The 266,077-nt window shown below is 36.7% G+C and overlaps 54 protein-coding genes, 1 long non-coding RNA gene and 3 pseudogenes across 99 annotated transcripts in view; 29 read left to right on the top strand and 29 right to left on the bottom strand.

Annotated features, from left to right (window-relative positions):
- The window catches only part of LOC111484915, a 4,507-nt gene extending 126 nt beyond the window's left edge, over positions 1-4,381 (bottom strand). The window contains exons 1-4 of the mRNA XM_023131560.1: positions 4,054-4,381; positions 3,721-3,954; positions 2,193-3,440; positions 1-542 (exon numbers count right to left, since the gene is read on the bottom strand). The exon at positions 1-542 is cut by the window's left edge and continues 126 nt beyond it. Coding sequence (XP_022987328.1) covers positions 1-542; positions 2,193-3,440; positions 3,721-3,954; positions 4,054-4,322 — 2,293 coding nt within the window. The 5' untranslated portion in view covers positions 4,323-4,381. The remainder of the gene's footprint in view (positions 543-2,192; positions 3,441-3,720; positions 3,955-4,053) is intronic.
- A 467-nt stretch (positions 4,382-4,848) lies between these two features.
- LOC111484928 (glutaredoxin-C4-like) lies at positions 4,849-7,386 on the bottom strand. Its single transcript, XM_023131580.1, has 4 exons — positions 7,134-7,386; positions 6,900-6,973; positions 5,267-5,365; positions 4,849-5,181 (listed from the first exon to the last, which is right to left on the bottom strand). The coding sequence occupies exons 1-4, from the start codon at positions 7,277-7,279 to the stop codon at positions 5,123-5,125; spliced, it is 378 nt and encodes a 125-aa protein (XP_022987348.1). The 5' UTR covers positions 7,280-7,386; the 3' UTR covers positions 4,849-5,122.
- Positions 7,387-8,127: 741 nt separating this feature from the next.
- LOC111484927 (glutaredoxin-C4-like) lies at positions 8,128-10,351 on the bottom strand. Its single transcript, XM_023131579.1, has 4 exons — positions 10,043-10,351; positions 9,748-9,821; positions 8,520-8,618; positions 8,128-8,437 (listed from the first exon to the last, which is right to left on the bottom strand). Exons 1-4 carry the CDS (start codon positions 10,207-10,209, stop codon positions 8,361-8,363), a joined length of 417 nt encoding a protein of 138 aa, XP_022987347.1. The 5' UTR covers positions 10,210-10,351; the 3' UTR covers positions 8,128-8,360.
- A 2,053-nt stretch (positions 10,352-12,404) lies between these two features.
- On the bottom strand, positions 12,405-13,238 carry LOC111484930 (transmembrane protein 230-like). Its single transcript, XM_023131583.1, has 2 exons — positions 12,854-13,238; positions 12,405-12,768 (listed from the first exon to the last, which is right to left on the bottom strand). Exons 1-2 carry the CDS (start codon positions 13,041-13,043, stop codon positions 12,647-12,649), a joined length of 312 nt encoding a protein of 103 aa, XP_022987351.1. The 5' UTR covers positions 13,044-13,238; the 3' UTR covers positions 12,405-12,646.
- A 177-nt stretch (positions 13,239-13,415) lies between these two features.
- LOC111484922 lies at positions 13,416-18,055 on the top strand. Of its 2 annotated transcripts, XM_023131572.1 has the most exons (8): positions 13,416-13,596; positions 14,165-14,269; positions 14,372-14,439; positions 15,078-15,150; positions 15,525-15,643; positions 15,732-15,839; positions 16,245-16,344; positions 17,611-18,055. In XM_023131572.1, exons 2-8 carry the CDS (start codon positions 14,186-14,188, stop codon positions 17,785-17,787), a joined length of 729 nt encoding a protein of 242 aa, XP_022987340.1. In that variant the 5' UTR covers positions 13,416-13,596; positions 14,165-14,185; the 3' UTR covers positions 17,788-18,055. The 2 variants fall into 2 exon arrangements, with proteins under 2 accessions (XP_022987340.1, XP_022987341.1); XM_023131573.1 differs by lacking the exon at positions 13,416-13,596 and having other exon boundaries at positions 14,173-14,269; positions 15,065-15,150.
- Positions 18,056-23,086: 5,031 nt separating this feature from the next.
- Positions 23,087-24,485, bottom strand: LOC111484920 (probable WRKY transcription factor 17). Its single transcript, XM_023131567.1, has 3 exons — positions 23,903-24,485; positions 23,701-23,826; positions 23,087-23,570 (listed from the first exon to the last, which is right to left on the bottom strand). The coding sequence occupies exons 1-3, from the start codon at positions 24,418-24,420 to the stop codon at positions 23,405-23,407; spliced, it is 810 nt and encodes a 269-aa protein (XP_022987335.1). The 5' UTR covers positions 24,421-24,485; the 3' UTR covers positions 23,087-23,404.
- A 1,522-nt stretch (positions 24,486-26,007) lies between these two features.
- LOC111484919 (nucleotide-sugar uncharacterized transporter 1-like) lies at positions 26,008-30,786 on the bottom strand. Its single transcript, XM_023131566.1, has 7 exons — positions 30,350-30,786; positions 29,445-29,596; positions 29,129-29,337; positions 28,955-29,048; positions 28,349-28,515; positions 28,069-28,239; positions 26,008-26,628 (listed from the first exon to the last, which is right to left on the bottom strand). Exons 1-7 carry the CDS (start codon positions 30,387-30,389, stop codon positions 26,355-26,357), a joined length of 1,107 nt encoding a protein of 368 aa, XP_022987334.1. The 5' UTR covers positions 30,390-30,786; the 3' UTR covers positions 26,008-26,354.
- A 508-nt stretch (positions 30,787-31,294) lies between these two features.
- LOC111484924 lies at positions 31,295-32,180 on the top strand (annotated as a pseudogene).
- Positions 32,181-34,283: 2,103 nt separating this feature from the next.
- LOC111484916 (choline monooxygenase, chloroplastic) lies at positions 34,284-38,134 on the top strand. 3 transcript variants are annotated; one of them, XM_023131562.1, is made up of 10 exons: positions 34,286-34,657; positions 35,782-35,827; positions 36,024-36,159; positions 36,246-36,320; positions 36,397-36,609; positions 36,990-37,085; positions 37,196-37,317; positions 37,420-37,513; positions 37,685-37,735; positions 37,814-38,134. In XM_023131562.1, exons 1-10 carry the CDS (start codon positions 34,375-34,377, stop codon positions 37,949-37,951), a joined length of 1,254 nt encoding a protein of 417 aa, XP_022987330.1. In that variant the 5' UTR covers positions 34,286-34,374; the 3' UTR covers positions 37,952-38,134. The 3 variants fall into 3 exon arrangements, with proteins under 3 accessions (XP_022987329.1, XP_022987330.1, XP_022987331.1); XM_023131563.1 differs by having other exon boundaries at positions 34,596-34,657; positions 35,721-35,827; XM_023131561.1 differs by having other exon boundaries at positions 34,284-34,657; positions 37,196-37,513.
- A 373-nt stretch (positions 38,135-38,507) lies between these two features.
- Positions 38,508-41,739, top strand: LOC111484917 (nucleolar and coiled-body phosphoprotein 1-like). Of its 2 annotated transcripts, none has more exons than XM_023131564.1 (7): positions 38,508-38,871; positions 39,348-39,412; positions 39,791-39,822; positions 39,949-40,658; positions 41,021-41,110; positions 41,206-41,267; positions 41,408-41,739. In XM_023131564.1, the coding sequence occupies exons 1-7, from the start codon at positions 38,629-38,631 to the stop codon at positions 41,511-41,513; spliced, it is 1,308 nt and encodes a 435-aa protein (XP_022987332.1). In that variant the 5' UTR covers positions 38,508-38,628; the 3' UTR covers positions 41,514-41,739. The 2 variants fall into 2 exon arrangements, with proteins under 2 accessions (XP_022987332.1, XP_022987333.1); XM_023131565.1 differs by having other exon boundaries at positions 38,509-38,871; positions 39,952-40,658.
- An 834-nt stretch (positions 41,740-42,573) lies between these two features.
- Positions 42,574-44,712, top strand: LOC111484921 (60S ribosomal protein L7-2). Of its 2 annotated transcripts, XM_023131568.1 has the most exons (6): positions 42,574-42,679; positions 42,896-43,183; positions 43,271-43,328; positions 43,967-44,046; positions 44,140-44,242; positions 44,316-44,712. In XM_023131568.1, exons 2-6 carry the CDS (start codon positions 42,900-42,902, stop codon positions 44,529-44,531), a joined length of 741 nt encoding a protein of 246 aa, XP_022987336.1. In that variant the 5' UTR covers positions 42,574-42,679; positions 42,896-42,899; the 3' UTR covers positions 44,532-44,712. The 2 variants fall into 2 exon arrangements, with proteins under 2 accessions (XP_022987336.1, XP_022987339.1); XM_023131571.1 differs by lacking the exon at positions 42,574-42,679 and having other exon boundaries at positions 42,878-43,183.
- Positions 44,713-46,303: 1,591 nt separating this feature from the next.
- LOC111484931 lies at positions 46,304-47,050 on the bottom strand. The gene has a single exon (XM_023131584.1). It carries the CDS (start codon positions 46,871-46,873, stop codon positions 46,667-46,669), a length of 207 nt encoding a protein of 68 aa, XP_022987352.1. The 5' UTR covers positions 46,874-47,050; the 3' UTR covers positions 46,304-46,666.
- Positions 47,051-48,552: 1,502 nt separating this feature from the next.
- On the bottom strand, positions 48,553-52,322 carry LOC111484914 (protein SMAX1-LIKE 4-like). Its single transcript, XM_023131559.1, has 3 exons — positions 50,816-52,322; positions 50,523-50,733; positions 48,553-50,257 (listed from the first exon to the last, which is right to left on the bottom strand). Exons 1-3 carry the CDS (start codon positions 52,093-52,095, stop codon positions 48,719-48,721), a joined length of 3,030 nt encoding a protein of 1,009 aa, XP_022987327.1. The 5' UTR covers positions 52,096-52,322; the 3' UTR covers positions 48,553-48,718.
- On the top strand, positions 50,626-53,035 carry LOC111484932. Its single transcript, XR_002718595.1, has 3 exons — positions 50,626-50,744; positions 50,830-50,919; positions 52,597-53,035. It is a non-coding gene; the product is annotated as an uncharacterized LOC111484932 (long non-coding RNA).
- Positions 53,036-55,287: 2,252 nt separating this feature from the next.
- LOC111484925 (putative ribosome biogenesis protein slx9-like) lies at positions 55,288-57,415 on the top strand. 2 transcript variants are annotated; one of them, XM_023131578.1, is made up of 6 exons: positions 55,288-55,417; positions 55,561-55,657; positions 55,758-55,816; positions 56,343-56,392; positions 56,820-56,962; positions 57,049-57,415. In XM_023131578.1, exons 2-6 carry the CDS (start codon positions 55,638-55,640, stop codon positions 57,248-57,250), a joined length of 474 nt encoding a protein of 157 aa, XP_022987346.1. In that variant the 5' UTR covers positions 55,288-55,417; positions 55,561-55,637; the 3' UTR covers positions 57,251-57,415. The 2 variants fall into 2 exon arrangements, with proteins under 2 accessions (XP_022987346.1, XP_022987345.1); XM_023131577.1 differs by lacking the exon at positions 55,288-55,417 and having other exon boundaries at positions 55,548-55,657.
- A 1,881-nt stretch (positions 57,416-59,296) lies between these two features.
- Positions 59,297-62,720, top strand: LOC111484933 (transcription factor bHLH35-like). The gene is made up of 5 exons (XM_023131585.1): positions 59,297-59,523; positions 59,641-59,806; positions 59,910-60,143; positions 60,233-60,403; positions 62,389-62,720. Exons 1-5 carry the CDS (start codon positions 59,450-59,452, stop codon positions 62,476-62,478), a joined length of 735 nt encoding a protein of 244 aa, XP_022987353.1. The 5' UTR covers positions 59,297-59,449; the 3' UTR covers positions 62,479-62,720.
- Positions 62,252-65,932, bottom strand: LOC111485038 (annotated as a pseudogene).
- A 26-nt stretch (positions 65,933-65,958) lies between these two features.
- Positions 65,959-69,730, top strand: LOC111484934 (tRNA-specific adenosine deaminase 2-like). 4 transcript variants are annotated; one of them, XR_002718598.1, is made up of 9 exons: positions 65,959-66,033; positions 66,080-66,145; positions 66,810-66,847; positions 67,082-67,148; positions 67,441-67,600; positions 67,749-67,845; positions 68,696-68,793; positions 68,927-69,170; positions 69,277-69,730. XR_002718598.1 is itself a non-coding variant. In XM_023131586.1 (8 exons), the coding sequence occupies exons 2-8, from the start codon at positions 66,080-66,082 to the stop codon at positions 68,971-68,973; spliced, it is 576 nt and encodes a 191-aa protein (XP_022987354.1). In that variant the 5' UTR covers positions 65,959-66,033; the 3' UTR covers positions 68,974-69,730. The 4 variants fall into 4 exon arrangements, 1 of the variants encoding a protein (XP_022987354.1); XR_002718597.1 differs by having other exon boundaries at positions 68,693-68,793; positions 68,927-69,106; XR_002718596.1 differs by having other exon boundaries at positions 68,693-68,793.
- Positions 69,731-69,927: 197 nt separating this feature from the next.
- LOC111484837 lies at positions 69,928-76,113 on the top strand. Of its 5 annotated transcripts, none has more exons than XM_023131451.1 (8): positions 69,928-70,220; positions 70,661-71,685; positions 73,466-73,526; positions 73,633-73,748; positions 73,960-74,050; positions 74,847-74,894; positions 74,988-75,081; positions 76,041-76,113. In XM_023131451.1, the coding sequence occupies exons 1-7, from the start codon at positions 70,209-70,211 to the stop codon at positions 75,075-75,077; spliced, it is 1,443 nt and encodes a 480-aa protein (XP_022987219.1). In that variant the 5' UTR covers positions 69,928-70,208; the 3' UTR covers positions 75,078-75,081; positions 76,041-76,113. The 5 variants fall into 5 exon arrangements, with proteins under 5 accessions (XP_022987219.1, XP_022987218.1, XP_022987216.1 ...); XM_023131450.1 differs by lacking the exon at positions 76,041-76,113 and adding an exon at positions 75,509-75,585; XM_023131448.1 differs by lacking the exon at positions 76,041-76,113 and adding an exon at positions 75,469-75,544.
- Positions 76,114-76,282: 169 nt separating this feature from the next.
- LOC111484841 lies at positions 76,283-78,928 on the bottom strand. The gene is made up of 2 exons (XM_023131457.1): positions 78,494-78,928; positions 76,283-76,673 (listed from the first exon to the last, which is right to left on the bottom strand). Exon 1 carries the CDS (start codon positions 78,785-78,787, stop codon positions 78,515-78,517), a length of 273 nt encoding a protein of 90 aa, XP_022987225.1. The 5' UTR covers positions 78,788-78,928; the 3' UTR covers positions 76,283-76,673; positions 78,494-78,514.
- Positions 78,929-79,818: 890 nt separating this feature from the next.
- Positions 79,819-82,714, top strand: LOC111484840. 2 transcript variants are annotated; one of them, XM_023131455.1, is made up of 3 exons: positions 79,819-80,419; positions 81,902-82,068; positions 82,186-82,714. In XM_023131455.1, exons 1-2 carry the CDS (start codon positions 80,002-80,004, stop codon positions 82,027-82,029), a joined length of 546 nt encoding a protein of 181 aa, XP_022987223.1. In that variant the 5' UTR covers positions 79,819-80,001; the 3' UTR covers positions 82,030-82,068; positions 82,186-82,714. The 2 variants fall into 2 exon arrangements, with proteins under 2 accessions (XP_022987223.1, XP_022987224.1); XM_023131456.1 differs by having other exon boundaries at positions 81,902-82,072.
- An 898-nt stretch (positions 82,715-83,612) lies between these two features.
- Positions 83,613-87,629, top strand: LOC111484839. The gene is made up of 5 exons (XM_023131453.1): positions 83,613-83,784; positions 85,149-85,357; positions 86,374-86,619; positions 86,836-86,996; positions 87,113-87,629. Exons 1-5 carry the CDS (start codon positions 83,698-83,700, stop codon positions 87,307-87,309), a joined length of 900 nt encoding a protein of 299 aa, XP_022987221.1. The 5' UTR covers positions 83,613-83,697; the 3' UTR covers positions 87,310-87,629.
- A 3,148-nt stretch (positions 87,630-90,777) lies between these two features.
- LOC111484964 (oxysterol-binding protein-related protein 4C-like) lies at positions 90,778-96,646 on the top strand. Its single transcript, XM_023131641.1, has 7 exons — positions 90,778-91,038; positions 94,091-94,258; positions 94,420-94,665; positions 94,752-94,848; positions 95,426-95,717; positions 95,972-96,074; positions 96,269-96,646. Exons 1-7 carry the CDS (start codon positions 91,036-91,038, stop codon positions 96,521-96,523), a joined length of 1,164 nt encoding a protein of 387 aa, XP_022987409.1. The 5' UTR covers positions 90,778-91,035; the 3' UTR covers positions 96,524-96,646.
- Positions 96,640-98,839, bottom strand: LOC111484961 (probable aspartic protease At2g35615). Of its 4 annotated transcripts, none has more exons than XM_023131635.1 (4): positions 98,758-98,839; positions 98,568-98,662; positions 97,652-98,200; positions 96,640-97,412 (listed from the first exon to the last, which is right to left on the bottom strand). In XM_023131635.1, exons 3-4 carry the CDS (start codon positions 98,184-98,186, stop codon positions 96,661-96,663), a joined length of 1,287 nt encoding a protein of 428 aa, XP_022987403.1. In that variant the 5' UTR covers positions 98,187-98,200; positions 98,568-98,662; positions 98,758-98,839; the 3' UTR covers positions 96,640-96,660. The 4 variants fall into 4 exon arrangements, with proteins under 4 accessions (XP_022987403.1, XP_022987402.1, XP_022987404.1 ...); XM_023131634.1 differs by having other exon boundaries at positions 98,568-98,635; positions 98,758-98,804; XM_023131636.1 differs by having other exon boundaries at positions 98,584-98,635; positions 98,758-98,794.
- Positions 98,830-104,166, bottom strand: LOC111484963. Of its 3 annotated transcripts, XM_023131639.1 has the most exons (12): positions 103,523-104,107; positions 102,472-102,975; positions 102,050-102,148; positions 101,733-101,833; positions 101,571-101,642; positions 101,271-101,361; positions 100,765-100,845; positions 99,901-99,960; positions 99,697-99,819; positions 99,454-99,492; positions 99,252-99,380; positions 98,830-99,145 (listed from the first exon to the last, which is right to left on the bottom strand). In XM_023131639.1, exons 2-11 carry the CDS (start codon positions 102,868-102,870, stop codon positions 99,252-99,254), a joined length of 1,194 nt encoding a protein of 397 aa, XP_022987407.1. In that variant the 5' UTR covers positions 102,871-102,975; positions 103,523-104,107; the 3' UTR covers positions 98,830-99,145. The 3 variants fall into 3 exon arrangements, with proteins under 3 accessions (XP_022987407.1, XP_022987405.1, XP_022987408.1); XM_023131637.1 differs by having other exon boundaries at positions 98,843-99,380; positions 103,519-104,107; XM_023131640.1 differs by lacking the exons at positions 98,830-99,145; positions 99,252-99,380; positions 99,454-99,492 and adding an exon at positions 99,500-99,597 and having other exon boundaries at positions 103,523-104,166.
- A 4,674-nt stretch (positions 104,167-108,840) lies between these two features.
- On the bottom strand, positions 108,841-114,804 carry LOC111484805 (cadmium/zinc-transporting ATPase HMA3-like). Of its 3 annotated transcripts, XM_023131412.1 has the most exons (11): positions 114,710-114,804; positions 114,287-114,534; positions 113,602-113,865; positions 113,249-113,346; positions 112,752-113,007; positions 112,533-112,670; positions 112,129-112,459; positions 111,831-112,033; positions 111,514-111,716; positions 110,326-111,109; positions 108,841-110,289 (listed from the first exon to the last, which is right to left on the bottom strand). In XM_023131412.1, the coding sequence occupies exons 2-11, from the start codon at positions 114,501-114,503 to the stop codon at positions 109,109-109,111; spliced, it is 3,675 nt and encodes a 1,224-aa protein (XP_022987180.1). In that variant the 5' UTR covers positions 114,504-114,534; positions 114,710-114,804; the 3' UTR covers positions 108,841-109,108. The 3 variants fall into 3 exon arrangements, with proteins under 3 accessions (XP_022987180.1, XP_022987177.1, XP_022987178.1); XM_023131409.1 differs by having other exon boundaries at positions 108,841-111,109; XM_023131410.1 differs by having other exon boundaries at positions 108,841-111,109; positions 114,287-114,800.
- Positions 114,805-120,312: 5,508 nt separating this feature from the next.
- LOC111485592 (mitochondrial outer membrane import complex protein METAXIN-like) lies at positions 120,313-123,302 on the bottom strand. The gene is made up of 6 exons (XM_023132537.1): positions 123,041-123,302; positions 122,535-122,869; positions 122,329-122,405; positions 122,190-122,250; positions 121,409-121,583; positions 120,313-120,762 (listed from the first exon to the last, which is right to left on the bottom strand). Exons 1-6 carry the CDS (start codon positions 123,204-123,206, stop codon positions 120,578-120,580), a joined length of 999 nt encoding a protein of 332 aa, XP_022988305.1. The 5' UTR covers positions 123,207-123,302; the 3' UTR covers positions 120,313-120,577.
- A 1,225-nt stretch (positions 123,303-124,527) lies between these two features.
- LOC111485696 (villin-4-like) lies at positions 124,528-133,610 on the top strand. 8 transcript variants are annotated; one of them, XM_023132687.1, is made up of 25 exons: positions 124,528-124,670; positions 125,264-125,358; positions 126,778-126,864; positions 127,128-127,227; positions 128,079-128,147; positions 128,225-128,461; positions 128,539-128,716; positions 128,847-128,979; positions 129,124-129,286; positions 129,370-129,517; positions 129,717-129,817; positions 130,274-130,429; positions 130,639-130,707; positions 130,802-130,870; positions 130,942-131,079; positions 131,170-131,298; positions 131,383-131,530; positions 131,646-131,656; positions 131,789-131,929; positions 132,031-132,156; positions 132,244-132,309; positions 132,440-132,770; positions 132,862-133,064; positions 133,137-133,303; positions 133,399-133,610. In XM_023132687.1, the coding sequence occupies exons 3-24, from the start codon at positions 126,809-126,811 to the stop codon at positions 133,248-133,250; spliced, it is 2,886 nt and encodes a 961-aa protein (XP_022988455.1). In that variant the 5' UTR covers positions 124,528-124,670; positions 125,264-125,358; positions 126,778-126,808; the 3' UTR covers positions 133,251-133,303; positions 133,399-133,610. The 8 variants fall into 8 exon arrangements, with proteins under 8 accessions (XP_022988455.1, XP_022988454.1, XP_022988457.1 ...); XM_023132686.1 differs by having other exon boundaries at positions 124,528-124,854; XM_023132689.1 differs by lacking the exon at positions 125,264-125,358 and having other exon boundaries at positions 124,528-124,854.
- Positions 133,611-134,505: 895 nt separating this feature from the next.
- Positions 134,506-136,253, bottom strand: LOC111485591. Of its 2 annotated transcripts, none has more exons than XM_023132536.1 (3): positions 135,926-136,253; positions 135,189-135,427; positions 134,506-135,117 (listed from the first exon to the last, which is right to left on the bottom strand). In XM_023132536.1, exons 1-3 carry the CDS (start codon positions 135,960-135,962, stop codon positions 134,623-134,625), a joined length of 771 nt encoding a protein of 256 aa, XP_022988304.1. In that variant the 5' UTR covers positions 135,963-136,253; the 3' UTR covers positions 134,506-134,622. The 2 variants fall into 2 exon arrangements, with proteins under 2 accessions (XP_022988304.1, XP_022988303.1); XM_023132535.1 differs by having other exon boundaries at positions 134,506-135,123; positions 135,926-136,245.
- A 7,749-nt stretch (positions 136,254-144,002) lies between these two features.
- Positions 144,003-146,162, top strand: LOC111485680. 2 transcript variants are annotated; one of them, XM_023132661.1, is made up of 4 exons: positions 144,003-144,469; positions 144,669-144,766; positions 145,610-145,666; positions 145,754-146,162. In XM_023132661.1, the coding sequence occupies exons 1-4, from the start codon at positions 144,223-144,225 to the stop codon at positions 145,784-145,786; spliced, it is 435 nt and encodes a 144-aa protein (XP_022988429.1). In that variant the 5' UTR covers positions 144,003-144,222; the 3' UTR covers positions 145,787-146,162. The 2 variants fall into 2 exon arrangements, with proteins under 2 accessions (XP_022988429.1, XP_022988430.1); XM_023132662.1 differs by having other exon boundaries at positions 144,028-144,469; positions 145,743-146,162.
- Positions 146,163-146,866: 704 nt separating this feature from the next.
- On the top strand, positions 146,867-155,108 carry LOC111484993 (WD repeat-containing protein 75). Its single transcript, XM_023131680.1, has 16 exons — positions 146,867-147,240; positions 147,318-147,503; positions 148,080-148,259; positions 148,676-149,081; positions 149,569-149,687; positions 149,774-149,851; positions 150,513-150,653; positions 151,322-151,366; positions 151,471-151,637; positions 151,788-151,866; positions 151,958-152,040; positions 152,276-152,405; positions 152,932-153,064; positions 153,456-153,619; positions 153,730-153,922; positions 154,398-155,108. The coding sequence occupies exons 1-16, from the start codon at positions 147,121-147,123 to the stop codon at positions 154,601-154,603; spliced, it is 2,430 nt and encodes an 809-aa protein (XP_022987448.1). The 5' UTR covers positions 146,867-147,120; the 3' UTR covers positions 154,604-155,108.
- A 1,321-nt stretch (positions 155,109-156,429) lies between these two features.
- On the bottom strand, positions 156,430-159,600 carry LOC111484878 (probable receptor-like serine/threonine-protein kinase At5g57670). The gene is made up of 7 exons (XM_023131513.1): positions 159,149-159,600; positions 158,781-159,035; positions 158,526-158,683; positions 158,345-158,424; positions 158,125-158,260; positions 157,613-157,762; positions 156,430-156,807 (listed from the first exon to the last, which is right to left on the bottom strand). The coding sequence occupies exons 1-7, from the start codon at positions 159,579-159,581 to the stop codon at positions 156,664-156,666; spliced, it is 1,356 nt and encodes a 451-aa protein (XP_022987281.1). The 5' UTR covers positions 159,582-159,600; the 3' UTR covers positions 156,430-156,663.
- Positions 159,601-161,105: 1,505 nt separating this feature from the next.
- On the top strand, positions 161,106-162,189 carry LOC111484879 (annotated as a pseudogene).
- A 127-nt stretch (positions 162,190-162,316) lies between these two features.
- On the bottom strand, positions 162,317-167,478 carry LOC111484877 (VIN3-like protein 2). 2 transcript variants are annotated; one of them, XM_023131512.1, is made up of 5 exons: positions 167,248-167,478; positions 167,088-167,170; positions 165,342-166,014; positions 164,045-164,364; positions 162,317-163,744 (listed from the first exon to the last, which is right to left on the bottom strand). In XM_023131512.1, exons 2-5 carry the CDS (start codon positions 167,110-167,112, stop codon positions 162,552-162,554), a joined length of 2,211 nt encoding a protein of 736 aa, XP_022987280.1. In that variant the 5' UTR covers positions 167,113-167,170; positions 167,248-167,478; the 3' UTR covers positions 162,317-162,551. The 2 variants fall into 2 exon arrangements, with proteins under 2 accessions (XP_022987280.1, XP_022987279.1); XM_023131511.1 differs by having other exon boundaries at positions 167,088-167,155.
- A 2,585-nt stretch (positions 167,479-170,063) lies between these two features.
- On the bottom strand, positions 170,064-173,666 carry LOC111485578 (replication protein A 32 kDa subunit B). The gene is made up of 11 exons (XM_023132512.1): positions 173,652-173,666; positions 173,422-173,541; positions 172,896-173,006; positions 172,726-172,823; positions 172,581-172,622; positions 171,309-171,386; positions 170,957-171,035; positions 170,749-170,841; positions 170,596-170,675; positions 170,398-170,463; positions 170,064-170,302 (listed from the first exon to the last, which is right to left on the bottom strand). Exons 2-11 carry the CDS (start codon positions 173,521-173,523, stop codon positions 170,218-170,220), a joined length of 834 nt encoding a protein of 277 aa, XP_022988280.1. The 5' UTR covers positions 173,524-173,541; positions 173,652-173,666; the 3' UTR covers positions 170,064-170,217.
- A 923-nt stretch (positions 173,667-174,589) lies between these two features.
- On the bottom strand, positions 174,590-175,147 carry LOC111485037. The gene has a single exon (XM_023131726.1). The coding sequence runs from the start codon at positions 175,145-175,147 to the stop codon at positions 174,590-174,592; it is 558 nt and encodes a 185-aa protein (XP_022987494.1).
- Positions 175,148-179,425: 4,278 nt separating this feature from the next.
- On the top strand, positions 179,426-184,865 carry LOC111484987 (NADPH--cytochrome P450 reductase-like). The gene is made up of 18 exons (XM_023131672.1): positions 179,426-180,016; positions 180,120-180,179; positions 180,318-180,394; positions 180,510-180,567; positions 180,644-180,727; positions 180,847-180,883; positions 181,026-181,095; positions 181,177-181,371; positions 181,486-181,578; positions 181,804-182,029; positions 182,136-182,219; positions 182,304-182,455; positions 182,970-183,066; positions 183,423-183,572; positions 183,670-183,747; positions 183,856-183,978; positions 184,072-184,185; positions 184,347-184,865. Exons 1-18 carry the CDS (start codon positions 179,669-179,671, stop codon positions 184,425-184,427), a joined length of 2,127 nt encoding a protein of 708 aa, XP_022987440.1. The 5' UTR covers positions 179,426-179,668; the 3' UTR covers positions 184,428-184,865.
- Positions 184,866-187,785: 2,920 nt separating this feature from the next.
- LOC111485063 lies at positions 187,786-189,654 on the top strand. Of its 3 annotated transcripts, none has more exons than XR_002718617.1 (2): positions 187,786-188,914; positions 189,366-189,654. XR_002718617.1 is itself a non-coding variant. In XM_023131754.1 (2 exons), the coding sequence occupies exon 1, from the start codon at positions 187,891-187,893 to the stop codon at positions 188,719-188,721; it is 831 nt and encodes a 276-aa protein (XP_022987522.1). In that variant the 5' UTR covers positions 187,787-187,890; the 3' UTR covers position 188,722; positions 188,809-189,249. The 3 variants fall into 3 exon arrangements, 1 of the variants encoding a protein (XP_022987522.1); XR_002718616.1 differs by having other exon boundaries at positions 189,357-189,654; XM_023131754.1 differs by lacking the exon at positions 189,366-189,654 and having other exon boundaries at positions 187,787-188,722; positions 188,809-189,249.
- On the bottom strand, positions 189,319-192,379 carry LOC111485062. The gene is made up of 2 exons (XM_023131753.1): positions 190,232-192,379; positions 189,319-189,495 (listed from the first exon to the last, which is right to left on the bottom strand). The coding sequence occupies exon 1, from the start codon at positions 192,183-192,185 to the stop codon at positions 190,245-190,247; it is 1,941 nt and encodes a 646-aa protein (XP_022987521.1). The 5' UTR covers positions 192,186-192,379; the 3' UTR covers positions 189,319-189,495; positions 190,232-190,244.
- Positions 192,380-193,589: 1,210 nt separating this feature from the next.
- LOC111484946 (AAA-ATPase At5g57480-like) lies at positions 193,590-195,416 on the bottom strand. The gene has a single exon (XM_023131601.1). It carries the CDS (start codon positions 195,289-195,291, stop codon positions 193,729-193,731), a length of 1,563 nt encoding a protein of 520 aa, XP_022987369.1. The 5' UTR covers positions 195,292-195,416; the 3' UTR covers positions 193,590-193,728.
- A 1,975-nt stretch (positions 195,417-197,391) lies between these two features.
- LOC111484947 (mitochondrial outer membrane protein porin 4) lies at positions 197,392-202,433 on the bottom strand. 3 transcript variants are annotated; one of them, XM_023131602.1, is made up of 7 exons: positions 202,281-202,433; positions 200,907-200,987; positions 200,422-200,489; positions 199,352-199,462; positions 199,074-199,160; positions 198,359-198,567; positions 197,392-198,183 (listed from the first exon to the last, which is right to left on the bottom strand). In XM_023131602.1, the coding sequence occupies exons 2-7, from the start codon at positions 200,953-200,955 to the stop codon at positions 197,877-197,879; spliced, it is 831 nt and encodes a 276-aa protein (XP_022987370.1). In that variant the 5' UTR covers positions 200,956-200,987; positions 202,281-202,433; the 3' UTR covers positions 197,392-197,876. The 3 variants fall into 3 exon arrangements, with proteins under 3 accessions (XP_022987370.1, XP_022987373.1, XP_022987372.1); XM_023131605.1 differs by lacking the exon at positions 202,281-202,433 and adding an exon at positions 202,097-202,250; XM_023131604.1 differs by lacking the exon at positions 202,281-202,433 and adding an exon at positions 201,436-202,069.
- Positions 202,434-203,088: 655 nt separating this feature from the next.
- On the bottom strand, positions 203,089-203,896 carry LOC111484948. Its single transcript, XM_023131606.1, has one exon. It carries the CDS (start codon positions 203,809-203,811, stop codon positions 203,431-203,433), a length of 381 nt encoding a protein of 126 aa, XP_022987374.1. The 5' UTR covers positions 203,812-203,896; the 3' UTR covers positions 203,089-203,430.
- A 1,378-nt stretch (positions 203,897-205,274) lies between these two features.
- On the top strand, positions 205,275-212,724 carry LOC111484944 (4-coumarate--CoA ligase 1-like). 3 transcript variants are annotated; one of them, XM_023131600.1, is made up of 5 exons: positions 205,275-206,298; positions 206,387-206,585; positions 206,943-207,156; positions 207,232-207,334; positions 212,284-212,724. In XM_023131600.1, exons 1-5 carry the CDS (start codon positions 205,297-205,299, stop codon positions 212,377-212,379), a joined length of 1,614 nt encoding a protein of 537 aa, XP_022987368.1. In that variant the 5' UTR covers positions 205,275-205,296; the 3' UTR covers positions 212,380-212,724. The 3 variants fall into 3 exon arrangements, with proteins under 3 accessions (XP_022987368.1, XP_022987366.1, XP_022987367.1); XM_023131598.1 differs by lacking the exon at positions 212,284-212,724 and adding an exon at positions 209,090-209,248; XM_023131599.1 differs by lacking the exon at positions 212,284-212,724 and adding an exon at positions 208,289-208,528.
- Positions 212,725-214,311: 1,587 nt separating this feature from the next.
- LOC111485036 (zinc finger protein 7-like) lies at positions 214,312-214,737 on the top strand. The gene has a single exon (XM_023131724.1). It carries the CDS (start codon positions 214,312-214,314, stop codon positions 214,735-214,737), a length of 426 nt encoding a protein of 141 aa, XP_022987492.1.
- A 2,387-nt stretch (positions 214,738-217,124) lies between these two features.
- Positions 217,125-218,116, top strand: LOC111485338 (nicotianamine synthase-like). The gene has a single exon (XM_023132169.1). It carries the CDS (start codon positions 217,167-217,169, stop codon positions 218,022-218,024), a length of 858 nt encoding a protein of 285 aa, XP_022987937.1. The 5' UTR covers positions 217,125-217,166; the 3' UTR covers positions 218,025-218,116.
- Positions 218,117-218,551: 435 nt separating this feature from the next.
- Positions 218,552-219,778, bottom strand: LOC111485684 (probable xyloglucan endotransglucosylase/hydrolase protein 23). Its single transcript, XM_023132665.1, has 3 exons — positions 219,460-219,778; positions 219,180-219,373; positions 218,552-219,081 (listed from the first exon to the last, which is right to left on the bottom strand). The coding sequence occupies exons 1-3, from the start codon at positions 219,727-219,729 to the stop codon at positions 218,679-218,681; spliced, it is 867 nt and encodes a 288-aa protein (XP_022988433.1). The 5' UTR covers positions 219,730-219,778; the 3' UTR covers positions 218,552-218,678.
- A 1,600-nt stretch (positions 219,779-221,378) lies between these two features.
- On the bottom strand, positions 221,379-222,843 carry LOC111485035 (probable xyloglucan endotransglucosylase/hydrolase protein 23). The gene is made up of 3 exons (XM_023131723.1): positions 222,589-222,843; positions 222,303-222,496; positions 221,379-221,931 (listed from the first exon to the last, which is right to left on the bottom strand). Exons 1-3 carry the CDS (start codon positions 222,841-222,843, stop codon positions 221,541-221,543), a joined length of 840 nt encoding a protein of 279 aa, XP_022987491.1. The 3' UTR covers positions 221,379-221,540.
- A 2,839-nt stretch (positions 222,844-225,682) lies between these two features.
- Positions 225,683-227,011, top strand: LOC111485079 (xyloglucan endotransglucosylase/hydrolase protein 22-like). The gene is made up of 3 exons (XM_023131778.1): positions 225,683-226,041; positions 226,143-226,336; positions 226,432-227,011. The coding sequence occupies exons 1-3, from the start codon at positions 225,772-225,774 to the stop codon at positions 226,832-226,834; spliced, it is 867 nt and encodes a 288-aa protein (XP_022987546.1). The 5' UTR covers positions 225,683-225,771; the 3' UTR covers positions 226,835-227,011.
- A 2,340-nt stretch (positions 227,012-229,351) lies between these two features.
- On the top strand, positions 229,352-230,700 carry LOC111485078 (probable xyloglucan endotransglucosylase/hydrolase protein 23). The gene is made up of 3 exons (XM_023131777.1): positions 229,352-229,799; positions 229,894-230,087; positions 230,171-230,700. The coding sequence occupies exons 1-3, from the start codon at positions 229,497-229,499 to the stop codon at positions 230,577-230,579; spliced, it is 906 nt and encodes a 301-aa protein (XP_022987545.1). The 5' UTR covers positions 229,352-229,496; the 3' UTR covers positions 230,580-230,700.
- Positions 230,701-232,096: 1,396 nt separating this feature from the next.
- On the bottom strand, positions 232,097-238,315 carry LOC111484888 (calmodulin-binding protein 60 B-like). 4 transcript variants are annotated; one of them, XM_023131530.1, is made up of 9 exons: positions 238,083-238,315; positions 237,792-237,934; positions 237,336-237,411; positions 236,755-236,813; positions 235,382-235,875; positions 235,102-235,262; positions 234,824-235,027; positions 233,895-234,129; positions 232,097-233,119 (listed from the first exon to the last, which is right to left on the bottom strand). In XM_023131530.1, the coding sequence occupies exons 2-9, from the start codon at positions 237,893-237,895 to the stop codon at positions 232,548-232,550; spliced, it is 1,905 nt and encodes a 634-aa protein (XP_022987298.1). In that variant the 5' UTR covers positions 237,896-237,934; positions 238,083-238,315; the 3' UTR covers positions 232,097-232,547. The 4 variants fall into 4 exon arrangements, with proteins under 4 accessions (XP_022987298.1, XP_022987299.1, XP_022987296.1 ...); XM_023131531.1 differs by having other exon boundaries at positions 237,792-237,931; XM_023131528.1 differs by having other exon boundaries at positions 238,074-238,314.
- Positions 238,316-241,970: 3,655 nt separating this feature from the next.
- Positions 241,971-243,315, top strand: LOC111485061 (transcription factor MYB36-like). Its single transcript, XM_023131751.1, has 3 exons — positions 241,971-242,158; positions 242,236-242,365; positions 242,451-243,315. Exons 1-3 carry the CDS (start codon positions 242,023-242,025, stop codon positions 243,151-243,153), a joined length of 969 nt encoding a protein of 322 aa, XP_022987519.1. The 5' UTR covers positions 241,971-242,022; the 3' UTR covers positions 243,154-243,315.
- Positions 243,316-243,592: 277 nt separating this feature from the next.
- On the bottom strand, positions 243,593-245,862 carry LOC111485731 (flavonoid 3-O-glucosyltransferase-like). Its single transcript, XM_023132744.1, has 2 exons — positions 245,106-245,862; positions 243,593-244,852 (listed from the first exon to the last, which is right to left on the bottom strand). Exons 1-2 carry the CDS (start codon positions 245,602-245,604, stop codon positions 243,993-243,995), a joined length of 1,359 nt encoding a protein of 452 aa, XP_022988512.1. The 5' UTR covers positions 245,605-245,862; the 3' UTR covers positions 243,593-243,992.
- Positions 245,863-246,873: 1,011 nt separating this feature from the next.
- Positions 246,874-247,598, top strand: LOC111485737 (pathogenesis-related protein PR-1-like). The gene has a single exon (XM_023132754.1). It carries the CDS (start codon positions 246,969-246,971, stop codon positions 247,476-247,478), a length of 510 nt encoding a protein of 169 aa, XP_022988522.1. The 5' UTR covers positions 246,874-246,968; the 3' UTR covers positions 247,479-247,598.
- Positions 247,599-248,292: 694 nt separating this feature from the next.
- LOC111485732 (putative lipase YOR059C) lies at positions 248,293-252,999 on the top strand. 5 transcript variants are annotated; one of them, XM_023132746.1, is made up of 10 exons: positions 248,295-249,037; positions 249,194-249,261; positions 250,130-250,200; positions 250,349-250,615; positions 250,960-251,126; positions 251,225-251,280; positions 251,477-251,529; positions 251,622-251,739; positions 252,010-252,064; positions 252,113-252,408. In XM_023132746.1, exons 1-9 carry the CDS (start codon positions 248,709-248,711, stop codon positions 252,027-252,029), a joined length of 1,149 nt encoding a protein of 382 aa, XP_022988514.1. In that variant the 5' UTR covers positions 248,295-248,708; the 3' UTR covers positions 252,030-252,064; positions 252,113-252,408. The 5 variants fall into 5 exon arrangements, with proteins under 5 accessions (XP_022988516.1, XP_022988514.1, XP_022988515.1 ...); XM_023132745.1 differs by lacking the exons at positions 252,010-252,064; positions 252,113-252,408 and adding exons at positions 252,429-252,526; positions 252,687-252,999 and having other exon boundaries at positions 248,302-249,037; XM_023132748.1 differs by having other exon boundaries at positions 248,293-249,037; positions 251,477-251,534; positions 252,010-252,410.
- A 371-nt stretch (positions 253,000-253,370) lies between these two features.
- On the top strand, positions 253,371-254,002 carry LOC111485034 (probable 1-deoxy-D-xylulose-5-phosphate synthase 2, chloroplastic). The gene is made up of 2 exons (XM_023131722.1): positions 253,371-253,622; positions 253,793-254,002. The coding sequence occupies exons 1-2, from the start codon at positions 253,371-253,373 to the stop codon at positions 254,000-254,002; spliced, it is 462 nt and encodes a 153-aa protein (XP_022987490.1).
- A 1,637-nt stretch (positions 254,003-255,639) lies between these two features.
- Positions 255,640-257,236, top strand: LOC111485735 (zinc finger protein CONSTANS-LIKE 5-like). Its single transcript, XM_023132751.1, has 2 exons — positions 255,640-256,530; positions 256,624-257,236. Exons 1-2 carry the CDS (start codon positions 255,787-255,789, stop codon positions 257,002-257,004), a joined length of 1,125 nt encoding a protein of 374 aa, XP_022988519.1. The 5' UTR covers positions 255,640-255,786; the 3' UTR covers positions 257,005-257,236.
- Positions 257,237-258,512: 1,276 nt separating this feature from the next.
- Positions 258,513-260,865, bottom strand: LOC111485734 (PTI1-like tyrosine-protein kinase At3g15890). The gene is made up of 4 exons (XM_023132750.1): positions 260,639-260,865; positions 260,415-260,556; positions 260,062-260,324; positions 258,513-259,348 (listed from the first exon to the last, which is right to left on the bottom strand). Exons 1-4 carry the CDS (start codon positions 260,683-260,685, stop codon positions 258,649-258,651), a joined length of 1,152 nt encoding a protein of 383 aa, XP_022988518.1. The 5' UTR covers positions 260,686-260,865; the 3' UTR covers positions 258,513-258,648.
- A 1,825-nt stretch (positions 260,866-262,690) lies between these two features.
- LOC111485736 (protein GLUTAMINE DUMPER 1-like) lies at positions 262,691-263,518 on the bottom strand. The gene has a single exon (XM_023132752.1). It carries the CDS (start codon positions 263,443-263,445, stop codon positions 262,906-262,908), a length of 540 nt encoding a protein of 179 aa, XP_022988520.1. The 5' UTR covers positions 263,446-263,518; the 3' UTR covers positions 262,691-262,905.
- Positions 263,519-266,077: the final 2,559 nt, after the last annotated feature.

Here is a 266,077-nt window from a genome sequence, read left to right as displayed (position 1 = left end):
TTCTGAACCTCTCGAGCAACTTTTTGTAGCACTCCACAGCATTCTCAAATCGAACTTCCCTACAAAATCTGGACTTCACCTCCACAAATGTAGTTTCTACCTTTTCTCTATGAGTAGCACAAGTAGATAACAGATCTCTGATACCAATTGAAGGCATAATCCACTGATCTTCTTTGACACTTTCTTTTCCATCTACATTGAGAAGCCTAAGCCATCTCATCCGATGAAAGGGGTCTTCGTCTTTCTCAACTGAAATTTTAATACCAGCAAGCACTTCCAAGAAGTTTGACTCTCTACTAATTTTATCTATCAATCTACTGAAAATAGTCTTCTGGTTCAGGTCAGGTCTATTATTGTTATCTGAGGGCAGAAAACTTGCTTCTACCAAGCAAGCCTTTCGAAAGTTATGATCAGATACACTAATTAACCAAATTGCCAAGTGCAGCAGTTCTACTGACATAGTTCCAAACAAAGTATCATATTGCTTTGGGTTATCATTCCAATTCCAACAATAGACAGCAGTATGAACAAATCCTTCCCACCTGAAATAGGACAAAAGGAGAACAAAGTAAATAAAACATAAAACCGCGACAGTTTCTGAAAAATGTCATAGAACCAATTAAAAGTTTTGGCATAAAACCGTGTAGATACATTAATAACTAGGTAAAATGCACTTGCATGTGAACTTAACCACAATAAATAACCAGGAACTAGCAATGCAATAATGACAAATTTTAGGCTTTTACTAGGACAGTGAACTACGATGAATTTTCACAAGAACACAAAATCATAACTTAATGATCATCATATGAAGGATCTCGCTATAAGACAATTCTATAAGCATAATAGCTGTCTGATTAAATCCCATGGGATCCACAAATTCAAAGTCCAATTTTAGAAAATGGAGAATCCAACATGAATTATGGGCATCAAACACCTGCTTTTCCAGACGCATTGGGCCCAAAAAGTTGCTCGTGTCCCATGGAAACATGTCAAGGTTCCATACTTTATTAAAAGCACGTTAGTAACAGCACATGATTTGTTCCTGAGTTATCAGATGGTACAATATATTGGTCTACCAAAAAAGACACTCCAAAAGGTATTTAAACATTTTATTTATCCTGTTTGCCTCAATTAAAATTCGAGACACAGATAAGTAACATTTTATTTTGAAACAAACTCTCAGCATTAGTGATGCAATTACACAACAGTAAGGATGTCTCAGCCACTACTCGCTCAGCTGATTTCAAAGAGGGCAAAGCTGCTAATTCCTTACAAGAAAGTAAACGCCACCTCTTGAGTCGAATGAAAACCACAGTTCGTACATTGACAATCAGCCAATTAAATATAAGGACAACAAGCACTATAACTGGAAATTTTTGTTCATACAAGTGCTTCAAGTATCAGGATGGGAAGTAAATGTAACTGAATATGCTTATTAAGCATAAAAAAAACATGGCAATATCGCTGAGGAGAACACTGCTGTAAATATATTACAGGAACAGCCGCACTTACATAATAGAACAGAACAAATGAAAAAGCTGATAGAATTATGGGCGTTTGGCGTAATCAACAGAATTATCAAGCATACATCACTGTGTCTAAAACATATTTTCTTTCTTACTCATTTCAGTGTCATGCCTTCAATCCTATTAGAATGAAAAATGATTGATTTCTAATGGTTATAATGATCTTAAAAAAAATTCTTCAAAACTTCTGGCTGGTAACACTCTAGACTTTTACATCATATATGTAAGCCCTAGATAGAAATATCATAGCTTTTAATGTTCACCAAATCCGTGATTGCAGATGTCCTTAAAACCATAATAGCTTTACAAAAAATAAATAAATAAATAAACAAGAGAAAAAGTACTTGATGGGATACCAATTTCAAGAGATTTTGAACTTAATGACCATGACAAAAATATTTAGGGAACACCTCAAAAACTATTTTGAATTGAAAGACCCCTCAAGTGAATCTAGCTACTTAGTTAAATAATCCCTTCGGTTACTCGTAGATCTTTACACATTTAGGAAAATTTCTTCCCATTTGTCATTATAGCATCTCAAAAACTATTCTCCATCAACTTCTTCAGATTATAGTTAAACTACATGAAGTGAAATGCAATAGACCAAAAGAAAGATTTCAATCAAGTCAACTAAAATTCAAACAAAAGTTCCCATTTACTTACTCAAAAGGTGGTTCGACCTCAATACCAAAGGTAAGGTGTAGGGAAGACCCATCAGGACCATTATTTTCAGTACGAGCCTCATGAAGAAATCCTCTAGGAATATATAATACATCACCCTCCCTTAGTAAAAACTGCCTTCCAACCGCCAATGGACTCTCAACCTCAGAACAACGTGGGAATTCATTAGCATCATACAAGCGAGGTAAACACATCTTTGTCGGACTAAAAACTGTCCACTGCTTGCTTCCAGCAAGCTGGCATACAAACACACAATGATCATCATAATGACGAGCCAAACCCTGAGAACCTGGAGGAGTCAAGTACATATTAGCACCTACAGATGGCTGACCAAACAGAGACGCTAAAGTATTTGCAATAGCAGCAATCTTCTCATACCGAAATTCCATGCCACGCAGAGCAATTGTATAACCCTCTTTAAAAGCTTCTTCACACTTTCGTGCATCATTTAACTTTAAGAAATGAGGACCCTTGAAGCAACATGGCTCAAAATTTTTCTGAAAGAAATGTATCTCTCTTTTCAAACACTCATCAGTTCTCAAGACACGTATATCTTGCTGATAAATTAAAGGAAATCCCAATTCATTTCGTGCCTCCTCTAAGAAATTATGTATGTCTAGTTCATCTGAGGCAATAGGATTACAAGAAACTAATCTTCCAAGCATTGATGAAATAAAGGAGAGATTTGTTTTAATTGAGGTTATAGATCCCACAAATGATCCAATAATATCAGCTTCTTCATTTATGGTTGTTGAGGATTTCTGCATGAGACATGGCGATGATTCCCAGTGGTTAAGCATGAATTCTTCAAAGTTCGACCCACTTAAACCCAATAACGCTTTAACCTCCTTCACCGGAAAAATTCTGCTAACTTGATCGGTACTGATGGAAAGCCTAAAAATACACACGGCCAAATCATTGGTGCTAATATTGCTAATTTCGAATTGCTCCTGCCAGCTGCACTCAGTTTTGTTAATTTGCATCATTTTACTACATACTTCTATCCATTGTTTTTTCAAAAATGTCAAGAATGTCTTCAAGTAGTAGCGTGGTATCTTTTCCAAATGTTTGAAATAGCAAGTGTTCAATAGAACTATAGCTGCACTCAGAATTGATATTGAAAGCTCATCTCCTTCAAATCCTGCCTTCAGGATTGCAGAATTTTCGATATATACAGTGCCTATGAACACTGACATTGCTGAAGAGGCTGAAACCTGCAAAAATGCAGATCTAGTAGATATTAAGTTCAGTTATCCAAGAAAATGCTCGAAACTTACATAACTGTGATTCGCGCCACAAACTATCACACCAGCAACTCGTAATATGTGTCACATAAGTCATGGCTGAAATGAATTGTAGAGAAACACAAAGTACATTTGAGTGTACCCTTCTTTCTCAAGTGCTTGTTTAAAATGCAAAGATGCAGGGGTACAAAATCAACATGAAGAACAGAGTTAAGTTCACAGCCAAGCCCATTGCACCATATGAAACAATAGCAATATATACTTACATAAGACGCTCGATAGCAGAGAACTCAACCAAGCTTTCCCGCCCAAAGGACGTGGTGGACAAATCCATAACAGCATTACAAGCAGCCAACGCAACCCTTCTCTTCGAACACGCCAAGGTCGAGATCAAAGCCCTCACAACCCCATCAGCCGAAGCAATCACTTCATTCATACGGAGCGAAAGAAGCGAAGCAGCGCCCACAATCTCAGCAGCACGAGAAGCAATTCCTTGGCGCCTACACCAGGAAGAGAAAAAAAAAATAACAAACAAATTAAGAAACAAACAGAATATGTCAATCCAATGGCAGGTAAAAGAACCGAAAGAGATGGATTACTCAGAAAGAATAAGAAGAGGAAGAAGAGAGAGGATTGAAGATGGAAGAGTTTGCAGAGGGTGTGGAGAATGTGGAAGAAGAGCGAAATGGAGCTCCGCCAAGCATTTGGGAATCAAGGAGGCAGCATAGGGATTGCGAGGGGTAGAGACGGCGGCAAGAAGAAGAGAGAAAGTAGTATTGACATCGAAATCGGAATTGGATCGTCTCTTTCGTTTGGTTTTGGAAGTAGACGTGCGGCTATGGCTACAAAGCTTCTGCTGCTGCTCCATTGATGCACCCAGTGATTGAATGAACTGCCAATTCCCTCGCCACAGCCTGTGTCGTCTTTATATACAAACACCTCCTCGCGCGCATGTTTGTTTTTGGATGCCCATTATTATTATTATTTTTAATTCAAGGAGTTAAATTGAATTCAAACCCTAGATGTTACAATTTTTAAAAATTTTTTGAGATGATCCTCTACCTCGACCTCGAGCGGAATGAAACATTCTTTATAAAAACGTGGAAACCTTTCATTTCATTGTAAAATCGAGCTGACATGATTAAAGCAGACAATATCCACTAGTAGTGAGCTTGGATCGTTACTAGTTCAATTCGCATTAGTTTAGAGTTCACAATTTTCTATATAAATAGTTACCGTATTCTTACCTAAATTTTTAAAACATCAAAATTTCTAAACCAATTTACTAAACTAAGTGTAACTAAGCAATTCAATATATTAATTAAACTTTAGAACATGAAAAATTATTCAAGAAAATTGTCATAGTATGGATAAGTTAGAAGTATGAGAGAGAATTTCAAAAGTATCTAGAATTTGTATCCCATGTTTATTATCAAGGCATGCAAAATTTTGAATCTACATCCAACTGTTATTGAGAATCAGTCTCGTTAAATAAATTTTCATGTAGAAAAATGCATCGGATTCCCTATTTTCGAGACAAAATAGTACCTTGTAGTCATCAATTTATCCTCCACATTAAGGGATACAAATAAGCAGATGATTCAAGCAAAAGAAACTCTGTAGGTGCAAAGATATTTGCTTAGAATTGAAGGTTTGATCGACTTCATCTTATTCCTTGATGCCCAGGAGTTTACCCAACTCTCCGCTCTCATAAGCTTCGACAGTATCTGAAAATGAAGGCATCAGTCAGTTAAAAGCACTTTGGAGAAGAGTATATTACAAAGAATAAGTTGGCAATGAAGAGTCGATTACCATCTGATCCACCTATGTGTTTTCCATCTATGAACACTTGAGGTACAGTGCGTCTTCCAACAAGTGCACTAAGAGCATCTTGAATGGCACTGCCATCATCTGGGGGATAAAGATCCAAATGCTATGAATTAAGTAGTTACTTCTAGGTTATCAGTAATTGAACAGCAAGGAGATAGCAGTAGGATATATGAACAGAAATGGAAACAAGAGAAGAGTTAGATATATGTTTAATGGTATAACAGTTTTGCCAGTCTATTTAGGGAATTCATCCAAAGCTTAAATTCTCTCACCCATAATGAAATGAAAGAAATAAAAAAGCTAAACTCAATAATGGTAGGAAAGAAGACATTTCACGATGATATGGTATTTTTTGTCCACTTCGAGCATAAGCTCTCATGGCTTTGCTTTTGGTTTTTCCCAAGAGGTTTCATATTGATGGAGATAACGTCATTTATTTATAAATCCATGATCTTCCCCTTAATTAATTAGTCAATGTGGGACAATTTTCAACAATCCTCCCTTCGAACAAAGTACTCTATAGAGCTTCTCTTGAGGCCTCTTTCTCTAGAGCTCTCTAACAACCTCTCTTTAATCGAGGCTCGACTCATTCTCTGAAGCTCTTGAACAAAATATACTCTTTATTCGGCACTTGAGGGTTCGATTGACATTGCTAGGTTAAGGGCATTATCCACTTTGAGCATATCTCTCGTGACTTTACTTTTGGTTTTTATCAAAATGCCTCATACCAACGGAGATAGTATCCTTTACTTACAAACCCATAATTTTTCCTTTTAGTTAGCCAATATAGAACCAGACAAACAACTTGCATACAAACTGAGAAAGATGAAAGAAGATTGTGAAGCACACACAATCACAAGCATTTTTTGAACTTTCTTCTCGCAAACAAAAAATTCCAAACAACAATAATCAGACATACTTCTGCATACCCTTTCTCCCTAGTTTTTCTCCTTTTCCTCTACCATCTCCCACTCTTAGGCCCCCTCTCCTAAACTCTCAAAAGAACACATTAAGCAGAAGGAACAACCCTTTCAAGAAGACACTTAGAGGCTGAAAATTGTAGCCGAAGAGGTAGAATTTCCCCAAACAAAACCTTCAATTTCGAATTGGCAAAGCATTATGTCATAGAACCAGATACATAAATTTTGCAGTCGCAGATAATCATCGTTTAGAGAGGTTGGAGGCAATGCTAAGCACAGATTCTCTTTCTAAGTGTTACACTAAGGTTTGAATACCGACGATGAATCAGGAAAGAACAAAATGGAAGCAGAAGATAAGCATATGAAGAAAATAAATGACTAAAGACAGAGGTAAGCCATCTAGTTAACACTTGAGCTTCAAAAATATCAACAGTGATATCACAATTCAACGTTTTCATAGCGGGAGTGAACAAGCCAGAACAAGATTTTCATATAAAATTACTGGAATCTAAATAAACTAGCAGGATCCAGAACCAAAGACATGAAATAGATGAAGAATCTCAAAGGCAGGAACCAAACATACTCAATTTCAATTAGATTTAACCCAAATTCAGCAGTATTTACAAAAGGTAGTTGTTAATGTTACTTATTCATAAACAGGGAGAGAGCTAGAAGAAGGGAAATTAAGCAAGTACCCCGTTGATCCAGCTCAACAACATGAGGAACTTTGTTCAAATCCTTGAAAACAGCTTTTGCCGTTTCACAATACCTGCATCGCACAATCAAAAACAATATTAAAGTAGTTGACGACATGACCGCCGCGGGTTAACAGAGAACAACGAAAGTCGAATAGCAGAAATGAGATTAATAATAGATCGATGCTGGAAGCGAGAAAAAATGAAAGAAGAGAAGAAGGAGAACGACAATACGGGCAATAGGATTTGGAGAAAATGACGGACTGGTGGGAGGCGATGGTTTTCTTGACGAAGAGCGACTCCGGGGAAGATGAAGCCATTGCATAAACCCTGGCTGCTGATACCATCGTCGTCATCCTCATACTCAACGTCGCTGCCATGGATACAAATTCCGGACTGCAACTCTGCAATCAACTTTTGTCGATAAGGATGCAAATGTCGGCGATTAAGTTTGTACTTCAGTCAAATTAACTGTTGGCCTTCCTTTTTTAAATTTATTTATGTTCCTTGAATTATGCTGAATTGGAATGTTTGGATAATAATAATACTGAAAAATAAATAAAACTAAAAAAAAAAAAAAAAAAAAAAAAAAAAAAAAAAAAAAAAAAAAAAAAAAAACAAATCAAAACCAGATGCATTCAATTTTGCATCCATAAATCAATTAAATTAAAAATATATATATATATTGAAGATGAAAAACTTATTAGACAAAAAAAAAAACAATTTTTAAAGTTGAAAGAACAAATATCAATATTACACAAATTTAATTTTATTACTATTTTCAGGTTCAGATTTAAAAAAAAAAAAAAATTAAAATGTGGGTTCTAATTAAATTGATATTAAACTTTTTTTTTTAGAAAATATAATAAAAAAATGGTTATGTAGTAATGGTAAAATGTTGGTAGTTTACTTTCTACCCATATAGCTCAACCTGATAGCCATATATCATCACAAGAGTGTGAGAAAGTTCAAATCAACATGACTTTGAGATCTCACATCGGTTGTCGGTTAGAAAGGAGGAGAACGAACATATTCACCCCTCATCCAACCTCACTCTGAGATCTCACATCGGTTGGAGAGGAGAACAAAACATTTTTTATAACCTCTCTCTAGCGCTTTAAACCGAAGGCAACAATATCTACTAGTGGTACACTTGGACCGTGACAATGACATCAAATATAAAATTTTAAAACTCTATCTAGAAAATGAAGAGACCAACAAGATCCAGTTAAACAAGCATAACTAGACGCGCAAAAATGGTTCGATCTATTGAAGTTCGAAAATCTCCTTACAAGAAAAGAATCGTTATCACTGGTGTGAGACAGAGAGACAGAGAGACAGAGAGAGAGAGTCACAGAGAAAACTTATCCTCCACCATTAAGAGTTACAATTGAACAACTGATCCAAGCAAAATATACCCTGTTGGTGCAAATATCTCTGCTTACAGTAGAAGGGTTTGATTCAAAGATCCGCTTTATGCTCTTCATTAATGCCCAGGAGCTTACTCAACTTCCCACTCTCATATGCTTCAATGGTATCTGGAATCAGGGTTTCAATAAGTTAGAAGTACTTGGAGAAATATGTTACCACACAAAAATTTGCCATAGAAGTGCCCATTACCATCTGATCCACCTATGTGTTTTCCATTTACGAACACTTGAGGTACAGTGCGCCTTCCTATGAGTGCCATAAAAGCATCTTGAATGTCACTGCCATCCTCTGTGAGATACAGATCCAAATTCTAGGAGTATTATTAACCTTTAGATAAGGGAATACAACCAGATATAAATAGATATGGAAACAAAAGCCAGATATATGTTTACTGATAACCCTTTTGCTAGTTCGTTTAGAGAATTCATCCAAAGCTTGAATTCTCCCCACCCATGTCGAAAAGGGAAACAAAAGAGAAAAAACATAACAAAGAACCTGCAAATCAACTAAAAAGATAAAAATAAGAGGATTTTGTACAACATAATACATAATTAGTCGACCCATAATCTAAGCGTTTTGTCAGTAAATGGACATTTCAGGCAACAGCTAATAGGACTCACTCTTGCACACAGTTTCTCCCTTTCATTGCTGTTTTCTACCTTCCTCTACCATCCCCCCACTCTTTGCCCTCCCTCTCTTAACTCCCAAAAGAACACAAACTAGAAGGAATTACCTTCCATTCTTGTTTGGGGGGTAGATCTGAGTGTGTGATCTGATTAGATATAAGTAATTTGAACATTTTTAGTTCAACCACGTCTATGGGGTGGGGGATTCGAACCTCTAACTACTTAGTCAAGAGTATATGCCTAAACCAGTGGCCATATGTTCAGCCAGAGTGAGGATTTTAGATGAAGAGAATAGACGATCCCAAACGACCATGTTAGTTTCGAAGCGGAATGCATTTTACAGAGAATCATGTCACAATACCTAATACATAAATATTCCAGTCGCAGGCAGTCACCATTTCGAGAGGCTGGAGGCAATACTAAGCACAAATTCTCTTACTACTCCGTCACCATTAAGTTGAAAAGATCGTTCATTTAAATAATGATAAAAAAAATCATCAAAAAAGATATAAGAGAAGATTTTCATATGAAATTGTCCGAAATCTAGATACCAACATGCCCATATCAAGTGTAATATCCCAACCAATACTTTCATAATGCGGAGAGCATAAGCCAGAACAAGATTTTCATATGAAATTGTCCGAAATCTAGATATACTGGCAGTGCCAGAACAGAAGGCGTGCAATAAAAGGAGCACAAAACAAACATACTGAGTTTCAATCAGATTTAAGCCATGGTGATATTGCTACTTTTGATAAAAAGAACGAGAAAAAGGCAGATTATGCAAGTACCTCTTTGATCCAGCTCAACAACATAAGGAACTTTGTTCAATTCCTTGAAAACAGCTTTTGCCCTTCTACAGTACCTGTATGCACAAAAACAACAATTAAGAGAAGAGGAAACTAGCCCCTTCCTCGATCTGCTTCCAAATGTAGGGCAACGAAACTTAAAGTAATAGAAAACATGGCCACTGCGGGTCAAGAACGGAACAACAAAAGTCGATTTGGAGAAATGAGACGAATAGATCCACAATGGAGTCTGAATAAATCGATTAAGAAGAGAAAAGAGGAATGAGAAGAAAATTACGGGCAGTAGGACTTGGAGAAGATGACGATCTGATGCGAGGCGATGGTGTTCTTGATGAAGCGTGTTTCCGTGGAAGCTGAGGCCCCGTATAAAGACGCTACAGCTACGGCGCAGACCATAGCTGCTGATACCGTCAGCATCTTCCTCATACTCATCGTCACTGCCATTGATCCAAATTCCAGGCTGCAATTAACCTTCTTCCGGTGAGGTTTCTGCGTTTGGCGATTAATTGCTCGTAAGCGTAATTTTAGAGAAGACAATTACTGAAATTCAGCATCTCTTGTATATTCACACTTCTTGTAAGATATTACGCTTTTTAGGTTGCAAATAAATAAATAAATAAATAATCTATATTTCTGTAATAATAATAATAATAATATAATATAATATAATAACAGCAACAAGTCACGGGTGGTTGTTCGACTTAATTCATTCTAGTTAATTATAAATTTCGAAATTTAATATTTATAATTTCAAAAAAATTTAAAATGACTTTATATTATTAATTTAAGGTTAAAGATAAAAATTAATTAGCATTCACTCTGTAAGGAAAAAAATATCCCAAGTTTTTTCTGGAATGGAAATTACTCTTTTTTATATCTCTAAATTCAATTTTTAAAAACATATTTCAAACTATACCAAATTTAGACCTTTGAAATTACATAAACAAAAATGGAATAATATAACATCCCACATCAATTGGGTGTAGAAACCTCTCCCTAGTATACGCACTTTAAATCTGTGAGGTTGACGGTGATACATAACGAGCTAAAACAGCCAACAAGGACGCTAGCTTCCAAAGAGTGGATGCTAGCTTCCAAAGAGTAGATTATAAAATTTTACATCGGTTTAAGAAAGAAATGAAATATTTCTTATATGTGTGTGGAAACCTAATCGTGAGACTGGCAACTGACAGTGGTACGTAACAGGTAAAAGCAGATAATATCTGTTTGACTATTACAAAATAGATCTCAAATATGAAGACAAATGATATTGTAATATGAAATCAACACGTGTTAGCCAAATATAGTAGGATCAACTGATTCTCCCATGAAAATAGTCTAGATGAACTCAAGCTGACACCATTGTCAATGATCAGAAGAAAAGAAAAAAACCCAATAACTTACTGCTTGTAAAAACAAAAGAAGAGGAATTTGAATTTATACTATTGCACTTCAAGTTCATAAACATGAGGAAATGCACAGTGGATTGTGTAATGGGCTACAGGCATAGTGAAGCCAATGTCTCGGCCCCTGGATTCATGGCCACAGGAGGATCTGGTTGTTTCCAATTAGAATGAAAATAGAATTCTTTCCTAACAATAAATGCATAGCTACGTCTGGATTTCAATGAGCACCCTTTTCCTTCCCAAATTCCTCTGCATCAAATTTATACCAAGTTGAATGGTGAAAATGGGTCGGGATGGCAAATCCCAACTGGTTTCTTAAATCGTTTCAGAATACTAGTAACAGCCCAAATCCACCGGATATTGTCCTCTTTGAACTCTACTTTAAATGCTTCCTCTCTAGATTTTAAAACGTGTCTGACAGGGATAAGGAGAGGTTTTCACACCCTTATAAGTGATGTTTCGTTCCCTTCTCTAACCGAGGTGGGATCTCACAATACTAGACTCCAACATTTTGTTCGATGCCTCTAAACATTAGAGGTGAAAACGGGTTAGGTCGGGTTGGGTTTCTAATTGTTTTAGAAAGACCAACCCACCACCATGAAACACTTGACTCTAACTTTCTCCCGATGCCTCTAAACATGTGGAAAAAACATATTATTGAAGCAATGACGAGAATTCAATAAGAGTACTAAGAAACATGTAGGAAACGCTCACTATCATCAAGAAGGAAATGTTCATACTACGGCCTAGTGATTTGAACAGCAAGTCCAAGAAATGTTCAAAGTTTTCATCTATGAAATGAGTAAAAGGGCAGAGCTCACAATGTATGTAACCATATATGATCTACAACATCCTCTTCCTCCAAATAAATAATATTCACTATTGATGGTGTGAGAACCGTCTCCATCAAATGGGAACTATAAGGCTAAGAATGAAGTGAGAAATCAGCATATTACTCTACAAAGTGTACTAAACAACCAAGAAAATAAACACAAAAAATACTAACCTCGTTCATCAACTGCAAGGGGCCAAGCAAAGAGCTGCAACAAACTGCCGAACAAATATATAAGAAGCATGAAGAACAAATCAAGTGCCTTTAGAAAGTGGAAAACCTCTTTAAAATGTCCTAGAGCTAGCTAATTCCTGAAGAGACTTGAAGAATTTGGAAAGCTAATTTAATTCTGTGTGTTCTTCACATGATAAACTCGCAATGTGTTCAAATCAACAAACAAATGCAAAAATTAGCGAAATTTCAGATTATATAGATAAATGCCTCGATTTTGATCTGAAATTAACAATTTATATACATATAGGCCTTAAGAAACAGAAGAACTATCAACGACAACGACAGTAAACGGATACAGAGTAATGAGTAGTCAAAGGGAAACGGGAAGGTGGAATCAACGTAGACAATGAAGAAATCTGGAGAAGAAAATCTGTACAAATGTAGAGAAATGGTTAGGAACTTGGGGCATTTAGACAGGGGGAATGTTGGAAAAGGAGAAGCCCTTGTAGCCCTTGTAAGCATAGTAGGCAATCCGCGTGTAGTAGAACCCTGGAATGAACAAGAGAGCTCCCAACAACGAGAAGAACACCCCTGAAAGTTTTCGAGAATGAACCATAAATTTGCATTCGAACTAGGGCAAAACCAACAACAAGGAAGGCAAAAAAAAAAAAAGTACCGTGAGCACGATCACCACCGACTCGATTGCTAGCCATGAAGGCACCAACGACGATTCCAATCATGCCGAAAACGAGAAGAGAAACAGCAAGAGCGATCTCCTTGATAGGAGGTCGATTGTTGACGGGGAACGGAGAATCCATAACAATGTCCTCGTCTGCTATCGAAAACGCATGGTCCACGTACGCCATCTTTATCTGTAATACCGGAGATCAAGAGCTGAAAAAAGAATAAGGTGTTGAAGCTTCGATATGCAGAGAAAGAGTATCGGATTTGGGGAAGACGGCGGAGGAGGAGACGACGGTGGACTTTTGATTTTAGAAGCGAAGAGAAAGCTCTCCGGCTGTTTTTGACTACGAGCAAGGTGGAGTGAGGAGAAAGGCGAAAACTTCCACGTCAGCGTAAGGAAAATAAAAAACTTAATCTTAATTAATGAATAATTAAACGCAAACAATTAAGTATTAAATTAAAGCTTAGTAAATATTTGATAATAAAATTACGTTTTACGTTTCACGTAGATTTAATAATAAAATTAATAAATAAATATAAAATAAAATAAAATAAGTAAGAAAAAGCCCCTTCTCATTTTCTTGTTCTCTGGCTCCCAGCGACCGGCAGCCGTACCCGCGCCTCCGATATATTTCTTCCGGCAGCCCCTTGGCGGGAAATTTTATTTCTTCTTGTCGCATCTCCTTTTCTGCTGCCGCCTCACGCCGACACGCCGATTTCTGTGTGTTTAGAGAGGTTAGTTTTAAATTCTACCTGTTATCGTGATCTTAATTTGTTCTGTTTGAAATATCAAATCCTGTCGCTGCTGCTTTTGTTTCTCGACATTGGATCGGACAGCATTAAATAATATTGGAAATGGATCTCAGTTTACTGGTTAATTGCTTTAGATTTGAAGCCTAAGTAGCAGGCGATTGGGAGCGTGTAAAATAAATTTCTTGAATGTGAATTAGTTTTTATCGCGAAGTTCTTTTGTTATTGGGCTAAGATAAGATTTGATGATGGATTGTAACAAAGAAAAAGAAAAGATCTCAGTTTTGTTCTGTTCTTCTGAGGTCGTAATTGTTATTACTTCACTTCCATGGAAACGAAATTGTAAGTTTTACATTTTTTTGTAGATTTCATTGATGTAGACTTCCGAATCCTGTGCTTCATTATACTGATGATTCATAGAGGCATATTCTAATGGCAATTCCTTACCTTGTTTTGATACTAATAACTGGATCGTGCGGATGCGTGCGTGTTTTATTTACTCGACATTATTGTTGAATAGCTTGCAATGCTCACGTTTCTCTTGATTCTGTAGGATTCTTTTCCTCTTTTCTCAATGGGTTTAAGTAAAACTGAAATCAACTTGAAGCGGCTGCTGGCAACTGCCCTTCATCAGAAGGATCAGGCTAAACTTATACACGTACGTCCAGATTATTGAGTGAAAGTTTCAAATGGTTTGATTTTCTGTCGTGTAAAAGTGATTTGAAGATCATTATTCATTTTGGCCCAACTATTCTTGCAGTATGTGACTACTCTAAGAGAACAGTTGGAGCAACTTGCAGAAGAGAAAACACCCGATGGTATATCAAGGTTGGTATGATTCATCCCTCACTTTCCCATTGTTTCCCGGGTCAATCCACCAAAGATATAATAGTCCAAGCCCACTGCTAGCAGACATTGTCCTCTTTGGGTTTCCCCTTTCGAGCTTTCCCTCAAAGTTTTTAAAAAGCATCTCTACGGAGAGGTTTCCACACCCATATAAAGAATGTTCTGTTTTTCTCCCTAACTGATGTGGGATCTCACAACCCACCCCCTTCGAGGCCTAGCGTCCTTGCTGGAAAACCGCCATGTGTCCACCCCCCTTCGGGGCTCAGCCTCCTTGCAGGCACATTGCTCGGTGTCTGGCTCTGATACCATTTGTAACGGTCCAAGCCCACCGCTAGCAGATATTGTCTTCTTTAAGCTTCCCCTCAAGGTTTTTAAAAACGCATCTGCTAGGGAGAGGTTTCCACCCTTATAAAAAATGTTTCGTTTTTCTCCCCAACCGATGTGGGATCTCACATTATAACTTGGACTATTTTTTATTACTTCTATACTCTCAATTTGCACGAGGTTAGATTAAACCTCATTGAACATAAACTGTGATAGGAGCTTGTTTTGGTAAATATCTTTTCTGAGATTTTCTAATCTGGTCCCCCGTACTATGTGCTGTTAGTTTCTTTGTGCAGAGTTTCCAAGGCTTTGCTTGGTGATTATGCAGAGAAGATAGAGGCCATTGCTTCAAAATTAGCTGTTCCTTTGGTACACTTACATGGGTTTGGTTGTTTTAAATCTGTTCTCTGTTAAGTTTCAAGATTGTGGAACTTCCCGGCATCAAAATCCCCTATCTGAATCAGTTTTTGTGTTAGCTTGTTTTTTTTTTTTTTTTGTTGAAGTTTTTTTTTTCTTCCCTCTCTCCTTGGAATTTAAAGCATCTTTCCCGTCAAAAAGATTGAAATTCTCTTGTGGTGTTTCTGTACCAATATTACTCATCTGGATCCATGTTTTGCTTGAATTTTTTGTGTATATACCAAGGATAATATTAAATGGTTACGTCATCTTTGATGGTTTGTGTTCTTTTGCTTGCATGTGGTGCAGTCTTGTCTCTTTTACTTAATGTTTTGGTCAACTTGCAGCCTGATGAGGAAGAGTCTTCTGAGCCCTCTACAAGTACTTCTGTTAAAGAATTTTCTTCTGTGGCAGAAGGAGAAATAAACGCCCCCCATTCACCTCCGGGGCTAAGGAGGAGATTTCTGTGCGTGGCTCACATTAGGATTTATGTGACACTGAATCGTTATTGAAGTTTCTTTTTATCAAACCAATGTTATTATATTACTGTGTAGGCCTTCTTCCTCTGTTGTGGAGGATAGATCTCATGGGACCATCAAAGAAGACTCGTCAGCACCTGTCAAGTTGGATGCTGCAGCAATATCCCACATCGAGAAACACAGGTACTGGTAGTTTCAAGTATTTTTAATAAAGCTTGCACTTTTTCCCCGTATAGCTTACTATGTTACATGATGAATCTTATGTAAGGTTAGTTATTAAATAAAGAGTATAGATTACAATAGATTACAATACAAGTTCAGATAAGAAACCAATCAAGGGAAAAAACCCTATACGTAATGGCTATACCAAGATAAAAATTTCATTAGGGAGATCTGTGAGTTCTGATGAAACATCTACGACTTTCAATAATACTTAAATGAACTGGAAAATCGAGGCTCGATAATGTGGCTACTAGAACTGACTATAGGAAAAAAAAAACATTGGCTTTAGTTGCATGTTGTTTGTTGACATTACTTTCCTTATGCTTACAGTCTATCATGAAAACCATTATTTATTCACTTTGGTAGGAAGCTTCAAGAGGACTTGACCGATGAAATGGTTGGGCTAGCGAGGCAATTGAAAGAGAGCAGTCTGATAATGAGCAAATCTTTGGAAAGCACTGAAAAGGTATATGTTCTCTACTAATTGTTCGCTGTCGACGTAGTAGAAAGTGGAGATTTTATGCATCTGATTTCTTTAAAATACACACGAACACTAGAAAAATCGAAATAAAAGTTTTTGCTTCTTCTCCATATTCAAAGCGTACTACGATGAATTCTCTCTCTTCAGTGAGTTAGCTGCTTTATATAAATTTCATGGAATTGAAGGTTTTCTGTTTCTGGGACATGCATTCAGAGGGTTGTTTTCCTTAAAGTTGAAATTTGTATTAAATCTAACTCTGGAATTAACTCTGCAAAGTGAATTAGAACTCAATAAAGGGCTAAATACTGCCATAATCGCCTACTTCAACTTTTGGGAATCTGACCTTTTCGTCAGAAGATTAGAAGTTGTGGAATACAATGGAAGTTCTCTTGTACTCTCTTATTTGCGCCAGTACTGCCAATGTCAGGGGACTTTAAGATCTCGAACCGTAACAGCACAAATCCACTGCTAACATATATTGTTCTTTTTGGGCTTTTACTTTCGGACTTTCCCTCAAGGTTTTTAAAACGTGTCTGCTAGGGAGAGGTTTCCACACCCTTATAAGAAATGTTTCGTTCTCCTCTCTAACCGATGTGGGATCTCACAATCCATTCCCTTTGGGGCTCAGCGTCCTCATTGGCACGCTGCTCGGTGTCTGGCTTTGATACCATTTGTAACAGCCCTAGCCCACTCTTAGTAGATATTGTCCTCTTTCTGGGCTTTCCTTTTCGAGCTTGCTTCAAGGTTTTTAAAATGCATCTGCTAGGGAGAGGTTTCCACACCTTTATAAATAATGTTTCGTTCTCCTCTCCAATTGATGTGGGATCTCACACGAACTGAAGTTTTGGATCTTCTAATACCTTCATTCTTATCATATTGGATGATATTTCAAGTAAATATGCGGTTTGGATATCGCCATGGATTACTCACTTGAGTCCATTGCATGATTCAATCACAAGCATAGCCAGCTTTGTGGACCTTGATACTTTAGCGCTGCAGTCCCCTTTTCTTTTTCCCAGCAAGTTGTACTCTCTGTCTTTAGTTGATTTGCTTTCGATGAATAATTTAATTTTTATCTGAAAATAAGTTTTTTACTTGGGAGCATCTTTTCAAAATGCCAAAGATTACCTCTGCAGTCAGTGATGGTAACAGTGGCACCGATTCACTCTGTATATAACTTTGTGTCTACTCCAAATTGTAAACATTTTTCTTCCTGATGTTATAGTAAACTTGATCATTGTCTTCAAACAGATACTGGATTCCACAGAGAAGGCCGTTGAGGATAGCTTGGCAACCACCGGTCGGGTCAACAAACGTGCCGTTCAGATTTACTCGGAGAGCTCAAAAACATCATGCTTCACTTGGTTGGCAATCTTCGTAATGACCTGTGTGTTCGTGATGGTTGTTCTTCTCATTCGAGTTACTTGAAATACTAGGAACTAATTTGCATTCCCAGGAAAGAGATTCGAGCATTGTTGAATATTGTATACACATTTTCGAGGAAAAAGTAAGCCAGAAGAATAGATGGTGAGAATTCTTGTTTTAAAGCCTTTTTCTTTTAAAATGCTATCACCAAATTAGCATTGGTTTGCTTTTGAGCAAATGGTTTCAAAATTTGCAGTTGGCATATTTATTATGAAGTTGCAATTCTTCCATTGCGATTTGAGAAATTATTAGAAATACCCTCTGGTTTATATGTACAGATTTGTCAATTTTACAGACAAATTCCAAAAGCTGTCTTTATGTCTATTATATCGTTTACATGAGATTCCACGTCGGTTAGGTAAGGGTGAAAACTCTTTATAGGAGTGTAGAAACTTCTCCCTAACTGACAGACTTTTAAAATTGTGGGGTTGACGGCGATACTTAATGGGCTAAAGCGAAAAATATTTGCTAGTAGTGGGATTGGGTTGTTATAGTGGTATCAGAGTCGGGCATTGAGTGATATGTTAGCGAGGATGCTGACTCCCAAGGAGATGGACTGTGAGATCTCACATACTTCATTCCTTATTATTTTCAATTGAACTATATTCATGTTGACAATATCTGAACTTGCAATTTGGGAGTGGACATACTAAATTTTTAAGTCGGATTCTTTTTTTTATTTTTTACGATCTTACCATTTCTCGTCACATTTCAATCTCTGTTCACAAGGGTAATTCCGTCTTTTCATGTTTAGTTTTTCATTGATTTGGCCATATGTAGGGTTTATAAGTATAGGTTTTAAGTTGTAAAATAATAAGTGAAATGAATATTACCTAAATTTGTTGTCTTGCCTTTACACCTCACTATTCTTTTGATTAATACCAAAAAGACAAATCTTTATTATAGCATTACAGATCATCTATTGCTTTCAAATGTTTGTCAATTTGACAGAGAAGAACAGTACTTAACCTCACATGCTCATCATACACACCTTCCACCTTCTTCAACATACCTTTTCTTCTCTCTCTTCCTCTCTCTCTCTCCTCCGTTGATGTCAATGAAAAATTGGATCTACCCTCTTCATAAAAACATCAAATTTTACCAAATCGAATCCTAATTTAAATTTATGGTAAAGTAATTTTACTATTATCAACATGAATATAGTTCAATTGAAAATGGAAAATTTTGAAATGGATAATATCAAATAATTGAAAAAAAAAAATTGTTTCTTGAATTTTGGAGTTATACACACAGGCATGTTAATCAATAAAAAAAAGATTTGAACAAATTAGAGAGGAAAAAAAGAAAGCAAAATGAAACAATAATTAGTAAGAGAAAGATCATGTAGTAATGGGTTTGATCTTCTTGGAAGGAATTTGAAGCTCAATATACACAGAACTGAGATCTTGAGGAGCTTCAAAGAACGGCGGCGGCAGAAAGTTCAATTTTCTTCGAGGAGGACGAGGTTTCTTGGGCGCCGGCGGACACACCATGGTCGGCTTCAGGCGGGTGGCGGCGGCTGTCGGCGTCTGGCAGTTTTCTTGTTCTTGAATATTGTGGTCTGCTTTTTCTTTGGGGAGTTGAAGCGATAGTGATCTTAATGGTGTAAGTGGCCGGAATTCCTCCAAAACCTCCATACCCATTATGCAGCAGCTCCGGCGGTGGCCTGTGATCCAAGTTTTAATGGCTAAAGCGGCGGAGAGAGAGAGAGAGAGAGAGAGAGAAGGGCGTGGTGTTGGGCAATTGAAATGGTGATGATGAGAGAGAGTTATATGAGAGAGAGAGAGAGAGTGTGTGTGTGTGAAGAGAGGAAAAAGAGAACGTGGGTGGGGACGATTATTCGGTGGGGGTGAGAGGGGAGTGTTTTTTTTTGGTTGAACAAATGAGGTGGGGCTTGANATGAAGGTTTGACCCTTTGTTTCGGTTCGAGCGAGGGTAATAATGTCTTAATCGTTTGAGGTATACAACTGATTTAAGGTATAAATGCACGAGACGATATTATCTAACATAATGTAACTTTAACGATCACAATTCATCCAACGGTGCTAGAAGATGCACCAATCGCAAATTGATAATTGAGCGAGAATGTACTCCATAATTTACTATAACAGTTCAAACCTACTACTAGCATATATTGTCCTAGTTAAGTTTACCTTCAAAGTTTTAAAAACGTGTATAGAGGTAGGGGGGTCTAGCGTCCTTACTGGCACATTGTCTCGTGTTCACACCCCTTCAGAGCTTAGCCCCTTCGCTGGTCATCGCCCAGTGTTTGGTTCTGATACCATTTGTAACAGATCAAGCCCACCGCTAACACATATTGTTCTCTTTGGACTTTCCCTCAAGTTTTTTAAAACGTGTATACTAGGGAGAGGTAAGGGGGTCCAGCGTCCTTGTTGGCACACTACCTCGTGTCCACCCTCCTTCAGGGCATAGCCTCCTCGTTGGCACATCGCCCAATGTCTGCTTCTAATACCATTTGTTACAGCTCAAGTCCACCATTGGTATATTATTCTCTTTGGACTTTCCCTTTCGAGCTTCCCCTCAAAGTTTTTCAAACGCATCTACCTGGGAAAAGTTTTCATACCCTTACAAAGAATGTTCGTTCTCCTCCTCAACCGATATGGGATCTCACAGTTATAGATGAGCATACATAGTTGGGTTATTCGATGAATGTAGGTCAAATCAAGTAAAAGAAAGATTAAAGAACACGAGAAAAAATTCTCCGTAGAGAACCCGATCTTTGTAAATTCCTCACATGGAGAATTTCGCGAGAATAGAGACGGGAACGAGGAAGGCTTCTCTATTCTTGTTCCACCCGATGGACATACCCAATCAACTAAAGAACATTGTAGTTTAAGTAAGTTTCTCTCTTAACACGGACTTAGACATCGTCTCAGAGAAAAAATTAGGTCAAGTTTTTGAGTTGATCGGTGATGGGTCGGGAGAGAGAAAGGGTGACAATGGAAGGGAAAAAGCCAAAGAGCAGCCTTTAAACTGACTGACAAACAGTAAATGAAGCTTGTTCATCTGCTTGTCTGCATTATACTTCTTTTTTCTTCCATTTTCTCTCTAAAAAGTTAAGATTTTTGTCCACTTCAAAAGCTGGGGATTCCCTTTTGAACTCTATAGGATGTTTGTTCTGTGACCCATAAACCCTAACAGATTAAAACTTTGATTAACTTAATCACTGCTTAATCTTGTTCACTAATCACAATCACCACAACTTAATTGGGGCCCAATGATTGGAAGAACAGCTCATGATGTTCTTGTCTACAATGTCTTAAACAACCAACTTCATTCATGTGTACTTAATTTGTTTCTTAATTACAAAAGGGATTGCTTAAGATGATCATCCACTTCATACTTAATCTAATCATTAACCTAACAGTTTCAAGACAAAAGCTGCTTACATAACATGCTCCATGTGAGCCTTCTTCTTTTGTTCTAACCCTATTTGAAACTCTAAAATGATATTTGTTCGGTTTTGTTTGCTATGTTTTCTTAACAAAGAAGAAACACGAACAATAGTTCGACGCTGTTTTCGATCGAATAGCTATCAAATGATGTCTGAATCTGTGAGATCTCACGTTTTGGAGAGGAAAACGAAGCATTCCTTATAAGTGTGTGGAAACCTCTCCCTAGAAGACGTGAGGCTAATTGTAATATGTAATCAACTATCTGCTAACAGTGGGCTTGGACTGTTACAGAATAGTATCAGAGTAAAAAGTAAAAGCATTGTATCAGCGAGTACGCTAGCTAAAGTAGACAATATTTGCTAGCGGTGGGCTTAAGCTATTAAAGAATGGTATCAGAGCCAAACATAGGACGGCGTGCTAACGAGGATGTTGGGCCCTAAAGGGGAGTGGATTGTGAGATACTACAAGGTTAGACAGAAGAACGAAACATTTCATATAAGGTTGTGGAAAATTCTCCCTAGAAAACGTGTTTTAAACCCATGAGGGGGACGGTGATGCGTAGAAGGCTAAAATGGACAATATCCGCTAACAGTGAGTTTTGATTATTACAGAATCATTAGTAGGATGGATGTTTTTTCTTTGTTATAGCACCAAATCTATGTTCGAAGATCTTTGTCGGAAACATATTAAGACTAGAAAGTTTAGAACAATCAAATTAAAACATCGAACATTTGAAAGGTAGAACTTAATGTGTCGCCAAATTTAATTAGTAAGCTATGATAAAAAAAAAAATGTTGTCTTTCAAGTCTTTTTCAAATATGAGAATCCTATGTTATTCAAAGACAAAGAAATTAAATTAAATTATATGAGAGAAAAAAAAAAAAACACATCCAAGTGGGAGAGGTGAAGGAGACCCTTAAAGCATCCTATGAAACTTGTCTATTTCTAAATTAAAATAATAATAATAATAATAATAATAATAANTAATAATAAATCTTTTATAAGGTTTTTTTTTAAAAAAAAAAAAAAAAGACATTATGAGTAATTATTGTGGGTGTTTTTTTTATTTAAATTTCAAATTTTGGCGGGTAATGTTTTATTAATCATTTGTTGTTTAAAGACTTTTTATTTAATTAATGGAATTAAGAAAAATTAATGGAACTAATCAAATGTCATTAACTTTTGTCGGCTCATTTGGAATGGATATTATTGTCCTTTTCCTTAAACTAAGCCTTTTTTTTTTATTTTATTTTGTATTTTATTTCATTTGTTCTTTTCAAACGAAAAAAAAAATCATAATAATAGCCCAAATTATTAAGGGCCACTTTTTAAAGCCCTAACTGGAATTTTTGGGCCAGTCTAAACCTTAAATGGGCCCAATAAACTCTTAAAGCCCAACAATGCCATGGTTAACAGGCTTTTATGATTTTATTATTATTTATTTATTTAATTCAAATTTTAAAAGACGGGATATCGAACTATCAACCTTCGTTCAGAATCGGTATCTTCTTTACTAAACTATACTCAGATTGACTCATCGAGCTTGTTAGCTATAATATATATATATATATATATATATATATATATATATATATATATATATATATTTATTTATTTATTTATTTTACCCTTCCATTAACTTATCTATTTTTTAAATATATTTATCTATCCATTTTTTAAATTTATTTATTTATTAATAACTAAAATTTCATGAAAAAATTCATAAGTCGCGATATTTTTTCATAAATATTCTTAATATTAATAATAATTAACGGTCGAGTTATTCAAATCATATGATGGAAAAATATGATAATTGAACGGTGAAAAAGAAAAATAATAACTTTTTTTCCAACCATGTATAACTTTTTTATTATTAAATAAAAAAATAAAGTAAAAGTCCAATCTTGTGGGACCCATATTATGGTCAAACTACTTTCAAATAAAAAAATGATATCAAAATTACATCAATACCCTTCCACCACCTCGTTTCTTTCCGGGTTCCATCTCGAGAGATTCGAACGTGATTGTATTTTGGTTTGACTTCAACAAACCCGATCGCTTTGTGTACTCCGAAGCTAGTTTTGACTTTGCAAAAGGATTTGACTTTTGATAATACTCGGAGAAACCTCTAGAGTCACAGGTATCTTTAAGAAACACCGTCACAGCCGAATATGTAGCGTTGATTCCCCGCCACGTTTCTCTTTTCAAGATTTCTGGGAAACGACACCCACGTTAAGATGCGTTACCGGAGGCTGCGGGTGACGGTGATCCCCGTCGTATGTTACGAGGAGCATGGTCGGATCGTCACGAACTCTTTCCACCTTTTTCCTCGCCGGACAACCTTTCACGGTGCTGCATCTATAATACCCTCTGCCAAATCAAACATTAACATAATTAATTATTATTTTCTTAAAATTATAAATGTAGTGTGTATTAATTTTAATAAATTTTAGAAAGATATTAATATAATAAAATAAAATATTAAAATTTCAATAATTACCTAGGATAGGGGGAGCCTTTAATGGGCTTTTGGCCGTACTTTCTCCAAGAGTATTCATCGGGAGGTATGTCGGCGATCTTAGAACTAATCGCCGGGACTCGTATCGTTTTTTTCACTCCATATTTCCTGGAAAAATCAATCGAATAAGAAAAATTGAATTCATACGACGAGGAACTGAAAATCAAGAATCCCTAATCGGTACCTTCGCTTCGCACAGTGACAGGGGTTGGAAGGAATCTTGCAGCCAAATCGAGATCTGTCATCGAACTTCCTCTTCAGCGACAGCGGCGGTTTACCGGAGGAGACTGCCGGCGTCGCAAAGAGTGAAACGCTGCCGTCGCCGGTGATAGTGGATACAAAAGACGAGGTCGTGGTGGAGTCAGTCGGAGCCCTAGAATCGGGGAATTTGACGACAGGGGTGAAATTAGGGTTAGGGCAATCGATTATGGAGGTTGGATTGGGGGAATTGGGGAGGGGGTTTGGGGAATCGGAGGGTCCGCGACGGAATCTAGCGTGGCCGGTTCTGTCCAAGAGGGAAATGAGGCGCTTGAATTTGGAGACGGTGAAATCGGCGATTTCAGAGCAATTAGGGGTTTGAGAGGGTTGTTTGGATAAGAGGCGGATTAGATTCTCCATGCTCTGTAAACCGGCGGAGGAGGCTTCTAGAATCGCCGTATGATCCTCCATCTTCGCCAGAACCACTGCCAGATCCACCGCCATGGATTAGAAGATGATCGGAATCTCAGAGAGAAGCTCAGAGCGAGAGAGAGAGGTTAGGATGGAAGAAGGAGAGGGCGGAGGGTATTATAAAGAGGAAGAAAAGGAGGAGAAAGTCAATGGAATTTTAGTCAACTCAAAGAGGTATAATTATTATTATTATCATTATTGCCTTATCAGGAACAAACAAAAAGTCAAATTTTAAATTGTAAAATTTTAGATAATTAAATGAAATATTTCAACTCATAAGTGTAAATTAGTTTTATAGCGAGTTCAATTTTTTTTTAATAAATAATTATAAAAAGATTTATTAAAAATAGTTTTCCAGCTTCGATTAATGTATTTTCAATATTTTTTATAATTAAAAAAATTTGTGATTTAATTATAGTTTTACCAGTATAAAATTGAAAACCATAAAATAAAAAAAATATAGAGAAATCTAGCTTAATCCCGTAATTTTTTTTAAAAAAATAATAATAAAATTAATGGGTAGAAATTTGGAAAAATGTATTTGGAAAGTAGAGGCTTGGTGGTGGTGGTAGTAATAGTGGGTGGATCCCAACAAAGCACAAAAAAACAATAAACTTTTCCACAAAAAAACATTGGACATTAAACAAATTGCCTTCCTAAAGTCAACTCCCACTTTTTCTTTTTCTTTTTTCTTTATATATATATAATTTATTTGGAAAATCTCCCTTTACTTGAGAGTCAAAAATAAATTTCAGGCAAATAAAAAGAGATAATTCAAAAAATATATATAATATAGTAAATAAAACTATAAATTATGAATTAACCCATATATATTTCTCTCAATTATTTATAAAATATATAGTAAATTTTAAAATTTTCAATTAAATTTAATAATTAAATACCATGCTGATATTTCTGGTGGGGGGGGGGGGGNGGGGGGGGGGGGGGGGGGGGGATTAGGTGAAATTGTTGACCTACTCCTATTTGGTTGACAAGTGAATGAATTAAAACCATAGGTTAAAATTTAAAATAAAGTTTTAAAAGCACATGGAAGATGAGCAATGAAAGCGTTGACACACACACACACACACACACAAAACCTAGATCAGATATTTATTCTTTTTCTAGATTTTATTTTTCAAACAGCAAATTAATAAATAAAATTTGCTGTCCACACCTTTGGGTCTGAATTAGGTTTCACATATTAAAATCTTAGTTGACAATATTGTCATCTAATTAGGTTTCCTATTCTGTATTTTAATACACAAAAGTCAACTTCCTCTTAATGTGAGATATGAAGATTAAAAATGTGGAAAAAAAATAAGAGAGATCCCGTTTGGAATGTGAGATATGAAGAGAGAATCTTATTTTTGTGTGTGGCCAAACTCGTTATTATGTCACTTACAGCTAACAAATCTTGGTCACTGCATTAGTTTAAGGATCTTGTATCTTAGGAAGCGAAAGGGTCGGGCAAGAAGTGGCCAAACATAAATAGCTAACAGCAGCAATAGACCATCCTATAGACGAGGAAGGGCGTAGTAAGCAATGAAAAATCTGATCATTTCTTAGAACAGATTATAAATCATACTTATAACAACCCAAGTTCATTGCTAGCAGATATTGTCCGTTTTGGCCTGTTACATATCGTTATCAGCCTCACGGTTATTAAAAACGATCTGCTAAGGAGAAATTTCCACAGCCTTATGAGAAAAATGTTTTGTCCAGGATCTCATACCATCCTTCTCATTTTACCTCATTTAACTTAGCTTTTCTCATTTTACCTCATTTAACTTAGCTTTTCTAACCAAGGAAGGAAGGGGGAAAAAAAAAAAAATGAAGTAGTGTACTCATATATTAACATGGATATCTCCCTAATCTATTAACTGCAAAGAAATGAAAGGGTTAGCACAGAAAACGAATGAATGAAACGCCGGCGAAGTATGAACAGATATCCTTAACTTCTTAGCTCAAACAGGCTCCTCCCCTAACTTCTCGTCATTGGTGCTTCCATTTTCCTTGCTAAGCTTAGATTTAGGACAAGAGGCTTGTTGTTTAGATGTTTTGGTCTGTTGCTGTTGTCTCAAGTTAAGGTAGGTATAAGCAGACATACCCATTATAGCTGTGAATGCGCCATATAAACTAGTTTTGCCAGGATCAGCATTAAACAGGTAGTAATTCCCGAGAAGAATCACGCATGTTTTGAACTGACCGAGTACAACATGGCTGACGGCAGAGGTAGCCCTGTTGAATTCAGAAAAACTAGACATTAATAGAAGCAGGTCATATATGTATACCTCAAAGTACTGAAATTTGGGTGTGTTCAGCTATCCGTATATCCAATGCATCAGATTTTATCTGAACGTTTAAGTAGTTGGCCTCCAGATACAAGATGAAGAACAAAGAGCTAGAATCACATGAAGAATTGTAGCATTAATTAACCATTAGAGAAACATCGTTCCTTGCAGTAAATTCAACATAAGCTAAGTTTGGTATTTTGGCTCATAGTTGGGATGGAACTTCGGTCATCATAACTTACTACATCGAAAAACCCTTGAAAAATTATAGCTGAGAAGTAGCTACGTAGATTCTGGGAGGATCTCCAGAGGTTGTAACAGCTCAATCTCACCGCTAGCAAATATCTTCCTCTTTGGACTTTCTTTTCTGGCCTTCCCATCAAGGTTTTAAAACGCGTTGGCTATAGAGAGACTTTCAAACCCTTATAAAGAATATTTTGTTCCCCTCTCCAATCGATGTGGGATCTCATAATCCACCCCCGTTGGGTGCCCAACGTCCTCGCTGGTACACCGTTGGGTGACGGGCTCTGATACAGTTTGTAACAACTCAAGCCTATTGCTAACAAAAGGGGGGCCAACGTCCTCGCTGGTACACCGCTGGGTACTGGCTCTGATACAGTTTATAACAGCTCAAGCCCATTGCTAGCAGAATTATCCTTTTTGAGCTTCCCCTCAAAGTTTTAAAATGTGTCTGCTAGGAAAAAGTTTTCACCCTCTTATAAAGAATGCTTCGTTCCCCTCCAACCAATGTGGGATCTCACAAAGGGGTTCGTTTTCTTTGCGCATTTTGGCTGTTTATGCCATCTATATTTCATTTCATCAATGATAATTTATTTCTCGCTGAAAACAGCGTGGAGAATGGCCTAAAATAACACAGAACTGAGCTAACTTTTTACCTAAACATGACAGATGACGCACTAATTTAAGATACCGTGGAAGCTGTTAGTTTTATGCATGAAACAGTCACGAACCTTCTTATCATATGATAAATCCTAAATGATGTATGAAACGAAACAAGATTTTACTAGCCTTATGGTAGAGATGGGATGTGTTTGTTAAGAAACTTGGGGTAAGAGAAAGTGAAAGAAACGACTTCCTTTCAGTCGCCAAAGTAACAGAGTGATACACAAGTAAAAAACTAAAAACCATCAGATAGCGTTGAATTTCCATATCCAATGATTGACAAGCTTCTGATCATATTTGAAGTTCAATTGAATCCAGAAGGATAGGCTTCTTGAATTACACCTTGCCAGTTAGGTTGTTATTACACAACAAATTTGATTGAACATTTTGCCCCTTATCACAGACAGTGCATCTAATAGCATATATAAGACCGAACATGTTGCTTAACGAAAAGCTGAGAATATCAGCATGAGATTTCACATACCCGAGCGCTAAGGCACCAGACCACTGAAGCAAGAATCCTAGAATTGCTGACAGCAGAATAGCCAGTGTATTATAGTAGCTCCAATTGAAAGATAAAAATCCAGGCGGGTCTAAGAAAGGTATTAAAGAAATGAAACCGCATAATGTAATCGGTGTCGTCTTCCACATTAACCTATGACAAAATTTCAAGTTCAGATTCAATTCCTTGTTGGCATATAACATGAAAAAAGAAAAAAAAGTATCAGAAAAACGATAAAATGCAGGATGAGTATTTGACATACGCCATGGCTGTCCAATTCTCCTGCTGTTGCAGACTGGACCAAAGAATCTTATTAACTGCACTAGGAATAATCCATGCCAATGCGATACAAGCACCAAAGAGATCAAACTGCAGATCAGTTACCGTAGCCACAGCAATACCAATAGATACCACTACAAGGGCTAGGACCTTTGCCACAGAAAGAAGACAATACCAATAGATACCATTAGCCAATATGTTTAATGGTATCTCAATACATATTAAACTACCAGAATGACTACGCCATACAAATATTAGTATTTGAACGAGTGGACATTGAACCATCAGGATGTAAGTGTAACTCAACCAGAAGTTTAGTATCAATACAGTTTTGAGATGGCATTGAACGTTTTTCTTCTTTTGCTCAGAGAACAAAAAAGACAAGGACGCCATGCTCCAAGACCATAGATTCGAAAAGTTAGATACTAATCTTTGTTAAATTCCAATAAAAGGGATTTTCCACTTCAAATGTATGGCGGACCCAAATTTTACATTACTAGTTTATGGTACTGTAATAAGCAGGTCATAATAGCTTTAGAGGGAGTATATAAAACTTTTAGTACATATATGTGAAAGGAGTTTGGTTTACCTTGGAGTAAGAAACTTTCTTTCCATATAATATAAACTCTGCCAGTACAATTGATGGAGTTACAGCAATCTTTGCCATCTGATAAAACCCCACACTGGAGAATTGATTTTAGCATTCAGAACATCAGGAAACAATACATCAGGGAAAAGAGGATTGTCGATACTCAATTCTCACCTATTATACTTCAAGCTCACATTAGCAAGCCCTGTAGATAGGGACATAACTAAACCAAGTGTAAGTAGAGTCGATGGACGGGTAGTCTTGGATAGAGGAGATGCAGGAAGAACAGAGAAAAAGTTGAAAATAGCCATCAATATCCAGCTAATGAAATAGTGAATGAAACTGAGAAATATAGGAAACGTAAAGCCGACAGTCTTAAGCACCTGAGACACAGACGACGAAAACAGTCAGCGGTGTTACCAGCTGGAAGATGACAATCCAAGGAAGTTAAGGTAAAACATTGACATTAGATAGGCATTGGAATACCAACCAATTTATTCATGAAAATAATACTAACTGCAACAAAGAAATTGAACGTAAGAGCAACAGAAGGGCTGCAAGAACGTTGCTGCTGACGCTTGGCACCTTCCGGCGTGCGAAATTTGCTAAATAACGATCCTCGCAAATCCTCGAGAGATCTTCCTGATATTACAAATTTGATCAATAATGTAAGTTGGAAAGTAAAACAAGACGAAGATTTCATGATTGAAGAACCTTCATCAGGTATATGTCTGATTTCATCTTATACTACACAAATAATTGGCTTCTAAAATCAACTATTACTTCTCAAAACCAATTCCATCAAATACCACAACAATGTAAGATGTTTCACTCAGAGAGTATAAAAGTTTGATAGCCTTTGTGTTGGCACATGCAACTAGTTGAACACGATAATGGTGGAGATAAACAGATAATGAGAAGGATTTCACAGTGGCAACCAGTTTTAATACTTCCACTTAGTTACATATCACAAAACAGAGCAGTAGACCCTAACTTAGCGGCTTCTAAGTACTCAAAAACAAAATGGCTTAGAAAAATCGAGATCTGATTGACTACAAACGCATTAGCACAATGCCTATCAGAAAACCAAAGGTCGTACCGAAGCCCCTGGCCACTCTGATCAAAGGCACGACGCCCTTCATGACGAGAGAAAAAGAAACCGAGAGCGCCTATTTGAGAAATGGTTAATACTTTTATTTAGGTAAAACCTCTCAACTCGGGCTTTCTACATTAATTTCTCTATCTACAAGCAGTTAGATAACAATGGAGTCCAATGCGGAGCCGAAATTGAAAAGCCACAATCCGAAAAAGATGGGGAAATCCGAAAAACTACCAGAATTCAAACGAAATATTAGAGATAAATACGGAAAAAAAAATGGACAAGAAAGGAAGTACCCCTATTCGCTATCCTTGCGCTTGAGAATCTTGCGAACATCCTTACTGAATAAGAGTTTGAACATCACGAAAACAGCCAGTACCCGCTGCTAGTCAATGAGGCATGAAGTGGGAAGATGGGATTTGGCTAAGCTTTAAGAAGAGGGGTGATCGGGAAAGAGATGAAGAGCAGTGGCTTTGAAATGGAGCTGGAAATGACCCAAAAGCAGAAAATGGGGAAAGGGAGTAAGCCAGTGAAGTGAACGAATGAGTGAAAGCGAGAGAGAAAGAGGAAGAGATGGAGATGAAGAAGGAGAGACGCGTGGGGAAAGAGAAGGTCGTTAATGGCGGAAAATGGAAGCAGTTGTCTAAGCGAGAGGGAGGCGGAGAAATTCACGCGCCTCCCCTTTCACAATCGGCGGACAGTTCTTCAGAGCCTCACTCCCTTCCAAGTTGGATTTTCCCTCCAAAAATATATATATATATAGTTCTCCGATAGAATTTCACCTCTTATTGCTTTACAATCCAGTACTAACATAATCACGGATCTTTGTACATCTTTTGAATTTGGCTAACAACCATCGTAATAAGTCAAAGCGAACAATATCTAGTAGTGGTGGACTTCCGCTATTATATGTTCCGTCCATGACTTCCTCTTTGTCAATGATGTTGACATGAGTTGCTCGTGTGTTGACTTCTTATGCTTGTTGACATAGGTCATCAACGATAAAATCACCAGCCATGGGTGGATTATGTTCGTCTTTCAAATTATCACATTCTTTAATATCTATTTGATTCTTAATTTTAATTTCGAAAAATATAGATTTTGTAATTTGAAAAATAAAAATTGGAAAATACAACTTTTTACAGTGTAAATACGGTATCCAAAATAATTTTAGAAAATAATTATTTTATGAAATAGGACTTTTTAAGATATGCCATTAAAATTTAAATTTCAACAGAATTCCCCGAAATCGCGATTAAAGAAGCCCCAACCCAATTCCCCACCCAAAATCGCAACAAATCAAAAACAACTCCAAATTCCATAGCGAGGATCTTTGAATCCACTCCGGCCGAGAAAATGCCTCCCAGATCCGAATCCTACACCCAGATCTCTTCCGCCGCCGCTTCGGCAGATTCTCCGATCTCCTCCATCGACCCCATCTTCCATATCCTCCGCATTCTCCCGTTTTCCTTCCTCCGTCCGCCGCGCCTCCGCCTCAAGCTCCCGACCTTGACACTCCCCTCTCCGATGACCGTCTACGCCCTCGTCCTCCTCACGTACTTCATGGTCGTCTCCGGCTTCGTCTACGATGTCATCGTCGAGCCTCCCGGCATCGGATCTATTCAGGACCCGGCAACCGGATCCATCCGACCTGTGGTTTTTCTTCCCGGTCGCGTCAATGGTCAGTACATCATTGAGGGACTCTCGTCTGGTTTCATGTTCATACTGGGTGGAATGGGAATTGTGCTCATGGACCTTGCTCTTGATCGGAATCGCGCTAAGAGCGTCAAGGTTTGGTATGCGTCTGCTGGGATTTCTTCTGTTGTTATTGCCTATGTTATGAGTATGCTTTTCGTTCGTATTAAGATCCCTGCATACCTTCGTTGATATACAGTAGAGAAATTTAGGATCTACTTCGAATTACTCGAAATTCCCTTTTGTCTCGTGGAACGGAGGAACTTTTTTGCAGCCTTTGATCTTATTCAATGCTAAGCCAAGATGAAATCTTGTTCTTTAGGCTCTCTCCAGCTTCCCCAGCTTGTTTTAACTTATGATTTCACTGGAATTATACTTATCTGTGTGCTTTTCTATTTGATAATGTATTATTCCGAAGAACTTTTTGCAGGATATGAAGAACCAAACTGGGTCTAATAATGGCTTAAAAGCTTTGTTTTTCTTACTTGGTTGATGCATTGTTCATGTTGTTTCTACTTGGATCATACTAGCTTGATCTTGTTGATCAGGTAGTTGACTACTAGCATGATCTCTATCCAATTCTTTCCAGCAATATACATAAATCTCTAGTGACTGATATGCTGTATAAGTGATATCTCAACCATATAATGAACTCTTCATTGATTTGAAGTAATAGGTTATGTTATTAGAACATGTTGACCATGAGAGAAGATTATGTTGGCAATGTAAGTTACATATGCTCCATGATCAAAGCCCCTTTCACAGGGCCCTTTTTGAAACCGGATTTGGCAAGGTGATCCTTTCATCTCCTTGGACCTCTTTCTGTACCACTCTTACAGCCAAATGTTTTAGTGAAGAGTATTTTGACTTGCATTATTTGTGGGAATGCTAGCATTTTGATTACCCTAGCCTAGAGTGGTATGTGTTAGACGAACACGACTCTCCACAATGGTATGATATTGTCCACTTTGAGCGTAAGCTCTCATGGCTTTGCTTTGGGCTTCCCCAAAAGGCCTCAGACCAATGGAGAGTGTATTCTTAGATTATAAACCCACGACCATTCCCTAAATTAACCGATGTGGGACTTTCATCATCCAACACCTCCCCTCGAACAAAGCACGCCTCCCCTTAATCGAGGCTCGACTTCTTTGGAGTCTTAGTCATTTTTGACTGCCTTCGTACCTTCGAGGAGGCTTGACTCCTTTTGGAGTCCTTTGTTCGACATTTAAGGATTTGCCAATCTATTGACACGGCTAAGTTTAGGGCATGGCTCTGATACCATGTTAGACGAACACGACTCTCCACAATGGTATGATATTGTCCACTTTGAGCATAAGCTCTCATGGCTTTGCTTTGGGCTTCCCAAAAGGCCTCATGCCAATGAAGAGTGTATTCTTAGATTATAAACCCATGACCATTCCCTAAATTAACCGATGTGGGACTTTCATCATCCAACACCTCCCCTCGAACAAAGCACGCCTCCCCTTAATCGAGGCTTGACTCCTTTGGAGTCTTAGTCATTTTTGACTGCCTTCGTACCTTCAAGGAGGCTTGACTCCTTTGGAGTCTTAGTCATTTTTGACTGCCTTCGTACCTTCAAGGAGGCTTGACTCCTTTTTGGAGTCCTTTGTTCGACATTTGAGGATTTGCCAATCTATTGGCACGGCTAAGTTTAGGGCATGGCTCTGATACCATGTTAGACGAACACGACTCTCCACAATGGTATGATATTGTCCACTTTGAGCGTAAGCTCTCATGGCTTTGCTTTGGGCTTCCCCAAAAGGCCTCAGACCAATGGAGAGTGTATTCTTAGATTATAAACCCACGACCATTCCCTAAATTAACCGATGTGGGACTTTCATCATCCAACAGTATGTAACCGTTCAAATCCATTCTTAGCCGATATTGTTCTATTTGAACCTTTCCTTTTAGGCTTTCCTTAACGTTTTATAACGCATCTGTTAGAAGGGTCCAAACCTATCGCTTGTAGATATTGTTTCTTTGAACTTTCTCTTTCGGGGTTCTCCTCAGTTTTAAAATCCCTTTGTTAGGGAGAGGTCCTAACAGACGTGGGATTGACCGAAAATATAATAACTAAAAAAACACCTCCGCATTTTAAAACTCTGGGGTAACCCCGAAAGAGAAAGTTCAAAGAAACAATATAATAACTATAAAAAAAGTTATTTATTTATTTATATAAAAATTTGATAGCATTCTATGCTTTAATTTATTTTATTCGGAATAAATTCATTTAATTAATTAATTGCTCTTAGTTTACAAATTTATTATAATAAATCAATAATAATTTTTTAAAAATATAATGAATTTTTTTATTAAATAAATGAATTACTTAAATACTAATAATTATTTTAATTATTTAAAATTAAATAAGGCAATAAAATCTACGCAAAATATGTAACACAAAGTATGTATTCTATTGAGACTTTTTTTTTTTTTTTTTTTTTTTTTTTTTTTTTTTTTTTTTTTTTTTTTTTTTTTTTTTTTTTTTTTTTTTTTTTTTTTTGTTTCGTCATTCTTTTCAACGGCATCGTAAATAAAATCTACGAAATACCAACCGATAACTGTAGAATACAACTAGCCGGAGGGAAGCTTGGGGGCTGCTGCAATGGCGGCGTTAACGAAGCATATCCATACTCACTTCTTCCAACCTCTTTTCGCTTCCTTCAATTTTCAGTCGCGCAGTCATCGTTCTCCCACACGAATCTCGCCGACTTTATCCTTTCGTAACTCTGATTCTCACTTTATTGAAGCTCTGAAACTCGTTGATGAATTCGACCCCGAAATTCCCTTGGAGAAGGCCGTCACTCCACCCAGCTCCTGGTACACCGATCCTTCATTTTTCGCTCTCGAGCTCGATCGTGTCTTCCACAGAGGATGGCAGGCCGTAGGTTCGCTTCCATCTCTAAATTGTTGATGCTCTTCTTCTTTTGCGATTCTATTTAACTGTAGCTTCATAGCGAGGAGATTAATTGCTTGATTTCAGTGCGATCTGTGATTATAATGGAGATTTTTTAACTATTTAGACATTCGAGCTCCTTAATTCTAAATCTCTCCCAGCCAAGTCATTTCGTTGATGTTAAGCTTTCAGAAACCATCTTTTAGTATTTCCTTCTCGTGATCTCAAGCTAGAAAGAGAGGAGCTGCCTTCAGAGCTTGACAAATGGAAGAACTAAATTAGGAGAAGAAGAAAAGAGAGGATCTCCATGGTTTGATGACTCCTTTCATGGGCGGTTAGGGGTGATTTTCGAGCTGACATATTTGCGACTGGTAAGAGTAACTCAACCAGAGTCTAAGTGTGACCAAGTAATAATCTAAGCCCACTACTAGTAGATATTGTCTACTTTGATCCGTTGCGTATCGTTGTTAGCCTCACGATTCTAAAACGTATCTGTTAGGGAGAGGTTTCCACACCCTTATAACGAATGTTTCATTCCCCTCTTCAACCAATGTGGGATCTCACAATCCACCCTCCTGGAGACCTTCCTTATAAAGGTGTGGAAATCTCTCCCTAACAGACGCGTTTTAAAACCGTGAAACTGACGATAATACGTAACGAGCTAAAGCAGACAATATCTGTTAGTGGTGTGCTTAGGCTATTACAAATGGTATTAGAGCCAGACACCAGATAGTGTGCCAACAAAGACGTTGGCCTCCAAGGGGATGGATTGTGAGATCCCACTTCTGTTGGAGAGGAGAACCTTACATCAGTTGGAGAGAAGAACAAAGCCTTCCTTATAAGGGTGTGAAAACCTCTCTCTAACAGATGCATTTTAAGACCGTGAAGGCCAAAGCGGACAATATGTACTAGTATATGCATTAACTGAGTTCTTGCTGCTTGACGGAGTAATTCTTTATGGGGCTTCTCCTGCACTCAAAGCAGGCTAATCCCATTGAAACTATGTACTCTTTGTTTTACACCTAATGCAATATGCTCCCTTTTTTCCTCTTTAGATTACAACTCTGACAATACTAATGCATGGATCATCAACTTCTTGTGCCCTTGGCTTCTCAGGATACGTTGAACAGTTAAAAGATCCCCATGACTTTTTCACAGGCAGGTGTGATTAATTGTCTGTTACCATTTATTACCAATAGTATAAAATCTAAAGAACAGTAATTTAACCAAATATGGAGTTGAATCAGTTGAAATTTCCAGTGCTTTGAGTATAACATATGGGATGCTAGAGATATGTGTTCTTCCCCACCATAGCTGGTCTGTAAAATTTGTTTGCGCTGTCTCCTTGTCCATGGCAGGTTGGGAAATGTAGAATACGTTGTCTGCAAAGATAATAACAAGAAGGTTCGTGCATTTCACAATGTCTGCCGCCATCATGCCTCACTTCTTGCATCTGGATGTGGGAAGAAGTCCTGCTTTGTGTGCCCATATCATGTGAGTTCACTTGCATATCTTCCTGGGATGTGAGATTCTATATATATATATATATATTGAACAGGGTTATTCCATAATTTATGCAGGGATGGACATATGGGTTGGATGGAGGGCTGCTTAAGGCGACTAGAATAAATGGAATACAGAACTTTGATGTAAATGTATGTAATTATAACCATTTTGATATGATATTTCTGAATGGCTTAATAGTTGGTTGATTTATTTAATGGAGATTAGGATTTTGGGCTCGTACCGTTACCCGTAGCGACATGGGGGCCGTTCGTTCTTCTCAATATGGATGAAAAATTATCATCTGAGCTGGTTGTTGATGAAGATAAAGTGGCATATGAATGGCTGGGAAGCTGTGCAGATTTGCTGAGTTTAAATGGAGTTGATGCTTCTTTAAGTTTTGTCTGTCGACGTGAATACACCATTGAATGTAATTGGAAGGTATAGTCCTTGCATCCGTCTACAAAAATGGTCATATATGATTGCGATCTATAATAGCTCAAGCCCACCACTAGCAGATATGGTTCTCTTTAGGCTTCTCCATTTAGGGAGGAGAACGAAACATTCTTTATAAAGGTGTGGAAACCTCTCCCTAACAAACGCATTTTAAAAACTAAGCCCAAATATCATAGTATCTGCTAGCGGTGGGCTTGGGCCATTACACCTTGGGGAAGAGAACGAAGTATTTTTTATAAGAGTGTGGAAACCTCTCCCCAACAAACGCATTTTAAATACTTTGAGGGGAAGCCTAAAGAGGATAATATTTGCTAGCGGTGGGCTTTGACCATTATACAATTCTTATGGGGTTTGGCTTTTTGTAGGTTTTTTGTGACAACTACTTAGACGGAGGGTATCACGTCCCGTATGCACACAAAGGGCTTGCATCAAATCTCAAGCTCGAGTCGTATTCTACAGAAGTACGTTGACTGTTCGTTTTAAATTTATTACCAAACTATTATGGCATTATGCTTTCATACAATTTGCTGTTTTAGTGTCTGTTTACTTCAGTATATAACTCGTGATGTAGATATTTGAAGCTGTTAGTATTCAAAGTTGTAAGGGTGGGGGAGAATCAAAAGGCGATGATTATGGTCGACTTGGACCAGAAGCACTATATGCTTTTGTATACCCAAACTTCATGATAAATAGGTACTTCTTGGATACATCAACATATCTGGCTCTTTGGCTATTTATGTTTCGAGACGTTTTTTTGCTGATGTTCGTCTCGTCGTTTTCCGGGTTATATAACAGATATGGACCTTGGATGGACACTAATCTAGTACTCCCACTCGGACCTCAAAAATGTCTAGTGGTTTTCGATTATTTTCTCGAAACCCCTTTTAAGGTACTTTCGAGTCTTTTAAACTAATGAATATGCTACAAGTTCTCACTCGTGTTCTTGATTTATTAAAAAGACTGCTCGGTTAACACGAAAACTCAGCAAAAACTGAGCTTGTGTTATCGAAGTTTTTCAGTTCATTCGAGTTTATACGTTTTCTCTTGATTTCATGTTCAGAATGACGAATCATTTATACAACAAAGTTTAGAAGACAGTGAAAGTGTGCAGGTATTACAAACAAATCCACCCCTTTCCTTTAATTCAGTTGTTCTTTCTCTCTTACACATTGGTCCAAATAATTTTCAGATTGAAGACATTATTCTGTGTGAAGGTGTTCAAAAGGGTCTCGAGTCGCCTGCTTACAAGTTCGGTCGATATGCTCCTTCGGTCGAGAATGCAATGCACCATTTCCATCGTCTTCTTCATCTTAACCTCACAAAATAATTGTCCTATAATTATTAATTTGTACTCATAAGTTATTGTATCTTTTCTCAACGTTTTCATTTTAACTCCTTACCATATGATTACCCGACATCGGGATGTTCTGACGGTAGTGTGAATAGAAAGTTATTCGATTTCAATTGTCTGACTCGGAACACACGTTGACTTATAATTGTTATAACTTCATTTAAATTTGTGGCTAATTTAGACAATTATACAATTAATACAGTTAATTATATGTCCAACTAAGTTTTTAAAATTTTAAAGGCATTTTAATATAAAATTAAAAGTTTTCAAAATCAAAATGAAAATTACTTTATTCAATTTTATTGATTTATTTTTAAAAAATAAAAAAATTAATTTTTGTTATTCAAATATATTCAATACCAATATGAGTTTAATTAAGTGGTAATTTGTTTATTTATTTGTAAAAAAAAATCATATTGATCCTTTCAAATGTTTAAGAACTCAAAAAAAAAAAAAAAAATGATATTTATTAGTAATTTATTTGACGATAATAATTTCATTTTATCATAAAAAGAAAATAATTTTAAAAAGAAAAAAAAAAAGAAGAGAGAGAAAATCAGGAGAGGGAAAGTGGGAAAACCCCGGGAAGAGACCAGCTCATAAACCCTAGCGCGAAAGAAGAAGCAGTCTTCTTCTTCAACGCGAGAAGGCGCATGTCCCGAACCCTAACCAATTCTGTTAGTCCATCTCTTCTCGCCTTCAAACCTCGTCAAGTTCTTCTCTCCCACCACGCTATGAAGCAAAGAAACGACGCCCAAACTCCCAAGTCTGCCGATGAAGCCGCATCCTTACACCCGGAGCAGAGGACTCTTCTTCTTCACGCTGTAGCTTTCTTTTTGGAGCACAATGGCTTCTCCAAAACCCTCAAAAAGTTTCGTTCCGAAGCGCAGATTGAGGTCCGTACTTCTTCCATGTCTCTAGAAAAACAGTTATTCGCACTGTAGACCTTTATCCACTGGTTAATTTTGTATTATTCACTGGTTGCCCATTATGCTACGCAATTCATGTCGCTTGCTAGATGAATCACGTAATCGAATCCCATAGCACGGAGTTGGTGGCTAAATCCTATTCATGAGCTTCTCATTAGAAATGTTTGCGTTTTCTTCGAACAGTCTGGTTTAATCCTACTTTCATAATTTTATAGAACAAGTTTACTACTAGTTCTTTATAATAGTCTGAAGTACTGCAAAAAAATTCACTCCGAGACCTTCTATTTGCTGTTAGATGGGGATATGTGGTGTTATTTTACTGTAATTTAACTTGGTTCTAGTGTGGATTCTTATTCTCTCACAACTTCTTTCATCTCAAATGTTAATTTTGGCCGCTAGTATCTTTATTGAAAAAATTACCATTTCTGTTGGTATTCGTGCAGAAGGATTCTTCAAAGGAGTTATTGCTTAGTCTCGAAGAAATGTGCCACAAGCATTTTAAGAAATTGTAGGTTCATATATTCTCTCTATTACTGTCTGTTACTGAATGAACGTGTAACTTAATCAGAAATGTGCCTCAATCTTAGCATTTTAAGTATAAACATGTTAATGAACGTGTAACTTATTTTCAACGCAATTGCTGGTTCTGCTAAGCATTTAAATTAGTTCCCATTTGTTTCATAATAGATGTTCATAAATCATTTATCCATGTTCCAAGTGATAGCATTAGTGACCATGGTAATTTTCCAGATTTTGACATTTCATCGTCATGCTAATAGTCTCAAGCTGCATCTTGTTCCTTTTCTTTTCTATTGAGTTCTTTTGCCTCAATCTTAGTAGATCTTGAAATGAATTCATTTATCTAACTTAAAATTCTAATGTGCAGTAGTCAAGCCGTCACACCCCAAAATAAACCAGGTATCCTCATATTGTCTACGTTTATAAATTTATTAATTTGCTATATTTTTTTTTTATATAAAATTAATACAACATGAAATTATCGATTTTAAATGCACACATCTCCTCGTGTTGGTTTTGATCTAGTAGATGAAGAAATTGTGACGGAGGTTACCGATGATAGGGTTCCTGAAGAACAAGAGGAGCCTGCAAAGAAGTCCAAGGATAAAAAGAAAATAAAAAAGAATACAGTTGCAGATAAAGAGAAATCAGAACCTGCACATGTGGAGAGTTTGAAAAACTCCAATGGCACAGAACCTTCCGAAGGCACTACTGTCCATGAGGAGGCGGGAAAGAAATCTAAGGATAAAAAGAAAAAGAAGAACAAAGAGAAGATAAAGACTGTTGCTACAATCCCCGATGATGTAACTGTTGCAAGAGATTCTCAAGCTGTAGACTCTAATGGATTGAATGGTAATGTTGCCACTCTTGACGAAAAGGTCGTCAAATCCAAAAGTAAGAAGAAAAAGGATGGTCGACATTTAAGTGACACAAATTCAAACCAGCTAAATGATGGTACCAAGATGTTACACGAAGAGGAACACAACGACAATTCTAAGAAAAGGAAAAGATTGGCTTCTGAAGATAACGACAGTCATGACAGTCATGCAGTCGATGATAAAGAAACCGAAGATGTTAAACGTAGAAAATTAGAAGGCTCAAAAGGATGCAATGATGGTGTGCTGTCTACAAAGGTTGATGTAAATGAGCTTTCTCAGGAGACAGATGTTGAAAAAACCGCAGAGAAAACTTCTTCAAAGAAACCTTGGAAGAAATCTTCAAATGGCTCAACTGAGGTATGTTAATATTGTCATCACATATCTACGCAAATATTTTGATGTTTGCAGAAGACCCTCCAAAGATATGAAAAACATCATTAACTTGTCAACTCCACGAGCAATCCAGCTCTTCTACTCCTAAATTTCTTCTCCCTTTGAGAGGTGCCTTTTTTATATACAAAAAATTATGTTTATAGCATTTTGTGATTCTAGTTAGAAGCAAGTGAATTCTACAAATTATGATTGTAGCCAAAGACCAGTGATCATAAGGGTAGTGGGATCAATGTTTGAAATTTTAATCCTTATCTTTAGCTCAGAGGTTCATTTAAATTTGATACAAATTCAACTTTAGCTGATATAATATGATGATATAATTGCAGCCAAAGACCATTAATGCGTTCCAAAGGGTAAAAGTAGATGCTGTGACATTTGCTGATGAGAAACTCGCAGATAATTCATACTGGGCGAAGGTGTGATTTCCTGCTTATTATGATGTTAACCTTTTTGCTGCTGTCTTTTCAGTGGGTTCTTTTGTTTCTTACTTGTAATCTATGATACTGCGCAGGGTGGAGCCGAGACTGGGTATGGTGCAAAAGCTCAAGAGGTTCTTGGCCAGGTTAAAGGAAGGTATTTTTCATGAGTTTTTTCTCTTTTCATTTCTACTTAAACTTCTAGCTCAGAGGTTATACCGAGTCTTGTGAAGGGAATTTCAATGTATTTTCTGGTTTATGAAACAGTTTCGTAATTCAAATTTACTAATTTCGTAGGGGTTTTCGACATGAAAAGACGAAGAAGAAGCGTGGGTCATACCGAGGCGGGGTGATAGATCTGCAATCTCACTCAGTAAAGTTCAATTATTCTGATGAGGATTGACCATATTTTAATGGGATTCACGATTCTGGTCTTTAACTGCTTTTGATCATTCATGAATGAAGTTTCCATCTCTGAAAAAATTTTGGTCGTATGTTCCTCCATAGAGTAGAAACTCTAAAGAATTGATGTCCAATATTTAGCATCATATTTGTTTTTGAAGGAGTCCATGAATGGGCTATGCCTCATCGATTTTGAACTTATTATTAATCCATTTTGTAGTTCTCCACATGATTTCTTTTTTAATTTTTTTACAAAACTAATACATATTTGTATATACGTAGAATACAAAACTAATACATATTTGTATATACGTAGAATACAAAACTATAGATCGAATGGTACTTAAATTATATTAGATATCATTTATGATTCTTGTTGAGTTAATATGTGAGGTTCTACGTTGGTGGGTGAAGAGGAATAAAATATTCTTAAGGTCTGCAATTCTTTCCTCAGTATATGTGTTTTAAAGAACCTTAAGAGAAAGTTCTAGAGAGAAAACCTAAAAAGGACAATATTTGTTAATGATAAAATTAGACCGTACAAATAATATTAGAATCAAATATTGAGTAATGTACTCGTGGACAATATTATTTGAATGTTGTTTTTTTTATACCTTGTCAAAAGCAATATATTTAATTAAATCAAAATAATGGAATATATTTTCTGCCTTGTCAAATGACTAATTTCATATATTTTAATTCTTATATACGAATAATTAGATAATTTTTTTGACATCAAATGTTATTCTATTTCTATTAAAAGAAATAAAATTTATCTTTTTAAATTAAGTTTTTCTTCTTTTTTGTTTTTTTTTTCTTTTATGTTTTTTTTTTTCATTAAAAGTTATTTTAAAAATAAGGTAATTAAAAAAACATAAAAAACATATTGGAGAATCAAAAGAAGTGAGAAATATCCTAATTTTAAGTATTTATCGGAATATTTATTAGATATTTGAAAATTTTAAAAGAGAACTTAAAATGAAGGATTTATAATTTAACTTACTCCAACGGCTGAGATTAATTGTAAATAGATTAGAAGATTTTGGGCCGTCGATGACGAAGGCCTGGAAACTAAGGATCCTTTTAAAACCCTAGAGCCACTCTGATTGATCAACCCTTTTCGCGCAAAGACCTCCGCAGCCGCAACTTCCACCATCTGAGCAAGAAGTATGTTTCTCTATTTTTCTTCATTTTCATCTCTTATTATTGTTTCTATTTCATGACTTCTAAGAATCTGTAGTAATCGTGTGTAGTGTTGACGAGAAGCGCAATGTTTTTCTTATTTTGAAGAATGTCAATGAAGTTTTTATCTTCTATTTTCTGCCTTTTGTTTTGTGATTGATTTAAGTTTTTGGATTTTGATCTTACTTTGGTTTCGTTTAGAGAAATGAGTGCGGAAGGAGTCAAGGCTAACCCGGTGGTTCCGGAGTCCGTGTTGAAGAAGCGGAAAAGGAACGAAGAATGGGCTCTGGCTGAGAAAAAAGATCTAGTGGCTGCGAAGAAGAAGAATGCTGAGAACAGGAAACTGATCTTTAACAGGGCTAAGCTCTATGCCAAGGAGTATGATGAGCAGCAAAAGGAGTTGGTTCGTTTGAAGCGCGAGGCTAGACTCAAGGGCGGATTTTATGTCGACCCTGAGGCCAAACTTCTGTTTATTATCAGGATCCGAGGGTGAGTCTTTTTTTAGTGAGAAATCATTATTTTGGACTGCTTGAATCGTTTATATCGGCGTTTTTATTGTGCTTTTTTGATTTTCAGTATCAATGCTATTGACCCAAAGACTAAGAAGATTCTGCAGCTTCTGCGTTTGAGACAGGTAACACATTACTTCATTGACTGCATATTACAGACAATGAATTTAGACAATTTCTTCAAGTGAATTTTTGTTCGTTTAGTCTAGTTTCAATTTTATCTCACAAATAAACAATTATTTGATGCATGATAGTTTTGCCATTGTTAGTTTCTATTTGTTGCTGCACTCTTCTTATACAACATATGGTAGTTAATTCACTGATTTCTCGTAGAGTGAGTCTAGCCTTGTTCCTGATCACTTTCCCTGACAGTGGTCTTGGAAAGTCTCTGAGTTCGAAAATAATAGGGTTCTGGGTCTCAACTGTTTCCCTGACAGAACCCATTGTCTGTAATTTCATTTCTCTTAGAAATATATGCTTCGGTCATTTAAGGAGTTCTTTTTGGTAGTTTACTTGAATGATTTAGTTTCTGTATGTTTAATGGTGAAGAAGGCTGTGACACTAAATTACTTTTTTGGGTTTTGACTATTATATTCTTCTGTGCTGTATATTTATAGACAGCTACGCATGTATCTTGTTCATATTAACATTTTGACGTAGAAACACTCCTGAAATTATAAACCCCTTGGTTGATTTTGTTGGAAATCTGTTCATTGCAAATATATCTCCATGTTTTACCCCTCACACGATTACCAACCTGCAGATTTTCAATGGTGTCTTCTTGAAAGTGAACAAGGCAACATTGAATATGTTACACAGAGTGGAGCCATATGTTACATATGGGTATGTTTCTTATGTATGTCTCCTTTCTTTTTCTTTTGGGTTTTCTAGGGATCAAAGTTAACTCGTCTTGTTTTACTGAACTGATACTTTAAGGTACCCCAACTTGAAGAGTGTTAAAGAACTCATTTACAAGAGAGGCTTTGGAAAACTCAACAAACGAAGAACTGCTTTGACTGACAACTCCATCATTGAGCAGGTGTGTAGCTTGAATGAAACAAGTATTGTATTTTGTTATATAAATACAACTCTGATGGGTTTGTTTGTTCCAGGCTCTTGGGAAGTTCGGAATTATTTGCACAGAAGACCTCATCCATGAGATCTTGACAGTGGGACCCCATTTTAAGGAAGCCAACAATTTCCTGTGGCCCTTCAAGCTGAAAGCTCCTCTGGGTGGTCTTAAGAAGAAGAGGAATCACTATGTGGAAGGAGGTGACGCTGGGAACCGCGAGAACTACATCAACGAGCTAATCAGAAGGATGAATTAGGTTTTTTACATTTTGTGTTGTTTCTCCAAAGTTTATGGATTTATAGGTTTTTTATCATTTGAAGTATCGGTTTTGGAATCAGAATGTTTTGCTACTATTGTTTCATCATTAGTGTACTTTTTATCCATGAATTATTATTGTTGAGAACGGTTTAAATTTTGATTTTATTCCAGAAATTTTGTGTTCCCCTTTTATTTTATTTATATGTCAGGACTTTCATGTTCTTGATTGCCATTTTCTGGGCCAGTGTAGTGATAATTTCTCTTATTATTGTTATTATATTTAGTAATTTAAATCTCTTGAAATAAGTAAATTACTGATATTATAATTTTCATAGTGGTTTGTTTAGAAATAGATTTAAATCTATATTTTTTCAAATGGTGAAAGAGTCGAATTTTAACACTAAAAATGCAATGATTGTTAAAATGTTTGTATTTTATATGTTTTAATTTGAAATATACGAATAAATTAAGCTTTTCTGTTCAAGCTTATCGAAATATTATCATGTCGCCACGTGTCCAGCTGTGGTTTCTCCTGCTGGACACGTGTTCCTGAATTTGTCATTAAAATGGCGGAGGCTAGAGGAGGGGAGGCGGTGGCAGCGGCGGAGAGAGATGGAGGCGAATCACCAAAAGCAGTCTCCACTGCAACAACAAGAACAACAATCGAAAACGGAATCCAAATCCAGCGACGGCGGCAGGGGTAACGAGACAATGGATCCGACGACGAAGCTCTTGATTCGTGAAGCAATCGTTGCCGGCGAGAAGGGCGGTGGATCGGAGGCTGACGAGGCTGCGGACGTCCTCGCCTTCAACAGATCAGTGAACAAAATTGACTGTTCTCTGGAATGAATGAATGAGGTCTGTGTTTCAATGTAATCCTCCTCTGTTTCAGTTCTTTAGAATAAAGAAGAACAAGAGCTCCATCACGAACTCAAGAGCTCCATCACGAACTCAAGAACTCCATCACGAACTCAAGAACTCCATTACTTCGCTTGGTTTATATATATTTCTATATATCTATATATATGTGTGTGTGTGTATGTATGTATGTATATAATGAACAAATAAAACGTGGATTTCGTGTTTTGATCCAAGTAAAAGTTGATGTGTCCAAATCCATTATCTCTTTCGTTATGTTTGACCAAAACACTCGTGGGGAAAAGGAAATTACTCCTCAAATGTCATACATATAATTTGGCCCTATTTTGACAACTTCTACCACTCCCATTCTAATCTATACAGTTTTAAATGTTCAAATCTCGTCTCCAAGCTTTTCATAAATTTGGACGAAGTAATATTTATTTAATTTTGTAAAATAGTAATAATAATAATTTCTATATTAGAATTCACATGAAAATGTTTTAAGTAATTGTAATTCGATTTTAAGACTTCAAGAAAATACTATAATAAAATTTGAACTTAATTAATACTTAAGAATATTAAATTGGAAAGTAGAGAAATTATTCTGGAAACACGTATTTTATTTTTAATATTATTATTATTTTGTCGAAAATGAGATTAAAGACATCATTCATTCCCTACCAACTATTCGGTTGGTAAGGAAAAGAGAACTTGAATTTTGGAATGGTGATCAGATCCGCATTGTGAAGTTTAATTTAATTACTCAAATCTAGTTCTATTTAATAGTATCCATCAATGTTCATTTATTGGAGATCGTCATAAATTTACTTCAATTTTATTTTATTGATACATAAGGTACAAAAAAACCAGCATATTCTAAATATTCCAGCATCCATCAGAACATTAAACTGAAATCAACCACATAAAATGGCATGCAGTTGCAAATTAAGACATCAAATCACAGAACAAGAAGATGCAGAAAGATTTCAATTAATATAAACCGACTAAAAGGGGGAAAATCCTCTAGGAGAGGCCGGAGAGAAGTCTTTCTCTATCTACAGTTTTCGAAGCTGTACAAAAAGAAAAACAACAACAAGATTAGATGCATCTAATCGAGTCAGATCCAAATCCTGATCCTCATCCGTTTCTCCAAAAATTCAATCAAACACTTCACGGAAGAACGGGAACACGAACTACGAGTAGCGGTTCAAATTAGATCCATCGATAGTTCGATGAGAACCGAGACCTAATTTCTTTTTCTTTCTTAAATTACTACCAGTGGCACAATTCGAGACGGCGAGAACAGAGAGTACAAAGATACTTCCTCTTGATCTTGAGGCAGAGAGGAAGAAAACAAAGCTTCCATCGCCTTTCGACATCAATGGCGTTCACTTTGCCTCGACAGAAAGGACACGTTCCTGGCGCTTGTTGTCTACCGAGCTCTTTCTCTTTCTCGTCCCATACGCATGCGAGCCACATTCTTCTGCGGTCTCTCAGTTCTCCTTCTACGGCGGCAAGAGAGGAGTTTGTTCGGCGGAGCGCGCAACCTCAGCCGGAAAGCGAGATGAAGAAGAGGGGAATCGAAAAGCGAAAGAGAGAGAGGAAAAAGAAAAAGCAAAAACGGTGAGAAAGGGGAAGGCGCTTTTTAGTTGTAATGAACTTAGAACCTGAGATATGTGGAACCCGGTATTTATAGAGAGGGATTTCGGCTTCGTGAGTGAAATAATATTATTTTTTAAAATATAAATATTTGTCACTTTTCTTTTTCATGAATATACTAGATTATTCTTTCTTATTTTTCATCTTCATTTTTAACCTTTTTAAATCTTTATTTTAATAATTACTTAAACATATTATTTTAAATAAATAAAAAACGTGTAATCGTTTCTCAATGATTATTGCGTTCCACCATTTATCAGATGTTTTATGATTATTTAATGAAATTCAATAATAATTTAAACATATTATTAATAATGCATTTAAACTCATTAATATATTCAGGAAAAATAAAAAACTATCACGTCTCAGCATTTTTATATATTTTAATTTTATATAATGATTATTATATTTTATCCTAAACACTATATTCTCTAATGTCAATATATTTTTTATAAAGTTTATAATTAATTTTTTCATTACTTATATCGGAATGTAAAACAAATTAGAATTATAAAATAAAAATCTAAAAAAAGAAAAAAAAAAACAAATTGAAACAGTTTTGTTACGTGACGTGGCGTCACTTTCAGACGGAGATTTCCACGTAGACGTCAGGAAATCCACGTCACGCGTTGCCATAATAAAACGAGAATCGTAACCTTCTGGGATTTTATATCCCTTTGCACCAACTCGGCAATTGGAAAATAAATTTAACTTTTGAAAATATTACCCTTTTAATTTTAAATTTTATTTATCATTATTAAAAATAATTAAAAATTATTATTTTTTATTTTTATTGTATATGCAAAAGGAAAGGGAAGCCACTTGTCAGTTGTGATCAGAGCGCATTGGCCACATAGGAAAAAGCGACAATTTATTATAATTGAAGGAATTATTTAATTAATTTGGACTTTACCGACGTCTTTTTCTTTTTAAAATGGGAAAATATATATATATTTTTATTTTAAAATTATAAATTCAGTCATTTTTAAATATTTATAAAATTTAAATATTCATTTAATAAAATTTTAAAATGATATTTAAGTTTGTACCATATTTGATTTTTAGGGTAAAATAAAAAGGTAGTTTTATAATAAGAAAAAATAATTAGGTATTTATAAGGGAAATTAATTTAGGGTTTGGTCCCAAATAAAATAAAGAAATTGGCCATAACTGCATGTGCAAATTCAGATTCTTTCTTGTAGTCGTCAAACATTGCGGTTCCACCTTTTTTTATTATTTATTTTTTATTTATAAATGTTTTAATTTATGGGAGATTTTGAATTGGGAACTAAATTAAATAGATAATTCCGGGTATTAATTTCCACGTCGGAATGTAAATGTCTGATCCATCAAGTCAATAATGATGACTCATCATACTCCAATGTTTTCCAACTCATCCAAATGATTATTATCTCCTAGTAAATAAATAAATAAAATAAAAAGTAACGAATTTTATATTAAATTAAAAAGTTACAAAAATAAAATTTTTTGATTATGTTAGTGGAATTTAATATGACTAAATCTCCAAATATTAGAAAAAAAGAAAATGGAAACTGAAAAAAAAGTTACAGGAAGGATATTTTGGACTTTTCCCCTTCTGGTTTCAATGGATCATGCGCAGAGGAAGAAGACGAAGAAGAAGAAGAAGAGGCTGTAGTGGCTGATTCAGTCCATGAAAGAAAGCTTTATGAATTTGGGTAAGCATGTGCCCATAAACCCATTTTCAATGGCGCTGTCTTCCTTTCCGCTCAAACACAGCTTCACATTGGTTCCTTCTTGCGCGCCAAATCCAACGCCTCGCAAGCTCGTTTCGAAAATCTCTGTCAGCCATTTGTTGGACTCGTTTTTGGTGAAAGAATCTGACCTTGATGAAACTGCTTCCAGTGCTCTCTCTTCCACGCTGAAATTCGCCTGTTTCTGTGACCTGATGACTCCCTCAAATGATCGGACGATCTTCGACTTGAGTGATTCTCTCTGTTCTTTTCTTGATGATGGAGTTTGGTTGAAAACGAAACGGTTTTGAATCGAGTGGAGAAATTGCTTCTCGATTTGGAGGTTCTTTGCTGCGGATTCTGGATCGCCAGGGAGAGGTATGCCTTCCTCTGTTTCTTCTTGTGGTTCTTCGTCTTCCTCGGCTTTGAGGTTTAGGTCGAGGTTGGTAGAGCTTGATTGCCTCGATAGGTTACCGCTCCCGTTGATTTTCACTGCTGCCTCGATGGTGTTAGGGATTGCATCTTCTTCCTCTTCTTTGATTCTTCTTTGCTTCTTTGTGTTGTTTGGGGATTCCCATTCAGATTTTCGCTTCTGGTCTACACTGAGCGCTCCAAAACCAGAATTGCTCGCGATATTCAGTGTCATATAAATTATGGAATCTGTATCCTTATCTTGTTCTCCACCTCTGGTCAAAATGAATATGAATTTCCGAGCATTTCCATCTTTTTCATCTATTCCTCCGAATTTTCCATCATGGAATCCATCTGCTAGGAACTTCATGAATTGAGGATCTCCCCGATCAATCTCTTCAACTAAGACTACCAGTTTTTCTTGTGATTTCATGGCGTTTTCGAGGATTTGAGAAGATGAAGTTGCCTCACTGTCACCTCTCGCATTTATCTTGCAGAGTTGTTCAACAGTCCCAAAGAAAGATTCCGCAATGGCTCGAGCTAACCTTCTTTTGCCAATCTGATCATCCCCTTCAATCAATATCCAAAAGAATTCTTCATTTGTTGATTTGAAACTAATCAATGCTTCAGCTATGGAAGGAATGGTCTCTGATTGCCAAGGCACATTCTCTTGCAATGATTTGCTCAGATGATCTCTCTGTGTCATGGCTTCTTCACTCTTCTTCGTAATTGCCAATTTTATTGGATCTTTGAAGAACAGGGAATCACCTAGAGAGAGAGAGATGTTTACTTCCTTGTTATCTTCTTCCATGTTCTTGAGAGAATCCAAGCTTGGTGATGCACCCTGATATCTGTGATTTCCATTGTCGAAATTGAACTCGGTGATGCAGGATTGTTGCTGCCTAAACCGAAGCATCTGATTTGAACTTTGCGTCATTTTCACTGCTGGTTCGGTGAAGCTGATTGTATCTGAATCTTGGAACATGCTGTTCCTAGTCGAAAATGGATGTGGCCAAGTATTCTGGTACTTGCTTCCACTGGAACTTTCATTGCTGTGCATAGTTGAATTCTCCTGATGATTCTGAGGACACCAAAAAAGTAAACCATGTTGAGATGTTAACAACGTAGGATTCAACATGAGCTTAGCTAGAATGTAAGCCATGTGTTTAGTACATTCGTAATGTTAAAGAAATGTTGAATATGTCAATGATCTAACCAAAACTGAATCAACCGAACATTCTTTAAAGCGAAGTGATCGAACCAACTAAGTTCCATTGGTTTTCTATGCACTAAATTTCAGGTATTAGTCAAGTTCTTCATGAAAGAGGTGGATTCTATATTAGTACCTTAAGATGAGATAGTTGGGTGCTGAAGGGCTGCAGCCAGGAAAGCAACTCTTTCTGCTGGCTTGACTCTAATTTCTGAGCTTCCTTATAATGATTGGAAGAACAGTCACAGCAAGTGTGCTTGTCTTGGCCCTCTTGAGCAATACTGAATGGCTTTGTTTCCCAAACTTGCGATGGGTTCTGAGAGAAAGGCGGTGTCGAGCCATGAACACTGCAGAACAGGTAACATCATTGGCTTATGAGGCTATCTATCTCTATGCTTCAAGTAGGGAATGGATTTATGAAATACAAACCTGAAACTGTGCAGGCTTAAGCCAAGTTCTCCATCTGAGGGAACAGGAACTGCTTGAAGATCCCATCGAGTCTCAAGAGTTGGCCATCTCATTTGACATCTCATGTAAGTCTGATAACTTGCTGTTCCCATTAGCCATAACTTTGTGCATGAAATGCTGTGGAATGATATTAGCCTCGTGATTTCTTCGATTACGTGATCGATTTGGCTGTAACCTGAAGCTTCTTTAACATCTGTTTCAACCATCCATTTCAAGTCTCCTGTATATATTATGGCTCCCCACCCTCTTGATACAAGGGAGTCAATGTTCCTTCTCAGCTCTGCCACCTTTATTTCAACGTCTTCTCTTTTCATGGAGCTCAAGGAATCTGGAGATAGCAAAAACTCAATAAATTTGGTCGATTTTAGTTCGTTTGGAACCTCTCCTCTTGCTACTCTCCCCATAAGCTCTGAAATCACATCTTCAATTATTGTTATGGAATCACCTATTATGAGTGTGTTCTTTCTCTTCCTCCCAAGCATTGCCTCGAACACCCACTTGATATCTAGCTTTAAAGAAGAGGAAGATTCAGCAATTAGGTTAGTGCTGGAAACTCTCTTTTGTGGGGAAAAAGGAAGTGGGTTTTGCTCAGAAGAGCGAGTCAAGAACTGGGTCTGCCAAAAATCCCCTGGATTAAAATGATGGTCAGTACACGAAGGCGAAGAAGGAGAAGAGAAGATGCCGCCCGAGCTACCATAACAGTGAAAAACAGAGGAAACAGAGGAATCCTCTAAGTTACTCTTGACAAGAGTACTGGAAAACCCAGCTTCTCTCATAACCCTACTGACACTTGGGTCATCTAAAATGGAAATTATAAGCTGCTCCAATTCCACCTTAATGGCTAATACTGACTGATGCTGTTGTTGTTGCTGCTGCTGCTGCTCTAGGCAGCCCCTTCTCTGGTTTGCCTGAGCTCTTTTGAGTGCTGCAATGAGTGCATTGGAGAGTGAAGGTTGGCCATGGAAAAGAGGACCAGGTGTAGTAGGGAGTCTATTGAGAGCCACATTGAAACAAAGCTCAAGAGCTCTGCAATGGAGAGGATGTGATGTTTGAAGTGGCTGAGACTTGAAACATGCTTGCCTCAAGAGACTACTACTCCTTGAGCTGAATAAAGTAACAGCCACATGTAGAGGAGTGAGCTGAGCATGGCCTCTCCTCCTTGCCAAGCTCAGAGATTGCTTAAGCACGGAAGCAGCCTCCGGTGTGAAGGTCTGATTCGCTGCACAACCTCCCGATCGCATCACTTACCCGAAAAATCCCACCCCCACCAAGTTACCCTCCTCGAAGAACACCCGACCACCTTGAACAAAGAAAAAAAACAAGAACAAAAACAAGAAAAAGAGTTCCTTTCTTCCTTTGATCTTCCTTTAGTTCAGTGAAGTCCTCAATTTGTAGTTGTTGCAGAAGCCTTTCTTAAAGCTGGCCTTCTTCCTCCTGAAAATGGAAGCATCTAATACCTTGAGCTGATGTTGAGTTAGGCTTTAGAAAGATGGGAATGGACCAAGTCCCATTCTTTTTATACTAACTTCTTCTATTTTGGCTTCTTCCCTTTTAGGCTGTCTTTCCATTTCTATCCCCTCTTCTTCTCCTGTTAGTTTTCCCACTTTTCCAAGTAACTTTTATTTTTAACTACAATCCACAATCAGCCACCTCCTTGAAAAATGACTTAATGATGAACTAATCCTAATTATCTTTTGTTACAAAAGGAAAGAAAAGTAATAATATTTGCATTATTATGTCAGAGGAATCAAAATGTGATGATTGTATGAGATTAACGATCAAGGAGCTTATGATATGCTGCAAGTTCTTTTGGTTCCAAATGAATTGAGTATCATTTGATCAGAAGGGGTCCATGAAAATGGTATCATATTCATAAGAGGAAGCTTTATTGGGACAGAGAAAGAGAGAGAGAGTTTGAAAGAAGAATGGAGAACAGCAGGAATTCAAAAGAGGAACTGCTAAAGGCTTAAAGGTGGGAAGGAAGGGATATTTCTGCAATTTTTTAGAGTAAGAAAAGGAAGATTTTTCTTCCTTTCTTTCACTTTTTCACTTTGATTCAATGTTTAATTATATCAATGTGTTCTTTATATGTAATAAAAGATGCAGAATGTTGGAATGTTGTCGAGAAAGAACGGATAAAGGGTTTTGACGAAACCCTTCTCGAGGATCATTTATATCGCAAAATCTTTTAGAATATTGGACGGAAAACCAGTAGTGATCAGAAGGCTTGCTACTTGGATTAAACTTGAAAGAACGACATTCAAACGTATCTCGTCCAACGTTCTAACAATTCTTCCTATTTCTAAGATAGTTTTGAAACATTTATGAACGATCGAGAACCGGAAGAATCTCAAATAAAAGAACGCCAAACCAATTTCCATTAAGACAAGATTCTAACATTATATGAACACTTTGTTTTTTTGAAAATGATATGCAAAACCCAGAAGGCCACTTTTGGGTCAAAAGTGATAGGTAGCAGAATGGCTTCCAAAACTTGGGTCTCCAAGAAGCTTCACTTTAATCTGTCACCATATTCAAGCTTTCACTTTCATAGTCAAACTCATAAATCTCCTCCCCCAGTGATCCCAATGCAAGTTCTAGCTTTGCTGTTAATATTGCAAACTTTATTGATACACTTTGGACCCTCCCATCCAACTCTATGACACGGCTCAATATCGATAATATTGACCATTGTAGATTTCGCAATTCGATACTTTCCTTGACCTTTTTCTGTGAGATCCACATCAATTAGAGAAGGGAACAAAACATTTCTCACAAGAATGTAAAAACCTCTTCCCAACAGAAGTCCATAAGGAAAAGCCCAAAGATAACAATATATGTTAGCGGTAGTTTACAGTTGGTATTAGAGGCAAACACAGAGTGGTGTGCCAGCAAAGACATTGGACCCTCGACGGGGTTAGATTGTGAGATCCTCCATTGGTAGTTGGAAAAGAGAATGAAACATTTCTCACAAAGACGTAAAAACCTCTATCTAAGAGCGTTCTAATATCGTATTTGATTATCTAGATTTTTACAAATCATTGAAACATCATATTTGGGGTTTGAAGAGGGGAAAAAGATACAAAAGTTTGGTTGAGAAATCATTGGATCATTATAGTGAAAATTTAGAGAAACTTGTAATTATGAATTTCCCTTTTAAATTTGATGATCCAATGAGGAATAATCATGGAGTCCAACATTGTTTCAATCTCAGTTCTTTCTGAAAATCTTAATGATTTGGTCTGCTTTAACACAACAGATTGTCAACATAAAAGGAAAACAAAATTAAATCTGCTTGTTTATATGCAATTTTTATATTTCACATCCCAATGTCTTCCTTTTTTATCGATTACTCACAATAAGTAATGAGCCAAAATGTATGATATCTACTAGCAGTAGGATTGAGCTATTACAAATGATATTAAAGCTAAATAATGAACGGGGTGTCAACAAAGACGTTGGGCTCTTAAGAGAGGTAGATTATTGTGAGATCTTGCACTGGTTGGAGAGAAGAACAAACCATTTCTTATTAGGGTGTAGAAGACATCTACGTAACCGGCGATATCTGCATGATAAACCCACAAACATAAATTGACGAGATACAAAAAATTTAATTATATTAATCCTTCCACACAAGATAAAATTAAAGATGACCACGAACATTACGGGTTCAATCTCGAAATTATTAGAAAGAAACTACAATAATGTAAATCTGTTGACTAACACAATCTTTTGACAAAGAAGTGAATTCTTGTGAGAATATGATGAGAAGGAAGAATATTTATTTCATAAAAATTAAGCTTTATTAAAGTAATGGCACAAATTTTTAAAAAAATACAATTTATTTATTTATTATTATTAAGCTTTCATCAGTTTTCAAGTTCTTTTATACTTTTTGCATGGGATTTTAAGGGCTTAGCTTACCACCTAGAGAGGACGATCGTTTTCATCATTATGTTCTGTCCTTTATTCCTCTTTTGAGACCACTTTTGTGTTTGTTTTTAGCTTTTACGTCCTCTTTTAGCTTTTCGATTGTAGAATTTAGAACGTACGAATGAATGATATGTAAATTAGGTAAGTTCGATGAACGGTTGGAACCCGCATCAGCTAATCAAGTGAAAGATTATGAGTCTATAAGTAAACATTGTCTCTATTAGTACAAGACATTTTAAATAAAGTTAAGAGTTTATGGTCAAAGTGTACAATATCATACTATTGTTCTTCGTTGTTCCCATCAGTTTTGACATTGTTTGGTAGAACTTTTTGAGTTCACTGAAGAACATGTCACAGCCCTCCTAAAACTGACTGGAAAAATATGGAAAAATATTTTAATGATAGATTTCAGAACATTGGGCTGAGCCCAAACATAAATTGCTTATATTAAAAAAAAAAAAAAAAAAAAACTTAATTTTCTTCGAATTTTAAATAAAAATCGCACGGAAAAAGATAAAAACTGGAAAAACCGCGCAAACCCTACTTCATCTCTAGTGGCCGCCGATTTCCCGCCCGTGGTTGCCTGCTTGTGGTCGCCGATTTCCTCCGAGAGTAAACGCTCGTAACCAGGTAGGCCATATGTTTGCCATCGACTGAGTAGAAATCGAATTCTTGGTTATTGTTTATCTGATTGTTCATCTTCTCTTTTTTTTTTTTTTTTTTTTTTTTTTTTTTTTTTTTTTTTTTTTTTTTTTTTGTNTTTCGATTTGAAGCGTCGGTAGGCTGGAGGTCTCTATAATATAATTCCTTCTTTAGATTCAAGTCATCAGAAAGCTTGCAAGTTGTAATAATGGGCAAACCAACCTCTCGGTAAGACTGCGTACTTTCAGTTATCCTTTCTTAGGCTAGGCGCAGCTTCTTATTCCTTTTTTTTGCCAATCCTAATTTTTCTTGTCTGTTGTTGCTCAAGGTCGGATTCGAAATCTAAAGCCGAACGCAAATTTGAAAAGAAGATACAATTCTATGAGAGTGAGTTTGGAACTCTGCATGAACTTGATTGTGTTCGCTGTAAATTGCTTCGCCTTCTTTGTTACACAAAACTTCTGATATTATTGACATTTTTTGTTTTGATGTAATCTAAAGAAAACATTGTTTGAATACAGAAATATAGATAAACAAATAAAAAGCCTCAAACGTAGAGGTGTAGAATACGTTGGCTAACACTCCAAATACATTAATGGAATTCTGCTAATTCTATGAAAATTGCTGAAGATATCTGATGTAATTTCAAAATTTTCTTCCTAATATAGAATATGAAAAGAACATAATCTAATTTTACTTCTGTTGACACACTGAACATTTTGAGACTACATTTACAGAGTAAATATCAATCTGTTTCCTTTAAATTTTTGTATGTCCGAGTAAATCAAGTTATGTTTCAATAAAATTTTATTGTTTAGGATCTTCAATTCACGCTTGGGATGTTTATGCCTTTTTTGAGTGCTGTTTGTGATGTCATAGAAAATTAAACGTTTATAAACCTGACTACATGCAGGAGTTGGTGAAACTATTGCTACCTTAAATGCTCAAAAGACTATTACTAAGGTAAGTTTTGTAATCAATTACTTTGCTCTTACAATTTTGCCTTGCCGTCAAATTTCTGCTTAGTTGGTGGATGTTCAATTTTTCTTGAAATCTCGACCCCATGTTTACAGCCCATAGCAATAAGCATGAGAAATACTTGGTACCGCAGTGAACGTGTTCAAAATAGTTGGGTTCGCCTAATAATAACCTATGTGAAAACGAGTCCAAATTTTCTTATAACCAACCATTGCAAGGGTTAAGTGATCTTGAAACGACATGAACACATGGTTATGAGGGTATAGTAGGGTACTATTGAAAAACCTTTGAATTTTCACAAGGAGCTTAAATGTTGCATCCCATCCCCAAGGAAGAAAGAAAGAAAAAGAACCTATCAGTATCCATTCTTTCATTCTTTTAGTATTCTGCTGAAATTGAGTACGTTTTACAGAAGAAACTTCGAAGACGTAAAAGGGATTTGAAGGCTTTCGATCTTACTGCTCTATCAGAATTTCTTCCTGGATTGAAGACTCCCAAACAAAAAACTTCTGACACCGAGTTAAAAGTAAATTGCAAGTCTAGGCTAAAGTTTGTGTAAGTTGCTTGTTACAACTATTTGACATGTTCTATACTCTGTCGTTGTTTGTTGGTCTTGTAATGATGTGGGTTCATTTTATCAGATTGAAGGAAACAAAGCAAATGGGTACAGTTCTTAATCACCCTGCATTCCAGGCAGACCCCTTGGGAGCTATTCATCTACATTTAGAGAGCACACAACCAGTTGAGGAAACGAAGAAAAAGAAGACGAACAGAAATGGGAGCAAGAAAAGGAAAGAGAAAAAGTCCAAAGCCACTGCAAAACCTTCATCTATGGAGATGTGACTTATCTCTCATTGGATTTCTTTTGCCATATTAAGCCTATAGCTTTTTTTTCAGCCCGAGAAGTTTGTTCGGACGTAACTCTTCTACTAAGAGGTAAGAAGTTCAAATTGTCAGCTCGATCTTGCTTTCTTAATTTTGATTATAAGAACCCCTAGAATTCATGGGTGGGTGAGAGTGGTTCTTTCAATTTTTCCTTAAAAATATGTTCCGCCTGCCCAGTTGGGAAGGATGAGAAAGTGGAAGTTGATAACTATGAATGAATGAACTCATATCAAGCAAAAATGAGTTCAATACCATTTGGAGTATTCATTTATCAAGTGCAAAATCTTGGATAGGTATTTTCCTTGGAGTGGAAGATGTTTCAAGGGACAAGATCTCTCTTTGGTTATGAGATCTTGCCTCATTAGTTCTGAGCTTCGAGATCAACGGTTATCAAATCTTTCTTGTTCTCTATTAAATCAACTTTGTTCACACATAATATTCCCTTTTGTTTTGGGTGTGATTATGCTTCCATTTGTATTGATCTGTAGCCGTCTACGATTATCGTTTGCAAATATTGTTCGTTTTGTCACGTTACATATCACTGTTCAATTTCACGATTTTAGAACGCATATGTTAGGGAGAAGTTTCTATTATTCTTAGGAGTGTATAGCTTAAGGCCATATAATTTACACTTACCATTAATGACATCGTGATGGTGGTTTAATTAATAAGAAATCATGCTTCCACGTTTTAATCAACCTGCCTTTCATCCTCTAGAATGTGAATCAGGTCAATGAATGTGACAGAAATTGACAACTGGTTTGAATCCTTGAATTATTAATAAAATATAAAATATGAAAATAAGTTTTTAAAAGCTAGTTTTTTAAAAATTTCAAAAAAAAAGTTCTCTTAACACGTAGACATAAAAGCCAAAAAAAAAAAAAAAAAAAAAAAAAAAAAAAAAAAAAAAAAAAAAAAAAAAAAAAAAAAACAATATAGTTAATTAATTGTTAATTTATCAATAATTGAAGGGAAATAAATACAATATATATAACCCGTGCTTATTAATAAAAATAAATGAAATTAAAAAACAACGGATATATGGTTTTTTAAAAAATAGTATATTTGCGCTAAAGTAACAAAAAGGTCTTTGAAAATGAATTATATATATATATCGGCCATTTCTCACCCGCTAGGACAAAATTTTGACATATTTAACACGTGTCATATGTCTAAGTATCTAGAGATCTAATTTATGATGTTCTTTAATACAAATTTTTTCTTTTATCGATTAATTTTGTGTATAAAATATCCATAAATTTTAAGAAATATTAGATACGAAATTAAAAATTAAATTAATAAAAAATAAAAAGGTTAGAAATTAATTGAAAGGAATTTGCGGGGATTTTTCAAATGTAAATTGATTGTTTGATTGATTGGTTTTTTTGAATTCCCATTGTTGAATGGAAATGTGTGGAACCCATTCTTCTTTCTCTTCTTCAAACTATTGGATGGACCCAAATTAAAATTTCAGCTCAACGTTCAAAATTGATTTTTTTTTCTTTAAATAATAATAATAATAATAATAATAATAATTGGATGGTGATGTGATCCATATCAATTATTATATTAAACATTGAACTTTGTTTCCAATTACATTTTTCTATTGTAAAAAAGTCTTATTTTAACATTAAATTTTAAAATTAATTTAAATCCATCGTGGCTTAATTTTTTTCAATAACAATTAATTAATCACTTTTGTAAAAAATTAAATTTTTTTTCTAGAATTCTTATCTAATTTTCAATGAAAAATAAAGAAATTTCGCATTGAAAGTGAGAAACGAGATTGTAATATATATATATATATATATTATAAATAGGTGGCAGGTGAGTCGAGTAAAACCGAGTAAAGAAATTAAAGAATTATTTGCGCGGCCTTGTGGACGGTCAAGATCTTTCCAAGAAACATCAAGACTACTTAGGTCACACACGCGTGCGGTGATTGGAATTTATGTGCGCCGCAGGTAACTCTAGCATTTCTGTTTCTCTATATATATCGAAAACATATGAAATTCCAACCATGCCCAAGTTCAGATGCTCAAAGTGATCAAGGACATAAAATTACGAGTTTATTGTTTTTTATTTCCCTAAAAGAGAAAGGAAGGGGAAAAAACTCTCTCCGTCGAAGCAAGAATCTGATAACGCCGCCGCCGGGATATGGATAGTTTCGGAAACGATTGCATGAATTACTTCGGGAGTGATATCTTCATACCAACGGAAGAGCTCGACAGGTCTTTTTATTTTTGCTCTACTTCTCTATTTTCTGTCTTTTGAAAATGTTGATCTGTGGAGTGAGGATTCAGGGAATTTGTAACTCGAATTTGACGCCGGTGTTTTGATTAAGACAGTTGGGGATTCGACGAGCCGGTTTCCGGATACTACGATTCGAGTTCGCCGGAGGGAGTTCTGTCGTCGTCGTCGGCGACGAAGAACATAGCATCGGAGAGGAATAGGAGAAGGAAGCTTAACGAGAGGCTTTTTGCGCTCCGATCGGTCGTTCCTAATATAACTAAGGTTAGGATCGAATTACTTGTGTTCGATTTCCATAATTAGTTAATAGCTCTCTTTTTGGAGTTCTGGATTTTGAAATTAATCAATCGAGAAATGGATTGAGCAGATGGATAAGGCTTCCATTATAAAAGATGCAATCGATTACATCCAAGATTTACATGAGCAAGAGAGGAGGGTTCAAACTGAAATTTCCGAGCTCGAATCAGGAAAGTTCAAGATAACAGGGTGTGAATTTGACCAGGAGCTTCCCTTGTTGCTCAGACCTAAGAGGAATAAAACCGAGAAGTACTTCAGCTATGGATCTCCTGCTTCAAGAACTTCCCCCATTGAAGTCCAGGATGTAAGTTTCCATCTCTCTTGCTATTTCTTAAAATTTTCAACAAATCAATTGATTTAGGGATTTTGAATCGAGGGGAATGTGAATTGCAGCTTAGTGTAACATACATGGGGGACAGAACAATAGCGGTGAGCATGACATGCTGCAAAAGAGCAGATTCAATGGTTAAACTCTGTGAAGTTTTTGAATCACTGAAGCTCAAGATCATCACTGCCAATATTTCTGCTGTCTCTGGAAGGCTTTTGAAGACTGTCTTCATTGAGGTAACAACCCTCTCCCCTCTTGATATTCCATCAAATTAAATGAATCCGCCCCTAACATGAATTCAAAAATCTGCATATTCCCTGATAGCCACTAGAATTTGGTACACTTTAGACATCTAACAGTGAAAAACGTGTCTGCTTCACTAAATAAAATAATTTCCCCCTCTTTTTGTTCTAAGAAATTCAAACTGAGTCAGCTGAATCAAGTCAATAAAAACAAATAAATGGAGAAGTGTTTTTAAGAGAAAAAGTAGGAAATTGGGCATGTTTTCTGGGATCTTTGAACCATTGAGATACAAGAGTCGTAAGCCATGTGCTACCGTACACATAGGCATAATGGATCCTCAAAATTTGGGTGGTCTTAGTGGAATGCTTCTTTTTCTTCGTTAGCCTTTGTTATTATCATGTCGCTTTCTTTGACCATTTTGGTGCTGTGCCTCGTTTATTTTGTGGGTCGAATTTAAAATGTGCTTTAAAGTTATTGTCTCTCTTTTTTGTTTAATTTTCTCTCAAGGATGCATAAAATATTTTTTAATTTGTGGATATTTAAATATTTTTAATTTATTCAACTTATGGATAATATGGTGTTTATGGTTGTGGATAATTGTTTTTAAAAATTGTTTTGAATAATTTATCCGACAAGCAATCATTTTTCCTTCATCCGCGGGCCAGACTGTCTCATGTTTTTCTTTTTTCTTTTTTAAGTGCATGTGTCCTTATGTTTGGTTCTTTTTAAAAAAAATAAAGTGCCACATTTTGTTATTCATTTAGAAATAATTCCAAAATTGTATAAGGAATAAATTATATTTTAGAAATAATCTCTGAATTGTATAGAAAATCTAAAAACTAAATTTTCCGTTCACGAAATTTGTAAGTATTTGCGTTTGAAACTCTATTTTCAAGTGAAACTTTCATTTTCATTGAAATACTAAATATGAAGATCTTTGAATACATTATCTTGATCTCCATGTTTCTTTTTTATTATTTATTTTAATTTTGAATTCAGCAATATGAATAGAAATTCAAACTTTTGACCATGTCAAAAAATTGAACTTATGTTCATTCTAGTTAGAAATTGGGAGGTGTTTTTATTTTTAAAAGGCACATGAAAGTACAGCACAAAATGGGGCATAGACTACGTTTTGATTGATTTTGAATGAAGAAAGTTAGAAGAGGTGGGTCTATGAGAGCTGTTCATCCACACAAAGGGTAAAATTATAGGAAACAAAAGATATGGTATGCAAATAAAGAATGGGACAGAATTAGCTGTGGACTCATTGTCAATAAAGCCGCTTAAATAAAGTGGAAGATCCAGTTGTGATGCAATTTTGGTGAGGTTGGTAATGACAGCATTTTGCCATTACCTCACCTCACCATCCCCACACCTTTGGAAAATGTAATTTTGTTGACACACTTCTAATGATTGTGCTTTCAATTATATGAACTTTTCACGTTCAGCTAGTGGTAAGTTTATATTACATTAATAAGGTTTTTATATTTTCTGGAGCTAACTGTATATAGGTGTCTTTGTCACAGGGAATTATATAGATACACCTCTCCAACCATGTTGATAGATAGTACACAACTCTAGCGCACCTTTTTATTGGATCATTCATTAGGAACAATGAAATCCAAAACAAGTAGTTTGTTGATTAATTAACCTAGAAGAATAGTTACAGCCCCATTTTAAGCCTTGTGGAGCCATCAATTTTGTGGTTTTTATTCACTTTAGCAATATTAGATTATGAATAGTACAAAAATCTCAAAAAAAAAAAAAAAAAAAAAAAATTATGATTAGCTTTATGATTAGCTTTAGCTTTCACTATCTTCTAGAGAGGAAAAAAGACAAACAGGAAAGAAAATGGTAATAATTGATGTTGTTGTGCCACTTAACTGTGTCTAAATCGGCTTAAGAAGAATCCAAAACCCTTCCCAAGACGAACTCCAAGATCTAATTAAATTTATCCTTTGTTCTGGAATTGCAGGCTGAGAAAGAGGAGAGGGATTACTTGAAAATTAAAATAGAAACAGCAATTGCAGGTCTTAATGATCCACATAGCCCCATGAGTATCTGAGAGTTGGAAACTGGTTCTCTCACTCCCTGATCAGAGTTTTCCATTTTGCTCTTTCTTGGGGTTGTCGTCATGTCACATGATTTGTTTTCCTTGATGAGAGAGTTCTCCTTTCAGGAATTTCCGAGAGTTCTTTTCTTGGTCCAAGAAGATATCAAATGTAGTAAGAGTATAGAATCTTCCATGTAAAATTGTCCATGTCGAATGGTTTGATGAGTATCAACACAATAATGTGCTTGAGTTTCTATATTTTCTGGATCTACGATATTCCTCAATCATCATCAAGATTGCAATATATCCAATTCTCGACACTTTTATGAAAAAGAAGAGTGAACTTCGCCTATTCAACCAATCTGCAATACTGGGAGTGTGACATAATAAGAGAAGATATTGAAATGGGTCGACATACCTCAGGAATGGTCTGAACTCCAGTTGTTTCACCCTGATGTACGAAGCGACCATCTAAGGATAAAAGATAGGGAAAAATAGTGAAGGTCAGTCAAATGATAACTAAGTATTGAGAGCATGGGTCTGATACCACGTTTTTCAATCAATCATGGATCAAATAGAACTATGATAGTAAAACTAACGTAGAACAATTTTTCAAGACTTGAAGACAAAATTGTAAGACTTTCAAACTCATGGATCAAATAGAACTATTATTCAAATCTCACATACCAAAAAGATCATTTTACCGACAAAACGAAACAGTGTAGCTTAAAACATATGTGATTCAACTCGAAGACGGAGAACTAACATAGCTTAAAACATAATCTCCTAGATGAGCGTTGGATTTCAACAGAGTCGTTGAAATCCCTCATTCTTGAACATAGAAGAAACTGTGTAGCAAAAAGTTCTAATGAACCATTCATGTTATAAAATAGCATTAAGACCAAAAAAGTGTTCATATCTATAACACTAACTCCATGGAGCACATGAATTACGTACCATAGTAGCAGGATATCTTTAGGGATCACCAGCCATAGTTTCCTTGTGTTCCAGCCTTTGTTAGTAGACCCCTCGCACGCCTCTCGGTTAATTCCGTCTCTTTCTGCTTCATATCATAATACAACGAAGTGATTTGGTGCTTTCTCTTGTGCAACTTTGAAAGCTTCCCCTTTGTCGAGGTAGGCTACAGAAACGGAGATGCAGGCAAACATAACAGTGCAGTAGAGATAAAATTATTTTTTATGAAAAAACTTGACACTTTTATTTGAGAAAAAAAATGGATGAAAGAATTCAAGGGCACACAAAAAGCTGACAACCTACCCAACTCATCCTAGAATTCCTTCCTATCTGTCTGGGAGGCCCATAAACCCCAGACACCTGAGGACACTGAAAAGAACCCTCTAACCACTTCCAAATATTTGACAATTGAGGCGTCCCATATTATGATAATACCTCAAAAGGTGTGAGATCCCACCTCGGACACATTTTAAAATCGTGAAGCTACTATATACAACAAGTTAAGGCGGACAATATCTACTAGCGATGAGTTTGAGCTGTTATAAAAGGCATCTTAGAACTCCAAGAACTCCCACTGCATCTTTCTTCTGGACAATGACCTCTTTAACCGATCTCCTACTCCTTACCCCTCAAACCTCTTACATTCCAAGAAATCACTACCATTTTAAACAATGTGAAACCCTGCTTTATCTGTTGTTTTCCTTCCCTCATAACTAACCGACCACTGCAATCTCTTGAGCTCCTTATCAGCCAAAATTAGAGAAGTGGGTCGCAAAGGATAAGTCTTCCCTTCCTTCTCATGCCAATTGGAGAAAAAGAACAACTTTAGATTTCTCACATACTATGAGCGTCCACATACATTGATTAATCTCACAACCCAACTACTTAGCTGCAAAATTATATTTTTTCAAAATACTTAGCCACCAGCCACGACATTTGAACCCAAAACCCTATATATTAATGCACAAAAATCCAAAGAAAAGCTCTATAGAATGGTGATTTCACCATCCTAGCGCTACATAACATAAAACCTCAATGTATGTTATCTGCTAAGAAGCTATAAGTGACATACCTGGTAAGAAGGACCAAAAGCAATTGCAGTTAACTTAACCTGGTTCTGCCTCGGTCGATTCTTAATCAAGTCCTCCTGCTTTACCTCAAGTATTTCCGACGGAACCTCATTTCTTCTTCTCTTCTCAGGTATTCTAACAGAATTTTCAGTGTCCACCATTGCGGGCTGACAGCCAGGGTCACTCCCGTATGGGATGCAATCACCATAGTTACCATGACTCTCATAACTTTTATAGTCACTAGCGATCGTAGCTTGCAGAATTCCATGCATTTTGTTCTGCACCAAAATTGTAAGTTGCAGCATTCTCATTGTTCTCCCCGGGATTAGCATCATTCTGCTCAACGTCTCTGTAATTTACAAAACTGTCGTAGTTTTCAGTACTGTGATCAATCTTTTGAGTGCTGCCCGAATCATCAGAAGACGATACCCGTACATCTGTATCGAGAATCGATCTTCGCCGAGAGCCTGAACTCGAAATAACTCCCAACGTTGTCGAGGATTGAGATGCATTTCTGCGCCTTGTTTCTTCTTCTTCTTCATCGTCGTCTTCGTCGTCCTCGTCTTCACCCAATTTCAGCAAAGAAGAGTTAACGGGTGGCTTAAATACGACGACCTTTTTTGGCTGGGACTCCGAGGACGAGGGATTTGATTTAGGTTCCTGCAATTTCTTCGAATTAGGTTGTGGAAGGGAAGAAAACATGGATACTGATTCCGTGAAATCACCGTCACCGGCACCATCCATCACCATCAAATCGAGAACTAGAAAGCGAAATCGAAGACTTCGTAGGGCTCCCCATGGGCCGTGGAAGGGAAGAGAAAAAAGAGGAAGGTTTAATAGAAGCGGCACCTAATTTTGTTGCCAAGAGCGAATCTCCTTCCTCTACGTCTTCGTTCTTATCATCCTCAAAGAAACCAGTTGGCCGAGAAGGCTTGGAAGATTGTTTGGGCTGGGGAATGGATTGGAAGAGGGAAGAAGATTTAGGCGGGGGGGAAGAGACGAGGAGAAAGATGAGTTTCTTTGAGGCTTGCTAATTGACGACGGTGGCTGCTTCGTCGTCGGAGGCGTAGTTGGCTAACAGTGAGTCCATGAGAAGCGCAGAGAGAGAGAGAGAGAGAGATGGCGGGCTTTGGGAAGTAGCGACGTTGTGTTCTTTTTCTAATTAAGATTTTATCTTTCTTTGATTAATGATCATTCTCTAAATTAGTTGGATTTTTGGGAACGCTTCCATCCCCTAAACCCTAACTAAAATTTTAATTTCTCGTCCTCGTTGTTAAAGATGATATTTTTCACAAAAATAAATGTTTGGTTCTAAATTGAAAGGATTTGATAAAAATATCGGATTATAAAGAAACTTTTGTTTGATTCTTTTTGTAAAATTCTTCCTCCTTCGCGCCAATTCTGTCTGAAAATGTGCCCATGCCCTAATTTCTGTCCCTCTTTTACAAGTGCGTGTCGGCAACAAGTTCTTTCTCCAGCTCTTCGCGTTTGTTAAATTAAACTGGCGATCTTGCTTCTTGGGGTTCCTCTATTCATTCGTTCGTCCATTTAAGCGTTCTTAGTTAAAGATGGATTCTTCAGTGGAAGGTTGTTCTTCCGATACGCTTGTGTTCATGGAGCTTGCTATTCGTCAGGTGAGTAGCCTTCTTCCTGTCGAAGACGGTGAATTTTAGTTTCATAATACTCTTGTTTAACTGTTCTGATTTCGCTCCAAATAGCTCCAGGCTCCTTAGAGTTCGCATTTTTTTAACGAATGCTTGACCGTGTTGATTGATCCCTGGGTCGAATTTTTGTATGAAATATAGTTCTTCCTTTGATGTTTCTATCCCACGCGGGCATCCTTAAAATTGTTGGTTCTAAATCATACTTTTTCGTGAACGTTGGGATCATGGGAATGAAAAATCAGTATTTGGGGGTTGAGGATAAGATTAGGTTTGGCTCGGTGGAAATGTGAGATCCTACATCGGTCGGAGAGGGGAACAAAGCACTCCTTATAAGGGTGTGGAAACCTCTCTCTAGTAGACATATTTTAAAACCGTGAGGTTGATGGCGATATGTAACGGACTTAAGCGGATAATATTTGTTAGTGGTGGGCTTAGGCTGGAGTGCGTCATATCAGATTTGGAACTGAGATGAGTGAGTTCGTTTATGGTCGTCTGTTTTTGGAGGGGTTGCTTGTTTTGTTCATCTGAAAGCTTCTTCTAGACACATTATATTGTCATCCAACTTAAATGTTTGTCTTAACGGTGGAGATTTATTTATGTTATATTAACTCAATACTTTTCCATGTCATGGCAGGCCAAACTCGCACTAAACAGCCTTGAAGTGCCTGTGGGGTAAGCGATTGTCTTTCTTTACCATTATTGCCGGCAAGATCTGCTGTGTTGCAAATTGAATTTACCGTTTGATGCATTTTCAAGAGGATGTATCAACATTCCACCCCAATGCGCATGTTGACAAATAATTCTTGCTTTATCCCAAGGATTGAAACTTAGTTGAAAATGATTATTCTTCTTCTAACTTGAATCAAATGAAGACATTGCTGTCATCTAATTATTCTTGTTGTTCAGCTCTGTGATTGTTGAAGATGGGGTGGTCATTGCCACTGGAAGAAACCGCACTAACGAGACCCGAAATGTAATCCATCATGGTTCCTATCTTTTTCCCACGTTTTCTTAATAAACATAATTTTCAATGTTAGTTTGTGGTTGACGTCAATTTAAGGCAGCCTTTTTTGGGTTCTGTTCATTTATCATAAGCTAGAAAATAAGCTAGCTAGAACATCTGCACTATCCCATTGAAAATAAAGAAGGAAGAATTACAATGTTAAACCTGCTTCTGTAGTTTAGATTTAAAGGAAGGGTACACGGGCATTACCCCAAGCCCGTTTTGCTCACAATGTTTATAAGCTTTCTTCTGTACGTTGTAGGCTACCAGACATGCAGAGATGGAAGCGATCGATATCTTGATTGAGGCATGGCAGAGGGATGGACTTTCAACCTCAGAAGTGGCTGATAAATTCTCGAAGTGCAAACTTTATGTTACCTGTGAACCATGCATTATGTGTGCTTCTGCCCTATCAATACTTGGTATGTTTTCTTTACCCTTTTATTTTATTCTTCTCGTTTCTCATTCCAGAGGGGTACCTGTTTGCCAAGAGGGTCATAGGTCATAGTTACCTTTCACTTAACTTCACTGAATATGGTTTATTCATTGTTAGTGGATCTCCTGTTTTAGGTATAAAGGAAGTATATTATGGTTGTGCAAATGATAAATTTGGTGGATGTGGATCTGTATTGTCGCTTCACTTAGGTAGCCGGGAGGCGCCTTCAAGGTTTGTTTCTTTATCTACCATGATCAGATTTTAGTTTTGGGGCGATGATCTCTTTGGTCTTCTTGAACACACTGCTGCAGTTAGTTGTCCACCTTTCCAAATTGAAATATATTTTTATGTAATTGTCTTTTAAATGATTGCAAGCTATCAATTCATATGCTTCCTTTTAACCGGATATTCTTCAATGATAGGTTAAGTATTAAGAGAACCTAAATTCATCTAGCATTATTTACGTTTTGCACTATCCTCCCACATGAAGAAAAGGTTAGCTTAAATTTTTGGGAGGGCTGATAATTTGAAATCGTAAAGGAAGTTGTAACGGCCCAAGCTCATCACTAGCAGATATTGTCCTGGCTTTCCCTTTTGGACTTCTCAAGGTTTTTCAAATGCATCTACTAGGGAGAGGTTTCCACACCCTTATAAAGAATGTTTTGTTCTCTTCCCCAACCAATGTGGGATCTCACAATCCACCTCCCTTCGGGGCCTAGCGTCCTTGTCGTTCCCTTCTCTAAGAGATGTGGGACCCTCCAATCCACCCCCTTCGAGGCTCGACCTCCTTGCTAGCACATCGCCTAGTGCCTGGCTCTAATACCATTTGTAACAGTTCAAACCCACCAGTAGCAGATATGTCCTCTTTAGGCTTTCCCTTTTGGGCTTCACTTCAAGGTTTTAAAACGCGTCAACTAGGGAGAGGTTTCCACATCCTTAAAAAGAATGTTTTGTTCTCCTCCCTAACCAATGTGGATCTGACAGAAGTCCTTTCCTATTCCATCTAGTCTTTTTATCTATTAATTTATGTATTACCTTTCATTGTCATGATCTAAATCTCTTTAATTTGTTATGACAGTAGTAATGGGCAAGGAAGGGGATTCAAATGTACTGCAGGAATAATGGCATCCGAAGCAGTTGCTCTTTTTCGAAGTTTTTACGAACAGGGGAATCCCAATGGTATGTGGAATCATTTGATAAACTGATCTGCATGATTTGCATATTTGTGAGATTTTAGCTCTCTTGGATCGAGAGACTGAAAAATTTATTGCATCTCAGAGGTCTCATTGATAGTGGTAGTGTTCTTTTGCAGCTCCAAAGCCTCACAGGCTCCTTGGTAACCATCAGGCGGGTCAATGAGAGAAATGAGGTCACTTTTGCTTATGATTCTGTTCCTGTCAGAAGAGCTTTTGAAACTGGCAAAGGCGGCTGGTGGATGAATTTCAATCCCCATGTAGTTCTTATCTCAAACAATAGAGTTTTGCGCTTGAAGGTACCAACCTCGAGGTCATTGCTATACAATCTGAGATTATGATATTTCTATCCACTTAGCATTGGTAAGTGCTACCTGAACTACTCCTGTATATATGTTTATAATGATTCAAATGTTCTCTCAGATTGTAACTAAATGGTTTATAATATCTACTGTGACTCAATTTTCAGCATCAACCAGAAAATATTCCTCGAATCAAATGTCTGCAAATAGATTATGCTGGAAATTCATATTGGTAGGGGGGTAGTAGTGATTGAAGCAGAGATGTTGATGTGTGAGGAACGAGAGAAGATTGAAGAGAAAACAAAAGGCCTGTGGAAAAACTTCCAGAGAATATGGTGGCTTACAATTAGAGAAGAAACTGTTATATTGTTACCATCACTTTCTAGTGCCTAAAACGAGCGTAGTTCAATAGTTTAGGCAAGTGTATTGAACCATTTATTTGTCACAACTTGTGCACAAATGTTCCTAACATGGACCATTTTGTTAGACGGAATCAAGTATCGCTTGTATTCTCCATTAGTGTCTATACTATACGTTACTCAAAATAAATCGATCTCTGATACGTTGTATATGTTGATTTTGAACCGTTGTCACTAAACGATTGTAACAATAATTTTTGAATGATTATTCACGTGATTTGAACTTTGATCTAAATGAGAGAACGTAATCTTTCGTGTTAATAAAATGAAGAATTGGATATTTAAATATACAATTTTTTTTTTTTTTTTTTTTGGAAAGTTTCATAGGCTTTGTCCACCCGTACAAAAGCCCAATGAATTATAGCTGTCAAATACACCTATCGGGAATGATCAATTATTTTTGGTCATTCTTCCTCTCTCTTTGTAGAGCTTTGAATTTTACAAACGAGACTGCTCCAATATGCAAAATGGGTGATCTTCATAGCCAATATGAAAACTTGCGTCTTTTCTAGTACATAAACACAGATGTTGTCTTTTCTGGAATAAAAAGAAAAAGAAACGGGCAATAAAAGCGCATAATTTTGAAGTAGATGAATCCGGGATTCTGAGTGGGAAGGAGCAGAAGAGAAGCGAAGCATTTTCACAACTGGGCTGATCATTGAGAAGAGCTGGCTGATTGTATGCTTCTTCTGGTTAGTTTAATCTTTTCCTCTCTACTTTAGGAATCGGGAACAAAGCGTAGTTTAATCTTTTCCTTCAATCGCTGGTTGCTTGTGTTTAAACTTCATCTGTTATTTGAATGGATTCTTCAGCAGTATTTGAGTATTATAAAATGCCCTGTTATGATAGATTTTCTGGTGTGGCTGTTCTACTCGACGAAACCTTGAGAATTACATGCCGCAGTCTATTACGACATATATTTGTATAATATTGTTCTTCATGCTGCTCGATAATGTGAAGTTGGATGGCTGGTTATTATTCGTTGAGTATGAACATTTAGGGTTAAATGTTTTGGAGTTGGGAAGATAGGGCCGAATAGACAGATTTTGGTGAGTTCCTGATTCTAGATGAATGATCGGATGTGCTCCACTCCTCAAGAAAAGCTTATTTTGTTTGCTCTTGAAATTCGCAGATGTGCCGCCATTGTGATGGATTCTCTCATAATGGATGCAGAAAAGCTGGGCCAATCGTAGAGGAAAACAAGAACGATGGCGATTTTCTTTGCTTAAATTTTTCTAGGGCCTTTCCCCAGATATCAACTGTTAGAACGATGCCCGAAGGTTCAAAATATAATGTGGTATACACGAGAAGAAAACTGCGAGGCAATTCTGATTCCAGGTTGTGGGCTATTGAGACAGATTGTATATCTTTGATTAGTTGCGATGGTCAACAAGCTGCAGCTTCTCGACATAATCACAAAAGGAAAATTGTTGGAAATGTTGTCCCTTCTTTTCCTGTTTACGATGGAAAAAGTCGATTTTCAGAACGGGAATTGGTCGATGGTTGTACGATTGGGGACGGGCATGGTTCTGTCAGAACGCTTAATAATGGCCTGCAAAAAAGTTTGGAGGTTGATAGCATAAATGATAGCTGCTCGTCATCTAAGTCGAACATGGAACTTGTTTCGACTTCGAAGAAAGTTGAAGTGTATGACACGGGTGAGTGCTCCTCTTCTAGTATTCAAGTTATGGAGGATATGGAGGAGGATATATCAGGAAGAGATCTATGCATCTCTATCCTTAGAAGCAATGGGCTTTTGTCTTCTATGGCTCATGCTTCTGAGGAAGAAAGTGATTTTAGAAGCGAAAATAATTGTTTTCGATTGTGCAAAACTTGTGGCTGTTCAGAATCAGTCTTGAAGATGTTAGTTTGTGATCATTGTGAATATGCATTTCACGTCTCGTGTTGCAATCATCGCATGAAGAAAGTGTCGAATGATGAGTGGTATTGCAATTCATGTCTGAAGAAGAATCATAAAATTTTGAAGGACGTCATTATGAAGAAATTGGCGAACACCTCGAGTAGAAATGGATATTCTAAGGGCGAATCAAATTCTGTTGCATTGATGTTGAAGGACACAGAACCTTATACAACTGGTGTTCGGATTGGCAAAGGTTTTCAAGCAGAAGTTCCAGATTGGTCTGGCCCGATTTCAGAGTATGTTATTTTCTTTAATTATATAGTTTTTCTTCATACAAACATGAAATACATTAAAGAAGTTAGAAACTGTAATGAAGGCAAGCCACAAAGTCTTCACACCTCGGAAAAGATGACCGACCTCAAGAATGGAGGTAAGAAGATCATAAATGCTATTGGCAAATGTAAGGACCACCCAAAAGCATCTAGAATTAGAGACCAAAATCTAGAAGCAAAGGAGCAATGTGCAAAAAGATGATAGAATGCTCGTAAATAGATGCACACATAATGCACCCAGATGGAGAAAGATAAAGATCGGACGTACACCCTTGTAGTCGATCCGCTGTATCAATAGCACCAAAACTAAGGTCCCAAAGGAAAATTTTAATCTTCTTTGAGGAAACATCTTTCCAAAGAGATTTAACTGTGTTGGATGAATTAAGGGGCCAATATGTGGATTGTGAGATCCCACATCGGTTGGAGAGGGGAACGATGCATTCCTTATAAGGGTGTGGAAACCTCTCCATAGTAGACGATTTTTAAAACCGCGAGGCTGATGGCGATACATAACGAGCTAAAGTGAACAATATTTGTTAGCAATAGGTTTAGACTGTTACAAAACAGGAGTCATTAATAGTTAGGATATTGACCTGGTATAAGGAAGTTAGGGAAGTGGTGTCATAAGGTGGCTGACTAACACAACGCCAAGTTATTCTATCTAGCCGACCCACTCACTTCATGTTTGTTTTGATCCATAGGAGGGCGACCTTGATGATATAGGAAGAAAAGTTTTCCTTTCATTTAGAAGAAGACAAGAAATTTTCGAGTATTCTTGTTAAAAACATATCTCTCCTCTCTAAATGGCTTTAGAGATTTACCATGGAAAAGGGGGCTCATTGGAAGAAGGTGGTGGCTGTCAAGTATGGTGTCCTCAAATGTGGATGGTGGTCTCTCCCTAATATCACCATGAAGTCAGGAGGACCTTGGAGAGATATACTCAAAGCTAAAGATGTGTTGGCTTCTAGAATTAGCTTTATTATGAGTAATGATCTTAATACCAAAATTTGGGAGAATAACAAGAACCTCATTATCAATCAAGTTTGCAACCCCTCGTATGCTACGTGGGACCGTAGTTTGTAAGAAACCTCAATGATTAGTTCGCTCCAGGACTCTACCCCCTCAAGAGAAGGATGCTGGCTGAGGTAGAGCTGGCTCCAGCTCAACCTATACTTTCTTGAGGCTTGCCCAACATCTAAATCAATTGTTGGCTGGCTAGAAAATCAAGCTTTGCGTGGTATGCCCTGTCTATTCACTCGGGCAATGCTCTGAACACGTAAGTGTGCAGTTCCTCCCCCTTCTCCCATGCTGAGTCACAGGCAGCGCCTCAAAAAGCACGAACAAGTCTCATGCAGGGGAACTTGACTGAACCACCAACTTAAAATTTTCTGTTCATAAGTGTTTTAACATGATACTAGATAAGAGATCTATGTTCACACCCCTGTATTTCATTTCCTTTCTGATTAATATTAATTTCCATGGGTCTTCTACAAATTCTCAAACCCACAAGTGAGGGGAGTGTTAAATTATTGATACAAGACTAAATTTACAGTAGTCTATAACCCACGAGTGAGGCGTATAGTGGCATAAGCTACTTGAACCCGAACCCTCTTAGTTATCTCAAAGAGAAAAGTAAAGATAAGAAATACATTTCTTACAATAGAGCCTTTACTTGACATGATAAGGAGAAAATATGCATTTCTTCCATTTCCTAATAGCATTTATTTCTTTTGGGCTGATGTAGTGATAATGATGCCATCGGTGAGCGACTGGAAATGCATCCTTCAGAACCTTTGCTAATGCATGTAAGGCATCGATTTGCTTGTGTTAATTTTCATTCAGTAACAGAGTTTGTAAATCAATGAAAAAATAGTGACTTGGCTTTCTACTTCCCGACCAACAAAACATTAGGAGCTGAGTACCAATAAACCTTGTAGATTGAGCAGTATCGGAAATTGGCTTCAATGTCAACAAGTTATGAACGGAGTGGGCGGTGTTAATTCAACCATTTGTGGCAAGTGGCGCAGGTTTGGAAAATGATGTACTCTCTCCCTAATATCTTGTTTGCATTTTGGAACATAAAATTTGTTCTACATGATCGATCTCATTTGCCATTACATTAACAAGTTCACTTGTTTCTGCTCAACTTTGTTCATGATTTTGAATCTTTAGTTAATTTTGTGAACGTGCCAAATCCTGAGTTACGATTTATTTTTCATTTAAAACTTGGCATCGTAGGGCTCCTCTTTTCGAAGTCCAAACTGAAGACTGGGAATGCTTCTGCTCCATGCTTTGGGATCCAACACATGCTGATTGTGCTGTACCTCAGGTGAACTGACCTCAATACTAGGTCTCTTTTTTGATCTTGTGTACATTGTTCTTGGCAACACAATGCTCTTTTAGGATTTCGCATTATTTTCAAATGGCCATAGTAAAATCTTGGATGCTCCATCTTAAGATGTGAGATCTCACATTGGTTGGCGAGGAGAATGAAGCATTCCTTATAAGGGTGTGGAAACCTCTCCCTAGTAGACATGTTTTAAAAACTGTGAGGCTAACAACAATACATAACTGGCCAAAGCGAACGATATTTGCTAGCGGTGGACTTGGGCCGTTACAAATGGTATCAAAGTTAGACATCGGACGGTGTGCGAGTGAGGATGCTGGGCCCCCAAGGGGGTGGATTGTGAGATTCCACATTGATTGGAGAGGAGAACGAAGCATTCCTTATAAGGGTGTAAAAACCTCTCCCTAGTAGACGTGTTTTAAAAACCATGAGGCAGACGACGATATGTAACGGGCCAAAGCAGACAATATCTACTAGCAGTGGGCTTGGGTTGTTACACAAGATTTGCCTGTGGAAGGAGCGTTCGAAAACATTTTTTGGTTATCTTCTCAAACCGTGTAGTTGTAAGATTCCCCTAGATTTCTTATCACTACCCACCTACATAGTATATTAAAACTTCAAACTGACAACCAAATATAGTAAGGTAAGACAATTGTTCCATGAGATTAGTTGAGCTCTAAATAGAGGATTTGGGCTTCTGTATTCATTGATTATTATTACCAAATTCACTTGTGAGTCATATTTCTCACTGAGAGAGCTTTATGCTCCATTATTGCAGGAACAGGAAACGGTTCAAGTTTTAAAGCAGTTGAAGTACATTGAGATGGTACTGTCATTTCTCTCACGTAGTATTTAGACTACATGTGCTTTTGTGTATGGTTCAGATAATGTTAATTTTTCTCTCTCTCCGTCATTGTAGTTGAGGCCTCGGTTAGCTTCCAAAAGACGGAAATTGGATGAGACCAAGAGCAGAAGTGATGTGCAGAACCTTACAGAACACAAAACTTGATATGGTGAGAACTGCTTGATAGTTTCAAGTGTCGTAACACCATATTTCTTACAAAATCAAGTCATTCAGATTAAAATCGAGTCGTATTCTCTACTTCGAGAAGCATTGTGATAGTAATATCTTGTATGTTGTAAATGAATGACTAAATATGATGTGTTAGCCATTTACCCTCTTCTTCTGCTGCCTTTTTGTCTCTTTTTCTCTTGGAGAACGTCTGTTAAGAGAAAAGTGGGTAAATGGGAATTGCTTTTTGTTGATGAGTAGAGAAATGAGATGGAATAGTTCAAGATCTTTTGCAGTTCTGTGTTTATCTTAGTTGCTGAAGTTTGATTGAACACTGATAGCTAGTAAAATGCTTAAACGATATCGTTTATTTCGAATCTTTTCCTAGGAAGTATAGTTTCATGGGCTTTGGGGTGTGATTTTGACAGCAGAAGTGTTGGAACTAGAGAAGTCAGGATTGGCTCTACCAAAATTACGTCTATGCATGGAGTATTGAAAATGTCTCAAAATGTACTATAGGGGAGGCACGGTATCAACTCTCCACCATCTTTGGGCCCGGTGGCCTAAGTGAACTACTTGTGGCACATGCGTGAACGTCCCGAGATGAGTGTCTTGAGCGACCTCCTTTGAAATGGGTCGTAAGGGGAAGACAAAAATGAGAACCAAGGAGACAAAATTTTAAGACTAGTTGTCTGGTGTTCTATGTGAATATTCATTAAAAATAATCTATCAGAAGTTCTATGTGAATATTCATTAAAAATAATCTATCAGAAGAGAAATTTTCACCGAGAAAAGTAATCATTATTTAGATGTTCCATGTGAATTTGTAATATACTCCATGAACTAATGTTGTAAATCAATAGTATATATATATAGGATGATGGAGGAGTTGCTTGTCTTGCTAATATAGCAAGTATTGAGGGTATTGTATTTATTTGTTATTTTCCATTTCTCTTACAGAAATCTTTTTGAGGGAACTCCCAACTGTTGAACGAGATTGATTATGTGATTATAAAGTAAGCAAATTTTGTTTGAAGGCCTCTGATCCCTACCTTATTGACCACAACTTCTGTATTTATTATTGAGTATTGAGTATGTAAACTTGTTTATCACACACGACTCTCCCAAAAATTGGAGCTCACAAGAGAAAATAGTTTAACTCATAATTAGAGTCCAATATCTTTGTACGAGTCTACAATCACTTTAATAATCAGCTGCCCAGCATTTCAAATTAATCATATTTGTTCTAGAATCAGAAAATGTAACATCATTGTAATCCTTGAGATTACTTTTAACATCTTGAAGAAATGAAAAACAACAATTTGCATTTGAAGCCAGCAGCAATAGTATTGTAGGCCATTGACAAAGCACTGACCAGAGAAATACAAGGGGGAGGATCGTGTGCAAGAAAGTAAACAAAACAACCATGAACTTGTTCTGCGACTCAAAGATGGTTGCCATATATGATTAAAAACTCACAGAAAAGTCTGTTTATTTCCTCAATGATTGCAAGTTTCAGCCAGTAGCAAACAAGATACAGAAACATTCGGGAAACAAATTATTGACCAGAGACCCCTTTGAGGCACCTTCACCCTGCAAAAATAACAAAAACGTATAAAAGGGAAGTTTAGGAATACAATTGAGACTAAATCTGAATCTCCAGCATCAAAAGAGACGTGATTTTACGATACAGTCACAAGTATAAGTATAAGCAAGATTTAAAAAACTGCACAAACAATCTCGCTAGGAAAAAGCATACATCTTGTGTTTTTTGGTAATGGGGAGGTTATCACAACCCAAGTCAACTAGACCCAACTCAAAACCAAATGACTTTGTATGAGGATTGATTTAAGTCTTCGATCGTTATACAGGTATCCAAAATACAACCGAGATGGATGTTTGTTGTCCCAACCATTTTTCTAAGTTCTGATCCCTATAGGAAAAGGGATAATTTATAACAAAGTTTTCATGTCGTTGATTCCTAGGTGTAGTGCTTCTTCCCCTCTACTACCTAATTTTACTAGTAGAGTAGGGTTGACTTAATCCATAGGGTACACCATTCGCTCGATCTGCAATTACTTGCACAGAATATGCAATACACTGAAAAAAGGCTTAAATTCTGCCAAGGTAATCCATACTCAGACACCTAGCATGGTACTTTGTTGCCTTAAATATCCTTTAGATACTTGTTACCGTACTCTTGCAATCACCCTACTATCGCCTCCCCGCTAGGCCTTGTAAGCAGTCAAAGCACAAAAGACAAATGAACTCAACAAATAGAAAGAAATAATCAAGAGCAAATGAAGTGGATACAGACAACTTGGATGCCTCGCGATGAATGATACTCGAATGCACCATTAAACTTGGATAATGAAAAAATGTCACTACTTAGAGATTCTATGTCCCATAAAAAAGCAGTTATTTAACGGTTACATGAATGATCTCTTTCTTTCACCTTTCAAGCACCAATGCAGAGATTATTTTAGAGTATAAACAATAAAGAATAAAAATGGTGAAAATGCACGTTCCTTGAGTATGGAAAAGTTAGTCTTGGTGGCACTAACATTCCAGGAGTTAAACGTCAAGCCTACAAGCCTATGAGTTTTGTAAAGCCAAGTACATATGCCCTTAAGGTCATGTTATGGGCTGTAAACCTGGAAGCTTTACATTTGAGAAGTCATATTCAAGGTCAGCCAGACACAAACAACTCAAGACCACAGGCTGTGCCAGAATTAGAAGAAAGCACCTAAAACAGGTTCTATGAGAACAAAAAACATACATACAGATAATGCAACAATCTACTGGAAATGGGTTTGGTAATATAAACAAGAGAATAAATAAATAAAACCAAAAAATGTAATAGATCCTTTCAATCCAAATAGTTGGTTCGGGCAGGGAAGAATAACACATTCTTCGACTCTAGTTTCTTTTTCTCCAGATCAAAATGGCGTGAGAAAAATAGACGCTTGGAAGATTTTACGGTACAAAAAGGAAAAACTTCTATAAATGTATCATGTGCTGAATGCTCTCATAAAATTAACAGACCACACGGGAAACAGTATTCATTACTAGTAATCACACAAACAAAACAAAAAAAAAGTTGACTAAGAAGATCATTCGAGTACCAGCATCGATTAAATACAACATGATCATTGGTTTACGGGTCCAAATCTCAGATAACGAAGGGGAAACAAACTGAATCGCGGCAACCAAAGTTAGTTGACACGATAATGACAATGAAAAACGGAAACAAATTCCACCTATCCGAGAGTATTCGAAGTTTCAGAACAAAAATATCCATTTCAATAGATGCATGACCTAACTCTAATCGATCAATCCATGAAAACCCGTTTATAGAAATCCTAATTGCTCAACCTAATGTAAACACAAACACTGCACACTGAAATCCATACCTCAAAAGATAGAGAACTCAATCAGTGGCCACCATGCTCTTTGGCGTGTTGCTGATGTTCAAGATGGCGCCGTTCCTCAGGGAGCGCCAAAAGATAGGAAAGGATCATGCCGCCAAAGCAAACATGGAGCAGAGGGTCAATAGAACCGGTCTGAATATACTTCGCGTTATAATTGTCAAGACCTCTCTGCCCTGCCTTCTTAACATAATCAACGGAGAGCAACGGCTTCACGTACGCCGGCAGCTCCTTAACTTTCAAACCCTTAATTTCGGAGTAGAATTGCCTCATTGCCATCTCTGCCTCGAATTGCAGAGCAAACCAAAACCAAGCCCTAGCCCTAAGATACAAGATCGGGATCGAAACTCGAGAAGAAACCTCTAAGCAAGCGAGAGAGATCAATTAGGCGAAAACAAACGAACTCAACAGATGTAACATTTGCTCACATAAGAATGGATGGTGTTTCAATCGTGGCCGTTGAGTAATTTGGTCCCACTTTTCAATTTAACGTTCAGGATTTTGACAAATGGTCGTTGGAGATTGGCTTCAGTTCTCGTTTAGACTAATTTCGATCGTACACGTTTGCATTGACTTCTGGTCAATAGCGTTAGATCAATAATTAATTTATCAACATTAGTCTCCCTTTTATAAAAGCATCCATATAATATCGTTGACTTCCATTTCTAGGGAAATTTAAAGAATCCAATGAAAATATACAAATTAAAAATAAATAAATAAATACTAATATTTTATAAATAAATTTAAAAATACACAAACAAATACTAATATTCAAGTAAGTTATAAATAAATTTGTATATATTAACAAATCCCTCATTTAAAAAATAAAACCATCTCATAATTTTAAAATATAAAATATTAAAACTTAGTTTACGTAAACTTAGTTCTCCTCCCAACGAACGTGGGACATCACAGATCAGATGTTTTATTCACACTATTTTTGTCCTAAACAAATTATAAAAATATTATTAATATTGTTAGTCAAGGTCAAACGGGAAAGCTCTAAAGAAAAATATAGAGGAAAAATTAAAAATGGCAATTTCCCAAAAAAATAATTAATAAAATATAAATAAAAAAAACGTTCATAAATGGAAATAGGTATTTCTAATTTTTGACATTTTTACAACTCAAATTCCTATTTTAAGTATGTTCACACGACAGTAAACAAACACCGGCAATATTTTCGGCGCAATTTAAGACATTTTAATTATTTTCCAAATAACTCTACAAAAATATGTTTGTGTATATATATATATATATATTTATTTCAGATAAATCAGTATTTTTTAAAAAATTATTTTTGGGAGTAGTAACTCAACTGGAATAAATACTGCCAAGAGGTCAAGTTCTAATCTTAAATATTTGTCGAACTAAAGGAAAAATTCAGAATACTCGTCTTGGGATCTGAAGTTCTTCGCACACCCGTAGCGAAAAGGTTAGAAAGGTGAGAATTCTTTGATTTGTAGCGTTGGAATTTCATCTGGGTTCTTCGGATGGCTCGAATTTTGTCTCAATCGCAATCTTTCATTTCCTCCAAGTTGCAATCTGCGCCTTTGAAGATATTGCTGTTGATTCCGTCTTCCTTTGTTCTCGGTCATCGGAACCGCTCTACACGTTCTGGTAAGGCCAAGTTCATCGAAATTGACCTTGAATCGTCCTCTTTCGGGGCTGATTCAGAGGTTCTTGCTATTAGGAAGCTGGACGATTTTGTAGAGAGGATTATCGTTGAGCGATCGACTCCTGATTGGGTTCCGTTTGTGCCTGGTTCGTCATTTTGGGTTCCTCCTCGTCGTACTAAGCCACGCAAGGTGGTCGACCTGTTCGATAAATTGGTTGAGCCGCTCTCCAAAGAGGTGTCCCCTTCACTTGCTAACTCTCGTGGTTGGCCCTGCTTAGATTTCTTCGCCGAAGGTATTTATAAAATCTACGCATTTTTTCCCTATTGCGTTATGTTATTCGATTGATATTTGTTTAGCGGTTGATTAATGCGGGGATTGATGATTGAAAGTGGTGATTTATCGGGGTTATTAATTCTATCGCTTGTATTGATTTGGTGAACCGACTGAAGATTATGTGGTGCTTGGAATTTGTGTTATCTGCTTTTACTTCAGCGTGATAGAATTGCTGGATGTTCATATAAATTGAAGTGGTAAATCAGCCTTCCTCCTGTACAAATTGCTACTGCTTTGTTCGTGCATTTGAATTGGGGTATGCTTGTGATACCTTTATTTGATGGCTCTGGCCGATCTAATTCGAATTGTATCAATTAGGGAACAGCGGTGTCATGTTCATTTCTTTGAGGTATTATGATGCAATAGCTAGCTGCCCTTAAAAGCTTTGATTGTTTAGGTTGCAGGGTTGTTCTTGTGTCTTATAGTTACCGAAATTGCGGCGTAGAAGCCTACTGCGGGGTTTAATTTATCTGTGACCAAGTTTTATGTGTGAATAAAGTTCTCACGGAGTATTGCCCAAACAAGTGGCTAATGTAATTACAGAACAAAGTAGTTTGTACCACTATGACACCATACACATTGGGTTACTGCAATTTCACACAAAAAAGATTTGATGTGAACAGTTAGAGGATCGCCAATGTTAAAATGCCTTGACAATGTCTTGAGATTTTAGCTGAATCTTAATTCAGAATCATACTTTGCTGCTGCAGTCTGGATGTAAAATATGCAAGGCCCGAGGGAATATTGTATGAAAATTTATGATTAATGTCAACTGATTACTAGTCACGTGATTTTGTAGTTTCGAGTTGTTAAAAATAACTCGAAAGTCTAGATGACAAAGGGTGGTGCTTTTGTTGACATTTAGATTGCAAATTTTTGATTCAGCGGACATTACTTAATTACACAAACCATTCTAATTGTACCTATAGAAGGTGATAAGTATTAATAGAGCAAGCCTTCACTTTGTTGCCTTTTTCTTCATCTATCGCCCCCTGTTTTTCTTGAGGAATGTGAAATGTTCCGAGTGTCATTTGCTCGAACCTCAAACTTATAGATCTGTTTCCTTTCATTGTCTCTTCATTTTTGTCTAATTCCAGTTTCTCTATTTCTTGTTATCAGACCTAATTCAGGTGGCTGGTTGAGATATGGGAAAATGCTCTGATAATTGTGTGTATTGGCATAGCCATTTGATTTAGTGTAGTTATGACCATTTCATGGTTTATCTGGCCTAGAATGCAAAACTTTTCTAGTGAGACAAGACAAGCTTTCGATACGGTGTAGGATAGTGTTTCTTTTGTCTAGGTATGGTGCCTTGTCAAAGCAGAAGTATTATTTCAACCATTTCGCCTTAAAAACTGAGCTTATTTGCAGACCATAAAGGCCTTTTTTGAACTTTTTGTACCATTTATATTCATGGAATGATGATATTTCCTTGGAATAGGGTCTATATCTGGAGCAACTCGGTTGACTCCAGTAGATACCGAGTTCGACACTTCAAATGAGGTGGAGTCGGAGATCGAGGTGAAGACATCAACAATTACAGATAACTCAAACCAGCCTGAGGATTGAGAAATATGAACCTCATACCTCATTCACTAATGCAGTTGGGTAGGTAAATTTGGCATAGTTAACCAAGTCCACCGTGTTGAAGTATCTGATATATTATGTGCAGATGGTCTAGCAAGCCGAGGCACTGTTCTTAATTCATATAGTTCACCTATGCAGGATCATTAGATGGTTGTCAGAGATTCGAGAGACCGAATAGAGTGGAAAGTGACGATGACGACGTGAGGTCGGAGAGAAATGGAATGGCTCTACAGATGGTTCCAGTTTGGAGTTCACTTCCATTTGCTTCATCTCGACCCGCCTTGTCTATTTAAAGCCCCCCAAACTTATGGTTGTTTATGCTTAGTTGTTTTTGGACCGACCGAGTACTTTAGGATCTCCAAATTCACCAGCTTGTTACTTAAATGAGGTGAATTCTCAGGTTCTTGTCGTCCCCTCCACCCCTGTCCTATCAAATCTATACACACAGCCACAGTAAGAAATTTTGCTTTTGCATGCAAAAAAATAACTGATAAATTGTTTTACATTTCAAATGCCTGTAAGATCTTTCATGGGTTTATGTTGCTGTAACACTGAAGATCTGCCTCTTCTGTACTGTTCTATGGAAGGAAGGTTGTATGATCTGTTAGGGACCGTAGTCACAATGCCTTATAATTCGGTCGAATGCTAGGATCGCCTTGCTTCTCCACTCTTCGATAATTTTGTAATCGAATGAATTGAATGATCCAAAATTCGTCCATTATTGGAGAATTTTTTTTTATTATAAAAACCAAGATTAGAAAACAAAAAGAAAATTAGCACACATTTTCTCTCTATTTTCTAGGAGTGCCCATTGACTCCTTCGTAAAATGACCGTGATTTAATGTTATTGTGATAGAAGTGTAGCCTATTTGTCCCGTTCTCGAGTATTAGTTTATCTTAAAGGACCTCTAGTCTTATGATCATGGATGACGTCCTATTTTCACTAGAAGGTATTTTCTTTTCTAATATTGTAGAGGAAAAATTAATATCTTTAAATATTTTTAATATTTTGCTAGTTCTTTAAATATTACAAATATTTGGTAAGTTACAAAAGCGAATATATGCTTTAATACGGAAAGAAAATCTCCGATAAGTTATAATTGAATGAAATATTTTATTTCGGGTTCATAATTTTTGTTCAACCGAAAAACATAACCGAATCAATTTTTTTAATCAATAAATTATATTTTTAGGGTCATTTTGGAACTATATCCAATTTATAAAAAATAAATAATAAAAAACAAATGATTGGAAATTTATTTGAGAAACAACTATTTTTTTAGTATAATAAAAAAATTATTTAAATAATAGGTTTTGTAATAAACAACTATTTTTTCTTCCTTACAAATATTAGGAGCAATATGATTTGAACCATGATTGGAATATGAAAATATATTTAATTTATGCTCATTTAATAACGATTTAAAATATAATTGATAAAAAAAAATGGATGATTTTAAAAATAAATACATTTATAATCCAAAAATACTTGATGGTGACGTGGCATATTCCTATTGGTGAAGACACGAATATCGCCCTATAAAGCCACTTCCCTATTCTCCCTCCAGTAGTTTCGAGGCATAAATTTTTGTTAGTTGATGAGAAGAGAGTGCTGACGAAGAATTTGGAATTTGATTTGATATACTTCCAATGGCGGAAGGACCGGAAGCGATCCCTGCAAGCTCTCAATCCTCGTCTGCTCCGGAATGGCGGGATGGCAATCTTGAACACACTCAGGTGCAATTTTCTTTTTCTCTCTTTTTTTTCCCCTCCAAGTTTTAGGTTCTATTTAGTTGATTTTATTCGAAGTTTCGAACTCGTTTTAGTTCGACCGCAGATTCAATTTCAGGCGACTTTCTCTTTTCTGGCTGTGTTTGATGGTGGTTTCTTCTTGATGTTCTTCCTTAGTGTTATTTATTGACACCTCTGTTGGATTTGCTTTTGAATTGAATATGAGAAACGTATGAATTTTCTATATAGAGAATCTGCTAGAACAATTTGCACAAGTGTTTTGGATAAAAATGCTGCTAAATACCGATCGATATTTTCTTCAGAGGATCTACTCGATCAACTTACTCAGTTATTTTTTATAAATTGCTGTAAATATTGGACACAACATGAAGCTCAACGTCTATTAGTAGGGACTTTTGTGTTCGGTATTTTGCATTCATCAGTCCAAGCAAGAATTTTATTTTGGGATCAAATGATGTTGATGGGGCCTATCGAACTTATGAGGCACGAACTTTATATCGCTTAACCTCACTATCGCTCATGACTAGTGTGGTCGGCCTAAAGAACTGATTTCAAAAGAGAGGTATTTTTTTTGGAGTTATGAAATCAGATAGGTTGAAAAGCAAGTCGATGATATCACAAGTCAAATGGGCGGGTGAAGTAAGAGTTCCATCCGATGGATTCTGTGGATACTTTGTGTGAGATCCCACATTGGTTGGGGAGGAGAACGAAGCATTCTTTATAAGGGTGTGGAAACTTCTCCCTAGCAGACGCGTTTTAAAATTATGAGGTTGACGACGATACGTAATGGGCCAAAGCGGACAATATCTACAAGCAGTGGGTTTGAGCTATTACAATGGTATCAGAGCCAGACACTGGGCGATGTGCCAGCGAGGAAACTGAGCCTTAAAGGGGGTAGACACGAGACGGTGTGCCAGCAAAGATGCTAGGCTCCGAAGGGAGTGGATTGTGAGATCCCACATTGGTTGGGGAGGAGAACGAAAGGGTGTGGAAACCTCTCCCTAGCAGACATATTTTAAAACTGTGAGGCTGACGGCGATAAGTAACGGGCCACAACGGATAATAAATATGGTGCCAACTAAGTTTAATACATGTGGCAACTGACAGAACGAGTTTGACAAATAAGTTTAATACATGTGGTGTCACTGAAACCTTCTTGCATTGGCTTGTCACTTGTGGCTTGGTGCTATTTAAAGTTTAAACATATCTAATCGAAAGTTCTTTCTTTATTTGTTTCTAGCAATCTGAATTAGAAGAAAGTGCGCATGCAAATGTTTATTTTTATTTTTCATTAATGCATTTTACAAGTAGAGTCATCATTCACTCTGAATTCTTTAACTTGATTTCAGGTTCCTAAAATTTCCAGTTTCCTCACTCCGAACGGCGATTTTAAAATGATTCCAATCATGTATCCTGTACTTGTTCCTGGATCAGTTCCTTCGGAAAATCAAAATCGTGGAGCTGGCATTTATGCGGTTCCTGCTTTACCATCAATCGGCGGGCCCATTGTTGGAATGGCATCTAACAATCTTATTCCTTTAACATACAGCATACCCACGTCAGTATCTCTATCGTTATTTTACAAAATGAATTAAAATAAGTAATTTGAATGGCATGTTGATGTTCCAATAGCAATTTGATTGAGCCAAACATAAAGTTATTGATTTCATTTTGATTCAATGAATTAGTTACAAGCTACCTATTATGATATCACAATCTCCCAAGGACGAGTGAGATGAGGGAGGGAGACCTAACATCTCTTGAGTTTGGAGGGTAATTGACAGGGCTGAGATGTACTCCCCTTGATTGAACTTTAGTTGTGAGGCCTAGAATATTGGGTGAATGGTTGCATCTTGATGATGTTGTTATCTTTGAGAATCTTTGTAAATGTGCTCCACAACTAGAAAGGGTCATAATATCCAGGAGGGAGCTTCTTGTTGCACTGGTCCTTCTTGTGCGCACAATTGAAACGAATGGGGACTGTAGCATTGTTGATATCATGCTCTTAGGTACAAGANTTAATGGGCTTACCAGAAAGAAAAAAAAAAAAAAAAAAAAAAAAAAAAAAAAAAAAAAAAAAAAAAAAAAAAAAAAAAAAAAAAAAAAAAAAAAAAAAAAAAAAAAAAAAAAAAAAAAAAAAAAAAAAAAAAAAAAAAAAAAAAAAAAAAAAAAAAAAAAAAAAAAAAAAAAAAAAAAAAAAAAAAAAAAAAAAAAAAAAAAAAAAAAAAAAGCGGGGAAAATTTATATTTTCATAACTTAAGCTGTCCAAACAGGCTCTATGAGTAATTTCTTTGTTGGCTTGCAATGATATGGCAATATGTGACCTTGACTCTCAACAACTTTTAATGAAGGTCTTTTTCATATTTGACATGATTTGAGGAACAACACATCCATTGTCATTTTGGATTTCAACCTTCCATCTCTTCTCCCCAATGAATATACACGAGTTGAGATTTGTCGACTTCTTTCGTTTGTTATCTTCAAGTAGCTAGTTTTCAGTGTGATAATATATTTACTTAGAACCAGAGATTCTGTTCGAGTGTATTGACATCTATCTTTTATTTATAACTGTAGTAGATCGGATACCAGTAATAGAACAAGTCCTGAGGGTGGCGCAGCAGTCGAGGAGAATGAGCGAGTAGGACAACAACAGCAACAACCTGAACCTCAAAGACAAGTTGTTGTCAGAAGATTTCAAATTGCTATACAGATTGATTTGTTGCTTATATTGAAGCTTGCTGCTCTAATTTTTCTTGTTCATCAAGATGGTTCAAGACAAAGGCTTGTTGTTCTGGTGATTTGTGCTTCACTAGTCTATCTGTAAGCAATATCCTTTAACTTTTGCTAGTTCCTTATATGCGTGAATCTAGTTATAGTTGTAGTAGCCATTACTAGCCGTCCATAAGTATTCTATCAAATTTCTGATAAACAATGACCTACTATTCAATGGAAGATGCCCTTTTCCCAATTGACACTTATTGTCTTTGTATGAGTGAAGTTATGTACTAGGCTGATCCTCTCTTGGAATTGTCACAGATATCAAACTGGAGCGCTTACACCATTGATACGATGGCTATCACAAGGCATGCAAAGGGCAGCTGCACCGCCCCAACCACCGAGACCAGAAGTTCGGGCAGAGCATGCGCTGTTAGCTCCTCCAGCTGCAAGGCAAGAAGCTCAGAATGCTGCTTTTGCAGGTAAATTTTTGCTTAAATAGCATATTTAGGTTTGATAAACAATGGTTTTATGAACCACAATTGGCTCTTTTAGAGTCTATCAGTGAAGTTGCTCAGTTTCATTCAAATAATGGCAGTGGGACAACCGGGGGCGGAGGAGGTTGAGAACCAACCAGCAAATGAAGGGAACCGAGGCGTTGAAAATGAGAATGTGGCAGAAGGTGGCCCTGGAAATGGCGGTCTGAACTGGTGGGGAGTGGTGAAGGAAATCCAGATGATAGTCTTTGGGTTTATCACTTCCCTGCTTCCAGGCTTCCATAACCACATGGACTAGAGCTTTACTGAAAGCTCGTGAACCAATATGAACAGAAAACAGTTCTTTCTTTGTTGCTTTTTTGACTTCAAAGGCTATTATTAAATATTTGATGTTAGCAACTTAGCAGCCACGTCTTTGGCCCATGCATACCCAATGTACCATTCACATCAACCGGCCCACAGTCTGTCAATTTCCCATATGAATGATAAATAAACTGATAATAACTCATCGATCTAAGATACTTAAATGTTTTTTAGGTTGGAAGTTTGCTTTAAATTAGCGTTATTCGTGTTGTACTGTTGTTAAAGGAATAAACTTCTTTGTGTGGGTCATTGCTAGGATCATTTTCAATTTATAGTTTTGGTTCGAGTTCCTTTACTCTTGATCTTCATTTGGCCGACCTCCACATACCAATTTGTATCCGACCGTTTCGTTCACACCCACATGTTCTTATAAACAAAAAGAATTATAACTTATAAATAAACGTTCAATGTATTAGAAGTTTAAATTTTTAAATGAATTTTTGCCCCACGTATGTGAACTAAAAGAACGTGTTCTAACTTCTGTTAATAAATGAAATTTAATGCATATATCAATATAACTTAAATAAACTATATTTTGATGGGTTATGATTTGTTACCTATCGTCATCGGCTTTACGATATTTCTCATTGGCACACCACTCGATGTCTCGTTCGGATACCATTTATAACAATCCAAGTCCACCGATGTCCGGCCTCCCCTCAAAGTTTTTAAAACATGTTTACAATAAAGAGATGTTTTTGAAACATGTCTGGAGAGTTTTACACACCCTTATAACACGGAATGGGTCTTTCCTTTCTCCAACCATGTGAGATTTCACAATCCACTCCATTCGAAGTCTAGTCTTTGACTCTCGTTCCCTCTCCGAAATGATGAACTTACAGTCTACCCCTTCAACTCGGAAATACCAGAGTTAATTTGACCCCTGCTAGGGGAGTAGCCCAGTGGGTTGAATCCAATTAATAAGTGGTTGGGACCGTCGTCAGAACCCAAGCGCTATTGGCCATTAATATTCGGCAGCCAAACCATCTAACTCGTTTACTCACCATTTTATTAAAAATAATAAAAATAAAATAACCACATCTTCTATATGATATCGTCTAGAGGTCTAAAGATAAAATGCATTCAATTTTAAATCACTTTATGTGTGGAAAACTATTATAATATTAAATTTTTAGAAATTATTTTCATAAAAATTATATTCAATTTTAAATCATTTTATAATATTCAAATTCACTTTATAAAACGTAAAAATTCAAATATTAAAACATTTAAACATGACGAAACAAAAACAATAATTTTAACCTACCAATCATGCGTTTAGATTCCTAAAATTTTTAATGTAATTGTCAATTATTTTCACCAAAAAATTTACATTTTAACTTTAACAGTCAATTATTTCTTCCCAAAGATACGCTTGAAGATTCTTTTCATTACTAACCGTTTTAAACATACCAAACATTATTTTTAATAATATTTAATGTATAAAAGTTAGTAATAAAATGTAACGGTCTAACTCCATTGCTAGCAACGTTCTCTTCTCTAACTTATGTGGAGATCTCACAATTCACCTCTCTTCGGGATCCAGCGTCTTTGTGGGCATACCGTCTAGTGTCCCACCCCCATTTAAGGCTCAACCTCCTCACTGGCATATCGTTCAATGTCTGACTCTAATACCATTTGTAACAGTCCAAACTCACTACTAACAAATATTGTTTTCTTTGGACTTTCTTTTTCATGCTTCCTTCTAAGGTCTTTAAAACGTGTCTGTTATAAATAAGGTTTCGTTCTCCTCTTCAACCAATGTGAGATCTCACATAAAATCACATAAACATAACTCAACAAATATTAAACTATTACTTAGGGATAGCCGGTGAGGGTCAAATAGTCAAACAGAAGTGGCTCCGAGAGTGAAGAGTCTAATCTAAGCCGTAAAAATTAACACATGTTAGGTTAAATAGTAAATTAGATGTAGGCTTAAATGCAAGGGGTAGTTTTGGAAATGTGAGTTTTGGGGAGGGTATAAACGTCAAAAATAGTTGAATTTATTGTCCCAATTTCTAGTTGGGGATGTGGAAGATTTTATGATACGACATCCATGTTGGGTGTTGATGAGAAGATAAGAATTTATAAAATATATTAATTATTACCTGTTTTTCCCCCTCCTATCAAATTTTGACAACGACAATATATATATATATATATATATATATATATATATATATATATATATATATATATATATACCATAAAATCAATAAATATTAGATAATAAGGTTCTATAAATGTTGGGTGAATTTTAATTTTAACCCTGAAAAAGTAAATTATTGTAATTTAACGACTTATTGTTAATTTATATTATTATAATTTATTTCGTTTAATCTAAATTATTTTATGAAAGTTTATGGAAAATCCTTTTTTATCCAAAGAATTCTCGCCACTACTAGTGACGAATAATAGATGGATAAGGATAGAATTGTAATTTTACCAAGTTTATTTATAGAATTTGGGAGAATTTTAAGAAAGCTGCTGTATTATTATTATTTAAATTTTTAGTTAAGTCAATTAAAAAAAAAAAGTATTCAATAACTAATTTGTTTTAATTTTTCAAAATTAGTTCAAATTATAAAAACTTAATTAAAAATAAATTATAAAAAAGACAAATTTTTATTCTTATTATTATGGATCCATATAAGAAAAGTACTATATGCATGTGATTTGAATGGAATAAGTCAAAGAAGTTTAAGATATAAATGACATTTATTAATGATTTTAAAGTATATCTAACAAAAATAAATGGTTATATAAAAAATTGATTTTAAAATATATAAAATAAAATTTTGTACATAAAAATATTTAAATTTATTTCATATTATTAATTATTACTATTTATTTATATTCTTACGTGAAATTAAAATAAGGTTACGCTCTAATAATTTCTAAAAGATGTCGAGCACATACCCTTTACCTAAAAACTTAGGATTTTCTATTCAAATAGAAAATGATGGCAAACAATATTATATTTATATTCTTACTTACGAAACATATTAAATTATTACGATAATGCATGGGATACGCTATTAAATTATTATAATATTTAGAATCATTTTAGGTAGGTTCACTTAAATATTTTATTAATAAAATAATTTTTTTAGTTATTTTATTTTGAGGTATTTATTTTAAAATTTTATATAGATTCTATTTCTATTTCAATCGGTAATTTGGAGGTTTCTGAAATTCTTTAAAAGGAAAAAAAAAAAAAAGATAATGTCGTGAAAATAAAAGAAAAAGAAGAAAAAAAAATCCGAATTTTTAAATTATTTTGTTGATAATGATGAAAAAGGAATTTTTAAAATTATAAATTATTTTGTTGGTAACCAAATTTAGAAAATTGGTAGGGCAATAAATAGAAAATATGGGAAAAGCAAAATAGCGCGCAGTGTATTGTACCGTTCCCTTGGCTTGCTTCTCACTGGGCCAATCCCTTTTTAAAACGCCAAAATTCTTATTCTCTTCACGCACAAACACCAACGCCGACCTCCCACACTTTCCCCCTTCTCTCTCCATTCCTTTTCACTTTTCATCCAAACAAACTCCTCCTTCTCCTTCGTTTTCGCTTTTGCTTTCTCTCGAAGAATCTACAGTCCTCTATCTTCTACGGCGCAGGAAACTCGTCAGTTACTGCCGATCGTCGATTCCACTTATGGTATGTACCTCTCTCTCTCTCTCTCTCTCTCTCTCGATGTTATTTTGAATCTGTATTGATTATTGGATCGATTTCGCCGTTTTAACAAAACCGCCTCGAATCGACTGACGTAAAACGAATTTTCTCGGACTGTATCGGTCTCCATCTCTGGTTTTGGAAATCGATAGCGGTTTTCCGGCCGGTTTCTCCTTAATCTTGGATTTATCGCCAAATACTAAAGTATTGACGAACATTTTCCCTGATTAAACCGCCATCTCTGGCGGCATTGGAGTTCACGCGGCCGGATACCTTTTTTCCCTATTGCATTATTAAAATATTGTACGCGTTTCGAATTTAGGTTTTAATTACTTAATTTTGACGTATAATTCGCTTTTCTTCTTTTTTTTTTTTTTCCTTTTCCATTTGTTAATTGGTAGACTTTGTACGAAATTTATTATTAGCTTTACGATAACTTTTTTATGACAGCACATTCGGTAGAAATCGTGCATAGCACTGTATAGTTAGAGGTTAAGTTACACATATTTATGCTCACCTTAGCATAATTTAAAGATATTTTTATATTTTTACTAAACTAGGCTTCAATTTCCACTCAGAGTAGAATCAAAGACTGACTTGAGTTACATAATTATAGACATTTATTATTTTTATCCAACGTTTGAAATTAGATCTCTCGCACTAATGTTTGTTTCTATATTCATTGAACTAAAAAAAAATCGTAAATATGTGGTGTAAAATTTCTTAAGTGATAAAAAGCAACTTGTCTCCATAATTGATGAAAATTAGATATTTTCTTAATGAAATTAAATTCCATAAGGATATTCCTCTTTAAATATTAAGAGTAAAATAAAAATTGACCGAATAAATATATTTATATGTATGAGTATGTGTATGTAAGGTCATACATAGCCTTGGCTTTCACTCACCGTTCGTCTTGGTTGAATTAAGATAATACTAAAAATACCCACTCTCTTCTAAAAGGTACCGTCCGCGTCCGTTTTGCAACTTCACGTGGCCTGCCTTGTTAACATTCCATTTATTTCATGCCACGTGGATAATATTCTTAATTTCTTGTTATAATCAATAAAAAGGGAGAAATTATATTTTTGATTGAATTAAGATATATTTGAGTTTTCGAGTTTGTATTTTAGTTTTTTCATCAGTTAATTTTTATTTGATATATATTTGTTTTTAATTTTTAATTATTTTATTGTATTAAGATGAGACAAAATAGTCCATTTATAGTTATTGATAATTTTCTATTTCTTTTCCTTAAATAAATCATGTTTGGCTATGACAGTGACCTTATTTGACAAAATAAACACCTTAGTTTGAATATATAAGAACTTCTGAACTCTTCAACATCACTGACTTTGTGGAAAGTTAGAATTGACATGTGTATGTGTATTATTTTGCCTTTTAGTTGGGATTTTAATTCTTAGTTTTTAATAATTGAGCTTATTTATGGGAGTTTTAAATAATTTTTAAATTTTTAAATATTTTGAAAATTTATCCAAATTAGGGGGGGGGGGGGGGGGGGGGGGGGGGGGGGGGGGGGGGGGGGGGGGGGGGGGGGGGGGGGGGGGGGGGGGGGGGGGGGGGGGGGGGGGGGGGGGGGGGGGGGGGGGGGGGGGGGGGGGGGGGGGGGGGGGGGGGGGGGGGGGGGGAATGAAATTTTGAGCAGACTCCTTAAAAAAATTATTTAAATCATAGGGAATCATAGGGAGACTTGAAATAATTAAATCTAGCGAATATTTATAACATTATAGGGTTTTCTAAAGTAGTAAGTCACATTCATCAAACTTTATGCATATAATTAATTTAACTATTTTTATTGGTACAATGAAATGAGGGATCTAAAAAATCCCCCAACTGATAGGGGACCAACTAAGGTGCCCTACTCCACATCTACAAGGAGAGTTTCATTTTGGCTTTTCTTTAGCCTAGTTGTAAAACAGTATATTTATATCTTTTGCATACCTATTTATTAGTTTGTACAGTATTGTCCTTTTAATTTAGTTAAATAAAAAATTGTTTGATTTTTCTTTAGTTCAATAAAATTAAGTTTTTTACAAGATAAAATTATGTTCAAATTGGCTAAAAAATTGATTGTGTTATTTACGTTTTGTCAATCCTGGGAGATTGATATGCCAATCACAAAGGACCCTTTTTAGCCCCTTCTCATTCCCTTTTTAAATTATTTTCAATTTGACATTTGATTGCTAAAAATAATACCAATTGAGGCTGTACTGAAAATATGTGTTGAAGGGTGTTAGTATAATTTCATACGTTGTTTTATTAGCATATTTTTATTTTTTTTTTAAATAAACACTTTCTAATATTTTTTACATTGAAAATTCTAATTGAGCATTTTTACACATTAACGTTATTATGTGTTAAAGTAGATTAAGGACCACTTGATGGATTTATCACTCGTTCAATATTATATTAATGGGTCCATACAAATAAACATCATGGAAATGTATTTTTTTTAAAATAAAATTTAATTTTTACGATTCACCTTTCCCTTTTTTAAAATTATAATTTGTTTTATCCTTTAATTTTCAGATTTTTTTTTGTTAAATTTATTTTATTTATTTATCAAGAACCAAAATTTATTTAGAATCTGAAATCTACCCATATTTGCTAGTTTTACTGCTAAATAATTGATTAACAAATTAATAACAATAAGAAAAGAATTATTTTTCGAACCGTTGAACTCAATTAATTAAAACATAAACTGTTGTCTTTATTTACGAGATGAATAAAGAGATGTATGGTGGAAATTTAATACAAACAATAATCAATTATATAATTTATTATAATTATGAAGTAAGAGACAAAAAAAATACATTATATTTACATGGGATTGGGAGTGTGATTTCGATGTCCTAATAAATTCTTCCCACGTGGGAACTGATCTGTTCTTTGTTCTTTTTTTTTTTTTATTCAAAGAATGTTTTTGCCATTGGCGTGTGAGTACGTGAATTCGACGCTCCTAACGAGCGCGTGATGATTAGTAACTGGACTGACCAAAATACGGGAAATGTAATAGGGTGCGGGAGAGAACATGGAAGCGGAGGTGAGGAGAATTATTCTAACAAAACCAGTATCTTTGGAGGCAGGATCAGACGCAGCCGATTATAGAGCTCCTAATTTACTACAACGCATCCTAAGCCTCTTTAAAGATGTACGGCCAGGATCAGATCTATCTCACTTCAAGGTAACTCTGCTGCTGCTGCTGCTCTCTCTCTATCTCTCACTTCTGAGAAATATGTTTGGGTAATTAATGTTGTTTTAAATTATGGGTTATTATGTATGTAATACAATTAATGCAAACATGAGAGTTTTGTCCATAAAAGTAATAAGTTGGATTGATTTCAGGTGCCCCCACAGTTCAACATGCCAAAATCCCAACTTCAGTGTTATGGTGAATCTTTGTATTGCTTCAATGAAGACATGTTAAAGAAGTGCAACAATGGGAAGAACCCAATAGACAGATTTGTGGGTGTGGTAGCATGGAACGTTTCTAATCTTCGTCCTTTAACTTTTGGTATTTCTCCTTTCAACCCAATTCTTGGGGAGACTCATCATGCTACATCAGGCTCCCTAAATGTTCTACTTGAGCAGGTTCCTACTTAATCATGCACTTTCTCCTTTTTTTTCTTTCTTTCTTTGTACTCTTTTTACTGATTCTCTCTGGAAATTTGTGACAGATTTCACATCATCCACCAGTGAGTGCCCTCCATGCTACCGATGAAATGGAAAATCTGGAGATGATATGGTGTCATCAGCCTATTGCCAAATTCTACGGTACCCAAAATCTCTATTTTTTCTTTATGCAAGACTCAATGCCCTCCACGATAGTATGATATTGTCCACTTTGAGCATAAGCTTTCATGGGTTTGTTTTTTGTTTTTTCAAAAGGTCTTATCCCAATGAAAATCTATTCTTTACTTATAAACCCATAATCAACTGCTTAATTAGTCGATGTGCAACTACTCTTCCAACAAATTCTGTATGCTGTTATTAATCCCACACACATCGCATGTGTGCGCTTCTATTTGCTAGATGTACTCTAGTCTTTACACACTGTATAAAACTGATGGAATCCAGAACAGAATCACAATGAATTGTGGTATAAAAATAAGAAGAGCTACAAGACAACCCAAGTATTCTAGATACATGGAATCTCCACTCTCTTGAGTATGATAACTCGGGCCTAAAACCATCAAACAATTTCCCTTACCTCCACCTTTTTCTCTCCTCTCTATTTACAACCAAATACCATTACAACATTCCTATCTAGTTAATTACCAATATGCCTTTAATATCTTAATAATATAATACCCTAATAGCATTCCTATCATACATCAACCATTATTTGTAGGTACATCTTTGGAGGTGGAAGTAAGTGGCAAGAGAGAGCTGAGACTTTTAAATCATAGAGAAACTTATGTTATGAATGCCCCAAATCTCACGTTCAAATTCCTTCCAACACCTGGGGCTGAATGGAGTGGTACTATAAGAATTGTATGCCAAGACAGTGGTCTTGAAGCTGAGTTACGTTTTAAAGGTCTTTCTTTCTTTGGATTTGGAGGGAATGCTAGATCGATCAAAGGAAAGATTTTAGATAGGTCGTCATCAAAGACTCTTTACGAGATAAATGGTCAATGGGACAGGTAAACCAAGGCTCTATGCAAAGTATCCCTCTTCAATTTTGGCATCATCACAATTTTCCTACTTTCTAGAAGCAAATTTTGTGGTTTAGTTCATAATTTCAGAAAACAATTGAACCAAAGAAACAAACACAAAATATGTTTATAAACCGTTCAAATAATTCTATATGGCATCTTTCAAGATTCCTATTCACAATATAAACAAACACAGAATATGTCTATTAATTTCCTCTAAACTCATTCCACTTATATTGCAGAAATGTCACGGTAAAGAACATGGAAAGCGGTGAAGTTACAGTCATATACAACGCAAAAGAAAACATTTGGAGGCTGAGAACTCCTATAGTTCAAGACCTAAAGGTACAATATTTTCCATAATCAACTTTCTTCATCATATTGTGCTTCATACAGGCCATGAAAGCTCTCTAGACTTGTTCAAGTTATTCAATAATCAACGCATGTCTTCACTCATTAAGCAAAACATGCCATATCAAATGGTAGATATATACACATACCTGATTGTGAGCTGAACATCTTCCACTCTTACTCAACAGAATGTGTTGCCAAGTGAATCAGCAGTGGTATGGAGTGAGGTGAGCCAAGGCATTCTGAGCAAAGACTGGGAGGCAGCAAAAAGAGCAAAGAGAGCCCTGGAGGACAAACAAAGGGAGCTTTCAAGAGAAAGAGCATCCAGAGGTGAGACTTGGGTTCCTAAGCATTTTACTTTTTCTTATACTAAAGAAGGTGGGTGGGACTGCACACCTATCCACAAATCAGTCCCTCCATCCCCCATTGTTGTACCCACATAGCATATTCCTTTCCTCTCCATTTTTGTGTACAATAACAAAACTCCATAGTTTGTTATATTGTAAGTGTTATGGAGGAGTTATATAATGATCAAGAAAAAATAACATCAAGCTGTTAGAAAATCATTCCCAAGAGGCCTTTAGTCGTCTAGAAGTTGACAATCAATCCTGCTGAAGAACACTTTCATTTGTTCAAGATCAAAAGCCACATTGTAATTCTGTTGAGCCAAAATACCAATCACAGACAGATTCAACATCTCGGAATTGCTTGGCAAGATGGCCAAACAGAACCGATCCCCACCGTGCTGCCTAAACAAACTTCCAGATTCCAACACCAAATCGGCACCGCCGGCGAAATGAAACGTCACCGGCGGCAGACCAATAAGATCTCGACTCACAACTCCTTTGAAACATAGCCCTTCAAATTGCCTCCTGGTTGGGATTCGTTCCAACAACCCGTTCGCCAAATCGAGTATCTCGTCGTAAAGTAGTTCAAACCCACCATTGGCGAGCTTGGTGTAAGTCATTCCAGAGTCGATTAGAACTCCACCTCTGCCATCCCAAGTCATCTGGAAGGCTTTTGGGTCAATGTTGAGCCTCTTTGTTCCAACACTGATGCCTTCTAAATTGACATAATAATGGCCGAAGTGGATCTCCAGAGGGGTGGAATCGCCTTCGACGTAGGCTCCCTCGCCCAAGACGAGCTGGTTGTGAGTGTAGAGAGGATCGTTGATATCGCCAATGCAATAGGAAAATTTGTTGCCCAATTGAGTGGCCATTGTTATGTAGGGATAAGCGCCTAGTCCAAACACGCCATTGTAGCTGTCGTCCATATTGGTTTTGAAGTTCATATGGCCACACCCAAATGTTAAATTGGTCTTTCTGATTTTACCTGTTAGTTAATGGCGAAACGAAATTTCAGTATCATTAGGGACTAGGAAAAAATGGATTATACTCTCATTTTATCCTAGTTGAAGACTACTTTGTTTTTTTCAATATGAAATTTGTTTACAATCTGCTTATTTGAAATGATTTTCAAACTTCAGCTAAATGAAAGGTAAAATTTGCATTTTTTACATCTTCCCAAATTATTTATTTGGGTTGGAAGAAGCATTTTATTGGAAACTCTACCTTCATCAGATGTCTCAAAGAGAAGTGATTCCTTCGCAAGAAGTCCTTGAGAGGTATCCCCACCAAGATACCTCAACTTATACTCGGCTTGATTATAACCATTGCATTTGTAACCACTGACGTAGTTATAGCCGGGAAAGCCACAACCCAATATTTTGAAGCTTGATGATTTCAGTGGATCAAACCATGAGCTCGATTGCCTAAAACAGTTAATACAAGGCAGACATTGCACCCACAGGAGGGAGCTACCAGTGTCAATCACTACAAGCTGTGCCACCGGTGGAGAACCGATCGACAAATTAACGAGAAACCCACTACCTCGGTTGAAAGGGCTGAGATTTGATCGAGCCACATTACCAACAGACTTCAATTCTTTAATCTTCGACTCAAGATAAGCAAAGCGTTCAATTGAGCTCGTCTCCTCTCTCTTCGATCGATCTTCAACTGTCTCATTTGGGTCATATAGTGGATGTAGATTAGAGTTTCGATGGATGAGCCTGGTTGCCAAACGTGAAGGCCTTTTCATGGTCATCATGGATGAGATTATGGCTGTTGACAAATAAAACGCCAAGGTCAGGAAAGGTAAAAGATGATGAAGAGAAAATAACGGAATCACCATGTTGATTATGATGCATGCAACGGAGAATGACTGTGTTGATCTCTTAAAGCATGTATGCAGAATAAATACAATGTAAAAGCCATGTAGAACCAGAAAGACCAGCAGGTAAAAGATGAGGGAAAAATATTAAAGTATCAGTTCATGACAAGGTCATGTGCAAATAAATTAGGGGATCTAGCAAGAGATAGAAAATGAAGAGTATAGAAACTGATTCATAGATGAAATGTGAGCATCTAAAATATGAGCATCAAATGAATCCTGAAAAAACTTATAATCAAAGCGGGGTGAAAAAATTACTGATGATAAGACTCACATAATGTTGGCTGACTTTGCAGTTAAAAGGATAGCATCTTCTGCAAAAGCGCCTGACCAACACAAAAGTTTCTAATGAACTAGAAGCAGAGCAGGAAAATATTGTGGACATCTCAAGTTAAGAGGCCGAGTAATGCAATCAGTCCATTTCCAAACGTTTAAGAGATAAACTGACCTTTCTACCTCTCCTGTTTGCAGAGCTTTCTAATTGAAGTGCCGCACAGAAAAATGATATACTCTTTGAAACTCGAAAGATAATATATTTGCAAAAAATTGCAAGATGCAAATTCAGATCCTCATGTTTACAAAATATTACTACAACATCTATGGAAATATTCTTCCTTCAAAATCGTGTGTTCTAAAAATAAGAGGAAAAAACCACCTAAAAAAGGTTAAGCAAAAAAAAGATAATATATTGCCCATCCCCGAGGAAGCAACACCAACATGTTAGCTCCCTTCCAATCTCAGATCACCATAGGCACTCGGCAAGCAGCTTGATGCACTCAAGAATGGTGGTCGGTCACATTAAAACCTCCCCAAGGCCAGGAATTTACAACCTTGAACTGAATAAAAGACCAGATTGAACAACAAACTGTGAAGTTATTGTTGCAGCAAAAGATTCTGAAACTTCAAAAAAAAAAAAAAAAAATGTAAACATGAAAACCTAACTCAAATTGTTGTATAGTTGGAGAAAAGATACAGCAACTTATCCAAAGCTTGGGGATTGAATTTTCTTGCAAATAGGTAACATGGCCGATGCAAACCATTCCACAAGCAAGGCCACCTCTGTACTTCTTTCTGTAGACCCAGAAAAACAACAATTATATCAAGACATCAACAAAACTTCATTATGATAACAGAACAAGCATACCTTCTTGTCACTTGTTACATGCACACTCACATCAATCGACTGCAAAGATAGCACCATTAAAAATAATCAACATCCACAACACTTCCCCTTCAAATCACCTTACCATATGGTAGGGTTGTGACACAAGGGGGAGTAGATGACAAACTGCAATTGGTAAGAAAAATGACTGGAAAAGGCTAACATTTTGGAGCTTCACTAATGAAAATCGGTAAGTGAAAATATTGATATTATAAATAATCATACCGTAATATTCTGCAAAAGCTCAGAGGTAATAGCCTCCGCTCTATAAGATTTTGGATGCCACTTTCTTTCAGACCAATCAACATGCGTTACTGACCAATTTGCAATTCCAGTCGGGTCAATCATCTAATGGTTGTAGAAAGGGGAACCTTTTAGCAAGAAATCAGGAAATGCTCTGTGGTAAGATATGTCTGGAGGAACTCTTACATTGAAAAAGGTCGGCAAGTAGTGCTCATCAGCTATGCAATTGCGTCCTTCTAAACCTGGCTGTGGATGAGAATTAACATATAAATACATGGTGGTGGGTCCGTATTTGGTAACCACATGGACAGAAGATTTCTCATAATTGGCCATTAATGCTGATCAATTACATGAGAGGAGGAAGAAACAGCCTTTCGCTTGGAGTATATACAAACCAAAAGAAAAAACAAACAAACCTTCCAAAATTATGGGGACCAGAGATTACACTACCTACTTAATAAAATGGAGTCTCAGGTGAATTTTTCCAGGCAATGAAACAAAAATTGAAAATATGCCCCCTGAGAGCTTTGAGAGGAAAGATCTTGACAGAAAAATAGAACTGGTTGTACATAAAAAGAACTAACATAAAACCTCAAACCCAATAAATTTCTGTCAGTAGGATAAGTGAATGCAGACGTGTAAGCACGCATAAAGGGATTGACAGGGTGCGCCAGGACACACCAATGAGATGCCAGAGGAGAGAGAATAGAAAATACTCTCAATTTCTACTCCTCATAAAGGTCAAACCCAAAGAAAATTCACTAGATATGATTAGAAACCACGTATACAGTTTGGTTAGGAAGAATGGTGTCAGCATATTTGTGAGAAATGAGAAGGGCTAAATAATCAAAAGAAATTTTGCTCAGGATGAACAGGAACATGAGGAATCTGAATTCAACTTATCTTCTGATGAATGTGTCTGTGGTGTGTGTGTGAGAGAAGAGAGCATTATATTATAATATATCCATAAGATGTTGTGTAAAAGAAAACTACACACATTAGTTTCCTAATTCTGCAACAGACATACAGAAGATATAAGTTTGCAATCACCTGGCAGTAGTTGCGAAATTTGGAGTAATAAAGATTGTCAGCCAAAACTATTATAGCATGCTGCCGTTTCATTGTGAACCACTGCATAAAATAAGGAAAATTGAGGTTAAGCTTGCAAGCTATTCATTAATTGTCCAATTTGCACATGGAAGAAATATCTCAATTTCAAATCTAAGCCTTAAGGTCAAAGATGCTAAACAAATAAGCAGATGTATGAATCAGTGCATCCATAAGTCTAACCCATCAAACCCAACCTAAGCCCTTGAAGTTCTGCGACATTTCAAATGGCTAAAAATAAACAAGAGAACTATTTTTAAGTTTTGAACAGTTACAGTGGCAACCCAGACAAGCACAGAAGTTAACGAGAGAACCAAAGTACTTAATTCTTTCCGTTAGTGTACAAAAGGTTTCTTCCACACCAACGCACGATAAAAGAAAAATGCAGCAGCATGAACTAATCAAATTTGTGGAAAGTTGGATGAATGATCGAAATTTCCGGAGTGTACCTGTGCACCTTTTCTAAAGTGTTTCTCCTCCACTTCCGGTAACATGTGCTCTGAATACCTGCCATTTCCATGTGGACCAGGATCCTTAAAGCTGAGAAAATTGGTATCTATTAGAAATATTCTACAAACAAATCAATATGCAGTATTAAATTGTAGAAGGTCTTGCAATCTGACAAGTAACCAGCTGCTAGGAGTTGTGTGTGTGTGTTTTCTCACAGAGAAGTTGGGAGTAATAGCTATACCGCGTAAGTCATAAGGAAATGAACACGTGGAGAGGAAGTGTGAATGTATATAACTCACCAGTCTACAAAACTTATATTTGAATGCATCAGATACTTGTAGATATAGTCAAAACCATACAAAGGCACACAACTGCAAAATAAAAGGAACATTATAGTTGAGAATAAGAATGTAATACAACTCATGAAAAGATCAAAGAAAAAAAACTGAGATTTCAGTCACCTATCAGAAAGTAAAACAAAATGGTGATTATCTGGATCCATTAGAGCATTTGCCAGCAATCTTCTCTCCGCATCAACCATGGTAATTTTACCCCACACCACCTGCAATAGTAATCAATTAAGTGTCCGATTATTTACATGCTCATCAAAAAGGGGCTTCAGGAAAAGGATAAGATGTATATAACGTGGCAAGAATTATCCATATGACATGAGTAGAAATATAACATCAGGCTAGCATACACACAGACAGGGAATTTCATTCTGACGCCATCTAGACTAATAGCTTTCTTTTAGTTTTATAAATATAACATAAGGCACCTGATCACTATGAATATCCCGATCCAAAAAGTGGCTGCTGACATGAGTTGGCCTCTCCTTAGATGCATGGACATAAACAGTGAATTTTCCTTCATGACCCTGCCAGGAGATATGAACGAGTTTTTCCATCAAAAGTCAGTCCGTGGATAAAGAAGTAATGGATTTACAATGAATGAGTAATGAGCCAATGTTAAAACAACTAATTCCCCTTCTTTCAAAGCCTTGATGGTATCATTATCAGTGGCTTATGAAACTAAATAAAAAAAAATCAGTTTTTTGGTATGCTATGCACGTAATAATTGAGTAGTTTTTCACAAGCTAAATGCGCATACACCATTAAGTTATTGCAGGGAAATAACTACAAAGCAAAATAAAAGATGAATAAAGATCACCAGCTTAGATAAGAAAAAACAAAAACTTACATTGAAAAATTTATCCCACAGCTTCTCAAACGGCAAAGACCCAGGAGTCAAAAACATAAATGCTAACTTTGGAGTTTTTGATGAAACAATAGGTGAATTCAAAATTTCTCGAATAAAAACATGAGAAGCAACCTCCTCATCAGTAAGCTCTCTAGCAGGAGCAGGCGGAAGCCAGTCCGTAATGACCTTACAGCCTCTAGAAGAAAAAATGTAACAGGCATCGCTAGTTTGAGGTGGATACATGTATGCACAGATAAGGAAGACAATGATGAAGGAAACCAAGATGATAATCCATAAGGGCTGTTTCATATGAGTACGATAGCGAGGCCCAGGAAAAATCTGCATCTCACTATGACAAAAAGCCTGAGTTGTCTTCATCTTCAACAAAATGTACAGCATCTATATTTCCATTGTAATTGCTATCTACCAATATGCACACCTCCAATGAGAAAGTACATGCCAAAAGTTACCAGAAAATCTGAAAGTTGACTGATGAAGGAAAATCTGCAATTTGATGGCATACACAAAATTTTGTCTTAAGTTCTAAAGAATCTTCTGATTAGCCAAAATGGAAAAGGCAAAGCTCCCAATGATTAAAGAACACAATAGTATCATAATTCCTGCTATGGTAAACACACATGAGCAGTACACAAGGTCACAGCCCTGTATACTGATAGAAACTTTTGCAGTAAGTCACTTTCCAACAATCCCCACCCCACCCCAAATGACAAGAATAAAAACATTAAGAAAAGACGCTGTGAACTCAAATCGAAAACGCAAACAAACTAAAACCAGTAGTCAACTGTGGGAAAAAATCACAATAACAATTAAAGAGGAGAAAATCTAGAGCCTAGATTCCTCTGAAAGAAAACTAAGAGCAATCCGACAATCCAAAACTACAAATAACGAATTAGGATGGGAAGGTGTAAAAGAAAAAGGGAATCAGAACCGGAACCGGAACGGGAATCGGAATCCGAACACTCAACTCAGTGATTAAAGAAAGAAAAAACAAATGTAACAAAGATGGAATGAGCTAAAAAATTATACTCACAGAATGATATTGACTCACGAACCAACGGTCGAGCATCAGAACTTCGCCCCGTCCCCTTCCGAGATCCAAATTCCAAATCATGAAAAATGAAAAAAGAAATAGAACAATCAGGCATTCATATGCCGGGAAGAAATGGAGATAATTTAATAACTTGTCCCGTAAAGTCTATGATTTCCATTTCCATGTCAGAAACGCTTCGTTGTCGTGCTCCTTCTCTCTCTTCTCCTCTCTCAAAAAGGAGGGAAAAAAAATGTGGGAGAGCCGAACCTTGGACGGAGCAGGCGTAGAAATGGCGTTCCAGTTTCAAGTGCACAGCATTTTTCAGGACGACGTTTTTAATTTCACAATATATATATAAAATTCTTAACTTCTCATTTTTATATATTAATATTATTTAGAATGGCAAAAATCATTTGAACTCAAAAACGAAAACAATATTCGCCTTTTCGTCAAAATTAGGCCCACACTCAACGCGTTATTTATTCAAATGGAAAATAATGAAATCATCAATCATAAACATAATTTAACAACTAAATCATTTAAAAAGAAAATCTGAGTTGAATAAATTATGATCATAATTCAAATATTTACAAACATTAAAATAGAGTAGGTGGAATTAATTATAAAATTTCAATACAATAAATCTTAATTATAATAGGAGTCAATCATTTGATGGATACAATTATTTAAATTTGATATACACAATTATAAGATAGTACAACAACTTGTCGATTTACATCTATTTGGTTCTATAACTTCAAGATACAAAAAAAAAAAAAAAAAAAAAAAAAAAAAAAAAAAAAAAAAAAAAAAAAAAAAAAAAAAAAAAAAAAAAAAAAAAAAAAAAAAAAAAAAAAAAAAAAAAAAAAAAAAAAAATCTTAAAACTTTTTATTATTATGTTTTTATTTTGTTTTTATCTTCTATATGTTAATTTTTGAGTAGTTGTTATTTATTTTATGCATGGTAAGAACCGATTTGTGCCTTGTAAAAAGTTAAGCTTTTCTGCGGTCCCACAGTTTTTGTCATATTATATTGCTGTGATTTAATATGGCTTTTGCTAGGATAGAGATTTCCATACTCTAAAAAGCTTTTATTATGAACAGGTTTTCAAGCAACCACTCTATGATGGATGGTATGTTTTTTTTTTTTTTTCTTTGAAGAACTAAAGTTATATTCTTTACTTTTTTGGTTAGTTCTTCCAACAGCAAGAATATACAATCAACCTTAATCAAAGAAGAAAATTAATGCACTTAAATTAAACTAAAACTAAGATTAACACATCCAACTCCAAACTAAATTTATCCTAAAAAGTTAAATTCTCCCTCCACAGTTAACAGGTTAATTAGCTCTAAAATTTAGATCCTCGACCCCTTTGTTTTAGAACTTAGATTTTCCCACCCTACTTGAAGTTTTAACTTCATGAAAAAAAGAAAAAAAAAATCATTACTTGGTCAAACTAAAGTTTAAGAAACAACAAAACATGTGCAAAAGTTTAGTAAAGATGTCGGTTAATTGGTCGTGCCTTTTGCACTCCCAATGCTCCAATCACGTTTTTGGGCCCTCAATAATTGAATTGAAAATACTGTTATCTAATCGAACTAACAGGAAACAGGAGGTTTCAACTTAAGATTATCGATCAAAATGGTGCAAGTGATTTAAAACATGAGAGAAACAAACCTTTTGATATGCTTTATTTGCCACCGCTCCTTCACTTTCATACCAAAGTGACTGCAAAAAAGAGATGGGTCAAAAAAAGTAAATTCGGTGTGTGTACGAATGAGATAGAAGAAAAATAGTTCTTAATATTTTTCAAATAGTTTTGTTTTTTTTTTAATAGAGAAAACATATTTGATTACATTTTTTCAAGCTATTCTTGATTGAGTTGTTCTCAGAATAACTTGGGAATAATTACAGTAAACGATACAAGCCAACAACAACAGGACTAGTAAATGAACATATCCCTTTAGTGTAGGATTTGTTTCATAAACACAGCATTTTAAACCTAATTGTTAGTCAATGTATATGCAATGTTATCATAGCAGTCAAAATAAGAGACCTAGCAACAACCCCTGATGTAAAATGTTAGCTGCAACTTAGGATAGAAAGTCCAAAGATGATAATACATTTGGAATTAACTTAAGATCAGAAGGTTAGATGAATTTGGAGTGCTCATTTGAAGCAATGAGTAGTCAACATTAAATATGACAGGAACTTCAAATCATTCGACCAGTTAAGAATGGAAGTCCACTTCACCACTCGAGTGGGTCAATAACCTTAAGTAAAACCTGCATATCTATTATATACGCAGAAAGAAGCACTTGGACTAGCTTTGTTCGGTTTTATCATTTGAAACTTGAGTGCAGCAAAATTTTGTATTGTGGATTGCTTAGTATTGGAAGACACATGATGTATGTAATTTAGGAAATCTTAACCTATGAGAGGAATAAATAACTCCAAATGTTCCAATGTCATTGGAACTCGGTCTCTTCAACAAGAAAAGGCGTCTACATTTATTGAACGTTAATTGTTAAAGCCAAAGCACTGAACGGATGATAACTACTAACAATGGTGCTCCCTCATCGGTGGAATTCCAAAGTATATATAGGTATTTTCTGATTTTTGCTCTTCGTTACCTTGACTTTAGCAACCTTGACTACAAAAATTGGGGGTGGGGACTTTAACTTTCAGCCTTAAGGGACGGAGTAGATGCTTAAGCTTTGAAGTAGGTTCATGTTGGCTTTTTGAAGTCTACTAACTTAGGGACAATATTATCAGATAATGGAAGAACGCAGAAGGAAACTGCTAAGATCCTAAAACCTGCCCCTCAAGTTCATCAGTTCGTGGAAGTGTATATTCCTTACTCGAATGCTCCTTGTTAACAGTAAATCTATTTTGCAATCAAGAGGAATTAATTTGTCAAAAGTCAAATTCTCAGATGCCACAAAACACAAATTCATTAGACACCACAACGTCCAAAGAAAGAAAAATATTGAGTGCTGAAAAGAAAGTCATGAGGTGCTGTGTCATGTTAATGATCAAGCACAAATGAGAGTTCATTTTCAAAAATATATGTTTAAAGAAGCCTCACCCGAAGAAATGCAATGTCCCTCTCGAACATCACAACCTTGCCTGATTGCTCTTGAATGGGTTGATTCTTCACAAGACAACACAAGAATAAAGAACAGCGAAAATCAGATAAATGGAACTCACTTCACGGAATTGAACAGAACAGAATGTAAACATAATGTTTCTCTAACACCTAAAGGTCAGATACATTCCAAGTTCAATAATCAACCGTAAACGAAAATCCTCCCGGGAGGTAAAAATTTAAAAAAATTAAAAAAATTAAAAAATAAAAATGAAAGCGTTTAGCACAATGAACAGTTTGCTGAATTTTGAAACTCAACCAAAAGAGTTTCCTCTTCTTCTTCCACACTTCCTAGAAAATAAAAAAAAATAAAAAAAATAAAAAGAACAGGCACAGTAGAATTATGAAGAGGAAGAGGAAGCAATGACGCAAAACTGACCGAGAAACGAGATCTTAGACTTCAGCAGCTCAAGCTCCGACGGTAAATGTAAGGCGTTGAGTTCTTCAAGCGGTTGATCAGCAGCAATGGAGGTTGAAATGAGAATCCAGAAGAAAATAGAGAACCGGAACCCTAGAAAGGGCTTAAAATCTGCCATCGAAGAAACCACGAGCACTGAGACGTCGGACGAGTATGGCGGGGGCGGGAGGAGTTGTTTTGAGTTGTACTATTTCAATTGACGTTGAGAGATTTTGCAAATTAAGCCTTCTAATTTGGTGTAATATCAATATGCCCCAAAGTTTTCAATTTCATCAACTCCAACCGTATAATTAGCTTTGCAACTAACAATAATAATAATAAAATAAAATAAATACACCTGATTAGTTAAATTAATTTGTGCTCATATTAGTGAAATTACCTTATTTCACTTTAACATGCACATGATTAGTTAAGTCTAATTTATTTATGATGATAAGTGGTGGAACTAAGTTAGTTGAGAATTCTATTCCGATAAGAGAATAATAAGCAAACAACTTGGTGTATGCCTATATTTTGATTCCAAGGGGAGAGGATGGGAAGCCGTGAGAAACTCTCATAACATTGGTGAGTAAAGAATCGAGACCATGTTTGAACGAGAGTGATCTTGAAGATAAGATAATTAAGAAATGCTTAAAAGAATGGGAAGTCACTACATATATCAATAAGGTGCTCATTAAATTTCGATAGCTCAATCATAGAAACTTTATGGTTAAACGTGTTTAACTTAGAATCACTTTTTGTTCGGTGTCCTCTCATAAATTTTCTTACGATACATGTGAGTGAAGATAAAACATGTTAAAATGACTCGGTATTGTTTTATGGGAATAGTTTTATTCATAAGGGAACGTCGAGTTCATCAAATGCTACATTTGAATTATGAATCCTGAGCATGAATTTTAGTGGATAAAAATCGAACAACGCCCAACCATGTCGTGTTGTAGTTAATTCTCTCGACAACTTGGGGTATGGCTATATTTTGACTCCAAGGTAAGAGGGAAAGGGGTGGAATCCCATGAGACAATCTCAGAAGAACAAGAATTATTGAGTTGACATTTCTGCAACATTCAAGAAGCTCCTCCAACAACAACAACAGCAGCATTAAAAACGATTAGGATTGAGCTAAGGATGTGGAAGATGATCGAAAATGAAGCATGAGAAAGATGGAGAGGGAACGAGAGCCGAAGAAGACTGTGCTGGCGGAAAGCCGGCCAGCAAGTCATTCTTGGCTCAAATTCCACTCACCATCTCTTCATGCATTATTCTTCGATCTCAAGAAACCATCCCTTCTTATGAATCTATAGCAGCAAAATCATTAGGATTGGGCTACAAAACTGTTGAAGATCATCGAGAATGAAGCATGAGAAAGATCGAGAGGGAGCGAGAGCCGAAGAAGACGGTGCCGACGGAAAAAATGGGTATCAAAATTCGGCCGACAAGTCATTCTTGGCTCAGGTTCCACTCACTATCTGTTCATGCATCATTATTCCTCGATCCAAATAATCCATCCCTAAGGACTTTTGTTCATCTATATGTTTACAAGATGCATGGATCAGCAGCAACTATTTATAGGGTCCAAAAGCAAACTTCTTATGACCTAAAGATATTGTTTATCAGCTAAGATTCCAAGAATAAAAGACAGTTTGTCAACTGCGTACGGAGCCTATGATCGGCTAGAATTCAGTTTTGAGCAGAGTCGTGGCGAATCTTATCCATGGAGAACAAATACCTGAGATGACATGGGGAAGAAAACCTGCAAAAACATGGGTCTAAGCCCATGATTCCCACTCCCACTATACTGCAAATTGGAATCCATTCCGAATGGTCTCTGTTCATCAACATTACTGAAACAGAGAAATTCTCATGCATCCACAGATATCAAACTATTTCCTGCACTTGGATATCAACAATTACATCATATTCATACAGTAGTAGTAACTAGTAATGATGCTTTCTCTGATGACATTTTCATCAAATGGTATTATGGGAAAGCATAATTACATAAGAACTGGCTTACATGATCTATTCTATGATGATTTCGTTTAAGCCTCCTCGGACTGCCATTCTGATATCACCATGCTTCCTGCAGCACTCCCTCATGTAGCTCTTACAACACCCACGTATTTCTCTGTTCTTCTTCAAGCCTACACAAGTTTCGCCAATTTTGAGTTGCGAGCTTCCTCTTCTGCAGGTTTTACAGTTGTTGTTTGTCTCTCTGTTTTCCAAAGCCTTACAAGTGTTGCCATGTTTTGGGTTCGAATGGTCTGCTGCTTCGAGCTCGATTTTTGTGGTTTTGTTGATTGCTCCATCGTTATCTCCTTTTGATGCCTTGCAATGAGGATGAACTCCTTCATTTTCAAGACTCAAATGAGTATGGCAATGATGTTGTTTCATCTTGTGGTGCTCGTTTCCTTCAGCACAATCAACTATCATTTCAGCCCTTTCCGTGCATTCATCTTCTGTGCACCTGCTTATTGGTCTTGATTTACAAGGTCCACTGCAGTTTTTCCTGTGGTTTTCCTGGGATTCCGAGACGAAATTGGAAGTGTCGCAGCTTCCTTGGTGGCAATGGTTATGGTCTTGGAGGAGTTCTAGACTGCCTTTAGGCGTGTGTTGCTTCTCAGTTGAATCCACACATTTGGTTTTCCCACAAGGACTTGAATTGCAGGTCTCAGAATGACACATTGAATGAGATAAAGAAACCTTCTGAGCGTTCTTTTGAGAGCAACAGCCATTACCATTATGATGATCAGGACTGGATGAGTGGCTGTCATCCAAATCACATTTGAGAGTTTGGATTTCATGATCATGTTGAGCAGATTGGGTATTATGAGTACAACATCCTCTTTCATGGAGCTCATCACTGCCTGCAGATCCATCAAGGTTGGCGGGTGAGCTTGTGCACTGGATTTTCTCACATGAATTTGATGCACATCTCGGAAACGAGCAAAACTCTAGTGTATTCTTCAGAGAGCAATGTTCGTCCTCGACATGATGATCATCACATGAAAAATGGGTATGATGTTCATGTTCATCAGGCTGGTTGTTATGGATGCAGTGTCCATGTTCATCGGGATGGTTGTTATGGACGCAATGTTCATGTTCATCGGGCTGGTTGTTATGGACGCAGTGTTCATGTTCATCGGGATGGTTGTTATGGACGCACTGTTCATGTTCATCGGGATGGTTGTTATGGACGCAATGTTCATGTTCGTTGGGCTGGTTGTTATGGACGCAATGCTCATGTTCAAAGGGTTTTACACTGCCTGCCGGATCATCCGCCCTAGAACATGAGTCCACGAGTTTACTTTTCTTGCATGAACTCGATTTTTTCATCCCAGAATCACACGTAGAAGCACATTTCTGAGTTGAGCAACCATTATGAGTTTTCTTGAGAGAGCCGCAGTCCTCATGCTCATGGTGATGGTGATGGTGATGGTGGTGTTGATGATGACTAGAAGAGTGGGAACTTTCATTGCTGCAGCCGTGATCATGGGTGTGACCACCATGTTCTTCTGAATGGCTACCAACATGACAACATTTATGTTTGGAGGAACAGTGAGAAGCAGAAAACATGCCAGCCTTTTTCCCTTTGTGTCCTTCAGTTCCTCGCAGCAGGAGCATACTGTTAAGGATAACTAGCACACAGGCACCAACATCAGCAAGAACAGCTGCCCAAACAAGTGGATGACCACCAAATGCCAGGCCGAGTATAGCAGTCCTAGGAGCGACCGACAGAATCACATTTTCGATTACTTTCCTATTAGCTCTTCTTGCGAGTCGAATGGCTTTCGGAATTTTCCTTATGTCATTAGTCATTAGAATTACATCTCCAGTTTCTATTGCGAGAGCTGAACCAGAGATTCCCATTGATATACCAATATCGGCTGTCGCCAAGGCAGGGGCGTCGTTTAAACCATCTCCAATCATGGCTGTTGGTCCCTCCCTTTTGAAGTCATTGATGAGTCTTGTCTTGTCTTCAGGTAGAAGTTCTGCATGAACGGTTTCTAAAGCCTTTCCCAACTGCACATAAGGTTAGTGAAACATTATATTCTCTTTTCCGATAACGGATTGTAGGCCTTTTACATATATGGTAACAAGGACTATTACTTGTTCTGAATAGTTTGGGTTTTAAACTAGCCATTGCTAAAGGATTGAGCATAATAATAATCCAACATAACCAATATAACTCAAATAGGATTGCTTCATAAGAATCATGAACCAAAAGCATTCCAAAGCATACAACCAAACAAACCGATCGATTCTGTGAAAAGTTCTTGAGGGATCTATATGCTTCAGTGCTACGTGAAAAATCTATATGTCAATTGTCACGGTCATGCTTATCCAAGGCGTGTTACCCATGGACGCATGCCCGTTATGTGACATTACCAATGTTGCATATGCAATGCAGGGGACAGAATGCTTACTTCTTTTTGTGCTTGCAAGGCTGCTGCAGAACTGTCTCCAGTGAGCATGGTTGTTTTTATACCGAGAGATCGGATCTCAGCCATGGCCTCCTTAGCTCCAGTTCTACAAGAATCAGATAGAGTAAAGATACCAGCTGCAGTAGTTCCACAGAAAACGTATCCAAGAGTCCTTCCATCCTTTGCTTCATCTTTGATCTCTGGGACTGGAAATTTTTACATCCAAAAGTTAGGATGATAAGAAAAAGTTGTTGCTTTTTGTTCTCTCCACCGAAACAGAAAACTTAAGAACTCTCTAGTTTTTACATGAAAAATCCAACCTGTTGCACAATTGGCTCTTGTAGCAATTTTTCGATTTCCAATGTAGATGTCTTTCCCATCAATTCTCCCATGGACACCTTCTCCAGGGAAATTTTGAAAGTCATCCACATTTTCAGGTTTGGGGTTAATGGATAGTGATCTTCCATGGTCGACAAGTGCAGCTGCCATTGGATGACTGGACTTGCTCTCAATGCTTGACACCCTGGGAAAGGAGAAGGCAAAGTTTGACACAAAAATCATTAGCTTCCTTATACTGCATAAACCCTTCAACAAAATAGAAGGATGATTTGCACTTACCAGTATAGCAATGTGTCTAAGCTTATATTTTCCTTATCAAGAGCTTGAAATTCAGTGACCATAAATTCCCCCCTTGTTATTGTCCCAGTTTTATCAAAGGCCATGATCTTAATTTTGCCAAGAGTTTCAAGGCAGTCACCTCCTTTGATCAAGAGGCCAGAGGTCGCTGCCTTGGTAAGTGCACAGAAAGACGCAACAGGGGTCGAAAGGATGAGTGCACAGGGACACGCGCTCACTAGCACAACCAGTGCCAAGTGAAACCAATGGCTGCGATTGTGCAGTCTCAAAGCAAATGGAATCACCGCTATGCCAGTTGATATGATTATAACAGCTGCATATCAGAAAAATGAACTTAAGCAGCCGTGGCTTTTACAGGACTTTATTCAAACAGTTGGTGGGCATACCTGGAGTATAGAATTTAGCACATTTGTCAATGAACCTTTGAGTTCTAGATTTACTATTCTGAGCCTCTTCAACCAGCTTAGCCATTTTAGCCACCACACAATCTTCAGCAAGAGCAGTAGTTTTTACAGTAACATAGCCTGAATCGAAAAGACCCCACAATCAAAAACTTCCCTAACATTCCAAACCAGAAAAGAATTCACCAAACAGAGAGAGATTACCGTTTAAATTAATGGTACCAGCCCAAACAGTGGAATCCTTCTGTTTGGCAACAGGGAAAGATTCACCTGTAAGGGTTTTCTCATCCACTTCGCATTTTCCCTCCACAACGATTCCATCAATGGGTATGTCCTCACCAGCCTTCACCGCCAGCAGAGTCCCCATTTTGACCTCGTCGGCGCCGACAACTTCGCCGGTGTCGGCTAAAACCGCTTTCTGAGGGGCGATGCTTAGAAGGGACGACATGACGGCGTTGGCCTAAGCACATTTTTCCATGTTCCATAATTTGGTTGAGTTTTAGATTTGCATAATTTGAATGAACTAAAAATTCAATCGACTTGAATCGAAACCGACACATTAGCGATTGTTCTTGCAATGAACATTATTTCAGAGAGAGAGGAAAAAAAAAAAAAAAAAAAAAAAAAAAAAAAAAAAAAAAAAAAAAAAANTGAACATTATTTCAGAGAGAGAAAAAAAAAAAAAAAAAAAAAAAAAAAACCTTGTGGCCGGCTCTGGATTCGAGCCATTCGGCGATTGTGAAGAGGAAGACGATGGTGGCCGCTTCCAAATAATCATTCAGCACAATTGTCCCGATCACTGCAATAATTTAATTATTATTTAAATTAAAAGTTTCATAATTATTGTTAATTCTTTTATTATAAATAAAATAAAATAAAATCGCCACGTGGGTGCATCGTCGTTGAAGACAGGTAAAGCATGCAAGTAACGCTGTCATGGCCAGTGTCCTAACCGTGACGTTTAACAATGTTACGCCGTCGTTTCATGTATAAACTACGAGGAATTTATCAATTAATTGGATATTAAAATTTATAATTAAAACTTTTGTGTTACCGGCGATTAAAGCAAGAATGTTGATGTCGATTCTAAGATGGCGAACGGCGGTGAAGCTTTTGAGGGCAATGGGCCAGATACCGGCGGCGACGGCAGCCAAAGCCACCCATTTGAAAACAGGATTCACATATTTGAGAAACGAAAGCAGCAGCAACAGCCCACTCGCCACCGCATAAGGGCTGGGCCATTTTTTCCGGTGATTTTTCTGCTGGTCTCCATATGCTCTAACGTTCGCTTCAAGTCTTGCTTGATTTAGGGCTTTAACTGTCACATTTTGATTTTTCCCATTTAAAAATTAATATTATTAAAGTAAATTCATTCAACAAATATTTTGTTGAAAAATGAGAGAATAGGAAGTGACGTGAAAAAGGAAATTATTCTCCTTTATAAAAGAAACAACTTCCACGTCACCAGTCACTTGAAACAGAATATATGAGGGTGGACCCACCATATTTATTTTACACGTCATCTTTATTTAATTGGGTTCCACTCCCCTTCCATCCTCTCCCCCATCTAAAAAATTCTCATTTACAAAACAAATAACAATAATTTTATCCCAAATTTTGTGATGTGATTTCATAAATATTAAGATGAAATTAATAAGTTAATTTGTTTAATTTAGATTAAAAAAAATGAAATATTTTTAAAAAAATCCACGTAGGATAGAGATGGAGGTTGAGCGTACCAATTTGTGCTTGAGAAACGAGGAGATTATGATGAAGAACAATGAGAGTTCTTGTAGCGACAATCACTTTAATCTCTTTAATCCCTTCGATTTCCTTCAATATATTCTCAATCAGAGGAATTTCTGAAGAACAGCAAATCCCCAACACATCAAAGTAACTCTTCTGCAACGCGCCACCATTGTTTCCGGGCGCCTCCGCCGCCGCCGCCGCCGCCATAATCTCCGTCGACTCTCACTATTGAAACCCCCTGCAAATAAAAAGCATAAATACACAAAAGTTTGTAACGCCGATGGGCAGCTTTTTCCGTGCAAGCCAATAGAATTAAAGTTGGATAAACAGAAAAAGATTCTCTCGGGAATTGCGTGGTTATGCTAACAAGCTACCAATTTTGAGTGTTCTAGAGGAAGAGAAAGAGAATTGACCCAGATAATGCTACCAAAACGTCGAGGGCGTTTCGTGGAGAAGATTGAGATGATGGGGCATTGGAAGAATGGGTAACCTTAAAATAATGAAGCCTAAAGCTTGTGACTAGCCTTTTTATAAAGGGAAGATGCCTCTTTTGTTCTACTCACGTGCATTTTAAGAAAATTTTTATGAAAATGTAAGCAGATTTAGTTTATACAAAGGAGGAGGCCCAATATACGGAATCTAAAATAATTGTATTTAACCTAATTTATAAAATATTAATCAGGTTTTGATTTTATCGTTTTAAAGGAAGAATTTGGATGAGTGTGAAGGAGGCTACATAAAACAAGCGGTTTATAGAATGAAAGGGAAATGGAATCCAGGTAGCTATCCACACAAGCACATTTATTATGCGTGTTGGGTTAATTAATTGCTAATATTAGCCTAACTCACCAGATTTAATTCATAGTTTATTATTAATTAACATGCCTAGCGTCTTTAAAATATAAAAATACAAAAATAAAAGCATCTTAAACCATTATTTCTTTATATCCCACAATTATCGTATTATTTTTTTAATTTAATAATGCTCTAGTATTCATTAGTTTAAAAGTTATAAATTTATAAAATTAATAAAAAAGAATATTTAATAGAGTATATAATTAATCTTACAAATTTAAAGAGTTGATAGATATAATTAGACCATTTAAAATAAATATTAGAGAATAAATTTATAATATAATTTCCTTATTGGACCGTTATCATGCATTAATTTCCATCTGGGTGATTTTCTATTTTAGTTTTTTGAGTTCCTACCAGGGATTAATGCCTAACCTTCACCCATATTTTGGCAAGCTCAAATGGTTCCCAAAAATATGATTCAAACTAAATGATTTTGACCTCTCATTTCTCACTTACGAACTAACCATTTCGTATAAAAATGTAAAATTTCTTTAATAAATTGAAGTTAACGATGATTCGTATAACAGATTAAATTTTTAATATGTTTATATATATATATATATAATGCATTTTAGAATTTATAAAAAATAAAAAAAAATAGTATTCCAGGTTGGCCCATGGTCTGCAAAATCTTTATTTGAAATAAATAATTATTTAATGGTTACATTATTGCAAATATAAAGTGGAAAAGTTCACGTATATTTGTCTGCACGAGACGTCCAAATTTTAATGTTTGAGAGAGAAAAGGAAAATAAAAAAGAAATTAGAGGTTAAATTATTTTATTAAAAGGTGTTTTGCTGGCAGATTTAATATGTACTAACCAATAATTTGAGTCGATATTATTAATTTATTAGAAATATATTAATTTGTGTAATAACACTTGATTTAAGTTTATTAACAAATTCATAATTTTACAATTCCATCCATTCAACCATTTAAACATAATGTGGGTAGAATTTTGAGTTGTTTCAAATTTTAAATAAACTTTATTGTTAATTACTATAATATTTTACCATATTTTCTAAAATTTTAAATGAAATATTTTACTTTTTTTTAAATATATTTAAATACTTGTTATTAACGCATGAAAACAAATATATATATATATATATTTTTTTTTTTTTTAATTTTGTAAAGGGAAAAGGATGAAACAAAAGGAAATAAATAAATATATATATATATATATATATATATATATATATATATATATATTTTATTTTAATTTTGTAAAGGGAAAAGGATGAAACAAAATGTAGTGTATGTCTATTGAGCTTAGTCTTCCACGTCGGATAAACTTTAATAAAGAATTCGGCTGCCAATAACCTATGATATATTTGTTTTACACGTCATCAACCAAATTACATTAAATAATAATTTTTAACTTTAGAAAGAAAAAAAAAATTATTTTATTATAAAATCGTTTCAACAATTTAATTAATTAATAAGTATTAGCGAATATGTACCGCTTAATCTTAAATTGATTTAAGTAAGTAACTGAGAATGATTTTATGACAACGTGCTTTTAATAGAAAGATTACTTATTTAATCCACCGCCTTTAAAAAGTGTATTATTTAGTCGACCCTTTTTCTCTATAAATAATTAGTCTTAGTCCATTTGCAAAAATAATAATAATAATTTTTATAATTGTTATATATATCAATAATTCTTATAATTAATTTGGGCGTGGGGAAGGAAAAAGCCACTTTGGACCAAGCTCTTTTGTCTGGTTGCAAATCTATACTAATAAATTCGTTAAAGAATTTGTAATGCCAATTATATTCTTTTTAATTCTTTTTAATATTACCCGTAATGATATTCCGTTTATATTAAGTATTAGCTTAACGTCTCTCAAAATTCAAATCAGCATTTAAAATATGGATTTTAACACGGGATGACTCTAGAATTTTTCTATATTTTCTTATATGATCACGCAATTTATTTTTTTTAATATAATTAATGAACCCGAATTCGTATAAAATTTTAAAATATTTTAATGTCGTAGACAAGTAAGAGAAGGAACCATTTTTTGAGTGAGCGATGACTGTGCAAAAGGAGTAAAATGAAATTTTAATTTTAATTTTAATTGCCTTTGCCTTTTCCATTCATAATCTTATCCCTCATAAAGAGCTTTTTTTTTTTTTTTTTTTCTATGGTGAAAGAATTAGGTATGAATCTTATGAAAAGCAAATGCTTTATCTAATTTTTATTTTATATATATTAAAAGAACGTTGATTCGATCGAAATATATTATATAAAATAATAGATTTCTTTTTCCAACTTTACCCTTCATTATCATAAAAAGCTTTCATAATTCTCGATCACTTCCGTAGCTTATAAGCATAAAATTGATATCATGTAACAGTAATAAATGATACCAATCATTTATGAATACATTATATATTCATTATTCTCTTTATAATATCCGAACACCAAATTAGTTTAAAATTTATCAAATTGACAACCATTACCAAAGACCTATCATATTTTAAATTGGAACTCTCTTTTTTCACAATAATATAACTTTTGACCTATAAAATACCACATTATTTCCGTGACGTCATTGCATTAATGAATTCAATAATTTGCATCACATTGGCACTCTCCAATTCTTTAAATTATAACCTTCTTATTTGATCCATTGCCTGTATGGTTTCGAGGAAACATGTTTGTTTTTTCCGAACATGTTTATTAAAATACGTAAAAGACGAATATATTTAAAAAAAATTATTATTATAATTTTAGGATCCATAAAATAAAATAATACATATAGAATATATATTAGGGGAGAATATATTGGATTTTAATATGTGATTCGCATATTCCAATTGGCTCGAGCTAAAAGACATCAGAGTTTTGCCAAACCCAAGAGGTTGTATTTTAAGTGGAATTTAGTGCGTTTTGAAATAAGAGGTTTAATTATTGTTTTTTTTTTTTTTTAAATATTTCGAATGAAAAAAAAAAAAAAAAAAACCTTAGTTTTATCACGTTCACAAAAAAAATAAAATAAAATAAAATTGTTATTATGGCTCATATTTTAATATCAAATCATAATTGGAGAAGGAGGCCCAAGTTGAAGCCCATGATTGGTCTATTATAATTAAATTTTCGTTTTTCTCCTCATTACTAAGGCCCACTAAAATCTTCCTCCACTAATTCTCAATAAATAATATATATATATATATATATATATATATATATATATATAATTATACGTTTCAAATATATGGAACAAAATGATTTTTTTTTAAAAAAAAAAAGTTAAGAAAAATAATAATTAAAGAATATATTTCCAATATATATTAATAACTATTATGAGTATGGTGAAACAATACGTAAATTAATTAATGTATCCGATATTAAAGGTTGAGAAGAAACATTAATTTTGGTTATGTATTTTACGTCCATAGCTTATAATAAAATATAAGATATAAGACCCACGAGAAAAACAATGAATAAAAAAATAATTTTAGAAAAATAGAAGATTGGTTGGCTTTTCGAGACGACAAAAGGATGAGAAGATTTTGACGACATATCGTTCTCCCAGCCGCTTGTTTCAAACCTTACCATACATAATGGTATGGGAAGTAAAATATAATGCTCCATGATAACGACACTTCATCTTCATTGTTTTTATCACCAACCAACAAAATTGAAAAAAAAATGTATTTTTTTTTTTTCTTGTAGATTAGAGAGGGAGGAACATTGTTTTTAAGTAAATTATATATATATATATATATATATATATTAATGGTAAGCTTGAGCTATTACAAATGATATTAGAGTCGGACATCAAACATGTTGGGGTGGGCCCACCTTGATTGGAGAGAGAAACTACAATGGGATGGAATGAGGGTGAGCGAGGATGTTAGACCCTAAAGATGTTAGATTGTGAGATCCCACATCGGCGTTCTTTCTTTTTTAAGAGCGTAGGAACTTCTTCCCAATATTCGTTAGTCTTATGTATTTTTTTTTTTTTTCAATTTAGACCTTTGTATCGTTAAAGTTTGCAATGCAATCCTTTATGGTTTTTTTAATTGATTAATGTTATTGGGTTAGTAAAATTTTAAAGAAAGAATTAGGTTTATTTCTTATTTAATTTCCTACAACTTATTACTTTATAATAATAATAAATTTATCATCGTCAACCAGTATCAGTCGCTTTTAGTATATTTTATAATTAAAAAATATTGTATTTAAAAAAAAAAATAGTTGAAACATTTTAAATAACGAGAACTAAATTGAAAAAAGTATTTTTAGTAGACATGTCTTTATATTATTTTCCATCTCTCTCCATCTTATTCTCCATTTAAATCAATCTTTATTTTTTTTTTCTTTTTTGGCTACATACTTTTCCACTATTTTTAAAAAAATTTGAGACCCGAAAATTAAATATTAAAAAAGAAAAAAACTTAATTATTTAATAATGTTTTTTTTTTTTTTCATTCTCAAATGTAAAAAAAAATATACTTTAATTATGAAGAAGACTATTTATGATAATTTTAATTATGAATATCTTGAATAACTTCTTTAAAATGTGATTGGAAGAGAAGGCAAAATGGAAAGAAATTATAGGGACTTATGTTTTGTGGGTAATATTGACTTTGTTGGTTTTTTAATTTTAATTTTAATTTTTATGGTGCCATTTTTAGTGGTTATAGTTTTTTTTTTTTTTTTTCTCATTATTAAACAACAAAGGACGATTTTGACTTTTTCTTCCTTTTTCTAATGCATTTTCAATTGGTTGAAGAGAATGTGGTTTCCTTTTCTCTGAAGGTTTCAAAAGTCAAATGAGATTTTAATTTTAAAAAATAATAAAAATAAACACCACATGAATAATATTGAATAATATATAACTAAGGTTTATTTTAATGGGATTAAATTATCTCATTTTTACTTCAAAAATAATTAATTAAATAAACATATTTGATTAATTAGTTGATAAACAATAACTTGTTAAGACGATGATCAATAGGTAGTCTAAAAAGATGGTTGGTTACACGGAGACCAAACACAAACAAAGATAAAGAGACACCCGTATAAAAAAAATGAATGAATTATAAGTTATATCTACTTATCCTGTAATTTCGACGGTAGAGATACGACACGATAGCAGTCAAAATAATTATAATAAATACATTTTCGTGGAACTATACAGATGAAACGAAAAACGTTTCTTACGATTAGGCCCAATAGCCCACTCGAGCAAGATTTGCTGTAGTAAATTTGGCAATGTTCTTGGCATCTTGACAAATAGAATCAAGTAATGAAAACAGTTGTTTAGAAGAATCCAGCAAACTATCAGAAGAGCTCTTCAAAATTTCAAAGAAAGGCAAACTTCTCTTCCATTTAAAAAATGTTTGGTGAAAGTAAAAGCTAGTGGCTTTGTCATCACTTCCAAAAATGTAGAAATTGAAGAACTCTTCATTCACTATAATCATACCCTTCATCGTCATCCAGCTCCACTTCAGCATCATCACCCCTGCCCATCAGGGTCAGAAACAGTAGAACTGCCACCACCTGTGCGCCTACAAAATACTTGCCTCTCCTTTTGAATGTTTTCTCCTCTTTCGTCTTTTCTTTCTTCTGCTTGCTCTTCGGCTTTGAGCCTGATGAATGATGCAACAAATATATTGAGAAAATAATAGATTTCCAATCTTATCTTAGTGCATTTGAAAGTAAAGTCACATTGTAATTTCACTTTGTTAGGCATTCAATGCCTAGAAACTTGGAATAGAAATGATCTTCCAATTATCCAAAGAAAAACTAAAAGGATTTTCAAGACCACAGAAATCAACGACTGGATGGATTTCATATGTTGAAAAAAAAGAAGAGCACCCAAAATCACAGCTCATCATCCTAAGAAGAGTATGGTGCCCATTCAATAGGACTGAATTTAGACTAGTGAACGGATACAATGTGCTCGGTGATATATCGTCGTAGACGAGTGGAAAAAAAGGATTCACAAAATATATGGAACTATCTTCATTCCACAGTACAATTCTCGCCACAAAGGAAGAAAGAGAAGGGATAGAAACATCAGGAACAACAGAGATGATGAACATAAGTATAATACCAAATATTTACAATAATGGATGAACAAAAGAAGATCATAGAGTACCTCTAGCAAACAAATTAAGGAATTAGGACTATTTGAAATGCATTAGCAACATAACATCATGGCCCTCGTTCAATAAACTAATTTCATCAAGTGTAAAAAAGAAAACATTTGATAGCAAGTATAAAATATCTTACTCCAGTTATAAGGACCCCTTCTTGGTGCTGATGATGAAGCCCCTGAACTGGAACGCGCAGAAGAAGATGATGGTAACGATGAAGTACCAACATCTATCAACTCTGTCATATATTTCTCAGCATATCGTACGAGGTTACTATGCTCTAAAAGCTTACTGCGAAGCACTGACGTTTCCTACAAAGTAGAGAATACCAACAAGGCCCAGAGTAAGAACTTCATTTAAGTTGAGAAGAAAGAAAGAAATAAAGAAAGCAATGTTTGGAATAATGTACTGTCTATCATACAAAGATCAAGGTCCGTTAAGCAGGATATTTTAATAAAATGTGGGTGGAAATTAATGCAGTAAGATATCGATTTATTGTTATATTTTTCAATGGATAAAACGGTTAATTGGGGAAAGACAAGATTCAAAAGTAGGAAAGAAAAATTCCGGCACCTTAACTATAAGAAATCACTTCATGATTTATAAGCATATTATATATTGTATAACTTCGTAAGATGATCATTGAAAAACATGTTATTACTTCTTAAAAGTAATAACAATAACTGTATCTCAAGATATGCTAAGGATCCATCGATATAAAGATGTTATCGGAAATCAAGATCAAGATACGGAAGTCGATTAGATGGAAAAAAACATATGAAAAACTGCAAATAATTGTTCTTATGACCTACATTTCTCTTAAGATAAGAGAGCTACTATTACTGAACAATTAACATTTCAAAAGAATAAGAAACATTCACCTACAACAACTGAAGAATGATCTGAAAATAACTCACCGGTAGTACTTGAAGAGTGAATAGTAGATGCCCTAGAACAAGTGCATCCAAACTTGAAGGCCTACAATATAACAAGGTGATGCATTATCAAATTATTAGGATGGTTAAAGAAGTATATAATATACAACAAGAGATTCACCTGTTCTCAAATAAAAAATTCTGCTCTCCTAATCTAGTTGACAAAGCTCCATAAGCAAGATTTGCATTTCTATAAATCTGTCAGCCAAGAAATGAACTCAATTCGCAATATCAAGAAACAGGGGACAAATTTGAAAGAGTCCTTCATCGATCACTATCTACCAATTGAGTTAATGTCCAAGTAGTAAGAAAAAGAAGATTTATAACCTGTTCTTCTCTTCGCTCAGCATTTTCTTTGTCAATCCCAAGTTGGAGCTTCACAAAGTGTACTTTCTTAAAATACAGAACCTTTCCAATCGGCCAGGGAAGATCAGAATAATAGACCCTTTGAGCAGAACCACCATCAGTTCCCAACCAAAGCTCATACATGACTGCATCTGCAAGCCATGAACTAACCATAGATTTTGCAGATACCCATTCCGGAACCGAGAGAAACTCGGTGTCGAGATCAAGAATACCATCCTGTCTTAAACACTCAATGACCCCACCCCTCTCGTTATTGTACGCTACATAGGTACCAGTTTCAACATAAGGAATTATATCTGCCAGAGAAAAACAGATGCCATACTTGTTAATTCACTGGAAATGGAAAAGGAATCTAAATCCTTTACCAGTCTATACACCACCAGCCATGAAATCAGTAGTGAAAATAACTACACATATGAAACAACAAAAAAGAAGGAAGGAATTAGAGCATAGACATGGGAGATTACCAGACTCGGGGTAGATGAGATTGAAATCCAAGTGGAAATGGAGATTGGCCAATTTTAGATAGATATAAACCGGCAAGCAATCTGGGCATCCAGTGGGCAAATTGAAACACGGTTTCCTCACAATCAAAGTCAACCCTTCTTCTCCCCTTCCACTCATTTGCTCCATAAACGGAGAATCTCTGCAACCACTGTAAATTAGTTTCAGGTCGAAGGGTTTTAGGAAGGGCCAATTTAGAAGAAGGGGCTTTTATGTTCTTCCAACCAAAACGATACTTTCTCTAATATTCCTTTTATTATTATTATGATTATTATTTATTTTAACAACTTGTTTTTATTTGTTTATTTATTATTATTTACGATAATTATTATTTTGATTTCTAAATTATACAAAGTATCTCTAAAATTCAACGTTCAATTATATTTACAAATTTTTAAATCTTCTTCTTAATTTTACATCACTTATTAATTCAATTTTAAGTATTTATGAAATTAAATATATTTCATTTCAACTAAAAACATATCAATTTTAGCTCATAATTTATAATATCTATTTATAGGAATGATATTGTAATATTATTATGTGTTTAATAGACTATGAAGCATTCATTATATTTGAATCATATCATTAACATCGTTGGTAACAATATGTATGAAATTTGTAACAGTTCAAGTTCACCGTTTACAAATATTGCCCTATGAGATCCCACATCAGTTGGTAAGGAGAACGAAACATTATTTATAAGGGTGTGAAACATCTCTCTAATAGACGCATTTTAAAAACTTTGGAAGGAATTTTGGAAGAGAAACTCAAAATAATACAATATCTGATAGCGATGGGCGATGGGCTTAAACTATTATAAATTGCATCAATGCCAGATACTGGGCAGTAAGTGAGGACGCTGGACCCCTAAGGGGGGTGGGTTGTGAGATTCCACATTTAATGGGCAACGAGGACCAACGAAACATTGCTTATACCTTTCCCTAGAAATCACGTTTTAAAAACCATATGTAATAGGCTAAAATGAACAATATGAGCGGTTACAAAATTAGTTGATTCTTATCTTATAAACGTGACAGTACATCCCTCATCACTGGAAATGTTACTATCGTCACAATTCTTGAAGTATCAAAGTACAATGGACATAGGCATCAATATTCAAATTTGAACTTCAATCCACATACTATTTTGGTTGTTCATAAGATGTACCCCAAATAGTTTAGAGATTATTATCATAAATAGTTGAATGGTTTGATGTAAATATTAGAAGTATAAAGACTATTATTATATTATATGATTGAAGAATCAACCGGGAATAATCCAACCATATTTGAACAGAATCTTCCACAGTTTCTGAAAAAAGGTCGTTACTTTTGGGGTGGAACTGTACTGTGAAGCGTTAACATAATACGAGCAAATGGAATTAGCATAAGACCCAATTAGACCAATGGATTTCAGAACTGATTCAACAATGGCAAAAAATAAAACCCCCAAACAGCGATGCAAAAAGAGGAGAGAGAGTTGCTTCCTATTGCGAAGCCCCACCGTTGGCTTTTTGGCTGTGTGCTTGAATAATGGACGGTGATCGACCTTTCTCTCTCCGTCTTAGCAGCCAATCCTCACACCGCGGAAGTCAGCCAACCCATTTGCCGTTTGCCATTTGCGATCCCCTCACCAACCGATTTCATACCTTTTCATTCTTTATTGCTTTCTTTTCTCCTCCATTTCAAATGCAGAGCTAATGCATTATTCTGTGAAGAAACAAGGGATTTCATTGTAATGAGTAAACCCCACCATTCTTAATTACGATTTACTGGTACCCATCTCCATGTTCTCTTGTTTGTGTTTTTTTTTTTTTGCTTTTTCGCTATTATATTGTTTATTTCATCTAATTTTACCCTTTACTGTTGTAAATTTGAGATGTGATTAATTGCGTCCATACTCTAAGGAATCTCCTGCTTTTCTCTCATTGATTAGAGAACAGAGTTTCATTCAAAATTCATCTGGGTGATGTGGGTTTAGCGGTGAAAAGGTTAATCCCTGTTATTTTACCTCTTGGGGTGGCTTTTTTTTTGTTGTAGTTAGTGATATGCACGCCTGTCCTTAATCATTCCCTCCATATTCTCTCTCTGAATTTGTTATTCATATCATTTCTTCTTCTTGTTCTTCTTCTTCCTCATTTCTCTCTTTGTCCTTGCCTTCTTCCCCTGTACTGGGTTGTGAAGATTGTCCAAATTCCATTAGCTTCTACAAGCTGGGATTGGATCTGGGTGTGTGTCCTTTTTCCTGTTATTCATCTCCTTGACGTTTATTCAACCAGGTACTTCAATATTTTGGCATTTTCATTTTTCTTTGGAGTTTCCTAATCAAATCCAATAAGTTATTCCCTTTTCAATTCCTTTGTTCCTTGTACATTGCCTTCGTGGGATATGCTTGTCACATGTAGTAGAAGTATGTAGTCTTTTCTTTGTTGAGCCTGAATATTTTGTTAATAAAATGTTTGATCTCCGTTATGGTATATATCAAATTGAGGAATGTAAGTATCCAGTTGATCGGATATTCACATTCCACAGCGCGTTCAGCTTCCATGGGTTAGAATTTTGAAATTCGAATGCCGGGAAGATCATATCATGTACTGTTGAAAATTTTATATATTTTTCTGGGTACACTAAATTTTTTTTTTAATTTCCGAGTGTTTGATTCATACCTCTTATGCTTGGGAACGTACATGCTTACATTCACAAGTAGGAAAAGATGGTAAGTTTTGCCTATGCTGCAACCATTTACCTCATTAGGATCAATAGAATACAAGAATGTGCAGAAGAAGGGTGAATTCTTGGAGTGAGCTAGGTGAGTGGTTTAGGATTTTGTAGATGCTAGCTTGCCCTGCATCAAAGGAATATATCTCTGTGAAGGCATAATAGAGTGATAAGCTTTAGTTGGATTTTTATTTGTGCAATCTAGGAGTGGAAGAAATTGGGGTAGCTCGATTCTTTGAAATGGCTGCAATTTGGAAAGAAACTGGTGGTGGAAGTGGAGATGGAGAATATATTGGGATTGGGCAAGAGAACGAAGGAAATCGATTAGGGATGCACCTGTAACAGCTCAAGCCCACCACTAGCAGAATATATCGAGATAGGGCAGTGTGCCAGCGAGGATGCTGGGCTCCGAAGGGAGGTGATTGTAAGATCCCACGTCGGTTGGAGAGGGGAACAAAAACATTCTTTATAAGAGTGTGGAAACCTATCCCTAGTAGACGCCTTTTAAAAACCTTGAGGGGAAGTTCGAAAGGGAAGGCTCAAAGAGGACAATATCAGCTAGCGGTGGTCTTGGGCCATTACAAACGGTATCAGAGAGCTGGCACATCGCTCCGAAGGGGGTGGACACGAGGCGGTGTGCCAACAAGGACGCTAGGCCCCGAAGGGGTTGTGGATTGTGAGATCCCACATCGGTTGGAGAGGAGAATGAAACATTCTTTATAAGGGTGTGGAAACCTCTCCCTAACAGACACATTTTAAAAATCTTAAGAGAGCTCAAAAAAGACAATATCTACTAGCGGTGGTCTTGGGCTATTACAACTAATGTCACTTGTGATAAGTTCTTCTTCATTATCTTTTTTAATATGTATTTTTTTGGTTGTAAAAGGGAACTTCAACTTGTGATAAAATTACTTTTGATTTTTAGCTTGTCTCAATTCAATGATCTGTCACATTTGAGACCGACATTATGTGCCCGAAAGTCGCAGGTAACAATAGAGGTGTGGATATAACATGGCGGTCTCTATGAGAAATTTAGACCAAGCGTTTCAGGGTGCTGGCCAGAAAGCGTATCCTTATGTAATGTGACTTAAAGCATGCTTATTATTAGTACTTTTAAGGTTTATGTTTTCTAGTTTCTAGTAAATTTAGCTTATGAGGTAAATACTTTTCCTTAGGCACCAAGTTTACACAGTTAAATAAATTAACAAAAATTTCTCAGCAACAGTGGATAAAATTCATATCTTCAATCATTTTATAATCTGATTTATTACAATTGCTTCATCTCCTGCATCTGCAAAGTTTCTATGTTATTTTCCTTGACAATACACAGTGGGGTTGAAGTATGGCGCATTGAGAATTCCCGCCCTGTTCTTGTACCAAAATCATCTCACGGAAAATTTTTCATGGGAGATTCCTATATAGTCCTCGAGGCAAGTGGCTTTTGTTTAGTTTCTTACTATGCTTTGTTCTTTATGAAAATATCAAAATGTTAACTTCTCATATCTTCTTTTGGTCTTTAGTTCTTAAATTAGTTGTCATGCGATCCGTCTCATTGCATCTAGTTCAATAAAGATTAGATGCTAGAAGGATAGAAAAAGACTAGAGGTGCTTCTTTAGAAACCATAGCAAGAGATGGGACTTTGTAAGGACGTGGAAACCTCTTCCTAACATATGCGTTTTAAAAACCTTGAGGGGAAGTCCAAAGAGGACAATATCTGCTAGCGGTGGGCTTGGATTGTTACAGTTGGTATCAAAGTCAGACACTGGGCAATGTGCCAGCGTGGAGGCTGAGCCCCGAAAGGGGGTGAACACGAGGCAGTGTACCAGTAAGGACGCTGGGCCACAAAGGGGAGTGGATTGGAGGGTCCCACATCGATTGGAGAAGGGAACGAGTGCCAGCGAGAACGTTGGGCCCAAAGGGAGGTGGGTTATGAGATCCCACATCGGTTGGAGAGAGAAACGAAACATTTTTTATAAAGGTGTGGAAACCTCTCCCTAGCAGACACATTTTAAAAATCTTGAGGGGAAGCCCAAAGAGTACAACAGCTTTTAGCGTACCTAGATTTGAGGACTTAAAACCTTTACAGTTATCCATCCTCATTCCGTTTCTTCTTTAAAATAATCCCTCTGTGCTATATCTTATAAGGAATTGCAATCATTTTGATGAAGTAACTGTAACCTGCTATTACAGCAGCATCCAAACATTAAAGGAAGAGGTAAAAAAGAACCCTTTTGTTCTTGGTACCCCCAGTGATTCCTGTATTTTGTTTATTCATTGCAGACCACATCCTTAAAAAATGGTGCTTTCCGGCATGATATTCATTATTGGCTTGGTAAGGATACCACTCAGGTAAGCTCAAATCAATCAGTTATTCTCTGGTGGTTATTTCTTGGTTTTCCAATAACTCTCAAGACCTGTCAATTTAGGATGAAGCTGGTACTGCAGCCATCAAAACCATTGAATTGGATGCAGCCCTTGGAGGACGTGCTGTCCAGTACCGTGAAGTGCAAGGTTACGAGACAGAGAAGTTTTTATCATATTTCAAACCGTGCATTATACCACAAGAAGGCGGAGTTTCCTCTGGCTTCAAACATGCCAAGGCTGAAGAACACCGCACTCGGTTGTATGTTTGCAAAGGAAAACGAGTTGTTCATGTTAAAGAGGCAAGCCTAATCTCATATACTCAAGCTGATAAGGAATTAGCCTTCTCCATTTGCTAAGTTCTTCATTCTGTTGGCAGGTTCCTTTTGCTCGATCCTCACTTAACCATGATAGTATTTTCATTCTTGATACCAAGTCTAAAATATTCCAATTCAATGGATCCAACTCATCCATTCAAGAGAGAGCCAAAGCATTGGAAGTAGTTCAATTCATTAAAGATACATATCATGACGGAAAATGCGAGATAGCCGCCGTTGGTAAGTAACACAAAAACTTAGTAGTCCTGCGCTTTGTTTCTTTTGATTTTTTACTTATTTGATTAATTTTTTTCATTACAAGTTTGATTTACTATGTTTGAAAGCTCATAGTTTCTACATTGTCATACAGAGGATGGCAGAATGATGGCAGATGCTGAAACAGGGGAATTTTGGAGTTTATTTGGTGGTTTTGCTCCACTTCCAAGAAAAGTAATCAGTGGAGGTGATAAAATGGTCGGTTCACATCCAACAAAACTACTATGGTAATATATTTCCTTTTTTTAAAATTACTTTTACATTTCATCCTTTAAAGTATGAACAAATTTTGGTATAATTCTTGGTTGTTTTAATGTTTTACTGAACTAGTTAATGATGTAGTTCTGAAAGTAGTATGTATGTGTTTGAAGTGTTAAGAAGGGCGACCCCGAACCTGTTGAGGCTGATTCTTTAACTAGGGCGCTGTTAGCTTCAAATAAATGTTACATTCTTGATAGCGGGACAGAAGTTTTTATATGGATGGGAAGAAATACCTCTCTTGAAGAAAGGAAAAATTCCAGCAGAGCTGCAGAAGTAATTCCCTACACCGTTCTAGTTGATTTCTTAAAGTTTATTTGAAGACTTGTGATTTTTATATCTCTCCTTGTTGTGGATAGGAGCTAGTTAGCGGTCCTGATCGTCCACAATCGCACATAATGCGGGTGACTGAAGGCTTCGAACCTATTGTGTTCCAAGCCAAGTTTGATTCGTGGCCTCAAGCAGCTGCTATAGCTGTGTCAGAGGATGGTAGAGGCAAGGTTGCTGGTTAGTATGAAGTTCTTTGATTCATGGTTTTTTTTTTTTTTTTTTTTTTTTTTTTTTTTTTTTTTTTTTTTTTTTTTTTTTTTTTTTTTTTTTTTTTTTTTCATTAAATCTTTTGGTTTTCATTGTAATGTTGACATTTCTTCAGCTATTGTTTGATGAACTCTTTCCCCCCCTCTCTCTTTTTTTGGTTATTTTTTAGCACTTTTGAAACGCCAAGGATTTAATGTGAAGGGTCTTTTGAAAGCTGAACCTATAAGAGAAGAACCTCGGCCTTACATTGATTGTACAGGAAATCTACAGGTAATTCGAAAAATATTTCTCTTCTTCTCTTCTCCGTAAGGTTCTATGAACCATTCTGCAAATGATGATACAATAAATAATGATATGGCAAAAGAAGGAACAGATAATTTGAGATCCCACGTTGGTTGGAGAGGGGAATAAAGCATTCCTTATAAGGGTGTGGAAACCTCTCCCTAGCAGACGCGTTTTAAAATCATGAGGTTGACGGTGATACGTAACAGGCCAAAGCGGACAATATCTACTAGCGGTGAGCTTGAGCTGTTACAGATAACATGGGACGTACGAAATAAATGAATATTTGCTTCGCAATCAGTTTGAATGTAGGACGATGAACTTGACGACGGGTGTCTTGGAAGTCATTGGAAGCTAACCAGAAATTTATTGATTGATAGACACATGATCCAAAAAGTTGGTATAAAAGATTTACCCTATGATGAAAACTCCGTTGTTTTACAGGTGTGGCGTGTCAGTGGCCAGGAAAAGCTTCTACTTCATGTCTCTGATCAATCAAAATTTTACAGTGGTGATTGCTATATTTTCCAATATTCTTACTCGGGAGAAGACAAGGAAGAATATCTGGTTGGAACATGGTTTGGTAAACAAAGTGTTGAGGTACTTAAACTTTTCATTCACAATTCCTTACAGCCACCACCTCAACACCCTTGTGTGGATAAATACAAATGGATCATATCATGTTTGAAGCATAGAAAATATTTGAATAATGATAATTGGAAAGCCTCAACACCCTTGTGGGTTTGATTCTATTTACTTATTATCTGTTCTTCGAGGAATATCTTATGAGTGCATTACTCTTGAAATAGGGAGAAAGAGCTTCTGCTTTATCGCTGGCCAGCCAGATGGTGGAAGCACTGAAGTTCTTGCCTGTCCAGGTTGCTTCCACTGTTTAAATTGTCCGCTTAATGAAGAGTAAATACAATGGCGTCTCTAATTGTGGATAATGATATCATCTTCGTTTCATGCTAGGCTTGTATTTATGAAGGATATGAACCAGTCCAGTTCTATTCAATTTTTCAGAGGTTTATTGTTTTTAAGGTATGCTTGGGTAACTTAATGGAAATACATACAATTGTATTACATGAAGTTGACTAACAAAAAATTTTCAGGGTGGGTTGAGTGATGGATACAAGAATTACATTGCAGAAAATGGCATTTCAGACGTGACAAATTCGAGAAACAGTATTGCATTGTTTCGAGTCCAGGGCTCTGGCCCTGAGAATATGCAAGCAATTCAAGTTGAAGCAGTACGTTGCTCTCATCCCATGGTCTTTTGCTGTGCATAATACTTCATGCTAATATACAAATCATTGTTTGTTCTTGTTCTGTTCCCACAGGTTGGATCCTCTTTGAATTCCTCTTATTGTTACATTCTGTATAGAGGGTCTACTGTTTTTACTTGGTTTGGAAGCCTTACCACCACTGATCACCCGGAGCTTGTTGAAAGATTTCTGGATATGATCAAGGTGATTAGTTAGTTATATATGGCCATTATGAATCAAGCTGCCACTAGCAAAATAGCTTCTCATATGATTTCCAATTTTCTGCAGCCAAACTGTCAATCCAAGTCGTACAAGGAAGGCGCAGAGTCTGAACTATTTTGGGGTTTGTTGGGAGGAAAAACGGAATACCCAAGTCAGAAAATTGCAATGGTTGTTGAGAGCGATCCACACTTGTTTTCTTGCACTTATTCAAAAGGTGTATACAATTGTATTTCGATCTTTCATCGTTATCGTTCTATTTTTCCGCGTTTATAAGTCTTTAACTTTGTTCGTCGCATCGATTTCGCTCCGGAAATGGCGGCATTATGCAGAAATTTTGAAGGTATTCTCTTCTTATTCTATCTTGGAACTTAAAACTGGAGTTCTTAGAAGTAGTGCACCAAAGTTCCTGTGTTCAGTTTGGTGTTCAAGGGTCAATGCCTTGGTTTCTTCTTAAAATTTGATGTCATTGCAGGTTGATGAGATATACAACTTTGGGCAAGATGATTTGATGGCAGAAGATATTGACATTCTTAGTTGTCACTCTCAGATCTTTGTTTGGGTTGGGCAACAAGTTGACCCCAAGACTAAACTGCATGCTTTAAGAATTGGGGAGGTACGTTTAATTGCTCTAACTTGTTTCTTCCACCAATCATCAAGAGGTAGTTTTGTGGGCATATAATGAATGCTTATTTTGGTTCTTCGAGTTCTGAACAGAAATTTCTTGAGATTGATTTTTTTCATGAAAAATTATCACGCGAAACTCCGATATATATCGTCATGGAAGGAAGTGAACCGCCTTTCTTCACACGTTTCTTCTCATGGGATTCTGCAAAATCTGACGTGAGAATTATATGCTTATTAACTACAATTATGTGACAATAATCTGATTGCTTATTTTATCTGAATCTTTTAAATATTTGAATACAGATGCACGGAGATTCGTTTCAGAGAAAGCTTGCATTAGTTAAAAATGACGGTGCTGCTGCTATAAATGCAAGTCATTTTCTGGTTCTTCAATCCTTTTTATTTAGTTTCTTTTCAGAATTATCTATTGCTTTGAAACATATCTACATTATCTGTGTAGTTAGCATTCTTTTTTGATGGCTTCATGATCTTTAATTAGAAACCGAAGCGGAGAGCTCCTGTAATGTATGGAGGGAGGTCGAGTAGTGTGCCAGAGAAAGCACAGCGCTCGAGGAGTGTGTCGTTTAGTCCTGATCGAGTTCGTGTGAGAGGAAGGTCACCTGCTTTCAATGCATTAGCTGCAAACTTTGAGAACCCAAGTGCTAGAAATCTTTCTACTCCTCCTCCAATGGTTAGAAGGCTGTACCCCAAATCTGTTACTACTGAGTCATCAAGGCTGGCTTCTAAAAATGCAGCCATAGCAGCACTTAGTGCAAGTTTCGAACAGCCACCGCCCGCTCGAGAAGCTATTATACCTCGCTCTTTCAAGGGTACGAGTTCATCTAAGTTTCGCCACAGTTCGGTTGCAACCATCACAAATTTCCAACTTAACAGAATTGCTTTTCTTTTGTATTTGGTAAGGGACGCTAGGTGTCTCCAAGCCTATCCCAGAGTTGGACAAGAAGGAGACCTCCATGAGCAACAGAATAGAATCTCTTACTATAGTGGAAGATGCAAAGGAGGGCGAAGTTGAAGACGAGGAAGGTCTCACAATACATCCATACGAATCCCTTACAACAACATCGAGTTCTCCAGCTTCAGACATCGACGTGACGAAGCGAGAGGTAAGCATAACCATTCACAGCAATATTTTTTATCAACGTTGAGTTCTTACGTGTCGAATTTGAAACGAGCAGACATACCTATCAATGACGGAGTTCAAGGAGAAATTTGGAATGACAAAGGATGCTTTCTATAAGCTACCTAAATGGAAGCAGAACAAACTTAAAATGGCCTTGCATCTGTTCTAGAACTCCTTGCTAACAATGCCCTTTGATTGCTCGTCGTCGAGTTGTGGATGCTGGTAGGTAGCGGTGTTCTTTACGACAGTATCGATTCGTTTTTTTGGCGTTCTATAAGTCGTTAGTGATTGATTGCAGTAATTTTGTTGGTTGGCAGATTTGGAACTCAAAAGTTGTTGATGGAGAGCGTCAGTGCATTTTAAGCTGTTTCTGCTGTCCCATACATACACTCAGACCTGTTCTTGATTGGTTTGAATGTGTCTTAGCTTTCACTAGCAGATGAAATAGTTGTGTGATATATTCTGTGAGAATTGGTTTGATGAGAGCAATTTTGGGTTTTTTTTATCAATTTTTTGTGTTTTAATTATTCAAAAAAAAAAAAAAAAAAAAAAAAAAAAAAAAAAAAAAAAAAAAAAAAAAAAAAAAAAAAAAAAAGAGGAAGAGGGAGGGATATATATAGCAGTCTACTTATAGTTGTGTTGATTGATGATTGAGGATGGAATTGTACAGCATTGTAAAAACCACTCCTCTCATTTTTTTTTTTCCTTTTGTTCATTTCTAAATAAAAGGTGTGATTTATTTATATATAAACATCCCTTGTCAGCGTTCTCGCCGCCACACTACCTGATGTCTAGCTCTATGTCATTTGTAATAGCTCAAGCCTACCGCATATTTAGATGAGTACCGATTCCGTTGCATAACCTTAATAGACGCGTTTTAAAATCATGAGACTAACTTAGGTAAGTAAATTTTTTTTTTTTTTTTGAAAGTTTAATAAAACAAAATTAGAAAATAAAATGATGATGGGGTTAATTATAAATGAATTAAAATGAATAAAAAATAGTTAAGAGTTAGAAAAGCAAAAGTTTAGATTTTAGATGGGGGCAAAGACAAAGACATCCCACAAGACAAAATGGGTTACGTACGGAGGAGCACGCACGTTGAGTAGTGATCGCATTAACTTTAAGCACCATCATCATATCATCTCTGTCTCTCTATAGCTCTATCTGGTCAACAAAGCAAGCAACTAGCCATTTCCCCATAACCCACTTTTTCATCCCTTCACCACCTTCCCTTTGCATTGATATCTCCCTAGATCTAAACGAAACTTTTTTTTATAAAAGTGTGGAAGCCACGTATTTTAAAGTTTAAATAGAACAATATGCACTAGTAGTTGGCTTAAACTGTTCATGGGTATCAAATTTGGTTTGTTTCTTGGATTGTCTAAGCAAGTGGAGAGGAAAGAAATGGAGTAAGAGTATACAAAAACAAGAGTTGTATATGCAGCCACAAATGGGCATCTCAGACATCCCTTTTATTAGAATCTCAATTGGATAAAATTTTGTTAATAATGTGAACCTGTTCTTGTTATCAGCTTCTTCTACTTGAGCTTTAAACTTTGGAACAGCCAATGTGGCCGTTTTGTTTCCTGATCACATGTTCCACTTGAGCTGCTCATGGGTGTGCTTGGGTCACTGCATTCTTCACCTCTTTCTGATTTTGATCTCTTCTTCCTGACACTACCACCAATGCTTAGAGTTAGCTCAACATCACTGTCTTCCTCTTCACAACCATCACCTGTGTTCATCTTGCTCGGCCCGGCTCGGTCTTCATCAACAGCGCTAACTCCCGTCGACATGTCCTCCTCTGCAGGCCTTTCAAGATCAAACCCTCTTGACATTATTCTCATGTTGTCTCCAGAACAGCTCCCACTGCTCGGATCATCTGATCTGAAGCTTTGAAGCTTCAAAATCAGTCCCCCTCCACTGCTCTGTTCTGTTTGATTTTCCCTGTTTTTGAACTGCAAATGGTTCATTGATTTTCTCCTCACCTCTTCCATCAGCATCTTCTGAACACTATACAGCCGATGGAGTTCCTTCACCTGCAAGCCATATATTCAAATTCAACCAGTTTTGCTTCAACAAACGCCTATAAACTCTATCTTACCTGATTCTTGAACACATCTTCATGCCCCTGCATTGTCTTTCTTATGGCATCCACATCTCCTTTTTGCAGCATCTTGTCAAGTGATCCAGTCATGGCAGAAGTATAGAATTTGTGGGGAAGCCTTGTTGTTGAGCCCTGAAAATGGTGCCAGTCATGCACTCTTCGAACTATGAAGGTGTTGGTAGTGTGGGCAGAGTTGGGTAAAGGCTTGAAAGTGGGTTCAAGTCTTGTTCCCATGCCTGAAACCAAATGGGTATCAAAAATAATGTAGGACTACAAAGACAAAACATTCTTGAAACCCACAAAGAAAATTTAGGCAAAAGTTATGTTTGACAATTAAGTGGGGTGGGTGTGAATTTTGTACAGCCACTGAGATGTGGATGGAGACAGAGTCTACTTCACCAATTTCTACTGTCTAAGGCAAAATTAAGGCATGCATCAAGGAAGTAATGAGTTCAAATTCCAAAATTCAATCTTTTGGTGATGGAGAGAGAGAGATCTAGTAGGTGGTTCTTCCTAGACCTTTAAATTGTGCTCTATCAGATGAATTTCTCAGAAGGGTTAAGACAGAGAAAACAGAGGATTTGTGGTTAAAATCACTGATAATTGAGGAATCCCAGAAAATTTAGGAGCATTTTGATTCGTTTTTTTTCTGGGATTTAAACAAACCCATCGAATCTGCAGCAAAAGTAGAGATTTAGATATGAAAAAGTGAAGAGATTTGAAGTGGGATTGACCTGATAGAGAAAGAGCAGCCAGGAGGAGGATGATCATTGAACATGTTCTTCTTCTGTGCTCTTCATGCCAAAGCCAAAGCTTTGTTTCCAGTTTCCAGTTTCCAATTCCCTGATGAATATGAACAAAGCCTCCAATCAAATCACCAAAAATATCCCTTCCCTTTGGTTTGCTTTGGAAGAAACAGTAAAGCAAACAGCCTCTGACTATAAAATTAGAATCCCTGGTGCTAATAATTCAGGTTTGACAGGCTGTGGAGGAGGCAGAGGCAATAAGAAAGCTGGTTTGGAATGTGTTCTAAATATTTGGTGACATAAAAGAGAGAGAGAAAGAAAGAGTTGTAAAGTATGGTATAAAGATTGTATTGGGTATCAGTCTGTACTATTGTATGAGGATGGTTACACGGCTCCCAAATATTGTTTGTTTTGGCCTGTTACATATCTAGGGAGAGATGTGGGCTCCCCTCTTCAACCGATGTGGGATCTCACAATCTACCTCCCTTCAGGGCCTAGTGTCCTCAGCTGACACACCGCCTGATTCCATTTGTAATAGCTCAAATCTACAACTAACAGATATTGTTCGCTTTGGCCTGTTACGTATCTAGGGAGATGTTTCCACACTCTTATAAAGAATGTTTTGTTTCCCTCCTCAATCAGCGGAGAGCGGAGGAGGGAGGTGGGGGCCAGGAAAGTATTGATAATAAAAACAAATGACAGTCCTAAACATGAGCCAGTTTGTATGCATGCCTGTGAACAAGATATTCCAGACAGCTCTTGGAAGCTTTCAAGATATGCATCAATGGTGGAAACTTTATGCTTTCTCTCTCTTCCTCCTTCCTTCCATTAAATTATTCACAAACATCAACTTTCATGATTTGGATTGAATCACTCACTGTACACAACAAAACACTTTGGCCTCACATTCCATCATTTTGATTCAATCTTTGCTGCTTCTTCTTGTTCTTCATCTTTTACAAGGCTTTCAAAAGCTTTGAATTTTTTGTTCTTGTTTTTATGGGGTTGAGAGTTATGATTACAGTAAAAAGAAAAGGAAAAGGAAAAGAAAATGTAACCAGAAATGGATGACAAAACTAAGCAACTCATAGCTATAGATTTGGGATTGAAAAAGGGGAAACTTCCTCCCACATCGCTTTCCTTCAAAAGCTTCATATAATATATATATCCCTAACCCCAACAATTCCTCATTCCAAATCACACCCACATGCCTCACTTCCTCTCCATTTTTTTTTATATGTTGCCGTGCTCATCCTTTATCTCTTTTATTTAATCCTTCTCTTTCGGTTTCGGTCGAGTGAACTAGAGATACCACCGAGTCGAACTCAGACCGAAAATCCTTCCATATCTTCGTTCCTATCTTCTATTTCAATTATAAACAAAAATAAAAATATAATCTGAAAATTTTAAATTTCAATATTAGGCATATATTAATGAGTGGAATAAATTCATGGGAGTGTGACAACCTAGTATAAAATTTATTCATTCATAGAATATGACAAATATATGAAGGGTTGAAAATATTGTTAGATTATTTTATATTATATTCTTTTGGGGGTTGGAAACTCAATAGAGAAGTAATCTTATTGGGTATTTTTTATTTTTATTTTTATTTTTCTTGGAAGAGGGCCCACTCAGAATATTTATAGAAATTAAGCTTTGATGGTATAATAAAAAGTAATTAATTTTATATATATATATATATAGTAATTTGCTTAGAAAGGTGTGATGAGGTATTGAGAATTTTTAATGAAAAATTAACACACAAATTTATTCTTAAATACAAATTGGATAGTCCCTTTCAACCCGTGTTACTAATATGAATTCGTCCTATTATCTTATTATTATTAGAATTAAAATATATATTTTTTCTTTTTTTTGTCGTACTGAATCCATAATCATATTGGTCAACTGAAGATTCGAACTTTTAATTTCTTTGTCTATTAGAGAGGTAATTTAACTCTCTCGACAATTGGAGAGTGATAATTAATAAATATATGTATATATATATATATATATACATGCATTGATTATTCTTTATTATTTAAAAAAAAAACATGTATTAATAATATTAATAATATTATAATTAACTGAGGTCTTATCTCAAATCATAATTTTTTAATGTCTTTGTGACATGCATGGTTGTCCATGTGGGCTATGCACATGCCCTATTTCCCATTGACCCTTAAGAGTTAGATAGGGTTTAGATTCACAAATGATAAGCAATTAATGTATTTTTAATGACAATTACTTAAAGATAATTACATCATAGTATTGACGTTATGCATTTTTTAAACATTATTATTTTATATAAATTTGTATGATTCTCTCCAATTTTATAATTACCTATTTTGAAATTTGTGTTTTGTCCTTTTTAGCTACCAAAACTGTCCAGTAGTTCATCAATTGGTTAGTAAAATAATTTGTTAAAAGAAATTTATTTTAAATTATAATTAATTTTATATTCATACTTAAGTAGCATATAATTCTCAATTAATGGATTATACTTAATGATATCTTGTATACTCTAATTATATGTGCAATTTTACTATAGTTTTGGTAGGTCTGGAGCCACTTCAAAAAATAATATAAATAAGTGATTTAAATTTTAGCTAAGGTGGCAATAAATGAGTGGAAGTTAGAGTGGGACAATTAGGGAAAAGGTGCCACTTGTTGAAATGGGAATGGAGAATAAAAAAATGTATTATTTATATTTTTACAATGTTTGCGTTCCTCTCTAATTAACGTGAGATCTCATAATTATACGTTAAAAAAATAATAAAAATTATATTAAAAAATTTAGGTGTATATTTGGGGGTTTGGAGGAGAGAGAAAGGACATATAGATGAGAGAATGTGTTTGAGATTGAATGAGAAAATCTTAGGAAAGAAAGACAAAAGGTGGTGGGAAAAAAGAAAGAAGACAAAATATATATATATATATTATTTTTAAAATTTTTGAAAAAGAAAAAAGAAAAGAAAAAAGAAAAGAAAGACAGCAAGCATTATAAAGTGGTGTGGTGGGCAGTGAATTGGATTAGAAAGGAGCACGCTTTGTAGGCTAAGCAAGGCACATCCCTTAACCATTGTGGGCCATACCCTCCCTTCTCTTTCTCTCTCTAAAAGTCTCTCTCTCTCTCAAATTCTCTCTCCCCAATTATCTTCTCTCTTTTTTCTTTTGCTTTCATCCTTATCCCCTTTCGATTCCCTTTGTTGGATGATGAAAGTCACACATCGGTTAATTTTGGAAATGGTCATGGGTTTATAATCTAAGAATACACTCTCCATTGGTCTGAGGCCTTTTGGGGAAGCCCAAAGCAAAGCCATGAGAGCTTACGCTCAAAGTGTACAATATCATACCATTGTAGAGAGTCGTGTTCGTCTAACACCCTTTACCTAATTTTTCTTTAATTTTCTTTTCCTTAAATTCATAAAATACTTATATAAATTTAAAATTTAAAATTTAATTAAACTTATAAGGTAACTAAAAAAGATTTCCTTTAGGGTAAAGGGATATTAAAGAGAACACAAACCTCTTTCTAAAAGATTATTTGGATACAAAAAAAAGTAGTGTTGGCATGCAAGTTATATGCCTCAAAAAGTTTTGTTTATTTATTTATTTATTTATTTAATGATTCATGTATTAGGGAACTAATGGGAAGCACACTAAGTGCCTACCTTTTCCTCGGGATTAAGTAAAGAAAGTAACCATTGAAGGTCTTCTTCTTCTTCTTCTTATTATTATTATTATTATTATGTTTTTGTAGGTTTAAGATGTGACCCAAAACCTCACCTTGTCTATTAAATTGTTTTATTATAATTTAAAGAAATAATATTTGATATGTTTACGTGGTAGCTTGTGAATGTTTGATTAATCCACCACACCTAAATAGTGTGAAACTTATCTTATTTATAATCAAATAAATTACAAGGATATGGAAATAGTAATAAATGGAAAGATACCTATGATAATAAGGTAAATATTAGATATTTGTCTTATAATAAAATATCAAATATAATATATATGGTAAACTATAATTTATTACTAAATATCCTTACCATAGCTGAATTAAGGTTCTATATAATTATAAATAATGTTACGTTTATTTTTTTAATTTTTAATTTGTTGTGTTAACGTGTTAACAAAAAAAATAATTTTTATTTTAAAAACAATTTCAAAGTCGAGATTATTTTTATTGAACACATTTCAAAATTTTGAAAAAAAATTTAAAATTTAATATAAAATTTTGCAATGTAAAACATGTCAAATTATGTCCCTTATATGTGTTGTTATGTTGTTAGGTTGTAGTTGTCTCCACCGTTTTTATTATTATAGTAATAAATATAATAGAAAATTTCATGTGACATTGATGAATGAATTTTTTTTTTTTATTGTTGTTATTATTGTTTGAGTTTAAGTCAAAATTAAAAATATACTAATTTTAAGATTATTAACACTAATATGATAAAAAAAATATAATTTAGATAAAAATATTTTAGATTATTCTTTCCAATTATTCATTTTTTTTGTTAAGAGTCGGTCTTATAAAACCTAGATTAAAAATTAAGTATATAAAGTTGATGGACACTTTCGTGATATATATTTAATTTAATTTTAAATTCTATTAATATATTTAAAATTATAGAAAGGATCGAAGAACATCTAACGTATTATTGTCGAATAGTCGTATATTGTCAATTATTTATTAGAGCATTAAAGATAAATGAGAAATAAAATGATGCATATAGAACTGAATTCTTTTCAATAGTTTAGGAACGAGGGGAGAGGGGACCATATAAAACATGCCATGTGATTTATTTTTAGGTCAATCAACCATTTTTATTGACATTGAATGCAAAACTTTATTAGATAATTTGCATGGTTGGATTGACTAGTTGTGAGAACGGAAAAATCGTTTCGAACATCTTATTTTAAATTCGTATTCGATCATCAATTTTTAGTATATTAAAAAGAAATTTTGTTGCTTTTACCTAAGAAATTAGGGAAATTTTTTTAAATACAGGATTGAGAGACGAGGAGTGTGGAAGTATAACAGCTCAAGTCTACCATTAGCAAACTGTGAAATTCCACATTGGTTGGAGAGGAGAACGAAAAATTCCTTATAAACATATGAAAACTTATTCCTAATAGACGTTTTTTAAAACTATGAGGTTGACGAGTATATACAACGAACTAAATCGAACAATATTTGATAGCGGTTGATTTTAAGTATTATAGGAGGTGACACGTGTCAATCACCCCATCCAAGGAAGTGGGAGAGGGGGAATGATTCCTTTCCCATCATCAGAGGGTTGTGTTAACCCATAAATTGAATGAGATCTAATTGTCCACTTTGTGACATGACTTGTTTTGTTTGGGTGGGTGGTGTGTTGATTCACCATACTCTTTAATGAATATATATATATATATATATATATAGATATATATATATATATATATATATATATATATATATATATATATATATATATATATTAATTTTTGAAAGAATAATTATTTTAATTTTCACTAACCGTCTCCAAGTGTATTATATATATTCACGAAGTCGCTTTGTTTTTGTTAAAAGAACTAAATATAAGAATTAAAAAGATAATTCTTTTTTATTAAAAAAATTAAAATAAATCCTCAAATTTTAAAATTTAGGGACTAAAATAAAAATAAAAAATCAAATTGGGGAGTAATTGGTAAATAATGAAATAGGGATGACGTTGAAAGTGAGTTGGGAGGGAATATACTTCCATAAATGCTCCCAAGAGGAATCCCTATATTTGGATTGATTTAAATTAAAAAAAATTAATATAATATATATATATATATATATATATATATATATATATATATATATATATATGACGTAATCATCGTTTAAGTCATATAAGATTTATATTAGATCCTTATCTTTGAAAAAATCTAAATATTTGTTCCCACGTTTCTTTACTTCGGTTTAAGAAAGAACAAAACACCAAATTTTTCTCTTTTGGTACTCAATTTGTTATATATTATCACTCGAACACGAAAATGAAAGGTGGAATAACAAAAAGAAAATATCTTACGTCATTTATATCATGCTATAGTATAGAAAAATAATTATTGAAAAATAAAAAATAAAAATGAAGGTAATTGAAAATTATAAATGGAATTTAAAAAAGCTATATGTGTGAAAAAAGGAAAAGGGAAAAAGAGAAAATCTTTAGCGTACTGATGGGAGGAAAGTTCCAACAAGAAATTGGCAATTTTGAAAATAAACTAATATTTTATTTTTAAAAAATAAAAAAAGAAAAAGGAAATTGATGGTTCAATTTAGGTTCCTCGTTCATTGCATCAGATTCGAGGTATGACTTCCCAATCAATCAGGACAAATTTAAAAAAGAATTATTATTTAAAATTTGACCAATAAAAAACAGAAAAGCATGGGAAAATGGGACCACAGGAATCTCTCTACAAAAATAATAATTAATAATATATATATATATATTTTAATTTTTTAGTTGGGGACCGAAGCTTATCACTTCTGGATCCAATACCTCATCCTCCATTTTCTTACAATATCCTCTTCATAACACGTTGCCTTAATGCCTTTTTTTAAATAATTTAATTTCTTTAAAATTTATAATTCCCTCAATTATTGTCTAATTTCAATCTGTTCGGTACAGAGGTTTGAAGTTGTAGTAGCCAATCTGATTGTCTTAAATCATTCCTTAAGTTAATATATAATAATTATTATGAATTATAGTGCTAACTTCAAAAAGTCCAATGGAACATGTAACAAAATGGACTCACCGGCCCATCCCAAACGCTGTAGATCCAAGTCCAATCAATTATTTAGCAATGGTTCGTTTTAGCCCGTTACGTATTGTCGAATATATGCGTTTGTTAAAGACAGGTTTTTACCCTTTATGAACAATGTGGGATCTCATAGAAAAAGAAGGTGCACCTTATTGATATGAGTAGTAAATATTAATTCTTTTAAACGTTTTTTTTATGCATTGTACCCTTAAAATCACTTTGATTCGGATATGACCTTGATTTTCTTTATGTATTCCTTATCTACTTGCGCCGGGAAAAGGATTACTTCAACAAATTTCTTGATAGCAAGTCAAATCGTTCGACGTAAGACCAGCTGCGAGATCGAGTCGCAAATATCAAAGCTTGGCTGACAATGCTCTCTTGCATGTATAGAGTAGCCATCATTTCTATAGAATGTCCATGTTAGATCTTACACCAAATTTCTCCAGATTGGGTAGATGGTTGAAAACAATCTTACTGTCTCTTTCATTATCAAAAGAATATAACAGTCATCTATGTGTAACTGTCTAAGTCTATCTCTAGTAGATATTGTCCGTTTTAGCCCGTTACGTATCGCCGTCAGCCTCACAACTTTAAAACACATCTCTTAAGAAGGGGTTTCTATACCAGATAAGGAATGTTTCGTTCTTCTCTCCAACCGTGGTAAGATTTCACAATCCACCCCTTTGGAGGTCCAACATCCTCGTTAACACACAGCCTAGTGTCTAACACTTATTCCATTTGTAGTGAGTAGATATTGTTCATTTTGGTCCATTACATATCTTCGTCAATCTCATGGTTTAAGAAATGTTTTGTTTCTCTCCCCAACCCACCAACCCACGTGAGATCTCACAATAGTAACCTCCCTCCAAGCATAACCCACTGAGATGTTCATGATTGTACCTGTATGGCAAACCATTTTTTGAGAGATCTGTAAACGGAAGGGGTTGACGGTAAGTATCAAATGCCCAATGAAGAAAAACTAAGAAGACCTGCACTGCAGCACCAATTTCCATCAGAATCAATGCAAGTTAGTGCAGTTTTCTACAAGGCGCCTTCATGAACATGATGAACACTGAGAGCTAATGTTCCTGTTTAGCAGCCCATAGGCTTGGTCATGGCGCCTTGTAGGGATGGCTCATGAGATCCAATAGCCATTGTCACTGTCAGGACAGTGGGCATGAACTTCAAATGCAAAATCATAGAAGGGCAAATCCGAAATTTTTAGTAAAACGAGGGACAATTTAGGAGAAGAGTGGGAAGAAAGACAAAGATCCAACGAGTTAAACATTGAACTCGGGTTGCGTGGGATCCGTTAACCACTCTTTGAACACCGTGGTTCAGTGAGCAAAAATCAAAATACCCTCTCGGCTTAAAGCAGAGGTAAAGCGAAATTCCTTCTCGAAATTTCCCTGCAACTCCTAAAGCCTCCTTCTTCTTTCTACATCTTCGACGCAAGATTTCACTTTGCAGTCACAATGCCTATCAACAGTGAATCTACGCCGCCTCCGTTGATCGGAAAAATTGGACCCTACACCGTGTTCATGACCCCGCCGGCGACGCCTTCCCCGGCCTCTCAGCCTCCACCGGTGTTTGAGTCTCCTAAGAAGGTCATTCAACCGCCTCCCGTTCAGCCTCCGCCTCAGCAGTACGATGAGTCTGTGCCGAATGGGAATGCTTCTGTTGCTGGATTCTTCAGAAACGCCGTCTCTAAAGTGCAGAATGGTAATTTTTATAATGCGTTGCTCTGTTCTGGAAAATGGCTCTGTGATTTGAGTTTCTTGTTTTTGCTTTATTTGAATGTAATGTTGGGATATTAGGGCACCCGGGAGACAATTTGGTAGTAAGAACTGTATTAGTGTTTGGGGAATTGGGGGAAAGAAGAGATTAAGAAAACTAAAGAAAATTAGTGGCAATTTTGCAGCACATTCAAGCTTGGATGATCATTTGGCACGCTGGTTGGGGTTAAATCAATCCAAGTATCAGTGGGCACTAGATGACTATTATGAGAGCAAGGGATTGGTATGCATCTGGTCAAATTCATAGCAGTAAACTGCATATTCTTGTGTCTTGTTTTCTGAAATTTATTGCTATTATTTCCCAAATCCTCTTATGTTCTTCCTTGACACATCCGTTGGAGAGGGCTAGACTATAACAGCCTAAACCCACCGCTAGTCGATGTTGTCCACTTTAGTCTGTATCGCTGTCAACCTCACGATTTTAAAACGCGTATGCTAGGGAGAGGTTTCCACACCCTTATAAGGAATGCTTCGTTCCCCTCTTCAACCAATGTGGGATCTTACATAGACCCTCTCCATGGTATGGTAAACACGTTTTAAAACTGTGAGGCTGATAGCAGTACGTAATGGGGCTAAAGGGGACAATATCTGCTAGCGGTAGGCTTGCACTGTTACAAATGATATCAAAGCTAGACACCAGATAGTGTGCTATTGAGGGCGTTGGGCCTCTAAGAGTGGAGGATTGCGAGATTCCACATCGGTTGGAGAGGGGAACAAAACATTCTTTATACGGGTGTGGAAACCTCTCCCTAGTAGACACGTTTTAAAACTATGAGACTGACGGCGAAACATAACGGGCTAAAGCGGATAATATCTACTAGCGATGAGCTTGAGGGGTTACACCTATCCTTTCCCATCCATATTCTATAATTTTGACCAAATGATAAACTTTTATATGAAGCAAACTTGCAAGTAACTTTGAAGTGGAGTATGTCCTAACTTATGCTACGTTTCCATGAAGTATTTCATTTATTTTCATTGAATGAAAGCATGGGATTAAGTAGTGCAGCTTATCTGCTTTCCGCTCTTGTTTTTCTATCTTGAATTCTAGCATCTTTTTTCCCAGGAAAATGGGGACATTAAAGCAAAGGAACAGTTGAGCAAGGCCCAGAGCGTGCAACAGGTGCTAAAAATTGGCTCATGCTAACATGTTTGGTTTTGTTTTGATATCAAGAATCAAAATTATCATACATTTGTAGGTACTCCCCAGCTTTGGACAGTAGAGAAACTATATACACCTTAACTAAGCAGTGGGTGAAGTGGATGTGGATCTGATTGTTTATAAGAATGCTGATGAAGAACTGGGCAGCCATCTTGGAATGTGATTCTGTCTGCCTTATACGTAAAAATCGACACAATTTGGTCGCATCGTTGTCTCGTGTTTGATCTCTCTTTTGTTCTTTTGAAGCTAAACCTTTGGCCTATGTATTTCGAATTACTTTTTTTTGGTTATTTGTGTCCTTGTAACGAAGGCAATGTTTGGCTACATCCATCCAAGTTATAGGCAAATCCTCTTAATGGGTTTTTTTATGAATGTTGTAGTTTATAGAAATGATGGAGTGCCATAAGAACATGGCGGTGGAATTACCTTTTTATGGAAGGCATCAGTTTCCTTTTAATTTCATATAATTGAATGGTGGATTGTATAATATCTTAGCTGGAGAATGATTGTCCAAGTTAATGCATTACACTGTGTCCAAAAGTGAAAGTCCAAAGACGTTGACCCCTAAAAGGGCTGGAGTGTGATATCTGATACCCGTTGGAGGGAGGAACTAAATATTTGAGGGTATGAAAACTTCTCACTCTTTAGAAGGTGTGAGGCTAATGACTATGCGAGCTAAAACAGACAATATCGACTAACAATTAGCTTAAATGGTTACAAAAGACATAAAAGCTAGTCAATCAATCATATCCTGAAAGTAGCATGTTGCTTTTTGCTATGGAAAATTATATATATATTATTTAATAATTAAAATTTATTAAATTAGAAGTTTAGCATTTTTTTTTAAATTTTATTTTGAAATCGATCTTTTTAGGCGAGTAGATCCATGCATTTTAATAAATTCTAAAATTTAGAGATTCATTTTCTCTTAAAAATTTAACATTTAAATTATTATATTAATATGTCATTAAATTATCTTTTATTGACGTATTTTAGGATATTAATATGAAACAAGATTTTTGATGGTGGTAGAGTTTTTGAGTAACATATTCATAACCAAAATATAAAACAATAATGCAATGCATATAATTTTTTTAAAATACTATATAACCAAGCATTAATAGGATTTTTTTTTTTTTTTTTTTTAATTTTTTGTAATATTGTTTTGTGTATGAGGCAGGCGGCTGAAAATATCAGGGTTTAACAGATGGTTTAGGGCTTTGTCGGTATTTGCGGGAGGAAGCATCGAGAGGAGGGACTTACCACTCGCTAGGGTTTACCAGATACTCTAGAGTTTAGGAGGAACCGAGGGATTTCCTCATCGCTGGAAGAGGGATTATCTCACCACTCGCTAGGTTTTAGGAGGAACCGTGGGATTCACCACTTACCATACTTGCAGGTACTCTCTCCGTACAATGATTTGCGGCGGGAAGAGCTACGTCTCAGCACCTCCAGCTTTCTCCAATGACGCCAAGCGGCTTCTTGTCTGCACGGCAAACTCCGTCTCCATCTTCAGTACCTCCACTGGTTTGCAGGTGAATGCTTTCGTGTTTTCCTTTGTATCCAAATGCTATATATCAATTATTGTAACACTCCATTCGTTTTGGACCAGATTACATCATTGGAGGGTCACAAGGCCTTGGTGACATCGGTCACCGTGGTGCCGGCGTCTAGTCAAGCTAGTAAGATGTTGTGCTTCTGTTGGACCACCTCACTTGATGGAACTATTCGCTATTGGGATTTCTCGGTGCCGGAGCTCATGAAGACCGTAGATATTCAGCTACCGGTTCATTCCATGGTTAGCTAGTTCTTTATCTTCTGAGTCTCAGTATTGCGTATGATTTGTTATTTTTTATTTTTGAAGAAGGCAGTAAAATCTAGGCTTTGAAATTCTTTGGTTCAATTTCAACTGCTTGTTGGGATGTGATTTTTTTCTGCTTTCCCTTTTCATTATGCAACGGTGCTTCTACTAATTGTCGTTGGAGGTTCAGACTCCATGGGGTTAGAAGATAGTGAAACTTATTTTAGAGAAACGGTTTTGTCCTATCTAATGGGAAGTAATATACCAATATTCCTGTCGCCAATGATATAAAATATTTTAGAGTCTGTTTCCCCTATTCTGCTATGGGAACTTGGAGCAAGTAATGAAACTTCATTAAATATAGACTTTGGTACTTTGGTTGACGTTTATTCCAAAAAGTGAGTTGGAACGTAGAATCAATATGTAGAATTTGGACATGGGATGGTAATATCAGTTGAATGAATGGAGCATAGAACAATGATGTGTGTGTTGCACCATGCTCTGTATTGTAATGCAGTATGTTGGTTCTTTCAGTTACTAAATATTTTGTTTTGCATGCTTTCTTTTCCTCAGGTCATCCCTTCTTTCCTAGGCCAACCGCTGGAGAGGGATTCAAAATCCCGTGATCTTTTTGCTTATGTATCAGTTGAAAATATAAAAGTGAAGGATAACAAGCCGGTGCCTACGAGCGCACAAATCCTTAAGTGTAACTTAACCAAGTCTCGCTTGGCTGCTGGGGTCATTTTGGCCGAGGTGCAAACTAAGATTCTCTTCATTATCCCTAATGCTTTCATAGTTGCTTATTAGGAACAAATATTTATTCACTTGAATATTATGTATTGTATGTATTACTCTACATGTTTAAGTTCAAGGCTATTGTCTGGGGAAGTATTGAGACAAACATGATAGGCTTGGGTAGTTGTCCTGTAAAATCAATTGAGATGTTCATATATTGGCCTAAACGTCCATGACTATAATATGGGTGTAAAACACAATTGAGATGTTCTTATATTGGCCTAAACATCCATGACTATAATATGGGTGTAAAACGCAGCAGTTGTGCATTAAATTCTAGAGTCCTATGGATGTTTTGGAAAGGTTTACTAAATCAATACATTGTTACTTGCGGCTTGAATTTGTGAATGATAGTGCTTTCCCTTTCTTGACAGACTCAACAACCTGAGTATATAACTATTAGCTCGACGGGGAGATTCTTTGGCATCTGGAATAAACGCAAAATTCATGTATGGAAGGTGCCAGAAGTGGAGTCTGAAAGTGTAGGGGCTAAAAGAATTACTCTGCATCACACAAAAGACTTGACAGTTCTTGCATTTCACCCAATCCAAAGAATGGTAGCTGCAGGTGATGTGACCGGGAGAATTTTAATATGGAGGGGATTTGGTAATCGGACATTTTCTGTTTCTGGTACAGAAACTGGCAAAAAATATTTTGAGGATGAAGATAAACCAGGAGTTAGAGGAAATGATGATGCCGATTCTTGTTCCACATGGCACTGGCATCCTGCTGAAGTGATTGTTCTATCTTTCTCCTTTGATGGGACATATCTTTATTCAGGTAAAATATTAAGACTTAACATTTGGGAATGGGAATACATCCTTGTTTTTCATAATGGAAAATGTATGTTAGTTACATGTTCGGCAATGACTTCTCATTGGTAGCAATTGGTAGGTCCGGAAAATTTTGAATAATTTTCTGGTCTTCTTGCATGAGATGGTCCACTGGGATACTCGGGTTATTTGCTATGTGTAGTTGATGCAGTTTCTCAAGTGTTGATAATGGTACAAGTCACATACATGAATGTATTGGAGAATAAAATGTATTGCGTATTCACGTTCTTTAGGGGTGACATGTAATAATTTAGCAAGTCTAAAGTTAATTACTTCCATCTTCCTGCCTTCAATATCCATGTGATGATCTAGAGTTCATCTTATTGGATATATTATGTTACACTTAATGTCAATATTCTTATCTATCCTTAATGATTGCTTAATACTTCCTGTCATATTAGATTTGATCTTCGTGACTCTCAATCTTATTTAAGGTGGGAAGGAGGGCGTTCTTGTGGTTTGGCAAATTGACACAGAGAAGAGAAAGTATTTGCCACGAATTGGATCACCACTATTGTATTTTACTGATTCTCCAGACCCGCTGCTTGCTTCCGTAAGTAGATCCATTTTTCTCATAACCCAGTATGTTTTGCCGCTGTTTTGCAGTTCATTTGTTTAAAACTGAAGCTAGGTTTTCAGGTATCTTGTGCAGACAATCAAATTCATTTGCTGAAAATGCCCTCTATGGAAATCTTGAAGTCCATCTCTGGGATCAAGGTCTGTTTCAGCCGTTTTACAATTTCTCTCTATTTATTGAAGTGGCCTTTATAATTTATAATGTGTGAGTGGTTAACAAACATTAGAACGAATGAGATTGTTTGAATAACAAATGTAGACTATGCCACCTTCCATGCCATGGGAGATATGTTAAGGGGAATGGAAGTCACCCTAGAAACCCCAAATATGAAAGCTATATAAGCATATTCTTTCATGTTTGGGTTCTTTTATGCGTAAAACAAAAGTTTTTCAGCGTTTTCTTTTTGTCAGCATTTTCTTAGTTTAGTATGTAGATTCCTTCATGTATGTTGCGGTTTTATATGCCCAAAAATTTGGCCCATGCTAGAAATATGCAGGTTTCCTGGTTCATAGTTGTCTTATATAATGATAGTATCGATTTTTTATAATTCTGTCATGCTTCCTGTCAGAAAAAATATTTCTGTCATGTTGGCTCTGTCAAAAAAAATTATTGTTCACTCTTTCATCAGGTCTGGTTGATACATTTATGTTATTGCCTTGTTCTCTTACTGCTTTTCAAGCGTATAAAAATTTGATGATTGTACAAATACATCTAATTTAATAATGGTTATATATGTTATTTGTGTTTAAATGTTCTTCAAGCCTTATTTGACTGCAACTTCTTATGTTGCATTCTTTTCAGCTTCCTTGTTCTTTTCCGGATGTTTGTCAAGGCTCTAATAATGGATTTTCCTTCGATCGAAATGGTGGTCTAGTTGCCCTTCGTTCAGAGAACTACAGCATTCAGTTCTACAGTTTATATGATGATTGTGGAATTTGTGAGGTGAGAATGTATTGATTACTTGCTTGGCTTGTGAACTGGTCAATAATGGGGTAACAACACGTACTTGTTTGTTGTGTAACGTGTCTTTCATAAATCTCTAGTTTGGCATAGGCCATGATATGCCCTTGAATGTTGGATATTTTATGCTTATTGGACTTTTTTCAACCACAAATAGTTTTTTTGTTGGGTTGGGTGTTCTAATGTCTCTAATCTTATTTCCATCAAGACGAACAAAAGAGAAAAAGGTTCCTATATAAAAAGAACTGAAGTGATTAAATTCACCTTGATCCACCAATGCCAAAGAAGACCCAAAAAGACCTCAATTATTAAAGTCTGAAAGGAAGGGTAAGAAAAATTGAGAGAAGGAGAACTGTGAAGACAACTTGAAAAAAATATTTCTTATAGAAAGTGTCATCTTAGTGTTCTGTTTACCCTTGTTTATAAAAATGAGTTGTCACCTAACTAACAACACCTCCTATTCATGCCATTTTGTACAGAGTTTTGACTCCAAATGTTGTAGGTATCAAACAGGATGTATCTTTTTGCCTGTTTATGTTTATACACAGCTTCGTGTTTATTCACAAATTCAGAACTAAGTATTCTGTTTTTGTCTCAGTATTTTAGAAGTGAATCCAAGCCTTTAACTGTTTTACATGTACTGCTTGCAGGTTCAAATTTGTGAGAGGAACCATCAACCCAGTGAAGAGCTCACTGTATGTGAACTTGATTGTGTTTTTTCATGAAAATAATATCTGCAGGAATTATGTATGATTGTGGTATAACGAGTTATCATAATTCCTGAATATTGTGGCTACAGGTTGTAGTGACTGTAGTGGCTCTCTCCCTAGATGGCTCTTTAATGAGTACTGCTGAAGTTCGAAGTCCTGAGGATGGAATTGGAGGTCTTATTTGTCTCAAATTTTGGGATTCTGAGTTGGAAAACAAAAGGTTTAGTTTGTCAACCGTTGTATATGAGCCCCACAGGTTTGTTTTTGGTCCTTTTCCAAAGCCATTTGAAAAATTATTGGAAAGGTTATTGTATTGGAGTTAATATATCTACGACAGCTTACTGATGATAAGACAATGAGGGCTAAGTTCTTGTGATCATAATTTCTTTGCACTTCCATTTGACAGGGATGCTGGTATTTCTGCTCTCACTTTCCACCCTAATCGCCGTATGGCTGTAAGTACATCATATGGTGGAGATTTCAAGGTACTGCTGGAAAAAAAAAAAACAATTTCGTATCAAAGTATTTTCTGCAGTGAAATCCATTGTTTTATTTTATTTTTATTTTTATGTTTAGATATGGGTTCGCAATGATGGACGTCAGAAAATTCAGGGAGAGCAAAACTCGAGTTGGATGTGCCATTCTGTTGGGTCTTACAAGTATGCATTATATTCATTTCTTTCAAATTTTCTGCTTAGGTTGTTGCAGTTTTCTCCTGTTTGCTGAGTTGTGGGGAAAATAGTTCTGATACTTTTTTGTATAACTGTAGGCGTAGGTTGGATTTAGAATTTTCTTTCTTCCTTCAAAAATTTCTAAACCTGAACGTTACTCTGGTGTTTGAAAGTTATGGTCTATGTTCTTCCAATTTTCTAACGTAAGATTCTGCTTTAACAGAAAGAAGTCAATGAATGCTGCGACATTTTCTGCCGATGGCTCTGTTTTGGCCGTTGCTGCAGAAACTGTCATTACATTATGGGACCCCGAGCAGAATATCCTCATTGCTGTTATTGGAGAGACTCTTACGGTACATGGATTTTTCACATATTTGCCTATATTTCCATTTAAGATAGAAAGTACCGCTAAATTTGTGCTAATCTAGCTGGTATTTCAATAGGAGGAACGTTTAGAATGCCTCTTTTCTATATAAGGGTTGTGCTTATAATTGTTATTATTTATTATTTTTATTATTATTATCATCTTTTTCTGAAAGCGCAAAAGGTGAACTCATTATGTGTTTAATCACTTTTCTTATTATTTTCATTATGTGACATTGATGTAATGTTATTTGGTGGTGGATCGGAAGCTTTTCTAGTTCTCTTGATCTGAAATCCCTGATTAAAGCTTGAATACTGTATTTGAACTATAAATTCTTTCTTTTCCTTTTTTTCTAAAAAAAACTTCCTTAGTTGATGAGGAAAGAAAGAAAATGGAAGTAAAACTTTTGATATGCTCTGCCAATGCCAAGTTACTAACTAGAAAGATTTTCTATTTTGATATTATTACCTGCATTCATCTCACTCATGAATTCATGTTTTTTTCACTTTGGACAGCCAATTGTGAATCTTTCCTTTGCCGGAGACTCTGAGTTTCTTATATCTGTGTCACAAGGTTCAAGACCACAACTATCAGTCTGGAGTATGACGAAACTGTCAGTATCTTGGTCATACAAACTTCATGTAGAAGGTCTAATACTCTCCTTTGTCCTTTTACTCGAACTAAGTATTGAAGTGTTATTTGACTTGAGCATGCGATGATCTATTCACTTCTTTGATTAGCTAAAACTGCAGAAGACTAATTTCACAAATTAGTAAGGAAAAACAAATGATCAATAAGCCTCTGTATTATTATTATTATTATTATTATTATTTTTGCTATTTGGCCATAACTTTTTACCCATAGAATGGGTCCTGATAAATGAAGACACGTTTCTTTCGGTTAGCTCCTTCGTTGGAACGTTATTCATTTCATGAACTATCTAAATAAAAATATACTTTTGTTTATGGTTTTAGAGGACGTTTGAGCCATGACCATAGAATTTGTTCTAATCTTGGCTGTCCATGATTTGCTTCTACAGCTGTGGCCTGTGCTGTGGATACTTCTTCTTTTGCTGTTCTTGCCCTTATCCCCGAATCTGTACGCTTGCAATTTAATGACTCAACCTTTCAAGGGAGAGATGGAGTGATATTGCATTTTAATGCCAATGATCCTGTTCCCCAGAATACCTGGTCTGTTAGGAAGGTAAAATATTTTCTGCATCCTTTTTTTCCCCTCTCTGAATAATTATTACTTATTTATAGGTTGTTATTTAATTGTTTTTAATAATTAATTAGTATTGATGTACACCGCAGGCTCAGGGAGGGGGTCTTGCTTTTCTTCGATCCAAAAAATCTTCCAATAGTTCAGATGGGAAATTTGACCATCCATGGCTTGTTTATATCAATGGTGACCACGAGTATACTCTATTTGACCCATCTGGCAAAGAAGTACAAGAGCTTAGTTTGACCAAGCAGGGGAGTCATCACGCCCTTGAAGAAACAGGAGGTACATCATTTTCTATTTTAATTGTATCAACAGTGTGTATAGCTGTGCTGCCTACGTTTCTCAGCTTAACAATATCCTCTTTTCTCTAGTAACAAATCCTCTACCCGGCATTGGCCTTCTATTGTTTTTTGTTTCTGGTTTTTCATTTATAAACTTTATTTTATTCAAGTGTGCAGGCGTAATGTACAAATGTATTTTTCGGGAAGGACCTTTGTGTTCCTAATATTTTGGTGCCTCAAAAGTACAAATCTAGATCGAATTGGGATTACAAATAGCTTTTTGTCAATGCGTTATTACTGGTTGACTGTTCAGGAGATTCATGTGCCATTTTCATTTTTGTGGTTTGCATAAGTTGATTTCTTTGAACTCCGCATTTTATCCCATGGTTTGCAGATTAGACTTTTACTCAGCATTCATTTCATTTGGAAAAATCATGTCAATCCAATGGTGTTATTAATCTGGGAAATTATTACAGGGAAATTTGGATATCAAGCTATCTATGGCGAACTACCAGAATTTGACTCAAAGGTGGATCAGACCTTGTCTGCCCCATCTGTTCCATCACAGAGGCCTTGGGAGACCATCTTTAGTGGTTCATCACACGAACTTCCCCCTCTGAGTAAGCTGTGTTCAGCATTTTTAGAATCATTATTGGAGAGGAGGACCGTTACTTCCGAGTAATTTTCGGAGTCAGGTATCTTATTAACTGAAAGATGTCACAATTGTTGCTTCTTGAGTTCCTGGATTTGAATCAGATCGATACAATCCGAAGATAGAATTGGTTGGCATCAAAACAGAAGCCTTTGAATTCCCGAATTACATTCTGAGTTTACAACATGAATTAGCTAGCTGTCTTCATGGTGCAACAATCAGAAGGTAGCATCTTCTGTGGCGTACGTTGAAAGATCTTCTAAAGAAAAGATTGGACTTGCTTCCAAAAGAGAGTAAGAATCATCGGAAATTTTTGTTAGGTAGTTTTTGAGTGAATTTTGATTTAGAAAGAGATAATTTGAAAATTTTGTAAATTAGAGTTGCGTTTTCAATATGGTAACACATCCCTTTGGATTATTGGGAATCCTATCTTGAAGTCATATATTATGGAACATAACTATAGTGGTAATGTTAACTATTTAATTGAAATATTGACGATGACCGAGTGTTACCAGATTATACAGCTATATTTTACTTATGTTTATGTGGGTGACTTCCATTATAAGAGTAGCCTTCTTTAACCCACTTTTAAAGTCATGTGGTGTGGTCTTTCAATTCAGTACACTGAATTGCATCGAGTTCTGTACAAACGAATTTTCCCCAATTCAGGCAACTCTATTCTCTGTTTATTTTATCATTTATGTTGGTATGTAGCCGTTGAACCAGTCTTTTTTAGGTTAAACAACTCCCATGCTTTTCATGCCCACCTCCTCCACCCATTGCCTTTTCATCCCTTTTCCCCTCTCATTATTATTATCTTTTTATCATCCATAATCTTAAATTTATTTATTTTATATAGGTGAGAATTCTCTATATAGCTTTGACCGGTTATGAATCGCATTAGCTCATAGTTTTAACATATGTGTCTGTTAGGAGAGATTTCCACAAAAGGGGTACTACTAGGGTTCAGCGTCCTTGCTCGCACACCACCTGGACCACTAACATATATAGTCGATTTAGCCTGGTGCGTATCATCGTTAGCTGCATGGTTTTAAAACGAACCTGTTAGAGAGAGGATCCTTCATTCCCTTCTCCAACCAATATGTAATTTCACACTATATATAAGCTACATTTTGGTCATCCATCTCACTCCCAATTTTGACAGGATGATTTAAAACAGCTTTGATTTTGATACCCCAATTTAATTTTAATTATATTATATATTCCAACAAGGAAAATCAGTATGAGCTAAAATTCAAATCATATGTGTCATGATGAAATTATTGTATTGTTGCTCAAAATCCATAATTAAGTTAGTTCCATAGGATATAACCATTAGTTATGGGTCAATAATTGAATGAGTATGTTAATTAATTTACCAAATCATAGAATATGGAGGAGTACTGATAAAGAAACTTGAACTGACAGGTTTTATATCTTCATTGGTTATAATATTATACATTTATTTTAATTTTGGGGTAAGCTATAATATATTATGCAATGATTAAAAAAAGAAGAAGCAAACAAATTTACAATTCTCAAGTTGTGTAAAGTAGGGCCCTAAACCTGCTCACATGAATAACAGTACATCACCTTTTTTTTCCTTTTTTTTCAAAATTTTGAGAATCCCAGCCGACAATTCTGGGTCATGAGATATGAAAAATGCACTTGTTCCATGAACCCCACCGATGAATTCTTATAGATTTAAATGCCTGGCAGCCCACATTTTCATCCACAAGTTTGCTGTTTTCATCCATCCCTTTCAATCATTTCTGATGGTTCAAAAGCTTCAAGTAAATTTAACAACAAAAGATTCCTACTGGCATTCAGTCTCGTAATGATCGACCTATGAATGAGTTCAAGTTGTGTCGGGGTGTTGATTCGTCAAAATTAACCATTTCTAAATTCAGAATATGCAGAATATGGTGCAGGGGATCATTATTATGTTTTTTTTTTACAGAACATTTGCATTATTATCAGTTCAATCTACCTGAATATGTACACAGTTTACTCTCTATTGTGTGGTTTGGACATTGTTTAATCAAACTTGAAGCTCTGAAGGCTCTTCAATTCTGCCCTACATTGAATTATTATGGGGACTGGATGGAGAAGGAGCTGTCCCATTCATATTCCAACTCCTCAAAGCCCCAGAAATCATCCTTCTCTTCTACTTCTACCTCTGGCATTTTCCACCTCTCGGTATCGACATACCGATCCTCCATAATGTCGAGTACCTGTCAATATCGAAAACAGACCATTCTGCTTAGCTTCATGTTTGCTGGCACAGCCATAAAAAGGGTTGTCACATTTGAATCCACTATTCTTGCGTTGTAATTTAATATCATGTATGAAAATCTCGAAGCTATATTGTGAGATCCCACATCGGTTGGGGAGGTGAACGAAACATTTTTTATAAGGGTGTGGCAACCTCTCCCTAGCATACGCGTTTTAAAAACCTTGAGGGAAAACCCGAAAGGAAAAATCCAAAAATGACAATATATGCTAACGGTGTGCTTGGGCTATTTCACACGTGACGAAACTACATTTCTCCTTTTTTTTTTTTTTGACTGCTTGGAGATCACATTCACTAAATGAATGAACAGTTAGAAAGAGAAAGTCAAGATCAGATCCTCCATTAATGTGATTTTAAGCATTCTTTTAATAAGCTAGTTGCCAACATTAATCACATGTGATTGCCATATCCATATTTCCTCAAAATCATCACTACAAGGAATCCAATTTATCTACTTCTAATGAGAGGACTGTGACATTCAAGATCATAACATCTAAACTACTGTTAATGAAGAATATTCTCTATAAGAATCTTAAGTTCAAGAGTCCAAAAGAAAAATTCTATCCATAACATCTAACTAGTTCTTGTTCGGGACGAAATAGCATAAGGATTTCGACATTATCTAGAGTAGGATGATTCATTTGATGATGATTTTGGTGCCATGATTAGAAAGCTTTATGGCTATAATACAAAAAAGGCAAGCTTGCAAATATATAGATTAATCTTGCAAGGATAGAGTTAGGTACCTCGGTCATGGTGGGTCGCCACAACGAAGATTCTCGAATGCATAGAGAAGCTGCAAGGGAAAATCTTTTCAGCTGCATAACGTCGTAGGCACCCCCAAGTCGTGGATCTACCAGCTTTTCATACTCTGCTCGATTCAATATCGGTTTGGCCTGTGTTTGCTTAGAGTTAGTGTATGATTAAAGCAGCACAACCACATGGCCAAAAAGTCAATTTATCAACAACTTGGTTAAGTTTTAACTCCCAAATAAACCTACCACTGATTTTAGAAACAAAACAAGAAAATAAAGTTTAAGGTTATTATCGAAAACAAAAGGCGAAAACGTTCGAAAATCGAAAGAGAAAGAAAGACGGGAATTCTTCGAAAAGACTCCCAACCAATTACCATTTTCTTCATTGAATCAAAGAGTTTGATAGAGAAACAAGCCATGGAAATGATTGTTCTTTCTTGAGGATGAACTTATAATATATATATATATATATATATACACATTGATCAAATAATTTAGCATACCCAGCTGTGTAAGCTTTGGTGAGATCCATCAACAGGCTTTCTTCCAGAGATTACTTCTAAAAGAAACACTCCAAAAGCAAAAACATCCGTTTTCTCATCTACAATTCCATGCATATAGTATTCTGGAGCCAAGTGCCTGCAGATGATCAAAACCCTCTTATAAAGAACTATCTTTTCTAGTTAATTCGATCCAAAAAAGTGAAAGGTTGCTGCCATTTACCCAAAGGTTCCTTCAATAGGAGCAATTGAATGATGAGACCACTGGGTTGGAAGCCATTTAGCCAACCCAAAGTCTGAAATCTATGAAACCAAAAACCCAAGAACACTGTGATTTCATGCAAGGAAAAGGAAAACAATGCTGTGAAAATTTCAGACAAGAACAGTGGATGAGAATGACAAACCAGAGGTTCAAAATCTGCTGTCAAAAGAATATTTGAAGACTTAATGTCTCTATGAATAATCCTCCTCTGGCAATCCTTGTGCAAGTAATGAAGGCCTCTGGCTGTCCCAATCGCTATCTTGTACCTTGTTTTCCAATCAATTGGACTCAAATTGTCATCTGCAAGAACAGGAATTTCAAAATTGAAGCTCATTTGGCAAATGGGAAGCTAAAATTTTCAAATGGGGTTGTTCAAAAGAACAAATAAATTGTTTACCATGGAGAAGAGAAGCCACAGAGCCTCTGGAAGAGAAGCGGAAAATGAGATAAAGGCCATTGTCAATGCAGCAACCTAAAAGAGACAGAACATTTGGGTGTTGGACATGTCCTATGGTTCCAATTTCAGTAAGAAACTCCTTTTCTTTCCTCTCGTCAATGGAGGTTTTCGTGAGTCTTTTCACTGCAATTTCTTCACCGTCGCTTAAAATCCCTCTATAAACCTCTGCATAGCCCCCTTTTCCGACCAAGTTATCTAAGACCCACATTGAAAAACAGAGACCTTATACGATGTAGATTGAAAAAAAAAGAACAAAAACCAAAAACTGGGGGAAACCCTTCTTTATTTTTGTCTTGTTTTTACAGTACCTGAGCTCAATCCATCGGTGGCTTCAAAAATCTCTTCATAAGAGAAGCATTTCCAAAAGGGTCTTCGAGAATGATGAGGAACAATGCAATCTCTGTTCTCAGGGACATCTGGGTTCGAGGATTCGTCTCCTAAACTGCGTCGTTTGAGAGAGAAGAGTCGTCTGAAGCTGTTGCTCCTAATGTATTTCATTCTTTGCGGAGTCGGAAGAGAATGGTCCGAACTCATGCAAATCACCAACAATAAGAAGAAGAAGAATAAAAAATAAGAACAGAGGATTGAAACAGAGAGAAGGAGAAGTGGGGGTTGAGAAAAAATGAATGTAAGAAGAAGAAGAAGAAGGAGTGGGTGTATGGCAGTGGATGAAGCGTACAGTACAATGGGTGTGAGAGTACGTGTGGGACTCTCCATGGTTTTTAGACAGATTACTGCCATTGTCTGTTGTGCTACACCTGTGTTCTTCCCCCCACTTTTTTTTTTCTTTTCTTTCATGTTCTTAATTATGGTACTGATCAATTTAGTATTACTTTAAGAACATCTTACACTTATAAACTTAAACAAAATTCAAAATTTAAGGTGTAATTAAAACTCTTATAGATACAAAAAAAAAAAAAAAAAAAAAAAAAAAAAAAAAAAAAAAAAAAAAAAAAAAAAAAAAAAAAAAAAAAAAAAAAAAAAAAAAAAAAAAAAAAAAAAAAAAAAAAAAAAAAAAGAAGCTAATTTTGCATACATTAATAATGATGAGATCGTATGGCTGCTTTTGGATTTAAGACTAAACCTATCCTGCTATGATTCTCAATTTAATAAACTGAAATTTATATGGAAAGTATATATCTAAATCAATTAAATTATATTAAAATAATATTTTAATTAATTAAGTTATAATTAATTTAAATATTAACTAGACGAAATAATACATTAATATATATATATATATATATATATATATATATATATATATCATATACAATTAATAAATGATGACAGAAAGGTAGAGAAAGGGATGTTTTTTTTTTTTTTTTTTTTTTTTTTTTTTTTTTTTTTTTTTTTTTTTTTTTTTTTTATTATCACCAACCAACAAAGACAAAGTAGGCATCGCGTATAACAACAATTAATTTCAAACACACAAAGAAAAAAGAAAGTGACCTAACTCTTTTTTTCTTTCTAATTTTTCACGAGTTCATTGCAATCTTTATCCTTTTTGTTTTCTTTCTTTACCTTCTTTCGGCCCAAGTCTACTATTAGCAGATATCGTTTACTTTGGTCCATTACATAGCGTTGCCAACCTAAGTATTTTTAAAACGCGTTTATTAAGAAGAGGTTTCCACACTCTATTAAAAGATATTTCATTCTACTCTTCGACCAACGTGCAATCTAACAGTAATTACCTTCAAAACTTGACATTATTATAAGTATTTTTTAAAAAATGTTAAATGTTACCGATAAACGATGTGATGAACTAATAATCTAAAGTTTTGGTATTGAAAAAGGTTTTTTTTATTGGGTTTGGTCCCAAGAAAGAGGAGGAAAAGAGTATGCATGTGGAGATGGGGTAGGGGTTGAGCTGCCCTAGTTTTCCCCATTCTTCGTGTACACATGCTTTCGCCGTGCATACAATTTTTTTTTTTCTAATTTTTAGCGGACTTGTATGATGGATTGTTTCGGCCCAAACGAACTGATCTGGGGAACTTGAAGGCCCATTGGTCTGAGCAAATTAAAAGCCCAATTAAGAAGCCCACAAATAAAGTCAATGCCCAATCATTCTTCAGAATTGTGTGGAGGCCCATTCAAACACAGCCCAATTGAAAAGCCCATAAAGAAAGTCAATAGCCCAGTCATTCTTCACGAATTGTGTGGAGGCCCATTCCAACACAGCCCAATTGAGAAGCCGATAAAGAAAGTCAATAGCCCAATCATTCTTCACGAATTGTGTGGAGGCCACATTCCAACACAAGAGAGATAACGTTGTCCTTCTGTAATTTTGGGGAAACTCAGGGGCTTTTTCTTCTCATCGCTAAACCCCTAATCCGATAGCAAGTCCTTCACTCTCAGCTTACTACCGGGGATTGCAAATCCACCATGGTCGACCGTGAACGAGATCGAGACAGAGGACGCGACAGAGATAAAGATCGGGACCGTGACAGGTATATAGACCGGGAGCGAGACCGTGACTACCGTGAACGTGACCGGCGTAGGGATCGAGAAGATCGTGATCGGGACCGGGAACGGCGTAGGGAGAAGGACGACCGTGACCATGAACGGGAGCGCGGCAGGGGTAAAAGGTCTCATACTCCTGAACGCCCCAGATCCCGCCACACACGCTCTCGCACCCGCTCGCCGGACCGGCACCGGTCGCGGTCTCTTTCTCGTACCCCTGAGGATCGATCCCTTCGCCGCCGGCATCGCTCACCCTCCCCGGATCATGTTAGGAAGCGTCATCGCCGGGATTTGACTGCGGACGATGAAAAGGACCGGCAGAAAGCAGTGTCTGACTTCGTCGAAGGCATTGCGAAGGAGCAGCACAAACAAAAGAATAATAAAGATAGCGTTGGTGGCGGAGAATCAGTGGAGGAGGCCATGGCTGATGAGGATGAAATTGAGATGATGAAGAAATTAGGTATTCCCGTGGGTTTCGATTCGACCAAGGGAAAGCCTGTTGCCGGTGCTGATGTGAGTGGCGTTAGGGCAGTGACCAAGAGACAGCCTAGGCAGTACATGAATCGTCGTGGCGGGTTCAACCGGCCGTTGCCGGCTGAGCGGACCCGGTAGATAATTGATTTGGCTAGGTCACCCAGGTTAGTCTATTGCTCCGTTCTTCGGTGATGAACTGTTGCACCGGTCCTCCCTATATTCCCTGTGGATCGAGGAGAAAGGGGGTTCGGCGGAAGAGGATTGTAACATGAATTCTCATTTTTTATTTAGTTTTTCTGCTCATATGGTCTTCTTATGGTGTTTGTAATTTCTTGGCAGCGCTTATAATTTGAAAACAAATGTAATTACTGGGGTTGATAAGGAATTATTGAACTGTGCTTTCTTCCTTGAAGCTTTATTAGTCCTCAAAATGCCGTTCTATCTCAATTCAAGCAATGTTAAGAACTCGGACTCAGTTGCGAACATGAAACAGCTTGCCTTTAAATGAATCATTATCATGTTGAGAAGGCAGTCAAAACTCCAGAAAAAAGTTTCATAAATTAATTACTGAATGGGATCATGAACAAGTAAGAATGTTAAATCATACTCGGCTACAAATCTGTTCGAAATGTTAAAAGTGGGGAATGTGGATGACATGTATGTTAAAAGCATAAGAATGCTAAATGGAGCTCAGATGATGCCCAATTCAATTGATGATAAGTTTACATCGAAAAAGAAAGAATTGTATCTAAAGAATTCCTACCACTGATATGATCAATGCCAAAGCTTCATGCAGAATCCAGCAGGCACAGCACATGTTTTCTTGATTGAAATGCATTCTGAAAAGGTATCCACAAGTTGCTCTGCAAGGGCTGATGGATCTTCAATGAAGTTATCAACAAAGGCCTTCACAATCCTAATATCCTGTGCTGTGGCTCTCAAGCTGTACCAGGTTAAGAATTTTTGTCTGAAGTTCTTCTCTATGTGCCCCTCGCATTCTAGCCATCTAATCAATTTTACATAATACTCAAAATCCTTGTCTGAGATACCATTGGCTGCACAATCAGCATCTTGCCTCTCAGCACTTCTCTTCTTGGATGTTTTGCCATGTCGCCGTTCCTCTCCTCCCAACCCAGTTTCTCGATCTTTGGCGCTAGACTTCAATCGACCACTCCTTCCTAGAACATCCTTGAGTATTTCCATCTTGCAAGGAGTAACTGGCAATCCAGCTTCAGAGCTGCTAACAAATGGTGCACATTTAGTCCCTTCTTGAATAGCAGAATTTGACCCGTTATTGATGCTTGTATCTTCAATGATATGGACATCAGAGGAATGCCCGTCTTCAAGTTTTGAAACACTGGGATCAGGCAGCATGGAGCTTTTCCTTGTAACGTGATCCTCATCCAACAATGATACAGAATCTTTTGCTGTTCCCCTTCCACTGACATCGGTGCAGTTTATTGCATACTTAGACAGGTTAGCCGTCATGATCTTGTTAGAATCCTTGCAATATGAAAGATAGCTCCCTGTTCGACTGTCAGTCTGGTCGCTACAAGGTACTACATTGTTAGTTTCATCTTCTACCGAAGATGGATTTGAGAGCTCACTGAAGTTGGTCACAGGACTCTGACACCTTTCAGTCACTAAGCAGTCTGTGCTATCTTCCCGAGCAGTAGCAGTTGAGACCTGAACTTCACACATCCCCAAATCTCCTGTCTCATCAAAGGAAATGGCTTTGAAATAATATTCTGAAGATGGGGTCAGCCCTCGGACGACAGACCTCAAATTGGGTTGAGACAAGGTGCAAGTTGGCTCCATAGGGTAATCTATTTCGCATGCCTTTCGATGCCATATCCTGTAACCAGCAGTTTTTCCAGATGAAACATCCTCAGTACTCACAACCACTGTAAGGTATGTTGCATCAACATCTTCGAACCTTGCGAAGTTTCTACCAACCAAATTAGTATCTGCAATAGTGACAAAAGACTGGTTACTGTTACTTTTTTTTTTTTAATAATAATAATTTTTAATGAACACTACAAATAAAACACAAAGATCGTTTCTAATACATTTTTTTTTAGTTCTGTTGCACCTGAAAGTAAAATATATTAGAAATCAATTCAAAAATCATCTTACATGCTAAAATTACTTTCAGTGCAGCTGCACAGGTACACAAGGTGGTGACCATAAAGAGGCTATTCCAGAATCATAGTAAAGAAAATTGAGATAAGTAAAAGAAGTTAGGAGCCTTACATAAAACAAATTACCTTGTGTTATGGAACTGGGCAATTGGTGCAAGATCTTCGTGGAGAGCAAGGAGTCCAGTGTATCAATGGCTAACGTGCAGAGTTTCTGAACCTCTGGTCCCGAAGAAAGTCTGTTAACAATGCCCCTGCCCGTACCAACCGGTACACCAGTCAAAGGACCCACTTCAGCTTCAAGTTTCTTCATAGCCTCATCCACAATCTGATGAACGTCTTGATACTTTTCAACTTCAACCAAAAGCTTTTTGCTTAAAGAGAGGCGGTAACACAGTATATCCACCCTTCTGGTTTCCTTTGCCTTCATCAATTGTTTTCTCCAACACCTAAAAGTTCAATCTTTGTGTCATTCATGATAAAGTAAAGTCTAAATGTTCAAGGGAGATAAATGCAGTACGGCAAAAGATGATATTGAAATATCCAGAGATGTAGCAAGACTTCGAACAGAGTTCGTGAACTCGTGAACTACAACATTTAATAGAATTCCAAAACTTTTCAGGAATAAATTTTGAAAGATTGGGAAGTTTAGGTTTATATAACTCCAATTCACCATCCCGAAAGATCGAAAGCCTAATCCTCCTAGCTCTGCATTGATATTCTTATTTTGACAGATAAGAAATATGTCATCACTGCTGCTTTCTCCCCGCACCGGTGTCACCTTTGCAACAGTGATGCAGAAGGACAGCATAACATCTTCGATCTCTGAAGTTTGTCTAGAACTTGAACGACATTATCCAGACCCATAGACATTGCAAATTTAAGGTCTCATGTCCAAATTTTAAATAATATATAAAAATAAAAACAAACAAACAAACTTTACAACCCAGAAGGTTTGCTGTCCTATTTGATTCAATCCATAAAGACCTAATCACTTGCCTCAAGTATTTTAATTGGGAAGCAATCAAAATAATTTTTTTGAGAAAATAAAACCTTTTCTGATAAATTTCCTACATAATTACAAATCCGTTCTCTTTCAAATAATTTTGCTACAAATTAAGAGGAAAAATATTAAATTTTAGATTGATCATAACAGCAGCATAGATTTCAAAAGCTTCATACGATGGCAGTTTCAGTATCGGCTTTAGAATGAATAAAAAACAATAGCTTTGCACTTTCAACGCAATAACTAAGGCAGTTAACATGTAAATTACATTACTCGATTCACCGACTAAAGATCAATCGATGTTTTAAAAGAAAAAGGATGTTTCAAATAAGAGGCATACTTTTGAAAATACTTTCAAATTCAATGAACGTTTATATAAGATAATAGTTTAAAACCAGATATAAAGATCAGGGTAGTTACCCAAGCAAGTCATTGACTTTTCCACACGATAAACAACAAAAGGTCCCTTCCATTCCAGCCCGCAGTCCTCTAGAAATCCCAGATTTTTCATGCTTCAATGCACATTCAAGATGGCATGACATACCACATGAAGTGTCTTGAAATGGTGGGTCAGAGCTGCAACTTAACCATAGACTAGGATCCTTATTATCATCATACTGATAACAAATGCAGCATGAACACCTCTTGCAAAATCTATCCTCTTGATTTAAGGTAGCTTTGCATGCCGAATTTCTGCAGTATACTGCAATATTTGAGTCGCTCCTAGTGTTACTGATTGGAATATGGTTTGCAGGAACAGGTGGGCGTGCTGGCTGATCAATTTTTCTTTGCCTTTTGGTAATCTTTGGATAAACACAGGGAGAAGACTGACTGTCAAGATCTGTTACATCCTCAGATGACCCTGATTTCTTTTCACTAACAATTTTCAGAAGGTTCTCAATTATTTTCAGTTTTGTTAATCCAGTATATTTCCTCTCTTTCCCCATCTCTGCACATAGGATCTCTAAAATCTCATGACGACTCCAGGACTGAAGCAGATCAGAAGCATTTGGCTGATCCGATATTTCATAGACCAAATTCCTTTTCTCCTCCATACTCATCTTACTGTACCTTGATGGATCGTGAGCAGTTCCTAATACCAACATACACGAGGATGCACGTCAGAGTTAAAACAAAACATAAAATCAAACGTCAAAAAGGTACCAGGTGGCGTCCTGTTTGGGTTGAATCAGATTGGGTTTGACTTCGTATAAGATGAACAATCATGGATTAGTAAAACTAATTTTGGGTGAACAATACCGATTCAAATTTAAGTTTCCACTCAATAACTTTGGAGGGTTTTTCAATTCTAACGTCTTCCAGAAAAAAATTGTTTCAAATCCTTGGATCAATATTTTCAGTAAAATAAAACATATACATGATTCCTTAAAATACTACAATTTTTTCAACAAAAAGAAAAAAAAAAAAAAAAACAAGAACAAATGACTCACAACAACCTGAAGTCTACCCAACCTAAGTACTATATGGTTGAATTGAGTCAGGTTGAGTCCAAAACACAACCCGTTTGAACTACCATATAGCCTTAGCTTTGAAGTTTGGATCCTTTCTAAGACCTCCTGTGATTGAAAATCAACAGTGCAATCAAACAAAATGAACAGTTCTCATGCAATTATTGACTGCTCGCCAAATTAATCTTCCAAGAAGTAAGAGTACTCAAATAATTGGACGTGGATGCGATCCACACAACTGTCAACGACCCGAGTGGGTAAAGAATGAGCAGAACTGGAAAACTCGAACAGGATTGTCAAAGAGATCATCCAGGCAACGCCCATCAGCTATCGACACACACTAAATTATAATCCATAAATTCAAGAAATAAAAAAAATGGTCGGCACAAATTTCTGAAGAGCAGCGTCATTATTAAATGTGGTCTCTGAAGTTCCACACCAATGCTGTAAAACAAGTAGATGGAACCAATTCAACCAAAACCACTAAAACCTCACTACCACAATTTACAGGTGGGGCATGGAAGGAAGCCCATCAAGAAGAACAACAAAAATTAGATTACGATATCAGCAGAAGTAAAAGGTAAAATTAAGAATCCAAGTTCAAGACTAGTAGAAAGATAATTTAATAAAGAAACCCCGATGTGGAGGGGGAGAAGGAAATGAAAGACTCAAAAACGAAATGGATTAGGCGGATTACCCTCAGATGAAGAATCGGAAGCCATAATGAATCCACGACATTACCACCAAAAGCGAACAAATAGGAACCTGCAAGCATGAAATCTGGAAGGATGATAAAACCGTGGAAGCGGAGAAAAATAAGAGAAATGGATGATGAAGGAGAGAAGGGAAAAGAGTACCAAGAAACAGCAGGAAATTGAAGGTGGATGAAGGAATCCATGGATTGGGAGGAAATTTGCAGAGATTGGTGGAGGATAGGATACGAAGTTGAGAGATTTTGAGAGAGAAAGAGGGAAAAGCAAAGAATTTCGCCCACCTGTCGCGTCGAAGCGTTGGGGAAGAGACTCTGATTCGATCAAATCAAATGAATGAAGAATAGTATAGCCGCTCTCTCTCCATTACAAATGCGGCTGCATGATTTTTTTCCTTTTTTTTTTTTTTTTTTTTTTTTTTTTTTCTTTTTNTCTTCTTATTTTAATAATTATATTTTATGCTTTATAAACTTTATCCGATTAAGCACGCCATTTCAAAAATTATAAAATTAAATTAAAATTTCAAATGTCTTCAACAAAACAGCCTATCAGATTTTTATTATTTTTAAAGACTCCATTATCTTTTTCTTTATTATCAATAAATTAATTGATTAATTATAGTTTAAATATGGCAAATAAAACAACACAACCATAGAAGTCAAATAAAATAATTTTGTAGTTTTATAGTGATTTCGACCTAATAAAAGTAGATATCTTAATGTCACGTACACACATTTAAAAGAATAATAAGAATAATGAAGATTTAATTCATTAATTAATTTTTTTATAAAATAAAAATGGGGTTTGGTGAATGATAGTGCTCCCCATGCCATGCCTAGCTGCCTATAATTGGCCTGTGACAGTGCCACTCTTATTGGACCAACCATTATAGTTATTATAGTTGGTAGGTTTATTGATGTTATGACATGTAATAATTTTACATAAATAAAAACATTTTCCGCTCTTTTTTTTTATTATTTTATTTTATTCCAAATCAAACACTTTTAATTGTCTTTTCATTATTTTCCATCTTACCCATTATTCCTTCACATACATATTAAAGAATATTGGGCTACAACTCCTAACAACATATAAAAACATTTTTTTTAATTTTTCTTTTTATTAAAAAAGTAATTCCATTAAACTAATTAATAAAACTTGACATGACATTTTTATTAAAATTGAAAGGTTAACGTGACATTATTTGAAATACTATTATTCGTGTATATCGACTAACAACCAATGTGTAAAAGATGGTTTTATAGATAATAATATAAATAATGATAAGGACAAAATTCTAAGTTAAAAATGAATCTTAATCCTTGTCCTTTTTTTTATGATCTTTGTATTTAATTTATTTTAAAAATAAATGAATTAACTGAAAAAGATACAATTTTAAAATTTAAGGATTACTTTTGGATAGAGCTTATGATGCGGAATCATATTTTAGCCTTTCAGACGAATATATACATTTTAAAAAAAAATTAAATCAACTGTAGATAGAAAGTATTTTAAATGAGTGTAAATTTTAGATCTCAAGTGTGGGAATGGCTGAAACTTGTCCCCTGGGTTTCATTAACATTATTAATTACTTGAATTTTAAGCCTAATTAAGTAATATAGAAGTCGGACGGTGCACGGCGGCGCGGCATGTGATGTTGTAAGTCCATCAATTAAAAAGAATATTAAGTTAATTATCATTTTACTTTGTGACTTTTTAAATATATGTTTTTTAACTTTTAATTTGGTAAAAAATGAATTAATAATTTATCTAGATATAAAATTTAAATGTATATTTACTTGAATTCTAAAAAATTTAGAAGATATGTATATTTAAAAAAAAAACATATTATTAATTTTGTTAATGACCTATTAAACACAAAATTATATAAAAATAAAAAATAAATTAAACGGGTTAGACATAAAATTGTTTTAAAGATTCGAAAGTCACTTTCTAAAATCAAAATACCTATTACATACAAAATAAAAAAAAATAAAAAAAATTTAATAATTGATCATATATTTATTTGTTTATTTATGGTTCCAAATTCAATCATTGTTGGAGTCCAAAAAAAACACAAATAATATGTTAGTGGGGAATTATTATATCCAACGTGGTCCAAAGCTGCAACCAACAGAGGACTAAAAAACTTTTACGTATTCCATGTGGATATATTTGTTTCTTTCATTATGGGAAATGTTTAAAAATAAAATAACCAAAAAAATATATACTTTTTATACTACTTTATTCCGTTCTTCTATTATCATATTCCATTCCTGTCATATCGAAACAGATTTGTATTCGTAGTCTTGATGCTTATAGCAAGAGAAAATATACAGAAAGAAAATAAATATTCACGAGAAATTAGGATACATAAAATAATAATGATAATAAGTTAGGGAGAGAAATTAGCAACGAGAAGCATTTCAAAAAAGAATATTTATCAATGAGAAATATCTTGTATGAGGAAAGGTTGGTTAGAGAAAATGTGTAGAGAGAGAAGCAAGTTAAAAATATATATAATACTCGCCTAAATTGCTTGGAATTCTTCCAAATATATTTTCACAACAAGAAAAATAAGCATATATTATACGAAATCAATTATTTCTCATTTCGACCCTCTATCCAGGCCCCCTCGAACTTTTAATTTGCTCATGTCACCTGTGCTAATTAAGCAGAACCCTAATTTAATTTGTAGAACCCTGGGCATTAAAATTTAAGCCAAATTTTACGTGAAACTGATCCGACCCGAATTGAGTCGGGTCAGTTTACTCTTGGGAAAAATCCAAGAGTCGAGCTAGGTTGGATTTGCATAAAATATAACCGGGCCCGACACATTTACACCCTGAAGAGTGAACAGAAAAAAGGGGATTGGCAGAGAGTTCGGCGGGGAGTGTTTGAATTTGTGTTTCTGGTTGCCTTTTCTCAGTGTTAATCATGTGAAGTTGAGGTTAAATTCCAGAGAGAGAGAGAGAAGATAAATGGGAACTTGAGAGAACAATTATTTGTCACGGTCAAAGTAAGTATAAAAAGTTAATGGAACTTGAGATAATAATGTTTCTTACGGCAGGAAATAAAACTTGCCTTCAATTCATTAGTAACGCCATAATAGAGACGTCAACCGTTGGCGGTTGATTTGAAGTGGTAATCATCAGTTGTTGAGTAGATTAAGCCTTCCTCTTCTAGATTTTTCATCGCCGGCCTGCAAAACAATAAAGCCAAATGGTATATTAAGTTATAACCCTACTTGCAAGATCAGTGCTCTTATGTCAAGTAGAGGTGAGAGATAGAGAATACATGAGCTTCTCTAGTGGAACTTTGAGATGTTGAGCAATCACATCACGGTGTGCGCCCCTCTCAGTACTGAACACAAGAAATATAAATATATATATATATATATATATATATATATATATATACATTCTAAATAAATTAAATCTAAGAAATCAATGAACGGGAAAAAAAAAAAAAAAAAAAAACAGTGAAGGCACTCACTCGCATGAAGGAAGTTGCAAGAAATCTAAGACCATTTGCTCAAGGTTCTTCCAACCATCACCACCTGCTTGACCAGTGTACTGAAAAAAGATAATTAGAAGGATGAACAAACAAACCGCAGCCCATATTATGTGAACTGAACCAGGATCTTACTTGATTTGACATGGGAGTTTGATATCCTCTCACAGGCGTATTAGATAAATTTGCCATCTGTGGCTGAGGAGTCATGCTACTACTTTGTTGCTTCTATCAGCAGCACAACATAAACAATAACCCAAAAGGAGAAGCATGTAAGACAAGAGATATTACTTTTCAGCCAATCAAGACATCAACAGAAAATTTGAAACAGCTTGATTGATACCCGTAATCTGGTGTTGTAAAAATGAACATATATGGATTCGATGAAGTGACTTGTGATCTCATTATAGTCCGTCACAGGCCTGGAAGCCAAATATCTTATATCAAAATCCCCACGCAGCAAAAATCATGTACATAAGTTACAGAGAACAAGCACCGCAATAATTTAATTTGGTGGAAAAACAGTGCTCATGAAATGCCTCATCTCAATTCAATTGCTAAAAGTATAAATATACTAATATTCAGTGTAGTTCGAAAAAGTGCGTTAATGCAGTTTATGACTCACAACACAAATCCCTCAGAAATAACAAAGCCAAGAAATCCCTGAAAAGAACCGAGGGGAAACTATACAGTACCTGATAGAAAAGACATTCAACGTTCTTTTACCCTGGAAGCTTTTTAAGTGGCCATGGACCCGAACGTACATGCCATCCCTGAAGCACGAGAATTTTTAAATGACATGAGACAGAAGGGGATAAATTTCAGAGATGGCTTGATGCATCACTTGGTCCAAATAAGCAGAGTCCTCCCCCAAATGATCCATAACACTCCAGATTTAATTTCAGGTTAAACAGGAAAAATAATCCAGAAGAGCCACAAGAAACATTTAAATGATTGACAATTGTAACTTCATGGAGATCTCTTAGGTTTTTAATTATCGTTTCCTCCTGCAAACCTCAACCAACAGCACATAAACTAGAAACATGAAGAATCACACTTTTATATTGAAAAACTTGCAACGAAGTGGGATTCAGCAAACAAACGCAAAAATCAGAGTAGAAACTAGAAAGACAATAACAAATATCCATCTATTCGAGAGAGCTGGGATCTCTCCTCCCAAGCGACAACATGTCACAAAAATCCACAACTCCCTGTCTTCCTTCCTCCCCCTACAAAAACCAACCAGCCACCTTTTTGGTTCCAAGCACGATTCATTTTCCATCAATACTTGTTAGCTCAATAGGATTGAGATAAATATGAAGTATTTGTATGCCCTATAGTAGCATCGGCTACAGTTATATAGTTCATTTAGCTGGAAAAAGCAGTCTACATTTTGCAGGAAAAGGAAAATTAGACTGTTCAAACTTAATCATCCCATGGATCGAAAACAATATATAAAACCCCCGTACTATAAGACAGAACAAGGAACTGCACATGCATACAAATAAGACTGCTGGTTTAGTCCTAACCCCACAGACATACTCATAAAGATCTATCCAGACCACAAAGTGAGGTGTAGTGCAGTTTTGCTAGATTAAATCATGTTTAACCAGATTTAATTAAGCTTACTTGAATCCTGATATTTGCGTGCGGAGAGTCCGAATTGCTTAATTCAAAACAGTCATTTTACAAATTTTCCTTAGGACTCAATAGATCTCATTTTAATAACAATTAATTAGAGAATTCCTTGAAAAAGTACAGCCATATAAAAAACTTAAGAACTAAGAACTCCCATCAAACTCCATGTCTACAACATGTTGAGTTCCAAAGTTCCATCCGAACTGACGAGATTCTAGGCAAGGCTGAAAAACCAATCATGAAAATTTTAAATGATAACCGCACAAGAAGTATTACAGTTTTGAGGGAATATTTTAAATGCTATTAAGACAGGGTAGAAAGAACATTACAATATTCCCTCAACTTCATTTGAATCTGCAGCTTCATTGACCCTATAGGCACAAAAAACAAAATCAATATCAATGAGATAAGCATCTTAACTTCTTTTCCATCTTGTATAGGTGTGGGTGTATGTGCTGGTGGGGGAAAACAAACCATTTACTACAGTCAATCCGTCCAGTGCCATCATCCAGTGCAAAAGTCACATCAGTAATTCTTCCTGCTCTATTGCGCACCATCCCTACAAGCTTAACCTGAACATAATGCAGCTCAACAACCAACTCTATAAATAAAAATAAACAGAACATACAAGTCCAATAACTAACATTATTAACATCAACACCATCAACAACAAAATTTGATTTATCATCACTAGACAGAAACGCATCATTTATCTGCTTCACTGTTAACGGAAGCAATGCTTGGACGTCTCGATTCTGCAAATTAGACACAAAATATAAGACTTCGTTTTGGCAATCATAAACTTCATTAAGGAGATACAAAATATAAAAACATGTGAATCCAATTCCAATAGACGAAGACAAACAAATTCAACTTAATTTTCGCAATAGTTGTGAGGAGAAGAATCTACCATCCGCCGAAAACATAGGAGCAAAAACACATATACCAACTATATTTCACTTGTACGAACCAAACGTCAAATCCAAAAAAAAAATTATGAACTCAACTAATTAGCACTCAGAGTACGAATCATTTCAAACTGCAGTCGATTTCAGTCGGAAAATACGTTAAAACGCATGTGATAAATCCAAACAGCGGAGACTAGTAATCCACACGGGAATAAAAGGCATTCGAAAGAGAGTTAATATTACATATGGATACAGAACGTACCTTCGCCGGAGATAATGAATGATCAGGGGCCATGGTGGTCTGAGATGGCATAAATCCACCACCAGAGAAGGCAGCGTTGCCATCAAATTGGCTCCCGTACATCGTTCTTCCACTGTAACACTACAAGTGAAGGATACTCAAAGCCTATAAGAGCATCAAGTGACTGATCGCAAACAGATTGAAGAGCAGTCTTCGAAATGAAATTATGTTTTCGTAAAACCTAGAAATACCAGTTCAGCGTCCCTCCCGCCATTTTCAGACCCTTCTTTTATTTAATTGTCAGATATAAAATTACAGAGCACTTTTACTTTCTTACCCTTATGCCTATTTTTAATAAACTACACGGTTCAATAACGAAATTTTCAAATATATATATATATATATATATATATATATATATATATAATATTAATTTATTCACTTTTATTTTTAGCAAAATTTCCCTCTTATTCAAATATATATTTTCTTATATATAAAATTCAAGCCTAGAATTTCAAAGGGGAAACAATATCTATGGATGATAAGTATTAATCAATTAAGCTTTTAATGCAAATCTCCTGAATTAAATTTAAATTAATTAGGGTTAATGATATAACTCACAAGAAGGTGCTTCCTAATAATTTCGTTGGATGGTCACGCTCTGAAACTTCTATTATTAAAATCTCTTATTTACATTTTTCCTTTATAAAATTAACCTTTCATATATCAAAAATTCTTTTTAAAAATGGTAAAAACATAATGATTTTTTTAAAGGCATATAATGTCGATAATAATTTCGGAGCTCCTTTAAAGGCTAATTTCCTCTCAATTAAGGATTTTCGTCAAATCAAATTTTATTATTTGGAATCGAATTAGAAACATTTACGGTCAAAATAAATTAACAATTTTTAATTCAATAATTAAAGGCCATTAATATTAAGTATTATTAATCAAAAGAATATATACAAAAATACGAAAAATGCAAACCCTTTGGCCAATTGAAACAAAAAATCTAAATTAAGCATACACAAATTACATTATTCTGAAGCGTGCGAAATGGAAAGTGACGACGACAAAATTACCAAAAAAAAAAAAAAAAAAAAAAAAAAAAAAAAAAAAAAAAAAAAAAAAAAAAAAAAAAAAAACAAAAAAAAAANAAAAAAAAAAAAAAAAAAAAAAAAAAACTCAATCAGAAGGCCCACCGTAAGAACCCTTTGGCCAGGCTACTGAGTTTAGACCGACGTCGGGCATAGCCATTGGACGACGAAGAACTGGAAGACAGAGAATGAGAAATACAACTCAAAGACGATGGCGTCGTCGACGACGACGACTCGTCGTTTGATTTTCTACAAAACTCACTCTCTTGATTGACATGCGGTCTCGATGAGGAGGAGGATCCAAACGCACCGTTTTTCTTAACCACATTCCTCAGTTTCTTCCTCGGCTTCATCCAAGACCAAATCTTAGCTGCCTCCTGCTGCTTGGGGACTTGGTGAGGAGTTTTCGAGGTGCCATCGACGTAGTTTGGCGGCGGCGGCGGGTGGAGATTTTCGGAGGGTTTGTCCTTGGGCAGGCCGGGCTGTGCTTCCCAAATGAAGGGGATTTGACCGGGCAGGCGACAGGCAGGGAGACGGGCAGAGCGGCCGACTGAGGAGTTTCTAGAGAGGATTTTGTGGACGAATAATTCATTTGCTTGGAGTAATGAAAAGGGGTTTTCAGAGGGATGAAGACGGTGATCGTTTCCCATGGCTTTGTGTGAATTTCGAAACCAAAATGAGAGGCTAAATAAATGAGGGAGTTTGGGGTTTAAATGGGAAGTGAATTAAACTCATTTGGATATCTGTTAAGATCGTTAAGGAAATTTGTATTTCACTTTTTGAATCCCCTGAAATATCTCCCTTTCACATGCCCTCCTAATTTGAATTTTACAATTTTTTTTCTTTCTTTCTTTTTGTAATAATTTGTTTTCTTTATTTTTCTCTCTCATAGATTTATATTCGAAAATTAAAAAAGAGATAGGTTCATGACCCTCTAATTTTCTTAACTATCTTCCCCATTTCATGCTCTCCATAAATGGTACGCCTTAATTGAAGCTATATAAGGAAATATAATAATAAGCTTCCTTTTAATTTATTTAACATTATCCACCTTACAAGTTTCATAAGGAAAATATTTATTTATTTATTTATTTATTTACAAGTTCAATACACGAAATTAAACTCGCCTTCCACTAGCTATTTTAATTGGGTTGATCCTCCACGGACTGCATCCAAACCGCCAGTGCCCGGGAGATTCCGCCGCCGGCGTAGGAGATTTTGCTTTGCATGGAGATCCAAATTTCGAACGGTGGTCATCCAACGGACAAGAATTGTTGATGGACTTGGACGGCTTCCTCCACAGCCGAAGTAACCGAAACTGCGGCTGTTTATTCTGAACCGTGGCCGGCTTCAACAGGCTAAGACTGACCACAACCGGCGGCGGGCGGATGCGCAGTGGAACCGGCTCCACGAGCGGCGGAGTATTCTTGGGGGTCCCCGGTAGCATCTCCCACTGAAACGGAACCCCTTCAGAAGTCCTTCTGTAGTAGTACGATCGAGAGGAACGACCCATAGATGAGTTTCTCGTCGGAAAACTATCCAATGGCAGAACATATCCGCCGTTTGTTTCCTCCTTCATAATTCCCAAATACAAACTTTAGATTCATATAGGGATTATTATATATATGGGCTTTGTGATGTAACGGTGATATTTGAGCTAGAAGAGTTCAGAAAGTGGGATTATGAAAATGAAATGGGGGATTAATATGGGATTAGGGAGTTGATTAATTCATACTTAAACTTTAGGTTAAAATATCTAATCTAATCTTTCGTCGGGTTCGATTTCTTACGACTACTTGTTTAACTATATAAATTAATTAAGATTATAAGGTAATCTTTTTTATAAATCAAATATTTAAATCTTCATAATATATTTTCGTAACATTAAATTAAAGAAAATATCCTTTTTTTTGTTCTTATATTTTTGGATTTCATTTCATTTTAAAAAATCCATCTTAGTTAACTCTAAAATAATTGTAATGACCATCGTTATTTGGATTCTTCTATTGTACCTTTCCACTTGAAATCTTATTCCACTTTCATTATAAAATAATTAATAAAATACCTCAAAGATTAAATTACCCTAAAATACATCACAACCTTGTCGCTTTCTCTGTCATTGGGTGTGACATTTTCCACATTTTATTTTATTTAATTATTTACTCGTCAACAAGCTTGAGCTTACAAAATATTTTTATTTATGCTTTGTATATTAAAGTTACCTAATGTTTACTATATATTATGTTGGGTTAGATATATTAGAGGCGGCTGCACCAACTGGAGATTAAATTATAATAATAATAAAAGGAAAAAGGTAGTTGAAAAGAGATATAGTAATAATTCCCTTAAATAATGCTAATTATATATTTATATTTTTGTCACCCAATTAAAGAAATAAATATTAAAAAAGAAAAAAATCTTATGTGAGCCTTGTAAGAGCCTCTTGTTTATTGGGCCTTGTGAAATTTAACGACTAATGGGCTTAACCCGAGTGCTTTATGTTCGCGATTAATGTGGCCGAAGCATTGCGCCTCCATGGAAGAAGCTAATTGAAAGATCTTTCATCAATCCGGTTTACGAGCCGAAGAGCCCTTTGAACAAATAGCAAAGAATCAAAAGTAGAGGTGCAAGAGAGTGATATAATACTTCCACACCCAAAGTCCTTAACGTCACAAATTAGCGTCTGTTACGTAGGAGAAATCCAACTAAGAGAACTTGTCGCTGAAATGGTTAAACTTTGTGCAGGGACATGATACCTAAACATATAAGAACTCTATGAAAAAAAAGTTTGGATTCCTTACGAGAGTAGAATTTCGATACTTGCATGATTGACACATCAGCACCTACGATCTTTATCTTTATGACATTACTTTCTCTGGGTGTTCCCAAATAAACTTCATGATAGACTCCAACTCAAAAAAAAAAAAAAAAAAAAAAAAAAAAAAAAAAAAAAAAAAAAAAAAAAAAAAAAAAAAAAAAAAACTAAATTTAGTTATTTATAAATGTTGTAGAAAACAGTTAACATTCATTATGAGGAAGAAATTTCCCCCAAATTTATTGAAAGTAGATGGGATTGGTTTGGAATCTGGCTTTAAGGCATGCAACGTTTCTTTACATATTTGTGGACGTCAAGCGCCCTACACGTGCCTCACCAATAATCACATCTAAAAAAACATTAAAAGAAATAAATAAAAACTCCAATTTTATATATATATTCACTCCACCTGTAAATTTATATTTTATCAAACATAAAATTAAAAGTTTAAATCTTACTAAAACTTGACATGTTATGATCTGCCACTTTGAAGAACGGGATACAAATGGTGTATAACTGTCGTGGCCATAAGGTATTAGGTAAGCTAACCGAGAGGGGAGGAGTAATAGTAGTAGAAGTTACAAAATAAAGAAATGATATGGGTTTTGAGACCATTTCAAATTGACCACTTTTTTTTCCCCTCTTTTTTGAAAAGCTGTGAATTGACCAATTTCTCCTTGCGTTGCCTCTTACCAACCCACTTCCCCCACCAACTCCCAGCCAAGTCGCAGCCCAAATCCTCTCGTCCCGCACTTTGACGCTGGCCGCTCCAGCCACAAGTAAAAGAAATATATTATTATTTTTACCATTTTGAAAACTAAGCTAAGAAATTGCATGCTTACCGACTAATAAAATATATTTGGCCAACTTTATTTATTTTATTTTAATTTTCTGATTTCAGATTCAGCGAATTAAAATAATGGTATGAATTTGATTATTTGGGAAATTTTGAATGATTTTTTATCTTTCACTATTTCCCCAACTTTTTCTTAGTATTATATAAATCATATGTTTGTTCTAAGTAAATTTATGTATATTTATCGACACACATTACTCAGTTAAATTAAATTATTAATTATATATTTCGGGACCAAATTTTGTCATAATTTCCATTAATGTTTATACCTATTATTGCATTAATGCATTTATTTGAGTTTTAATCACAAATAAATAGATAAATAAATCACAGTATTTTCATAAGTTTTTGTGATACTCATGATTTTCCTTAAATATCCATTGAGATTCTATAAATAAAAATTGTTGTGAAATTAAAATTATATATAATATGACGTGTGAAATAATTATATGGTTTAATTATTATAGAAAAAAAAACTGCTGTGTGAGGCTGTGATCCAACGGGAAAATGGTGGAAATGAAAGGACCGCAGATTTATATTTAGATTTGTTTTTATTTTTAATTCTGAAAAATAATAATTGGAGGTTTGGGGAGGAAAAGAGGATCCGTAGATTGAATTTCTAACATCATGAAACACGACGATTTTATATTGAAAGGAAACGACGGAAGATTTATAGATATCAATGGTTCATATTATTTTTCTTTAATATGGTGAATTATTATTTTTATTTGGATGTAAGAACCGTTTGGAATTGGGTGTCTATTTAATCATGTTCGTAGCTCGATACGAGGTTAACGAATGTAGTCTAAAAATATAAGTGGTCTATCCCAATGCAGATGATACGAGGAGAATTAATATTATGAGGTTAAAACCCTTAAAATAATAAATTTGAATAGATTTTTGATCAGAGTTATTAAGATTAGCACGATTTTAAGTTATTTTCAATTAATAACATGTTTTTTTATTTGATTTTTTCAATATTTGATTGTATATTCCAATATATTATTTTCCTCTGAAAAATATATATAATAACAAATTTGAGTTTCAGAAAACGTGGACAGTGGAGCAATTGTTTAATTATATATTATAATTTATAACAAAATTGGAATGAGAAGGGGAAACCAGAATGTGGGGGAGTTAACCATGGTTAAAACTTACAACTATGTTGTTAGGTGGGTTTGACTGGTCGGGTTTGGTAGGCGTTGGTTCGTTCACGCGCTTCTTTGCCCACCCAATATAAACACATCCTTCCCCTATTACCCTCCCTCTCTCAACGCAACCGCACAGCAACCACTAACGCCACCGCCTTTCTCCTCCGCCGTTGTGCAGCGGAGTTCCCGCATATTTCTTACTGCTGCTATTCACATTTCCAGTTCGTATAGCTTCTTAAATTAATAACCGGATTCCGGTGGTTTTATTTTTCTTTGGCTACTCGGCCGTATCCTCTCTGCGCCACCGGATTCCAGTCAGGTGTTTAGCTGATTTGTTTCGGATTTGACCATGCAATCGGAATCCAGTTCTATGAAGGCTTCTCCATTCGAGTTCATGTCGGCCATAATTAAGGGCAGGATGGACCCGTCTAATTCTTCATTCCAATCGACTGCCGAGGGTGCCTCGGTTATGTTCGAGAACCGCGAGCTGGTGGCGATCTTAACCACATCGATCGCCGTCATGATTGGCTGCTTCGTTGTTCTCGTGTGGCGAAGATCCGGAAATCGGAAAGTTAAGACCGTGGAGCTTCCTAAGCCGTTGATTACGAAGGGGGTGGAGCCCGAAGTTGAAGACGGCAAGAAGAAGGTTACAATATTCTTCGGTACACAGACAGGCACTGCCGAAGGCTTTGCAAAGGTTTGCATTCCAAAACACTCGAAGGCGTTGAGAATTTTTGTTAACTCGGCTGTTTGTTAATAATTTTTGGCTGTTGCTTACGGGTGACCGCGATGGTTCTCAGGCTCTATCTGACGAGGCGAAAGCACGGTACGATAAGGCCGCGTTTAGAGTTGTTGATTTGGTAAGCTTCTTCTTCTTCTTCTTCTATTATTTATTTATATTTTGTGTCTGTGATGTTGTTGGGGATGACCATTTGGTACATTCTGGTTATTGTTGACGAACTATGGTCTGACATTTTGAAGTGAACCTTATTTCACAGGATGACTATGGGGCTGATGACGATGAATACGAACAGAAATTGAAGAACGAGTCTATTGCGGTCTTCTTCTTAGCAACGTGAGTTTTAGTATACGCTCAAGGTTTCCTGTTTTTATTTGGATTCTTCATCGTCAGTTCAGGATTTAAGCCTGTTTTCTAGTTTCTTCCAGTGGTTAATTGTTGAGGAATGCAGGTATGGCGATGGAGAGCCCACTGATAATGCCGCAAGATTCTATAAATGGTTTACGGAGGTAAAATTTCTTTCGGCACATTTGGTTTTGTGCGGATCACTCTTTATTTTTCTGAATTCAATATGCATGATTACAGGGGAAAGAGAGAGGGGAGTGGCTGCAAAACCTCAATTATGCAGTCTTTGGCCTCGGCAACCGACAATATGAGCATTTTAATAAGGTTTGAATGATTCCTTACAAATTCCTAGGCGTCCATTGTTGATTATTGATTACTGCATTGTGTCTGATCCCGATTCAAAGATGTGAACTAGTTTCAACTTTTTTGTTGGTGACCAACAGATTGCAAAAGTGGTAGATGAGCTGCTTGAGACTCAGGGTATGCTCTTCCCTTCTTCCTGACGTTCGTTTCTTAGGAGAAATCTCGAGAGCATGTTTAAGCTTATGCTTGGATTAATGTTTTTGTGAAGATAGTTTAAGTTTATTACGTTTGCCAATCAATTTCGTTATTTTGTTTGCAGGAGGCAAGCGCCTTGTGAAAGTTGGTCTTGGAGATGACGATCAGTGCATAGAGGATGACTTGGCTGCTTGGTACAGAGACCGTGACCTGTTTACTGAAGTTTGTTAAAGAAAATTGTCCACTCATTCTTTCATGTTTACTACTTTTCTCAGGCGAGAACTGTTGTGGCCTGAGTTGGATCAGTTACTTCGGGATGAGGATGATGCAACGACAGTGACCACACCTTACACAGCTGCCATATCAGAATATCGAGTTGTATTCCATGATCCAGCAGGTGTAGCTGATGAGAACAAGAACTGGATGAATGCAAATGGCCATGCTGTCCATGATGCTCAACATCCATTAAGGTTGTGAGAATTTGATGTATTGAATTTTAATTTGCACCACCTTGCCCCCTCTGGAAATTTAAAAACAAGGAAAAGAAGTAGAAAGAATCTAACTAATTGTTTTATTTCTTGAAGATCTAACGTGGTTGTGAGGAAGGAGCTCCATATGCCTGCATCCGATCGCTCTTGTACTCATCTAGAGTTCGATATTTCTGGGTCTGCACTCAAGTAAGTATATCCCCAATTGATGTCTGTGTGGGACTTCAGCGATACTATTTTTTATTGCTTTTCTTATTTACCCAAATCATATGGGGTAGGCTGCATAGAACGAAATATAAACTTAGTCAGGAGAAGTGGAAGCTAGAGTATAGTTAATTGATAGGATTTTTCTATAAATATGTACTATAGTTTAGTAGCATTTGACTGCCTTTTAACATCTGTTCTTTTTCTCAGATATGAAACTGGGGATCATGTTGGGGTTTACTGCGAAAATTTAACTGAGACTGTGGATGAGGCATTGAACTTATTGGGTTTGTCTCCTGAAACGTATTTCTCTATACATACTGATAACGAGGATGGTACCCCACTAGTTGGAAACTCTTTACCACCTCCTTTTCCATCATGCACTCTCAGAACAGCATTGGCTCGATATGCAGATCTTTTGAATTCACCCAAGAAGGTATTTTTTTTTTTTTTTCGGAGTTGTTGCTTCATGCTTCTGGTTCGTTGGGGGATCTTTCTGTCAATTGAGGTGATTAATCTAAACTTGCTATATACTTTTTCAGTCAGCGTTGCTTGCATTAGCAGCGCATGCTTCAAATCCGGTAGAGGCTGACCGATTAAGATATCTTGCATCACCTGCTGGCAAGGTACTGATTTTAACAGCCTTATAAATTGGAACCTTTCTACTTCTCTAGTCTCACTGACTTATATATTTGGTTAAAATTGTGCAGGATGAGTATTCCCAGTCTATAGTTGGTTGTCAGAAAAGCCTGCTTGAGGTCATGGTTGAATTTCCTTCTGCCAAGCCACCACTTGGTGTCTTCTTTGCAGCTGTTGCACCACGCTTGCAGCCTCGATTCTACTCCATATCATCATCTCCATTGTATAACTTCCCTACCTTCTCCTTCAGCAAATTTTATTATCTTTTGATTTCTTTCAACTGGTTTGGTTATGGCACCCAAGATAATTTTGTGTGATTAGAATGTAGGCTTTTGAAGTTTCATGTTAATTTTCATTACATAAATAAGGTTTGCATTGTGCATGGAATAGAAATTCTTACTTGCCTCCAGTTGGTCTAGGAAATTGAATTAGAAAATTTTCTACTTTTAGGCAAAACACATTGTGTTTTAAAGATAAGTTGCAGGAAAGGGAATATAAGTTGGGATTTTTGGGGGAGTTAATCGGAATAAGATTTGATAACATACAGAGAAATTTGATGTTTGGATTTGGGGAAGAGTATCACTTCTCGTACGTTGTCATTGACTAGGCATACTGCTGCCCATTGCATCTGCCTATCACCCACACATCTCTTTTTTCATCTCTCTCTCTCTCTCAATATCTCGTAAATATTATCTTTATGCCAAGTCATTGATTTATGTATTTTGTGCATTTGACAGGATGGCTCCATCCAGAATTCACGTTACATGTGCTTTAGTCTATGACAAAATGCCAACAGGACGCGTTCATAAAGGAGTTTGCTCAACTTGGATGAAGGTATGCTTTGTTGTGTCTTGCTTTCATCTTCATGTGCAAAGATGACTGATATAATTCCGAGAAGCTATAACTTTTTATTGTTACCCAATATTAGATGAATAGCATTAGTTCTGATTCCTGAATAATTAAAGTTTCTTAGCATCTTTAGATGTCTATTTAGTAAAGGATTTATGTTAGACTTGGGACGTTGTGGATCATATTATCTTTTCCTACAATAGCTTGGCTATTCTTCGGCTTAATAGTATAAGTTGAAGGTTTTTTTCATAGAAATTTGTGTACGGTGATTTTTATGGAAGCAAATATAGGGTGATTTCTGGCCATATTTGAGAATTTAACAATTTTTCTGCATTCGTTAGAATTCTGTGCCCATGGGGAAAAGCGATGAATGCAGTTGGGCTCCAATTTTCGTGAGGCAATCAAACTTCAAGCTTCCTGCAGATAGTAAAGTGCCTATTATCATGGTTGGTCCTGGAACTGGATTGGCTCCTTTCAGAGGTTTCTTACAGGTTTCTACTTGCGAACTTGCCTCTGAGACCCTTGGCTTACTTTTATCTGACTTATGCGCTTCTAGAAAATAAAGAACTTCAAATATTTTCTCTTCAGGAAAGATTAGCTTTGAAAGAATCTGGTGTACAATTGGGGTCTTCCATATTGTTCTTTGGATGCAGAAACCGTGGAATGGTATGCCAAGTTCCTAGATTAAAGCTTGTATTCTGGCTGTTGAAGAAATACATTGTTGTTTGTTTATTTATAGATTTTCAAACTAATGCATTTTGTCTACTTTTGAAGGATTATATATACGAGGATGAGTTAAACAACTATCTTGAGACTGGTGCTCTCTCCGAGTTGGTTATCGCCTTCTCACGTGAAGGGCCAACAAAGGAATATGTGCAGCATAAAATGGCAGAGAAGGTGAAAAGATAATGTTAACAAGGGTGTAGCCTAATATGATTATGTGTTCATGGAAGAAGATATTAAAGCCCTTTCCTCCGTTTAAACATGCAGGCTTCAGACATCTGGAATTTGATATCACAAGGTGCTTATTTATATGTATGTGGTGATGCAAAGGGCATGGCCAGGGATGTCCACCGAACTCTCCATACTATCGTGCAAGAGCAGGTATTTTCATTTTCATGAGTGCCTCCTAATTCCTTTTATCGTTACCCTTTAGAGCTTAATATAGCTCAGCCATCCAACGGTTCCAAATTTGTCGTTTGTGCATATATAATATCGTTGGTGGTGTATTATTCTAAGAACAGCTGGTGGATATTAAATTTCAGGGATCTCTTGACAGCTCAAAAGCTGAAAGCATGGTGAAGAATCTGCAAATGAGCGGAAGGTATCTGCGGGATGTGTGGTGATTACTCCTCACCCATGTGATCTCCAAGAGGCATATTGCGGAATATTTAATAAAAAGTAAATCTGGTTGAATGAATGAATGAATGAATGAAAGAATTATTGAGTCCCTTTGTCAACCTCCCTCTAAGATGGGACACTCTTCTCAGCATGGCCAGAGGTTATGATGATATTCTCTCCTTTTCTGTCTCCCATTTGGATCTACAGCTAAATATGAAGTATTCTTTTGTTCTTATAATTTATAGAATACAGCAGATGTAGTCATTAGTTAGAGCTCTCTCTTCTGTTAGTGTTCTTGGACCAACCAACCAACCAACCAACCAACCAACCAACCAACAAGATGGTTCAAGACTTCAAATTCATACATACTTTGCTGTAATATTAAACGGATGGATGAAATAATTGAGAATTTTTGTGTTCATAATTGTTTCTGTTTCATATCTTATGTATCAATCCCTAGTGCTCTGTCTCCGTCTCTCAAACTGGCAAATCTATCTACTAAATCGCTTGAATTGACTATTGAATTTTAGTTTATAAATCAAGTAAATGCAAGCGGTGATGACGTGGCGTGTTATTGGCCGTTGGTTTAGCAGTTGCGTTGGGTGGGTAGTTTCTTAATGGAATGGAGGTCGCAGGCTTTTGTAGATTCACCTACACCATGCCCTTGCACCCCTTCCATTTTCAAAGATATACAGCATCTTCTTTAGCATTCAAATTTCAGACACAGGTTCGCTAGTGACCCAATTTCAGCTAAACTCTCAAGTTTGTGGCAGGCAATCAATAAATAATTAGTTATAATTATTCAAAAATTAATTAAATGTTTTCGCAAATTAATATCATTTGGTTAGTTAATTAATGACTATAAATTATATATAGAATTAAAACAAATGAACAATTCACACTTTTAGAAGGATAAAAGATGAAGACTAAGTCGAGAGTAAAAGTTGTTTTCAGGATAATAAAAAAGTCTTTTTTTTTTTTTTTTTTTGTTGGTTTGGGCTGTCTTAGCTTAGGCCCAAATTACTGTATTAGGGCCCAAAAGTGTAGTTGGGCCAAGTAGACAGAATGGAAGTTGAGTGAAAGGGTAATTAATATGTTTTGAGTAATTAAATTGCTGTATATGATTAGCTTAATGTTTTTACAAAAAAGAAAAAATGGATAATTATAGAATAAAATATTTTAGGAATTAAATTATTGAAAAAAGAAAAAGAAGAGATTATTAGGTGAGAAATGTAAAGTAGAAGGAAAGGAAGGTTGATTGGAGTCTTTGATTTATTTAGTATTAGAAATATAATGTAATGTGATCTTATAATCAATGCTTTGACTAACCTCACCAGTCAACATCTTTTAGTTTGACCAATTTCTCTTATTTTCTGAGTTCTGACACTTTTGCACATGTGGCCGAACATTATTGGCTACTACTCTGACAACAGTTTTTCTTTTTTCTTTTTAAATTACAATTAACTGTTATCATGTATTTATTGCATTCCTCAAAGTCTACATTTTCATTATAAACCCAACAAAATATTGTGCACAATCTTCATTCTAAACTAGTCAAGCTTCAACCACGTCTCGGCTTATGGCCTCTCATTCTTACTTTTCTTGAGCTTTTGATGGCACATTCAAGAGACCGATGGATCCTCTGCCTCCTACAAAGATGGAGCAACAAAAGTTTTGAGAATTTGAATAGAAGATCACACCAGAGATGAACCATTTATCATCATGATAGGTGTCAAGTGGAAATGAAGTGATTTATGCCGTTGAGGCATCCTACCAGAGGTAGACTTGAACCTTGTTTCAACGTGACTCAATCAATTCAATTACGCACTCCCCATCTATTTTCTTTATTCAACTCTTTGATAACACAAAAAAAATCGAGAAAAAAAAAAAAAAAAAAACTACCCTCCCTCTCTATCTATCCAAGGAATAGAAGAGCAGAAACCTTTGGTGTCCCATCCCAGTCACAATCACTATCTAATATGCTTTTCTCATGTCGCCCCCATTTAGTGGTTCCCATGTCATTACAATGACGTACCATCGAAAGAGTAACTGGAACCAATTCCTTGGTAGCTCAATACATGTACTCTTTACCAGATTATGCATTCATACCACAAGACTTTACAACTCAAGGTGCGTTTTTTATACCCATCATGAATATATAGAAGACAATTAATCGACGGGTTAACCAATCTAGGGTTCGGTCAAGAGCTAAAGCTTGCTTTCTTCCATGTCCCACCTCTGACTTTTTCTCGACCATTTAATCTACTTTATAGAGTCTAATAGTACATCATAAAATATTCTATTTGTTCCAAATTTAACATCAAATTTTAGTAAGATGTTAACAAGTTTAATTAAATGTTGGGAAAAGGTCAAATAAATGAAAAAGATGCACTCAAAATTCTTCAAAATGTATTTATGAATAAACTTTTTATTTATTTATTTATTTATTTATTTATTTTAAAAGTCTAGAAGGAAGCCATGGATACCAAAGGCATTACCTTTTATTGGCTCAAATGTCAAGTTTGGACAAAACTAAACTTCAATATTCAGTAACCTCCAATTCTCTTTTTGCCCTTTTCCTTTTCCATTTTTTAAATGCTTTATTATTTTACAATCTCATTTATAAAAATGGATTTCTTCCTATGTTATTTATTCAAGCCATTTTCCTTATTTAAAATATATATATATATATATATATATATATATATTTGCCTTAAAAAGCATTTAGTTTTTTGAAGTGTTTATTGTTGGATGATGAAAGTCCCACATCGGTTAATTTAGGGAATGATCATGGGTTTATAATCTAAGAATACACTCTCCATTGGTATGAGGCCTTTTGGGAAGCCCAAAGCAAAGCCATGAGAGCTTATGCTCAAAGTGGACAATATCATACCATTGTGGAGAGTCGTGTTCGTCTAACATAGTATCAGAGCCATGCCCTAAACTTAGCCGTGCCAATAGATTGACAAATTCTTAAATGTCGAACAAAGGAGTCAAGCCTCCTCGAAGGTACGAAGGCAGTCAAAAATGACTAAGACTCCAAAGGAGTCGAGCCTCGATTAAGGGGAGGCGTGCTTTGTTCGAGGGGAGGTGTTGGATGATGAAAGTCCCACATCGGTTTTTAGACTTTTTTTTTTTTTATTATTAGTTTTTAGAAACGGTTATACATTTCTTATTTTTCTTAAATTTTGGAAAATAATAAATGGGTGTTTTAATCTTTAAACTTGACAGATAATAATAATATCTAAAGAAGCATAGTTTGAATTTTATTCCTTGAAAATAGTATTATTTTTTCCTTTAAGAAAAGGTTGATTTTGGAAGAAAAATCCAAATAATAAAGGGAGCATTGATATCATCTCTGTTTCACGGTTGTGTGTGTGGTGGCTATATATCATTTTCGTCGTCACCAAACTTGGCATAATTCCAAACACTGTCTTTTCCTTTTTATTTGTATCTTCCTTCCACAGAATGTTCATGGACGACACGAGCGAATCCAAGCCCCTAACCTCACAGCACAGACAAGATCACCACCATGACGAAGACGGACACGAAAACGAAGCAGAGGAAGCTCTCTCCTTCTCCGATCTTCCACTCGACAAACAAAAATCCGACGGCCACACTCCGGAGAGCTTCCGCAAGAATCCACGTAGGTCCTCCTCCGAGCCTCTGGATCTCTTTGAATTCTTCAGTGCTGGATTTATCACCTCTGAGATTTCTCCGGCCGAGGATTTGATCTTCTGCGGCAGGTTGCTTCCTCTCAATGACCTTTCTCAGCTTACTACTAGTACTAATCGTACAGCCGACAAGAGTTTCTGGAAGGATGAGAGTCGAAAACAGACTGTCTTTCGAAAGCGCTCTGAGTCATTGTCTGGATTGCAGAGCTCTGTTTCTCGATCGAACACTGCGAAGATCAATCTCAAGCGGAATAGCCGATCGCTCGATTACCGCAAGCTCTATCGCCAAGCGAATTCGATTTTCTCACCGACGGCTGAAATCGATCGTAATTGTTCGATCAAGGCCGGATTGAAGCCTGATCCACTGAACAAAAAGGCTTCGTCAAAGCCGCGGTGGTACTTGCTAATGTTCGGAATGGTGAAGTTTCCAGCGGAGATGGACCTCAGCGACATTAAGAGCAGACAAGTCCGCCGAAGTTCGTCGGCACTCTTTCCGGCGAGCGAGAGTAAAGGTAAATATCACTGCAATAATCGAAGCTCCGGCGAAGCGACTTGGAGGATCCTTAGGGCGCTTAGCTGCAAGAACTACGCTAGTGTAGATGTAACGGCGTCGTTAACTGCCTAAGGTACGTTTCACGTGGATAGCACGTGACTAGCGGTTACATTCCCGTTTCGTACTATATTGCCCCCCATTGATGCTGTGACATTCCAGGACCACGAGAAGGTCAGTATGGGAAATTGAAATTAAAATGAAAAATATCATACGCTTCACGTCCAAGGGAAGGGTAGTGTACAGTGGCGGAGCGTGGGCGATGATGGTGCGTTCTCTTTGCAATCTTTATTTTTATTTTATGTTTATTTTGAAAAAAAAAAAAAAAAAATGGTTTGAGATGAATGAGATTCACGGGAATCATATTTATATTTATATTTATATTTATTAGAATTCTGTGAAATATTCTTTTAAAATCAATATTTTCCTCATAGAAGTTTGCGTTTTCTTAGTAAATGCACTTCACCTTTGAAAACGACCCACACACAATTTATGCCTTCTGCATTTATTACCCTTTTATTTGTCGTTCCATTTAGGTAATCTTCTTCATTTATGTAATGTATATATCATTTAAAAGAATCATTCTAAAAATGCTTTTAATCACGTCAGCTTTTCTTTGCACTTCACACTTTAGCAGAGATAGTAAGGCTCCTCCAGCCCATTATAATAGTGTTCAAAGCTGTTCATATTTTAATTGCATGTCCAAAAAGTGGCCTCAGGAAACTTGTATGTTGGGGAAGATTCATGATTATATATGCCAAACATATTTCATCCACGCCGATGTTGATGTCAACTAGACAACATGATAGGTCCCCTCCATCCAAGCCTCTTCTTGCGTCCAATAATTCCCTATATACATAATGTCAATTCTGACATTAAAATGTATTGTAGCGTAGAAAGGAATTTTAGGGTCCTCACTCTTGAGCAAATCATTTCTTTCATATTATGATGCCAATACAATTATGGCTTCGGAGTCTCATGGAAAGGAGAATCTTTTCCAACACATAATTTCAAGTTTCAAGAAACATAAGTGAGACTTTTTGGATAAAGAAATAACAATAATAAAAAGTTCACCTTCCCCATCCAATCTAATCAACCCATTAGTTGATGACATAAACCTTTTATCTAGATCTAAACTGTCAGTAGGATTTTGATGGTTATCCAAGCACATTAAATTAAATTCTCTCTCGACCATACAAATTATACCGATAACTCAACAGGGGGAAAGAACATAGAACTCGCGCTTAACTACATTAAGCTTTCGCTACTGCCTTTTAAAAAAATGGCAAAACCATCTACCAACCAATGCAATGAAGAAGTTTATAGACATGCAAAGTACAGGCAGCAGCTTAACCTCGATAAATGGAGAGTTTAGACTTTTTTTTCCTTCTCCACTTGATGCACTTGATTGTTATCTTTCCTTGGGTTCATATCATAATCATGAGACTAGATAGTTGGATGTCTAAGATGAGGCAAATCTAGGCAAGTACCGAGGCCAGGAACAAGATTTCTACGACATCCAATCTACCAAACGAATCTAAAAAAATGCATACCTCACTTAGAAAACGAGGAAAGAAAAGCATACCTTCAAGGCTTCATCAGTTGCATGTATAGACACCAGACTCAAACTTGTGATCTGTCTCGTAGAAATCCGTCTTACCCTCAGCAGCCGGCCGTAAGGAAATCCCAGAAAGTGTTCTATAACTCTGAACCGAAAATTTCACATAACCAACCACTTCAAGCTCTTCTCCATCATCTTCCTCGTTCCTATCCACAGGCATCCTTGCTCTCAATCGACCAGGAGCACCTTTCAAAGGAATCTCCGTGACATGCCATTTCAATTCCTTTTCGGACCTATTCAATACAGCTTTTGGAGACACCTTTAACAATGAAGGATCAACCGGTAGTTTTAGAGTAAAAGTCACGTCTTTCAAAGGTAGTGGCAAGTCAGGGTCCACAACGTATTGAACCATCACGGAAAGTAGAGTCCCGCTGTGACGTTGCATGAGACGAACTCTCAAAGGCAATGGGGTTAATCTAGGTAGTAGACTGTATTTGATAATTGGTATGGGTTCCTTTGAAGGCGCTGTTCTCAAGTGAAACATTCCATTTCCAAGGCTGCTAACACTAGAACTCTGCACCACAAATCTCTTAACTGGAGCTGTATCCTCCACACGAAATGAAAACTCTGTCTCTTTGTCATCCGATGTTTTGGGTGGCAAAGTTTTCAAATATACAACCCCCATCATTCCTACTCTTGCCAGCAGCGATTCTCTGAACTCCGCACTAATCTGTTCTATGATATACATTTCGGGACCCTTCATTTCAGTCTTGGTAACCAAGCTATCGAGTGGAGTTCCTGCACCACTAGCATCCCCAACAGCCGCTTTGGTTCCATCACTTTGTCCGGTCTGCAAGAGTTCCAATCCACCAAGGCCTTCTGATTTTTTAACCTTTTCAGGACCCACGAACTCAGATGGATCCAATCCTCCACCCCAAGCATCGCTGAAGCCCTCAAAAGTTTCTTCCATTGTAGCATGATCAGTACTGAATTCTATACCACCATAGTTTCCTTCGAATCCCTCCACACCAATACGTGTTGATTGGGTAGCTTCTGCAGGTGGCAATGTTGGCACCTCAAGACCCGCCAATACCATAGTCAAATCCGTGGCAGAAGGGTCCTTGTTTCTCTTGAACCCACTTATGAGCTCTTCAGGCTTGTTAATCATGTCACTTGCTGCAAATGGATCCTGCTCAATGGCGGGTTCCTCAGTCTTCTGTTGCAGCTGATCCTGTTGCTCATTCACAGTTTGAGTGGCAGGAGCAAGGGATGAAGCTATTTCGTCCCCAGCTTCGAGAGTCTCCGCGGGTAACTCAAATCGCGCATTGGAAAATGCCTGCACATTGGCTTCATGTTCAGTTGAGTGAATCTCCATGGTATTCCAACGGTCAGCCCCTCGAATCTTACTCTCTGTATCCAGAGCCGAATGAACCATTTTCGCAATACCATCGCCGTGCATCGAAGCGAGCATTGCCGCAAGCCGAATATTGCTGACACCTCTTAGAACAATATCCAACGCCATGTAAATCTCGGCGTATTTCCGGCTAAGCTTCTCCGGCGTGACATCAACACCACGACAGGCCGTAACAGTGACATTAACGGCTTGGTTTACGATATGGATACACTCAAAAACATTAACAGAATTATCTTGATCAGCAGTGGTAATCCCAAGGACATAGATGCCATTGACAAGGCGATAGACAACTCGGTAACGGCTCTCCACACCAACAATAACCTGACCATTAGAGGCGGCCAAAGGATGATCACCAAGGGAGGCAATAGAATCGGCGAGCGAGGAATCATCACCAAGGACGGTCGATGCGTTGTGGCTGTGGTGCTTGGTGGCAGCGAAGGCCAAACGTGTCTGGCGGAAGGCGGATAGGGCAACTAGCGCTCGCGGGGGAGGGAACCACTCACGAGTTTGAAGGAGGATATCAGGTCCATTAGCAGGTTGCAGAGCAAGGGCTAAACAGGACATGGCGGAATAATGGATCCAGATCTGACTGCAATAAGGGGGATTGGAATTCTCTGGTCCTACGGCTTTGAAGTCGAATTTGGGAACAGAAATGAAATTGATAGAGATGATCTTCAATTCCGGCTTCTTCAAGGTTCTGGAATCTTGTCCCGACGGAGGGAGGATGAAAGATCGCAGTTGGCGACGAGTCGACGAGTGAGGACTCGGAAATAAAATACAAATAATCAATAGAAATGGTTTTAATTCGATAAAATTTAATAAACAGACAATTATTTAATACAAATCGAAACTACAGCCCAAGCCCAATCCAAAGTTCCCTAAATTGAGAGATGGGCCTGATTGGGCCTACCCGTATTTGCCAGAAACAAAACACAATTCTATTTATTGTTTTTCTTTTATTAAAAAATAAGAAACAAAAATTACGAAATAAAACATGTAAATGTTATATAAAGCTGGTCTTAATGAAAGGGAGAGTTTTGATGGTGATTTTAGGGTGTGGGTTTGTGTCAACCGCAGGTGGGGTTAGCGAGAGAATGGGTTGACAGTAATAATAGGGCATAGATTCAACCAAGGATGGCTGGCTTTGGATGTTGGGGAAAGAGAGGAAATGGGTCATAATGGTGGGTCTCTCAAACAGTTTAGTGGCTGCCCACAAGGTGTTTGATTTAATGTCTGAATGAAAAAGAAGGGTATTTATGCATTGTGCGTCGTTGACACATTTCGAAGTAGGCGTTGTTGTTACCAGCAACGTGGCTTCCGCTATGTCGCATTCATTTGTATGAACGATGGTCGTTTGCCACTCAAAGTGCAAGTGTAAACTCGCAACACTCCCCACTCGAAGTGTAAGATGAATGGAATATTATAACTCTCCTAAACCCTAAACCCGTTTAGGCCGATATAAATTCACATGCATTTAGAGAAATGAATAAAGAAATAGGAAAAAAAAAAGGATGGAAAAGACAGAAAAGGGCAGAGATGAGTCAGGTGTCAGTTATCGCCACGTAGACCAAAGATCTACTCAACTCCACCCATCAAATCTTTCCCTTTCCCATAACTCAACGTCAAAATCAACACCTAAGAATTCCTTCCAATAATAATAAATAATTATCTGACTTTCTTCTTTTTCAACCCAAAATCGTAAAAAGACAAAATTACCCCTCCCTCTTCTATCTTATCCATTCACCATGTTTACATCACTCCTCCTTTCCACTCCCTTTTAATTAAACTATTCCTTACTATAATTTAGATTAATTTTGCAACGAGTTCATTTCATTTCATGAATCTAAAATATATATATATATAAAAAAAAAAGAGCATTAAATTCAGAATAATATGAGCAAAAAATTATAGAAGAGTATCAAATTATAGGGACCCCCCACTTCTCACACCTTTGCATTGGGATCCATGTGTTAAAATCACAAACTTCCATTAAATTAGTCAAAATTGCATTATTTTCATACCAAAATGATGACGTAATATAGATTTCATTATTTTAACAATAATGAAGATAAATAATGTTAAGAAGACTGAATTTTTACCATTTTTATTACTCCGAAGTTGTATTGTTGTCGTCTTTTTCATCGTCTTCCTCTGTTTCTTTGCTGCGATCCTCCTCAAATTCAGACGCTTCTTTTGGACTATCCAGAGTTCTCTTCTCCTGTTCTTCTTCTTCTTCCTCTGAACCCATCTCCTTTTTGCTCAATTCTCTACCATTTTGCTCTGCTCTTGATTTCAATGTCTCTAAAAGCTCTGCTAATGCTCTGTTTTTACAGCGGCGGTTCTTTATGAGAAGCTCACTCACATCCGCCGGCGTCGTCTTTGCCTTATCGATTACCTCTTTGATTTCATTCAACACGGTGCAGTCGGATTCATCTTCGCTGTAGTTTAAGTAATTCTTCAGGAGTATCTTCAATGCCGAGAAAGAACAGTAACTCATGAAAATGTGCATATCCATTCTCCCACTTCGAAGCAATGCAGAGTCAAGCTTCTCAATGTGGTTCGTCGTGAACACGAAAATCCGCTCACTGCCACAGCAAGACCACAACCCATCCGTGAAATTCAGCAACCCAGAAAGAGTAATCGAACCGGCACCGGTTTTCTCGCCGGAAATTGAACTGTAACCACCACCGCCGGATCGGATATCCGGCAAATCGAAGTAGCTTCTCGACCCAGAACTCGGATTTTTCTTTTTCCGATCGGTGAGGTTTATGGAGCAATCGATGTCCTCGATGACAATAATGGACTTAGAAGTGGTTTTCATTAGGAGTTTACGGAGTTCAGAATTGTTGTGTACCTCAGTGAGTTCGAGATCGTAAATGTCGTAGCCGAGAAAATTGGCCATAGCAGCGATCATACTGGATTTGCCAGTGCCAGGAGGGCCGTATAAGAGATAACCCCTTTTCCAGGCCCGGCCTGTCTGTTGGTAAAAGCTTTGACCTTTAGCGAAATCTTGAAGATCTTCCATAATTTGTTGCTTCCTAAGTGGGTCCATGGCCAATGTGTCAAATGTGCTAGGGTGTTTAAATGGCACCGATTCCCATGGATTGCCTCTCGAATCCAACGACCCGCCGCGTGAATTCGTGAACAGACGCCGTTCTTGATTTTTCCGGCGGATTTCTTCGGCTCTGTCCATGACAAAATCGAGATATGAATCTAAAATGAGGGGTTTATCTTGTTTTTTTATCCGGAGAGTGAATCCCCTTTTCTCCTCTGGCAGGGGACGCCATAAGTAGCCCTGCGCTTGCCTCTGTGATACGATGTGCTCCCATTGGACAGTGACGCCGTTGAAGGAGTCTCGGATGCAGTCATTGTTGGCAAGGCCGAAGGTGATGGCGCTGGAATTGACGGCGCGCGTGAGGCTCAATCGATTGCCGGAGATGGAGACGGATGAGCTCAAGTAGAGTTGGACGGCGTTGTAGAGCTCGTTGGTGTTGACGCCGTCGATTTCGGTGATGTCGAGGTAAACATAGGAGGAGAAGCATCGGAAGATTTGGGTGAAGAGTTTGAGGGCGGCGAAACGGAGCTCCGGCGGGAAGATTGCTTGGAAGAGAGATTGAGAGAAGGCGAGGAGGCCGAGAAGTGAGGCCATAGTGGACCAATTCTCCTTCATCCTTGACAACGCCGAAAAGGGGTTATCGGAGATGAGAAGAAGGCGTTGGTTCAAGAAAATAAATGGGGAAAAGGGATTTGGTGGAAGGTTTTATAGAGGAGAGAGAAAGGGGGGTTTAGAGAGAGAGTGGGTGGAGGATGTGGGGAATTGGCTGGCTGGGACAAAGGACAAGGGGAAAAACAAATTGGGTTTTTGGAGTTTATTTCATGGGTAGAGGATCATAGATGGCCTACTTTTCAGATATGATCCGTGTTAGATGATGAAAGTTACACCTCGTCTATCTTTATTAGGTGAGACTTTCTATGTTGGGTGAGGCCTTTTGGGAAGCCTAAAGTAAAGTTAATAGAACTTACATTGAAAGTATAGTCACAAGAGCTTACACTGAAATTAGACAATAAAGTAAAAGTCACGAGAGTTTATACTGAAAGTGAACAATAAAGCAAAGTCATGAGTTTCAGTGGACAATAAAGCAAAGTAATGACAGCTCGTCTTAGAGTGGACAATATCATAAATGCATGCATCTTAGAAAAATTAATAGTTTACCCACATAGAATTTGTTATGTCAAAACATAATTAACTATGAAGTTACTATGATTGAGTTAGGATGATAGCATCTTATTGATCTTAGTATAAATTTTCAACTCTTTAAGTATTGATTATATTCTTATGATCGCTCTTGTTCGGATATAATTTCAGTTCATTAATGTATCTATTATTTACTCGAGTGAGTGTTACAATATATGTGGTTATTTAAATCTATAAATTATATTTATTTAAAAGAAAAAAAAAAGATAGAATGGAAGAATGTTTCAAAATTTGTTTTAAAGAGAGGAAAAGCATGAATTTTTTTTAGAAACGAGATAATATTAGTTAAAATTATATTTTTAATAAATAGAAATTTTAAAAAAATGAGAACCTTCTACGGAAGAGGCTATGGTTATAACGACCTGTGTGTGCTGACCTGGACGGCCACGTGTAATATCCTAAGCTGATTGACTGTTGAAAGCATAATTAATTAATTAATGAAATTATTATAAAATTTGAGGGGGTAATTAAAGGAGTTAGGTAGTATGGATGAAGATGAAGATTGATTAGTGGAAAGGTTCAACCACGTCAGTGACTCAATTCTGGTTTTAATTTAACCTAAGATCCATTAACCAATAATATAATGGTTTTTAATAATGACCTATGCGGTTATCTCGAATTAAAAATATAATTTATTTTATTTAAATATGATGGAAAGAAGAAGAAAATAAGAAAAAGGAGGTGAGGCTGACACACAACACAACATAACTGATAGGAATGAATATGGGTTCATGCGATGTCGTCACTTTTGTTTTCTTGTGTTTCTTAAAATAATATTAATTCCATGGTTAAATGGTGGCCTCTTCGTCTTCTTCCTCTGCGTCTGCCTCTGGGGAGTGGCTCTCTGTCCAAAGCAAAGATCCGAATCGTTCGTTCATTTGGGTTCGGACCCAAAATCCACTCTGCTTGTGCTGATAAAATGGGTCAGACGCAGAGGGTGCGCAATGGACCAACAAAGCAACCCTTTTTGGGGTTTGAGTTAAAAACAGGACTTACCTTACCTTGCCTTACCCACCACGTCAAACGCACAGTACACGTAAACCCATCAGAAACAAACAAATTATACGATGCCTTAAATGTGTTGTTGGAAACAACAACGACAACAACAGAGAATCTCTCTCTCTCTATTGATGTTATTAGGAAGCCGAAGCAGAAACAGAGAAACAGAGGAGCAGAGAAGCAGAAGCAGAAGCAGAAGCAGAAGCAGAGCAGTTGTGAATGGTCCTTCTTCCCTAATCTCTACCTCTTCTATCAATTAAATTCGGAAAAAAAGCTGGTTTTATTTAATGTGGAAAGACATCTATGTCCCTCTCTCGACAAATTAAACAGCATCTTAAAATTCAAACTATAATCCTCAATGTTTGTAGATCTCCTCGAATTTGGCTATGCTTCGCTCACTTACAATCACAATTCGGGTCGAAGTCGATTGGTTTGCTCGCACCTGTCATTTTGTAGTTCAACGATATATATTTTCCCCCACCATAATATAAAGTTGGGGATGTTCATGAATGAAGCTGGAGACCAAGAAAAACATTCATAGTGATGCGTCGAGGAGTGTACAATTATACAGAGGAAGAAGCAGATGAACACATTCAATGTTCACATTATTCCCGACACTAGAAAATGAAATTTGAACAATACAAGAATAATACAGAATTTAATGAAATTTCGAGATTCTGAAGCAACCTCAAGGTGGAGAGGACTGTCGGTCTCTTTAGCACTTATGCAATATCAAAGTGAATGGCAAGATGGGACTTGAAAGCAAAATGTGGATCCCTCAATATCCCTTTTTTTTTTTTTTTTTTTTTTTTTTTTGTTGCCAAAATTGGTTCCTCTAATCCTAGTTATGCCTCGAAATAATATCTCATGAATACACGGAAGAAAACCTCCTCTTCCAAACACAAATTGTGAAATTCCATAATGAATACTTGTGGAAAATCATAATGAGACCAAAGTTATGGATGTTCAATTCATTGAAATGACCTTGCTGGTTCCTCAGATCAAGGCTTCAGAGCCATAGCCAGGCCTAGCTTGGGAGATGAATCGATAGCTTTCGGGTCGTACTCAGCTGACAGGGTTACCAGAGATTTAGGCCTCCATTCTCGCTGGTAAAGCATAGCAGCTTTTCCTTTGTCGGAGAAACGTGTTTTTATAAGCGTAACTGGATCCAGGACATGAGAACTTCCGATGGTAAAGGAGTTTTCTAAGGTGGAGAACCTGTGGGTCATTTCGGCAGCTACCATAGTCTCATTACGGGGATCCAATGAATGAATATAAGATGCCTTCAGAGCCCGTCCTCTGTCGGTTCTGCATCAACATCGATAAAATTTTAGTTCAACACTAAAATACAAGATAGAAATAGGGAAATGAAATCAAAGTCATATCGACATCATTTGGAGTAAGAACACCTATAATGAGCTGCAAGGATTAACTAGTTTGTTCACGTGCTAGGAGCCACAATTAGTGATTAAGTAGAACTTACAGTATAAGAGCCGCAGAAAAGTCTGGCTTATTCAAGCTGATTCCAGCATTGTACTTTGTGAATGAAGCAGAAGTAGTATCAAATCCCACATCACCACCTAAACTAAAATTCTTACTACCTATTGCAGCTGAAAATTCCAAAAGTGGACTGGGGTGGAGACCAATACTGGAATCAATGGCTGCATGAGGATGGAAGTACTGAAGATCCAGCTGCAATATGCAGTACATACATAAAGTCATTAGCATGAAATTCCTGTTAGTATTCCGTTTACAGTTAATAAATCAGGTAACTCCAAGTACAGAGATCATATGCAGGATTCCCACAATTCCAAGGTCTAACATTATAAAAAGCTGCAAACATTTTGACAGTGCAGCTATACCCCAGGTAATGTAGGATATGATACTCTGAATCAAGCTTTTCTAACATGTCCAATGATGTTTGAAAGTGAAAAAAAATAACGGCATATCACACTAAATGGATTTTTGCTAGACTGACGTTTAAATGGAGCATGTCAATGATCAGCGAGTACCAGGGACTCAAGACACCAATACTGGACTTCATTACACCAGGAATACATTGAATGAAGGGCATTTTCTTCATCTACATACGTTACTGGAGATTGTCCGACTGATTTTCAATTATCTCAAATTCGAACATCAACAGTCATGATTTTTTTTCTTCTGATGAAAAAAAAGTATCCATACAATTCACGAACCTTGCCAGACTTATGGTCAGGTATTCTGAAGCTAAACGTGGCCTTGGTCGTTGGTAAGATATCAGTCACGGTCACTTTTGTAGAAACCTGAAAAATGTTTAAGTTCAGTAAAATCTTGTTGCCTTTGGCTTTGAACATAACGACTATTTTTCTTGAACAGTGTATATACAGAAAATTTAGCAACTTGAAAAGGCCTCCTAGAAACCGTAGCATAAGCGTATATCTAGAGCTCATAAAAAGTTAGAAAGTAGTCAGAAGGACAAGTTGTTCGTCATTACATTTGAATAAGTATCAATTTTCACATCCACGGTTGTCTTTCCACTCTTGTACAGAGAACTGATATCACCAATAAAAATTTGATCCCGCTTCAATCCTGTAGCAGTTAGTCCCTGCATTATGTAATTCAGTTTGGGAAGATTAGATCAAATAGCCTTGTAGAGTTTGTCAAAGAAAAGTTAAAATTGCATTTAGATAGAAAACCAAATCTTGTCGTCATGCAAAGATATTATATTCCTTGGCATTTTTGGATGAATACTAATGAAAAGAAAACAGCAAATATTACATTGTGATCTCCTTGGCTAGTGTAAAGGTTCTAAAAGGTTAAATCGAAACAAAGGAAAACAAAATAAATATGGAAGAACGAGAACAGATAGGCTAGTGACCTACTTAGGAATGAAGTTCTGTCTAAATATTCAATAGCTATGTTATTTGCTGGATTTAGTTCTAAACAAAGAAAAATGGGAAAAACATAGTCTAAGGTGCGCAAAGGGCTAGAGCAATTTTGTGAGAAAAAATTATCAGTCAAGCGGCTCATGCCACAATCAACTAATATTTCTTACATAAGTTGCCAGAAGACAACAGGAAAAGGATGACTTGAAGGCTTATACAGAACACCAGAACAGTGGTGGTGCATGGATATAGATATATAATGAAACCACTGATCATGAAACAAATATACGGTGTTTTCCATGCCTGATTTATGGAGATAAAACTCTGATAAGAAATTTATAGAATTGGAGTTAATGCCTAGGAAACATAGGTACACATGGAACAAAAAAAAAAAGTTTTCATAAATTTTACTAGTTTGCTAAGTTAACTTGATTTCTATACATTTCAGATACATCGATGAAATCAGGAAACTGCTATCAGTTGCAAATTCACAAAAAAAGAGACACAGTCAATCAAAATAAAGATATTTCAGAATGAAAGTTTTGAAGTTATGAAACATATCAATATCATTGAAAGAGTTAAACTGCTGGATACCACATTTAAAGAATGGGAATATAAGGGTAAAAATAGGGAAGACCATTAATCACGAGAAAAAGAAATAAATTTGAACCAATAATACCATTCCATTGGAGTTCGGTAGTGATAGGGTAAACTTGTGATCGAAGTTGTAATCTTTAGTCAAGAGGTCTGCAAGGTCACCATCATAGTGAAAGTAAGATTTGGAATTTACAACTATGAGTTAGACCATCACACAAGGATCCATGTTTCTCATCAAAGAATTACAGCATATATTTAAGACACTTTTTAAAACATTATTAAGAACAATTTTCATTGAGAAAAACGAAAGAATATTTGGGTACAAATGGGGAAGATCATTTATTGGTGTCATGACTCATGCGAGATATTACGAACCACCAAAACATCTTCTTTGTGAATAGTATGAAAGGATATTAAATGTCATTGAAACAAACCCATTATAAAAAATAAAATAAAAAAATAGGAAAGAAACAAGACACTTCTTTAGAAAAAAATTAATTAGTAGAAATAGAAACTGGTTAACATAAGCCTCTCAGATGCACAAGGAAAAATATCTAAGGTATGTACCTCTGGCCTTTTTGCCGATATCTGAAAATGGTGCTGGAGGACTGCCCATGATTCCACGGAATGGTCAAAGTCTATAAGTTCCTGGATAGAAAGGAAACAATTAAAGGTGTAGTTTTATACCATATTTAGGCCAAGCATAGATATCAAGGAAGAAAAACGGACAAATACTGTGTTAGTCAATATTGATATAGCAGAATAAATATTCAAAGAAAGAAAAAAGGAAATCGACGAAATCAGGTTCAAATTTCCATCTATGTCTGACCTCCTTAAGAAAATCAAAGAAATCACATTGAAGTGAAAAGATGAGAATGAGATACTGGTAGATATAAATGTGTATCAGGTTTATTATAAACTTATAACAATTACAAATGTTACACTTCCATTTTATAATTTCCTTTCCAAGTTGTCTTCTTAGAGTAAAACAACAAGGCTGAATTCCTGTAAGCTCGTGCACAAAGCATTAACCTTCTATACTAGCAACGTAAGGAAGCAACAAGCTGAGGAATAAAAGAAAGACCCAAGGTCTCACATCGTTTTCACCATCCATCAATGAATAACTTTGGATACAGGACACGAGAGAAGCTCTCCGAGCCTATTCCGTGTCAGAACATTTTTATGGAAGCATCCCTAACAAACCCAACAGAACGCAAACTCAAGCAATGGGCATCAGAAAGTGACCTTTGGCCCTTGGGTGATCAGCATGTTTCTTATATGGCTTTTCTTACTATCATTCAAATGTCCCATGAAGTGGCATTTTACGAAGTAACAACGAAATTCCCCATCATGTTTTCTCCCGTAAATTAAGATATTTGAAGTGATGTAATTATTCTTCTCGGAAGGCAATATGACTATAGCATCTTTCAACTTCTAGGAGAAGGAAAATCTAAGAATCGAGGTACAATCAATAGTCTAAACTCTGTATTTCAAAGCATTCAATAGATAAAATGTCGTCTGAAACCTTCGAATCCTTATCATCTCACATAGGCCACTTCGATTTCCAGGACATTGTTGACAAACTAAGGTCCCCCTACCATGCAGAAAGGGAAATGAAATCTCCATTTCGATGTAACGAATCAGCGGTTCTATGCTAAACGACGTTTATCGCTAAACTGAGATCAAATGGTTTGTCAGGATCATAAAAACAAAATAAACGAAAAGGCAGGCTGAAGATCAAACAAAGCGAGGATTACCTTTAACTAAGAAGAAAGAAATGAGGCAATACGCAAGCTAAACGTCATGCTTAAGAAAAAGATTAGCAATTAGGTCGCTAAAGGGCCATTGATTTCCCAGTATAATCATGCAAACTCGAATCAGCTAAGCCGGTAGAGGATTTGAACACCAATATATCGGAAAATAGTAAACAAAATGACATACCCGCTGCGAATTAATCCAAAAGGTTTCGAAGCAGGAATCGCCGACAAGCCCCGAGTCCTGAAAGCCCTAGAGAATGATGATATCACCACACTGTATCGAGCGATGGGCAACGAGGAGGATGCCAGGTTGGCGCGCGTCCAGGTGACTGCTGCGTCAATTTAGGGTCAATTTGAGTACTGATTGCATCGCCACTATAATGCCACGTTGCACCCATTTACGTCTTGATTGGTTGATGTGAAACGCAAGCGCTGAATTGGCATTTTTTAATTTGTCTGTGTTGTAATATGCGTCACCGACCGGTTACTTTACCTGTCATGAAACTTACGATACTGGCTAAGCGGCTCGGCTATTAGCCAAGTTAAGTTTCTTCTTTCTTAAACCACACGAGGGAGTAGTGATTTACATAACCTCTTCACAAAGGTTGAACACAAATATTTAGGTTTCAATTTTGTAAAATATAGAATTAATATTTTTAAAGAAAAAGATGAAAGGTATTTTCAAAAAAAAAAAAATGTATATATTTATGTATATTATTATTATTATTATTCTTTACATGTTCTTTTTATAGTATAATATAAACATTGATTCAGTTCTTATGTCATAGTCAAATTTGTGAGCACGTCCAATATGGATAAAACTTACATATCTTTGTTGAGGTTTATAGAACCGTAGTTCCAATTTAGAAAATTAAAATGATATTTTAAAAATTGAATAAATTATATATTTTTTTCAATTAAAACCACAAATTTTATATATATTAAAAATCGGGACAAAATGAATTAGACGAATCAATAATAATAATAATAATAATCCAATAAATTAAAACATCATTGAATGTTGAAAAATCAAATTCCTTATATCCCCACCATTGCCTTCAAATTGTCATCCATTCAAATCAAATGGGTCTTCTTCTTCTTCTTCCTCGGAGCCAAACGATTAAAGCACACCATAATTGAATTTTACACCAAAATTCAAAGACTTCAGTGACATCCTCCAAATTCAACGTTTCTTGGGAATTGAATTGAATTGCATCACCAACTGAAGGGGAACAGTCGATAATGAACCCCAAATCGGAGATCCTTTTGAAAAACCAAAAAAATATCAAAGAGACTCCATTAATTGAAAAGCTTACTCGATATTCACGACGAAATCAAGGAGAAACTATAAGCTGCTTAGAGCTATTCCCACGGCAGTATTGAAGCTCAAGCGAAACCTGGCGCTCGATCCTAAGCTGGCGATAGAAATTCGCTATGAAAGCCTCCGCTCGCTTGTCCACATCGTCTTCAGAAGCGTAGCTTGGTGTCCTTTGTAGTCCTCCTCGAGACGAAGAATTTGAGTGTTCAGACGACTCTATAATATCCTCTTTACAGACCTTCAACCCCGGGCTTTCGTTGAAGCTAAGCCGGAGATTTCTCGACGAAGTCCGCCCCAACATCGCCGCCAAACGCCAGCTTTGGATGTTGAACTTCATCATAAATTTCAGCTTCTCCACCGCATTCCTCAGCCGACCCAGCAAGCTAGTCGCCGCCATTTTCGATTCTCTTTCTCTTGTGTTCTCCGATCTATTTGACTTTTCGTGTTCCTTCCTTAGCTGTTGCTGTTGCTGTAGACTGGCCGTTTAAAATGATGGATAGGTTGGAGGTATTTATAGTGGTATTAGCCGGCAAGAACGTTGTGGATATTGGTGAGAAGTTTCGGTATCAACTTGAGAAACAAGAGAAAGTAATGCGTGTGGGATTAGAAGACCGTGGAAAGTCTAAAATTTGACACAGTCTTAATAGATTAATTAGCTTTTTGGCTTCCATGATTATGTGAGGTAATTACGTAAAAAAGATTCCTTTTCTGATTGTTTTAATTAGGATTATAAGAAACTTCCGTACACTTTCCTAATTAATGTGAGATTAACCCATTTGTTTAGTTTGAACCATAAACACTAGTAAATTATATTAGGAATGCATGGTCTCTTATTATGATGTCCGTGAAAGTGACGTGGAACCTACCGTTTCTATAGTTTCCGACCACGACAAAAGCCTCAATTATCTAAAGAGCAATCTTTGCCGTTTTATGATGTGATGCAATGCATTTGTTGCTTTCTTCTTCCCACCATATTTTTCAGCAGATAATCTTGACCTTCCCGGGCCATACGACCGCCCTTTTAATTCTTCCCTAAAGTCTCCACGAGGAAGAAGATGTCTCAATCTTTTAATATTTGAAAAATATATTAGTTATGAAATATATTTTAAATATTCGTAATTGGTTATTAGTTAGTAGTTTGTATTATATTTAAAACGTTGAGAATATCAATAAAGATCCTTGATATTGTCCATTTTGAATATAAGCTCTCATGTCTCTATTTTTTTATTTTTTCAAAATACCTCGTACTAATGGAAATAGTATTCCTTATTTATAAACTTATGACCTCCTTATCATTATCAAGATGTACACATTCAAGGTTGAGAATCACGGGAAGAAAATTATTTATTTTGACAAAATCATTTATTAAAAATAAGTCAAATCCACATGTTGAAAAGTAAAGAGAGTTATGATGATAAATTATTGTAACATAGGAATACCCTAAAGAACATCATTAAAAAATTAAAATATGCAATGTGTTTGTAAAGGAGAAATGAAGCATCGTCTTGGCAATAAATAATATCTTTATTCTTCGTTTTTTAATCACTTATTTTCAACATAAAGGTGGAAATAAATAATATCTTTATGTTATAAGCTTTGATTTATTTATTTTATATGTTTGAAAATTGGGCATAAAAATACAAAAATCCATGAAAGGCTCATCTAAAGACAAAGGATTTGATAGTCATTGATAGTGTCAGATTGAAACCATATTCATTTAACCTTTCTACTGAAGACAAATCTGAACTAATTATACCCACCCTTGTTTCATGTTACGCATATCTATATTTCCATCAATTCTGTTATATATGCCTTCCAATTTCCAATTTTGAGTTCATTTCCAGATGTAATACTAAAAACCCATTATCTATATACTTCTCCAATGGCGGCTGCTGATCCCTCACCGGAATTCATATTCCGGTCAAAGCTCCCGGACCTCACCATCCCCAACCACCTCCCCTTGCACACATATTGCTTCGAAAGAATCTCCGAATTCAAACACAATCCATGTCTAATCAATGCCGCCACCGGTGACATTTACACTTACGGTGAAGTCCACGTAACAGCTCGCCGAGTAGCCGCCGGCCTTCATAAGCTCGGCATCGGAAAAGGGGACGTCATCATGCTCCTTCTCCAAAACACTCCACAATTCGCTTTCGCTTTCCTCGGCGCTTCCTTTGCGTGCGCCATAGCCACCATGGCGAACCCGTTCTTCACGCCAGCGGAGATTGCGAAGCAAGCGGCGTCGTCTGGCGCCAAGCTGATCATAACCCAAGCCGCGTTTGCGGAAAAAGTGAAAAATTTGCCTCAGGAAAACCAGGGGATTTTGAAAGTGATATTCATCGACTCTCCACCGGAGGGTGGATGTCATTTTTCGTCGTTGACTGATGAAGCAAAAGAGGAGGAATTGACGGATGTGAAATTCAGCCCGGACGACGTCGTTGCGTTGCCATATTCGTCTGGCACAACAGGCCTCCCAAAAGGAGTTATGCTGACTCATAAGGGATTGGTGACCAGCGTGGCTCAACAAGTGGACGGCGAAAATCCACACTTCCATATCCGAAGTAACGACGTCGTTCTGTGTGTGCTTCCTTTGTTTCACATCTACTCGTTGAGTTCGATCGTGATGTCGTCGTTGCGAGTGGGAGCCGCGATTTTGCTCGTCCAGAAATTCGACATTAATTCCCTTGTGGCATTGGTTCCCAAATATAGGGTCACCATTGCTACCGTTGTACCTCCTATTGTACTCGCAATGGTCAAGAGTCCGGTTGTAGACTGTTCCGACATGTCATCCATACGGATCGTGTTGTCGGGAGCCGCACCGCTGGGGAAGAACCTTGAAGATGCCTTTAGAGCCAAGTTTCCCCATGCCATTCTCGGCCAAGTAAATAACTAATACCATCCATTCATTCTAGTTCTATGTAAAACTCTCAATTTCATGGTTACAAAATGAGGTTTTAAAATAATTATAGGGATACGGAATGACTGAGTCAGGATCAGTGTTGACAATGTCATTGGCACTTGCAAAGGAGAGATTCGCAATCAAGTCGGGAGCTTGTGGGACATTAATGAGAAATGCAGAAATGAAGATTGTAAACCCGGAAACTGGAGTTTCTCTTTCAAGAAATCAACCCGGAGAGATTTATGTTAGAAGTCCTCAAATGATGAAAGGTATGCAATACATTATTCTTATGGAATTATAACATTGATTAGACTAGAAATGAGTGTAATCAAAGGGTTTGTAATGTACACGACACAAAGGAGGTAGTGGCAGCTGATGTAAGTAATTAATGCCGCCTAACCATTCCACAAGAAAAAAAACGTTACTTATTAATACCGCCTAGCGAAGGACGTCATTTCATTTGTTTGGATTTGGAAGCGTCAATATGGGCCCACCTCACAGTTATTGGGCCTAATGGGCTCATTGTAATGACCAAACCAAGCCCGATAAAATCGAGAGAGCCCATTACATTAGTGTGGTCTGTTTCACCGTCTGAGTTTTGATTGGTTGAACTCAACACGAACCAGGGTACCTCAACGACGAAGAGGCCACGAAGGGCATAATCGACGGAGACGGATGGCTGCACACCGGCGACATAGGTTTAGTTGACGACGACGATGAGGTCTTCATCGTCGATCGTCTCAAGGAACTGATCAAATACAAAGGCTTCCAGGTAGCGCCGGCGGAGTTGGAAGGCCTGCTCATTTCCAACGTCCACATTGTCGACGTTGCGGTTATACCGTATGTCAGCATTCTCGATTCTGCTCCTTCACCCCTACCTTCTTGGTTTAATTACTCTCTACTTTTTTAATTCAGTATGAAAGATGAAGTAGCTGGAGAGGCTCCTGTTGCGTTCATTGTCCGGTCAGACGGTTCCAACATCACCGAGGATGAAATTAAGGAATACATCTCCAAACAGGTTAAGTCTCCAATTTTGGCCTTAATTTCATGTTTTTAAGTTTGATATTTTATTAGCTTTACCCATTGATGGAGATTTTAGCGTCGATTTCACCGAATAATTAGGTAACCTTGCGTTTGTGATATAACTCATCTTAGGCCCCTGCTCTTTCGGTTCCCTTCCTATTTGGCTATAATTCCTTAACCTTTAATGTCTATGCCTACCTTAAAAAAAAAAAAATTTAATGTCTATTTGATCAATACCCTTTCAAAAATTCTAATAGCTGGTTGAACTTGTGATTTGGGTTGATACAAAGTGATCCCTATAGGAAAGCATTCTTTAGAAGGTTGTGAAATTTTTTTCCAGGAAAAGATTGAAAGGGAAAACCAAAAAAATAATATCAATTAGCGATGGGCTTGAGCCACTCCAAATAGTATCAGAGTCAGACACCGGGCGGTGTGCCGAGGACGCTAGGCCTACAAGGGAGGTTGATTGTGATATCCCAAATCAATTAGAGAAGGGAACGGGACTTTCCTTTCAAGGGTGTGAAAACCTCTTTCCAGTAGACGCGTTTTAAAACCTTGAAGAGAAACTCAAAAGAGAAAACTCAAAAAATGATAATATCTGCTAACGGTAGGTTTAAGCCATTACAAATGGTATCGAAGTCAGTCATCAGGCGATGTGTAGCAAGGATGCTGGTTCCCAAGGAGATAGATGGTAAGATCTCATATTGGTTGGAGAGAGAAATGTTTCTTATAAGGGTGAAGAAACCTCTTTCCCGTATAGATATTTTATAACCTTGAGTGGAAACCATTTCACACAACATCGAAAGCTTAGAGATCTATAGAAAACCTAAGAGTTTTTTTATGTTTATAAGTTCAAAAGCATAATAAAGCCAAACTTTATAGTTTAATCTTAATTGAAATCTCGGAGATCTGATACATGGATTGTAACTATTGAGGACGTGGGATGCAGGTTGTGTTTTATAAGAGGATTAATCGCGTCTTCTTCGTGGATTCCATCCCTAAAAGTCCTTCTGGAAAAATCTTGCGGAGACAACTTAGAGCTCTGCTCCCCGCCAGTATTCCAAACTAGACACCAAACTCTACAACCCCAAATAATTCAAATCTCTCTCTTTCTTTCCATTGCGTGTATGTAAAATAGAGAGAAGGATCTTCTTTGTGGATTATGTTTATATAAAGTTCTGTTCTCGGAGAGTTTTGTCTCTAACTTTATCCTTTAGCCTTTTGAATCAATATTGAATTAGCCCTTGGTTGGCCCAATACCAAATCTGTTGTATCAAACTTTTATTGATTTTTGTTGTAGTTAAGTTATACCTCCTTAACCAATAGCGAAAAAACATGTTATCGAGCTAATAAAAAAATTATTATTAAGATATTAAGTTTAATATTGGCAATGCACCCATATGAAAATTCTGATGAATAAACAAAATATAGAGCCTCACTGATCGTCCTATAAAACACAAGATCTCCACATCATATAGCACAAGACCCTGCGCGTAGTGACAGATAAGAGTGCATCTCCTTTTCCAGAACATTGTTCAATGTTTAGGTCCACTGCTAGTCACATCGTAGAGGACCAGATATAAGAAGTCGATCCATTTCAAAGGTTAATAAAATAAATTGAATTCCCATATATATATATTACTGAAATACAAAAATTTAATAACCACGCACGTAAAAAGATGGATATCTTCAGTTGGTGTGTAAAGTGATTGTCCAAAACTAGTAAAAGGCAACCTAACTTGCATCCCAGGAACTCGTTCTGCAGTGCCGCCAATGCAGCAAAGTACTAAAAAAGAATAGGCTTGTATGGTGTTTTATAAAGCTGCCTAGCTTTGATTTTGGAGGAAGCACTTCACTTCTTTGGATCACCTAAATATGTTGGTTCGTGAAAACCCTTTGGAGGTGGGATGTGCATATAAATGGAAGACACAACTGAAGAAGGAAATTACGATCATATATATCTACAAACGATAATGATAGATGTTGTAACAGCCTAAGTCCACCACTAGCAAACATTGTCCTTTTTGAGTTTTTCATTTCGGGCTTCCTTTCACGATTTTGAAAACATGTCTGAGGTTTCAACATCCTTATAAAAAATGTTTCGTTCTCCTCTCCAATTGATGTGGGATCTCACAATTCACCCCCTTCGGGGTCTAGCGTCCTTGCTGAAACTCTTTTCCTTTTCTAACTTATATGGGATCCTCCATCCACTCCTTTTCGAGGCCCAGTGTCCTTGTTTGCACACCGCCTCATGTCCACCATTGACACAACCTTATCCTTCCTAATATGTGGACGATGAAGTGTAATAGTTTCCCTTTTTAGGTGCCATCCAGGAGAGGTAGAAACGATGGTCTCTGTTCCCATCTTACTGTATGCATAAATGGCTTTGGTGCCTCATTTATGATGGCTTTTCCGTTCAGGGAATTTTTGTGAGAGCTAGATTGACATAAACTGAGCTGAGTGGTGAAAACTCAGCATCCAAAAGCCGATGTGTCGATTTCTGATGTCAGTTCGTGTTGCCTTTTTTGTCTGCCACAGTTGAACTCCCGATACCTTTTTCCCCCACCACGGCTTTTGTCATTGCCTGCTTTGCTTTCCTTCTTTTCGCCTCAGTTCGCGTCCGAACAAATAAAAGTGAAAAGAAAAAGAAGAAAAGGTGACTCAACCACGACCTGCTCATTGGTTGCTCCATAAAATGATGAGACTGAAACTGAACATGGCCGGCCTTATCATCCATCTTTTCTTTCTATACTTTCACAGACGTTACATCTTCTCTTTTTGCCTTCTTCCACCCAACAGGTGCGCCTATTCTGCATCTGAATCTTGATTTTCAAGATCTTATTCGGTCGATTTGTTAGATTGAATTGATTTTGAATGATACTCTAATTAGACTGCTCACCGACTAACAATCAAGCAATTAACCTTTTCATTTTTTTGGTTGTGGTTGGAATGATGGATATCGCAATCGTGATACACGTTGTTTAGGTGTAATCTTGAGATAGGATGTGTAAGTATGAGTTCCACAGGTTGAAACAGGGTCTGAGAAAAGTGGTGGGTGTTTGAAAGCACAAAGCAAAGCACATGGAAGAGATAAATAGATAGGTAGGAGAGGTACTTTTTAGGGGAGCACACGGGGGAAAATCACTCCTTGCATGGGCCATGCAGGCGCAGAAATGGGTTGAGTTGCAAGCAGCAGGAATATTATAATTAGATGTGCTTTCCTTGTTTCAAACAAAAAGCGCATCATTTTGCTTTTAATGCCGCCAAACCATCCAATCCACTCACTTTCGTTAATGGATCCCAATTGTAAGTTACAGCCTCAGGAGGTCGGAGAAAGTGCTAGCATGTGTTAGGGGAAGAGCGTTTAGATGGGGGGCCCTATTTCTATCGCTCTTAAGAGAATCCTAACAACATTGCGACAACCATGGAAAAGAAAGGGTTGGGATTAAACTTTGATATGACACTTCATAATCAAGTCAGTCCTAAGCTTTTGAATTTTCAACATCCATAATTCCATCGTTAACAGCAAAAAAGGTAATTTGCAGACGCCCTCTATGTAAAAGAGCAAAGAGGGAGAGAGTTTTGGATGAAATTAGCAAATTACCGACTAGTGAGTCCTGTGTGAATATTTGTAAACCTCTTTTTCGATCATTAAAACAAAGTCAACAGCACGAACATGTCCACCACCCGTTTCTCTCAGTTCCCTCTGTTAATGCCTATCCTAGAATGACAAAAAGAATTAGGGAGAGGGTCCGCCCACTTCATTCCTGTCTACATATGATCTCAACATTGCACTTTTCCCATGTGAAGATCCCTTCAATTCCTCTCCCTTTTTCTATGCACACATAATTTCTCAGATTAAATGTGCTTTCTACTGGTTGGTTAGTAAACTATTGGGATAACTCTGCCCGAGGTCACCACTAATAGATATTGTTCGCTTTGACGCGTTACATATCGTCGTCAGTTTCATAGTTTTAAAATGCTTTTGCTAGGGAGAGGTTTCCACATCTTTATAAGAAATGATTCGTTCCCCTCTCAAATTGATGTTGGATCTCATAATCCACCCCCTTAGGAGGCCAGCGTTCTCCGTAGCACACCGCCCAATGTTTGATTTTGATACCATTTGTTATAGCTCGAGACCACCGCTAATAAATATTGTCCGCTTTAGTCCTTTACGTATCTTCATCAGCTTCAGTTTTAAAATACGTCTACTAGTGAAAGGTTTTCACACGTTTATAAGAAATGTTTAGTTCCCATCTCCGACCGATGTGAGAACTCACAATCCACCCCTTTAGGGGCCCAGTGTCTTTGGTGACATACCACCCAATGTTTGGCTCTAATACTATTTGTAACAGTTCGAAGCCACCGCTAATGGATATGTCCGCTTTGACCCGTTACATATTGCCGTCAGCCTCACGATTTTAAAAGACGTCTATTAGGGAGATGTTTTCACACTTTTATAAGAAATATTTTGTCTTTGGCATCTCACGCTCACGTTCTCTAGGTTTGGTAGCTATTACTTTTTGAAAGAAAAAGGGAATTCAGGTTTTAATGAAATTTTCTATTTAAAAACATCCAGGTACTGAAGATGGGTAAGTGAAATGAACCAGTAAGAAGCTTCATTACACTTTCTCCGAAAGAAAAGTTTGAAAGAGTGAGGATAGAGAAACCCCTATTCTTTTATGTATATTTTTAATCATCAAAACATAATACTTATCAGAAGGTGTCTAAAAATGAAATCTTTTAAGACGGAATTGAAAATGAGTGACCCGGATCATTGTACTTTGACTCAGCCATTTTAATTCAGAAGAAAGGACTGATTCCATGTATTTATTATCTGAACCCAATTAAGAGAGAAGAATGTACGAGGAAAAAGTACACAGATAATTTATAATTACACCATATCTTCCAATTTGATTTGTGTATAACTGTTGGCTGCTCAAGGTACAAGATCAAACAGATTTCAGTAACTCAGTTAGTGTACTGTGGAAGGGAATTAGTGTCCATTGCAGGCTGCAGACCAAACTGACGAGGAGTTAAACACAGCGGTCTCTGATTTAAAGACATCACCGCAGACACCGCCAAAGCTGCGAGATTATGATCCCCCAATCATCGTCTTAAAGCACATTTGTTTATTTATGGTTGTCGTTGATGGATCAAATTATTAAATTAACAGTCTGAAATAACAGAATTGACTTAATTGCGTCAAGCATTCATAAGTTTAGAGAATTTGAGTAAAACCCATGTGCTTGGTTCAGTTTTTTATTGAGAAATCATTGATATGGATGAAATGCTTTGAAAGTTTAGAGAGAGAAGTCATGGAGATGTGAAGTAGAAAGGTGAAAAGATTAGCAGCCATTGGTGGCTAAGTTATCTTGTCTGGTAGTTGATGCACGAACTTTTGTGTCCTATTGACGAGATGGAAAGATCCCATACACACTTTCACAGGATATGCCATCGATGTGTTGTTGTGTTGGGTCCGATCTCGGTCACTTTTTTAATAAATCAATTGAATATGTTATTGATATAATTATGGGTCAAATCATGGCTTGTCACATGGACCGAATACCTCCAAACACATGTCTAAGCTCAAGTCGGCTCAAGTCTAAACGACACCCAAGTGAAAGGAAGACACTACCTAAGTTATTTCCAACCTAACACAAAACGTAGTGTTGAGTTAACCGGCTCATAATCAGTAGATTCTCTCTAGTCATTAGATACAAACTTTCAAGCAAAAAAATTCTTAAATGTTAGTGAACATCGCAAAATCTCAATATAATTCACCTTAATACCTACTTCAATTATTATATATTTTATTATTTCATATTTGAAATGAGAATATTATAATTTGACAAATTCTTTTTTAAGTTAATATCGAGAGTTCCAAATAATATTATTAAACTAGATTAATTCATTTGCTTAAAAAAATAAAATAAAACTAATCAATAATTTCAGTTGTCCTTAAATGCTTAGTGGTTGCTAATCAATTCCAAAGTACAAATTTAATATGTTGCTAATTGGAAACGTACTTTATTAGCTCAATATTAAAGCTCTCTCTCTCTCTCTCTCTCTCTCTCTCTCTCTCTCTATATATATATATATATATATATATATATATATATATATATATATATATATATATATAGTCCACCTGGCACAATGTTAGCAGTGGGCATATATAATCAGTGGTTTAATAATTAATCAACACTGTGGGGCGGCGGGTTCAATGAACCATAGGACAAATATTTAGGTTTGAATAAAGATATCACTGAATTATTTGATAAAACAAAGTGAAAAAGGTGAGCAATGTGTAACGATGTGGCATGTCAGGTCTATTCTACTCAACATCATTTATCTTTCTTAATCATTTATTGCTTAAATTAGAATTTGACCATTTCATAATTTATTTTAACCTCAACCTATATAGCTAGCTACGACCATACTTTTGGCTCTTAAACTATAATGCCAAATAATTATGTATTAATCTTATTTTAGATTGGAATGAATGATTAGTTAGGAATACATATAGATAATTACGAGCGCTGAGAATTGAGGATTAATGACATAAAAATGTTAATTGAGCACAAAAACGCTGTGGACACGATGATTATGATAATACTAAACACAGAGAGATTTGTCTGATTATTTATACCATTTTGGCGATACATGTGGGGGGAAGTGCAAAGGAAATGGCAGTAACCATTGTTTTGTTTTAAAATATTGGTTTATAAACCGACAACCAATTTGAGTGCTGCCATTACCGGAGCCGACAACCATTGGATCCTCACTGATTTTTTCCAACTCTTTTGTCTGCGTCTATGTCCAAACCCCATCCATTTTTAGTTGCACCAACAGTGAACCCTTTAATCTCATATAACCCATCGCAAAGTCATCATTTTGCTACAAAACCCACTTCTCATTTCCCCTTTTTCTTCAAACCCATCTCCTCAATTTTCCTTTTAACTCTTCTTCATGGAGTTTAAGCACCATCAGCAGCTCAACCTTGAGCTGGTTCTAGAGCCATCTTCACCTTCCTCTTCAGCTCCTGTGAGTCCAAATTGCGAGGCCGCCAGGGTTTTCTCATGTAACTATTGCAAGAGGAAGTTTTATAGCTCGCAGGCGTTGGGAGGTCACCAAAATGCTCATAAGCTGGAGAGGACGTTGGCGAAGAAGAGCAGGGAGATGAGGGCATACCGAGGAGACCATGAAAGCAATAATGTTATGATGAAGTCAAGCCATTTGTGGAAAGTTGAGACTCTAACAGCGCCACCACCTCTAGTAATTGATGGTGGGAGAGATCAGATAAGAGCTTTTCCCGCTGATCAAAATCTTCTTCTTCATCTTCATCATCATCAAGCTGATGATATTGGCCATCTTGACTTGTCTTTAAGGCTCTGAGTTTCTTTCTCATTTTTTAATTTTACGTATAAATTTGTGTAATGATTGAAACCCCACCAAAAGGAGCGAGCGATGGATTGAGAGAGTATTTTATGTTCCATTGGATTCCTAAGTATATTATAATCATGATATAATCATGATTGGGTTTCATCATCTTCTTTTTTTTTTTTGTTGGGAGCAAGAGAGTCCACGTTAACTAATATAGGTGGACAATACCATATCATTTTGGAGATACGTAATTTCTAACCATTACATCTAGAAATCGACAAATTAATTTGCATTAGGGAGGTTAGGTTAATCAAAGACAACACAGTTTTAGGGATTCGATTCGTTCTAATTTTTCATTGCACGCATTATTATCAATAATACTCAATCATAATTACTTAAATCATGATGCATATATGTTTACTGTTATAGGATTCCATTTTCTGGTTAAAGAATGTTTGTTCATTAGATTAAGAGTTGAAAGGGACAAATTTTTAATGAAAGTTGGTTCTAATTTTCTGTATGCTAATTCATATGCTTGGTAGCTTAATGTAATTAAAGCTAAAGAAAGCATTAATGTGAGTTCCTACTAAAATGCAAGACAATATCAAGTGAGGATCACCAAGTTGGATAGATTTATAGATATGTTTACCAAATGCATGGTTGTTGCATCTAAATTTAAAGCTTCATACTTTATCAAACATTTAAAGAAAAGAAACTTTTATATAGCCTGTTTACAAAACTTTATAATTCGCTTAAAAAAGTTACTCGTAACCGTCCAAGCTTACCTCATTGCTAGTAAATATTATCTCCTTTGACATTAGTCTCACAGTTTTAAAACAAGTATACTATGGAAAAGGTATAGCTCTACTGTCCAGTGGCGAGCTCTGATACCATTGTAACAGCTCAAGCCCACTACTAACAGATATTGCCCGTTTTAGCCTGTTACGTATTGCCATTAGTCTCACAGTTTTAAAACGCGTCTATTAGGGAGAGGTTTCCACACCCTTATAAGGAGTACTTCGTTCCTCTCTCCAACTGATGTACGATCTCAAAACCCACCTTTCTTGGTGATCCAAGATGTTGAATACCAAAATCTTTCTGGTTCGATAATCTCAACATAGTTAATAGTTACGGCTCCAATTTCTTTCAAGAAATAGTTTAAAAATTCTATTTTTGATCTCATTTAAAGTGAGAAGAGGAGGGCAAAGGCAAAGGCAAAGGCAAAAGGTGTTTAAGTATTGATGTGTGGAATTGTAAATTGATTAGAAGAGAAAAGAATGTCTATTGTGAGCAAAGCACATAGCAACTCCAAATGAGAAGATCTTTCCCTTTAAGAGACTAACTTTTACGAAGCAAGAGGTTCCCATCTCCCCAAGCTCAAGAACTTCAACCCACAAAAAATAATGAAACAACTCGACTAATTGGAGCTAACAAAAATGCAGCCTTAGTTTACACGTAAATGAATAAGAATAGCAAGCGAGGGGCCTCAAGTTCCTTGTTTAGACATACCTCACGCTGCTACCAACCCATTAATAACCCTTTCTTCCCAACCTACATTTTCTCCAACCTTAGCTTCTCAATTTCTTCATGCAATTTTCAACACTTCAATAATTCAATCCATCCTCCATCCCGAGTTTCTAACAACTCATGTCGTTTCGGTTTAATTCTCTCAATTCTTCAAACCCACCTCGACGACGATTCTTATCAATAAAAAAATCTGTCTTTCTAAATATATAGCTAAATGAATAAGACACGTAATGTAGTACACGAGAGCATGCATTAGGCTGTGTCATCCTCAGTATATAAATAAATATTTAATGAAGAGCATAGGGATGGCAACCAAAAGTTTCATATTTAGACTTCCCGAAAAGTTTGAGCTTGTTGTTAATGAATTAATAATTATGTTTCAACTCGTACATGTACTTCAAACAATTATTTAATCTCATATTTTAACGACAAATTTCAATCTCTAATTAGAAAATTTGTTGTATACATAAATGCATGAAAAGAGTGCATTTTCCATGCCTTGCTTCCGTATGAACACAAACCCTTTAAGCAACTTTCATTTTCATGCATTCAAACTCACAATTTTAATAAAATGGATAATATATATAAGTTCAGTATCATATAAGCCCAGTTGAGCTAGGGAAGAACTATCTATATTTGTTATTAACACGAGATTTTAATAATTTTGTGCATTGATTATCTAAATATAAATATAGTTGGTTGTTGTTTATTTAAATGATTTGAGTTGTTATGTGGGTTCAACTCCTTTCATAAATGGAAAAAAGAAATTGAAAGGAACTCCCAAAATAATACTATAGTTGAGATTTATTCACCTCCATGGCCCTATAAATATTTGAATTCCTTAAACCTTTAAACACCAACAAAACCAAGAACACATTACGAAGATTGTCTAATACTTCCCTTCATTCCTCTCCATGGAAGCCCTCCAGATTCTTGGCACCGAAACCGATATCTCCGAGGAGGTTTTGATAGCTCGAGTCATCGACCTCCATGGGAGCATCTCGAGGCTTGAAACCCTAAAGCCATGCAAGGAAGTGAACGGCCTCTTCACCAACCTTGTGAAATTTTGCATTTTGCCTTGTTCAATAGATGTCTCCACATTGCCACCCCATTTACAAGCCATTCGTGAGAGCCTCATACTTTTTTGTGGCCGAGCCGAGGGGTTACTCGAGTTAGAATTCTCGACCATGCTCGGAAAAATCCCAAAACCTCTCAACAATCTCACTCTATTTCCATATTATGACAACTACATCAAATTAGCCCACCTTGAATACAAGATATTGATTGACAATGGAGTTGTGAATCCAAAAAAGGTAGCTTTTGTGGGGTCCGGTCCTCTTCCTCTAACTTCCATTATATTGGCCATGCAACACATGAAGAACACGTATTTCGACAACTACGACATCGATAGCATGGCAAATGAGGTGGCGGGAAAGATCGTGGCTTCCGACGGTGAGCTGGAGGGAAGAATGAAGTTTTGGACGAGGGATATTGTTGAGGTAGGAGAAGAGCTTGAGGGATACGATTGTGTGTTCTTGGCGGCTCTTGTGGGGTTGAAGAAGGAAGATAAAGTGAAGATTTTAAGTCACTTGAGAAAGTATATGAAACAAGGTGGGGTTTTGGTTGTGAGAAGTGCTAAAGGAGGTCGAGCCTTTTTGTACCCCGTGGTTGAGGTCGCCGATATGGTTGGCTTTGACATTCTCTCTATTTTTCATCCCTCTGATGACGTCGTCAATTCCGTTCTCTTGGCTCGCAAACCTATACTCATATGATCAATGGGTTATCATAGTTTATTACGTTGAGCTACGTTTGAAGTGATTCTATGTCGTGTGTATTTTTTTTTTTTTTTTTTTCATGTTTTGACGTCGCGTGTACTTCTTCATGTACCAAATATTATTGAGTTCAATATAAATCGAATTGTATTTACTTTCATTTTCATTTAGTGTGATAACGACCTCTTATAAAAAAATTATTCTATAATTCATTTGGATTCTAATACGAGTAAATTACGAATTTTATTTTCTTTTTGTATTTTAGATTACAATTTGTATTTTCTAAACTAATTATTTTTATAATTTAAATTAAATCGTATATTTTAGGTTTTTTTTAAGCTACCCTTAACAATATTATTTAGAGCGCTATTTTGGGCCGAGCGAAATAAAATCCCAGCCCAGTGTCTCACTGGATCAAAACATTCCTGGGCCCAAACTCAAATATCTCTTCTAGCTCTTAAAGATTCTTGCTACGTCATTAATAAATATGAAAACAAGAAACAAATTTGAACACCAAAATTTAGAATAATTCAATTCAATTCTCTCCTTATTTCATTGATAATAGTATGTTAAAAAAAAAAAAAAAAAAATTGTGTATACAAATACAATAGAAATGAATATTGGGCAAGAAAAGAACAATCAAAAGAATTAAACTCAGGCAGTGGCATTGCATTCGGGAGGCAGGCCCTGAGGAAATCGCTTTACATCGGTGCAGTAATTGTAGATCATGTAGTTCTTTTGGACCCAGTTCATCTTTCCTTGGCTGTCGGAATCCAGTTCCTGAGAGAACCACGACTTGTGGTCGGAGGTCGGCGACGAATTCGACCCACAAGACGACTGTCCCGATGACCAAATGCAGGCGTTTTCATTGAAGTTTCTGTAAGATGCGGTGAATGGAGCCTGAGTCCAATCGGTCTTCACTAACCCACCTCGGGTTGCCCAATCATCGGCGTTCCAGAGACTGGATTGAAGCCTCATCGGCTGATTTTTGGGGAATGCAACGCCAATCGACTCATGGTTCTTGAACTCTCTAATGGGTGTGCCGTCCACGTAGAAGCTGTAAAGCAAAAACAGAGCAAATTTCAATTTCGATTGCGATTACGATTACAATTCCCACTTTTGGTTGGAGTGGATAATTGAATTTAGAGTGCTTACACAATGCGCTGGGGATTCCAGAGAATTGAATAGGTGTGGAAATCAGCAGTTGGGTCGAACCAGAGATGGAATTGCTGCTCTCTGTTGCCCTTCCCCTGGCTGAACACATTGGTGTGAACAGTATAAGGATCGCCGCTCAGATTCCCCAAAAACTCGAAATCGATTTCGTCCCACGCAGACCCTTCTGAGCGCAACTGCAAATTCATAAAACAAAGATGAATGTGAGAATCGGAATGAGCGAGCATCCACTGTAAAAGAAGATTCAAAGTGTAAAACGTACGTAGTAGGCAGTGACAGTGCCGGCAGAGTTGCCAGGAACGAGCTTGATTTGCATATCGATCTTCCCATACAAATACTCATTCCTGGAGCGGAAGCCAGAGCCAGAGGCTCTGTCGAGGGACAGAGAAAGAAGGTCGCCATTGTTGAGAATCTGAGCGCGGCCATCTCCCCAGGTAATATCGGTTGATTGGTGGAAATTAGCAGCGGAAGAGGAAAGGAGGGAGGCGGCGGCGAATAGTAGAGGAAGCAAGAAGACAGTAGAAGAGGCCATATTGGTTGATTTGGAATTGCAGTGTGAGATGAAGAGGGAAGAAGGAAGCAGGGTTTATATATAGCGAGGGATGAGGAAGGCGGCCAATGGAAAAGGCAAACGGGGAGAAGGTTCATTGGAATGTTGCGTACAGCTGGAGATGGTTGGGCTTGGGGAATCATCCTAACGCATAAAGCCTGCTACGCGGTTCGCACCGCCTCGTCCGCTCCACCACGATGACACCATACAAATTTTATGTCACAATATTAATTTCCCTTAAATGCTTAATAAATCCATTTATGTTGAACTTCCGTTGTATTCTATTTTTTTTTTTAAATTAGTAACTTATTAAATGCAAAATTGATTTTTTTTATTTTTTATTCAAAGTATAAACATGATAGATCACCAGGGACAAAACATGATAGATCAGTAGGGACAGGTAAAGTCTTTCCTATTTTCATCTTCATAAAATTCTTCATTTATTTTTACAAAGAATTTCGAACCTGTAATTTTAGGAGATTAAATTCTTTGAATAAATAGATAGAGCTATTTTAAAGTTTTTATTTTTAATATAATTATTATTAAAAATTATAAAAAGATTTTTAAAAAATCAATATATTAAAATTTAAAATTTAATACTATAATATAATCTTTAGTAATTAAAAAAATATGTCACATAATTTTTAATATAATATTTATATATTGGAAATATAATATGGTCTAAATTTTAAAATATTGAGGAAAGAAATAATATAATAATAAGGGATGGGACGGTGAATATGGGATCCAGCTGGAGATGCAGGTAGAGGATAGTAGATGAAGCTTCTTACGCGGGTTCTTCTGGGCCACCGTCTTCCGTGTTTCTTTGTTTGCTTTTGTAGTCTGCACCATCCCCTGCTACGTGTCATAGTTATACTCGTCTAAATCGTGTTATCTATAGTCGCACGTTCGTGATAAACCGAACTTTTTATGTATTTTCATGTCTATAGTTTTACTTTTGTATTTCTAGGAAGCACGACGTTTCGATCTTTGTTATGTCACGGAGCTAACAAAACTCTGATACCACTTATCTCAATCGCACTCTTGATGGCAGCGGACTTGCGATTGTGCGACACTCACTTTCTAACAACAAGTGAGCTAAGCCAATTTGTTCTTACCTCGCCTACAGCCAAACAACGTATGCTCGAGCCTCTGGCCTCGGTTTAATAAGAACGTTTTAAAAAATGAGGATAGAGAGAGATTTTGGAAGAGACGTTATATATACAAGCAAGAGAGTAACAACAACGGCTCATAGTATATAACTTTCTTTTGGTATGAGAAGTTGACGACTAGTCATATTCTCCCCTATAATACATTATGTGGTATTTCATGTCTGACAGTTCTAGACATGATTTTTCTTCATGCTTTTTATAAATACAGAAGTAAAGCAACATGTAAATACATAAAGGGTTTAGTTTGTGCATGCGGCCATGCGCAACATACCTTGAACGAGCATGACCTGGGCATCTCCTAACCCACTCAAAACTAAAACTAAGCCCATACCAACTCCCTCTGCACTTACCTACCACTCCCCTCTAGCCGACTTTCACTATTTAAAAAAAAAAAAAAAAAAAACATACAAAATCAAATATTTAGCCACGTGGAACTGTTGTATCCAACGGGAAATATACACAAATGCGAGGCCAAATTTTATATTTATTTATTTACTTAAAATGAAGCACCTACACGAACAGGAGTCACAAACATGAGAAGAGAAAAAAAGAATCAATCTTTGGCCAAAAACAAACACGTGTGAAAAGTTTCAGTGTGTTGATCAGCGTGTTGCACTAATTCTATAGGTTGGTGCGGACAGTGCACTCCCGAGGAAGGCCTTGAGGGAATCTCATTTGATCAGTGCAGTAATCATAAATCATATACTTCTTCCGAACCCATCGCAGCACTTTCTGGCTGCCTGAATCAAGCGCCTCTGATAGCCACGGCGTCGAGTTCTGGCCACACCACGACGCTGCATCGCTCCACACACATCCATTGGCATTGTAGCTCCTGAAGGAAGCCGTGAAGGGGGCTTTGGTCCAGTCCGTTTTCACTAGCCCTCCTCTTGTCGCCCACTCCTCCGCGTCCCATAAGCTCGCGTATAGCCTCATTGCCTGTGTCTTTGGATATGGCGCCCCCTTGGTTTCCATGTTCTTGAACTCTCTTATTGGCCTCCCATCCACGTACCACCTAACACCATATCACACACTCAATCTAGATGAACATAAATAATCGAAGACAGAAAATGGAGGGAGAAATATTGGCTACAGTTACGTACAATAAGAGAGTAGTAGAAACCACGACTCTCCACAATCATATGATATTGTCCACTTTGATAAGAACCACACAATAATATGATATGGTTCACTTTGAACCTAAGCTCTCATGACTTTGCTTTGGACTTTCTCAAGAAATCTCGTATCAATAGAGATGTATTACTTAATTATAATCCCATGATCTTTCCCTAAATTAGCTAACGTGAGATTCCCTCTCAACAAATCCAACCCCACTTATCAATAACGAGACTATCAACAAGAAATGGTATACATGAGTGAACTTACACTATATGAGTAGGATTCCAAAGGAAGGAGTAGGTGTGAAAATCAGCTGTTGGATCAAACCAAAGGTAGAATTGTTGCTCCCTATCACCTTGTCCTTGTACATAAATATTGGTATGCACAATATAAGGTTGGCCACTCAAGTTTCCAAGGAACTCGAAGTCTATCTCATCCCACAACGACTCTTGTGAACGCAACTACAATAAAACATACACACAAAAATCGACGTGGTTAATTCAAACGACATCGTAATTGTATAAAAAACAACAATAAAGAGTGTTGTTCTTACATAATAGGCCGTGACTATGCCAGCTGAGTTGCCAGGTACAAGTTTAATTTTGATATCAAACCTGCCAAAGAGATATTGATTCTTGGACTGGAAGCCTGATCCCGAAGCTTTATCAAGAGACAGCGCAAGGAGATTGCCATTGTCCATGATTTGTCCTCGACCATCTCCCCAAGTTACGTCCACTTCTTGGTAGAAGTTCCCAGCAACACAAGGAAATACAGCGATAATCAAAAGCAGACATTTTGAATAAACCATTTTGTTTTAGTGAATTATAACGGAAGAATAATTTGTGGGTTTTTATAGCCGCCTTGGCATCGAGAGAATGTTGGAAAGTTGTATGAAATTGACTTTTGGGTTGTTGGAGGTAAAAGTGGGAAAGAACAGGTGGATGGCAAGAAAGAAGGCGAAGACATAAAGGTCAAAGGCATTCAAAAGTAATGGTTTTGGTTTTCAGGCATGATTAAGCAGACAAAAAATGGTGGGAGATGGTTGTTGGAGAAGCAATATTGTGCAGGAAATGTAGCACCATTTGGCAAATTACTAGGTTTTGGCTTGCCGACCCATGTCCGGATTTTGACCTTGTCTTTTGTCTAATAAATAACATCATACGAAGGAAGAGGGGGAAAGGGGGGGTTTGTGTGTAATAGTAGCTTCCAGTGGATTATCTGATTGGTCGGTGTCTCTGTACACATGGGAATCAGAGCAATTTGGACATATGGAATACCATTTTTGTGTGTCTATTTTTAATTCTAATGGTCCTAATCCATTTACATTAAAAATAAAAATAAAATAAAAAAATGGGCACAAAGGATGGCCGCCCTTAATTTCATGAAATCCCCTGGACCAGGTTGGGTTGCTGCCTGACCATATACAGCGAAACTTGGCGCTGGCTTGGCACCCCCGCCTCGGCAATTCATAACCAACCATACGGTCTCACTTGTCAGCCATTTTTAACAATATGGTTGAGATGTTCCGAGAGGATGGCTTCAAGATGCATGGATCGTGCCGTTGAAAATCAAGACAACACTAAGATGCAACGTTGTTGTGTTACAGACACACACGAACAATAATATTTGTGAGCAAACAAACTTGAATTTGAACTAATTGGGTTTGATTGGCAAAGACAAATCTAGCCAAAAGTTCAACGAACCCATGACGCCGTTAAGATCACGATGCCCCACGGTTAAAAGAGAAAATAACCAATCTTTTTTAAAAAATTTATTTTACACCTTATTATCTATATAATACCATTTATTATTAGGATAAATATTATTAGGATAAATAAGTTTCATAAATTAAAATAACCATTTTTATATAAAAATTTTGTCAATATTATTTTTTATTTCATATTCTTCATCTTGATTTTTTTTTTTTTTCTTTTATGTATATAACACAATTTATTTTCAATTAATCGAAATTGAAAAGAAAAAGCAGTATTAAGAGTCATTATTATATAATTTTAGTTGCGAAATTTTAATTTATTAATTTAAATGTAAAGTACTGTTTTTCATCAATCATGATTCTCGCTTTTTATTTTATTTTTATTTTTTTTTTATAAAAACAAATCATGTAATTTTATTGTTTATTCCTATCTTATCCTTATCCTTCTCCTTTACCTCAATACTAAACCACATTTAAAAGTTATTATTATTTATTTTTTAACTAAATTTTCTTTGGACCATAAGTCACATCCCTCAACGTTGAAAATATTTTTAATTTATTAATATTAAATTCCACTAAACATATCCATAATAATGTCAATTTTCTTTTAAATAAATATACGACGAAGCTAATAAATAAATAATTTTATACTCGAATGTCATACAAATTTACATTGATGAAGGTTTAATGTAGGCATAAAGTAATGAATATGTTTGTATCTTAATTTGAAATTCATAAATTTTGGTTTTAATTCACGAAATAAGTAATCTAGTACAAATTATAAAACAAATGTATCATAGATTTTCTAATATATATATATATAATTAATTAAGGCTTTACAAGTGGCCATCAAATCAAGCAATTAACTTCATGACAGCTAATTTATAGAAAATAACATCAAATCCGAAACACACATCGATAAAGACATGCTTGTTTATCGCTAAAGAATGCATGAAGAGCCTCAAGAGCCTCATACCTTATATTTGATATTTCTTTATCTCATGGATACCTGTGACATTGATATTTGATATAATCCCCTATCTAATTAAACACTCATATTATTTACAAAATTCGATGTAGGTGCATTTATTAAATATTTAGAGTTTGGCCCTCCGATATAAATTACATGGGGCCGTCTTTGATAACATCTAATTTGGATTTCTAAGTTAAGTTTAGATCACATAGTTAATATAGTTTATAGTAAGATTAAGATACTACAATAATATTAATGAAAACCTAAGTTGGTGTAATATAATATATAGATCTAAGTTGTTTTAATGAATTGTGGAGTGGAGTAAGGTGGTGAAGAATAGAAAAAGAAAAAAGAAAAGAAGAAGACATGATGTGCATAGCTCCTTCAAAGGGGGCGTTCTAAAGCTACTTTATAGACAATTATAAATATAAATTAATGATAATAATTAATATGTAACCGTAAAGTTGGGTTTTTTAAATTATCCAAGTAGTTAGGGGGTGGATGAAAAATGGTAATATATGAAATGAGGAAGGCCAGCTTGCAAGTAGGTAGGCGTATGAAAGGAAAAGGAAAATGACTTTATAGGGCCAAATTGCATTAAGTACACTCATCCACTCAATAATTTATATTATTTTGTCCGAGAGCTTTACAGAGAGACGAGAGGAGAAGAGTGAGATCCTACATTGGTTGGAGAGGGAAATCTAAAACAGAAAACGAAAAAATATCTATTAGCGGAAAGATTAAACGTCTTTTATCGGAGGCATCGGGAGGAAGTGTAATTTGGCGAAGAGGTGGGGTGTCTTGTTTGGGATGGACATGTGAGAATTGAGAGAGCAAAATTTGATGTAGTCCCACACATTCATAGCCATCTGTGTCCAGCTCTTACTACTACGCAGTTGGTGCCCCACAATTTGGGTCTGTATACGCAACCCCCTTCCCTCTCCTTGTATAAATAACTCCCCCGCTCTCCCCAGACTCCAACACACACTAATAATTACATTCCCCACGTTCACCATTTCACTTACAAGTACCACAAACAAGCCCACCTCATGGCTGCTGCTGCCCTCTCATCTCTGCTACTCTTTCTGTCCCTCCTCTTTGTTTCCTCTGTTTTAGGTGGCAACTTTTACCAAGATTTTGAGATCACTTGGGGCAGTGGTCGAGGTAAGATTCTTAATAACGGCGACCTTCTTACTCTTTCTTTGGACCGAGGCTCTGGTTCTGGCTTTCAGTCCAAGAATGTTTACCTTTATGGTAAAATTGATATGCAGCTCAAACTTGTGCCTGGCAACTCCGCTGGCACTGTCACCACTTACTATGTATGCCTCTTTACCCATTTTCTATAACACACATTACGTATTATTTACATGTATTTGTATTTAGGAGCTGATTTTCTCTGCTGGGTTCTTTCTTTTTTTAGCTCAAATCCCAAGGCTCGACGTGGGATGAAATAGACTTTGAATTCTTGGGGAATCTCAGCGGTGACCCTTATACTCTTCATACCAATGTTTATACCCAAGGCAAGGGCGACCGGGAGCAACAATTCCACCTCTGGTTTGATCCCACTGCCAATTTCCACACCTACTCAATCCTCTGGAATCCACAGGGGATCATGTAAGAATCATACCAACAAAAAGAAGAAAAATCTATTGACCCATTAACCCAATCTAGTTTTAAACTGAAATTTTTGTTTTTGTTGTTGGTTTCAGCTTCTCAGTGGACGGCACGCCCATCAGAGAGTTCAAGAACCACGAATCATCAGGCGTCCTGTTCCCAAAAAACCAGCCGATGAGACTATACTCGAGCCTATGGAACGCTGACGACTGGGCCACAAGAGGAGGGCTAGTGAAGACAGATTGGTCCCGAGCTCCCTTCACTGCCTCCTACAGAAACTTCAACGCCGACGTGTGCGTTTGGTCGGCCGGCAAGTCATCGTGTTCCTCTGGAGCCCATGTTGGCGGCAGAGGATGGCTGTCTGAAAATCTGGACATCACCCGACAACAGAGAATGAAGTGGGTTCAGAGGAATTACATGGTTTACAATTACTGCACTGATGCCAAGAGGTTCCCTCAAGGCTACCCTCCTGAGTGTGCCCTCAACACCGCCGCCTAAATTCAGCCCTCCCCCACGATGCATATTTGGTTTGCCTGCCGTACAAATTTTAGTTTATTATCTTATCATACTCGATTACGTATAAACAATATGGTATTGCAAGATACATATCTGGTTTTGCATGGCTATGCCTATTTGCCTGTTTTCTTGGAAGAATCAATTTCTTTTTAATATCAACTCCTCAAGGCCTCTCTCATTAAATAAGAAGTATCAAATTAAGTAAATCTCTTAATTTTTCTTTAAATTAATTTAAAAATGAATTTCTTCGGACATCCGGGTAATGTGTCAGAGACAATAAGATGCGTGTTGGGAATTTTAGACGCTAAGTCCACCGTGTCAATCCAATCCTCTTTTGTTACCAAGCCGTCATAAATTATTAGCCAACTTTTCTGTATTAAATTTTGTTAAATGTAATATTAAAATTTATAACCAAAGTTTGGAATTAAAAGTGGGGGATATGACAAGAAACTAAATTTAAAAAAAAAAAAAAAAAAGTATATATTTTAATATGATATCTATAGGTTTTCTTTCATTACATCCAAATTATAAGTTCTACATTGGACCATTAATTTTGTCATAAAGTCACGTGATTGAATTGGTGTTTTTAAAAAGTTTTTTTTTCCTTAAAATTAAGAGGCTAATAAAGAATAATAGTATAAAATACGGTAGACAGTCTTCAAAAGCACGTTAATTTAGAAACCTTTTTGCAAAAGAAAAATCGAAAATTTATTGTTGTAATAAATAGATTTTAAAGAGTAATAATTGAAAAATGTCATTGAATGGAAAAACACGTGAAAAAAAATCCTCAAAGAAAGAAAATATCTCTTGACCCACAATTTTCTTAGACTTCAATAATTGTGGAAGTTGTAAGCAAATTATGTAACTTCTCAACTATCATTATGTATTTACTTCTTGGAACATCTTTAGTACTAAATTATAGTTTAATATATGATATTTTATTATGAGCCAAATAGATAGATAACTCTAGTTACAAGCGGTTCTTATTATTAGAAATCACGAATATTCACAATAGTATGATATTGTCCACTTTAAGTATAAGTTCTCGTGATTTTGTTTTTAGTTTGGAGACTCCTTTTTTGTAGCCCTTGAATAAATTACACCATTTTTTCGACACAGGAATCACCTTCTTCTCTTAACCGAGGCTTGACTCCTTTGTAGCTTTCAAACAAAGTATACCCTTTATTCGACCGTTGAGAATTCTATTGACACGACTAAACCCATGACATAATTCTAATACAAGGATAGAAATCACAATTATTAGTACTAGTTTGTATGGGTATATATAATATTGAAAAGCGTGAATATAATAATTGTTGATGCAGGATGCTCCCCTGTGTGTGTCCAGGGCATTTATGATGATTGTTGGTAGTCCATTTCAAGCAGAAGATCATCACCAACCCTTCCTTTCTGGTCCACATATAGACATTGATACACGAACCAGAGGTGGCCGCTCTCAGTTCCTCATCCTATCCCGCTCCCAAACAGCACCGACACAAATTCGACTCTTATTTCATCATCAAACCCTTTTATCTTGAACAGTGATAAGCCCGGAAGCTGTACCCAAAACAACCCAAAAGGCAACAGGGCTGCCTGCCTTCGTGTTGGTATAATACGCAAAACTCCAATCAAATCACAAACATTCTAACCATTTTTTCTATTTCTATTGAGTTTTAAGGGTATATCGTAATTTTATACCTCTCTCTTCCTCTCCCCTCTCCTCTAAGCAAGTCCAAACCTTTATTTTGAGTTGGGCCGACAATAAGCATGAATAGGAACTGGTAGTAGGAAGCCGCCCAGTTCTGGAAGTAGGCCCTGCAACTCACCCACTAACCCTCGACGGTGGCCTGGGCCTACATTCACCAAACCCAAATGCCTGCCCTGACCCTACCGCATTCCGCACCGCCCTCCTCTTCCATTTACTTATTGGCTTTTAACTTCGTTGATATGTCATGTTTACATGAATCTTCTGAATTTATAAATAAAAAAAATATATCTATAATGAGTTGTTTTGGATAAACAAAAAAAAAAAAATTCAGTAGGGTTTATGCTTAATATCACACTATAAAGATCAATGTTCCTAACATAGTATCAGAGTCATGTTTTTAACTTAGTCATGTCAATAAAATTCTCAAACGTCGAACAAAAGAGTTGGAACCGTCGAAAGTGTAGTAAAAAATGACTACATGTCGAATAAATGGTGTAGTTTGTATAACAGCTCCATAAATCTTAAGGGGATGCTCGAAGATTAGATGGCATGAGGACTTTTAATTTGAAGTAGACAATACCATACTATTATGTTGGAGAGAGTCGTCATTTCTAACATTTTTTATTTATTTATTTATTTATTTATTTATTTATTTATTGTATTCGAGATAATGCTCAGCTAGCATGCAATATCCATCGAACACAATTAAGACAAGGGAAATAAAGTAGGATACATTTTGAAATATTTGTGATAAGAGGGGAAGCATAATTGTTAAAGTAGGAGGTGGGCAATTTTAGGAGGAATGCAATGCAAAACCGCGTTGGGACAGTGCCACCAAAAGCACTTGAAGTTTGATGGGAGTTTCGTAGGATCCTTCCTCTGCTTTTGCATTCCCAATACCTTCATCTCCTCTCTATAAATTACACTCAAAATCCCATGCCCACTCACAATCATTCAATCATTCAACCACAAATGGCTTCCACAACTCTGCTTCTTATTACCCTCTTTGTCTCTGCCTCCCTTATTGCCCTCTCTTCAGCCAACTTCAACCAAGATTTTCAAATCACGTGGGGAGATGGGCGAGCCAAGATTGTCAACAATGGTGAACTCCTTACACTCTCCCTGGACAAGGCCTCAGGCTCCGGCTTCCAGTCTCAGAACGAGTACTTGTTTGGAAAGATTGATATGCAACTCAAGCTTGTGGCTGGCAATTCCGCTGGCACTGTCACTGCCTATTATGTAACCCTCCTTTCTTTTTTAAAACTTCCCCCTCCCAAACTTGGTGATTGTGTAAAGCTAATAATTATGCTTCGTTTGTGGTGGGTTTTTGCAGTTGTCTTCGAAGGGATCCACATGGGATGAAATAGACTTCGAGTTCTTGGGGAATCTAAGTGGTGACCCTTACACTCTTCACACCAATGTGTTTAGCCAAGGCAAAGGCAACAGAGAGCAACAGTTCCATCTTTGGTTCGACCCCACTGCTGATTTCCACACTTATTCCATTCTTTGGAACCCCACACGCATTATGTTCGTACCCATCATCTTATGTTCATCATTTCTTCCCTTTTCTCGCTGCTCTGTTTTGACTTTGACTCTGTTTTAACTTTCAGATTTTCTGTGGATGGAACTCCAATAAGAGAATTCAAGAACTGGGAATCTAACGGCGTGCCATTTCCCAAGAGCCAGCCAATGAGGATATACTCGAGCTTATGGAACGCGGACGACTGGGCAACCAGAGGAGGGCTGGTGAAGACGGACTGGACAAAGGCTCCTTTCACTGCTTCCTACAGAAACTTCAAGGCCGAGGCCTGCGTTTGGTCGTCGGGGGGCTCTTCTTGCAGCAGCCCCCCCTCGGGGTCAGGGAATGCCATGGCCAAGAACTCATGGCTGTCCCAAGAGATGGACTCTGCAAGTCAAGAGAGACTGAAATGGGTGCAGAAGAATTATATGATTTACAACTATTGTACGGACACCAAGAGGTTTCCTCAAGGCCTCCCTACAGAGTGCAGCTTGCCATAGGGGCACTGTTTTTAATCTTTTCCCTTTCTGGGTTTAGCCTACGTTTAAATTTTATTCATTTTTTCTTTTTTGGGGTTTTGTAATGTTACGTGTTTTGGTAATATTCTCTTTTCCTTGTCTTCAGAACGTAATTCACTATATATAATAAACTTCTCAATTTTCATTTTTTTTATTCTTTTTGATCTGAGTTTGATGTAATATTTTTAAATTATCACAAAAGGTAGGATATATATATATAATGTGCGAAGACCGATGGTTTTAGTGAATGGCAGAGGCGACGTACAGCTGGTGCAATTGGTGCGAAAGAAGGCGGCGTCTGCCGGCGGAAAGCCTGCGCGAGCTTAGTCGCAAAAATCGCGTCTTTTTCTTCTGTGGCGTAATGGGTATTATGGCACCTCCTTCGCCACTTCCCAATGCCCTGTTTCCTCCCTCCACTTCCCTCCTCTTTCCCAATTCCCCATCTTTCATACCTCTTCTCGTAACTTCTACCGGGACTCTTTTCATTATTCTTGTTCCTGTTTGCAGCAATCCTCAAAAGGGTTGACGTGGGATGGGATTGATTTTGAGTTTTTGGTAATATGAGTGTTTGTTTGATATGGACATAAGTTCTAATCACTCTCTTTTTTATCATTTCAAAATGCTTCATAGATTGCATTTCTTTTTTACTTATAATTCACGATCATTCCCTTAATTACTAATATATAACTCCTTTTTCACCCTTGAACAAAGTACACACTCGCTTCTTCATTTGACATTGAAAATTCTATTGAAAAATGTCTCGTATCAATGAAAATGTATTTTTTATTTATAAATCTATGAACATTCTCTTAAATGAATTAGCCAATGTGGACTCCCTCCCAACAATTCTCAACATTCTTCCTATAAGTACGTACGTTAGCACTACTCCAATTCTTCTTATATGTTTCTATAATTTTTTGCCCCTTCCAACGACATCCATTTCGTATTTGATGCTTCGGCTTCTCGATGGATGGCCATCCAATCGGAGAGTTCAGCAACTCTGAATCAATTGGCGTTCAATTTCCAAAGAAGCAACCAATGAGAATATACTCCAGCTTGTGGAATGCCGATGATTGGGCCACGAGATGTGGGTTTGTGAAAACAGACTGGACCCAAGCCCCATTTGAAGCCTCCTCCTTTAGAAACTTCAATGCCGACTGGTCTTCTGGTCTGGTCCAGCTTCTTGCAGTTCAGTTTCATTTTCTTCTTCCACAGCCAACCAACAATGTCTCTCGCAAGAGCTCGAGGCAATAAATCGAAGAAGAGTTATAAAAGAGTATTGAACTAGAGAGGGAAAAGAAGAGAAAAAAATATAAAAATTATGAATTGAAGAGAAAATAGAAGAGATGACATGAAGTTCAAACATGGAAACATTGATATGACGGATGAATGGAAGTTCAAACAGCTGAATGGCAACAAATAAGGTTATATTTACTTGAAGATGTCAGCAAATAGGCGCATAAGAATCAGAACGGTTGTATTTATATGCACTAAAAACCAACTAAAAATAACAAGGATTATTCATTAGCCACCGAACCATCTTTCGTACAGTAATGGGAAACTTTTCAAAGCAACAAAAAAGTGTTGGGAATCCTTGATCCTAATCAATCAAACCACATTAAGAAAGGGTATATGAAATAAGAAATTTACCCTGTCACCGGCCAACCCATTCATATTCTTGGCCTACCAAAGGTAGAATGGTGACAGGAAAACATCTTAAATAAAGTCACTAGCAAACAGAAACGAGTCACTGTACAGGAATCTGTACAAAAGTAGCTTCCACTGTTAATATGTTATACAGATACAAAAGACATCCTTTTGAGTTGATCCAGCGAGTGTTAAAGAGCATGAATTGTGTCACGTGATGAATTCCAAGATCTACAGAATGATGATGCAGTGAATGAGGAGGAAGCTCAAATAACAGGCTGAAAATCACCGACTAACCGACTTCTATTCCTCATCTAGCTCGACAAGCTGTGCGCGTCTCTCAGCTGCTTTCTTCCTGATGAAAAAGCCCCACCTCATTGCAGCTTTGATCTTCAGCCAACCCACCACAGCTTTTCCAGAACGGCTGCGATCGTCGAAATTTGGCATTGGTGAAGGCATGAATGATGGGAATGAAAAACCCTCATCATTGACGTTACCAGATGCATGCCCTCCCATGCTAAACATTCGCAGCAAATGTTGCATATCTTCATTTTCAAGCAGTTCATGACTTCTCATACGAATCTCGTCCTCTGAAAAGAAGTCGTCAGCTCCCTTGTCTCTATTGTTCGACCATTCAAATGGATTCAGATTAGTTTCCTGAATAGAAGAACCAAGCATCTGGAACCCTGAAGATGATGCTTGCGGAGGAGCAAGAGCCAAACCAAAAGCATTACTGTCATTTCTTGAGATATGAACTTGGTTAGAATTGCCAATCAACTCATTAGAAGTATATTGAGAGTTGTCAAACTGTGGTCGAGAAGTTGAATTCACAAACTGAGGCTGGGTTGAATATCTTGCGGCATTATCATCATACCCTGAATTTCCAAATACAAAGACAGAAAATAAAACACAAATTATAGTTAGCCAAACAATAGCAATCACCAGTTCTAATAGATGAGGCAGTCGTAAGAAAATGTAGTTATTTGTGAGCTAGAACCATAAGAATTCATATTATCCAACATAACGAAACCAAAGTCTATCACAAAGCCACAAAGCTTATAGAAGTTTGTGGGGTAACAGAGGAAGGGAATCTCTAAACTACTATAAAACAGCATAAAATGACCCCTCTACCTGCCAAGAGAAGAAAACAATCTTTACCTTCATATAAAAAGCTTAATCTGTGCAAACAAAAAGATCACAAGTTCGTTGCCTCTATCACTAGTATTGTAAACTACTTAAACAATAGTCTCACATAGTTGATTTATTTTCCATGATGAGAGAGTTGAGGCTGATTGTGCATCTCAGCTAATCTTCGGAATGTACATAAGGATGGAATTTCAAATTTTTGTTTCCACAATATGTCCACGCAAACAGTGAAAAGTTAGTGTTTTCATGACTTAATTAAACTAGGGAAACGTTAAGAATTAATATCTTCCTACTGCAAACCCAACTTAAATGCACTGGACTCGAGGCTTTGCCAAACTGAATTTAAAAGCTAGCAGGACTCTAGGTGCGGCCTTTACAGGAGTATTTATACTCTTATGATTTGACAACCACTAAATGAATCCCTTCCCACAGATAATAATCATTGATAATGATAAAAAATGCGACAATCCAAAAAAAACTTAATTACAATGATAGCATGGTTACCTGCAACCGAGAGTCCTGAATCCATTACAGGCTGCTGAGGCTGAACTGACAATGGCATGCGGGGGATTGACCCATGATCTAGAGTATTAGAAAGATCAAGGTGACCGCCTTGAAGGTCATTTCGGGATGCATTCGACTTCTTAGACTGCTTAGAGCTCAAAAGTGACTTGCCATCGTACTCTACAACTTGATTCCAATTTTCATATGCTTTGTTCACTAGTGTATCTACATAAACCTGCAAAGTGAAGATATTTCTTAACCTTTTTTTTAGGGATAAAGGTAGACAATCATTATGCAGCATAAATGCCTGCCCTTCTTTGCGAAACTTTCTTCACAAGGAGGCAGGAAAAAAAGACTATTATTTCTAACAGCTAAAATCTTGAACCATCAATAATCCCTGAATAAAAGCCAATATCTAAATATCAGTAAGTAGGTTACAGATGAATCACAAAAGCATTAAAACACCTACATTCGATAATGGCAGGTTTGTTAGTTTCACGAGGTTATGGTGCGTTCTATGGGGATTTTTATTTTTCTTTTCCAATTGCAACAGCCTCAAAAGATGTAGTACAATAATTCTAAGTTGTTATAAGAGGTAGTAATTGAGGGAAAAGATCCAATGGCAAGGTGCATTCTGGAGAATAGCTTTCCTCAGAGAGAGGACAATTTATAATTTTTTTTTAAAAAAAAAAAAAAAAAAAAAAAAAAATCTTGCTACTCTTAACCTGAACAAGACTGGCCTTTCTTTTTCATTCTTCAGTCAAAGAAAGTAACCTTGATCTGGTAAAACCAGCTGAACATTTTTTTTTTCAGTAACAGAAATGGGGAAAAGAACTAAATGAAGTAATGATCTTGCCAACTCTTTGCGAGTGTTTTTCACATGTAAATTACAATAATATTAGTATAAAAAGCATAGGTTTTAAATTTACCTTCTGGCTATCAGACAGAGAATCAGCAGAAAAGTATTGTTCCCCTGTAATCAGTCCATTGAGCTCATAGATATTGTTAAAAACAACACCAACATTTCTTGTTTCCTCTGGATAATAAATATACAGCTTCCCGCCCAGGACACAGGTCTTAGCATGTTCCAGGAGAGCATCCCACATCTTATTTGACATACCACTTCCAAGGATCTACAAACAGGAAATTCTTTTAGAAAGAGTTGTGAAGGATAAGAATAAAGTACGAGACAAGTGACAACACTTACGCTCCGTAGCTTTTGAGAATCTCGAACCACCATTCGGAGAAAATCTTCAACTGAGAATATTTGATTTTTGTTTAGCCGCTTGTGAAATGAACCATCCTTTCCAATCTTCTCCAATCTCCACACCTCATCATTTAATGCAGGTGGGTAATGTTTTTTATACACTGCGAAGTAAAACAAAGATTTAAGAAATCATTTACCCACTGCTCCTCTTCCTTCTTTTGCTTTTTTTCTCTTTCTATTAAATAAGAACATAACTAAATATGACAAAGCATGAACCTACGTTCTCCTCGGTGATCTTTAACTGTAAAAGCTTCAGTTTTGGCTTCACGAATACGTACACCTTCACAAAATCCTGAAGCCACCTTTAATCCAAGTCTGAACTTTCTGCTCCTAATCCAACTTGAATTATCAGTGAAGGTCAGATCCCCTAGTGTTCCAACACCTTCCTTGAGGGTAACCTGCAAGTCACCAGTCAACAGAGGCCTCTTACCTTCACGCTCTTTAACCACATGGCTTTCAAATTCTTCCTCCGTCCAATCTTCATCATCTTCATTGTTAAAATCACCTTCAAGTACCACAATGTCCAATTTAGACAAGGCTTCCTGACCAGACGTTACTAATTGGCCTGTGTTGGCATCAACCAGAACGACATGGATTGTTGCACCCTGTTCACCTTCCACTTTCCCTCCAGTGAATAAGGGAAGAGACAATCTAGTCCTAAAGTGCAGTTGCAAGTTTCTTCCATCAGGACCTTCAATCCTTTTAGGAGAAGACCTGTGAGTAAAAGTGTCAGAACATCATAGAAAACCACATAGAAAATGAGCTAATTAAGCACGGTAAGAATAGAATTATTAGTGAGTTCTCTATCTATAGAATAAATTTATTAATTCAACCAAGTCTAATCACCAAGGCTTCTGTCCCTTTGGATAGAATAAAACATGATTAGAAGGAAAATCAAGAAACAGACAGAGAGCAGTGGCTGAGATATGGTGCACGATAACGTGCCATGGATAATAGCATACAAGAATTCAGCACTAGAGTAAACACATAATTGGGGAAATATGAGAGTGTAATCTCCTCAAGCATTCCTATAAATGAATTACCAATTGCCATGAAGACAACAGAATCAAATTCCAAGTAGTGATTGCAAAATTAGACATGGCTAAGATGAAACACAACCAATACCTAGCACATGTAGTTTCAAAAGTCGAGCATTCCACCATTGGAACATATACAACATTATTATGTTTACCTATCAAACAATATTTTTAAGCAAAAGAATATCACATTAGAGTTATTAGCTCAGGTAGCATTTAAAGCATAATGACTAGACCTACAAACAAAGAAAAAGGCATGCAACTGTGCAATAAATGGTTTTGATTAATCAAATCAGCTAACAGTAAAAAAAAAAAACCTTTGATTACGAAGCAGAAAATTACCATGAGGTGTGCGTCAAGTGACAAGGACCAAAAAACACTTAAACTCTTCTAAATACGATTCAATATATATTAAGATTTTAAGCAATATCTCAACTGAAAATAAGTGGTATACTGGTAGTGAAGAATAATTTATAGATATTTGAACATCTACGAGCACAAACCGAATATAAATGATTGGAAATGTAAGAAAAAAAAACATGGATTCATAGTTGACCTTCCAGTAACTCTAGCAGGACCTATCTTAGCCAAAGCACGTTCCACTTCCTCACTAACCTGTTTGACACCAGCAGCAAGCAATGATCAGAAATGCCAAATGAACAGGGAAACATGAAGAAGGATAAATATATATATATTGAGTGTGGAGCAACAATCATGATGAAATAAAGAGGAAAGGGAAGAGTAGAAAGTGAAGATAGGATTAAATAAGGAAAAATAAAAAATAAAAACTACCAATTATAGGATTTTACAATTAAAAAGTGACATATTGCAACAGAAGGAATGAGAATGAAAATCCAAACTTGAATTAAGCCGTTAGTATATTTAGATAATCATAAACAGATTATCCTCACACTTGAACGTCATAAAAACATAGGCAGCCAAGTCTACAAAAACATAAAAAGCATGTTGGATGAGAATTAGTATCGCCCTCAGCAAGGGTGCAAGCAAACTAGGCAGCTTATAATGTGTTAACCAAGCAAACAACTACTCCCAAGGCAGACACCAAAGTAAATACTACTCTTATTCAAGCGTGCTTATTTAGTAGACAAAACACAATATAGAAATCATCTATCTTACCACTCTACGGAGAATTGGTTCCAATGATGAGCAGAGCTTTTGTAAACTATCCACCTTCAGGGCTTCTACAATGACACTGCATGAATATAAAGATCCATAAAAGCCTTAACCATTTGTATTACGTAACCTTTTATTGAGAATGCATTGGCATAACATTGTAAATTAACCATAAAGCAAAAACACGAAACCATAATCAGAATAATTACTCTCATCAAGCAATCACCTCATTGTAATGACACATCGAAGTAAAATTGTAAGTGATTAAAGTAAAGAACAGTAGGTATGCACAACTCCTGATTCCTGAAGGGCTAAGCAGATTTATATCACCGACATACAGAGAGCTAAATTTAGTTCCAAAGGGGAAGGGGTAGGGAAGAAACCCCTCGTTTAGAACACAACTGATCGAAAGCTGTAACGAGCACGATGGTCAAAGAAATAGAAAAGTAAGTGACATACCTAGCTAGAGCTGGTCGCTTTCGCTCTGGCAGCTCATCTTCTCCGCCCTCCAAGCTCCTTTTCTCCCTCATGGAGTTCGTCCTCTCCGGATACCTCCTCTGCATAACTTATCTCCAAGAGAAAATCCGAAGTTCCCAGATCTACTGCACACCAAAAGCGGAACTTCATTCAAGACCCTTGATTGAAATCAAAAGCCGCCACCAACAACGAAACCCTAACTCAAATTCAAACAAGTAAAGAATCGAAAATCCAGCTCAATCCTGGAAAGGATACTAGACTTACTGTAAAATTTGGAAGCACTCTTTCCTACTTTCCCCAAATTATCCCCGATATACCGGGAAAATCAAAAGAAGAGTAAGAGAAACAATCCAAAAAGCGATAGATAAACCAAAGAAAAGCGATTTTTGTGAGTAGAGAGAGAAGGATTAAATTCGGAGGCTTGTCTAGCGCAGACTAATATCCAACTCTCAACCCTGGAAGTAAGAACTCCAGATCAAAGATAATCAGGTGTTACGCGGCACACGTTCTCCTGAGTCTTAGTCCACTGATGTAGAAGAAAAGAGCGAAGCATCCAACGTGGCTTCTCCAGATGCAACGATGTCATGGGGCGAGGGAGCAGGCGGTTATAGGTTCCAGATCTGAATTTCATTTTTGGTCGCCGCTTGCGATTGGGGCAAGGGGGAAGGTAAGTGCGATCTGAGCCGTCGAATAATATGCCTAGGAAAGGAGGCCCCACATTGTGGAACACTTATATTTTGTTTGGGTTGGATAAGGACGTCGGTTCATTGTTGGACCTTTTTTGTGATATAATAATCTCAATTACGTATCTCTTACCATTTTAATCACTCCCCCTTATGCTTATCAAATTTCCCTTCCTTCTCTCCCAATAAATATTAAATTTCTTATTTTAATTATAAAAAAAAAAAAAAAAGATTATTTTGGAATGAACTAAACGGCGATCATAGGTGTGTATACAAAAGCCATTCCATGGTTGGTGCAACTGTGCTTCCATAGCTCCTAAATGTATCACCACGATACGATCCACCGAGACCCAACACCTGGATAATGTCAGTGACAGGTTATAAGTGAAGTTGGGTGTATCCAGATGCCTTGAGCATGCTAGTAGATGTTCCAAAATAAAAATAAAGTGTACTTGTTCATGGACTTAGCAGCAGCAGCCGTGCAACCCAAAGCATGAGCAGAATATGAGTGTCCGTGCAAAAGGGCATCAACAAATTGTAGGAGCAACCTTATTTCAGCTCTGATTCTTTCTATTGAAGAGACCCTATTGACTAATTTCTTCTCCTTTTGTATTTTAGAAATTAGAGACTAGCCGAACAACTTCAAAATTAAATGAAACTAATAACACCGACAGCAACGAATGCATAGAGATATAAAAGAAACAAGGAGGATGAAGAATTGAGGTGTAAGGCAGCATCAACAGTAACGCAGGGCAAACGAAAAGGGCTGATAGAATGAAATGAAAATCTGAAACTCGGGATTCAAGTAAACTCACGCGCTACATACAACCCATGATTCGATAACAACAACTTCATCAATGGATTTCAGAGAAACGCAGACTATAAAAAAAATATAACACAATACAATGAACATCCTCAATTCTAGTCGCTAAACATAATTGAAATGTCACACCGCCAAAAGGGGTTAGGTTATTATAAGATAAAGAAAACTCCAAGAGAGTGGGAAAATTCTAGAGGCATAGAAACTGCTATTTACAAAAGATTCCAATTCGGCATCACGTTTATGACTAAAAGCGGGTAATGCAATGGTAGTAGAACAATCAACATTGCGTGGGGTACAATGATAAAGTGGCACAGGCACACCTGTATAAGTCACATTGAAGGGACCCAGAAGGCCCTGGACTACCAACCCCACCGGCTGTCTCGACCAGACACATGGCTCTGGTTCTAGCATCTTACTCTCGCCACTCCTTCACAATTCAGAAGCCAAAACAAAGTCAAAACACATGGCTCTGGTTTTTTGTTTAATTATGATGTGATCATCTTAAGCACTAATAAGAAGAGTAGTGGGCATGATTCACCATTTAAGATATAATCAACTATGTCCTCACCTACACTATACACGAACACTCCATTCCATGAATGAAGGTTGGGTTGAGTTAATTTGGTTCAACCCAACTCAATCTTGGTAGTTCAAGTTCAATCAGAACTCTCATACGCAGAAACGGATTTGAACCAAAACTAAACCTATTGACCCTATCTTCTTTCTCAAACAACCACTCCTTAGCTCGATTACTTAGTCCAACTAATAAACTATGCATCTTTTGTTTGACAATATAGTGTGTTTAGGGATTGATTATGTATAAAATAATAATAATTAGTGCAACAAAAAGTCATCCAAATCCCGATTAGACTTATTGACTATAATATTTTCAACAAGGATATCATTTTTTTAACCTTTGTTTTGAATGATGCAGCAAACAGCTTCAAGCACTATACCAAACACTGCATAATTATTCGCAAAACAGAAGGGGTTTGTAGGGCAACACAGAAACTTAAACAAAACTTGAGTTGTTGAAATACCCTAAGCTAAGCCTTATATAATTAGTCAACTTTAATCAAATTACAATGCCACCAAATATTCGATATCAATTAGTTTATAGCGATTGTTTCCTCGAATCAAAACTCATGCTTATCTTATCTTATCTTATCTAAAGGGCCTAGCTTTTTGTGTTATTTTAACTCAGAAAGTGTTGAAATGAGATGGGTCTAACTGGGTGACGAAACTGAATTAGGTCCAAGTCATTGCCATCGGATTCTGTGGTTAGAGACAAGGACAAGCAGAAGGGTGTTGTTCTTGCCCCTAAAATCTCACTCAAATTGGTATTTTAATGGTATAAATATTGAAACAATGAGAAGTTTATTGGGAATTTCGTGTTTTTTTGTTTGTTCTTGACTTGTAATTTCTCTGTGGGTGCGGTTCCTTGGGGCCTTCATTTCTTAATTCCGGAAGTCATCGAGATAAAATATTAATCAAATGAAAAGGAAAACCAAGGTCAATGAGAGGTGTCATTCCTTGAAGCTTTTCTAATATTAATTGGTGTAACGCTTCATTGTCTTTCTAATTGAGTGACAAGTTGCAGCTATAATGATGTTTAATGCCTTCATGGTATATTCACAAGGGAACACATGGACCAATGATATTGGAGATGGTAACAAAAGGGGTTTTATTTTGAACAAGAAGGCTTAGGGAAACCCTAAGACTTTTGCTAACATCGTTCGTATTACGAGTTTATAAACAATAAATAAATACCATCTGAATTGGTATGAAACCTTTAGAGAAATTAAAAGCAAAGTCACGAGAGTTTATGCTTAAAGTGAACAATATCATATTATTGTGGAGGTTCGTGATTCCTAAAAAGATATAAGAGCTTAGTTTCGAGTGGTGTTGTAACAACCCAGGCCCGTCGCTAGTCGATATTTGTTCTTTATAGACTTCTCCTCAAAACTTTAAAACACGTTTACTAGGAGGAGGTTTTCACGCCCTTATAAAGTGTGTTTTGTTCTCCTCCCCAACCAATGTGGGACATCATAGGTGTGTTGGTAAAGACAATGACTCCAAAAGGGGTGTATTGAGAGATTTCATATTGGTTGAAGAGTATAAAAGTGTGGAACCCTCTCTATAGTTGGAGAGTATAAAAGTGTGAAAAACTCGAAGTTGACAACAATAAATAACGGACTAAAATAGACAATACTTAATAGTAGTGAGCTTAGACTATTACTATCAAGGAGACCTCTCATAATATATGATGGAACATTTCCGAGGACGATGGCGACAAGCGGACAGGATATGGAGGAGCTTCCATTGTACCTCCCCGTCCATAAATTAATAGATTTGAAAAACTAAAGCAATGTTCTTAACATATATTAAACAGCAATAGTATGTTTTTAATTTATGGTGTGGCCATTTGCTTGAATTGTTAAAGAAGCCACGACCGAACTAATCCAAAAAGGGAGAGAGAGAGAGAGAGAGAGAGAGAGACCAATGGCTCCACCAATCATATGGGGCTGTAAAGAGGAGAGGTTGAGGGGAAGACTTTGTTGTGTACCAAAATCATAAATAAACAAATGAAGAGCAAGAGATTTCCCCCACTTTTTCAACCTATAAAGCTAGGGTCTTGTTCCACAGTTCTTTCAAAAACAAAAACCCCACAGAGTTGAAGAACAAATTAGAAGCTAAAATTGTGAAGATGGGTCGAGCTCCATGCTGTGATAAAGCCAACGTCAAGAAAGGGCCATGGTCACCTGAGGAAGATGCAAAGCTTAGAGCTTATATTGAACACTATGGAACTGGAGGAAACTGGATTGCTCTGCCCCAAAAAATTGGTATATAACTACTTCTTCTCCTCCTTCATAACTATACAAATTTCTATGGCTCTAAGAAAACAAGTACTGTTTTGAAGGGCTCAAGAGATGTGGAAAAAGCTGCCGATTGAGATGGTTGAATTATCTGAGGCCTAATATCAAGCACGGTGGATTCTCAGAGGAAGAGGACAACATCATTTCTAACCTCTATATAAGCATTGGCAGCAGGTTTTTTTTTGGCCATAACTTCTCTCTTGGTTGTTTTCTTTTGTCGGAGGTTGATTGTCCTCGAATTCTATGCGTGTCTTTCTAGGTGGTCTGTAATTGCTGCGCAGCTGCCTGGAAGAACTGATAACGACATAAAAAACTACTGGAACACGAGGCTGAAAAAGAAGCTACTTGGAAAACGTAAACAATCAAATAACAACAATGGCAATTCACCTTCATCAAGCAGTAATGAAGACCCCAAAGAGGGTTTGAGTAACTCGGCCTTGGAAAGGCTTCAACTTCATATGCAACTTCAGGGCTTTCAGAATCCACTCTCTTTTTATACACACCCTCAGCTATGGCCCAAGCTCCACCCTGTCCAGGAAAAGATTGTCCACACACTCCTCAACAATCAAAGCCCTAACTTTCTTAACCCTAATCTCCAAGCTAGTACTACTACTCAATTACCACAAGGCCAACCACCCACGGGAGAGGAGTTCTTTATTCACCCAAAACCTAACCCCGCAAGTCCAGATCAAGCATCTGGGTACCATCAAGTTTCAAACTTCATGCAAGTGGATGAACTTCCAGATGTCAAGGTTGATGGTTTCATGGCACAAACAGGACAAATGGCAGAATTTGATTACTTTAAGGAGGTGGGTGGGTCTTCCAAGGACAGCTTGATCTGGTGGGCTCAGAATAATGACCATGATATGAGATCCGGATCGAACTCTAATTCATGGGATTCAACTTCTGTTCTTGAATCGGAATGGGTGTTTCAAGATTTTGAGTTAGGGTATAATCTTTAGGGGGGATTAACTTTAGGTGTGTAGGGGTTGAGTGAGAGACTAGTAAGCCCTTGGATTTCTATTGCTCATAACATGGATTCGCCTGCATGTGACAACTTAAGAATCTGTGTCGTCAAGCTTTGTATATTTGTGTGAATAATGAAGTTTAGTTTCGGATTTTCATTCAAATGTTAGGATATTATTATTTATATTTTATAAAGGTTTTAAAACTACCAAGACATCCACATAATCTCCACCCTCATGAGCTACTAGGGAGCACAGGCAAAAGCAAGCATAGTGCCCGCATGCCCTCACATAGGGCCAGCATGGGACGCACACACACAAGCCAGCATAGGCAACCATGAGCATGCCTTGGAATACCACATCACAAAACTCATCTCCAAATCACGACAAATTTACAGGACTTAACATCGGCTTAAAATGACCCCAAATGAAAATTAAGACAAGAATATTGCTACGATATCCATTACGAAATCATCACCTAATAAAATGTGAACGAGCAATTCAAAGCGTTCAAGTAGAAAGTTCGTAAAATTCTAATAAGATTTATAGAAATAGGAAAACAATAGACGCAACGGATTTGATGAAAAAATGTCCAAAAATACAAAACAGAGTAGAGATGAAGTGAAAAAATTTGGCAGCAAGCCCAACTGTAGAGGCAACCGAAGCCGGAGGTAGCACAGCCTTCGTCACAATGGCTGCCCCCGTCGCGGCTGCCTGAACAACCAATAACGTCTTAGACATTGTTTCCTCTCGCCGTTTCTCTGCTACAACTCTGATTGCCGATGAAAACAAACTGGATGATGCTCCATATATATATTCATTAGAATTAATTGCTCCTAAGACTTGGTTACGATCTCCACGAAACGGCTGAAATTTCGAGAAGAAGCTCCTGTGGATTCAGCAGCTTTATGAGCCAAAGGCTGCAGAATTCCAACTTTCTCCCTCATCAATTTCCCCTCTTCGCTACCCAAAACTTGTCCCAACGCCTTCAAAACCCCACTTTTTGTCATCACGCCTCCCTCTAGACCCACCCCAATTCCCCATACATTTTCCGCCGTCTTCACGTTCAACCTCTGGTCCCCAAAATACGGCCGCCCAATCATCGGCACGCCTCCTCCAACGCTCTCCAACACCGAATTCCAACCGCCATGAGTCACAAACGCCCCAACCGAAGAATGCATTAATACCTGCACCTGAGGGGCCCATGGAACAATTTTACCACTACACGTTTGGCGAAGCCCCTTTGGCAAACTTTCCTCTGCATTGCCCCTAAACGACCAGAGGAATGGAATCCCACTTTCCAGCAGGGCATCTGCTAGCTCTGCGAGTTCATGCGGCGGCGGACATAGAAACCCCCCGAAGCTTATGTACACTACAGAGTTCGGTGGGTGGTTGTCGAGCCAGGGTAAGCAACCATGGTCGTCGGAGGGAGGCTGCTGCATTAGTACGAGCATGCTGAGTGGACCAATGTTGAGGTAATTGGGGAGTCTTGAGTTTAGTAGGCTTTGTACGTCCTTGTCTATTTCTTCGAAACAGTTTATGAGAACAGAGGTGGCTCGTGGAAGGTGATGGCCCATTTTATATAGGAATTTTGGGAAGGGTGAGTCTAGGCTCGCAGTTATGACTTCTTCGGGTAAATCGGCTACCCGGATTTCTGAGAATCCCGGCAAGAAGTCTAGGGGTTTCTCTCTGGATCCTGCGTGGAAATTCTTATGCCTAATTAAAGAAGAAAACTACACTGTACATAGCATGATATAGAATAGTATTTGTTCTTCAAATAGATTAAGCACAACAGAGTTTCAGAAACAAAACTGGAACAAAATCCTTAGGCCGATTAATATTTGGGTTTGGGATAGGACTTAAGATCCTAAGTCCGATTAATCCTTGTTTACCTTAAAACCCTTTTGCCCGTTAAGTTGAAATAAGAAAGCGATGAAAAGGCGACGTACCAGAAGATTTGATGTGTTCTCTGATGACATCCGTGTCGAGATGCGCGAGCAGAGGCCGAGGCCCCGACGTCCAAAGCGCGACCCACGGCACTTTCATTTCTTCTGCCATTTCTCCCACAAACCAGTAGAACGCATCGCTAATCAAACAACCGATTCCCTCTCCCATCTCCCTCGCAGCGGCCTCCACTCCGTTCTTAAACCTCTCCGCAACCCCTTCCAAGAAGAGCTCCATCATGTCCCCTTGCTTTCCTCCCAACACGTAACCCTCCGGCAACCCGTCGCCAATGTCAATCCGCTTTATCCTGTCGTCCTCATTTGATCCCCAGTCCGAGAAGGTTGAAGCGTTGGATTTGGCGGTGCTGAGAAACGAAAATCGCACGTGTGGGGCTGCCTCGGAGAACTTCCGTACAATTCCGAGAAGGGGCAAGGCGTGAGTTCCGAAAGGGAATGCCAAAACGGCGATGTGGTTTGTGGTTGCTGGGCGATGAGATGCCGACATGTCGACGTGGTAAATTGGCAGTAGCTGCCGCCTTTACTGCTTTAAATTTTATTGGCGTAGAGTTACAGGGAGAATGAATTGGGAGGAGTAGTAATAGAGAGAAAAATGGTGGTAGGTACAAAATACAGTTGAAACTGAATGATCCAGCTTCCTCCACGTCACCTTCATTGCTTCATTTAATTTTTCCACGCCGGTTTTGTGCAATTCAACCGCCATAATGGGCCGACGCCGTTCTCGTAATGCTGATGCCGATCGACAGTTCTACTGGTGTGAGAAGAGAGTTCGGAAATATTTTTTACACCCATCCATCTATACTATATTTTAAATCTATATTATATATATATAAATTAATTAATTTTAAGATCCTAATAATATCTAAATTTTTATCATTTTTTTTTAGTAAAGGATATATTGAAAAATTAAAATTTTTAAAAAATAATAAATGGTAAAAAATCTTTTTTTTTTTTTTTAAGCTCATTTCTGCCATTTTTATCTAAAAAAAATAAATGGAGAATTTTTGTAGGAATGAAAAATGAAATGGGTGACACCGAGATCTCTAATCTATGTGTTGGTATTAGTTCAAACCAATATTGAACCGGACTCGATATTATAATATATAAATTATAATCTCAAAATTAATATCTTTTTAAAATACTAAAAATGTCTTCCTTTTATAAGTTGAACAGTTAACAAGAAAAATGTAACATTTAGAATTGATTATTGTTTTGAAAAATAGAAGAGTAGTTGAGAATACAGTCTCCACTAATTAAGGGAACCCCATCTGCCTGTCGATGGACGAGACAGCGTGGATTTCGCCATTAATGGCGATCACCATAAAAACGCATTTGACTGCTTCTACTAAATTCTCTCTATTTCTTTTCCTTTCCAATTACTATATTCTTTTTCTAATTAAAGGATTTTCACTCCATTTAGTTTGGTTTGCACTCAATACATAATTAAATACATATATTTGAAATAACAAAATGGTCTAATAACAACGACAATAACCAACCTTTTAAGAACATGTCGAGTTCTAAAACTAAATAAATACACAATAATCATCGAAAGAGAATCATGAAATCGATAACAAATTTAATTAAGGGAGATGAAATTAAAATAGGAAAAAGATGAGCAATAATATAATGTAATGTAAAAAAGGAGAATGGCAATGATTATCGAACATGGATGCCACCCCATAGTTGACACACAAGTCTCCTTTATCCAACCACTCAACTCCAAAGCCATTCCTTCATAAATATCATCAAACTAAAAAAACACACTCCAGAGCACACAAAAGCTGCCCAATCAAATCGCCCTCCAAGGCCTCAATTTGGAGGAGGAGGAGGAGGAGGAGGAGAAAAAAAATGCATGCATATCTGCTCATCCCCATCGCCATTATTCTCACCCTCCTAAGCTCATCCGGCCCCGCCGCCGCAGCTCCGGTGAGGTCCGACAGAGTCCTGCAAAAGCAATTCCTCGGCCCTCACAATGCCGCCAGATACGCTCTCCGATTGGCCCCCTTGGTTTGGGACAACAAACTGGCTCGCTACGCACAGTGGTATGCGAACAAGCGGCGAGGGGATTGTGCCCTCCGTCACTCTGGCGGACCTTACGGTGAAAATATCTTCTGGGGCAGCGGCAATGCATGGAATCCGGCACAGGCTGTGTCGGATTGGGTGTCGGAGCGGAAGTGGTACAGTTATTGGGCCAATTCTTGCGTGGAGGGTGAACTGTGTGGGCATTATACTCAGATTGTGTGGCGGTCGACACGGCGGATTGGGTGCGCTAGAGTCACCTGCAACGATGGTAAAGGCGTCTTCATCACTTGCAACTATGACCCTCCTGGTAATTACATCGGGGAGAGACCTTATTAAACGCCATTAATTATCTTCATTATGGGTAAAAGCTCTGTTGTTCATGTCCTTGTCCAATTCACATGTAATTGATATGTGCTGTATCCCTAATAAATATATATATTTCATTTTTGTTCTCCTGCCCTACTAATTTCCATACCAAATAATAAAATTTTGAAATGAAACTTTATTAGGAAGAGATTATGAGTTAATAATAAACAATACAATATTGTAAATGATCATAGGCATTAGATTTACAATATGTTTGTAATCTTATTATAAATTTGATTCATGGGCAATAATTGTGTATTATAATGATTCAATTGATTTCAGTCTTAATTATTGTGGCAAAAAATTAAATGTAGATATTGAGGTAAGAATAATAGATTTATAGGAAGCAGTGGCGGTAGAATTACGAGTGTTCAGACAGTCAGAAATTCTGAACGTGGAAACATGCATCTGTCGCCGCTCATTTAAATTCCCAACTACTTTCGGCCTATGTTCTGAACGGTGGGCTCCACTAGCCAATCGGATTCTTTTTCAGATGGGCTTTAGTTGGGCCCAACACTGAGTCCAATTCAGGCCCATGTCAATAATAGAGAGTTTCCATAATTTTAATATAAATGATTTATTTCATTATTGACTATTACCATTATAATTGATTGATTTTATTATATAGTAAAAGTAGATGTTTAAATACGCTTAAAGAAAATAGTAAATGAAATATTATTATAAAACATTATATATGGAGTAAGTGTGAGATCTCACCTTGATTTTAATGGGTCAAAATTGACAATATTTACTAGCAGGGTTATGGTTAGGGTGATTGGCTATTACTGTTGGCATACTTCTCCAGCTGAAAGTTCCATGTCAATGGTAACTCAAACATGGGCGGTGGTTGCTTTGACAGTCGGTAGATGGTTTAGTGGTCCAGCTGATTTTGGTTGTTTGTTTGCAGCTGCACACCAGATGTTCGAGAAGTGTTGTGGGAGAGAAGATGGGGCGTAATGAAGGGTAGGATGAGAAACAGAGGTAGCCGCAGCTGCTTGCTTTTTCATTGTGATTGGAGGCAAAAGCGTCCAAGGATAGGTTAAGTAGGCGCCGGCAATAAAAAGGCGTAGGGCGGTACAAAATGGGCAGACACGTGCGAATATGGGACGACGCCCATTCATTCACAAATCCAACTATTCCTACCTTTCCGTCAACTGATTCCCTCCGGTTTGTTAAAAAGCCGTCAGCTGGGGGACGGGCATGATCGCGGGCGCGGCCAATACTCCATTCCAGACCCCGCCATCGGGGCCTCTCTTCGACCCGTCACCCACTCGCCATTGCCTTTCCAACCCTTTCCCTCGCTTCACCATTCGCTTTCCACCTAGGCCCTTCCCGGATCCTGCTCTCTCGCTTTCCGATCATTCCAGGATGGACTTGATCGGACGCCTGGCTAACAGTTTCTTCTGCAGCCTCCGCCGTCTGAAAGGCCTCAAGGTGGAGGCTGATTTCTCTGGCGAGGAAACTTTTGGCCCCGATGTCAAGGCGGCGCCCGAGCACCTTGTCATCATGGTCAATGGTCTAATTGGGAGGTATTCTCTCCTTCACTGCTCTTTGATTCTACTCTCATGCCTGCTCCCACCATATTACTAGCTGTCCAACTGTTGCTCGTTTGATTTAGCATGTTAATTTGCGATCGGATTTGGATTTGGGTATCCATCGATCCTTCCTTTTCTTCATTTCTTCAGTGCTGCAGATTGGAGATACGCTGCAGAGCAATTTGTACTGAAGCTTCCTGATAACGTTATCGTACATCGTAAGCACTTACTATTCCCCCGATCTTCTATTCATTTTGTAGGTCTCCTTGATAGGTTGCCACTTATTGTAAAAGTTCAATGGATCTCTATGCACTTGATGTGAAGATTTTTGTTATTTTGAGTGTATTTACGAAAATATAGTGTCAAAAGCTTTTGACAAAAATGGGTTAGGTTTAGTCAATACAAGATTAATCGCATCCCGAAAGGATAATTTTGGGCTGAGAGATAATGATACTTTTCCAAATAATCTATCTGGCACAACTTTTATTCTAATTTTGGAATGGTTTTGAAGCTGATCCACCTTTAATATCTTTTTTCCAAAAGCAACCTTGAATGTGAAAAAAGTTATATCACGTGGCGGATGAAGCTAGGTTACCTCTAGGTGGTAAATCTGGATCCAATCTTTTGATTTCAATGTTGCTTAACCTATGACCACCATGCAGAGAAATAGCTAGTGATGGGGAAGCTGAATCAGTGTCAGCAGGGCGAATAGGATATCCATTAACCATCGGTGTAATTTTAGACCGCAAACTTGAACTCACCCCTTCACTCAAAAAATTCAGATTGTGACCTAATGGGGATATCTCTTGGATTGTTTTGGTATACAGTGTGCTTAAAATTATGATTTAGTAAGCCTTTTTATTTGTGTTTCTACTCAAAAGTGTTTTTAGCTGATCCAAATTCCAATGCACATCTCTTTTCTTGACTCTGACATCAAGAGTAGTCTTTGAGAAATTCATAATTGAATTTACCTTTGTTGTGTTCAATTTATTGGCTAGTGTATCGTGTTGGAACTCCTTTATGTCAACCCTTTATGCGTACAGGTCACATTAATTTCTTTGCTTCTAAAATAATCTTCTCGAGCAGGCAGTGAGTGTAACACTTCAAGATTAACATTTGATGGCGTTGACACAATGGGAGAAAGGCTGTCTGAAGAGGTATCTTGGTCCTATATATGTATTTATGATTCATCTCTGAAGAGTATAAAAACAGCATCCTCACAGACATTTGGGTTCTCTCTTGAAATTGATATTGTTGAATTTCTCAAAGTTGTCGAGGACTTTACTTTAAACACATCCAATGCAGGTGTTAGCTGTCATAAGGCGTTGGCCAGAGGTGCAGAAAATTTCCTTTGTGGCCCATTCTTTAGGTGGGCTTGTTGCAAGGTATGCCATTGGAAGGCTTTTTGATCATATCCCTAAATTGGAATCCTCAGGTGCTCCTCAAAGTTTCTCTGCCGAAGAGCAGAAGCAACAGGTTGAGCAATTCCATCATGCAAGAATTGCTGGATTGGAGCCTGTGAACTTCATAACAGTTGCAACTCCACATTTAGGTTCACGTGGAAATAAACAGGTGATTATGCTGTTTATTATATGCACTTTAGACTACAGAAACCAGATCATCAAGCTGAAACTTGAAAGAGTTGTTCACGAGTGTGCATTTTCCTTTGCATAGCAATAGGGGCTATTGCCTGTTGACCGTTAACTCGCCATCTCACCCATTATTCACGAGGTTGTTAAATAAACTTAAGATGTACAGCAAACCAGTCATCAGTCTGAAAATTCAGAGTTCTTCATTGAGTGTGCATTCACTTTGCCGCAGCATTGGGGTTGGGTGGAGGGAGGGTAGGTTGAGGTTGGATTTATCAAATGAAATATCTAGTTAATATGACTTCTTTGTTCCTTTTGTTTCCTCAGTTTCCAGTTCTTTGTGGTCTTCCTTTCTTGGAGAGAAGAGCTTCTCAAACAGCACACTTAATTGCTGGGAGGTCTGGAAAGCATCTATTCCTCACTGATGATGAAAATGATGGGAAACCTCCACTTCTCCTAAGAATGGTCACCGACTCCGAAGATCTAAAGTTCATGTATGTTTTGACTTTTGCATAAGAATAGTAAGTTGCCTATAATTTGTATGCTATTGGTGTTTGACTTTGTATATTGTCTTTGGACTTTTGTTGTTTAGCTCAGCATTACGTGCATTTAAACGTCGGGTGGCATACGCAAATGTGAACTATGATCATATCCTTTTACACTCAAGGGCTTGAGATATTAATGTATCACAAGCTTCCTGATTACAAATTGTTGTGAGTTCAGACTATAGATGTGATTGTGAACCTAATAAAAGTTCATAGGCCAGAGAGTTACTGAATGCAGAAGAAGAATTGAGTGGAGTTATATCCGTTACTATATTATGTTGACCTTCACTTATTATTAGACATGGTTGGGTGGAGAACATCGTCTATTCGTCGTCAACATGAGCTCCCAACGGTAAGGTTTGTGTTTCAGCTGTTCTCCACTTATGTTTCTTGAGCTTTTCTAGAGGAAGATTAAATGCTGTTTTCTTCTTATTCTGTGACCAGTCAAGTAAGCTTACGACAAATGACAAATACCCACATATTGTCTATGAGGAGCAATCAAGGATGGATGACATCTGCAATAAAGCATCGCTGGTTATAGACCAAACACTTGACTTAGAAGGTTACCTTCTTCTTCCACCTCCTTGTCTAAAATCTCTCCCTCCTTCTCTCTAGTATCTCCTATATTTCTGTTAGTTGTCTGATGTCTTTTAGTGAAACTATATTAGAAATGAATCTCTTTGGTAACAAGTTCAGAAAACAGATGCATCATCTTTATTCCTCGAGAGAAGAAAACTCAAAATTCTTACCAATTTTTTAGAATTTGGAGGAATTAGAAACTTTCCTCTCCTTAAAGTCATTTTGCCAAGTAAAAATTTTTTTTGCTACGCAGGTATCATCTACCAATTCTAACATTCACCAAAAGTAAGAGATTAAAATAAAAATTGTTGAAACGTAAAGGACTAAATTAAGGTTTTTAAATAATAGGATCGAACTTGGAAAAACATCCAAACATTATGGACTAAAACATGCATAAGCCTTGTGTTTATGCGCCCATAACTTTGGTGATCTAAGGTTGGGGAGAAGAGTATGCTTTATGAGTAGAAGAGAGAGATTCACAAAATTAGCCAAATTAGGTGGGAACTCAATAGCATGCTGCTGTTCTTGCCACCATGTTTATTGTCCGTCTTGACATAAGCTTCATTAGTTAACTACATGACTTGACCATCTCTGCAAGTTCTCTTGGTGCCTAATTCTGAAATTATTTTGTTTAGACCTGTCATTGAAATAGTTTTTTCTTGTAATATGTAGAGGAGATGATTAGAGGCCTTAATCAAGTTCCTTGGACACGAGTAGATGTTAGCTTTCAGAAAAGCAGACAGAGATACATTGCTCACAGTACCATTCAGGCAAGTATAGAGTGAAGTAGTTTAGAAAGAAGAAAAAGAAAAGGATGTTTTTTTTTTATGCCTTCAGGTGAACCGCTATTGCCTCAAGCATTGACTCCGAGTACCTCTGTTCATATATTGCAAATCTTTTCCCATTTTAACAAACATTTGATGGCTTCAGGTGAAGAGCTATTGGTTGAATTCTGATGGTGCAGATGTGGTTTTCCACATGATCGATAACTTTGTTTTATGAAAAGAATCTGAAACTTGGGATGAGTGGTTTGAAGCGCAATGTAAATTTTAGCAGCAATATATAATCATGTATTCTTTACTATCGGTGCGGAATCCTTAGAACATCTTATACTTTTTACCGTATGCTTGTTGCTAGTGTTTCACGAGAAATTTTCTTTTGTACAAACACTCGCATATTTTTGGTACCTGTAATTATTCCATAATTTGAGAGAGTGGAACTTTGAGATTTCTTTTGTGGAGTATACACACAGATTTGATGTTCTGTAAATTTCTGTTGAATTGAATGTTGGAAACATGAAAAAAAGGTCTTGCGAACGTGCTAGCGAACGTGTACTTATTTGAATTTGAAAATAACAAATGATTTAACTTAGGGTCGTAGTTTTCCAAGTCATTATAAGAAATGTTTCTTTTCCGCTCTAACTGATGTGAGATTTCACAATCTACTTCATTGTTATTCGCTTTGGCCATTACGTATCACCGTCAGTCTCATGGTTTTAAAATACGTCTACAAGCGGTATCGTTATAAGTATTGCTTTGTTTCTCGTCGTAAGTAATGCTTTGTTTTCCTCTCTAAACCATTGTGAAATCTCACAACGGGACGAATGGCTGGGGTATGGGTCTCATTCAAATGCTATTGTCAAGAAAGATAGCAGAGGCAGAGAGAGACGACAGAATCATAGCAATTCATGCCGCCATGGGAGGCGGCACTGATCTCGACTATTTCCAGAAGTGTTTTCCCGATCGTTGCTTTGACGTCGGAATCACAGAGCGACATGCTGTTACCTTTGCTGCTGGCCTCGCCACCGAAGGCCGCAAGCCCTTTTGCGCCATTTACTCTTCTTTTCTTCAAAGAGGCTATGACCAGGTAACAAATAAAAACAGAGAATTTACTTAGTGAATTGAAAGAATGTGACTGACAATTTAAGACAAGTCTTAAATATTTGATATTATATTAATTTACCTCGTGAAAATTTTCAGGCCCAAAAGACCAAATTTTGTAGCCGATGACTGAAGCGTCGGGAAAATGTTGTGCAGGTAGCTGACGATGTAGATCTTCAAAAGCTGCCGGTGAGGTTTGCGATAGACACAAGTTTCATGGCATGTTTACCAAATATGGTGGTGATGGCTCCTTCAAACGAGACGGAGCTAATGAACATTGTGGCCACGGCCGCCGCCATCGACAATAAAGGCACTCCATTGGAGGTAATAAAAACTCAAATAAACCCCGAAATTACATACAGGTAGTAAAAACGAACATATTGTATGTTTAGATCTAAAATTAAAGTTTTCGTACTATGCATTAAAAATTAAAAGTAACAAATATAACTGAAAGATGAGAATACCCTAAATGAGTAATATCTAAGTAGTCATTTTCGACTCTTAGCCAAAGGTACCAACCATAGAAAGCGACAAAACATATCGTGGACGACCAACTTCTTTTTATCTCTTAAATTACGAAGGGACAAACTCTTATCTACTTTCCAAATCTCACTACTAGACAAACCCTACATATATTACATTATTCAACATTTTTATTTTTATTAAAATTAATTAAACGGTAAGAACGATACAATTCTTACCTACACGGGGAAGAGGTGAGAGGGAAAATTGAAAGTAGAGTTACGGAAATGCCCCGAAGCGTATCAATAAATGCGACGTTGGCTCGCTGACAACGACTCTATTCCCATTTGAGACCACAAACTCTCATGACAATGGGGAAGGACAACCTGGTCCAACTAAATTTACACGCTATGGATGACCTCATTTAGACCCGAGTGACTAGGTCTACCCTTAACCTGACAACCCAACTCTTAGTTTTGGGAGAAAAGAGAGTATAATTTAATATAGAAAGTCCATAATTAATTAGGGTATTATTTTTAAATTTTAATAATGTTTTATTATTAAAATATTTAATATTTTAATTGGTTGTTTATAAAAAAAAAAAGAAAGAGAAATCTATTATAAATTGTAAGTAATTAATTGTAAAATATTTAGATATTTAAAAATTAAGAAACGACATTGAAAAAAACACTAAAATATATAACAAAAATCAGATGGATCAAGAAATTGGAATATTGGAAATAAAATTGGAGAGCAGAGAACCGGAGCTGGCTTATAAGTGGGGAAGCCGGGTTCGCCCGTTGCTTGAATAGATAAAAAAAAAACCAAAGACAACTTTTTTTCTGACTTTCCATGTACCGAAGAGCCAACCATGGTTACGTGGCGGGACCCATGACCCACCACTTCCTTCTGTCACTCTCCTAACTTTTTTTTTTTTCTTTTTTCTTGTAGCCGATTATTTGGACTCAATAATTAATTTAGTATTGGATTTTTCAAAAGGTCTTGTATCAATGAAAATGTATTCTTTATTTACAAATTCATGATCATTGTTTGAATTAGCCAATGTGAGATTCTCTCCTAATAATCTTTCTATCAAACAAAGTACATCACTGTACTTTCTAAGCTCACAATTTATTTGTTCGACATTTGAGATTCTATTAACGTCACCAAGTTAACAAAATGATTTTAATACACAATTTTCTACAATGATATGATATTGTACACTTTGATAATAAACTATTTATAAACACGGAACACCCTTCCAATATTTTCGAGCCTTTTTAATATTGGCATGGAACTGGCTTGAACGCCAACTAGATCTTGTAGCTCGGCCTAGTCACCGTCCTCTTGAACCAAAGTCTGTCCACTTTCACAAGTGGGCGCTACGTCGGCACAGACACGACAATTACTAATCCTTCGTATCAATCTTGTTACTAAAATAATATTTTAAATGTGGCAGAGAGGTCGCCACGTGTCGGGTTACTACTCGTGAGCATCCAGATTTCCTTCCCCCTACAAGTCAGATAGATGATAGATAAAGATTGCTGAAAGACACAGCCACTTCCCTCCTTCTGAAACCAAATCCAAAGCGCACCAAATATCTCTCCCAGCTCCTCACCCAACACACCCAGCACCCTGTTTCTTGGCGGGAGACTCTGGAGGCTTCTGAATTCACAACGCCATCAACCATGGGAATTCAGGGAGACAGTGTTGTGAAGGGTTTCGGCGGCGGATGGGGCGTGGTCGCTAAACCCTGCGACTCCTGCAAGACAGGGCCTGCAGCCGTCTATTGTCGACCTGACTCTGCTTTCCTCTGCCTTTCCTGCGACGCCAAAATTCACTGCGCTAATAAGTTCGCCTCTCGCCACGAGCGCGTCTGGATGTGCGAGGTCTGTGAACAGGCTCCTGCTGTGGTCATGTGCAAGGCCGATGCTGCAGCTCTCTGTGTTGCATGCGATGCCGATATTCATTCCGCTAACCCATTGGCACGTCGCCACGAGCGTGTCCCGGTCGAGCCTTTTTTCGACACGGCCGAGTTAATGATCAAATCCTCTTCGGGTTTCAATTTTCTCCTGCCCACTGAAACCAACGCCAGTGGCTGCCACGGTGCCCATCATCACGAGGAAATGGAGGTTGCCTCCTGGCTTTTATCCAACCCACCTTTCAACTCTAAGCTCGTGGACGAACCTGAAATCAAGCCACCTGGTCATGATCATATGTTCTTCACTGAAATGGATTCCTTTATTGATTTTGACTACCCAAACCCAGTCAACAACCACAGCGCGATTAACGACAGCGTCGTCCCTGTTCAAACCAAGCCACTCTGTACTCCGGTGATCAATACCCACTCCCCAGAAAATTGCTACGACATCGATTTTTGCAGATCCAAGCTCAATTCATTCGGCCATCAACCTCTAACCCTGAGCCACAGTGTAATTAACCCAACCCCAGACCAAAAATTTCTAATTTAACCCAAAACTTGGGTCAATTAAACTAATTAAGTTGTGATTGTTTGAATTCTTCAGGTTTCCTCTTCTTCCCTAGAAGTCGGAGTTGTCCCAGAAGCGAATTCGATGTCCGACATATCATACCGGTTGGGTCAAAGCGTGAGTAGTGGGGGGGACTCGGGGCTACCGGTATCGGGATCCGGCAACCAAGCGACTCAATTATGTGGAATCGACCGGGAGGCGAGAGTGTTGAGGTACAGAGAGAAGAGGAAGAACAGAAAGTTCGAGAAGACAATCCGGTACGCTTCAAGAAAAGCTTACGCCGAAACCCGACCCAGAATCAAAGGCCGGTTCGCTAAACGGACTGTCACGCTATCAGAGGTTGAAGAAATGTATGGGTCGGCTGGTTCGTCTCTGTTCTTGGCAGACACCCAGTACGGCGTGGTACCGACGTTTTAACCATGACTAAGCTGAATTGAACTGAACAACTAAACCCAGTGCTGCTTAGATTTATAATTCTTATTGTGCGCATTGAATAAATGAACGGTAGATTACGGCAAATTATGTGTTTGATGACGATGATGTAAACAAGCAAGCAGTGATAGATTTGCAGGAGCGTGGCTATCCCAAGATGCTTGTTTTTTGTCACCCTCTTCTCCTTGCAAATATAACCGATTTGCCCTTCTGAATCTTTTTCTGCATTCCTATTGGCCAGATCCTAATTTAAAATTTTAGCTCAACTTGGGCGATGTTTGACAGAGGTGTCTGTTTGGATAAGTATCATCCCAGAAAAGTGGCGTCACGTGGAGTGTTGTAACTTTCTGGGAATGGTAAAAGCTTTTTTCTTCACGGGTTTGTAAAAGTTTTTCTTTTAAATTACTTCTCGGAAGATAATACTTTTATGAGGGCAGTGGATTCAAGCAGCTGCAGTTTTCAAGTTCTAATAATTGGTTCGTGTAATTATGAGCATTTGGTCCACTCACCTTTTTATAATGCGAATTCCAAGTCATGCATCGGCTCACTAAATTCGAGTATCTAAATAGGGATGATCAGAGTCATATCTCGTCGTCATATGTGTATATAAACACACACATGTGCATTGCAAACTGCAAACCAAGACCAGCGATTGAGGCTGGAGACTTGTGACTAGCAACCATTTTGAGCATTAGAGGTCAATGACTGGGAACTAGGATAAGCAACCACATACCCGTTAGTCTCCGGTGACTCTGACAATGGATCAGGACGGGCGAATAACGGTCACAGACTGATGACTTGTAACTACTTTGGTAAGAGTCAAGAACAAGGATCGAGATTGAAGATCAGAGATCGGTGATTAATGATAACTTGTAATAGCCCATGTGAGATATCACGTCAGTTGGAGAGGAGAATGAAATATTTCCAGAAAGAGTGTGAAAACTTCTCCTTAACAGATGCATTTTAAAACCGTTAGACCAATGACAATACGTAACGGGTCAAAGCAAACAATATCTGCTAGCGGTGGGCTTGAGTAACATCAAAGCCAATCACCAGATGGTGCAAGACAATGGTCGGAGTAGAGCTAGACTCTCTCCATAATAGACATATTTTAAAACATTGAGGAGAAGTCCAGAGTATACTCTGTTACCGGTGAACTTGGGCTGTTACAATACTACTCAAATGAGTAATATCGACCACCACACATCACCAACAACCAAGACCAAAGACTAGGTGACCAACGACCACTCCACTGATGGTCAGGAGTTGTCAATCTCAATTGCTAGTCACCGTTCTCCAACCAACGTCGCCATAGTGGTAACGATTTATAGTCTCTAGTCCCGGATCTTCATGATCAACGACCACTCGTATTTTTTAATACTAGGGGAAGGTAGGTTAGTTTATAGTCGAATTTTTCATTATTGAGAAACAAATAATGTTTGGGGACATGCTATAATGATATATAAAATATTTATAAATAAATCATTACCATATGTCCCATCAAACAGATATGATCAAAGATTATAACAGAGAATAATTTGAGACCTATAAAAACACTATAGCAACCTTGTATCCTATATGTTCATATTAAATAAACTTTGGCTTCATATGCTTACATTGTAGTGCTAATTAAGCATGCATTCTCAAATTTTCATGGTGTTTGTAAGGATCTCTCATCTTCTGCTCCTCAATGGCACTAAAAACCCCATAATCGAAACTCTCTTGATCTCCACCGCCACGATGTTCTCTGCTTGCCTGCTCATCTTCATCAGTATCACATCTAACACTTGAGATACTCATTAGCATGGGCTTGATGCTTCCCTTGTGTTCGCCATCAGCCATCAAGGCTTTCAAACAGTCTACCACTTCTCTGATAGTAGGGCGCTTATCTGGTTCGGTCTGCACGCACATGATTGCTAAATGCAATACATGATCGAACTGTTTCCAATTGAGGTGTCCCTTCAGCTTCCTATCCGCCAAGTCTTTGAATCTGTCCTTGTTTATTGTGATGCTGATCCATTCAGAAATGGTTCTCTTTGCTCCACCAGGGAGTCTTTCAATTGGCTTCCTTCCCGTAATGAGCTCTAGCAAAAGAATCCCATAGCTGAAAATGTCACAGCTCTCGGAGACTTTGCCCCACATGGCATATTCAGGAGCAAGATACCCTAAGGTTCCTTTGACTCGAGTTGTCATGTGGCTCACACCCTCTGGTATTAGTTTTGCAAACCCGAAATCAGCTACAAGTGGCTCAAAATCTGAATCTAACAGCACATTGCTTGCTTTTATGTCTCTATGGATTATGTGGGGTCTTACTTCCTGGTGCAAATACCTACACATCATAAAGTCAATATTTCAGAGTTCTCCGAGTTCTCATATCGACTGAGGAAGAGAACGAAGTATTCTTTATAAAGGTGTTATAGGGGTGTAGAAACCTCTCCCTAACGCATTTTAAAAATCTTGAGGAAAGCTCGAGAAGGAAAGTCCAAAGAGAACAATATTTGCTTGCAAGTGGGCTTTGGCCATTACAAATGGTAACAGAGCTAGACACCAGGCGGTGTGCCAGTGAGGACGATGGGCCCCGAAGGGAGGTGAATTGTGAGATCGCGCATCTGTTGGAGAGGGGAACACACATTTTTTATAAAGGTGTGGAAACCTCTTTCTAGTAGACCACCGGGCGGTGCCCATACATTCTTTGTAAGAGTGTGGAAATCTCTCCCTAGTAGACCATCAGGCGGTGCAGAAGATGACGCTGGCTCTCAAAGGAGGATGGATTGTGAGATTCCACATCGGTTGGAAAGGGGAATACACACATTCTTTAGATGGGTGTGGAGGGGAATACACACACATTGTTTATAAGAGTGTTGAAACCTTTTCCTAGTATATACGTAACATACATTTTTTATAAAAGTGTGGAAACCACTCCCTAGCATATACGTAACACACATACTTTATAAGAGGGTAGAAAACTCTCCCTAAGACAATATCGGGAAGGTGTGGACAAAAACAAAGAATAAAAAGACAAGAAACGAAGTAATGACTTACAAAATGCCTTGAGCAGAGCCAAGAGCGATCTTCATTCTTCTTTTCCAATCCAAGTGAGCTTCAGAAGCAAATTGGCCATGGAGATGGGAGAGCAAGCTGAGATTTGGCATGTAATCATAAACAATAAGCCTCTGATCAGTCCCCACACAGTAACCCCTCAGCCCCAACAAATTCTTGTGCCTCAGCCTCGCCAGCACTTCCACTTCCACTGCAAACTCCATCTCTGCCTTGTAATTCATCGCTTTCAGCTTCTTCACCGCTATCTACACACATAATTTTCCACCAAATTCATCTTCCTTTTTCAAACAAATCCTGCACAATATTTTACATGCTAATTTGGCCTTAATTTTCACCTGAAGACCATCGCTGGTCTTGCCCCAGTAAACACTTCCAAATCCTCCTTCTCCCAGCTTGTTGTCCTCATGGAAACCATTCGTGGCCGCATGCAGCTCCTTGTACGTAAACATCCTCCACGAACTGTTCCCTCCAACGAACCTTCCACAACAAAAATGATCAAAATTCATCAGAAAAAGGGGAAAAGGGCATATTTTTGAGATTTGGGTTCTGACAGACAAACCCTTGGTCTATTTTCTCAGAGCCACAGCAACTGAAAGACGATCCCATGGTTTGGTTTTTGTGTCAGGTCAGCATCCAACTGGTAAAGAAAAGTTTCCACTTTTAAACCAAATTACCAATGTTTCAGAGTTTGCCACTTGTAATTTAGTGTAAATGTAATCAAAGCCGACCTCGGCCGGCCTCTGTCGTCGGATATGCTGCGTGGGTGCTCACTCCTGCGGCTTTAACAAGACCAATTCATTCTTTTTCATTAAATATATGAACAAGACCAATTATTGATTATGACGCAAAAAGGGCCTTAAAAGGAAAGCATTGTTAGAGAGGGCCCATGAACGAAACGAGGCAGCCCCGGCGACAGGGTTGAAACCATGGTCGAATGGAATGGTTGTTATCGAGACCCATTATATTATATTGTGCATATGCAATCAATAGTCGTTGTAGTTGGAATGACGAATTGATCAATAATTCATAATGTCGTTCAATCTTAGCTCACCCACAACTCACTCTCTCCCAAATTCTCAACATGCCACTCAAATTAAGACAAAGTTTTATTATTTGTTCAAATTATGAGAACCACAAGACGAATGATGTGGAACCAAATGCCAATTTCTACACTCCACTATTTTCCAATCCCATGGATGTTAACTTGAGCTCATTGCAACTTCATGAGGTTACAAAAACATTGGAACAAGCTTAGTTTAATGGCTTCCCCATCATTATTGTTGCCACTTCTTAGTTGATTTGTATAGCTAAAAGAAGCTTGAAGGCCCAAGATGTGACGTATCGACGCTATCAAAACAAGGAAAATGTATGTTACAGCCTAAATTCATCCCTATTAGATATTGTCCACTTCGGCCTATTACATATTGCCGTTAGCCTTACGTGCTTTGTTCCCCTTTCTAATGGATGTGAGATCTCACCGTGTAGGTGTACCAACCCTTATAACGAAGAGGTAGGAAATGTTGGAGTGAGAAAAAGAGTATATACAATAATAATAATACTAAAACATTGTATAGAATAAGGTTTGGACCTAGGATTCAGGAGAGGAGAGCATATTCAATTGCCAATAATTAAGAAGGAATAAAGTTATAATAATAGAAGAGGGACATACTTAAGTGGGTTCTAACTTGGAATTGGATTTGGGATAAAGTGTCCTTCCAGGGCTATGTTGCCTTTTTAGGTGCCTATTCCACTGTAGGCCCCCAATATATTCAAATTCCTTCCATTCTTACCTAGCAAAAACAGTTAAAAATCATGAGATTCGAACTCATTTTTTTGTAGGAGGGCGTGGAAATCTCTCCCTAGTAGATGCATTTTAAATTTGTGAGACTGATGCGATACGTAACGGGCAAAAGTAGATAATATTTGTGATGGGCTTCGACGGTTGCAAATGGTGTTATAGTCAGACATCGAACGGTGTGCTAGCAAGGATGTTGGATTCCAAAATAAGGTGGGAATGATGAGATACGTAACGGGCCAAAACGAACAATATCTGCTAGCGGTAAATTTGAAGGGTGAATATAAGAAACTTATCCAAGCCATTCTTTCCTTGGAATCGACCAAGAACAAGTATAAGAAAATATTTATTGAAGAACAACTTAAAGAGATAAAGAGAAATTGTTGATGACAGGAGAGTAGCTGATGAAAAGAATGAAAAAGATGGAAACTTCAGATGTTATATCCGTAAATAGCAATATTGAGTTGAGGGTTTGATTTGATTGAGATGTTGGAGTTAAAGCAAGAACTGTGAGTATTATAGTTCGTAAGCTAACAGAACATAGCCCAAACCCAGACAGACATACAGACAGACACACAGAGATGTGAGTTTGTTGGAGTCCGTTTTGGAGGGAAATTAGGAACAGCTTTATTAAATGAAAGGATGCATGAAGTTTCACCTCGCCGCATCACCCCCACCGGCACCCTCCAATTCCGGCCACTTCTCCACGTGCCTTCCAAAACAACTCCCTTGCTCACGCCCTCCACTTTCTGCAAATCCAATGCCTTCCAGTTCATCCCTAACAATACGATCATTGTTGAAGTTTATTCTTTTTTACTCAATTGTGTGTAAGAGAAGGAAACTAGTTTTGATTTTCAAAGAGGCAAAAGATTCATTCCGTCTCAGCTAGATTTACAGATTTCAGAGAGGGTAAAAAAAATCTTAGCAACTTAAGAATACTACCAAAGCTCGTGTTTTTATATATATGTATATATACAAAAACAAAAACAAAAACAAACCAAACCCCAATAAAATTATTTAAAAAAATTATGTTAATTGGTCGTCTGATCTGAAGATTCAGGAGTTTCTTTGTTTTCTATACTCTGAGCCTCCTGATTTCCGATGCTCTGTTTCGCCGTCTCTTTTTCATCCTTGTCGGCGGTACCAGTCGCACTGCTGCTACAACTACTATTGCTTTTGGTATCCCCAAAAGAAGAGGATCTGCTAGACATGGGAGTAGCCAAATACGTGGGCTTGATTTCTCCAGCCATAATAACCAATATTTTCTCTTCAAAAACAGGGGAAGGGCGTTTCTGGGTGTCGTCGTTGCCGGCCTCCAGGTTGGGCTCCCGATTGGTACCGTCGCCGCTGTCGAGGTAGCCGGAGAGCTTCCAGTAAGAGCAAGCGAGGATTAGAAGCGCAAAAGCGATGAGTCCTAACATAGCAGCCAAACCACCGAACAAGTAAGGGACAGGGGAATGCCAAGGGGAGTGCTGCAGCTGCTGCTGCCGTTGTTGTTGCGGGAAATGTAATTGGGGTTCAGGTGCGGCTGAGTGCCGTGAAACGTCCAAGGGCTCTCTGTTGGCCACCATTGTTAAAAGGGTTCGCAAATGGTTGAGAATTGAGATGAAGATGTTGAAGCCTTGGGGGCGTGAACCGTTATTTATAGATACAGAGGGAGATGGGGTCGGATGTCGTCATATATGTAAGAGGTGGGGTCGGATGGTGGAGACGTGGGACCCACAAGCGCACAAAAGGGCTTTCTGGTAATATGCAACGAGTGATTATGTCAGTGACCTTTTGGCCAAGTTTTCATTTTTATTTTTTATTTTTAACAAAGTCTTTAAAAAATTAAAAATAAAAATAAAAACTTTTGTTTTCTAATTTCCAGTTACCGTACAGACCTAGTACGCCGTTCAGGACATTTATACCCTTCATGGTCCCACCGATTAAAATAAAAAAATTTAAAGACGTGTGAAATTATTTAGGATGTAATTAAAATGTGATAATTTTTTATATTATTTTTTTGTTTTTACGAAATGCTTTTTTTATTTATAAATTCATGATCATTTCGAAAGATATGATATGTAAATAAATCATGCAAAGGACAAACCCCGTAACAAATATCCAATTGCCCACTCGGACGTACACGTCAAGGACACTTGCATTTTCCTTTTTACTTTATTTATAATTTACCATCCAATAAGCTAAAATTCGTTTTTATTATAAAAATTAAAATAATTTGAATCTTCCCCCCACTAACTCTATCTTATCCTATTCCTTCCTTGGATTTCTTGTTCTAAACAAATCCACACCAAATCCCACTTCTTCCGATCTTTTATCATTTCTTTTTATTATAATAATGGTATGTTTGGTCTCCTAACTCCTTACCTTTTTACGTTTTTAATGATTTATATTTATACAGATATTGTTCTTTACTTATAAATTCATGATCTTATCTTTAATTGACTAATGTAAGACTTTTTCTCGAAAGTTCGATGGAGAAGATGATGAACAGGAAGAGAAACTTAAAAGCAGCTTACCCAAGTTCAAAGATAAGGTGTTTAATTGATCGATCATATTACATCTTCTCAGTTAAGGTAACAAAGCAATGAGATTAAACAAATAAAGCACAGAATTTTTCTCTAACTTTGCTCTTGTTTTGTAATTACTTACTTAATTTCGGCAAGTGGGATGACCATAAAGTAACCATCTTTAATGGCTATTCATTAATATTTTATGAGACAATGAAGTCATTGGTAAGCACTACACATAGCTTTTCTTACCAATGGATATGACAAAGCGAATGAAAGTGATATTAAAATCAAACCCATCAACATATTATAACATATGAATGAATATGATTAATTTAGGCATTGATGGATGGTATATTCTGCTTCTTTCATAATATTTTGTTTCAATGGATGCTCTTGTTCTTTGTTTGTCTCTGTGTATGGCTGATTTGATGGGGGAGAATATCAATGCCTTCACACCATCTTATGTGCCAACGTTTGTATGGAACAAAAAAAAGGAGGTGGATAAGGTGCTTGAGTGGAATTCAGAAAACAAAGTGGATAAATAATTGGTTCTAATCAGTACAACATATATTTCTTACCGAAGATTAGGTAAACTCACAGATTCTGTCACTCTCAGCGTACCCTCTATAGAACAAGTCTACTACATGTAGATATTGTTCGCTTTAACTCGTTACGTATCGTTGTTAACTTCACGAGTTTTAAAACGCGTCTACTAAAGAGAGGCTCCCACATCTTTATAAGAAATGTTTTATTTCCTCTCCAACCGATTTAGAATCTTACAATCCACCCCCTTGGGAGCCAGCGTCTTCACTAGCTCATCGCCCAATGCCTGACTCTAATACCATTCGGTTGGAGAGGGGAACGAAACATTCCTTATAAAAGTGTGGAAATCTCTCTCCAGTAAACGCATTTAAAAAATCGTGAGGTTGATGGCGATACGTAACAGTTCAAAGCAGACAATATCTACTAACAATAAGCTTGAGTTGTTACAAATGGTATAAGAGTCAGACACTAGGTAGTGTGCCAGCGAGGACGCTGGACCCCCAAGAGGAGTGGATTGTGATTGTGAGATCTCATGTCGGTTGGAAAGGGGAACGAAACATTTCTTATAAAAGTATGAAAATCTATCCCTAGTAGGCGATATGTAACGGACACAATTCACAATTTCTAATTATACGAAGTTTATTTATATATTGCCTGGTGAGAGCTATGGTAAGAGTACACTAAATATGGTGTATGCCCACAAGAAAGATTGGGGATTACGTATATAAGGAAGGACACAAAATGATTATCATAATTGAAAAGAATAGAGTGAAGTGATTGGAAAAGCTATGAACATCTTTTGGGGGGAAAAACCAAAGAGAAAAAAGAAAGATGGGTGGGTGAGATATCAAATTGGTAGAACAGAAGAGGTCTTCCCATAAATGATTAGATTTTGTTGTCATGCTTTATCTTAATGCACACAAGTTTTCTTTTTGAAGCACTTTGTTTATTTAGATTTATTAAGCATTCAATCTGCATAGCAACCCGGAGGCACTGCAAATCAATGTCTTTTCGTCAATAATTCGTTCAAAACATAGAAAAATGAAGACTAAAGATGATGGAAACATGGAATCCCACTTCCAAATTGTAAAGATTAAGACATAACTCAAATAGTTGGGGCATTATGCATGTGCTAATGATCAAA

The sequence above is a fragment of the Cucurbita maxima genome, unplaced genomic scaffold (assembly GCF_002738345.1).
Source record: "Cucurbita maxima cultivar Rimu unplaced genomic scaffold, Cmax_1.0 Cma_Scf00010, whole genome shotgun sequence".
NCBI lineage: Eukaryota > Viridiplantae > Streptophyta > Magnoliopsida > Cucurbitales > Cucurbitaceae > Cucurbita > Cucurbita maxima.
The sequence above is the reverse complement of the archived record's forward strand: the minus strand, read 5'-3'. Positions and strand labels throughout refer to the sequence as shown.

Coding starts and splice junctions, on each gene's coding strand:
- LOC111484916 (XM_023131561.1), top strand. CDS start 34,375: ATGGCGGCGTTAACGAAGCATATCCATACTCACTTCTTCCAACCTCTT. Junction 35,828..36,023: donor CATGACTTTTTCACAGGCAG/GTGTGATTAATT, acceptor TGTCCATGGCAG/GTTGGGAAATGTAGAATACG. Junction 36,160..36,245: donor GCTTTGTGTGCCCATATCAT/GTGAGTTCACTT, acceptor TAATTTATGCAG/GGATGGACATATGGGTTGGA.
- LOC111485037 (XM_023131726.1), bottom strand. CDS start 175,147: ATGGGAAACGATCACCGTCTTCATCCCTCTGAAAACCCCTTTTCATTA.
- LOC111484930 (XM_023131583.1), bottom strand. CDS start 13,043: ATGGCGTACGTGGACCATGCGTTTTCGATAGCAGACGAGGACATTGTT. Junction 12,769..12,853: donor CGGTGGTGATCGTGCTCACG/GTACTTTTTTTT, acceptor GAAAACTTTCAG/GGGTGTTCTTCTCGTTGTTG.
- LOC111484993 (XM_023131680.1), top strand. CDS start 147,121: ATGATTTGCGGCGGGAAGAGCTACGTCTCAGCACCTCCAGCTTTCTCC. Junction 151,638..151,787: donor GTTGTATATGAGCCCCACAG/GTTTGTTTTTGG, acceptor TCCATTTGACAG/GGATGCTGGTATTTCTGCTC. Junction 153,065..153,455: donor ATACAAACTTCATGTAGAAG/GTCTAATACTCT, acceptor TTGCTTCTACAG/CTGTGGCCTGTGCTGTGGAT.
- LOC111485036 (XM_023131724.1), top strand. CDS start 214,312: ATGGAGTTTAAGCACCATCAGCAGCTCAACCTTGAGCTGGTTCTAGAG.
- LOC111484878 (XM_023131513.1), bottom strand. CDS start 159,581: ATGGCAGTAATCTGTCTAAAAACCATGGAGAGTCCCACACGTACTCTC. Junction 159,036..159,148: donor CACCGATGGATTGAGCTCAG/GTACTGTAAAAA, acceptor TGTGGGTCTTAG/ATAACTTGGTCGGAAAAGGG. Junction 156,808..157,612: donor GGCGACCCACCATGACCGAG/GTACCTAACTCT, acceptor CGATATTGACAG/GTACTCGACATTATGGAGGA.
- LOC111484840 (XM_023131455.1), top strand. CDS start 80,002: ATGGCTCGAATTTTGTCTCAATCGCAATCTTTCATTTCCTCCAAGTTG. Junction 80,420..81,901: donor CTTAGATTTCTTCGCCGAAG/GTATTTATAAAA, acceptor TCCTTGGAATAG/GGTCTATATCTGGAGCAACT.
- LOC111484987 (XM_023131672.1), top strand. CDS start 179,669: ATGCAATCGGAATCCAGTTCTATGAAGGCTTCTCCATTCGAGTTCATG. Junction 183,748..183,855: donor GATGCAGAAACCGTGGAATG/GTATGCCAAGTT, acceptor CTACTTTTGAAG/GATTATATATACGAGGATGA. Junction 184,186..184,346: donor ATACTATCGTGCAAGAGCAG/GTATTTTCATTT, acceptor ATTAAATTTCAG/GGATCTCTTGACAGCTCAAA.
- LOC111484964 (XM_023131641.1), top strand. Junction 94,666..94,751: donor TAAATGTTCTACTTGAGCAG/GTTCCTACTTAA, acceptor AATTTGTGACAG/ATTTCACATCATCCACCAGT. Junction 95,718..95,971: donor ATAAATGGTCAATGGGACAG/GTAAACCAAGGC, acceptor CTTATATTGCAG/AAATGTCACGGTAAAGAACA.
- LOC111484934 (XM_023131586.1), top strand. CDS start 66,080: ATGGATTCTTCAGTGGAAGGTTGTTCTTCCGATACGCTTGTGTTCATG. Junction 66,848..67,081: donor AGCCTTGAAGTGCCTGTGGG/GTAAGCGATTGT, acceptor CTTGTTGTTCAG/CTCTGTGATTGTTGAAGATG. Junction 67,601..67,748: donor TTCTGCCCTATCAATACTTG/GTATGTTTTCTT, acceptor CTCCTGTTTTAG/GTATAAAGGAAGTATATTAT.
- LOC111485061 (XM_023131751.1), top strand. CDS start 242,023: ATGGGTCGAGCTCCATGCTGTGATAAAGCCAACGTCAAGAAAGGGCCA. Junction 242,159..242,235: donor TGCTCTGCCCCAAAAAATTG/GTATATAACTAC, acceptor ACTGTTTTGAAG/GGCTCAAGAGATGTGGAAAA. Junction 242,366..242,450: donor TATATAAGCATTGGCAGCAG/GTTTTTTTTTGG, acceptor GTGTCTTTCTAG/GTGGTCTGTAATTGCTGCGC.
- LOC111484928 (XM_023131580.1), bottom strand. CDS start 7,279: ATGGCAGCGACGTTGAGTATGAGGATGACGACGATGGTATCAGCAGCC. Junction 5,366..6,899: donor TGTTGAGCTGGATCAACGGG/GTACTTGCTTAA, acceptor TTTATCCCCCAG/ATGATGGCAGTGCCATTCAA. Junction 5,182..5,266: donor ACACATAGGTGGATCAGATG/GTAATCGACTCT, acceptor CTTCATTTTCAG/ATACTGTCGAAGCTTATGAG.
- LOC111485591 (XM_023132535.1), bottom strand. CDS start 135,962: ATGATCATCCTCCTCCTGGCTGCTCTTTCTCTATCAG. Junction 135,428..135,925: donor GGCTGCTCTTTCTCTATCAG/GTCAATCCCACT, acceptor ATTTGGTTTCAG/GCATGGGAACAAGACTTGAA. Junction 135,124..135,188: donor AAGATGTGTTCAAGAATCAG/GTAAGATAGAGT, acceptor TATGGCTTGCAG/GTGAAGGAACTCCATCGGCT.
- LOC111485684 (XM_023132665.1), bottom strand. CDS start 219,729: ATGGCCTCTTCTACTGTCTTCTTGCTTCCTCTACTATTCGCCGCCGCC. Junction 219,374..219,459: donor GCACTGTCACTGCCTACTAC/GTACGTTTTACA, acceptor ATGAATTTGCAG/TTGCGCTCAGAAGGGTCTGC. Junction 219,082..219,179: donor TGGAATCCCCAGCGCATTGT/GTAAGCACTCTA, acceptor TTTGCTTTACAG/CTTCTACGTGGACGGCACAC.
- LOC111485732 (XM_023132745.1), top strand. CDS start 248,709: ATGATCGCGGGCGCGGCCAATACTCCATTCCAGACCCCGCCATCGGGG. Junction 249,262..250,129: donor TGATAACGTTATCGTACATC/GTAAGCACTTAC, acceptor CTTCTCGAGCAG/GCAGTGAGTGTAACACTTCA. Junction 250,616..250,959: donor GTTCACGTGGAAATAAACAG/GTGATTATGCTG, acceptor TTGTTTCCTCAG/TTTCCAGTTCTTTGTGGTCT.
- LOC111485062 (XM_023131753.1), bottom strand. CDS start 192,185: ATGTCCTGTTTAGCCCTTGCTCTGCAACCTGCTAATGGACCTGATATC.
- LOC111484920 (XM_023131567.1), bottom strand. CDS start 24,420: ATGGCGGTGGATCTGGCAGTGGTTCTGGCGAAGATGGAGGATCATACG. Junction 23,827..23,902: donor TGTCACTGTGCGAAGCGAAG/GTACCGATTAGG, acceptor TGATTTTTCCAG/GAAATATGGAGTGAAAAAAA. Junction 23,571..23,700: donor AAAGGCTCCCCCTATCCTAG/GTAATTATTGAA, acceptor TTGATTTGGCAG/AGGGTATTATAGATGCAGCA.
- LOC111485737 (XM_023132754.1), top strand. CDS start 246,969: ATGCATGCATATCTGCTCATCCCCATCGCCATTATTCTCACCCTCCTA.
- LOC111485079 (XM_023131778.1), top strand. CDS start 225,772: ATGGCTGCTGCTGCCCTCTCATCTCTGCTACTCTTTCTGTCCCTCCTC. Junction 226,042..226,142: donor GCACTGTCACCACTTACTAT/GTATGCCTCTTT, acceptor TTCTTTTTTTAG/CTCAAATCCCAAGGCTCGAC. Junction 226,337..226,431: donor TGGAATCCACAGGGGATCAT/GTAAGAATCATA, acceptor TGTTGGTTTCAG/CTTCTCAGTGGACGGCACGC.
- LOC111485578 (XM_023132512.1), bottom strand. CDS start 173,523: ATGTACGGGAGCCAATTTGATGGCAACGCTGCCTTCTCTGGTGGTGGA. Junction 170,676..170,748: donor AAACTCCCATGTCAAATCAA/GTAAGATCCTGG, acceptor ATCTTTTTTCAG/TACACTGGTCAAGCAGGTGG. Junction 170,464..170,595: donor TTGCAACTTCCTTCATGCGA/GTGAGTGCCTTC, acceptor TCTTGTGTTCAG/TACTGAGAGGGGCGCACACC.
- LOC111484933 (XM_023131585.1), top strand. CDS start 59,450: ATGGATAGTTTCGGAAACGATTGCATGAATTACTTCGGGAGTGATATC. Junction 59,807..59,909: donor TCGTTCCTAATATAACTAAG/GTTAGGATCGAA, acceptor TGGATTGAGCAG/ATGGATAAGGCTTCCATTAT. Junction 60,404..62,388: donor TGAAGACTGTCTTCATTGAG/GTAACAACCCTC, acceptor CTGGAATTGCAG/GCTGAGAAAGAGGAGAGGGA.
- LOC111484922 (XM_023131572.1), top strand. CDS start 14,186: ATGGGTTTAAGTAAAACTGAAATCAACTTGAAGCGGCTGCTGGCAACT. Junction 14,440..15,077: donor ACACCCGATGGTATATCAAG/GTTGGTATGATT, acceptor TTCTTTGTGCAG/AGTTTCCAAGGCTTTGCTTG. Junction 15,840..16,244: donor TCCCACATCGAGAAACACAG/GTACTGGTAGTT, acceptor TCACTTTGGTAG/GAAGCTTCAAGAGGACTTGA.
- LOC111484947 (XM_023131602.1), bottom strand. CDS start 200,955: ATGGGCAGTCCTCCAGCACCATTTTCAGATATCGGCAAAAAGGCCAGA. Junction 200,490..200,906: donor TATCGGCAAAAAGGCCAGAG/GTACATACCTTA, acceptor GTGACCTTGCAG/ACCTCTTGACTAAAGATTAC. Junction 198,568..199,073: donor CTGACCATAAGTCTGGCAAG/GTTCGTGAATTG, acceptor TGCATATTGCAG/CTGGATCTTCAGTACTTCCA.
- LOC111485736 (XM_023132752.1), bottom strand. CDS start 263,445: ATGGTGGCCAACAGAGAGCCCTTGGACGTTTCACGGCACTCAGCCGCA.
- LOC111484944 (XM_023131598.1), top strand. CDS start 205,297: ATGGCGGCTGCTGATCCCTCACCGGAATTCATATTCCGGTCAAAGCTC. Junction 206,299..206,386: donor CCCATGCCATTCTCGGCCAA/GTAAATAACTAA, acceptor AAATAATTATAG/GGATACGGAATGACTGAGTC. Junction 206,586..206,942: donor AAGTCCTCAAATGATGAAAG/GTATGCAATACA, acceptor AACACGAACCAG/GGTACCTCAACGACGAAGAG.
- LOC111485034 (XM_023131722.1), top strand. CDS start 253,371: ATGGGTCTCATTCAAATGCTATTGTCAAGAAAGATAGCAGAGGCAGAG. Junction 253,623..253,792: donor TTCAAAGAGGCTATGACCAG/GTAACAAATAAA, acceptor AATGTTGTGCAG/GTAGCTGACGATGTAGATCT.
- LOC111485063 (XM_023131754.1), top strand. CDS start 187,891: ATGTTCATGGACGACACGAGCGAATCCAAGCCCCTAACCTCACAGCAC.
- LOC111485731 (XM_023132744.1), bottom strand. CDS start 245,604: ATGTCGGCATCTCATCGCCCAGCAACCACAAACCACATCGCCGTTTTG. Junction 244,853..245,105: donor AGAACACATCAAATCTTCTG/GTACGTCGCCTT, acceptor ATTTCCACGCAG/GATCCAGAGAGAAACCCCTA.
- LOC111484946 (XM_023131601.1), bottom strand. CDS start 195,291: ATGAAGGAGAATTGGTCCACTATGGCCTCACTTCTCGGCCTCCTCGCC.
- LOC111485338 (XM_023132169.1), top strand. CDS start 217,167: ATGGAAGCCCTCCAGATTCTTGGCACCGAAACCGATATCTCCGAGGAG.
- LOC111484948 (XM_023131606.1), bottom strand. CDS start 203,811: ATGGCGGCGACTAGCTTGCTGGGTCGGCTGAGGAATGCGGTGGAGAAG.
- LOC111484837 (XM_023131451.1), top strand. Junction 73,749..73,959: donor ATTTGTGGCAAGTGGCGCAG/GTTTGGAAAATG, acceptor TTGGCATCGTAG/GGCTCCTCTTTTCGAAGTCC. Junction 74,051..74,846: donor CTGATTGTGCTGTACCTCAG/GTGAACTGACCT, acceptor CCATTATTGCAG/GAACAGGAAACGGTTCAAGT.
- LOC111484888 (XM_023131530.1), bottom strand. CDS start 237,895: ATGCAGAGGAGGTATCCGGAGAGGACGAACTCCATGAGGGAGAAAAGG. Junction 235,876..236,754: donor CCTGCTAGAGTTACTGGAAG/GTCAACTATGAA, acceptor TTTTACTCACAG/GTCTTCTCCTAAAAGGATTG. Junction 235,028..235,101: donor ATTCTCAAAAGCTACGGAGC/GTAAGTGTTGTC, acceptor TCCTGTTTGTAG/ATCCTTGGAAGTGGTATGTC.
- LOC111485592 (XM_023132537.1), bottom strand. CDS start 123,206: ATGGAGCAAATGAGTGGAAGGGGAGAAGAAGGGTTGACTTTGATTGTG. Junction 122,870..123,040: donor TCTCATCTACCCCGAGTCTG/GTAATCTCCCAT, acceptor TTTCTCTGGCAG/ATATAATTCCTTATGTTGAA. Junction 120,763..121,408: donor AAGGGGTCCTTATAACTGGA/GTAAGATATTTT, acceptor ATCATTCATCAG/GCTCAAAGCCGAAGAGCAAG.
- LOC111484963 (XM_023131639.1), bottom strand. CDS start 102,870: ATGCTGTACATTTTGTTGAAGATGAAGACAACTCAGGCTTTTTGTCAT. Junction 100,846..101,270: donor ACTTTAGAAAAGGTGCACAG/GTACACTCCGGA, acceptor TATTTTATGCAG/TGGTTCACAATGAAACGGCA. Junction 99,820..99,900: donor ACTTGCCGACCTTTTTCAAT/GTAAGAGTTCCT, acceptor TACAACCATTAG/ATGATTGACCCGACTGGAAT.
- LOC111485734 (XM_023132750.1), bottom strand. CDS start 260,685: ATGGGATCGTCTTTCAGTTGCTGTGGCTCTGAGAAAATAGACCAAGG. Junction 260,557..260,638: donor TCTGAGAAAATAGACCAAGG/GTTTGTCTGTCA, acceptor TTGTTGTGGAAG/GTTCGTTGGAGGGAACAGTT. Junction 259,349..260,061: donor GGCTCTGCTCAAGGCATTTT/GTAAGTCATTAC, acceptor TATGATGTGTAG/GTATTTGCACCAGGAAGTAA.
- LOC111485696 (XM_023132687.1), top strand. CDS start 126,809: ATGGCGGTCTCTATGAGAAATTTAGACCAAGCGTTTCAGGGTGCTGGC. Junction 126,865..127,127: donor CAGGGTGCTGGCCAGAAAGC/GTATCCTTATGT, acceptor GACAATACACAG/TGGGGTTGAAGTATGGCGCA. Junction 127,228..128,078: donor ATTCCTATATAGTCCTCGAG/GCAAGTGGCTTT, acceptor TATTCATTGCAG/ACCACATCCTTAAAAAATGG.
- LOC111484919 (XM_023131566.1), bottom strand. CDS start 30,389: ATGTTCGCAAGATTCTCAAGCGCAAGGATAGCGAATAGGG. Junction 29,597..30,349: donor CGCAAGGATAGCGAATAGGG/GTACTTCCTTTC, acceptor TTGTAATATCAG/GAAGATCTCTCGAGGATTTG. Junction 26,629..28,068: donor TCTGGTGCCTTAGCGCTCGG/GTATGTGAAATC, acceptor TGAATTCAACAG/GGCTACCTCTGCCGTCAGCC.
- LOC111484877 (XM_023131512.1), bottom strand. CDS start 167,112: ATGGCTTCCGATTCTTCATCTGAGG. Junction 166,015..167,087: donor TTCCGATTCTTCATCTGAGG/GTAATCCGCCTA, acceptor TGTTGGTATTAG/GAACTGCTCACGATCCATCA. Junction 164,365..165,341: donor AAAGTCAATGACTTGCTTGG/GTAACTACCCTG, acceptor TTGAACTTTTAG/GTGTTGGAGAAAACAATTGA.
- LOC111484931 (XM_023131584.1), bottom strand. CDS start 46,873: ATGTGGCTCGCATGCGTATGGGACGAGAAAGAGAAAGAGCTCGGTAGA.
- LOC111485680 (XM_023132661.1), top strand. CDS start 144,223: ATGCCTATCAACAGTGAATCTACGCCGCCTCCGTTGATCGGAAAAATT. Junction 144,767..145,609: donor ATTATGAGAGCAAGGGATTG/GTATGCATCTGG, acceptor CTTTTTTCCCAG/GAAAATGGGGACATTAAAGC. Junction 145,667..145,753: donor AGGCCCAGAGCGTGCAACAG/GTGCTAAAAATT, acceptor GGTACTCCCCAG/CTTTGGACAGTAGAGAAACT.
- LOC111484805 (XM_023131409.1), bottom strand. CDS start 114,503: ATGGCGGCGGCGGCGGCGGCGGAGGCGCCCGGAAACAATGGTGGCGCG. Junction 112,460..112,532: donor TGCTAAATTCTATACTCCAG/GTATGCCCACCA, acceptor TCTGATATGCAG/CTGTTATAATCATATCAACT. Junction 111,110..111,513: donor CCTTGCAAGCACAAAAAGAA/GTAAGCATTCTG, acceptor CCTTATGTGCAG/TTGGGAAAGGCTTTAGAAAC.
- LOC111484841 (XM_023131457.1), bottom strand. CDS start 78,787: ATGGCAATGAGGCAATTCTACTCCGAAATTAAGGGTTTGAAAGTTAAG.
- LOC111484921 (XM_023131568.1), top strand. CDS start 42,900: ATGAGTGCGGAAGGAGTCAAGGCTAACCCGGTGGTTCCGGAGTCCGTG. Junction 43,184..43,270: donor TTTATTATCAGGATCCGAGG/GTGAGTCTTTTT, acceptor TTTGATTTTCAG/TATCAATGCTATTGACCCAA. Junction 44,243..44,315: donor ACAACTCCATCATTGAGCAG/GTGTGTAGCTTG, acceptor TGTTTGTTCCAG/GCTCTTGGGAAGTTCGGAAT.
- LOC111485078 (XM_023131777.1), top strand. CDS start 229,497: ATGCCCACTCACAATCATTCAATCATTCAACCACAAATGGCTTCCACA. Junction 229,800..229,893: donor GCACTGTCACTGCCTATTAT/GTAACCCTCCTT, acceptor GGGTTTTTGCAG/TTGTCTTCGAAGGGATCCAC. Junction 230,088..230,170: donor TGGAACCCCACACGCATTAT/GTTCGTACCCAT, acceptor TTTAACTTTCAG/ATTTTCTGTGGATGGAACTC.
- LOC111484839 (XM_023131453.1), top strand. CDS start 83,698: ATGGCGGAAGGACCGGAAGCGATCCCTGCAAGCTCTCAATCCTCGTCT. Junction 83,785..85,148: donor GCAATCTTGAACACACTCAG/GTGCAATTTTCT, acceptor ACTTGATTTCAG/GTTCCTAAAATTTCCAGTTT. Junction 86,997..87,112: donor TCAGAATGCTGCTTTTGCAG/GTAAATTTTTGC, acceptor AAATAATGGCAG/TGGGACAACCGGGGGCGGAG.
- LOC111485735 (XM_023132751.1), top strand. CDS start 255,787: ATGGGAATTCAGGGAGACAGTGTTGTGAAGGGTTTCGGCGGCGGATGG. Junction 256,531..256,623: donor CTCTAACCCTGAGCCACAGT/GTAATTAACCCA, acceptor TGAATTCTTCAG/GTTTCCTCTTCTTCCCTAGA.
- LOC111484927 (XM_023131579.1), bottom strand. CDS start 10,209: ATGGCAGTGACGATGAGTATGAGGAAGATGCTGACGGTATCAGCAGCT. Junction 9,822..10,042: donor TTCTCCAAGTCCTACTGCCC/GTAATTTTCTTC, acceptor TTGTGCATACAG/GTACTGTAGAAGGGCAAAAG. Junction 8,619..9,747: donor TGTTGAGCTGGATCAAAGAG/GTACTTGCATAA, acceptor TGTATCTCACAG/AGGATGGCAGTGACATTCAA.
- LOC111485035 (XM_023131723.1), bottom strand. CDS start 222,843: ATGGTTTATTCAAAATGTCTGCTTTTGATTATCGCTGTATTTCCTTGT. Junction 222,497..222,588: donor GCATAGTCACGGCCTATTAT/GTAAGAACAACA, acceptor GTTTTATTGTAG/TTGCGTTCACAAGAGTCGTT. Junction 221,932..222,302: donor TGGAATCCTACTCATATAGT/GTAAGTTCACTC, acceptor ATATGGTGTTAG/GTGGTACGTGGATGGGAGGC.
- LOC111484925 (XM_023131578.1), top strand. CDS start 55,638: ATGGGCAAACCAACCTCTCG. Junction 55,817..56,342: donor GAAGATACAATTCTATGAGA/GTGAGTTTGGAA, acceptor GACTACATGCAG/GAGTTGGTGAAACTATTGCT. Junction 56,393..56,819: donor CTCAAAAGACTATTACTAAG/GTAAGTTTTGTA, acceptor TACGTTTTACAG/AAGAAACTTCGAAGACGTAA.
- LOC111484917 (XM_023131564.1), top strand. CDS start 38,629: ATGTCCCGAACCCTAACCAATTCTGTTAGTCCATCTCTTCTCGCCTTC. Junction 40,659..41,020: donor CTTCAAATGGCTCAACTGAG/GTATGTTAATAT, acceptor ATATAATTGCAG/CCAAAGACCATTAATGCGTT. Junction 41,111..41,205: donor ATAATTCATACTGGGCGAAG/GTGTGATTTCCT, acceptor GATACTGCGCAG/GGTGGAGCCGAGACTGGGTA.
- LOC111484914 (XM_023131559.1), bottom strand. CDS start 52,095: ATGCGATCGGGAGGTTGTGCAGCGAATCAGACCTTCACACCGGAGGCT. Junction 50,734..50,815: donor TTAAGCCTGCACAGTTTCAG/GTTTGTATTTCA, acceptor CCTGTTCTGCAG/TGTTCATGGCTCGACACCGC. Junction 50,258..50,522: donor CCCAACTATCTCATCTTAAG/GTACTAATATAG, acceptor TGGTGTCCTCAG/AATCATCAGGAGAATTCAAC.
- LOC111484961 (XM_023131633.1), bottom strand. CDS start 98,694: ATGTCCACAATATTTTCCTGCTCTGCTTCTAGTTCATTAGAAACTTTT. Junction 98,201..98,567: donor TTATGTGAGTCTTATCATCA/GTAATTTTTTCA, acceptor ATTTGTCAACAG/CCATAATCTCATCCATGATG. Junction 97,413..97,651: donor CTTTGAGACATCTGATGAAG/GTAGAGTTTCCA, acceptor ATTAACTAACAG/GTAAAATCAGAAAGACCAAT.